This window comes from Podarcis cretensis, assembly GCF_951804945.1.
Source record: "Podarcis cretensis genome assembly, chromosome: 7".
Classification (NCBI taxonomy): Eukaryota; Metazoa; Chordata; class Lepidosauria; order Squamata; family Lacertidae; genus Podarcis; species Podarcis cretensis.
The window spans coordinates 6,727,316-6,971,108 of record NC_137176.1 but is presented as its reverse complement, the minus strand read 5'-3'; the positions used below and the strand labels follow the sequence as shown (position 1 = coordinate 6,971,108).

Sequence of the window (243,793 nt, the reverse complement as noted above, 5' to 3'; positions counted from 1 at the left end):
AAGGGACAAAGTACCGTATGTTTTGCTCTATAGGACGCACCAGACGATAAGACGCACCTAGTTTGGGGGGGAAGAAACAAGGGGGGGGAATTATGAATCCCAGAAGCCAGAACAGCAAGAGGGATCTGGCTTCTGGGATAGCCTCTTGCTGTTCTGGCTTCTGGGATAGCCACTGAAGACTCTCCCGGGTAGCGAGATCAAGGCTCCCCCTGGCCGGAAGAGGCTGCGTGCGGGTAAGCTGCCCTCTGTACCTTCCCCCATCTCCCGCAAGAACCGTGTGCTTTTTAAGGGGAGTGCGGTTCTTGGGGGCTTTTCTGGGAGGTGGGGGAAGAGACAGAGTCGCACGCTCTGTCCCTTCCCCCCACTTCCCACAAGAGCCGCGCGAAGCCTCCGCAGGGCAGCAGGGAGCCTTCGTCCTGCTGCCCTACAGAGGCTTCAGAGGGGCTATCCAAAAGCCAGAATAGCTAGAGCTGGTCTAGCTTTGCGCAAAGCCTCCGTAGGGCATGGGGAGCCTTCATTCCCGTGTCCTGCGGAGGCTTCTGGGACAGCCCGTGAAGCCTCTGGAGGGCAGTGGGATAAAGGCACCCCGCTGCTCTCCAGGCTGTCCCAGAAGCCAGAACAGCAAGATGGAGCACTGCGCAGGGCTCCCTCTCCCTGTTCCAGCTTAGCCGCGCAGCCTGCATTCGCTCCATAAGACGCACACACATTTTCCCTTTTGTGTAAGGAGGGAAAAAGTGCGTCTTATAGAGTGAAAAATACGGAAATTGGACGAAGAGGCGTTATAACAGCCGATTCTGTGTTGGCTGCACGCTTTATCTTGTTTTGCTCTCTCCACCTCCATTGTGTACACTAATTTCAGGAAAGGCGCTACCATGTGGAGTGCTTCAGCTCAGTCCTGCAGAGCAGTGGTGTTGCTTGGGTTCCCATCTTCACATGCGCTCCCATTTACATGTGCGCCAAAACTGGCGCTGAAAGGGGGCGGGGTGGAATGGGGCAGCGGCAGAATGGGGGAACCCCAGTGTAAGTGGCTCTCACTGTGGTAGAAAGAACGTGTTTGGTCAAGGGAGCTGTGGACTCAAAAGAGTTGAAAACCACTGCCGTAGGGTATATAGTGGTACCTCAGGTTACATACGCTTCAGGTTACATATGCTTCAGGTTACAGACTCCGCTAACCCAGAAATAGTGCTTCAGGTTAAGAACTTTGCTTCAGGATGAGAACAGAAATTGTGCTCCGGCGGCGTAGCAGCAGCAGGAGGCCCCACTAGCTAAAGTGGTCTTCAGGTTAAGAACAGTTTCAGGTTAAGAACAGACCTCCGGAACGAATTAAGTACTTAACCTGAGGTACCGCTGTATTCTGGACTGCACACACAGCTGACGTTCAGCACAAAGCAGTCCTGTTGGGCTCTAATGCTAAGTCAAACTATGAACACGCTCCATGTTTTCATGTGTGCTGTGCGCTGCCAGAGAATATTAGGAAAGCTGCCATTACTAATCTTCTTAAAAATTTAATACCTCTACTCAAGCTAGGCGCAGAATCCCGTTTTTAATTGCGATCAACCAGCTGTTTGGGAGAAGCCCACAAACAGGGCATGACAGTAGCACCTGTAACTTGTTTGTGCTGCAGCAACTAGGACAATAAGGTGCCTTTAAGAAGACGGAGTCCCAGCCTTCCTGGAACACAGGTGGGAAACAGAAGGGTTCCCTGCTTCTGGAAGAGACTCCAGTATTCAGAATGTGGCCGCAGCCTGCCTTTGGAATGGTGTTTGACTGTCCCTTGCAAGCAACAGCGACACGTGATGTCCTCTCCCAGATGTTGCAAGGTGTTCACATAGAGACAAACTGCCGTGATTGTGTAGGCAGGCTGCTTATAGCCACATGTAACTTCATCAAATGCTTCCCAGGCAATGGATGGGGTTTCACGATGAATCTATGAGATTACCCAAGCCATGTTTGTCTTAATAGCATTTCACACAATTTTCAAGGCCATTTTGATGGTGGCAATCAACCCATCGATCAGGCATGATTCCAAAACTACCGGGTTCCTCCTCATGGCCCACAGTTTTTCCTGCAGCAGGAATTATTGCAGTTTTTATAACATAGTCAAAGAGTGTGTTTATTGATGGGTTCTTGCACAGTTTACTTTTATTCTTTAAAAAGTTTACTTTTATTCTTTAAAAAAACAACAACACTAAAGCAATTTCTGGTCAATAGTGTCTTTTCTCTTTCTTTATTTCTTTTGCTTCTCCCTACATTAAACAAGTGCATAGTTTAGGAAAGTGTTAAGGCATTTCATATGGTGAAAAACATGTCCTGGATTTTGGTTTGGTCAAACGGATGTGCCTTCCTTGGCAACGTCTTCATTTTCTCCCTGAAGCAGAATGAAAAGTAAGTTATTGCACTTTGTGTTCTAAACAGTTTTCAAGAAGCAGCTTGTCAGAACAGAAAACAAATTAAAGAAACCTTGTAAATTAAGATTACAGATGTGAGGAATTCAAATGCGGTTTATACTGGGGTCTTACAGAGACAAAATTAATGTAGGAATTTCGGGGTTTCTGAATTGTACAATCCCCCCTCCTCTTGCATAATACATCATGCGCTTATCTGCATGCTCTGATCTTACTACGTTGTACAAATTGTATCTCATGTTGCAGAAAGCAATGGGGGGGGCAGGTGCTGGGCCACAGTCAACTGAAGCCCTATAGCCCTATATTTTTAACCATGTTTAGTGCTGCCCTCCAAGTTCTTCAGTACCAAAAATTGTTTCTTGCTCCAATAGGAGAGAATGCCAGGTTAACGTGGGCAGATGAGTCAAGGAAAGAGGAGGAATTCAAGTACCGTTTCCTTAAGCTGTTCCTGCAGTTTTACCACTGTGTCTTTTTCCTTGGCCAGCTGCTCTTGGGTGACTTGCAAAAGCTCTTTTAGTTTGGTAGCTGCACATCCCAAGTCCTTTGTTAACTTCTTCTCCTTCTCTAGTGTTTCCTTTAGTTGGCAAAACAAACAAACAAACAAACAAACAATTATTCTCAGGGCAACGAATGTGTGGTGCAGTGGTACCTCGGGTTACATACACTTCAGGTTACAAACTCCGCTAACCCAGAAATAGTACCCCGGGTTAAGAACTTTGCTTCAGGATGAGAACAGAAATCGTGCTCTGGCGGCGCGGCAGCAGCAGGAGGCCCCATTAGCTAAAGTGGTGCTTCAGGTTAGGAACAGTTTCAGGTTAAGAACGGACCTCCGGAACAAATTAAGTACTTAACCCGAGGTACCACTGTATTTCCAAGAAGGTGGAATTCAGTGTTGAGTTCCCACATCTCTGCCTTGTTCCTCCCTCTGCCTAAAGCAACACAATGGTAGAAGCCTTACCTGGAGCCGCAAAACATCTTCCTTGGAAGCCTCGTTTCCACCAAGTTTTAGCTTCTCCAGTTCAGCCTGCAAGCTGCACACCAAGTCCTGAGCCTTGAATTTCAAAAAAGTTGAAGTTTAAATCAGCTGCACTATTGAAGAGCCGAAATAACAAACACTTTAATAAAAAAAGAGACTTATCAAGCTGGAAACTACTCAGAACAGGCATTGGAAGGCTGATCATAAACACATAAAACTTCATCTAGAATATTTTTATTACAATAACGATGCTAATAAAAATGTCAAATCTGGTGCGTTACGCACTGAAAGTGTCAGGCCCGTTTAAAGATCAAGTATTGAAACCATTGTCCAAAACCACATACAGATCTAAACTTCTAATACTAAACTGAAAACCACCTTGGGGGGGGGGGGGAGCACACAAAACAAAGCCACTCCAGTATGGTACAAGCAGTAATTGCTGGGTATTGATTAGATCCCATCCAAATAGCTGTGCTGATTTGGAAGCAGGGAATATTAATGAAAAGTACATTGGGACAAGGACCTCTTTGTTATATAACGGAAATATAGTTTTTCAAGTATGGGGCACAATATCTCATAATTGTGTTACTTATCTATTAGCTCCCCTCCTGCTACTGATTGTCCCCTAAATCGCACAGCCGCAGTGTGTGTGTTAGAAACACACCAGAGAAAGCTCTTGGTGCAGACAAAGTGAGGAGAGGTTTCTGGCCTAATCCTGGCTGGTAAGAGAAGGGATAACTCTTCCTCTCAGTAATCTCAAGAAGAAATTGGGAGACTCAATGCCAGAAATGAAAGGGGGAAAAATCAAGAGACACTGCTGCATGCTATGCATAAAGCATAATGTGTGGTTTGGCCCAAAATGTCTACGTGAAGAGTTTGAGAATAAATTCACTTACTAGTTTCCTGTGGACAGGGTTGATTTTATTTTTTGTATGGAACCCAAACCGACTTGGCTGAGGCTTGTGTTTCTTTATAGGACTGTCAACACACACCAGTGAAAACAAACTTGCTATTGTTAACACAATAACTTGTGGCAGTTGCAAGACCTCCAAATTAAGAGCCCCCAATCCTGGCATCAGTGGCGAAGTGACTTCAAATATTGTTATGTAGTCTTGAGGTTTACCATTGGCCTATAAGTTTTACTATCTTACTGACAACAACGAGGAAACTCTGTCATGATGTAATCATTTACCTGAGCCAGCTCCTGGGCTTTTTTGAGTGCTTCTGTTTTTCTTGAGTCCAGCTGTTCTTGGGATTCAGATAACAGTTGTCTCAGCTAAAATACACAGAGACACAATTGCAGTACCTTAGTACAGGCATAGGCAAACTCGGCCCTCCAGATGTTTTGAGACTACAATTCCCATCATCCCTGACCACTGGTCCTGTTAGCTAGGGATGATGGGAGTTGTAGTTCCAAAACATCTGGAGGGCCAAGTTTGCCTATGCCTGCCTTAGTATATAAACAGAGTTTATTTGAAGATGAAGAGCCATAACCTTCTGTGACCATATAACTAAGGATGGGGTCGCTGCTTGTCTGTGTTCTTTCAGTGCTCATGGTTTTGACCATGCAGGTTCAGTTTGTGCTGAACCTTAAGTCTGTTTTGTATTGATGTAAACCTCTAGAATGTATTTTGTATAGCTAACTATTTAGCTCTATCCCCAGTATATCTTATCTTATAGATATGGCTAGTGGCTAATGCAAATAAAGTTTTTATCTGCTTAGTCGGGCTCAGCACAGAGCAAGTGTCTCAACAGTGAACTCTGCTCTGCCACTGAGCTGAAAAATGCAGAAAATGTTGAGCTGCAGCTCAGAAATGTGACTGATGTTGACTCTAATGCAAATCACCTGCCCTCAGTTATGTTGCAGAAATATGGCAAGGCATAGAGCTCGACTCTTTTCTATGTTTAGTATTAATATACCGTATTTTTCGCTCTATAACACGCACCTGACCATAACACGCACATCGTTTTTAGAGGATGAAAACAAGGGAAAAAACATTCTGAATGAAACAGTGGATGTATCATTTTTGTGCTTCATGCTGTGGCCACAGACATGTGATCTGATGGTGAATTTGGGGTGACCCAATGCAAAAATCCTGAGAATCCCTGTGGATCCATGCTTTGTAACCACGTTTTTGCACCATTGCAGCCCCAGGCAACAGTGGGTGCGTGATTTTTGGGGGGCAGGCTGTAGCCATGGACATGCTATGTGATCTGATGGTGAATTTGGGCTGACCGAATGCAAAGATCCTGAGGATCCATGTAGATCCATGCTTTTTAACCACGTTTTTGCACCATTGCAGCCCCAGGCAACAGTGGGTGCGTGATTTTGGGGGGGCAGGCTATAGCCATGGACATGCTATGTGATCTGATGGTGAATTTGGGCTGACCCAATGCAAAGATCCTGAGGATCCATGTGGATCCATGCTTTTTAACCACATTTTAAGTGGGGAGGGAAGGAAAAACACAGAACGGACAAGGAGCACGAGAGGGGTGTGCAGAGAAGCAGCTGGCTAAGAATGCAGGAGAGGGGTATAACGGGAGGGAGGAAAGGAAGGCAAAAGTTTTCCCTCACCTACCCACCCAAGCCAGCCAGCTCCCTCTCTCTCTCTCTCTCTCTCTCTCCCTCCCTCCCTCCCTCCCTTCTACATGTTTTCAGCAGCACGGAGCACAAAGACAACACTCTGCTTTCCCCTCTGCTTGCCTGGAGGGGAGGGGCTTTCCCTGCTCTTTGTTCCGTTTGAGCAAACATAGCAAGGAAACAGAGGTGGGTGGGCAGTAAGACCCTGAGGCAGAATGCAGGAAAGCAGCTGCTTCCTCTTTTCAGGTTTCCCTTCTAGGAGACGCGCAATTTGATTTTTGCCTGATTTTTTTTGCCTCCCCTCGCGCCATTTTGGCTCCAGGGACCACACATTTGCTCAATAACACGCACAGACATTTCCCCTTCCTTTTTAGGAGAAAAAATCTGCGTGTTATAGAAGGAAAAATACGGTAATACTTAGGCTTTTAAAAAACAAAAACGTATCAGTGGTTAACCGAAGCAGGAGCTCAATACAGGAGGCAGTCTGATGCAAACAAAGCTCAGTTGCATAAAATTCCATGCCTAAATCCATTTACAACAGATTTCTCCTCCATCCAGTGTGATACAGTGGTGCCTCGCAAGACGAAATTAATCCATTCCGTGAGGCTCTTCGTATAGCGGTTTTTTCGTCTTGCAAAGCAAGCCCATTGACAGCTTAGCGGATTAGCGCTATTAGCGGTTTAGCAGCTTTTAGCGATCAGCTGTTAAGCGGCTTATCAGCGGATCAGCTGATAAGCGGCTTAGCGGCTTAGGAAAAGGGGGGGGGACTTCCGGGTTAGCGCCAACATCTAATGGCGGATTCCCTCCGATCTCCGGAGGGAATCGGCTCAGTAGGGATCGGGTTCTGCTGCGACGGCGACGCGGGGACCCTAAAAAACCACAGGTGCGGATGCCTGTGGACGTGGTGACTCGGCGGGCACCATTAGCGCCCCCCGACCCGCAAAGTAGCCTTTTTAAAGGCTGCGGAACGGAGGCGGGGAGCGGCGCGGTGCTGAGAGTCCTCTGCTTCCCCTGCTGAGCGAAGCCGCATGCCATGGATGGAGAGCGCTGACTTTTTCCTTCAATATTCGGACTAAAAGCAACAACCCGTGAGTAATATGGAAATTGGACTTAAAAGGGAAATTCTTTCTTAAAATTCGGCACGATCGGGGGAAGTGTAAAAAGGAAGTCCGCCCCCCCCCCGGCCTTGTAGATAATCTAAAGCAAGGACCAGCCAACTAAAGTTGAGAGAAAAAGTTTGCCTCTTTGGAAGAAAAATTACTATCTTCGCGATTGGACAGTATATTTGATTTTGCTGGAGGATAAGAATTGGTTTAAATTAAAGTGCAACTCCCCGGGACCTGGGTGTGATCTGTGAAAGAGCCTGCTGGAAAGATACAGACTTTGACAGCTGTCAAACTAGCTGTCAAAGTTGGGAAATAAAAGGAAACGTTGCTTTTGGTGATTCTGCTGGCTAGATTTTCTCAGATTTGGATTTAATTGTCGGAAGCAAAGGAAAATAAGTTACATTTTGGTCTATTGGATTGGAATTTTAAAGATACTAAGTAAACAGAATCCCCCCTAGAGGGGAGTTTTGGAATACTGCAAGAAATGGCTGTAAGTGGAAAAATACTTGCTGAGCTGAACAGGACTTTTTATCTCCTGGGAAAGTTCCAGGAGCAGAGCAACATCTTAACAACAAGGGCAACAGCACTGAATGATACACTAAACAATCTTGTGGGAATAGGAAGAGACTTGACACAAGTTTTCGTCTCTGAACCAATAGCCCTTGAAGTTGAAATAGAAACTGCTGCAGCTGGGGAAACGAAGTTTGAAAAATCCCAAGAGACATATGAGGACTTGCTGGAAATTAAAGACGAAGCCACAATGTTGCAGAAGACAAAGCTGGACCAGAGGCCTGGTAGCATAAATTTGATTGAGATGGAAACTGGAGCTTTTGGGACATATAGATTTAAAAGATTTAAGAAACAAAATTTGAGCTCCATTTTTGAATATAGAGACCTGCTGGGAAGAAATATGGACATTATTGGGACAGAGCTTCTCCGAGAGTTGGTGTTGGAAACAAAGGACTGTCAAAAAGGCCGGCAGAGAGAAACTGAGAGAGGTTTAAAAGCCTCAGGTGTTTGGGATCCAGGCTGAGAAATGGACGCATTTATGGACACTGGTTTTGGGATCAAAACCGGGAAAGGGAGGGTGGGAATTGAAAATCCGAAGGGTGATAAATCTGTTTAGATCTTGTTTATATGTTTATTTCTTTATTTATAACTTTTAGGGAATGCGGAAAAATCGTGGAAGGGAAATTTGGGCCGACTTTAGGAAAAAGGTTTAAGATTAAGTTAAAATTGGGGTTTTTTTTAAATTTAAATAGATATAAGGTTTTTAAAAATAAATTGAGGAATGAAAGAAAGAAGAAAAGGAAAATAATAGCATGACATAACAAATTGTTAAGTTTAGGTTGAGAAATAAGATAAGAACTTGTTGAGTGGATAGTAATGAAATTATAATACAGAAGGGGGAGGTGTGAGGAGGTCGAGGAAACAAGGTTTAAGAGAAAAAAAGGATTGAAATTATACGTGTATTTTGTCTGTTTGTGCTTGTGTATTTTTGTGTTTTAATGGAAACTTCAATAAATATCATTTAAAAAAAAAAGGAAAAGGGGGGGGAGGGGAAAAACCCTGCAGGAACTCGCAAGACATTTTCGTCTTGCGAAGCAAGCCCATAGGGAAATTCGTTTTGCGAAGCGCCTCCAAAACGGAAAACCCTTTCGTCTAGCGGGCTTTCCGTCTTGCGAGGCGTTCGTCTTGTGGGGCACCACTGTACTTTATGGTATCCATCAGGGTTAAACTTAATGGTTTATTTCTTTTAAACAACAACAATTTTTAATTAACTATTTTCATGTGTTTCTGAGGATTTCCTGACAGCAGAAGGTGCTTTCTATTTGAGCAGCTAGTTCTGCACACTGTGCTTCAAACCCTCCCTCCTCCTTGTTCTTGGTTTTCCCAGAACAGACAACCTAAGAATCTTATTATTATTATTATTATTATTATTATTATTATTAATACCCCGCCCTCCCCTGCCAGGGCCGGGCTCAGGGCGGCTAACAAGCAATAATAAAAATAAGTTGAATGAATACAACTTAAAAACAAAATTAAAATACAACATTAAAATACTGAAACATTAAAATATTAAAATGCAGCCTCATCGCAGGAGGAGAAAGGAAAAAAGAAAGAGGGGGAGGGAATCAAATTGACTCCAAGCCAAAGGCCAGGTGGAACAACTCTGTCTTACAGGCCCTGCGGAAAGAAATCAGATCCTGTAGGGCCCTGGTCTCATGAGGCAGAGCGTTCCACCAGGCCGGGGCCAGTGTTGAAAAGGCCCTGGCTCTGGTTGAAGCCAATCTAACTTCCTTAGGGCTGGGACCACTAGGGTATTGCTATTTATGGACCTTAAGGTCCTCCGTGGGGCATACCGGGAGAGGCGGTCCCGTAGGTACGAGGGTCCTAGGCGTGAAGGGCTTTAAAGGTCAAAAGCAGCACCTTAAATCTGACCCTGTACTCCACCGGGAGCCAGTGCAGCTGGAAAAGCACTGGGTGAATATGCTCCCATGGCAGAGACCCCGTGAGGAGCCTCGCTGCAGCATTCTGCACCTGCTGGAGATTCTGGGACAGCTTCAAGGGCAGCCCCGCGTAGAGCGAATTACAGTAGTCAAGCCTGGAGGTGACTGTCGCATGGATCACTGTGGCCAGGTCGGGGCAGGAAAGGTAAGGGACCAATAAGAGCCTGCATCATGTTCTCACAGTGGCCAAAACCTGTGGGAAACCAGAGAGCAGGATCCAAGCAACAGAACCCTCTTGTGGTTTCCAGCAACTGTTATTTGGAACTGTAGAGGCAGAGCACAGCCACCGTAGCCCAGTAGCCTTCAATACCCTTATGCCCATCAATTTGTCCAATTCTATTTTAAAGCCATTGGGGTTGGTGGCCAACACTGCTTAGTGTGGGACCAAGTTCCATAGTTTAACTGCGTGAAGAAGCACTTTTTTTATCTGTCATGACTCTCCCAACATTCAGCTTCAGTGGAAATTCAAGTGTTATGAAAGAGGACAAACACAACTTTTTGTGTTCATATTTGAGATCTATAACTTGACTTCTCTTTTTTTAAAATTTTTTTATTTATATCCCGCCCTCCCCAGCCAAAGCTGGGCTCAGGGCGGCTAACAACAATAAAATAATACAACATTTCATTATAAAATTAATTCAAATCAAATTGATGGCAACCATTGGGCTAGAGTTCTGTGAAGATTGCCGAGGGAGGGAGTCAGGCTGTGCCTTGGCCAAAGGCCTGGTGGAACAGCTCTGTCTTGCAGGCCCTGCGGAAAGATGTCAAGTCCCGCAGGGCCCTAGTCTCTTGTGACAGAGCGTTCCACCAGATCGGAGCCACAGCCGAAAAAGCCCTGGCTCTAGTTGAGGCCAGCCTAACCTCCCTGTGGCCTGGGACCTCCAAGATGTTTTTGTTTGAAGACCGTAAGTTCCTCTGTGGGACATACCAGGAGAGGCGGTCCCGTAGGTACAAGGGTCCTGGGCTGTGAAGGGCTTTAAAGGTTAAAACCAGCACCTTAAACCTGATCCTGTACTCCACCAGGAGCCAGTGCAGCTGGTATAGAACCGGGTAAATGTGATCTCGCAGCAAGGACCCCATAAGGAGTCTCGCCGCGGCATTCTGCACCCGCTGGAGTTTCTGGGTCAGTCTCAAGGGCAGCCACACGTAGAGTGAGTTACAATAATCCAGTCTGGAGGTGACCGTCGTGTGGATCACAGTGGCTAGATCAGGGCTAGAGAGGTAAGGAGCCAACTGCTTAGCTTGGTGGAGGTGAAAAAATGCCGCCTTTGTTATAGCTGCAATCTGCGCCTCCACGGAAAGGGAGGTGTCGAAGATTACACCCAAACTCTTTACGGACGGTGCTGGCACTAATTGCGCCCCCGCAAGAGATGGGAGTTGCCCCCCCAATCCCATATCGTCCTGTCCCAGCCAAAGGACCTCTGTCTTCGAAGGATTTAACTTCAACCGGCTCCCACATAACCATCCAGCCACAGCTTCCAAACATCTGGTCAGTGTTTCTGGGGCCGAGTCAGGATGGCCATCCATCAACAGATAGAGTTGGGTGTCATCAACATATTGATGGCAGCGCAGCCCAAAACTCCGGACAAGCTGGGCGAGGGGGCGCATAACGATGTTGAAAAGCATCAGGGAGAGTATCGCACCCTGAGGCACTCCACACACCAAGGAGTGGCGCGATGACAATTCCCCCCCAGGCGCCACCCTCTGTCCCCGACCAGAGAGAAACGAGCACAGCCATTGAAGGACTGTGCCCTGGATCCCCACATCGGCGTGGGGATTTCATTTTTAAGCCACCCATGCAACTTAAAATCAAAGTAAATGTTAATAAAGGTTCTATTCACCCAGTGGGACTGCATTCAAAGAAGTGTTTTAACAATCAGGGGTCTAGATTATTAAATGGCAAGTCCCTTTTACTATTTTCCCCCCACACTGAACCTGTGAACACTTTCTGCTGAATCACAGAATAGTCCTCTGTAACTCAAAAGAATGTGTATTCCTTTACCAGTCATGGTAATGCGTATTCCTTACCCAGTACGTTTCCGAGCACAATTCAAAGTGTTGGTGCTGACCTTTAAAGCCCTAAACGGCCTCGGTCCAGTATACCTGAAGGAGCGTCTCCTCCCCCATTGTTCTGCCCAGACGCTGAGGTCCAGCGCCGAGGGCCTTCTGACGGTTCCCTCATTGCGAGAAGCAAAGCTACAGGGAACCAGGCAGAGGGCCTTCTCGGTAGTGGCGCCCGCCCTGTGGAACGCCCTCCCACGAGATGTCAAAGCGATAAACAACTACCTCACATTCAGAAGACATCTTAAGGCAGCCCTGTTCAGGGAAGTTTTTAATGTGTGATATTTTATTGTATTTTTGGTTTCCATGGAAGCCGCCCAGAGTGGCTGGGGAGGCCCAGCCAGATGGGCGGGGTATAAATAATAAATTATTATTATTATTATTATTATTATTATTATTATTATTATTATTACCATGAGCTTGAAAAGCTCCATCTACTTTTCTTCGCGGACACCACATGATTATTTCCTTAACCTTTTCTGCCACCAATTCTCCAAATCAGGATCAGTACACTTTCCCTAAGAACTCAAATGTCTCACAAACACTCACATGCTCAACTTCTTTCATGTAATTCTGACGTTCGGAGTTTGCTGTTGCCAAGTGATTTTCCAGCTGTGCTTCCAAAAGAGAGGTGTATTCTTTCAGCTGTTTAAAAAGTGGGGGGGCAGGGAGAACAACAGGAAGCTGTTAAGCTCACATTTCCCCCTTATACCAGAAAATTTGCATTGGAATCATATTTATACATTATCCTGGACACCACAAGAAATCCTCCCTTCTCTTAAGGAAAGGGTCTTGGGATTACACATCCCAGTCTGTAACCTTCCAGGAAAGGGGCTCCTGGCGCTTTCAGATTAATAATTCTATTGCAAACGCAGAAAGATCTACCAAAGCGTTAATAAGATTCTTTTATGGGAAAGGGGGCCAATACTCCCAGGTTTTTGCTGCCAAAATACTATCACAATTGTTATATGAATCCCAGATCTGCAGCTTTAAAGACCTTACTCTCTTAGAGGCATTCCAAACTAAGTTTTTCGCTGCCTGCTGGGGATCCCCTCTTGCGTATCCAACATAGCGGTCCGGTTGGAGGTTGGGCAAATTCCTATCAGTACTTGGATATGGATATTGAAGATCCATTATTGGCTAAAGCTTATTTTCTTCCCTGTTGGGCTGGCACCTTTAACCTTATTAGATACCTACCAATCCAGATGGAAAGCTACACTGCTGGAAAAGATTAAAGGCTTGGGGATCCCACAGCAGACTTTGATAGCGACAGGCTTCGAGAAAGCTAGGACTACAATCTGCCAGCGTATCCGGGACGTAGAATTACAATGCCACATGAGCGAAATGATCAAACATCCAGCAATAAGGGACTATGGAAGAGGTTTCTCTCCAGCTAACTATCTGTCAGGTCTTCAGGTACGCAAATACAGACGGTCTTTTACCCTCGCCAGATTTAACGTTCTTCCTTCTGCCTTACTTCAGGGCAGATTTGAGGGTAAACCATACACAGTACGGGTCTGTCCTTGTGGTTCGTTGGAAGTTGAAACTGTCTCACATGTACTATTACGTTGTCGTCTTTACGAGGATATACGTTTGACTTTATTACACCTGTTTTGCAAAAGTCCAGGAAAGATTCGGAATACCATAGTTTAAAACTACTGTTAGAGGACAAGAATCCCAAGACTACATTAAATGTAGCTAAATTCTGTGCGTCTGCAATCAATCGCAGGAAGCAAGTGGTATCCCATAATGTTCAAACCCCTAAATGTTAATTACAGGGGGCACGCGAACAATTAATTTTAATTTTTGTATTTAGAGCCCTGTTATATTCATATTGTCACTAGTATTTCTGATATTTTTTATGATCTGTGTTATTGTGTGTGTTGATGCTGGTCTGTGACCGTATTAATAAATTCAATTCAATTCACATCCCAGTCATGTTTTGGGCTTGCTCTGCGTTAGCCAAGTTCATGTCCCACAGTCTAAAGGAAAGTGGTAAAATGCCCCATTTTCAAATTTTTCATATTCTTTCCTTCTGGAGTCTTGGAATGCTTCCATACCTTGTCTGTATTCTGAAGTTCCATCTTTAACTTCTCCACATCATCTTCAAGAGATTTCATTTGGTCCTGGGACTAAATGAAGCATTTCCCACACCCAAGGGACCAGAAATTAGAGCATTAGTGTATAGCATTTACCGTTGATATTTTCACTTGACAGATATCTTGGCACAAATATGCCATCTAGAGTTCTGCTTACATGCCTTGGGCTCAAGGAAAACAAGGCAAAACACCTAAGGGCTATCGGCTGAAAGTGAAGTTGCAGGTAGAGAATTTCCAGCTGTGTATTATCATCATCATCATCATCATCATCATCATCATCATCATCAATTAATTAAATTATATACAGTCCTTCACCCATAGATCTCAGGCGGTTCTTCCTTAACACATAACTGAAAAAGCTACATACGTTCACCTCCGTTATCTAAACCGCCTGAGGGGAAGTGCCTAATTTTTGGACATAGAATAATATCGTTGGCAGAGGGGTAAACCAATGAGATATTTCACCATCTCCTCTGTGCTGCACAGTGGAAAGTGTTGGTTGACCTGATCAAACACCTTCCTTGCACAGTGAAGTGCTCATACTGGTCACAAGGAGAAAGTGGTTTCGGTAACAACTCTAAAGCATGCACGCGAATACACACACTCTCCTTCGGCAAGTACCTTCTCAAGTGCTTCTTCAGATGCAATCAGCTTCGCTTTCCACACCTGCTCCTCCTCCTCCACGCTCTTCTGCAAGTCTTTAAGCATCCTTTCCTAGTTTTGAGAAACAAAGCATTAAAACACAACTGAGAATAGAAAGGACTTTACATTTGAAGTTCATTCTCCTCATTAGATGAGTTGGTACTCTTGCCACTAGCTCTGCAAATCTTGAGCAAGAGACTGCTCAGTTCCAGAACTTGGAAAAACTAACAACTTAAGAACTGTTAAACATAGAATAATTAACCACATCCGTTGTTCCGAGAAAACTCTCCCTGAACTTCTTTCTTCCCAGTTGTTTCTGCTGTTTTCAGAGTCATAGTCTGGGAAAGGCTCCCGGGGCTGGAGGGTGGGGCAAGACAGGTGGAAAAGCCATTGCCTGCAGAAAGTCGCTCTCCCCTCAGTTCTTCCTCTGGAGCTGAACAGGTCCCTTATAGAGTAGAATGTCCAAAAGTGGCATCTATCCAAGTGTTAAGTTGTGGGTGAACATATCAGACGACACAGCTATTCTTCATACAGCTCTTGTTTATTCACAAGCCAGAACAGAACTGAACTGAAGGGTTCAGCCAGCCTGCTTATATAGAGCTCCACTACAACGCAACAGTAACCATTTTCTGTAACTAGCCAATCACTGAACGTCACTTTCGATCCCTTATTTGCATATGTGGACCTGAACTATCTACAGTATCCTCCTGCTGGCCCAGGGTGAGAACTTCAGTACATAACACCCAGGACAAGCAAAGCACTGAAACAATGGCCCTTATAGGAAAACAACTTTTCTGAGCAGTACCCAGTCAACTGAACTCAATGTAATATGTCTATCTGGTATAAAAAAATTCACTTACTGTCTCTGCAAGAATGGTCCTATACTGATCACATTCTGCTTGCAGGGCACTCATTGCCTCATTTGCTTCTCTTAACGGAAGTGTCATCTCCTAAAAACACATTTCGGAGACAAGCTTTTAGAGGAAACTGCACTGAGTAGATTCAATACCTGAGTTGAAAGCAGCCAAAAAGTCCATCAACCCCCAACCCTAAAAATGCCACAAAATTCAGTATGCCAAAATCAGAGTGGGTATGATATACTACACAAATGCATTTATATAATAATTTCAGAGAATATACAAGTAAATACCGAAAGGCAAAACTACTTGCTAGAGTTGGCCAATGTGGCAGCTAACTCATCCCATCCATGCAAGGATTTCCCCTTCTGCAATGGGACCTTCCTCCCCTTTAATCTGCCTGTACATGCTGCAAATCTCCTCAAATCTGCTCCATAGGGTTGAGGGAAACCCGCAGAACCAACTGGGTGTGTGTGTGTGCATGTGGGCAGTGTTAAGTTGTGGGCAAACATAGCAGACGACACAGCAATTTCTCCAGAGCAGCTCTTTATTTGTACGCTGGCAGAACTGAACAGCAAACAGCTCAGCCGGCCTGCTTTTATAGGCAGCCGGCTGTCAACATTGTAGCAACAACAACCCAGGGTTTCCCGCCTAAAATAACTGATGTGGACCTGAGTGAAAACTATCTACAGTATCCCCCTGCTGGCCCAGGGTGAGAACTTCAGTACATAACAGGCAGGACAGAGGGGAATGTTGTACAAAGAGAAATCCATGTGCTGAAAAAATGTTCACTTAGAGCGATACTGGCTACAACTCATCGTGATCGCTGGTGGTCTTCTCCAGCTTGAGGGAAGGTGAGAAACCCTCCCACACCCAGGACTCAAAATCCTCTCCTGGTGCCATTTTAAATCGGCTTCACCCACTTTACATCTGGGGAAAATAAAATGTAGATTTAGATGCTGTTTGTTTTCTCCTCTAGACTGTGATTTAGGATTTGCCATCCTCTTTTAAGCAAAATAGGGACGCAGGTGGCGCTGTGGGTTAAACCACAGAGCCTAGGGCTTGCCAATCAGAAGGTCGGCGGTTCGAATCTCCGTGACGGGGTGAGCTCCCGTTTGTTTGGTCCCTGCTCCTGCCAACCTAGCAGTTCGAAAGCACGTCAAAGTGCAAGTAGATAAATAGGTACAGCTCTGGCGGCAAGGTAAATGGCGTTTCCGTGCATGGCTCTGGTTTGCCAGAAGTGGCTTAGTCGTGCTGGCCACATGACCTGGAAGCTGTACGCCAGCTCCCTCGGCCAGTAAAGCAAGATAAGCGCTGCAACCCCAGAGTCGGCCACGACTGGTCTAATGGTCAGGGGTCCCTTTACCTTTAAGCAAAATATGTGCCCATGCAACACATTTTGCTTACTTAGACCTGTTACTTAAAGGAGATTCAAGGCTTTCAAACTGTTGTGTGTACACTGGGGTGGGGGGGGGAGTAGCATATGGGAGGACCAAGCTTCCAGGGCTTTGGAAGATATTTTGACTAAGAGCTGCAGGAGGGGTGAGCCCAAATATTTTATTTAACATTGGGCTAAAGATATTGGTCATAATATACAATTAGAAGATTGGGAAAAATTATGGAGAGAGGGAATAAATTTTACTGCCTGCAGTGCTTTAAAGGAAAATATAATGAAAATGATGTACAGATGGTATATAACAGCAGTGAAATTAGCTAAAATGTATGAAACAAATAATAAATGTTGGAAATGTAAGGAAAAAGAAGGTACTTTTTACCATATGTGGTGGGAATGTAAGAAAGTGAAGGACTTCTGGGAAATGATTTATAATAAGATTTTTAAAATGTTGAAATATACATTTGTAAAAAACCCCAGAAGCCCTTTTACTTGGTATTGTACGTATATTCATAAGTGTGATAAAAATTGTTTTTATATGCGACAACTACAGCAAGGATGCTGTTAGCCTAACGATGAAAGCAGGAAGAATTACCAACAAAAGAAGAGTGGCAGATGAAATTGATGGATTATGCTGAGTTGGTGAAATTAACTGGGAAAATTCGGAACCAGCAAGACCAGACTTTCCTGAAGGACTGGAAGAAATTCATGATATATTTGAAAGACAATTGTAATCAATTGACATCGCTTGTAGGGTTACAATAAGTTTTGTAAGGAGAACTATATGAATGATTGCATAAGAGGACTAAGAAGGAGTTTATTTAGGATTTGGATTTTATAGCAATAATTATAATACTAAAATGCAAAATTAGAAAGGACGTTAGAAAACCATCAGTTGAGGTTGATGGAAGTCCTAGGCTGTGATAGCCAAGGGTTTGTTATGCTGTTTAAAATGGGATGTTATGTTTGGAAAACGTGTAAAAACCAATAAAAATTATATATATAAACAAATGTTTTATTTAACACCAAGTTTTTAGCCTTCCTCAAACATGGGTATCTGTCACTAGACAAATGACCAAACTACACAATATGTTACAATGTGTGTGATCGTATCCAATGTGTCTGGTTTGTGTGATTTTCTGTTTGTTTGTGAAAGACCGTTCGACCTCCAAAACGTTCGAAAATCGAATTGCGGCTTCTGATTGGCTGCAGGAAGGTCCTGTAGCCAATCAGAAGCTGTGGAAGCCCCGTCGGACGTTCCGTTTCCAAAAGAACGTTTGCAAACCAGAACAATCACTTCCGGGTTTGCGGCGTCCAGGAGCCAAAATGTCTGAGTTCCAGGGTGTTCAGGATCCAAGGTATGATTGTAGTAGCCACAGACAGGCCCAGTTGGGGTTCATGGGTTTACTACCATTCTCTCCCTCTGCACGGCATTCCCAATAAAAATTGCCTCCCTTCCATAGGAGGGACGTTGCTATTGCTGCCCGTTCAGCTGCTATTCAACAAAGAAAACCTCCGCCACTATTGTGTGGCTCAATGCCAAGTTCTCCAAATGAGGCCTTTTTAGTATTGTCCACCCACGATATTTGTTACTGTGTTGTATAACACTTTTCATGTGAGGGTATTTGCAGATTATACCTACAGGTTCTGTTCTTGCATCCTGCAACTGAAGCGTTTCCAAAGCCTTTTCTTTAAACTGTTGCAACCATTCACCATACGCCTGAGAAGGAAACAAATAATAATAATAATAATAATAATAATAATAATAATAATAATAATAATTTATTACTTATACCCCACCCATCTGGCAGGGCCTCCCCAGCCACTCTAGGCTTATGAAGTGCATAAACATTGCCAAGTATTATATTCCTTTCCAGCTCATACTTTCAACATTCTGTCCATTTTTAAGAGTTTGTACGTGTCTAAATTACTCTGTCTCAATTTCTTCTTCCTTACCTTCTCTTAATCTCCCCTTATGGATCCCTTTTTACGTTGTCTGCTGCCTTCAAACACTCCTTCTCCCCTCAACCAGCTTAAGACTTTAACATCCCAGTCCAATACAAACCAGTTACCCAACAGCCGAAAGCACAGAAACCATCTGTCCTGGGTTTGGGATACCATTTTTTAATTTATTTATTTACACCATTTATAAAACCCTTAATATTTAAAAAAAAAATCTCTAATGTACAGTGATTCCTCACCAATTTCTTGCAGGGAATGATTTTAACCAACAAAACTTTCCTTTCAGGAACACATTTGCTAATGAGACTTAAAGGAGCTTCGCAGAAAGGGCTTCCCACTGGACTTGGGTCCTTAGCATAAACTGTGTTGCTAGTATAAAGGTAAAGGACCCCTGACCATTAGGTCCAGTCGTGGCCGACTCTGGGGTTGCAGCGCTCATCTCGCTTTATTGGCTGAGGGAGCCGGCGTACAGCTTCCAGGTCATGTGGCCAGCATGACTAAGCCGCTTCTGGCAAACCAGAGCAGCACATGGAAACACCATTTACCTTCCCGCCAGAGCGGTACCTATTTATCTACTTGCACTTTGATGTGCTTTCGAACTGCTAGGTTGGCAGGAGCAGGGACCAAGCAATGGGAGCTCACCCCATCGCGGGGATTCGAACCGCTGACCTTCTGATCGGCAAGTCCTAGGCTCTGTGGTTTAACCCACAGTGCCACCCGCGTCCCGTGTTGCTAGTATAGCTTGCATTAAATGATGTGCCAGTACGACTCCATTTGCTCACAGCCATTAGGTAGCTCACTGTCTTAATTTTGCTTTCCTATGTAAATGATGCCCCTTCATGGATCACTGCCTTGTCGTGGTGAAGGGGCTTGAATAACTCAGAGAAGCTATGAGCTATGCCGTGCAGGGCCACCCAAGACAGACAGGTCATAGCTGAGAGTTTAGACTAAATGCGATCCACCTGGAGAAGGAACTGGCAAACCACTCCAGTATTTTGCCAAGAAAACTCTATGGACATAAAAAAAGAAAAGCTTTGAGAAGAAAGTGAGTTTCCAAGGCATGCTCTGGTTCATGGGGTCACGGAGAGTCGAACACAACTAAGATGACTAAACAACAACAAATTAAGTGATGAAACTGTCCATTGAACCATGGCGCCCCTGGAATGGCAGCAACTCTTCAAGCCCCACTGCCAGAGGCATTTGTTACTGGAAGTACAGAGGACTGCACCCAGAAACATGTGTGCACAGAATTATTTTGCTGTGCATCTTTCCCTTTATTTATTTTTTTTAATGTTATTTCCATTTGAAACTGCCTGAATCACCATGCATTTTAGGTCTGGAGCGCATTAAGCAACAATTGCTGCTTACCTGCTGATCACCTAACTGGATCTTTGGGAAGAGGGACAAGAGAACCTTCATCGTTTGTCCCTGAATTATTCCAAGCTGTTGCTCCAATGCTTCCTGGAAGAACAATGAAGGACTTTCAAAAACTGAAAACGACCTTACACCTTTCTCTTGATTAACAGGAATCTTAAGACATCTTTGAGTATCTCTTGAGCTGAGGTGTGTCAGTCTAAGAGCCTGTCTGTTAAAGATATAAGTTTAATATGTATAAAATGTAATATTTATATGCATTGAAGTCTGAAACAACTTAGGTAAAAGTTTGCATTTGCAAAGTTGGGAAGTCTGCACTAGGCAAGATGTTTCACTCTGGCAAATGCGGCAGAAAAGGTTAAGAGTTTTCTGTTTCAGTCTTTGGGTTAAATGATGACTCATTCCAGAACCTCAAGCTGCAGATCTCTCAAAGCAGGAAGGTAAAACCTGAGAAGCTCAGCTTCTTTGTCAGCAATGGAGCCAGCAGTTTATTAAACAGTATTAAGGACTAAAAAGGGACGCAGGTGGCGCTGTGGGTTAAAGCCTCAGCGCCTAGGGCTTGCCGATCGAAAGGTCGGCGGTTCGAATCCCTGCAGCGGGGTGCGCTCCCGCTGCTCGGTCCCAGCGCCTGCCAACCTAGCAGTTCGAAAGCACCTCCGGGTGCAAGTAGATAAATAGGGACCGCTTACCAGCGGGAAGGTAAACGGCGTTTCCGTGTGCGGCTCTGGCTCGCCAGAGCAGCAATGTCACGCTGGCCACGTGACCCGGAAGTGTCTCCGGACAGCGCTGGCCCCTGGCCTCTTAAGTGAGATGGGCGCACAACCCCAGAGTCTGTCAAGACTGGCCCGTACGGGCAGGGGTACCTTTACCTTTACCTTTAAGGACTAAAAAGAAGACAGGACCACATTGCTAACTTGTTAAACAGCAATGTGTTCCTTTGTATTTTTGTAATATTTCTTTGTAACTATTTTAAGACTGTTTTCAGTAAAGCTTTGAAACTCATTCTTGTGATGGAGAGTAAATTCTTTTCTACTCTACAGGGATCAGGGATTCCGTTGCAGCAATTCTAACACTGCCCACAGTCAAACAACCTTAAATGTAGACCTAAAGAGTGAATGTGGCAGGCATGTATGCCAAACAGGTTCATTCTCCAGGGAGACAGGACTGACTGAACATCTCTGTTGAATGCCCACTCTGTTGCCAGAGAGCATAGGCTTGCCTCCAATTTGTCCCCACATTCCAAGTTTTGTTTCTCCATATTCTTTCTTAAGTCAACAAAAAATAACAGGCTACCCAAGACATATGTGTTTGTAGGACCAGTGGCCACCATCTTCTGATATGAAAAAGGGGCCACTGAGGGATTACTTATGCCCTTGGGTTACCCAGCTACTCCTAAAGCAGAAGAATGCAGACCCTCAGCCACCTCAAGATGGTTGGTCTGAAAACCACCTTGCTTTAGGGATGATTTTAATGTTTAATGCTGTATTGTGTTTTTAATGTTTGGTTGGAAGCTGCCCAGAGTGGCTGGGGAAACCCAGCCAGATGGGCGGGATAAAAGTAATAAATTGTTGTTGTTGTTTTTGTTATTTTCTTGTCTAGCCTGGAAGGGCATTAAGAGCAACACACATGTTTTGTCTAGTTAGAAAAAGAGAGTTATTCATATATCCAGGTTGTGCTCTTTTCTTTCCTGTCTAGGAACCAATTTTGAATAGTAGGTGGGGATATTTTCCTGTGCCCCATGGGGTCCATGAAGGCCTTCTTTAGCAGCCCCAGTCAGAAGTCAGAGAGTGAGTTTGATTTTTTTTATGTCTCTAGCTCTTCCAGGGGAAAAAAGCTATGAAGCAAAATGCGTAGGTACCCTTTAAGAGGCTTCATGTTGCTCTGCACTGCGGTTCTTCCACTTCAATTGGTTGGGTAGCCAACTTTTCCCCTCCTCTGGGGGATAGATAAGGGGCAAGGATGGGTTCCAGCTCATCTCTTGCCTTCCCACTTTTTCCAGCACCAGAAACAGGGGTGTGGAGAGTGGTGAGGCTCCCATACAACACATATAGACCAGGGGTCAGCAACCTTTTTCAGCCATGGGCCGGTCCAACGTCCCGCAGACCATGTGGTGGGCTAGACTATATTTGGGGGGGGGGGGAATGAACGAATTCCTATGCCCCACAAATAACCCAGAGATGCATTTAAAATAAAAGGACACATTCTACTCATGTAAAAACATGCTGATTCCCGGACCGTCCATGGGCCAGATTTAGAAGGCGATTGGGCCTTAGGTTGCCTGCCCCTGGATATAGACAGATACTCTTATTTGGAAGTAAGAAATAGGTCTTTACTTCTGCAACCGTATTCAAGTACAAGCTGGAAAGCAGACCTGGTGCTCAGGAGTCACAATACAGGAGTTCTGGAGCAGCATAAGGGGTTTAGAACTGGGCAGAAGCAGTGAAGATGTCCCAACAAGTTTCCCCAACCCTCTTTTAAAGACGAGGTGGGTTACGCTCACAAGACTTGTGGTAATGTCAAGATTGAAAATGTGTGCTCCTCGAAGACTGGGGAGTCTGCTTCCATTCACAAACGGGTGTCCAGTTTTAGGGGGCAAGACTGCACCCTCCTGTTTGGGCTCTTGTTCAGTTGTGGTCATCTGCTCAAATTCCACCACTGGCTGATCAAAGCCTTCCCTAGTCTTTAATGAGGCGTTTCACTGGAAAGGCTTAGGGCAGAGCCAGCAACCCTGGGCCCTTTTCCAAAGAACAGACATAAAAGGTGGGAAGGGGAGACCTCCCCTCCTCCAACTCAGGTTCCCACTCTTTTCCTGGTTCCCTCTTCTTCCTCCTCCTGCACCAGAGCCTGCCAAACCTAGTCCAATTCTGGTGAAGCTGTGTGGCTCATATATAATGATGTCACTGTATGGTACAAAATACTGCAGAGTTTACAGCAAGGGTCCCCAAACTAAGGCCCGCGGGCCAGATAAGGCCTGCAGGACTTGTTTATCCAGCCGGCGGCAACCCCCGCCGCCTGCTCTTACCGGCATTGCGCAGCTGCCCACTTCTAGGTCAAAGGCGCACCAGAAATAGCTTGTGCGCGTGTGCAAGCGTTATTTCCGGTGCACATCCGGGTCGGAGGAGACTCGTGCACATGCGCACAAGCTATTTCCGGTGCTCCTCCGACCCGGAAGTGCGCCGGAAATAGCGTGTGCGCACGCATATGGGAATGCGCTCCCCCGCCCTCCAGCCCACCACACGATCGGCACTGGAGACACCAGCCCAAGGCGTGGTAAGTTTGCTGACCCTCGGTTTACAGGAAAGCTAACCTTTGCCTTAGTTGAAGACAGCAGCTTTTCTTCACATGCCTTTTCCACAGAAGCCAGGGCTTCCATGGCTTCTAAATTCTTCTCTTGCAGCTCCTGTTGGAAACAAATACCAAAAACTAACCATTTATTTGTAGGAAGGCTGCCACAAAACTTCATGGACAGCAATTCAACCATCCCCATTAGGAAACTCAAGTTCGTTTTCAAAACTGCCGAAATCTTTAATGTGATTTATGTTGCTGCAACTTAAATCAAATACAGTCATACCTCGGGTTACAGCCGCTTCAGGTTGCAGGTTGCAGTTTTTTTCAGGTTACGGACCGCCGAAACCTGGAAGTACTGGAACGGGTTACTTCCGGGTTTCAGCAGTCGGGCATGCACAGAAGCGCTGAATCGCAACCCGCGCATGTGCAGAGGATTGCGAATGTCCATCCCGCATGGATCACGTTCGCAACCCGAGCATCCACTGTATCTCTTTCTCTTGAGAATTACTTTTCTTCTTTATTGTTTTTTTACATATATTCTCCTTTACTTGCTTATCTCCCAAATGGTTTCTTCTGTGTTACTTTATTTTTAAGCTGTTGCCTTGTTAAAATATTCTAACTATAAATTTATGCCAGTTCCATATTTGTGCCTGCAGATGCATGGAAAAATACATCTGCACACAGACGGACAGAAAGACAGACACCCATCCACACCCCTGCCTCTAGCTCCTTGTCAATCCATTTCATGTATTTGATACAGTTGATTCTTTAAAAAAAAACATACCAACATACACCAATTGGAACCCTGCAGTGCCTTTCAGGTTAAGTGTATTCTTTCAATTTCCTATCTCATACTTGCTTTGAAGGCTAAGATACCTTCACTAGGCTCCCTTCTTAATTCTTTCTAATTATTTCCTGGCTTTCGTTATATAAGCAATCTTCATAGATACAAATCTGCAGGTGCCCAAAATGGAGGACAGCTCTCATAAAACCAGCCCAAAGTCCTCGTTACGTTAGGGAAATAATACAGTCGGCTTAACTCACCTTGTTTTTTATTTTCAGCTGGTCAACTGTATTTTTCAGTTCAGCAACTTCATTCTCTAATGTGGTGACCTGTGTGGATATGCCTTGGAATCTAAAGCAGAAAAAAATTTTACAAATTAATTATCTGTAATATTCCACAGTATACAGTTTTACACACGCACACTTATTTATTATTTTGAAGATACAGTGGTACCTCCAGTTGCGAACGGGATCCGTTCCGGAGGTTCAGCTGAATCCCGAGGAATTCGCAACCAGAGGACCGCTCAAAATGACGTCACGTGCATGCTCGGAAGTGGCGAATAGTGACCCACGCACTATTGCATTCACTTCAGGATGCGAACGGGGCTCTGGAACGGTTCCTGTTCGCATCCTGAGGTACCACTGCACCAATAATTTAGGGACTTTCACCACTAAAACTAAGCCAAGTTTTACTGCCTGGGCAACTTTTTTCTGGGTGCTTGTATGGAAAAGCCCATGAACCATTGAAGAAATTGCAAGAAAACAATTTTTTAACTTGCCAGATAAGTGGTCTTTTCCTATGCTGGGGAAAGAGCGAAGTTTTGGAACTCACAAGGACATATTTTGAAGGACCAACAGCCTATATTTCCATGCGTTACTTTGCTGCATATTTTGTGATTTTAAATCTCTGCTGGGGTTCTCTCATCAAAGAGTACACGCCCCAATCCTGGATCTTGGCATCCAGGGAATTCTCCTTTTTATACCGATATTTTTCCCTTGAACTAACACTGCTGTCAAGCCAGGCATCCCACACATCCCATTTTTGCATCTGATTTTTCATACCTAAATGTAACATTCAGCTCTCATCTCCGTTCTTCATCCTGTCAAGTACATTTCTAATCCTGTTTCTGTCTAAGGTATTATCTCCTCCTCCTAGATTGGTGTCATCTGCAAATCTGATGAGCATTCCCTTCATGCAATTTTGTGTGTGTGTGTGTGTGTGTGTGTGTTTTAAGATGTTGAGCAACACTGCACTCAGGACAGATCACTGCAGCACTCTACTTATCATGCCTGTGCAGGTTGATGAGGAGACATTAATTAGCATTATTTGGATATAGTACACTAACCAGTTAGAAATCCACCCAGAATTAACATCACTTCTTAGCCCACATTTTCCCAGCCTGTCAACAAGAACATTGTGAGTGTTATATACTGAAGTTCTCACCCTGGGCCAGCAGGGGGATACTGTAGATAGTTATGCAAATAAGGGATCGAAAGTGACGTTCAGTGATTGGATAGTTTTAGAAAATTGTTACAGTTATGTTGTACTGGAGCTCTATATAAGCAGGCTGGCTGAACCCTTCAGTTCAGTTCTGTTCTGGCCTGTGAATAAACAAGAGCTGTTTGAAGAATCACTGTGTCGTCTGATACGTTCACTCACAACCTAACAGTGAGGGACCTTGTTGAAATCCTTGCTGAAATAAAGATATATTACAGGGACAGAATCCTCCTTATCTGCCGCACTAGTAGCTCTATAAACAGTGCTTTTTTTCTGGGGGGGCGCAGGGGTACGCATACCCCTAAACATTTTGTGAATCTAAGTTTGGCCTCATTGAGGGGCACTATTTCAATATGAGTAGGAAAATGAGAATACCCCTAAACATTTTTTTTTAGAAAAAAAGCACTGTCTATAAATAAGAGATATAATAGTCTTGCATGCTATTTTTAATCACAGTGTTCTCTTCTAAAAGCTCACAGACCAACTATTTAATGATCAGTGTCAAAAACACAGTATTCCCCAGCCTTACCTTAACTGCACTTGGCTGGCTTCTGTTTGGTTTGCTTCCTGAATATACAGGGGGAGAAGGAAATGAAATTACATTACTGTCTTCAAAGCAGTCCTTGTATCTAGAAACATAGGAAGCGGCATGGTAAGTAATAATGCCATGCTGCTTTAGTAGTGTGCCATAAAGAGAGGGGACCCCAGAAAAAGAAGCAAAGTTATCGGAAGCAGAAGCTAGCAGGGAAGGACATTGCAAGACTCTGACCTGAACATCTTTGTTTTTCTCCACTTCTCTCATTTGTCCTGCCTCTAGGAGGGCTTCGGCCGATTGAATCCTCTCTGCAAGCTCTGCATTCTTGGAAGTGGCTTCTGACAACTTCATCTGTAAACTGTTTAGTTCTTCTGCCTTTGTCTTCACCATCATTTCAGAGTGCAGCAGTTTAGACTGAAGTTCTGTTAAAGGTGGATAAAACGCTGGTGGTCATAAACATGCAATATAAGCTGCACCCATCATTCCTCTTGCTTACATCACAGGGATGCATTTTTTGGAGTCAATCTACCCAGGCCGTCCTCCTCAGGGCCCAAGCACAGATCAGAACACAGATGTGTGAATTAAGCAATGGGTCCTTGGCTTATGAGGTAGTCCCAGGGCAGCCACTGCTCAGAGCAGCTAATATACTTGTAAACTGCTTAGAAGGCATCTTGGTATATAAGCACTATATAAGCTAACAAACTTATATAGTTTATTATATAAATAATAAACCACAGAGCCTAGGGCTTGCTGATCAGAAGGACGGCAGTTCAAATCCCTGTGACGGGGTGAGCTCCCGTTGCTCGGTCCCTGCTCCTGCCTAGCTAGCAGTTCGAAAGCACGTCAAAGTGCAAGTAGATAAATAGGTACCACTCCGGTGGGAAGGTAAACGGTGTTTCTGTGCACTGCTCTGGTTCGCCAGAAGCGGCTTAGTCATGCTGGCCACATGACCCGGAAAAACTGTCTGCAGACAAATGTCGGCTCCCTCAGCCAGTAAAGTGAAGATGAGGGCCGCAACTCCAGAGTCATCCAGGACTGGACTTAACAGTCAGGGGTCCCTTTAACTTTACCTTTAAGTTAATAAATAATGGGAACACAGTAAAACAAAAACCCCAAAACCCTCCTTGAATGTGTCATAAAATGCAGTCACTCTTGGGAAATTGTACAAAGAAACAGATGGCTGCCCCCATGAATTTATGGAGATAGCCTCCCTGCACCCTGTTCCAACATCGCTAGTGGTCTGAAAAGGACATTGAATGGGACATGATTACTGCCCTCCATGTATTCCACCAAACTGGATGTGCAGATTATTTATTTACTTACTGTGTGGAGGAGGTATTAGCTGCTTTGAGCAGCTGTAAGATGTTACAGAAAGAGGCAGCCTTGGGACAACCACGTAAAGGGTGTATAATAAGTGTGTGAGAGAGACAGAGTAAAAAGCTTGACAGATTTCTTAGAAGATTCCCCTTAAAAATTCCACCCACGAACGGGACAAGAGAGAAACCAGCATGGGATAGAACTAGGTTGATCCAGACATCTTATTACACCATACAAAAATCATTAACAGTTTGGAACAGCTTTTCTGAAATGCAGTAACAGTGTGCTGCACATCCAGCTCGGTGGAATAAATAAAAGATAAAAATAAGCCCTGCTCGTATAAACAGCACTGGGAATAAAGGCGGGTGCAATTTCAGTATTCCATATACATTCTTGGCTTTGCCTCTGGAAGTCCCAAGTCCAGGCATCCCCAAACTCAGCCCTTAGATGTTTTGGGACTACAACTCCCATCATCCCTAGCTAAGAGGACCAGTGGTCAGGGATGATGGGAATGATGGGAACCAGGCAGAGGGCCTTCTCGGTAGTGGCGCCTGCCCTGTGGAACACCCTCCCAGCAGATGTCAAGGCAATAAACAACTATTTTACTGTTAAAAGACAACTGTTTAGGGAAGTTTTTAATGCCTGATGCTGTATTGTTTTTAATATTCAGTTGGAAGCCGCCCAGAGTGGCTGCGGAAACCCAGCCAGATGGGCGGGGTATAAATAATAAATTGTTATTGTTATTGTTGTTGTTGTTATTAAGGGTGCCTTAATATTCTTTCAGAATTTGGGCCAAATTAGATGAGATGGTGGCACCGGCAGCCACATTTATTTAACTGTGACCAAACATTAGAAGAAGCCTGCTGGATGACAGCCAAGGCCAATCTAATAATTATCCTTTTCTTCAGTGGCTAACTAGATGCCTATAGGAAGCCCATAAGCACAACAGCATCCCTCTCAGCTGATGATCAGAGGGTTACTGCCTCTGACACCAGAAGTGGTATACAGCCATCAAGACTAGTAGTCCTTGATATCCTCATCCTCCATGAATAATCCCCTTTTAAAGCTGTCCAGGTTTGAGGGGGGGGCATCATTGTGCTGTGTTGATGCAAATTCCACAGTTTTAACTATGTGCTGTGTGACGAAGTCATTTCTTTTTTTCTTCCCCTGAATCTCCCACTATTCAGCCTCATTTGGTGGTCCCAGGTGTTATGAGAGAAAGAGAGAGAACTGTTCTCGATCCACTCTCTCTAATAATATTATACGCAGGTATCATGTCTCTCTTGGTGCTGGAGGAGACTCTGGAGTGTCCCATGGACTGCAAGAAGATCAAACCTCTCCATTCTTAAGGAGATCAGCCCTGAGTGCTCACTGGAAGGACAGATCCTGAAGCTGAGGCTCCAATACTTTGGCCACCTCATGAGAAGAGAAGACTCCGTGGAAAAGACCCTGATGTTGGGGAAGATGGAGGGCACAAGGAGAAGGGGACGACAATGGACGAGATGGTTGGACAGTGTTCTCGAAGCTACCAGCATGAGTTTGACCAAACTGCGGGAGGCAGTGGAAGACAGGAGTGCCTGGTGTGCTCTGGTCCATGGTGTCACGAAGAGTCGGACACGACTAAACAACAACAACAACAATCATGTCTCTCCCTTATGTGACTTTTCTTTTTCAAAACTGAAAAGCTCCCAACCTTTACTTACTGGGGAGTTGTTTCAGTCCCTGGATCATTTTGGTTCCCCTTTTCTGAACCATGTCCAGGCATCTCATCTTCTTTTCGAGGTGCAGATACTGGTGGATTGCAACTCCCATCACCCCCGGGCAGAGCGGCCAAGAATCAGGGAGGAGGAGAGTCGCAACCCAACAACATCTGGAGGGCCACAGGTTACCCACCTACCTGTAGGTGTTCAACATGATGGAGGAAAAGTTGTTGCTGTTCTTTGTAAGAACTGTATAGCATAAATGTCACAAAGCCAAGGAACATTCCTTAGCACCAACATCTGGAATCTGCTTGCCAGATAGAGCTGGAGCCACCAGAGGATGGTGCCAACCTGTTTTTGTCCCAATTCAAGCTAGAAGTCAACTGAAATGGATGTTAAAAATCAGGATTACGTATCAGAGCCTGGAACTGGGCAACCACCATTCACAGAAGCACCATGACCCCAAACAAATTTACTATAGTGGATGCTTGGGTTGCGAACATGATCCATGCTGGAGGCACGTCCGCAACCCGCAGCGTCCGCAACCCACAGCGCCGCGTCTGCACACGCACGGGTTGTGATTCTGCACATGCGCGAGCGTCGAAACCCAGAAGTAACCCATTCCGGTATTTCCGGGTTTTGGCATGTCTTTATCCCCAAAACCCGCAACCTGAAGCGTTTGAAACCCGAGGTATGACTGTACTAGCTAATAGTTGGGGGGTCATTATAGTGGGGGGGACGACTTATTTTAGAGGGGTGTGTGCCAGACGGAGGATTTTGTGACATCCTCTCTACAATGCGATCTCACCAGCAAGACTGGACTGCTGCTCTTTTGCCTTTCCCAGCTCTTTCTGCAAGCTCTGATAGCTGGCTTGGGATTTGCAGAGTTCTTCGCCCATCTCTTCCAAACTTTTCTGCAGTGGTGCCTCCTTTTCTTTTTGGGATATCTGCATGAAGGAGGCGGGATAAAAATTAAGACGGGAGACAAAAGCAGGCTTATAAGCACAGGGTGACTTTTTGAAAGTGAAATATACTCAGAGTCGCAAAGTGATTTCATGCTCTTTATTCAGCTCATAGTGGTGAGGAGGAATGAATGAAAGTCCCCTCAAAGTATCTGCTTTATATACATTAATTACACAATGGGCTGCACATGGGCTGCTAATTCTGGAATTCTACTGTAAGCCAATCAGGTTGTGGATTCACTTATATCTGGAGCATGATTGGGTGGTTCCTGCCAACCAATCATACTGCTGCATTGTTCTAGGACCAATCAGACTGCTGCATTCTGAATCCTATTGTTCTAGGACCAATCAGACTGCTGCAATTTGGATCCTACTGTTCTAGGACCAATCAGACTGCTGCAGTTTGGATCCTATTCAACTCAGTACATAACAGAAAGCCACGTGGCTTCTAGCATGTCGTACCAGGGCACTGTGCCTATGATGTGCAGTGAGGCAGTTGCCTCAGGGCAGTAGGCTCTGGATGGCTGGGAGAAGCAGCCGATCCAGCCTCCGTGGAGTACCCTCCTGACTGCCTCCTACAGCTGTTGGCTGCCTCCTCATCCACTGCACAATCAAAGCCCACCACCCACTGCCAGAGGAGGAGGCAAGGGTGTTTTCCGTTTTGCCTTCGGTGGCAAAACATCCTGGGATGGCCCTGATTATTGCCATGACAATTCCTCTCCTGTACTTCCCAAAGCATGCATACAGATCAAGATGAGCAGGTGACAGCAAAGGTTGCCAAGTTTTTAGCTGGGGCAATTAGAATAACATCCACTGTTTGACTATTGATTCAAAACCCCTAAAATGTATTTTATATAATTGACTTTTTATTTCTATGCTTTGTATATCGTATTGCCGTCTTATTGCTATGGCCGATGGATGATGCAAATAAAGATTCATTCATTCAAGCATGCATACGGTCATGAAGACAGCTTCACAGATGACTCCATGGATATCACTGCTATTCAGGAACTTTGTCACACATGAAACACACATATTTATTTGTCAAAAGTACCAGAAAGCAACAATTGCTGCAGTTTCCAGTGCAGATACATTCAGGAAAGCAGGTACAGTATAAATAAATGAATTTGTGTCCAATGTGGTTTCCTTAGAGTTGTTCATGAGCTTATTCCATTTTATCACCCTGAGACATGGAGGGGTGGGGTTGTTGTAATGGCAGAACAGTGAACAGCAGTTCCCCCAGTCTACACATCCCCCCGGTCTACTTGTCTCCAAAGCCCATCGTGCTTTCAGTTTGTTGCCCACTGGCCATAAGAGCTGACACAAAGTATGATAAATTCTGGGATTAGAGGGATATGACAGTCTGCTTATCCCCCAATGTGCCACGCTTCCAGAACCCTAAACAGATCTGCTGAAAAAAGCAATGGATTTCCTGAATGGGAAGGTACCTTAGATCAGGCATAGGCAAACTCTGGCCCTCCAGATGTTTGGGACTACAATTCCCATCATCCCTAGCTAACATGACCAGTGGTCAGGGATGATGGGAACTGTAGTCCCAAACATCTGGAGGGCCAGAGTTTACCTATGCCTGCTTTAGATGCTGTGCCAAAAGGGCCAGATCTTATGAGACACTTTATAATGGCCCCAGATGCATCTGAATTAGATAAAAGACAGTTTCATATCAGTCTTAAGATGAATATGCAGTATTATGTATAAATGGAAAACTATTTCCTACAGAATGTAATTCCTATGCATTTTGTGATTTTTCTGTTGTGAAGCACCTTGAGATCTACGGATGAAGGATGGTATACTAACTAACCAACCAACCAACCAACCAACCAACCAACCCACTCACTCACTAACTCACTCATTCTTTCATTCCTCCAATGTGGGGAAAAGGCTTTGTCTATGAAACAGACCATTTGAACCCAAATGATTATCTGTTGAATAACACATTTTCCTTAATTACAGACTGTGCATTGGTCAAACAGCTGCATATGACAGGTCCATACAACATCAGGGTGAATAGATGAATAATAGCACTGCAACCATGTGAATTGAATGGTAACATACACGGCAGGGGGCAGGGGCCACCCTATTGATTTCCTGCCCCATGGATATCTGAAGGGCCTTTACATTGGGACACAAATCTGCCATGACTAGGAACAGAACCCAAATCTTTCAACTTCTAGCAATCTTTTCACCGTAAGCACAGAATTATTGGTACCTGTCTGTTACTGACCTGCAGCTGACGGATTTGCTCTTCAGAGGCAGCAACCTTCGTCTCCAAGGCCTTTTTCTGTTCTTCCACCTGCTGTAATGTGCCCAACTTTTCAGTCAACTCTTTGCCTAGTCTGCTACACTCCTGACGCAGTTTGGCCAGTTCAGCATTTTGTCTGAATTGCAAAAGTTGAAACAGTAAGGTGTGAATCAAGCTTGCTTCAAAACAATTCCGATTTTAAAGAACGGTAAAATCTGCCCATATGCAACATTTGAAAAATGGAAATGTATCAGCATCTTGTTTCCTCACCACCCATATTTTCCTAGCAATATAGGCCACTTTTTTCTTGCCACCAGCATATATAAAGGACAGGAACATGAAATAATGGAAATGGTTACGGGCAAATGTTCCACCTAAATTGTTATCTGCTGATTTGAAGGAGAAATATTATAATATTCTTTGAGAATGATACTCTACATAAGTTAAATTTAATACTGTATACAGATTAGGGCATGATAACTGTTGGAGAGGCAGTTATTTAAAACATATTTTATGCATAGTTGAAAGGAATGCCCTCAAATGCAATTCTGGAATTCAATATCTATGGTTATTTGGGATATGCTATATACCTTTCATGCCCAAGATTGTTATATTTGGTTATTTTAAAACAGTCATCTTAAAAAATGATCCAGAGGTGCCAACTAAATTGATCGCTGCTGTAAAATCAGTGATAGCAAGAGGCTGGAAATAGAGAACAACCCCTACCTTTTTGGAGTGGGTTGGGGAAAAAATTGTCTATCATGACAATGATCAACTGTTCTGGATGTTGCCTACTAAGTGAATATTCTCAGAACAGAATTCACACAATAAAGAAATTATTCAGTGTTAGCACCTACCGTATTTTTCGCCCTATAGGGCGCACCGGCCCATAGGGCGCACCTAGTTTTTTTTTTTTTTGGGGGGGGGGGATAAAGAAAAAAAATTATTTCCCCCCCCCCCCAGGTGCGGGGCTGGAGCCCCAGCCCCCAGAACAGGCTGCTATCCACAAGTCTAGGGAGCCCGGCGGGATCTCCCGCGGGCTCCCCAGGCTTGCGGATAGCTTCCTGAAGCCTGGAGAGCGAGAGGGGTCGGTGCGCACTGACCCCTCTTGCTCTCCAGGCTTCAGCGAAAGCCTGCATTCGCCCCATAGGATGCACACACATTTCCCCTTCATTTTTGGAGGGGGAAAAGTGCGTCCTACAGGGCGAAAAATACGGTAACTAACTCAAATACTTCACACTGAAGCCACACCTATTGTCTGCACAGCCCACTGCTATGAAATTCTTTCCTCTTACATTTTCACATTAACTAAAATGCTGTTCATCTTACTTGCTTTCGGTTTGGCTTGTGGCCTGGTTTAAAGCGTCTCTGAGAATGGAATTTTCTTGCTGCAAGCGAGCAAGTTGGGTGTTAGGGCCGTTCTCCAATTGTTCTTGTAGAGTTCGAATCTGGAAATCAATGAAGAAGAACATCAGAACAGCTCCCTGCTATCATTCACATCTAGATGCAGCAGCTCAGGGTTCAGCATGGAAAGCATACAGCTTGGCCAAGAAGATTCTAGGCCTCTCTTTTGACTCTACACTGTTTTTTCTCTTTTGTTTTTTAACTGAGAGTCAACCGGCATGTCAACCACTATGTAGACTAGAACCCCAGCTCATGGGTCAGATGTCTTCACAGCCTAATGCAGCCCTCTGAGTCCCTTCCCAGCCAGCAGGGAGCAGCTGAGAAGGAAAAGGGCTTTGGTGCTACTCCAAGTGTGCAATTGTCGCTCCTTCCTCTGTCACACAAAGGGAACATGTCTCCACAGAGTAGCATACTTGGTTTCTGTTGCAAATACATGCAATTTTTATATGCCATTGCATTCTGAAGCGTGAGGCTTTGAATAGCTCTAAGGCAGGGTTTAGGAATGCGGGTGGCACTGTGGGTTAAACCACAGAGCCTAGGACTTGCCGATCAGAAGGTCGGCGTTTCGAATCCCCGTGATGGGGTGAGCTCCCGTTGCTCGGTCCCTGCTCCTGCCAACCTAGCAATTCAAAAACACGTCAAAGTGCAAGTAGATAAATAGGTACCACTCCGGTGGGAAGGTAAACGGCGTTTCCGTGCGCTGCTCTAGTTCGCCAGAAGTGGCTTAGTCATGCTGGCCACATGACCCGGAAGCTGTATGCCGGCTCCCTCGGCCAATAAAGAGAGATGAGCGCCACAACCCCAGAATCGTTCGCAACTGGACCTAAACAGTTTGGGGTCCCTTTACCTTTACCTTTAAGGCAGGATTTGCAATTCTGATGGGTACTGATTATTTGCAATCCTCTGATAGCATTACAGAGTTCTTTTCACCCTTTGAACTATCGGAATAGATTAAAGGAGAGGTTTTTAAACCAATTTTGTTTTTAAAAGTCTATGGAGAAACCGGAAGGTGAAACTTTTAAGAATTAACTATATGCCTCAGTTTCCATGGGAAACAGCTTTTGGGTGGGGATTTTGTGGGTGTGCTTTGTCCCTGCCGAATCGCGGAATGCAATCACAGACAGTTTTCCACCATGTAATGCAGCCTTCCCATCTGAAAAGCTTCCCTACCCTTGGTGTAGACTGAATATATTTGAGCTAAAAAGAAAGGGGCCAAATCTAGTGTATGAGAAAGTAGCTATGAATGCTTCGTCACACAGCCAGTTGTTTATTTGTGCTTTGGATGAAGAAGATCCAAACAGGACAAAGCTCTAATATTGCTCTTCACATTCTTCCACTAGAAAAAGAATTCCAAAGGAACATTATTACATGTGTTGGATAATATTAAGTCACTTATCCCACCTTTCCTTGCAACTGTTGGGTCTCAGTCTCACGATCCTGGTAACTGGCCTGCATCCGGGCTTGTAGAGCAGTCATCTCCTGCTCACGTGTCTGCAGTTGCTCCTTCAACTTATTCTCAACACTTAAGGCTTTTGCCTTCTCAGCTGTGAGTTCCTTCAAGAGAAGACATTTATAATGAGGTCTGCATAAAATGCGGAGTCAAGGTCTTGAACATACAGCATAGGACAAACTCAAGACAGTGCTGATTCTTGGGATTACTCAGTACTACAGTAGGCCTCAGTTTAACCAAAGCACAGATTTAAACCTGCATTAATAACCCATTTGCTTTTGGATGCCAGCAGCGTGCCATTCTGAATTATGCTCCCATGATTTCCTAGGATATGACACACAAACTATACAAACTCACACATCATAGTCACTGTTTCTTTATGACAGGTGGGCGCAGCAGTGGCCATGTGGTGGCAGCGCCAACCCTTCCAGCTGCCTAGAGCCTCTGCTGTGAGACCACCACCTCATGTGCCCTGCAGTGAGAGATGGGGTTTGTAGAAGAGACCCAAGGGTCGGACAGAGCCATCTCAGGTCCCCGGCCTGAGATTCTCCACCCCTCGTAGCAGAGAACACAGCTCACACCATGAACTTTAAGTGGGTTCATTTGTAATTCACAGCAAACAGTGAAGCGCCACAATGATAAATAAATAAATGATTGAGAGCAAAATGAGAGAATGTTCCCATTGCCAGCAGGTGCCGTAAGCAGGAATGAAAATATGAATCACACTCTAGACACAGATAAGGAGCTTGTATCCGGACAACGGGGCCCAAAATGTAGGTTCTGAATATTTGAAGTGCCACTTCTGAAGCCAGTGTAAGAACCTACCTTGGAGAGTTCTCTCAGTTTAGCTTTTGCGACAGTTACATTTTCTTGTTCCGTTGCAAGTTGCTTCTCTCTGTCCTCTAGCTGTCGTTTCAGAACAGCAACAGGGTCACCTTTCTGAGTTGCCTGCAACAAGAATCAATTCAGCGCTAGATTAAGTGCTTCAGAACTACCACAGTACAGTGGTGCCTCGCAAGACGAAATTAATTCGTTCCGCGAGTCTCTTCGTCTTGCGGTTTTTTCGTCTTGCGAAGCACAGCTATTAGCGGCTTAGCAGATCAGCGCTATTAGCGGCTTAGCGGCTATTAACGGCTTAGAAAAAGGGGAGGGAAAGGGAAAAAACTCGCAAGAACCACAAGACGTTTTCGTCTTGTGAAGCAAGCCCATAGGGAAATTCGTCTTGCGAAGCACCTCAAAAACGGAAAACTCTTTCGTCTAGCGAGTTTTTCGTCTTGCGAGGCATTCGTCTTGCGGGGCACCACAGTATTCTCTTGTATGTCAGCCAGCTATCAGACCAAAAAGTGAGTGCTTGGTATCATAATGGCAATCAGTGGAAGGACAGAATGTTATCCAAATTTTCTTTTCCTTGTTATTCATCAGAAAAAGTGGATGCGTAGAAAATCCATGCTCTCTCTCTCCCTCCATTTTGCTTGATCAAGGCAAGCCCATGCTCCAGCCAACTCCTCAATCCACAAAACCAGAAGAGATTCTGTCTGGCAGAAAGATGGAGAGATCCAGCGGCAATTTCCACCAGCGATAATCATCCTTTCCTGCGCCCTAGGAGCAACTACCATCTTCCCAACTCCTGGCAAGTTTCAAACTAGTTACATGACCTGTGCTCTGATTGGCTAAAAAATGCCAACTATCACTGAGTCCGACGTGGGTGGGAGAGGCAATAAAAATGGGCATCCCCACCAGGGTCCATCTCCCTCACCTTCCATTCCAGGTGCCTGCACCACCCATCATAAAACTCTGCACATGAGGAGACCGCAAGCCTCTTTGTAACCAGGTCAGGGAAAGGTAGATCTCAGCTAAAAAGCTCTCTTTATTTTCAATAGCCTGCTTTTGCTCTTTTCTCCTCTTCTTTTCTTTTGTATTCTTCATAAAACTTCGTATAATTTGGCTGTTGAGCTCTGAAATGAGTTTATGTCAAACTCTAGGATTCTGTCTAGATGCTACTGAGGTTAAAAAGCAAGCTTCACTGGACCCCATGGTGCAGAAAGCAGTCAGACGCTTGCTCTGTCATCCCTCGTGAACTGAGGGGGATCTTAGCAGAGAAAAGCAACTTTCTTGAACCCCAGGAAAGATCAAGGAAACCGAATACTATCCTGGGGTCCAAGTTTTTAGTACTTCCATGAGCGCCCCAGAATCTCCTCCTCTCTACACTCTGCAACACTCAATAAGTGTTGACAGATGGTGGTCACAGTGATTACTGAATAGTTCTAAGATGTGACTGGCCTACTTGCAAGGTTGTTGTGGAAGGAAGGTTATTAAGCAGGCTCTCCTAGCCTCCTGCTTCCATTACAGTCAACATTTCACATTTGTTAGCAAACCCAACCCTTCATTAACCTACCAGAGATCTTTGCCTCAAGCTCTAATTTTTTTAAATCATAGAACAAGTTGCAAAATATCTAAATATGGAAATTTCACAATCTATAACTGCTTTTAAAAAAAAACATCCCTCTAAGTAACATATAATTTATATTATGCAACTTTAATTTTATTTGGGGCTGATGAACCATAAGATATATATATTTGGGTGGTTTCATGAACCAGAGATCCACTGGTTTATAAAATAAACTGAACCAAGTCAGAGGCTCTGAGTTACCGTACATCCCCCTTGATATGAGCCTACTGTCATGGCCATTTCAATGGGGAAGGACACCCTAATTGAGACCTGCTGCTTTCTCAGCTGTAGAAGAAATAACCAAATGGTCTGGCTCTTCCGTAGTCTGCGGAGTAGAGTCAATGTCCTCAAGATGAACGTAAGAAAATAAGAGCATAAGAGCAGCCTTTGATGATCAAGAGATGTCCATACCATCAGCCATGGGTGCTGAGCCCCTCCTGCTTTCTCAGTCAAGATTTCAATCAGTTGCTGGGCCTCGCCTTCCCCAAAAGCCATGCTGCTAATTATGGAACATAAGGTCTTATAGGGAACGTAAAGCATATTTTCAGCATCTGTGGAACCTAAAAACAGAAGTGTGAGGAGAGAAGTAAGCTGGGAATTAAAAAAAAAAACTATCAACAACAGCAACAACAAAAATGACAGTCTACCCAAAAAATGAGGGACGCGGGTGGCGCTGTGGGTTAAACCACAGAGTCTAGGGCTTACCGATAGGAAGGTCGGCAGTTTGAATCCCCGCGACGGGGTGAGCTCCTGTTGCTCGGTCCCTGCTCCTGCCAACCTAGCAGTTCGAAAGCACATCAAAGTGCAAGTAGATAAATAGGTACCGCTCCGGCGGGAAGGCAAACGGCGTTTCCGTGCGCTGCTCTGGTTCGCCAGAAGCGGCTTAGTCATGCTGGCCACATGACGCGGAAGCTGTACGCCGGCTCCCTCGGCCAATAAAGTGAGATGAGCTCCGCAACCCCAGAGTCGACCACGACTGGACCTAATGGTCAGGGGTCCCTTTACCTTTACCCCCAAAATGTGAGAAATTTACCACTACTTTTTTCTGCTTACAGTTACATTTCCCCAGCCTTGCAACAAGTCTACTCGCTGAAGTTACAAACCCAGTAAAAATGTAATAAGCTGACTATCACACAGGCATCGTGTGGTTTGGAAGAAAATGAAAAACCTTTTGTAACTGCTGGTCTCCTGCCAAAAGTAACCATGCCTTTCAATGGATCAATACAGAAATGAGACAACCCATTTCGTAAGGGGGGGGCAGAGGAAATGTCCTGGCCAAACATATGAAGTCTATGAAGGAGCGGACAGAAAAATCCATAAAAAATACTACCACCACCCCATTTTTCATTTTTTTCCAATATAAGTTGGGGGGGGGGTATTAAAGGCGAAGTCGTATGAAATATTTTCTTTTCTTGAGTAAGTGAAAAGCTTTTCAAAGCAACTTTTACTCCCTCAAAGTGTGTAGTACCAATATTTTTGTGTAAGATAAACTAGCACATTACAGGATGATTTCTGGGTATGCAACACTCAGAGCTCAGATACATTTTTCTACCTTGAGGGTGCTGCCTTCTTCACGAGAAAAGTATACAGGGCCTTCACCTTTCTTGCGAATTTTGTTCTGCTGCAATAATTAGCTGCCTTCAATTATGGAATTTATTTTCCTTGGAGATAATCACCATTTATTATTTTATACCAAGCACTATTCTGGCCATCAAAAGACTTAACAAAGATAAAGTGTGAGCATCTGGAAACTATGAAAAGTGGCTTTGGGTGGCCAGGAAAAGTAGGGAGAAGGAAAGATAAGAGTTTAATTGCCTCGGATTTTGTGAGTAGCTTACCCACCTTAAACCTTTGGGAATGGGAGAGATATTAATTAATTTAATATACATATATACGGTAAGTACACATGTGTGATTTACAGCAATTGACTTACTTGATTCCTTTTTCTTTGGGGCAATGGATTTCTTGTTGGAAGCGCCGTCGTGCCTCTGTTCCTCTCTGTTTCTAAGTTCTTGGGGTTTTTTGACACTCATGGAATTAGTTAAGGGAGCATTCTGTTGAGCCGCAGCTAGTGGAGCAGCAGCTACTGACACTTCCTTGGAAACCACGTCAGAAACCAGATCTTTCGAAGCAGTTATTGGTGGAGAAGACGCTGCCAGGCTGGGAACCGACTCTACCTTCCCCACTTTCTTCTCCTTCTTCTTCTTGTCTTTGGGAGAGAGGGTTGGCTTTTCCTCAGGAGCTGGAAGAGACACAACGGGTGCCTCAAAGACTGGTTCAGGGCTTCCATCAGAAGTGTCCAGACCTGCGTCTGGCTCCAGCACCCCATTGGGTTTCTCCTCCTTTTTCTTTGCCCTTCCTTTTTTCTCAGCAGGCTTCTCTTTCTTCTTCTTCTCCACCTTGTGGTGGCTGGCTTTCTCTAGCTCCTTGCGCTGCTTTGCCAAAGCTTCTTCGAAAGACGTCTCCTTCATGGAAAAGGTGGACACCAGGAATATCCCAACTGCTGAGACCAGCATGAATCCTCCAAAGACCATGACGCCCAGGGTCTGAGGGTCATAAAAATCCATTCTTGCTCTGTAGTCTTAACCTGCAAAACAAAGTCAGAAAGTTAATGCTGAGCTAGAAGGATGTTTGCAGATGCCTGTTTACATAGCAGAATGGCCAGCTTGCACAGCTGACCTAGAAGCATTCTCAGAAGCGACCTAGGCAGAGTGTACTCAGAGTAGAATTCTACTCAAGACTAGCTTGTGGCGTTCCTTGGAAGTCAAACAGAATCCGTACCTTGGAAGTCAAACAGAATCCGTTCCGAAAGTCTGTTCGACTTCCAAAACATTTGGAAATCAAAGCAGGGCTTCTGATTGGCTGCAGGAAGCTTCCGTAGCCAATCGGAAGCCATGGAAGCCCCATCGGACGTTTGGCTTCCAAAAATAGTTCGCAAACTGGAACTATTCAGGAGCCAGAATGTTCAAGAACTAAGCTGTTCGAAAACCAAGGTATAACTGTACAACTAGAAGTTTTGAACAACGGCAACAAGGTGCTCCTACTAAGAGAATAATTAGAATTAAACCAGCAATCACATTCGATAAATGCCGAATTACATGATCTGGACAGGATTGTGTTCCCTCTGAAGGTGCAGGTACAAAGTATAGGGCTGCTTATAGATTCCATTTTGTTACTGGAGACCCGGGTGGCTTTGGTCGTTAGGAGCGTTTTTAAATCAGTTTCAGCTGATAGAACAGCGCTGGCCATTACTGGACCAGGATAGCTTGACCAAAATAGTTCAGGCATGGCTGAAATGCTTTCAACGTGGGAGCTTCCCTTGTGCTTTGTCTGGAAAACAGTGCAGAGCAACTGGTGGCAGGAGCGGGACACATATCGGGCAACAGTTATGGCATGGATCAAATTTTGCAGAAGCCCAGGGAAGATAAATAGCTTCTCCAGCAGGGGTTAAAGGAACTCTCTCGTTCTCTGGAATTTAAATAAACATTCAGCAAGAGTCATTTCATTAACAACACAATATGGAAGTTAGTTTGTCCCTGAAGAGGCCAAGGAAGCATTTAACAGTTTTAATAGAAGTATAGTAGAATCTGAAAGTTAGGAGGGACCCCTGGGGTCATCTAGTCCAACCCCCTGCCATGCAGGAATCCCAGCTAAAGCATTCCTGACAGATGGTCACCCAACTTCTGCTTAAAAACATCCAAGGAAGAAGAGTCCACTGCCTCCAAAGGGAGTCATTTCCACAAACAGGATGCTGTGCAACCCCACGAGGGTAGCAACCAGCAACACTGCAACATCCACACTGAAACAGCCACTGCCCTGCAAAAGTGGAGAGGGCGGGGAGGCAGTTGGTTTCAGCCAAAGGCTTGCAACAGAGCAAGCAAGCAGAGAGTCCAGCCCAGTCGGTGGAGAGGTGACAGCGAAGAGCAGGAGGGGAGCGGCTACAAAAAAATCTGCAGCCGTGGCGTCGAGGCCGCTGCCCTCTGACCGAGGGACACGAGCCAGCAAGGCGTGCGCAAAACTGCGCGGCACCAACCGTGGGTCACAAGAGGAGCTTTGGTGAAGTAGAGGAGCCTGCTGCAGGACTGCAGGGGAGACGCAGCGTGGGTTTCCTTCCCCAAAGACGCAGTTATCCCCGACGACCAAGCGGGCGGCGATCTCCCTCCTGCTGCGCTGCGGAGGAGAAGCGCCCGAGCCCTCGAAGTTGGGGCTGAAGGGGCGATCACCGGTCCGGGACTCTCCGGCCGGCTGCGGCAGCTCGGGCGGTGGAAGGCCCGGCTGGGAGCCCCCCGACGGCTGCGGAGAGGGCAGCAGCGGGAGGAGCCCGCAGGACTCGGCGCCAGGCTCCTCCTCCCCGCCGGAGAGCAAGACACGTCGCCACTCGGGCCCGTCGGGGGGGTCCAGGGTCCGGCCGCCGGGCCGAGGGCGAAAGAGAGCCCCGCGCACGTCGGGGCGGCCCTCGCAGCCGAGTCCGGAGGGACTCGGTTGCAGCGAGGACGCCGCTTCGCCCCGCTCCTTCCTTCCAGCCTCCTGCTCGACGCCCCGCTCGGGCGCTCCAGCCGGCAGCCTTCCCCTTCTTCTCCCTCTCGGGGCCGTCGGGGGACGCATCCCCGCGGCCGCGGAGCCGCCCGCCCCGCGAGGTCTCCCGTTCTTGCGCGGCATCCCTGGAGGGGCCGAGCGGGGCTCCTGCTCGCAGCCGTCCGACGGGCGCCCGAGACGGCTGCTGTCGCTCGCGGACGGAGCGCGCTCCCGGCTCGCCGCGCTCACCTCGCTCCGCTGCTGGCTCTCCCGCGCTCCCTCCTGCCGCGGGCGCGCTGAAGTCGTGGCACTTTCCTCCGAGAACCTCCCCAGCGCGGCCGCCGCGAGGATCCCCGCCCCGTCGCCGGCGCCGAAGGAGGTTCCCGGGCTGCGGTTGGTGTCCGGCCCGCCAGTCAAAGGCGCTCCGGCCCAGTGGGGAGACCCGCGGCTCGGAAGTCCGCCCGAGGGGAGGGCAGCCCAGCCCAGCCCAGCCCAGCGCGAAGGAGGCGGCTGCCCGGGACGGAGAAGGAAAGGGGCGGCACGGACCCGGGCCGATCGCCGCCTCCACCGACCTCCGAAGGGGTCTGAGCCAGGCAGGCAGCCGAGGGAGCCGGCCGCCCCGACGCTCTCGTCTCCCGGTGCCGAGAAGCCGGCTCCCACGGTGGTCTTCACGGACCCCTTGGTCCCAGCACGCGTGTTGCTCTTGCGCGTTCACACAGCGAGCCACGTTTCCCCAGTTGCACGTGGGGATTGAAAACAGACTTGCGGGGGGAGGCAAAGGCTTTCGATTGTTCTCAGGATTCTTTAGTGCGCGGTGGGGGGAAACGCCCAGGGACCCCAACATTTGTGGTTGTTGTTGTTTAGTCGTGTCCGCCTCTTCTTGACCCCCTGGACCAGAGCACGCCAGGCACTCCTGTCATAGCTGTCAACGTGTCCCCCTTTTTAAAGGGAAATTCCCTTATTCCGAATAGGATTCCTCGCAAGAAAAGGGAAAAGTTGACAGCTATGACTCCCGTCTTCCACTGCCTCCCGCAGTTTGGTCAAACTCATGCTGGTAGCTTGGAGAGCACTGTCCAGACATCTCGTCCTCTGCGTCCCCTTCTCCTTGTGCCCTCCATCTTTCCCAATATCAGGGTCTTTTCCAGGGAGTCTTCTCTTCTCCTGAGGTGGCCAAAGTATTGGAGCCTCAGCTTCAGGATCTGTCCTTCCAGTGAGCACTCAGGGCTGATTTCCTTCAGAATGGAGAGGTTTGATCTTCTTGCAGTCCATGGGACTCTCAAGAGTCTCCTCCAGCACCATAATTCAAAAGCATCCATTCTTCAGCGATCAGCCTTCTTCATGGTCCAGCTCTCACTTCTATACATCACTACTGGGAAAACCATAATTTAAACTATATGGACCTTTGTCGGCAAGGGGCCCCCAACATATTGGTACCTAATGCCTAAGTTGAGTAGGCCAGCAAACCCTCCCACCCCCAGCACCTTAGTAGATCGATAAACCTGCCCTGAGGCTGGAAAAAGCTTCCCAGGAGGTAGAAGCCTTTCAGGTCTAGTTGTGGCGCTGTGACAGGAAGCTAATGGGTAGCCAGTGCAATGGGGCCAAGGTTGGCACGATAGACTCAAATACCCCAGCCAGAACCTGGCTGCTACAGTCTACACCTGGGTTTCCCAAACTTGGGTCTCCAGCAGTTTTCGGACTTAAGCTCCCATCATCCCTAGGTAGCAGGACCAGTGGTCGGGGATGATGGGAATTGTAGTCCCCCAATAGCTGGAGTCCCAAGTTTGGGAAACCCTGGCACCTCCGCAGTTTCAGAACCATCTTCAAAGGCAGCAATCTAACCAAGAGGCTACCAGAGCATAGTCAACAGAAGTTAGGCTGTCCCTGATCAGATGGGGCACAGTTGGGCCACCAGCTGGAGAGGATGGATCCCCCGCTACTGAGGCTATCTGAGCCTCAAGCAACACCAGTGGATCCAGAAGGATCCTCACGCTATGCACCTGCTACTTCAGAGGGAGTGCAGCCGTGACAGTTGTTGTGCGGATTGAGCTTCAGTTCATTGGCACTCATCTGAATCCATGCATGGGGCCATTCCTCTTGCAGAAGCAAAGGAGGAAGGAACTTTTCAGTGTTTTGTGGTTTAATGTAAGTTTAATGTTCATGGTTTGTTAAACTTTTAAATATATAAACATAAAAGTTCATTTGTAAATGAATTCTCTTAAAAGGGGGAATTCCTAACTTCTCCCTGCTAATTTTACACAGAAAGGTGAAACTTATTCATACCAGTTGGTGCTGAGAAGGGAGGGGGAGAAAGTCAATTCAATTCACATTTAAACTTAACAAATTTGCATTCTCTGAAATAACAGCTAAACCAAAACATAGCCATCCTTCAAATTTTGCACTTCTCCAAATTATGTGATGCATTTCTCCAGTCAAGTAATGTGTATAGAAATGTTGGAATAAAGTATGCTTTTATTTGTGAAAACATACCAAAATGCATAGTATTAGGGAAACTGCCTGAAAAAAATGTGTATATTAGCCAAAACTGCATGCAGCATTCCTTTTTAAAGTCTCCAAAAACTACTACTGTGCTCCATGTTTGTGGCTCCTTTGCTGTGTTCTTGCATCTCTTGGGGGGAATGTCCCATTTTTAAGCATGTTTAGTGAGTTTTAGATTTGTTAACCATTGTAATTTTTTTAAAAAATAAAAAGTTGTATATAAATGATTTAAAATAAAGTCCCAGCTGGATAGATAAATGCTTCATTGGTTTAATAACATCATGACTGCAAGAAATCATTGGTTTCAGGTCCGTGAGGGGGAAGAGGTTGTTGTTTTGAAGTGTGTGTGTGTGTGTGTGTGTGTGTGTGTGTGTGTGTGTGTGTTTGGGGCGTGGAGGATCCCTGTGATTCTACAGGAATGTGAGACACCACTCCAAGAGGCAGAGGGCACAGCGCTCAGCCTGGTAGCTGCTGGCTCCATAGGATAACTTCAGCCACTTTTGAAATGTAGCACATTCCTTCTTCAAGAGGAGAAACTGGCCCAGGAGGATATATGCCTGGAAGGAAAATCAGGAAGCAGAATTAGGATTTTCCGCCAGTAGCAAGAAAAGCAGGCCTGAAATGAATGTTGAAATAAACAGAGGGGGAAATGTGGCAAATCTGAATTTTGTCATTTGGAATTTGAGATTGAAATTTGAGCCCAAACATTCAATTTTCAACACTTGGGTTTTTTTGTTGAACCCACCCCCCTTCTGACGGGGGTGGGTGGGGTCAGTTTATTACCCATTCAGCTTTTCGGAATGGTTAGCTGAATAATGAAATCATTACAAAGTTTAACGATGGGCTTCCTAGTATGTTCAGTTCAGCCAAATGTGGATGAAACATTTGTCAGATATTCAATATCAGCACCCACAGTGGATAATTTTGAGGGAAATGTAAGGGCCAAACTACGGTAGTTTTAGCCTGAAAGCTAGACTGGGTTCACAGAGGAGGCAGTGCACGATTGCACTTTAAACACTGTCATCAAACTGAGAGCCAAGTCCAGTTCAGATGTTCTGAACGGGGCTTAAGTAAACACGCAAGGAAGAGAGACAGAGGAACTAGCACTGTCCTCGATCCTCATCGCCCTCCATGGGTTCAAAGGTGGCTGTGTGTAGCGGGAAAGCTCCTGTACTCACAGAGGCCACTGGGCATTTTGAAATCCTGGAAAACCAGGGCTTCAAAACATGGAAACCTCTACTGGAGTCCTTTCCCTTGGAGACAATCACCCTGGAACATGCAGAAGGTGACTGGGATGAGAGACAGGGCTAGCACACTTGTGCATACTCTGTCTTCCTGTGTGCTTCCCTAAGCCCCGTTTGGAACACCTGAGCTCCAGCTGTTTTTGGCATCTGGCAACTGGGGAGATCAACGCCGCCATGCTCCATGGATGCAGAAAACCTGGGATCTCTTAACTGCTTGGCCAGAGGTTACAAATATAAAGTTTTCCATCTGGCAAGGAAGTCAAGTTGGCAATGTATGGAAAGTGGCCCTGCAGTTCCATCTCCCATCTTGTGTGACCACTGGCAAGACATAAGACACAAGACTCCCTGCCTTTCAGACTCTATCTGTCATAATGTCCGCTTTGAAACTGGTCAGGAATGATCTAGCACTGGGGGCAAGGCAGGGCTTCAACAGAGGTCTTTTGGGGCAACATTTCATTGGATTGTGGATAATGTGTCTGCACAACAGAAGTCCTTAACAAAAGTCCTAATAGTCACAACCAGAATGGAACGGGGTAGAAGATAGAAGGACACCACCTCATTATAATCCATCTGTGAAAGATTTGTTTTTGAAGTGTGTTCAATTAGCAAAAATGGACACATTGACAGACCTGGTCTATAAAAGCAATGGTATCTTGTATAATACAAAATTTGCATAATGGTGGTCAGGCTTTGTGAACAATTGCAACACAAATGTCAGAAATAGCAGGTTTCAAAGACATTTCTTTATGTGAATATGATTTAGGTAAATCATGAATTACGTGGGTTAATAAATAAAAAGTGCTGTGGGGCATAAAGCATTAAAACAATTACCTTGTCAAAGCCCTTTGCCGCTAGTTTTGCTCCAAGCTCCTCATTTATGCCATCAACTACTATAATAGGTTTGTCACCCATAGGCTCAGATACAAAGTCCTGGAATTTCCTGCTTCTGATAGCCATTATCTAGAACAGTAGTACAAGAGGAGGAGGCAAGACAGAGGAGTTATAATAGAATATAAATGAAAATCGCCGAAGAATTGATGCTTTTGAATTATGGTGCTGGAGGAGACTCTTGAGAGTCCCATGGACTGCAAGAAGATCAAACCTCTCCATTCTGAAGGAAATCAGCCCTGAGTGCTCACTGGAAGGACAGATTGTGAAGCTGAGGCTCCAGTACTTTGGCCACCTCATGAGAAGAGAAGACTCCCTGGAGAAAACCCTGATGTTGGGAAAGATGGAGGGCACAAGGAGAAGGGGGCGACAGAGGATGAGATGGTTGGATAGTGTTTTCGAGGTTACCAGCATGAGTCTGACCAAGCTGCGGGGGGCAGTGGAGGACAGGAGTGCCTGGCGTTCTCTGGTCCATGGGGTCACGAAGAGTCGGACACGACTAAACGACTAAACAACAAACAATAAATGAAAATATAAAGAATAAGGATCCCCAGAAGTATTGAGTATACCTGCCCAGGGGTGGATATCTGCTGGGGAAACCTCCTTAGACTTCCACCACCAAGTGATAGACATGGGGAGTGGACCTTGTCCATAGCAGTGTCTCAGCACTGGAATTCCTTCTCCCTTGAGAAGGACGCAATTCCTCTGCATTGATGGTATTCCAATGCCTTTTTAAACCATGGCTACTGACAAAGGTATTGTTTTGTGGGGGGACACGCCACAAATAGATTCCATTAAGCATCACCCCAAGTGTGGGTGGGAAATGGATTTAAACTGAAAGTGCTCATATGTGAATAAAAGTGCACATGGAAAAATTGAATCTGTACAACGCACACGTGCCTTAATAAGCTTGGTGCCTACCAGGGTTGATAAAAAAAAATATTTCTTTTAGAAAAATAAAAAAAAATCAATTAAAAAAATTAAATTGCATTTTTTAAAACAAAATGCTTTTGGAGGAAAAATCTTTCTAAAGATAGTTTTCTATTTAAGTTACATTATAGTCCAAAGGCAATTCATCAGGAAATAAGGATTTGTTTTTAATTATGTAGCATGAGGCTTTATATGCAATGTTTAATTTTTTTGGTAAATTAATTCCATTAATCCGTTCACAATGTCATGTGCTTCCAGAGGTTTCTGTAAGATTATTTGGGACAGTTCTTCTAACGAGAAGATATTATCACAGATGCTTGTTTTTGCAGTTCTCAAAAGTGTGAGTTTGTGTCTGCAGAGATAAATGCCTTTTCTTCACAGGAAAAATATTATAAAATAAACATACAGAGTTGAGGGAAAAACTTTAATCCCATTGTTCCTTTGCAAATTTATATACACAGAATCAACCGCTTACCTCATAAATGCTAAATTCCAAGAGGTTCAGTTAATAGATTGTTTGGAGTGGAATAGATCTGCACAAGTAAAAGGTAAAGGTCCATTAGGTCCAGTCGTGGCTGACCCTGGGGTTGCGGTGCTCATCTCGCTTTATTGGCCAAGGGAGCAGGCGTACAGCTTCCGGGTGATGTGGTTAGCATGACTAAGCCACTTCTGGCAAACCAGAGCAGCGCACGGAAACGCCGTTTACCTTCCCGCCGGAGCGGTACCTATTTATCTACTTGCACTTTGACGTGCTTTTTAACTGCTAGGTTGGCAGGAGCTGGGACCAAGCAACGGGAGCTCACCCCGTCGCGGGGATTCAAACCTCCAACCTTCTGATCGGCAAGTCCTAGGCTCTGTGGTTTAACCCACAGTGCCACCTGCGTCCCTATCTGCACAAGTAGCTAAGTGAAAAGCAGTAAAAATGAAAGTGCAACCTTGTGAGCAGAATACTCCACGGGTCTTGGGATCTTTGTAGAATAATTATGCAAGTCAGTTCCATGTCTGTGCAACTCAGACTTGAGGCAAGTGCGGAAGGCGCTTCAGGGCTGGCAACCTTTTCCCAATTCCACTGGGTTCCAACAACTGCATTAACACTTACCTGTACAGAATAGGCACCTGAATGTAGAAGCAAATCCAAAGGGGTGGAAATAGTAACTGGGATCTGTAAGTCCTTGGCGAGACTTTGAAGTGCTTGCCAGTCAACTAATAACAGTTCACTGGTTCCAGGCCCTTCTCCCCAGGGCTTGCCTGACATTATTTTTTGGACAAAGTCTCTACCTCGAACTTTAGTCCTGCAGCAGGAATCTCTGAAGTTCTTTGCTCTAGTCCTTGGTCCCCCTTTTCCAGCTTTCTACCAGCCTGTTTCTACTCGGCCTGCTCTTTCTCCAAGCCCGTTCCAGCCTAGGCCTAAAAAATGTATCTCTCCTCCCCCCTCCCCTCTAGAAAAAGTACAGCAGGAAAGTTGTCCAAATATAAACAGTTAATTTATTAAACCTTGCAATAACTTCATAATTATCCCTCTATGCATTTCTAACAGCATAACCAAATCAGTGATTTTTGATATAACTGTAAAAACTACTCTGAATTTTTAAAATTCCAAATATGAAACCTTATACCAGCAAAAATGAGTCTTTCTGTAAAATAATGATTTACTGTAAAACAAGCCTTACTGACCACTGATTTAAATCGCTTTGATTTACATCAAATCCACCCAGGCTTAGTGTAGCTGTGACTGGGGAGCAACATGTCAACTCAAACACAAAAAGATAGCAGCAATGGCGAGAGTTCAGTATCTTTGGAACTTGGATCTTATTGCATACCAAAAAAAATTGTGATTTATTTTCCTGAGGGGACAGGGTGAGACTGAGGAATAATGCAGGATTTCAGCATGTGGATGCCAGGTGTATGCTACTTTACTGTATGCTTGTGAAACATGGACCACTTATAAACACCATCTCTAACTCCTCGATGGATTCCATCAACGGTGTCTCCGAAGTATTTGGGAAAACAGGTGAATTGATGCCAGTGTACTGGAAAAAGCAAAGATCACCAGTGTTGAAGCAATGATTCTTACATCAATTTTGTTGGACTGGTCATGTTCGGATGCCTGGTTATCATCTTCCAAAGCAGCTACTCTATTCCCAACTTTACAATGGAAAGCGAAATACAAAAGAGGTTTAAAGAGTCTATCAAGGCAAATCTTAAAAAATGTAGTATAAAGGTAAATGTAAAGGTACCCCTGCCCGTACGGGCCAGTCTTGACAGACTCTAGGGTTGTGCGCTCATCTCACTCTATAGGCCGGGAGCCAGCGCTGTCCGCAGACACTTCCGGGTCACGTGGCCAGCGTGACAAGCTGCATCTGGCGAGCCAGCGCAGCACACGGAACGCCGTTTACCTTCCCGCTGGTAAGTGGTCCCTATTTATCTACTTGCTCCCGGGGGTGCTTTCATACTGCTAGGTTGGCAGGCACTGGGAACGAACGACGGGAGCGCACCCCGCCACGGGGATTTGAACCGCCGACCATACGATCGACAAGTCCTAGGCGCTGAGGTTTTACCCACAGCGCCACCCACGTCCCTATTAAAAATGTAGTATAAACACTGACAATTGGGAAACAGTGGCCTGTGAGAGCTCCAATTGGAGAAGAGCCAATTCAGAATGAAATTCAGGATAAAAGGGAGAAACGTGCTAAGAGGGAGACACGCTTGGCAAACCTACACTGTGATCAACTCCCGCCCGGAAACCAATGTCCCCACTGTGGAAGGATGTGTGGATCCAGAACTGGCCTCCACAGTCACTTACAAACTCACCGTTAAAACTGTGTTCATGGAAGACAATCTTACTTGGCTACGAGGGATTGCCAAAGAAGAAGTATCCCTAGATGGACAGCCAGGATGCCCATTAAGAAACAGGAGAGTAGACCAGAGAGGTGGGATGCAAGTTTCTCAGAGGCCACGCCTTTCCAGGCTTCACCACCATTCAGGCACCAGCTCAGCCAGAAATAGTATGCCTGATCTGATTCGTCATAAATTTTTCTAGATGCAGTATTTACTTGTGTGCACACGCATATTCCCACACCCCTCATGACGCTTGCCAAGTTCCTGCCTGTGTGAGCACTGGACTGTATTTGTATTTATGGAGACAAGAGTGTTTACTCTGGTGCAACCGAATGCCCATTTCCCAACAACCAGAGTTGTTATGGAGGAGATGGAGAGATGTCTGCTAAGGTGGACCATAGAGCCCTATGCACAATACCAAATTTTGTACCAGCTAACCCTAATTCAGGAATATTTTTCTCTGCCATTTCCCCCTTCGCAGCCTCCCAACTCCCCCCCTTTTTTTTTTAGGTTTTGTGTTTCCATACAAAGGCTACAACTTCTGGTGCACTTGACAGCAAGCATATTGTACTTGGTAAGGCTTACATATGAGTAGACATACACATGATCAGGAAGCATGCTCATTATGTCACCTATAAGGTGTGTTTGTATATTTGTGTAAGTGGGTGTCTTATATATTTTACACTGTATCCCCAACAGTCACTTGAGGCTATTATCTATAGTGTACTATTATATTTGTGCTAAATTCTGCACCTGGTGTGTGTATATAAAGATCTCATTTTCATGCTCACAACAAGCCCTTCATTGTAGCTAACTGAGAGGAGGGGAAGAGAGAGACTGCCTCACGATGACATATGACTTCTTGTAAAATGTGTAAGATTTTACATTTATGTTATGATTTGTAGTCTTTTGTCCTAATCTTTTTAGATCTTTCACTGACAATTGACAAAAGGGTTCCTTGTGTTGTGCAATTGTGCCGTCACCACTACTGCTAGTTTGGATTGCAATGTCACAAGCAAGTACATGTTGTAAACAATAGTTCCTTGCATTCCTGGGAGGGAAAGGGAGAAATGGGATGCACCCAGTGTTGTCCAACATCTTTAATAAACATCTTGCACGAAGGACTAGATGGGATGCTCATCAGATTTGAAGGTGGCATCAAATTGGGATGGGTACCTCAGAAGATAGAATGGAGATTTGAGATGACCTTAGCAGATTGGAAAACTGGGCCAAAAGAAAGAAAATCAGTTTCAATAGGGGCAGATGTAGACAGGAATAACTAGCAGAACAAATCTAAGATATGGGACACCTAGCTAGACAGCAGTATATATGAAAAGGATCTAGGGGTCTTATTGGACCACAAGCTTAACATGAGACAACAGTGTAATGCAGTAGCAAAAAAAGGTATTGCAATTCTAGGCTGCATTAATAGAAGTCTAGTATCCAGATTGCTGGTGGCAAGAAAAAATAGGTGTGAAATGACAATTCCTGAATGCCAAGATCCAAGTTCCCTTTGGAGCAAGTTCTCTTTGGTGAGAGAACCCCAAGAGAGACTTAAAATATGCAGCAAAGCATGGAAATGTAAGCAGTTTGATGTCTAACGTATGCCCTTCTAAGTTCCTTCCCCTAGCATAGAAAAATACCACACATTTGGTAAGTTAAAAATGGTTTACTTACAAACTCACCAAAGGTCAGGTTCATGTGAGAGCCAGAGGCTCTTGGGATTCCAGTCTATCCCAGCTGTACCTGGAGATTCCAAGGACTGAATCTGGGGGGTTTGCTATGCAAAGCATGTGTTCTACACTGAGCCACAGTCCTTTCTCTGATTTGAAACCAGGTGTCATACTCTACTCGCTATGCTCTAGAGACAGTCAAGACACTCCACAGTAAGTTTTTGCTCACCTGCTTCTTTGGGTTATGTTAACTTGGTAGGCGCTGAAGTTGACCATCTCTGTAGTTCATGCAGCCCTGTTCACAAATGGATGGAAATGTGTGATTAGGTATGTAGCAGTAGCCATGGTGCTTGTATCTAGGTGCTGATGAACAGACAATGGTGTCTGGCCAGGAGATAGGATGCCTCAGATCTTAACTTCCCCATCTTTCGGGGGAGGGCATTACATTTTATTTACATTACAGAAAAATACAAAAACACACCCATTAAGTTATCATATAGAGACGTGAGTTATCATATAGAGAAATGATGAAAATGATTGAGTTTATTGTTCCAAAATAATACAAACAGCAACCATTTACAGGGGGGGGGGGGGAAATCTGCTCCAATGGAGTTTGATTAAATATCAGACATTGGCCCCAGAAACAGACTTTCATTTAGTGCAGATGACAGGTAACTGGTATAATATCACCAGGAGGGTAGACTCAACTCAATGGCTTCAATTTACATGAAAGGAGATTTCCAACTAAACATCAGGAAAAACTTTCTGACATTAAGAGCTGTTCAACATTAGAACAGGGAAGTTGTGTACTCCCCTGGTGACATACCAATGTAGTTTCCAAGCCATCAATTAATTCATTTTGCTGCTGTTGTGGAGTAAGGCTTCTTGTGATTAGGAAGTATCCTGGCAAACCTATGAATTACTATGACTTTATTGAACAGTAATCATTCGGGTGGCGCCGTGGGTTAAACCACAGAACCTAGAACTTGCCGATCAGAAGGTCAGCGGTTTGAATCACCGCGACGGGGTGAGCTCCCGTTGCTCAGTCCCTGCTCCTGCCAACCTAGCAGTTCGAAAGCACGTCAAAGTGCAAGTAGAGGTACCGCTCCGGCGGGAAGGTAAACGGCATTTCTGTGCGCTGCTCTGGTTCGCCAGAAGCAGCTTAGTCATGCTGGCCACATGACCCAGAAGCTGTACACTGGTTCCCTCAGCCAATAAAGCGAGATGAGCGCCGCAACCCCAGAGTCGGCCATGACTGGACCTAATGGTCAGGGGTCCCCTTTACCTAATCATTGTTTCAATTTATTATTGTGATTTCAATGTTTGTTTGTTTTTTAATGTTATTGTGGTTATTGTGAGCCACCTTTGTTGTTGGAAAAGTGGAATACAATTATTAAATCAAATCAAATAAACTCATATTTTTCTGTTGCAATACTAAGTCGGTTCAGCCAGTGGAACGAGGGTTAGACTGCACATTTCAATATGAAAAATAGCCGTGGAACATAGATGCCTATTACTGTTGCAAGAGCAAAGAAGACTCCACATCAATTAAATGCTACATAAATCAAGAGTAGGCATTTATTTTGTATTCAAGAGTACATACACAGTGAATCAAAAAATATTGCAGTAGAGGTTTATGAAATTTAATGTTAATGCATTTCCTTATAAAACTGCAAAGCATTAGCTGTAGTCATTTGCACATGGAAATAGAGATGTTTGGGTTATGGTATATATGCAACAGGCACCATGACAGATTGTAATTTCAAATCTTTCGCTGCACAAACTCATTTCCAGTGCTAAGGCATTTTTCCAGAAACCAGTTTCTTCCACAATAGTAATTTACCAGTTATCAAACTCATACACATATTGTTTGCTTACCCTGAGGTTTAACACGTCAGTGGAAATTCAAGCAAATCTATATGTAATAGAATTTTTTTTTATCATTGAGATCAATGCATTAGTGTCAGCTTGGTTAAGTTTTTAGCCAGAAAAAGGTGGTATAGAGAAACCAAGCTAGAAACAGAGTCCCATGCGGCCGTTTGAGTGCAATTTCCAAGTGCCTTCCTCATTCCACCCCCCACAGGTAAGTTGCCTTCAGTTCTTCTTTAACACTTCAATGCAGCTTTGTATGAGAGAAACATTATTCTGGAAGGCAAAAGAAGTAGCCCGTTAGGTGGAGGAGACAGGGAGCCATCAAACCTAACCACAGAATAAGATCATCCAATGTATTTTCAAATAGTCTCGTTCAATGTGCTTTTCTTGTTATCTGAAATACTGAAGTCAGTTTGGTAGTTTACATACATAAACTCAACACTGTAGTCCTATGCAGATGCAGATACTATAACTGCCAGGTGAACTAAAGTATATCTGAAGGAGCGTCTCCACCCCCATCGTTCTACCCAAAGACTGAGGGCCTTCTGGCGGTTCCCTCACTGCAAGAAGCCAAGTTACAGGGAACCAGGCAGAAGGCCTTCTCAGTAGTGGCACCCGCCCTGTGGAACGCCCTCCCACCAGATGTCAAAGAGAACAACAACTACCAAACCTTTAGAAGACATCTGAAGGCAGCCCTGTTTAGGGAAGCTTTTAATGTTTGATGTATTACTGTATTTTAATACTTGGTTAGAAGCCGCCCAGACTGGCTGGGGAAGCCCAGCCAGATGGGCGGGGTATAAATAATAAATTATTATTATTATTATTATTATTATTATTATTATTATTATTATTAAGGTGGGTTAAATTCACTTTGGTGCAAAACTTTGAATGATTTCTAGTTCATCCTCACATTCAATACCTCCCCCTGCCAAACTCTTAGCTGTTACTTAAAAAAAAAAAAAACTACTGAGCATCAGTAAAGAAAGTTAGGAAACAAAATGTTGAGGTAACATGGTATGACTTTATTAGCCAGATAGAGATGCTGCTGTGGCTAATGTCTTAGTCACTGTTTCTAAACAATCAGATGGAGGGGTTTTCTTTATCTTCCCTGCTGAAGCTGTTTGCTCTCTTCCAACAGGAGCAACTTGCAACAAGTAATACAGAGACAGGGACAAAGTGAATGATGCCTTATGCCTTTAACAGCTGTGTGGCTGAAACATATTAAACAGGGCAAGTCTTTTCTGGTATGGGAAACCAATTGGGGGGAAAGCTTAGAATCATAGAGTTGGAAGAGACCACAAGGGCCATCGAGTCCAACCCTCTACCAAGCAGGAAACAATAAATAAATAAATAAATAAATAAGCGAAAGCAAAAAGTAAGGAGGACGCAAGAACGCCTCCTTCTCTCTTCCTCTCGCTCCCTCCCCTCCCACCTGTTGGTATGCTGTTTGTCAGACAACTTATTGTTTGTGATCTCTGTTTCACTGTCGGACCTTATACTTCATCACAGCGGCTTATAAGATCTGAATGCTGATTTTTCTTTTGCAGAGGATGAACTTTTTATGGACTAAAGGTTCATTTGGATAAACTGGAACTAGTTCCTGTATGGACAGGATGAACCAGAACTAGATTCTTTTAAAAATGAACTTTCCAAGCACTGATAGATCATGAGTGAGCATACTAAGCTTTCTTTGCCACTGTGTGGAGGTGTATGGTCGGACACTGGGATTCTCCTGTATGAGGTCTCAAAATTGCATGGGAAGCCTTGAGTATAGAAGGCTCCTTTCTTCAGACCTTCACCTTCCTGAGTTTTGACATGAAAGAGCTTCATGCACTTGTGTGGAGGTTTTAAAATTAAGTAGATGCATGAAGTAGGTCTTCTGTATAAGAATAAGAGCAAAACATCCCTCCCCCTGGATATGGCTACACAGTGTGAATTCTCAACCTTTTGGGCACCTTGCTCTTAATTATATGCTCCAGTAGTCCCTCCTCCTAAACAAACCATGCCATTTCATAGCTGACTCTTATTCATATAAAAGACTCTATGAGAATGTCGTTAAAGGTCAGAGTACTCAATTCAGACATATACAAGTCTTCCCTGCACCCAGAGAAAAGCAGTGGCACAGTAGTTCTTTGAAACAAATTTAAACAAGTTTTCTGTCCATATTTGAAAAGTTTTACCATGCCAAAAAAAGACTTCAGGGCTTATTTAGTGATATTGAAAGTTTTGGTTGATAGCATAAAACACACTAATCTAAATCAAACTACTTAATTAGCAATCCCCCTCCCCCACCTGAACAGTCTTCATATTGCAAAAGGCTTGTTTGCTAGCCCTCAAAGGACAAATACGCTGAACTGCCCCCAAATGCATACTGTGGAGTATTTTCTACAGTTAAGGCAGCCTCCAACCAGTGTCTTACTTTAGAACACCTACCTTTGCATGCTTGATCTCAAGCTCAGACATTTCAATTAGATTTTTACGAAATGCTGCTATTCGCTTCTGTTTGAAGTTGATCAGTTCTGCCATTGGGAGAACAGAGACGTTAAATCACTTGGAGATGGACTCGGGGGGGGGGGGGGTCTTATCGTCTTAAATAATTTTAAACCACTGCAATATTTTTGTATAATCTGAAAATTATTCTAATGGAGTGGGAGAGAATTGTTTTCAGTTTCATTATTAGGCACAAATGGGGGGGGGGTGGACACACCAACAAGCGTCTACCCTATGCATTACAGATGGGCTGGGTAGGAGAAGAGTGCTGCCACTGCAGAAGAACACCTCCACGCCAGAACCTAACACACATGGACTTCCATTAGTGTAAGAATTCATTTGGGTAGGGTTAATGCTCCAATAGCTGAAGCCACTGTCATTTTAATTGAGTTAAATGACAAACAAATGAACAAATCATTAGCATAAAGATGTTGAGTACTTGCCAACAGGAATGAGTAACTTTTACAGGCAGCAAAATGTTTTATGTCCTTTGAGAAACTTGGTAACTGAATTAACCCATTTTGTCAAACTATAAATAAGTGCCAAACAATGCTGATATATATCTATTCCAAATAATACCCAGTTTTTCTGAAAGATTTCCATAGCACTATGGAAAGGGAAATGCAGGCAGCGACCGATGAATGTGTGTGCCTGAAAGATGCATGATCGTGGACGTATCCATGGTGCCAAACCTGGAAGTGACCTGAAAATGTCATTTAACATGTTGCTAAAAGGGCGTAATGGGGGCAGGGCGGGCTCATATGTGTTCCTCCAATGCATGCGGGGGCCATGAAAGGAACCCCCGTGCAAAATGGTTGTAGACTGAATCAAAAGTCTGGGATGAAGTTAATTAATACTTGTCCCAAACTCTTAGTGTTAGCCTTAGTAATAAATTTAGAAGGATTTTGTAGAGGTAAAGAAAGGGGAAATAGCAATCAAACCAATCAACAAAATTCATCCATAAAAATAGCTCAATGCTGGCAGAGCATGTACATGTGGAATATACTGGGGGAAGCAGGTGGGGTTTTATTTTCAATTCTTGCTCAGTAGGGCAAACCTTTAGAGACCCAAAGAACAGACATTATTATAGTCACCTTTATGTGTTATTCGAATCAAAAACAATACTAAAGCATAATGTAAAACTCTAGTGGCATTTAAGGATGTCTTAACAAAGTTCTGATTTTTCCCATGGCAGCTGGTTTGTTTTTTTTCCTCTTTTTTGGGTGGGGGGAATATCAAGTGTCATTTTGCTTTAAAAAAAAACTCAAACAAACTCATTTTTTTGCTTTGCAAAACATAAGTCTGCCCATTGGGTAATCCAGTACTCTTGGTCAGTGTTCAAATTACAAGGAAAGTGGTAGGGAGGCCATTAAAGAATTCATAAGCTTCCTGCCTCCTCACCTTTTAGACAAATCATGCCCTTGTAATGCTTGACACAGTTACTGAAGGGACCAGACTCCATTTGCCATCCCCACGATTCAGATGCTGCTTGTGGAACTTGATGCAGAAAAATGAGATCCCACCCATCACTTCAGAGCAATTTCAATGTTTATCCCTATGCTGATTGCTAGGGAATAAAGTCATGAACACCCTAGACTGCATATCACAAGCAGACGTTACATCTTTCTACAAGGCAAGTAAACTCTAGACTGAAAAACTCTGGAAGCACATCTCAGGCACATCCACTGCAAAGCTTTGCCTTAATGTGGTGTCCTGAAGTGGTTTTACCTTGTTTTGCAGATTCAGAAAGTTTCTCAAATCTTTGACAGCATTCTTGCTGATGTGCTTCTGCCAACTGGACATCTTTGCTTTTCAACCTAGCTTTATCCAAAGCTTTATTTGAATTTTCATATTCCACGAGGGCCCGTGTACGTCTGTACAAGAGGTCCTGAATAGGTTGAGTGAAAGAAAAAACAGTTCTTGATCAGAGAATTTAACTCAAAGCTATACCCCATGTTATACAGATATGCAGCCTGATCTATATCTCAAGAAGCACCCCAAAATGAACAAAGAGCTTTTGAAGAAGTTTAAGATAAACCTTATTACAGTGGTACCTTGGTACTTGAACGGCTTGGCTCCCAAACACTGCAAACCTGGAAGTGAGTGTTCCAGTTTGCAAACATTTTTTGGAAGCCGAACGTCTGACACGGCTTCTGATTGAGTACAGGAAGCTCCTGCAGCCAATCAGAAGCCGCGCCTTGCTTTTCAAACCGTTTCGGGAGTCATTTCAGGAGTCGTAGCCAAGCAGAGATATGAAGCTTATCTCCTTAGCACAAGCCTGCCAATCTAGGTCCGTGGTACCCTCCAAATGATGCTGGACTCCCATCTCCCATCAGTCCAAGCAAGCAGGGCCAAGGTTCAGGGATGCTGGAAGCAATAAGTTGGCCTTGAGCACTGCAACCTCCTGATTTTTTCATGATTAGTGATATAGTTGAATCAGAAAGGGCTGCAAGTTTCTCATCAGAAGCAGATGAATAAGGTCGTGAACTCCAGGTGTGGCAATTGGTCTAAGGAGTAGCCAAAGAAGTTCTGAACCTCAATGACAAAAAAATGTACCCAATCAACAATGAACATAGTCTCCCCATTATCTTGGTACCATTTCAACCTTCAGATTGCGATCATGTGGAGCATGTTAATGCATTGTTATCAAAACTGTGGTACAAAGTTCAGCCAAATTGTTCTCATAGTGTAAGTACTGGAGAAAACGTTCAGAGAGGACTCACTTTTGCTGCTTCTATATTGAGCATATAGTATCTTAGTAATTCTGATAGTTTCAAATCTTCATCAGAAGAAACACGATTCTCTACTTTCTATGGAGAAGGAAACATAATTACTGTATAGACAAATAATTTAAAATTTAGTGCATATTGGCTGTAGCATCTTTAAGAAAAAAAAGTTAAATTCTGCAGAATAAATAGTTCCATTTCACTTTGGCCTTGGCCTGTTTAAGAATGGAAACAACCTTGGCAGCCCCGATGAATGACCCACACAAGGACACAGGAGTGTGACTTGAGGATATGATTCTAGACCAGCTTCCTCAGCCTCAGCCCTCTAGATGTTTTGAGACTATAATTCCCATCATCCCTGACCACTGGTCCTGCTAGCTAGGGATCATGGGAGTTGTAGGCCAAAAAAACATCTGGAGGGCCGAGGTTGAGGAAGCCTATTCTAGACAGTAATGCTGGGGAACTTCTATTTTACACTTTGGTCATTTGCTTATAGGGTGCCTCAAAGTTCAACCTTGCTGAGATTCTGCATCAGTGCCTGGGGCCTCCATGGAATGCCTGTAGGCTAACAAATGAAGCTTAATCGAGGAAAAGCTATGGTGCTCTGCGTCAGCAGGCAGGCAGGCATACTGAACTTTATGGCACTGTAGCTGCTAAACCATATCACACCACACACCACATATTTCCCCAATAATCCAACAAATCAACAAAGTTATCCAGAACAGAGCATGCAGAAACACAAGATGGTGTGCACATCAGTAAGGTTCAGTTCAATAGAACTGCTGCTCTAGAAGCAGGGGTTCAAGCTGTGTGGCACTAAACACAGGTTATTATTTTGGAATACCCTTGGACCCAACTCTGACAAATTATGTTCAGGTGACAGCTGCAGTGGGCATTCCTTTGCCCAGCACAAGCTGGTACACCAACTACAGATCTGGCAATGAAAACACATGTATTAGTTATACCTTGTCTGGACTACTCTTACTGGATGCACTCTAAGTGGGGCTTCCTTTGAAAAGGTGTCTGGAAACTCAGTTTGGTCCAGAGTGCAATAATCTTTAACATCCATTATGGGGAGGAATTGAACGTTGCACTTTTTTTCCAATGGTTCTGTCAGCGTAAGCACTTCAGCTTGCTGATAGAACATTCTTCCCTTTCCTCCCACCAGGCACTGTTCTGGGGGTTCCCCAGACCCCAACACACACACACCCCAAGTCAGTTTGCTGTGCTGGTACCTGCTAAAGCACCTTCTTAGTTGAACTGGCCTGTGGTTTTTAGGCTAATGATACTAAAGGTACTGTTTTCTGCACTAAGATCATGGTCAGATGCCCTCTTGTATGTCCCAAATGACCAGCGCAGTCCGTCAGGCTGTGTCTAAGGAGATTTTCTCAGAGGAAGTCCCTCCTGATCAAGTGAATGCTGACCCCTCCCTTACAATTGTTTGTCAGATGGCAAATACCTTCCATTTTAGAAAGACATCTGATCGATATGGTTTTATACTGATGACATGTGCCAATTGTAGTTTTTTGTTTTGTCTTCTGCTGCTTTTTCTGTAGATTACATTTTTATCTTACTGCTTTATGCTACTTACGTTTTACAATACAGTCTTAAATGTTTTGATTGCTTTTAAGAGGGATGTTACTGTCTTGGATTAATTTTTTGGGGAAAGGTGGGATATAAATATTTTAAATAAAAAATAAAATAAAATAAAAGTTACCCGGAGTTTCTCAAAGAGCTCAGAAATTTTCACCAAGTACCTGGGGAGGAATAGGGTGAGAAGAGAATGTTAACTGTATCTCCCAAACCCTGAACTCACACCAATAGCTTTATATTAGCAGCAAACCTCCTGCACTGGGGCAAGGAGTTGGGCCACATCAGCTATGGCTGCCAAGTTAGTGGTTAAATTCATAGGTGCAGTGACCTGGCTCCACGCCTCCTCTGCCAAACTATTTGGCTTCTGTGCTAACTGTAGAGGAAAGTCTTTCCTCCACAACCAGGATAGAAACCTCCAAGTTGGATCACCTCCACCAGTCTACCTGGAAGAAAGCAATATTTTTAGTCTGTGTTTCCATGCTGGCTGGGAAGGAGAGTGCTCCCCACTTTTCTATGGCCAGCAGTGTGACACAGGCTACTAGCCCCTTAGCAGGCATGTAAAAGAAATGGCACTGCAAGTAACTTTTGTGGGCTTATTTATATAAGCCTAGATTCTGATTCTATCTGCCTGAACAGATTGGCCTGTTCCGTAAGACTCCAGTTATGACGACACAGAAGAACACAGGGCAAGGAAGGAGGTACTAACAGTAGAGGTATGAAGCCGTACAAAAAACAAGATATGCAGACATCCCTGACCAACAGAAGCTACCACACCACATTAACTGGATAATCTGGTGAATGTATTCATGCTATTGCATCCTGCTAGGCAGTAATGAAATTTTAGCAGAGTCTTCCAGAGGGAACTCAATTTTCATCACTATAAACAAGTCCAACAGAGAGGAGTCAGGAATTATGCTTGAGGAAGATAATATAGTACTAGAAGACAACTTAGATTAGAGGTTGCCAACATGGAGCCCACAGGCATCAGTGTGCCCCCCAAAAAGCCTCAAAAGTGCACAATGCATGAGGGACTATTTGGTCTTCATACTCAGTCCCTATTAGCACTGGTTTCCCCTCTCCTACAATGAACACTTTCCCCAAAACATGTCCACTTTTCATTGGATGCCAGGACTGGACACCCACCTTCACTTCTGTTCTGAACAGAGGGAAAATGTGGGGGTGCCTGATGTAGTGCCTCCCCCTAATTGATTGGAGTGGGGCAAGGCTGTGCCATTCTGTAGTCCTGCCTCTTGTTCTGCTCTTAGCTAAGGCAGCCATTTTGGTTTAGGCAACAACCCCCACTGCAGCCATTTTGTGACTGGAGCCCACAGCACTCTCTCAAAATTCCAGATGTGCCCACTGGCCCAAAAAGGAGACCCCATAGAAAAAGAAAGAGGGCTGGTGTTGTTCTGGTGTAACTAGAAACATACATGGATCTGGAATAGAATGTTCAGCAATTGTACATTTGCAAAATTTTAAACCTGTGTTTCAGAACACTTGTATCAGAAGGTGACAGCACACTCAAGTGAATAGCACTGTACTGGCAGCAGGTGGCGCTGTGGTCTAAACCACTGAGCCTCTTGGGTTTGCTGATCAGAAGGTTGGCTGTTCGAATACCCATGATGGGGTGAGCTCCCATTGCTCTGTCCCAGCACCTGCAAACCTAGCAGTTCAAAAGTATACCAGTGCAACTAGATACGAGGTACCACTGTGGTGGAAAGGTAAATGGTACTTCTGTGCTCTCTGGCACTTGTCATGATGTCCCATTGCACCAGAAGCAGTTTAGTCATGCTGGCCACATGACCCGGAAAGCTGTCTGTGGACAAACGCCGGCTCCCTCGGCCTGAAAAGTGAGATGAGCGCTGTGCCCCATAGTCACCTTTGACTGGACTTAATCGTCCAGGGGTCCTTTACATTTACCTTTTACTGGCAGCAAAAAATACCATAAGGGGTTGCATTCAAAGTAGTGCTAATAATAATAATAATAATTATAATAATAATAAATAAGCCGGGCTCAGAGCGGCAAACAACAATAAAAGTAAAACAGCATTCTAAAATCAAGTCATTTTAAAATCAATTCAAAATCAAATTAATGGCAACCATTGAGCTAGAGTTCTGTCAGACTGTGCCTTGGCCAAAGGCCTGTGGAACAGCTCGGTCTTGCAGGCCCTGCGGAAAGATGTCAAATCCCTAGTCTCTTGTGACAGAGCGTTTCACCAGATCGGGGCCACAGCCAAAAAAGCCCTGGCTCTGGTTGAGGCCTGCCACACCTCCAAGATGTGTTTGAAGACTGTAAGGTCCTCTGTGGGACATACCAGGAGAGGTGGTCCCATAGGTACGAGGGTCCTAAGGAAATTGTTCCATCAGTACAGGCATTTCTGCTTGCCCAATGGAATGTTCTCTCCTCTCCTCGCTCTGTGTGCTGTTCTGGGGGCTCTCAAGACCTTCCAGAGCAGATCATGGTGTGGGTGGGAAGGAGAAGCAAGGGCAGTCCTCTTACCCTAGTGGGAATCATTACACTGGTTTCTGCTAGGGCAACAATTTAGTTGAATACAGCCCAATGAGTCCACAGGAGTCAACTGCTGTTACACGAGAGGGTAAGAACAGCAGAATACAGGGAGCAGAAGCAGCTAGCTGCCAGTTGAGAAATCAATAGTATTAAGACACAAAAAAAGAACAGAGAAATTTACAGACACTAGGTGATATCAACATTCATCATGCTCAGAGAAAACCCACTGAAATCAATAGGTCTATGCTGAATATGACATGGGACAGTATCCAACCAAACAGTTCTGCTAGTGTAAGGATTCTTAGTTGTGCAATGGAAATTCTTCACCCTCTCCTCACCCTGCACGCCCTGTAAATCTGCTCCAGAGAGGGGAGGGAACCCCTGCAATAGATTCAAAGGTCAAGCTGGAAAAGGGGTGGCAGCACAGGGAGAAGTGGGGATGGTTCTATTGAACAGCTGAAAGTTCTTGTCCTAGTGAAACAGTACAGTTGGATAACTCCCTAAGCTGGGTATCACCTACTAGCAAAAAAGAATCAATAGGAAAGAAATGCAGAAAGTGAAAATCCAAGGCAGAAAAATAAAAGGAAATAGCATGAAAACTAATCAGATTTAAAGAAGGCACCAAAAGTTAATACTCTGAATTCTAATTTCCCTTTAATATTGTTTTCAGGTTTGGCTTAATTATACAGGAGGTCTCAACTGTGTCACCCCTAACATGTCCTGCTGCCATTTAAATAAAATAAAAAAGTTATCAGGATAGCAGATGATGAATCTGACACGTTACATTTACTTTGAACCTTTGTGGCCTTTGTCACTGTGACAAAATAATAATAATAATAATAATAATAATAATAATAATAATAATACCACCCTTATTGTCAATGTACAACCTGTGTACAATGGAAGTTTGAGAATCTTTGCCAGAGCTATTTTTGAAGAGGAATGGAATGGACTTACTTTTTAATGGTAGTTGGTTCTTCTACAGCCAGACTATTTAAGCAAGCCGAAGTATGAATATAGTCATCTGCAACATCTATTGAGAAAGAACACAAAACACTTTCAGTCTTGTCTCTGAACTGAGCAGTATTTAGAAAATACTCTTAAAGTGTCTCTATAGGTGAAAAAGTTACTTTTATGAGCTCTTGTCATCTTATCTGCCTTTGCACATGCATCCTTGATTCTGTTGTAGTAGTTTATAAGAAATGTCTTCTCTTGTCCAAAGAAATCATCTACTTCCTGGAAAGAGATTTTCAGATGATTAAGGTAGTGTTTTGACCAAGAAAACGCAAAAATTAGGCTTGAGTTACTTTCACATTAACCCTCTTTAGTAGGAACGCAATACGAGCTTGGCTTTTGAAATCATTTACAAAATATTTAGCTACTTTAAGCCTTCCCTGAAACAAGTGAACATCATGTGAAGGTCTGTGTACGTGTGCAGGATTACGACAGCCCCAACCCCCTTTTACCTGAAAGTTACTTAAATCTTTTCAAACTAATCAGCCTTAAAAAAAGAAAAACACTTTAAAAGTCCTGCTCTGATAGGTTCACTGCACAAGCAATCTCCATTCCCTCAGTTCTGTTCCCTACCCCATAGAAAAATCCTGATAAGTTAGTTTTACTTTACAATGGAAAGGAAAGTGCTGGCACTTTGCTCTCATCCAGCAGGACTGTTGTTATGTCTATACCTCCAAAAATAGGGCGGAGGAGTGCTCACAGTAGTACTGAATTAATGGTGTCCTGGAGCCCCCGATTTGCCCCCCCTCTAACCCACTCCATTGCTAAAGAATGAGCCTACGTGTTTGTTCTTAGCAACGCAATTTGCACAGTTTCATGCCAGAAAGTTTTGAAGTGATTTACAATAAAACAGTTAACATACAAAAAAGGAGTTAAAACAATTGCATATATAAAAAGATTTTTAAAAAATAAATATAAAAGCAGTTCAAAACAACAACAGCATGTATATGAAATCAATTAAAATCCAAGAGAGCAACTGGAATAAAGGTTTTTAAATGCCAGTAATACAGTATACGTAAGCAGGCATACAGATTTATGGAAAATAACGCAAGAGATAATCTAGCTTTAAGAACTCTTACTTTAACCCCAGAGAACAGAACTTCGTCAGCGCTCTTCACCACAATTTTGAAGAAGCCACCAAACATTTCTTTTGTGTTTTTCCTCCGAACACTTAGCTAAGAGAGATATGGAAAGAGACACATTAGGCAGTGATAAACTATCCTATTCATTATGCTGGAATTCAAACCTATGATCTTGGTGCTATTGGCACCATACCCTAACCCATGCATTTCCAGTATTCTACCCACAGAGCCCACTTTAGAGTGGTAGCTATTAATGAGGTCTACGTGTGACAAATTGGCACTACAGGAACAGAGCCAGTTACAAAATTGTGGCTGGTGGAGTTTGGCATATTCAATCAGCAACTACAGACATAATTTTATTATTTCTAATCCCGTTTCAAAAATTGCTGAATTCTTTGCCACAGCACTTTACTTGTGGCAAGGAGTTCCATAGTTCAGCGGTCCTCAAGTTAAAAAGGTGTTATTTATGGAAGCAATGTGAAGTTGTATATAGCTTAAATGCAGTCTTGCCTTCCTTTGACAGGATTTTTTGGGGCTTGATTCTTTCAGTGGTTCTTGTAATTGTCTGGATTGTTTTAAATGGAAGAATTTTGATTTTATATTTTTTATTCATTATGAATTTTGATGTTTTAATTTAATGATCTGTAAATCATCCTGGGATATTTTTGATGAAGGCTGGTTAAGAAATAATGTAAATAAATGAAAAGCAGATGTGCCTTACATCCTGATCATACTCAAGGAAGACATGAAAGTTGTGATCTTGGCTGAGAAGAGGGTGGGCAGAAATTCGCTGAAGGAAGACTTCATGTGACGATACGGTTTTCTTGAAGACTGCAAGGTACTCCCTGGAAGAAAAAAAATATTGGAATGGAAAAAAATGTGCCCCACATTGTGCACACTTCGGCCTAAGGTGCACCTGCCTGTGGGGCTGTGCATACAAGCATTGCAGGTATCTTCTTGCATAGAATCGAGGAGCTGGAAGGCACCCAAAGCGTCATCTGCCCCTCAGGAATCACAGCCAATTGCAGTCAAACCTTGGAAGTCAAACAGAATCTGTTCCGGAAGTCCATTCGACTTCCAAAATGTTCGGAAACCAAAGCCAATTGGAAGCGGCGGATGTTCAGCTTCCAAAAATAGTTCGCAAACCAGTCACTTCCGGGTTTGCAGCGTTCGGGAGCCAAAAGGTTTGAGAACTAAGCTGTTCAAAAACCAAGGTATGACTGTAATTGCTTTCAATGATGAATGCCATAACTTATTTACATTTTAGATGACAGATTAGATGCCACTCTCCACCCAACAGTACAATCAGTGGCTGCGATGACCATATACCTCGAATTATGTGTACGGGTCCCGATCTGACAGTAAGAACCACACACACAGCCAAAGACTGGAATTACAGACCATCCCCAGAAACAGGACTTTGGGCACCTCCTTCACAGCAAACTCATCTCTCTTGCTGAACTTGGATGACTTCCATCACATACAATTCTTGTCAGAGCTTTTTTTTTTTTCTAAAAAAATGTTTAGGGGTACTCTCATTTTCCTACTCATATTGAGATACTGCCCCTCAATGAGGCCAAACTTAGATTCACAAAATGTTTAGGGTACCCCTGCATCCCCCTGGAAAAAAAGCACTGGTTCTTGTATCCAGATATGAACTTTAGCTTCTTCACATACACCCCATCTTGATATTTTAAATCAGTATTCAACCTCTCAGACTTAAGACCTACCCTTTAATCCCACTAAAGAAAATACTGCAAGGCTTTCTGTCATGACAGGCTGATAGATCGACTGTGACACTAAGCTGGTAAAGGTGCTACAAGCCACCATACATATCTGTCTCCAATGACAATGCTGGATCAAAGAGTCTACAAACCAGATCATTTAAGGCAGGGATGGGGGAACTGTAGCCCTCCATTGCTGACTCCAATTCCTAATTTGATCCAGTCAGAATAGTCTGTCAAGATCTGGACAGCCACAGGCTCCCTATCTCTTCTTTTTCGTGTGTACGTGTTAACTCCTTCCAGAACAGACTGATTACCAGCTAGTTGGACAGATGACATTCACACTAACAGCAACTCTGCCGTCAAACTGGATCCCAAGTTGATTTCCAGGCCTAATCCAAAGCACAGGTTCTTAACTTTAAAACCCTCAACAACTTGGTTCTAGTAATCTCTGAGAATGTGCAAATTCTCCCAGCACTTGCGATCTTCTGAGGAGACCCTATTTTGAAACATGTCTTATGGGAAGCCTAGGTTACCCTCAAACAGGAGAGGAGCCTTCTTCGTAGCAGCTCTGATGCTCTGGAATAGTCTACCAAGACAGGTCTATTCTCTTTTTGGAGAATGGTGAATTCGCCTACCCCAACCTTTCACAAACACTGGATGACAGACTGCTAGCATGTATTGTAACTTTATTGAAATGTTTAATTACATTATAAGTTTTCTTAAGCTTGTAAATGACAATTTGTCTAAATAGTGGTGTATAAACAGATTTAAATAACATGAGCTTTTAACTAGGACTGGGGAAACTGGCTTCAAATCCCTATTGGCTCTTGGACGTTCACTGGGTGACCTTGAGCCTGTCACTACCTCAGAGCCAAACCTGAACATAAGGTTTTCTGAGAGGATAAAATCATAGAATTGTAGAGTTGGAAGAGACCCTAAGGATCATCCAGTCCACCCCCTGCAATCCAAGAATATGCAGCTGTCCCATAAGGGGATCAAACGTGCAACCTTGACATTATCAGCACCATGCTCTAACTAACTGAGTTATCCAGGGCCATATAGAATAAAGGGGGGATATGAATGCAACAAACTAAACTAAACTAAAACCATGCAGAGGAGTGGGAAGACAATGCAAATTCAGAAAACTTACTAGGCTGTTTTAACATGTAGAGTCTTGATAGTTCAGAAGCCTTCTTTACACTCGTATAGATTTGTCAGCAAGCAAACATTTACATGGGATATAGAGGGTCTTTTTGTTAAGTATGATCACACTCACGCTTCCAGCTCTTGCTTCATTTTGGCAAATTCCTCTTTTGTCATAGACATTTCTCCTTCCCCAAGCTTATGCATCTTCTCTCTGGGGCCATCAAAGTCAGGCTTTGCAGGTGCTGGAGGAATCTTAGACAAAAAGATTATCTGTTGTTAGGAACCTCCTTGTCCAAAAAGAGAACTTCAGTAATTTCTACTGTCTAGCAATTTCTACAAGAACACTGCAAGTCAAACATCTAATTTTTATGGAAATACCTTCCAGCTGAGGTCAGAAAAGCCACCTCTCTGTTGAGCTTCCAGTGCTTTCTAAAGACTTTTTTATTCATTTTTAATAGAATTAATATAATAATAGCTTTTAGTCATTTTTAGTTTCATTGTATTGTGTCTCCTACTGTAATTAAGTAGTATATAATTTGTTAAAGTAAATAATAAATAAATAACTTAGGTACAGTATAGTATAACAATATTTTGCTATAGAACAGCAGTGTAAATGCTGAAAAGATGTGAAATGAACTAAAATATGACCAATGTATTCAAAGTGTTCTAAGGGCAAATCTGTAGCTACAGATCTGGTGGGACGGAGATTGAGGATAGAGAGTGGTGGAGACATAGCACATTGCAAGTAAATGCAAAACTGCATCTCAAAAAAGTAGTATTGTATGTCTAATTTAAATAAAATGATGAAATTTGAAGTGTGTGAAGTCCTGACAATAATCTCATTGCCTTTGTATGAACCCCTCGCACAAAAGATAGGAGCATTTGTTGAGGGGTGTCTAATGCTCGGAGCTGAAACTTTGAGAACAGCACTCTAGCACACACAAGCATACACACACTCTTGCTGCTAAACATATATGTCATTTCTCAACTACTTCAGTCTTCAATAAAACCAACAAGCTAAAAAAAATCCAAACCAACAATAGTACAACTAAATTTATTTTAAAAACTGGAGAAAACTCAGAAAACCACACAATTAAAAGATTAGCAAAATAAAGCAGAATTTAACTGCACTTCAGCAAGATCCACATCTCTGGCTCTTCTCAGATCTCCTTTTGGAGGGAATTTCAGAAAAGAATCCACCAATGAAGTATCACTACTTCATTAAATTATCATCTTGCTGCCCTCAGTAAGGTTTCATTATTTGATAAACTCAAAATTAGTTACTGTAAAGAGTTGAAATGTGGTTACTTAATAGTGCAACCTACCCATGTCTACTCAGAAGTAAGTCTCACTGAACCTAATGGGGTTTAATCCCAGGTTAAGTGGGTACAGAACTGCAGCATAACTGAAATACCCATAGCAACCCCACTCATGCATTGAAATGAGTTTCAAGGCTACAGATATATATCAATATACACTGGAGATTAAGAATCAGTACTATGAAATTCTAAAACAAAAAATCAGAAACCACAGAATTACTTGTTTGCAATTTCATTGTTTAGCAAAGATGTCTGTATTTTAAATCAGATTTTGTAAGTACTTACAATTAGTCCTGCATACTCTTCTGTCTCAATAAATGTGTCATGCAGCCACTCAAAATCTTCATGCTGTCTTGTAACTGAGAATTCTGTGCTCTGAAAAACTGGCAGTGTAGTCTGAAAGCAGAAATCAGTTACTCCTTTGGACCTCATTAATACAAAAAATAAAAATAGTAAGTAGTGTAGGCTTTTGAGACTGTTAAGCTGGAACATGGGGGGGAAGACTTCCGGTTTGTAGGATCTACTTTTTTTTAAAACTAGAACCCTGAGAGTCACCAACTGGAGCCGGGTGTAAAGAAACACGTGTAAAATTAAAGTATTCTGAGACAAGAGATGAGGAATTTGTTCTGAATGCCAGAAATGGAATTTAGCCCTTCTACACAAAACTCCACTATTAGCTTTCCTCACTTGCTGTTGCAACCATATCCTATATTCAGATCTATGCAGGCAGCACAACTGCCATCAAAAGCTGTTTAGAAGTCAAGATACAAACAAACAGAAAAAGTCTGAACTGATTTTAAATTTAAAGACTAAGTCCCAAATCTTGCCCCCCTTACTGAAATCAAATCTGAATTACTACATGTTATTAAAAGCAGTAATATAATGTGTTAATATGGGGACGCAGGTGGCGCTGTGGGTTAAAGCCTCAGCGCCTAGGGCTTGCCGATCGAAAGGTCGGCGGTTCGAATCCCTGCGGCGGGGTGCGCTCCCGCTGCTCGGTCCCAGCGCCTGCCAACCTAGCAGTTCGAAAGCACCTCCGGGTGCAAGTAGATAAATAGGGACCGCTTACCAGCGGGAAGGTAAACGGCATTTCCGTGTGCGGCTCTGGCTCGCCAGAGCAGCGATGTCACGCTGGCCACGTGACCCGGAAGTGTCTCCAGACAGCGCTGGCCCCTGGCCTCTTAAGTGAGATGGGCGCACAACCCCAGAGTCTGTCAAGACTGGCCCGTACGGGCAGGGGTACCTTTACCTTTACCTTAATGTGTTAATATAAAGTGAGATTAAACAAATGAACCAAAAACCAGTTTCTTAAATTTCTTAACCCCAAACCAGTATCTTAAAATGACCCATGAGCAACATCATCCCTGAAATATTGCTTTTGTAAAATTTAAACAAAATCTCAGCTTATTTTGGCCATGGTTCATTTTGAATTTTATATAAATGGATATATATATATATATATATATATATATATATTGGTTTAAAACATGATATATGGCTTTTCAGGTGGTTTTCAATACACTGCTCAATCTTGATTAATACAAGAGGTATTTACGGTAGATGTATATGGAAGCAAGTGAAAAAATAAAATATCTTAATAAAAAGTACAGTGGACCCTCTGGATACGGATTTAATTCATTCCGCGGGTCCGTACGCACCCTGAAAAAATCTGTATCCAGAGGTGCCGCTTCTGCACACATGCACAGTGCAATAGAGCACTTCTGTGCATGCGGAAGCAGCGAAACCCGGAAAAATACTTCCGGGTGTGCCGTTTTGGCAACCCGAAGATTACATATCCAGAGAGGTACGTAACCCAAGGGTCCAGTGTAGAGGGAAGATTTCCGAAGAGATAATTCTGGAGAAACAGAGCACATCATCTTTTAAAAATTGGCATTAAAATGCTTTCATTTCAATTTACATGAGGTAAGGCTATTTTCCAAGCCATGTTCACTAATCTGTAACTTTGTAGAAGTTACCTCGGTCACTAAACATGGCAAAGTTGTAGCTTTGTCCCAACTTTAATTATCCTTCTTCCCTGCCATCTTACCTTAGTATGGACTGTGAATTTCACTTTGTCTTTTTCACTGAGAGCATCAGGGATATCAATCTGCAGTGAAGGGTCAATATTTAGATCCACAGACACAGACCTCATCTGAAATGAAAGCAGAAGGAATTTAGAGGGCTGGAGATCTCAGCAATTGTTTCCTACACCAGCTCCATACCCGTTAAACCTCAGCTAGGAGGATGGGATAGGAATAGCAATTCTTTGGAAGCAACCTTCGGGTCACCTATTTACTGTGGTACTGCTGCTGAGGAGTCCTTACCAGAGTTCAATCTCAATTTGTAGCCATTAGCAGTAACAATACATGAAAAATATATGAGAGGATTATTATAGCATCAATTGAACAAAAACAGGTCTTGGGGGTGGGGGAGATAAAACTACTTTTTTTTTTCTTACCTTAGGAGCAGCAAGGCATTTAGGTAGTTTAGATTTATACTGCAATATATAACTGGCGGACAGTTAATTTGAATTTTATTTCAAAATTTATTTCAAAAGAAGGGCTAAAATTAATTTCAACATCGTTTATCAAAACTGCTTGCCCCCGTGTATGATGACCTCCTCCCACACCACTCTTAGTGCATTAAGATCTTCAACTGAGGTCTCTCTCTGAGTTCCACTATACAGTGGTGCCCCACAAGACGAATGCCTCGCAAGACGGAAAACTCGCTAGACGAAAGAGTTTTCTGTTTTGGAGGTGCTTCGCAAAACGAATTTCCCTATGGGCTTGCTTCGCAAGACGAAAATGTCTTGCGAGTTCCTGCAGGTTTTTTTCCCCTCCCCCCCCTTTTTCTAAGCCGCTAAGCCGCTTATCCGCTAAGCCGCTAAAAGCCACTAATAGCGCTAATCCGCTAAGCCGTCAATGGGCTTGCTTCGCAAGACGAAAAAACCGCTAGACGAAGAGAATCGCGGAACGGATTCTTTTCGTCTTGCGAGGCACCACTATATATATATATATATATATATATATATATATATATATATATGGAAATCAGAGCCATAAGTAGGGCTGTGTGATGTATCAATACATTGTCTGAAACCGGTCTGAAGATCAGATCGCGGTAATAGTTTCAAAAATTTTGAGCTTGCAAGCGTGAAGATCTGTTGCTGGGAAGGACCACAGAGAGTGATTTAAGTTGTGGTGGCCTTGGCAGAGGAAACCCAAGATGCTCCTCTGCCTGCCTGCTCCTTCCCTCCCTCCACAGCCCAGCTGCCCCTCCTTATTTCAGACACTGTAATGTACTGGTGTACTGTACTGCGATGGTTAACTAGTGATATATCACTAGTTCTTGGTATCTGAAGAAGTGTGCATGCACACGAAAGTTCATACCAATAACAAACTTAGTTGGTCTCTAAAGTGGTACCGGAAGGAATTTTTTAATAGTGATACATCACAATGTGAAAAAATCAGATGTCGTCTATCTAGGAGCAAGGAACTGAAAGCTGAGCTGTGTGGAAACGAAACAGCGGAGCAAAGGCAGAGAGGGGCTGAGGGAGAAGTTAGGGTAGGCAGGCTGAAAAATGAGTTGCTACAGCCTTTGGAATGCTGGGTAGAATGGTGGGAATGGCCAGACCACAGAAGGACAGTTTGCTTTGGTCTTCAGTTGCTACCTGCAAAGTTAGCTGTTTATCCCGCTCCTCACTCCCAAGTGAGAAGCAATCCATTTAAGCATGTGAAAGAGTTTTGTTTACTTATGCCAAGAGTACCACAAGGGAGTCTCTTCAGCACATCAAAAGGCACAGTGCTACTTTTCCTAGAAAAAGAGGTGCCAAAACTCACCATTAACACCTCACTCTTCTCTTAGAATGGCAATGGCACCCACCTGAGAGGTGCTGAAACTGAGTTTCGGTGAGTTCAAGCTGAGAAAAAGCCCTGAAAAGGCTTCAGGGGAGCAGCGATGAAAGGGAATGCCAACAGCTCAATAGCTGGTGACAGCTTTTCAGCTGTTTTAGTCAGTCAGGAACACTACCCTTCCGCTCCTGTAGTGGTGATTTCTATCTCCTGTGGTGGCAGGATATCTATCTCCACTTGGTCACAAGGGGGCGCTCCTTAGTTCCAAAAGGCGACTGGCTCCCTGTTAGTTTCAAATGCTGATGCAGTATGCACATAAAAGTGCATAAAAGTACCGCCTGTCTATATGTATGCATGTCTGTGGCCCGTGTGTACAAAAAGTGTGCACAAGTATGGTCATGTCCACATCGTCACATTTGCTGCTGCTATGTGCCTCTACGAGCTTGGACCAACAGGGAGCATGGCAAAAAATTCTTAGTCATGTCTGCACTAGACTTCTCAGTATTGCAGCAGGTCTAGGGTAAAGAAAAGCCTGCCTGCTGCCATTCAGAAACAGACAAATTGCTAATTAATTAATATTTTGCATCCCTTTCCCCCTCCAAGTTCATCTGACTTTACAGCCTGGTATGTTGCCAAGTGTGAGGAACAGACCTATGAAGCTTGGTGCTCAACAGGCTCAAACGGACAGAGTGTTCAACCAATTTGGTTCCCCTTCCTTATTAATGTAGCAGGTGGTCCTATTAGCCTCCCTCTGAACTCAAAACACATTTTGGGGGAAGCTGTTACATCATCTCAATCTTCTACCATTTCCTCTTCCACCCTACCCATTATTTAATTTTCTTCTATTGCCTTTTGGAGTGTTTAACTGGCTAGATTTTCTTTTTGTTTTGTGTTATATTCTTGCTTGTTTGATGTACTACATTGTTCCATGCTCTGAAACTCTAAGAAAAAAATAGACCCTAACTTCTGTCACCTAGCTGGATCAGGGCTTCCTGCACTTCTGAAGTTACATGTATATACAGGCAACCCCCATTTTCTGTGGGGGTTACGTTCTGGGTCATCACACGTGTCAGTGGAGTGCGCATAAGTCCACCCTGCCCACTTCCGAGTCCAAAAACAACTCCAGCATTTACGGTCACACACTCAAAACAAGAGTTGCCCGTAGACTGTGTGCTATGTCAGCACATTCAATTGCCAAAAGGTTTATACAGCTATTCTGAAGTTACTTATCTTAACTGCCCAGGCACATTCTGTTGTCAAAACAATATATATTGCAGAGTACATGGGGGGGGGGGATACTGGACAAAAGAAACAGCTTCCGCTCAGATAACACTCTATTCCAGAATAAGCAACAGATTATGCATGAAGTTCATAGTGCAATTTAGGATCACTTCACATTACGTGCAGATTGGTTTCCAGCATGTCCACTTGTGGTACGCAACGCTACTCCTACTCAGAGTTGATCTTGCCTGCAGGCTAATGATTAATGATCCCAGGCAAACAGGATAGGAAAGCTGCAGCCCTCCAGTGCTGTTGGAATCATAGTTCCATTAGCCTCAGCCAACACACTCAGCTGGCAGCAGTCAGAAACTATTATGGGAGTTGCAGTGCAGTCCAACACCATCTGGAGAACCACAATACGTATTGTAAGGCTTTATTAAGCATTATTCTATTAAAAATATAAAAATGTGGGTCACAAATTGAGGGTGACTTGATGTTAAGATGAAGGCATATTAAAAATGTGGGCACAGCATAATCTTAGCATTCAACAGCTTTGAGTGGGGGTTTGTGTTTGTGTTTTTTTTATCAATCAATGGTATATACGTTCTACAAAATAAATTTTAGGCTGCAATTCTATGCACACTTTCCTAAGAATAAGCATTACTGAAAACAGTGGAAGTTGCTTCCAAGTAAAGTTGCAGAGAATTGCACAAGAAGTCCCACTGATCTAGGGCTAAACTGAACATGATGGTAATAGTTCTTTGCATTTAAGCATAACAAATTTTAAAAGTAAACTGACTGGAGATGGGCTGCAGTTCACTGGCATTGTTTATTCCCCTCCTTTTTCTCTGACATGACTCAATCTGACTTACAGATAAAAACAAGAACCTCGAAAAACAAAGAAAAAATCACTGAAAAACTACTGATAGAATTAAAACTATATACAGATATAAAATATATTAAAGTCATACCAATAATTACAACAGTCAGTTCCCCAAAGCCTGCTGTAACAGAAAAGTATTCACCTGCTGGTGGAAGGAAAGAAGGATGGAGCTGATCTAGATGCCCTAGGGAGGGAGCCCCAAAGTTTGGGAGCAGCCACTGAGAACATCCCCAGCCAGCCTGCCTGAGAGGGTGGAAGGACAGAGAGAAGGGCCTCCCCCAAATATCTCCAAACCTGGGCAGGTATGTATGAGGGAATACGGTCTTCCAGATCATAACCAGCACTTTCAGTTGTGCCCGGAAACAGACTGGCAGCCAGTTGGGAGCTTTTTCTAGCAAGTCGTCTGCTCCCATATAACAATCTGGCTGCAGCTCTTTGAGGCAGCTGGAGTCCCTGAGCACTTTTCAAGCGCAGCCCCACACAGAGAGGACATCACTAGGGCAGCGTGTCACTGTAGCCAAACCGGACACCTCCAGCAACAGGCGCCCATCTCCTTTGCATACATGAAGTTCAGTCCTTAGGGTCTCCCGGTGGGGCTTGGAGGGAACCTCCGCCAAATAATAATAATAATAATAATAATACAGTCATACCTCGGGTTGAAGTAACTTCGTGATGAATATTTTCGTGTTGTGCTCTGCGGCAACCCAGAAGTAATGGAGTGTGTTACTTCCGGGTTTCGCCGCTTGCGAAGACGCTCAAAATGATGTCACGCGCATGCGAGGAAGCAGCAAAACGCAACCCACGCATGCACAGACACACAGTCGTGTCTTACGTTTACTTCAGGGTGCAAACGGGGCTCCGGAACGGTTCCCGTTCGTTTCCAGAGGTACCACTGTAATTTATTATTTATAGCCCGCCTATCTGGCTGAGTTTCCCCAGCCACTCTGGGCAGCTCCCAATCAAATATTAAAAACACAATACAGCATTAAACATTAAAAAAACTTCCCTCAACAGGGCTGCCTTCAGATGTCTTCTAAAAGTCTGGTAGTTGTTTTTCTCTTTGACATCTGGTGGGAGGATGTTCCACAGGGCAGGTGCCACTACGGAGAAGGCCCTCTGCCTGGTTCCCTGTAACCTCACTGCTCGCAATGAGTGAACCGCAAGAAGGCCCTCGACGCAGTGGCGTAGCGTGGGTTGTCAGCACCCGGGGCAAGGCAAGTAATTTGCGCCCCCTAACCCGTGGGTTTGCGCCCCCTAACCCGTGGGTTTGCGCCCCCTAACCCGTGGGTTTGCGCCCCCTAACCCGTGGATTTGCGCCCCCTAACCCTAACCCCCAGATGTTGCGCCCGGTGCGCCCGGGCCCCCCCTGCACCCCCCGCGCTACGCCACTGCCTCGGCGCTGGATCTCAGTGTCCGGGGTTGAATCCCTCGGCCAGCCCCTGCCAGCAATACTGAGCTAGCAGACCAGAGGCCTGGCATGGTGGAAGAAGGCAGCTTCCTACGAGCGCGTCGCCCCGTGTCTGGACTGCAGCCTGACCCACCTCCGACCCTCCGGCGCTGGAGGCACAGCCTGAGAAGCGCCTCGCGGTGGGGCAGCTCCACCCTTGAGGCAGAGGCCCCGCAGCCCTCGCTTCGACTTCGGAGCGGCCGAGTCGCGCCGGGAGAAAAGGAGCCTGACGGGGGAAAGACGAAGCAGAGCAGTGGCGTAGCGTGGGGGGTGCAGGGGGGGGCCGGCCGCACCGGGTGCAACATCTGGGGGTTAGGGTTAGGGGGCTCAAATCCACGGGTTAGGGGGCGCAAATCCACGGGTTAGGGGGCTCAAATCCACGGGTTAGGGGGCTCAAATCCACGGGTTAGGGGGCTCAAATCCACGGGTTAGGGGGCTCAAATCCACGGGCTAGGGGGCTCAAATCCACGGGTTAGGGGGCGCAAATCCACGGGTTAGGGGGCTCAAATCCACGGGTTAGGGGGCTCAAATCCACGGGTTAGGGGGCTCAAATCCACGGGTTAGGGGGCTCAAATCCACGGGTTAGGGGGCTCAAATCCACGAGTTAGGGGGCTCAAATCCACGAGTTAGGGGGCTCAAATCCACGGGTTAGGGGGCGCAAATCCACGGGTTAGGGGGCTCAAATCCACGGGTTAGGGGGCTCAAATCCACGGGTTAGGGGGCGCAAATTACTTGCCTTGCCCCGGGTGCTGACAACCCACGCTACGCCACTGAAGCAGACACCGCCTGAGGGAGCCGGACGACGCGCAGGAAGCGGGCCGGCCGCGTCCACACGTGCAGACAGGCGCAAGTAAGCGGCCCCCTCCCCTCCCAGGAAGCGACGCCCGTCCACAAGCGAAGCGGAACCGACTCGCTCCCTGGAGCCGTCAGCCCGGACTCCGGAGGCCTTTTCCTGCTCCGCGCCTTGGTCTCCGAGGGGGGGGGGTGGGGGGGTTCAGTTGGGTAAAAGTCGCGCGCATTCCCTCCCCTCCCCCTCAAAATATGAGAGAGCAGCGCTTCTCTGAGGGGAAAAGAGGCAGAGCGGGGGGAGGGGGAGGGGACGGCGGGAAGCGCTTCTTCTCGGGCGGGGCTGTGGAGAGGCTTCCTTGTCCCCCCCCCGGCACCGCGCGAGGCTCACCTTCTCCCGGCTCCCCTTCGCCTCCTCCTCCTCCCGCGGCAGCTGCTCCTTCGCGGCCACAGACATGACAGCGCCTCGCCCCCCGGAGGCTCTTACTGCGCAGCCGCGGAGGCGCGCGCCGCCTTTTCTGCCGCTCGGGAGGCGGCGGCCCCGCCCCCGCGCTCGCCCTAGAGATAAGAAAAGGTTAGACCGAGCCCCGTTTGCAGCTGCCCGTGCATCTTCTCCTCCCTAAGCCGCCTTGAGTCCCGTGTCCGGGGATGGGGAGGAAAGGTGGGCCCGCCCAGGAGGAGAGGTGGGGGTTAGGGCGACAGGACCCACGGGGCAGCTTGGACAACACCAAACACAGCCGAGACCTCTATAGCCCAAGGGCTGCATTAACCCTTGATTAACTTCACACTGGGCCCCTCACCTCCTGGCAAATAGAAGGGGAAGAAATGGAGGCAGTGAGAGATTTTACTTTCTTGGGCTCCATGATCACTGCAGATGGTGACAGCAGTCACGAAATTAAAAGATGCCTGCTCCTTGGGAGAAAGGCGATGGCAAACCTAGACAGCATCTTAAAAAGCTGAGACATCACCTTGCCAACAAAGGTCCGTATAGTTAAAGCCATGGTTTTCCCAGTAGTGATGTATGGAAGTGAGAGCTGGACCATAAAGAAGGCTGATCGCCAAAGAATTGATGCTTTTGAATTATGGTGCTGGAGGAGACTCTTGAGAGTCCCATGGACTGCAAGAAGATCAAACGTATCCATTCTGAAGGAAATCAGCCCTGAGTGCTCACTGGAAGGACAGATCCTGAAGCTGAGGCTCCAATACTTTGGCCACCTCATGAGAAGAGAAGACTCCCTGGAAAAGACCCTGATGTTGGGAAAGATGGAGGGCACAAGGAGAAGGGGACGACAGAGGACAAGATGGTGGGACAGTGTTCTCGAAGCTACCAGCATGAGTTTGACCAAACTGCGGGAGGCAGTGGAAGACAGGAGTGCCTGGCATGCTCTGGTCCATGGGGTCACGAAGAGACGGACACAACTAAACGACTAAAGGTAAAGGTACCCCTGCCCGTACGGGCCAGTCTTGACAGACTCTGGGGTTGTGCGCCCATCTCACTCAAGAGGCCAGGGGCCAGCGCTGTCCGGAGACACTTCCGGGTCACGTGGCCAGCGTGACATCGCTGCTCTGGCCAGAGCCAGAGCCGCACACGGAAACGCCGTTTACCTTCCCGCTGGTAAGCGGTCCCTATTTATCTACTTGCACCCGGAGGTGCTTTCGAACTGCTAGGTTGGCAGGCGCTGGGACCGAGCAGCGGGAGCGCACCCCGCCGCAGGGATTCGAACCGCCGACCTTTCGATCGGCAAGCCCTAGGTGCTGAGGCTTTAACCCACAGCGCCACCTGCGTCCCTAAACAACAACAATACGACTAAACAACAACAATAACAACTAAACAACAACAATAACAATAAACAATAAACGACTAAACAACAACAATAACAAACCTCGCAGGAGTCACCTGGCAGCGGTGGGTGTGGCCTCCAAATTAGCCCAGCCGGGGCAGACTCCCTGCAGGTGAGCGGCGGGCGGGGGATGAGCTCTGATTCTCAGGTGACTGACCTGACGGCTTGCGGAGGGGGGCACTTTGCATCTCCCAGGGGAAGCCGGCGTGGGGAGGGCCACCCGCATCATGCAACGGCTACGTGGGGGGACATTGGAAGAGCTGTCCGGGCATGCCGGTGGAGAGGCCGTTTGGGGGCGCTTTGCCGAGGGCCCCCTAAAACCTGGAGCCCTGTCTCTTTGTGGTCAAAGATAAGAGGCTTGGGCGGATCCCTCCCGGCATAGCAAGGGCTCCCAAGACAGAAAGCTTTTACTAAATCGCACTATGCAAAATGGCATGAAGCACACAAATAAAAAAATGCACGCGGAGTAAGGACAAGAACTGTGCTTTGCTTCTGGATTCCTCCCGTCGGGTGGGTGGGGAGAGGGAAGGGGAAGTGTATTGAAACCCGGAATATTGATCTGAATGGATAATATTCAGTGTTGGAGTTAAAAGTTGTCAATGAACTAGTGGGATCATGTGATGTAATTACTGTACTCCTCCCCCCCATAATGCATATCTCTCTCTCTCTCTCTCTCTCTCTCTCTAAACAGTGAGGCTTTTTGCTGGGTGTGTGTGGCGGGGTGCATTTTACGGTTCAAAAAGATTTTTGGTTATGTTTCCTTTTACGGCTTTGGTTTCTTGGGGAAAGGGGTTTAAGAATGTGCTGAGCGTTTTGACGGTGCTTTTATTTTTTTAAGAAACTATTTTCCCCATGGGGAGATGAAATAAATGGCACTTTACATTAAGAAAAAAAAAAAGAAACCCGGAATATCCTTCCGCGCGTAGCATTCACCGTGTTCTATCTCTCGCCTTCTCTTCTCCTTTGCCTCCTGCCGCTCTTCGCTTCCGGCGGACAAGGCGGGCGGAAGTGACGTCGTGAGGCGAGCGGGTGAAGGAGGCCGTCGGGATGTTTGTCTGAGGCCGGCGTCGCTCCCGCGGGACGTGGAGGTCGAGCCGGGTGACTCCCGCCTCTTGTTCAGGTGGCTCTTAAGGAGTTGTCTTTCGCTCCAGCCGCTTAGACGCATCTTCTTCCCTCAGCCGCTTCCCATTCCAACTGTTCTTCAGGGCTCCGGCTTTATTCAGCTGCGAAAGCGACCGTGGTGACTACAACTCCCATCATCCCTTGCTAGCAGGACTCATGGTCAGGGATGATGGGACTTGTAGTCCGAAAACAGCTGGAGACCCAGGTTTGGGGGGAAACGGATTATCTCAGATACTAATTGCACTTCCTTCTGAGCAATTAGCCTCAGAGCGAATTGTCAATGCAGCTAAGAATACATGGTAGTAGTTGGAGAGCCCAATACATTTTAGGATTAAATTGTACCCCTCTTGCTGGTAAAATGCAATTATTTATTGAATATGTCATACTTTGCTGCACTTCACTGTTACCTCAAAATCTGCTATCTGAAGCATATTTGATGTATCACCCTGACAGTAGTAGTGGCAGACCAGCTGACAGCACACAGCAAATAACCAAAGCTTTTTATATTTAATAGGAAAATTATGGGAAAGTAGAAGCATTTCTCAATGAAACATCTTCTGGAGTCAGCCTTCTGTAAATACTGTCTTGCAGTATGATGTCATTTCTCTGCATTAACAGAAAATGTTGGAGAATCCCAATGTTGTTGAGAGGAATGTTGAACCAGGAAGGATTCAGGTTTAGATCACTTGCTGCTTCGTGCTCTCTCTATGGGAAGAAGAAAACAACCATCCGGTATGAAAACATTGACCAAGAAAAATACAGAGATTTGATCAACTACCTCACATCCTACAAAGACAGTTCTCAAAGACCTGAATTGGTATTTGAAGAAGATAACATGCTAAATGGACCAGAAAGGAAATATAAGAACTCAGACCAGGAGGATGAACCAAAAGTGTGTAGGAACTGGAGCCCTCTAATGAATCCCAATAAGAGCTCTTTGCCTCAAGAAACTGTTCCGGGACCGCCCTTGCAAATCAGTTTGCAAAGGAAAAACTTGGCTAGTGTGACAGCTGTTCTACAACAGACCATGCCTGTGGAGCAAGCTTTTTATCTGGAGAAGTGGAAACAGCGGATGATTCTAGAACTTGGGATAGAGGGTTTTGCCGAATACACTAAAAGTAAGCAATGACTAAATGCATTGAATATATATATATGAACATCCTAAGGTGGGTTGATTGAAATCACCAAGAAAAAAAGGGGCGGATTAATCAATGATTCCATGTTCTGAGTTTAGTAAGAATCAGCAATGTAATTTAGTAAAAATCACCACTGCCTTTCTCCTACCCCTCTGCTGCTGGAGGCCTTGGCTGCTTTTACTAATGCACACATCAGTAAGTTTAATCTGTCAGTCAAATCAGTGTCAGAAATGGAACCTCATTTTGCTCAACACCCACTCTGTATTTTCTTTCTGTGCTTTGCTGTCAAATCTGTGAGCTCTTCCTACCAGGATAAATGCAGTTGTTTCAAGACAGCACTTCACACACATCCCTTTCCCTCCCCTTTTCCAACTGTGCAAGCCCATCTGTTTGAACCCCCATCCTAACAGCATAAATATAACACACCCAGAAGGGTTTCTGTTGTTGCAAGAACTTTACATTAAGGTCACATAGGGCAGGTGCAGCTTAAAAACCTTTTCAGCCGCAGATACTGCATCAGATACAAGCTAAACAAGGGATGAAATTTAAGGGTCACAGCATGCTCACAAATTTGGTTCATTCACCATCTAAAATCAGTCAAGCATGCAGCTGTCGCAAAGTGATTGTTCAAAGAAGTTTGCAGCTCCAGCTTAAGCTGCAGCTGTGACTCAGCTTAAGTGGAGTGGAGTTCAGTAGCAAAAGGAGTCCAGTTACTAGGCAGAGTTTCCAGCAATGTCAGCTTCAGGAAAAGCACCAGTGAGAGGAGCTGGGAACTGAGAGTGGTGTTATTTTCAAGCCACCCTTGTCTAGCACCTTTGTTGTTTGACAAGTGATTTGGGTGGGGTGACACAGCAGACTACAGGTGCCTGTTTTCACTTGTAACGCTAAGTCATAGCTAATGTTAGTAAGCCAGCAACAAACCATGGCTTATTTTCATGAACAAACCATCGTTAGCAAACCCTAGTTAAGGGACATAATGTGCAATCCAGGTAAAAGGCACCCATTATAGACTTTATTAGTTTTCAGCAGCTGACTGGCTCAGTAGAAATTGGTGCATGTTGGAACCATTATTGGTGAAGCCACATCAAACTGGACCCTTAACATCAAAAAATGGCCAAAGTCATACTAGAGTCGCATTTTGGACCACCATCTTGATTAAAAATGGTGGCTGGTGATCAACTTTGATGAAAACTGCTGTGACCACTTTGGGAACCCTTGTGCAGAGTTTGGCAATGATATCCTGAGAGCTGTCTGAACACACAGAGAACCAATGCTAAGGGAGTAGAAGGGACTTTTCTTCAGGAGTCTACTGTGAATCAGGTCATTCTTGGCACTAGAATGCTTAGTTGCTTAAGCTGTTTACAAATTATTGAGGGTCAGGTGCCTTGGGTCTTGGGTTATGAAGCATTTTCCCGACGAGTCCTAATTTAATAAGATGTTAAGTGAGAGTCCTTGAATGTGCATTACAGCATATACTGCCCTTCTCTTGACACCCCAAGTTGTCTTCCCCCATTTTTGTTTTTATTACTTTCATACTCTGTATAGTGGACAAATTCTCAAGCCATCAAAACATATAGTAGATGAATATGAACATGCTACTGTTCAGTCACAGCAGTTCATACATTGATCTGCAAGTCATCAAGTTCCGATAAATCAGCTTATGAAATAATATATATGTTCAATATATGTGTGAAATGGTCTGCAGCATTAACCTTGCAAAGCCAAAATTTGAATAATTACTCGGTATAATTATTTTTTCTTGTTTTGCAGATATCTTTCAACAAGGTAAATTATTCCATGCAGCCATGGAAACTTTACTTTTAGCTGAAGAAATCTCTGTGGAGCAGGAAGAAGACACCAATGTATCTGGCTACATAAGAAGTGTGCAGCATGTGCTGCAACATGTTACTGGAGTGAGAGTCCTTGAAAGTGCAGTACAGCATGAGACCCTTCATTACCAAGGCCTAGTGGATTGTGTGGCAGAATATCGGTGAGTGGCTAACTTTGCATAATACTGTACGTGAACGCTCCAAACAATGTTAAATGCTTTAAAGTAATTTTGACTTAGGCATATACTTTGCTTTCCCATTGAAACCAATGGGACAAAAGTGTCTAACTTCAGGTGCCTTGTGCCCTAAATGTTTAAAACTATCTAGATTTATACCTGCCCTATGCTGCAAACTGAGACACAGGAGACCGTATCCCATTCATCCTCTCCCAAACTCTGGGAGTTGAGTCAAGAGTGAAGCCAAGGTAGCTTGCCCAAAGTGACTCAATTAGGTCATCCTTTTCCCTAATAATAAATTGGGTGGCTTTGTACATACTAGACCAGCAAAACAGGCCACTCAGAGAAAAAGTGTAGGGAGATTCTGCATAGTTATTGCCACCTAGCTTTTGTACCACCTTTGCATATATTTATTTCATGCTTTAAATGGTTTGTGCTTTTTTAAAAAGGTATAATAGCCAAGTACAGTGGTACTTATAGTTACGAACTTAATTCATTCTGGAGGTCCGTTCTTAACCTGAAACTGTTCTTAACTAGAGGCGTGCTTCCCTAATGGGGCCTCTTGCTGCCACTGCGCTGCTGGCACACGATTTCCGTTCTCATCCTGGGGCAAAGTTCTCAACGAGGTAACTCTTCCAGGTTAGTGGAGTTTGTAACCTGAAGTGTTCGTAACCTGAGGCGTTTGTAACTCAAGGTACCACTGTACCTTGATTTTACATTTTTAAATTTTACTGCTGTAAAGCTACCTACTATTTGCTGCCATGGCAGCAAAGCTGCAGTACAAGCACCTTTTTTAAAAAAAAATTATTAAAACGCACACATAACAAATACATTAAATCTGATTTCAGATTGTGTACAAGCACTCTTCAGGGGTACTTTGTCCACAATTCTTCACTCTTGAAGGACCCTACATTCCTTAGTGCCTTCATCAGATGAAGTGACTATCAGGAGAGAGACTCCAGAGAGCTTTGGCACATCTAAATTGCCACCTCTGTTGAAGTAACAAAACAGGAGGAGAAGGAGCTGCCTCTGCCTCAGGTAGCTGAGTGGCTTCCACAAGCTCTGCAGCCTGACAGCAGCACAAGTCTCCACTCTTCACCTGGGCCCTGGGATGGGCTCTCTTATGTTGTGCTGATTTTAGAAGCACTTGTGTCAGCAATGAGAAACTTCGCTGATGAATTTATACAACCGGAAGCAGCCTCATCTCACTGGGAGCTGGAGAAGAGGGGTTGTCCAACAGGGAGCCTCTTTCTCAGTGTGGTGTTGGGCAAGCCCTCACCCCCCTCCCTCAGCGAGGAGGGTCTGCAAAAAGCACAAGCATTTTGGCTGGCTGATTCATAACTATGTTTTCTTTTTACGCTTGGGCACACAGTGGGAAATTATGTGCAATTGAATGGAAGACATCAGGGAAAGCGAAACCATTTCTTCGGAATACGTTTGACAATCCACTCCAGGTTGCAGCATACATAGGAGCCATTAACCACGATGCCAATTACAACTTTCAGGTCAGTAAACTGGGCAGCTGCTGAGTAGCGTGACAATTCAAATAAGTTTTTGCACTTGCTGCCTCTTTTATTTCCACATGCTCATTCTGGAGCTGAATCTGTTTTATCCTATGACATTCCAGAAAAATAAGGACAGCGAAGGGTGGGGCAGGGAAAAAGGTGTTGTTCCTATACCTTGGGTGAGCTGGGGCAAAGTAGTTTGTTTGCTTAGTTTCTGTAAGGGCATGGGGTAAGAGAGGCCTCTTCCTGCCCTCCTCCAGAAGGAAACCAGGTAAGTTGCCTGAGTAAGGACTGAGCTAGTGGAAAAAGCTTCCTCCACCCACAGAGACCTGTACCACTCACTTGCCCAAGCCACACTGTAGTGTTAGCTCTATGTGCATGTCTAGCAAATTCATTCTGTAGAAAGAGTCGAAGACTAAGTCTAGAACAAAAAAAGTCATTTTGCTGAGCATTTCGCTTGCATAACCTCTCCTGAACTTGCTTTGTTCCTCAGGTTGACTGTGGCCTCCTTGTGGTCGCCTACAAAGATGGTTCTCCTGCACATGCACATTACATAGACTCTGAGCTATGCTGTCAGTACTGGAACAAGTGGCTACTTCGCCTGGAAGAATATAAAGAGAAAGACTTTGGAATTGTGTGACCCTTTTTAAATGTAAGCCCCTTTAAGGCAGATTTGCCTTTTTTACTTTGAAGCAAATGGAGGAACTAAATGCTACCAGGAAAACATAGTGGGTGGTATTAAGCTAAGAATTGCTCATTCTGGCAACTGTGGTTGCATACAGAATTTCCCTTCTGGTTAATTCTGCCTAGCTGAGGTACAATGGACTGCCTGGACCTCTCATGCAGGGAGCACAGCTGTGCCTTCTCCCTCTGACCAGTCAATGTCATTCCACCCTCAATCCCCTAGGGGGTTCCCTTGGGGGTTCCCCAGCTGGCGCCTCCCACCACTCTTTTGCATCCATGACAGGTGATTAACAACTCCCATCATGGCGAAGAGATCTTATGCTGGGTTTACTGTAAAAGAAAAGGGAGGGTGGAATTATTATTGACACGAAAACCAGTCGTCCCTGGGGTCAGGACTGCTCCTGCTGTAGAGGGATTCCACTGTAATTTCCATTGCGTGAAAAGTTTATAATGTGAATCATATTCCAAGCAGCAGATTAAATTTGAAATTGCACAAACGCGGACTGCCTTGCTCCAAACTGTTGAGGTGCTATTTTGAGGTCACCTGACTACAAACAATATATTCTAGGAAGACATTGCCTGAATGAAAAATGGTTTGCATAGATGGATTACATTGTGTTCCCAGGACATAGCTCTGATTCAATAGCTAATTAATTGTTGTTGTTGTTGTTATTATTATTATTATTATTATTATTATTATTATTATTATTATTATTTTATTATTATCATCATCATTATTATTATTATTTATTCATTATTATTTATACCCCACCCATCTGGCTGGGTTTCCCCATCCACTCTGGGCGGCTTCCAACAGAACACTAAAATACAATAACCTATTAAACATTAAAAGCTTCCCTAAACAGGGCTGCCTTCAGATGTCTTCTAAAAGTTTGGTAGTTATTTTTCTCTTTGACATCTGGTGGGAGGGCATTCCACAGGGCGGGTGCCACTACCGAGAAGGCCCTCTGCCTGGTTCCCTGTAACTTGGCTTCTTGTAGTGAGGGAACCGCCAGAAGGCCCTCGGTGCTGGACCTCAGTGTCTGGGCAGAACGATAGAGGTGGAGACACTCCTTCAGGTATACTGGACCGAGGCCGTTTAGGGCTTTAAAGGTCAGCACCAACACTTTGAATTGTGCTCGGAAACGTACTGGGAGCCAGTGTAGGTCTTTCAAGACCAGTGTTATATGGTTATATAGCTGTGTGGAAATCCACACTTAAATCTATTGCTAATTTGGGTTCCATTCCAAAGCTAGCCAAGAGCCATCTGAGGATACAGTTGAGGTCCTGCCCTACCAGCAGAGAGGGAAGTCTGATGCAGGGAGGGGACTTACGCCACCCCATCCCACCCCAGTAAGCCTGCGGAAAGCTCCACAGCCATGGATGCCCTGCTGGTGTGGGAGCTGGGCATTGGATGTACACCTCCATGACTGAGGATCCACAGGCACCTAAGCCCTTTTGTTCCCCGACATGCCCCCAGAAGCACCTCTCTGACACCAGCCCTTGAGCTAGCATAGCTCAGTTCTCTTCCCACTAAGCTCAATGGGAGCTGGGTGGACACCACAGAGGGTGCGCCACCACAAGCTTGGACACAAAACATGCTTTCAAATAGAGTCATAAATAACTTTATTGGAATATTTCATAGCAGACTTTGGTTTTTTGGGGGGAGGGGGAATACAAATGATGGTTAGTGTGTTATTGACAAAAATATTTTATTTGAATTCTAGGCCAGTTACCTGTATTCAAATTAAATACAGTTATTTTGGTCAAATACGTTATAGCCGTAGGTAACTGTTTCTTTATCAAAGGATGTCTGTACAAAGATGTCTGTACAAAGGCTGAGAGAGAACAAAGCACAATTCAGATTGTGCTATGTATTGTACTGTGTTCGCCCCATACTGGGGAGATTTTATTCACGTTCAGAAATTAAGTACCTAGACAGTTTGATCAGACCAGGTTGAGTGCCGTCTTCCTTTTGAATTCAGTTCTGGTCAGGGTCGCCATGTCTCCTAGAGTTCAGAGAATAGGGAGCTAAAGGATGGCGCTTTGCAGCTCAGTAGGTAAATCCTGCAAGGTTACGAGCAAAGTTTAGTGACATCAGATGTAGGCTGAAGGCAGCACCTGACAGGTCTAGGGAAGAATCTGATATAATGCGCCTGTGTGTACTAACAGTGAGAATAGTTGAAAACTCTTAAGCCAAACAGACGCTAGCTTGCCTGCCCAAGATATTTCAGTCTTCCCTTCCTCTAGAGATTTCAACAGGGCCACTAAAACCCTGAAACGTTTTGTCAGACCATGACACTTGGCAACCTGACTTCAGACAATTGTAAACTTCCAACTCATTTGGCCACTACAATGCGGTGCAGTATTACTGTTGCTCCCCAGTCTCTTCTGGGCTCATCTCCATTGGAGAGATCGGTTTGTTTTGCAAAACAGCTGCAAGTTTTTTGGATGTTTTCTTCAGAAGAGCACTTCCAGGATGAACATTACTGATGTGCATGTACAAGTCCTCTTGGGTTGGGCCTGTGTAGCCACAATCTTCACAGACATACAGTTTATCTCTTCGTTGTTTGTAAGCATATTGTTGCTGCACTCCATGGATCTTTTTAAGGTGAGATTCCAGGGAACAGCGCTGGGTAAAGGCTTTGTTGCAGATCTCGCATTTGTATGGGCGGATTCCTGAAATGTAATTTTTAGGAACTTTAAGGAGCATTCTAAAAATAATCTCCAACATTTAACTCCACTGCATACATTACAGATTTGATCACTGCAAACTGTAGCTGATGATGTTTCTCATTGCTATGTGTATGTTGTAATTCTTTGGGGGAAAGGGCTGAATGTGGTACAGGCCACAAAATTAATATTTCTGCAGAACTCAGAAATTTGCTTCTGTCCTTTATAGCTGAAAATATATGTTTGAAAATACTTATAAGAGAGAAACTGGGTAATATTTATAATAATTGCACCAGGCTTCATTGTCTTGCATAGCTTCTTTTCCCTCACCAAAGCTGTCAAAACTAGAGGGGAAATCTATAAATTAGTTTAAAAATGCATGATTAATTAAATAAAATTGGGGAAAAATATGAACGTTTGAAAAAAAAGTGTGCTGGAGCTCAAGATTAACAGTGCAGTATGTGCAATAGCTGAACGCTGCCTTTTAATTTGAAACGAACACGAAACAGAGAACACACACAACAGTGTTAGTATTTGCTACTCTTTTTCAGAGGAATACAGTAGGCTTGCAACTTACGCTAGGGTTACGTTCTGGGGGATTGTGTGTAAAGCCAAAATCGTGTATAATCAGAATGACCCTGGTGGAACCACCCCTGCTTCCCTGAAGGCAGCAGGCCTTTCTCTCCACCTTGCTTACTGGGCTCTGGAGGCTCTTAGAACTCATGTTAAACCTTCCCAGAATCCAGAAGAGCTTTTTAGCACTCTGCCTTGCGTGTGTCTAATTGGTGCGTTTTCAGCCACCTGGCCACCAGGCACATAAAGCTGTGGTGGCACAGCTTAAACGTGTGCAAGCTGCAAGTTGCTTGTTAGCAACCTTAGAGGAGGAGGGGTGGGGAAAGAGGTTATGGCCAGTGATAGCAGTGGGGTAAAATCACTAGAGAAGGGTGCAGAGCAGGGCCAGCAAGAGCACGTGGCCTGGGCAGATTTCCACAGTTGGACACTGAGGTCTTGGGGTCCACACTTGTGCCCTGGCCCTGAAGTCCCCCACTCCTTTTGAACCAGAAGCTACTTGGTGTGTTCATATGCAAAAAGCAAATGGGCTTACAGTGGTGCCCCGCAAGACGAATGCCTCGCAAGACGAAAAACTCGCTAGACGAAAGGGTTTTTCGAGGTGCTTCGCAAGACGAATTTCCCTATGGGCTTGCGTCGCAAGACGAAAACGTCTTGCGGATTTGCTTCCTTTTTCGTAAAACCGTTAATACCCGGGCAATCCGCGCTCCGCAAGACGAAAAAATCGCAAGACGAAGCGACTCGCGGAACGAATTAATTTCGTCTTGCGAGGCACCACTGTATCTGTTTTATCATTGAGATTTCTAAGCTGCTCTGGGAGTTTTTCTTTCCCCCCTGAAGAGTAGAAGAAAAATCCTTTAAATCAATACACAAACAGTCAATAGAGCAAACTTTCCTTGCGAAGGAATGGAAAGTGCACCTCATTTCTTACCTGTATGTGTCCTTACGTGTCTTTTCAGATCAAAAGTATCATTGAATCCTTTCCCACAGAAGGTGCACAAGTGCCTCTTCACTTGACTGTGACACTTGGTGTGGCGGTTCAGCATGCGCTGCAGGCGAAATCCTTTGCCGCATAGCTCACAGTTGTACAACAAGGCCTCTCCACAAGTGCCAGTCGTGAACTAAGAGAGGAAAATAAAACAGGATCTTAAGAGTCACAGATCTTACCTAGCCTGAACTAAAGTATGTCCTGGAGCAAGCCTGCAGAACTTTAGGTCTGCCAATCTGCAACTGACAAACTGTGCCTGCCCGTTGCCTTATTTCCTTGGGATAATGACATATAGATATTTAAAAATATAAAATTTAAACATAATTTCTTATCAGACAACTTTTGTGATCCCCTTCTGCTCCTCTACTGGAATGTTAACTCACATGATTTCTTATTTCTCACAAGTTTAGTGTGGATGATAACATGGAGGTAGGGATATGGAAGGGACGCAGGTGGCGCTGTGGGTTAAAGCCTCAGCGCCTAGGGCTTGCCGATCGAAAGGTCGGCGGTTCGAATCCATGCGGCGGGGTGCGCTCCCGCTGCTCGGTCCCAGCGCCTGCCAACCTAGCAGTTCAAAAGCACCTCCGGGTGCAAGTAGATAAATAGGGACCGCTTACCGGCGGGAAGGTAAACGGCGTTTCCGTGTGCGGCTCTGGCTCGCCAGAGCAGCGATGTCACGCTGGCCACGTGACCCGGAAGTGTCTCCGGACAGCGCTGGCCCCTGGCCTTTTAAGTGAGATGGGCGCACAACCCCAGAGTCTGTCAAGACTGGCCCGTACGGGCAGGGGTACCTTTACCTTTACCTTTAGGGATATGGAGGCAAGATCCTTACTGCCAGGGGCATGAAAAAGCAGTATCCCAGTACTACTCCCTGGACCCAGTACTACTCCCTGGGTGGAGACGCTTCTTCAGGTATACTGGGCCAAGGCAGTTTAGGGCTTTAAAGGTCAGCACCAACACTTTGAATTGTGCTTGGAAAAGTATAGTGGTACCTCAGGTTAAGAAATTCATTCTGGAGGTCTGTTCTTAACCTGAAACTGTTCTTAACCTGAAGCACCACTTTAGCTAATGGGGCCTCCTGCTGCCACTGCGCCACCACTGCACGATTTCTGTTCTCATCCTGAAGCAAAGTTCTTAACCCGAGGTAATATTTCTGGGTTAGCAGAGTCTGTAACCTGAAGCATATGTAACCTGAAGTGTATGTAACCCGAGGTACCACTGTACTGGGAGCCAATGTAGGTCTTTCAAGACTGGTGTTATGTGGTCTCGGCGGCCGCTCCCAGTCACCAGTCTAGCTGCCGCATTCTGGATTAGTTGTAGTTTCCGAGTCACCTTCAAAGGTAGCCCCACGTAGAGTGCATTGCAGTAGTCCAAGCGGGAGATAACCAGAGCATGCACCACTCTGGCGAGACAGTCCGCAGGCAGATAGGGTCTCAGCCTGAGTACAAGATGGAGCTGGTATACAGCTGCCCTGGACACAGAGTTGACCTGTGCCTCCATGGACAGCTGTGAGTCCAAAATGACTCCCAGGCTGCGCACCTGGTCCTTTAGGGGCACAGTTACCCCATTCAGGACCAGGGAGTCCTCCACACCAGCCCACCTCCTGTCCCCTGACCACCTGTGACCTTCATTCACAATGACAGTCTGTACCTTGATTTTGGATCTGACTGTGGGTCGGTTCACTGCTGAGTCCAGAAGTGCCTCCTCTGGTGTGGATTCAGGAGCCGAGGTGTTGGCAGCCTCTGTGTCCCTGCTGCTGCTGCTGCTGCTGCTGCTGCTACTGCTGCTGCTCTCTAAGCTGCAGCTGTCTTCACTGCGATAGTTGAGAAGGGCATGCTTCACCTCTCCTGGAGATTGAGCACACGGTTAAATGACAGAAACAGGGAGCATTCATATGCATAATGATTTTTGCATCATACTCCTGGAATTACTCACTTATTTGATAGGGCCTGATCTGTTTCACAGACTTGGGATACAGAACAATCAGCTAATCATTATGCATCACACCTGACTTTAAAAAGCCAGTTTCAGTCTGTGTGTTAAGATTCCAAGAGTTTGAAGCAGGAACTACTGTCCTCCTCCAGACATTGTTTTCCCACACCAGCCTCATCCTCTGATATCTGCATAACACAGTTGTCTGCAAAATACCTCCTACACCTGAGCAGCTTGTCTGGGCTCCTTTATTTAAAAACACCGCCAGGAGACTGGATAACAACACTATAAGGTTGTCATAAGCTTCTGTAGAATCATATGGAATCAGGTTACAAAAAAGGAGATTCCGACTACATCAAGAAGAACTTTCTGAGGGCAAGAGCTGTTCAACAGTGGAATGGTCTCCCTTGGGAGGTGGTGGGCTCTCCTTCCTTGGATGTTTTTAAGCAGAGGTTGGATGGCCATCTTTCGGGGATGCTTTAGCTGAAATCCCTGCATTCCAAAGGGTTGGACTAGAGTCCCGTCTAACTCTACAATTCTATGATTTCCCCTGTCTCTCTCCTGACAAAGGTCATCACCAGGGCCGTCTTACCCATAGGCGCTAGGGGTGCGGGACACCCAGGCAGCAGACTCTCAGGGGTGCCAGGCCGAGAGTCCAGGGCCCGAAAGTTGAGTCCGGGGAAGAGCCTGCCCATCGCTCAGAGCGCCACAGTGGGCTCTTCTGCTGCGGGCAGCTCTGCGCCCTGAGTTCGGGGTGACTGAGCCAGTGAGACGCTGAGGCAGCCAGCTGGTTCTACCCTTCTGCGTGCCTGGGACTGGGCAACTGGGGGGGCGCGCCAGGCGGATCTTTGCACCCCAGCGCCGCATATGCTACCCTATCATGCTACCCGCATATGATACCCTATCATATAGGGTGACCAACACAGTTTCTGTGCCAAAACCAGGCCTCAACCCCGACTGAAATGGGTATTGAAAATCAGTTTCCTCCAAGAGTGCCTGGATCTGGTCTGCAACCACCCAATTAATAACCTTGCCCAAGAATGGGAGAATAGCAGTTGTAGTTCCTTATATGTTCTGAGTCCAGTGAGGGTTTCTTAAGGAGTGGCTTTACCACTGCTTCCTTCAAACAGGCAGAGACCAACCCCGTGTCGTAGGGAGGCATTGCTCACCTCCCTGGCCTTGGAAGAGAAGAGTAAAGACCCGTGATGCAAAGGTTGTGATGTGAGCACAGTTCAAGCAGACTTTGCCCATTTTTGCTCATGCTGCCAATAATATCAAAGAGGCCTATGCAGTTGTTCCATGTGTGATGATCACCCCCAGCTCTGGTACTGAAATCTCTCAGCAGGAATAGGTGTTTGGAGGCTGGAACTTTCCTGATAGCCTGGTCTACTTTCTCCTAGAACTGGTCCTTGGTCTGTATGCCAATGCACACAGTGGCAGCATAGATGCTCAAGATGTTGACCAACCCAGAGGAGGTTGAGAGACGGAGGGAAAGCAAGTGTTCTGATCCCTCGTTGGGTGGTTCTGTCACAAACAGAAGGGAGTCCCTCACTGTGAGGCTTATGTGGTTCTTCCAGATGCCCTCCTTGGCAGAAAAACGTGTCCTTCTTCTCTCGGAGGCTGCCATTGGAAGCGAGTCTGGTCTCCTGCAAAACGCTGACGTTGAATGTTTTCGGCTCATGGTCAAGGATGGCTGTCTTCCATGAGTCACCAACCTGCAGCAGGTCACTGGATAAGCCAGGACGCATGGTCCTGATGTTCCAGCTTACTAAGTGCAGGAGGGTTTGTTTATTTTATTTGTTGCCTGATGCTGTGGTTCAGTCCACTTGCCGGGTGATACTTTGGGTTCCAAACATTCACTGAAGAAGGTGGACAGTGCCAGATTGGCACTTTATTGACTGAGGGCTGCCTGGCCTCAGGTGAGCAGTAGCTGACCAGTTCGATGCAATTATATTTCCCACCAATGAAGGCAACCCAAAGATCTTGTACCTTACACCAGTCAGGTTGAGCTTATATCTTATAACTGCCTCCCATGTTGTTTGTGCTGCATTCGCAACACTAAAGTGACCTCTCCAGGGCGCAAACCTGGGCAATATATGTGGAGCTCCTGGGCTGCCCAGATGACAAGCCCTCACTGATGTGGTCCAAAGGAAAGCAAAACATTTGGCACCAGCTTGGCTGCAGGAGTTGCCAGAAGGAGACATATAAGGCGCTATCCAACTGCCTTAGGGACTCCACTGCAGATTTGTGTAGGGTTTACTCCTTGGCCTTCTTTCAAAGATGTCCTGCAAGGCAGTGGATACTAATTATTCCTCAGAACTTACTCTGAAGCCTTTCTCATGAATGAGTATAGCCACAAGGCAGTAAGGGTTTAAGATCAGTTTTCTTTCTCTTTGGTGGGCTACCTTCCTAGGTTAATGAGCCCCATCTGCCCCTCATTTCCCCAACAGCAAGTGCAGAAACCTCCTTCTTGACTGATGTCAAATGTGGATGGTCCTTACCCAAGAGATGTTGTTTGCAGATGATGCAGCCTTGACAGCACATTCAGAGGAAGATCTACCATTTTGCCCCAAGCTTGCAGGGCATTCAGTCGGCCTTAGTGTCAGCCTGATGAAACATCATGCGTCAGGATGTCACCAGCACTAAACACATTCTCCACACACTTGAGGCGGTAGATGATTTTGTCTACCTGGTTTCCATCATAACCAGAAACCTCTCCATTGATGCTAAGCTGGACAAGCGTACTGGCAAGGCAGTTAAGGGTATGGGAGAATGGGAAGCTAATGTCCAACGCCAAGATGAAAGTCTCCCAGGCATGTGTGTTGAGCAGGCTGCTTTATGGAAGTGAATTAAGGGTAACTAACGCAGGTGGCGCTGTGGGTTAAAGCCTCAGCGCCTAGGACTTGCCGATCGAAAGGTCGGCGGTTCGAATCCCTGCGGCGGGGTGCGCTCCCGCTGCTCGGTCCCAGCGCCTGCCAACCTAGCAGTTCGAAAGCACCTCCGGGTGCAAGTAGATAAATAGGGACCGCTTACCAGCGGGAAGGTAAACGGCGTTTCCGTGTGCGGCTCTGGCTCGCCAGAGCAGCGATGTCACGCTGGCCACGTGACCCGGAAGTGTCTCCGGACAGCGCTGGCCCTCGGCCTCTTAAGTGAGATGGGCGCACAACCCCAGAGTCTGTCAAGACTGGCCCGTACGGGCAGGGGTACCTTTACCTTTACCTTTTTAACAACCGTCAGAAGTGACACTTCAACGCCTTCCACATGCACTGTTTTGGGAAGATTCTGGGCATGGCAGGGCAGTTTCAAACGAAGATGTGCTCTTTCAAGACTACATTCCTAGCATGTTTGCACTTCTGTCTCAGTGATGGCTTGGTCAAGAACATAGAGTGGAAGATGGCAGGATCCCCAAGCTTGTGCTGGTTTAAGGCACCAGACCCATTGGCAAGGCAGGCAACATCAACTCCACCATGTGGGAATCCCTTGCAGGCAATCACAGTGCCTTCAGACAGGCAGGCCTGTATCCCCAGCAGTGACCACAGGTAGAATGACCATTAAGAGCAGAGGTGCTGGGTTGCTCCCAAGATCAGTGCGCACTGTGTACATGTGAATCATGCACATGACACAGGCGGCTGAGTGTTCAGCCACTGGACCTGCATCGCTCAACGTGCACAGGGATGCCTGAAGACTGAGGAGCCCCAATCTCCTTAAAACAAATATTGAGGGGGCCGAGGAGCCTTTGGCCCCCTAGAGCTGGTAGACGTGGCTAGGAAGAGAAACACCCTAGTGCACCCGTAGCAGCGCATGCCTTCATGCTTGTAAGTGAAATGGAGAATTCTCCTAATCTACAGTTAATGGCAATGCTCTGGAATGGGGGTGGGGTAACTTGAGATGAAAGTTACTGAAAGTGAAATAGTGATCTTCCGAATGAGGGCTGATTAACTCGGGGCCATTCACTTTCCTCTTCTCGTGATCCCCACCGGGCAGCCCGACATGGGGCCAGGAGCTCCCCGGGGGCGGCGCGGCAAACAAAGGCGCTCCCTCCCGAGGCCTGTTTGATCTCAGGGCGGGTCCCGGGGCCGCCCGGCGCCTCGCCCGCCGCAACCGGGAGCGCTCGGCCCGCCGCCGAGCGCAAAGGTCACCGCGCTCCGCCTCGAGCGCCCCCCGCCGCCCGCTCCGGACGTCGTCGGGACACGTGTTTCGTTTGCCCTTTCGGGGAAGGCAGCCCTCGAGTCGCGCGCGCGAGACCAGCCGCCCTCCCGCGTGGCTCTTCTCCGCGGCTCTTGTTCAAAGCTCAGCGAGGGCCGCTCGGTCTCTCTCTGGTCGTGTGAAAGCGTGACCCGCGGCCCCTTCCCGGCCGAGAGCCGCCGCCGAAGCCCCGCCCCTGACCTCAGGACCCCCGAGACCGCAGCAATCCGCCCAAAGGGCGGCTCAAAGCGGGAGCCGAACAATGTTTGCTCGGAGTGAGTTCACTTCTGAGTATACACGGTTCGGATGGGGCTGCAATCCGATTCGCGTTAACTTGGCCAGAAGGAAGCCTCGTGGAAATCGGCGGCGGGGCAGCATTTATGAGCAGCCCTGCGGAGACTGGCTGCCACGGGACTCCCGTCCCGCCTGCTCCGAAGCGTGTCTACTCGGAAGTAACTCCTATTGACTTCGGCACGGCTCGCTCCCGGGGAAAGGAGGTTGGGGGCTGCAGCCGAAAACGTTATAACTTCTCCTGCGGAAACCGATTTCAGATCCGCCAGGGCTTAGCCGCAGAAACTTTTCAGTGCCGGACTCGGCGCTAACGTCTACGAAGTGATAGCAAAGGTGCATCGAAGCATACGCAGAGTTCTCTCCTCTGCCCGTTGCTTGGGTCCCCTGCGGCCAGGATTCAGAGCCGGTCTCAATCCGGCTTCCAAGCTGTTTGGGGCAACTGCTGCCTCCTGGAGAAGAGCCTAACCGGTTTGGGGGGAGCGGCGGGAGGAGCCCAGCTGAGGCCGAGGTGCGGTGGGGGGGGGGGCGGCCAGGTGTGCTGCTTCCTCCGCCTTACCTGGGACATAAGTGTCGGCCCTCTCTTCGTCGGGCAGCTCGTCCCAGCTGCGACTGGCCGGCAGCGGGTTCCTCCTCTTCACCAGAAATACTCTGGGCATGATGAGATCCGCGATTTCACCTTTCCTCCTGGCCGTTCCGTTTTCTGGGAACTCCGCCCTTCCCTGGGGTTCCAGGTGAGGCGCGCTGGCAAGGGGTCGCGGCTTCTGCTGGCTCCCCCCGGCCCGATCCCCCTCCTCAAGGAGAGCAAGAGACCCCACGCCGGAGCCGGAGGTGCCCCCCTTCACCCCCACCCCCTTTCCAAAGGTGTATCTGAGCGAAGGCACCACCAGGAAACTTGGAGGGAGCATGCGTGCTGCAAACATAACGGTGTCAACAAGCTTCTCTACCTGTCCGACCGGTTGGAGCAGCTGCTTTGTTCCAGCCCTTCCTTAGGCATGAATGTTTGCAAAGAATGTAACGTCTGAAAATGAGGAGGGGGGATTCCTAGGACCGTAGACTTCCCTCCCCAGGTCATTTCTGTCACCAGCAAGAGCAAGCACCCCTTTTCCTGACAGCAGCGGAGACCACCCCCCCCCCACCAACCCAGATGGAGCCTTGGGGTTGCATGCTTGTGTCTCCAAGGTCCTGGAAGCCGATTTGGGCGCTGAGCTGCTCTCCCCTTGGGGCTCTAAATGTGTATCTGGTTGCCATGTACAAACACACCAGCTAATTTCATATTAATATAATGAATGCTTCTGTGGGACATGCAAGAATTTCCCTCTAGCTAGGTTTTGTGTGTGTGTGGACACGCAGTGCCTCCATGGGAAGTAACTACAAGCTGACATTCAAAGCCAAGCAGCTCCAGGCACTTATATTAAGTTATTTTTTTTGCTGTCTGCTTTGCATGCAGTCATCTTGAGAGGCCTCTCTCTCCTCTGAGTTTGGTGATGAAGATGCCTCCAAGGTAGGGCAAGGGTGCTTCTCCAGCATGTAAGCGTGAGAATGTCTAGATGAAACACGAGAGCCTACGTTTTAATGTGTATTAAAAAATAATAATGGATGGAGCTGCCTGCTATGTACATCAAGGACTCTGCTGTGTGTTTTATGTAGAGCTCCAAAGCAAATACTGTAGAGTATAGGCCGCTTCTCACTAGAACCAAAAGAAGGAAAAATGACCCCTGGTTAATAAGGCAACAACATAAGATAAATAAATCAAGGGTAAGAAACTTAAATGAACTTTATATCTATATACACAAAATCTAATGGCTGTGATGCCCATAAATAAATAAAAAATACATAAAAAGAGTTGAATCTTATTATTAAAAAAGGCACAGAAAGGCAATAAAACAAAAATCCAAAAAAGTGAGTACCAAATATCTAAAACCTATAATACAATAACTGGGATGTATAGATCCATAAACAAAAGATGAATATAAGACGTGTGCCAATCACTGAACAAAGTGGCAGGTACTCTATATCCCTTTTCACCAGAAGTCCCACCTTTTTATAGGAAAGGATATGAATTCAATATTAAATCATATGCTGTGTATATATTCTTTCCTGTGCATCTGGTTCTTCCAAGGTTGCTGCTTCTAAGTCCCCACAATGTACAGGCTCATGTTTAAAATGCCCCCGTGCCTTTAGTGACTTCCATGCCCCCAGGGGTGTCCTGCCCCTCATTCAATGACCAATACAGCATGGGATCAGACCCCGTTGGGGTGCTGAGGGGCCCATCTTGATCTCATGGCCACGATGGGCCTTCCCTCACCTACCATCCCTAGGTGACTGACCCCTGGCCAACAGGAAAACATTTCAAAGCTCTGTTGTCCTGAGGTCTACATTTTTCTTTGTATTTTGTAGGAGACACATGGGATGATGTTATACCCATGTCACAGTTAAGAACCCAAAATGTGAAATATTATTCTAGACTTGCCTTGTCCTTAATCCTAAACACACCTGCTCTTATTTCCAGCTGTGGCATTCAGACAGTTTTACTGACAAAGCCCTGTTCGTCCAAGGTTTGTGTTTAGAGTCTTCTGGTGGAGTTGGAAGGCAGCAAGAACAAAATTTGATTTATTTGTCTTTCTTTTAAATATATATTTTTTACTGTACAACATCATGCACAAATGAAATAACACACCCCACTCTCGTCTAGAAGCTGAAGTTTAGTCAATACAACAGAAATACAACCTAAACAGCATAATTACGGTAAGTTCCTACCCCATACAACTATCTATATAGGGGGTAATATAAAGTTTATGCTAACTGAAAAGCCTCAGCAATTGGAGAATCGACTAAGGCAACACTCTCAAGGCCTCATCAGAGTCTGTATTTACAGCAGCATCAAGATCAGCATGAAGGCGAGCCCTTCTGTCCTCAAAATGTCTAGCAATCTTGTCACAGCAGGTCTTTGACAGTTCTAGCACCCCATCAATCAGGCAGCTTTGCTGTTCAGTCAGCTGCACTCTGCCACTTCTACGCTAGCCAGCTTGACATTGCCTGCCCTGCTTCAATCCACATTAATTCTGAGGAAAACTAAGGAGCACAATGAGTGGCGCAGTGTCCAAGTCGATGCTCCCAAGAGATTGAGTCAATAGCCCTCCTTATCTCCCTGGTCCACAGTGAGGTAAGGAGCTCAACGGGATTGCTGACATTGGAAAATCCCCATCAGATTCCATAAGTCGTCCAGTTGGGGCGACCCAGGATGTTTTGGCACTGGAGGCAAAACAGAATATTCTCAGGGCTCTGAGCTAAGGAGAGGCAAAATTAAGAAGATCCATACTTGAGAAGATCCATTTTGGGGCACTGAATTTTGACCTCACACAGGGCACCATAATAATAATAATAATAATAATAATAATAATAATAATAGAAATAATAATAATAAATTTTATTTATACCCCGCCTTCCCAGTTAAAAAACCGGGCTCAGGGTGGCTAACAACAAAATTAAAACACTTAATTGTAAAAGCAACATAAAATACAGTATAAAAACATGAATAACAATAAAATTCATAAAAAGGGAGGGGGAGGGAAGAGAAGGGAAATAAAAGATCAGGCTGAATTCAAATTAAAGGCCAGGTGGAATAGCTCTGTTTTACAGGCCCAACAGAAGGAGGTTAAATCCTGAAGTGCCCTAGTCTCATGGGACAGAGCATTCCACCAGGTTGGAGCCATCACGGAAAAGGCCCTGGCCCTGGTGGAGGATAGTCTGACTTCCTTAGGGCCCGGGACCTCTAAACTATGGTTATTCATGGACCTTAAGGTCCTCTGCGGAGCATACCGGGAGAGGTGGTCCTGTAAATACGAGGGCCCTAAGCCACATTACAAAAGATTATCCAAGTCCACCCCTGCCTTCTCCTCTACTGTGCACCTGCTGCCACCCACCCACTGCTGTGCCCCCACCTAGCAGCTGGCACACAGCAGGTAGCAGCAGGTGGGTGCATGGTGGCAGGTGTCCATATTGCAGAGGAAGAGGCAGTAGCAGCCCACAAGTGTCTGCAGTCCCTCCCAGTTGTCCGGAGGCTGCTGCCCTGTGGTCCCTGTCTCCCCTCGCCTCATGATTGGGCCAGCCCTACATCCAACATCATGCCTGAGAGATGCCTTCTTAAGCTCCATCAGGGAGGCTGCTCAGTGTGGACAATACACCAATAGCACCTCCAATCTGCCCCATGGACCTAATGAGATGTCTTTTAGACCACAGTGCACTGGTGGCTGCTACCCCCTGGACCAGTTGGGGTGACCAGTGGCCAGGGAGGAATCATAGAATTGTAGAGATGGAACAGGGACCAACGGGTCATCTGGTCCAACCCCCTGCAATGCAGGTTTTTTTTGCCCAACGGGGGGCTCGAACCCACAACCCTGAGATGAAGAATCTCATGGAGAGCTCAGGTGGTAGAGCATGAGACTCTTAATCTCAGGGCTGTGGGTTCAAATCCCACATTGGGCAAAAGCTTCCTGCATTGCAGGGGGTTAGAATAGATTACCTTTGTGGTCCCCTCCATATATGATTCTATGCTTGACTGAGCTACCCCAGAAGTTACTTGTAAGGTAAAGGTAAAGGTACCCCTGCCCGTACGGGCCAGTCTTGACAGACTCTGGGGTTGTGCGCCCATCTCACTTAAGAGGCCAGGGGCCAGCGCTGTCCGGAGACACTTCCGGGTCACGTGGCCAGCGTGACATCGCTGCTCTGGCGAGCCAGAGCCGCACACGGAAACGCCGTTTACCTTCCTGCTGGTAAGCGGTCCCTATTTATGTACTTGCACCCAGAGGTGCTTTCGAACTGCTAGGTTGGCAGGCGCTGGGACCGAGCAGTGGGAGCGCACCCCGCCGCAGGGATTCGAACCGCCGACCTTTTGATCGGCAAGCCCTAGGCGCTGAGGCTTTAACCCACAGCGCCACCTGCGTCCCTTGAAGTTACTTGTAGGGAAGGCCAATAAAGTCACATGGATAGGGCCAAGTTGTTTTGTTTCCCTCCCCCCTCATCCTCCTCGCTTGCAAAGGTGTGGACACAAAAGCATTGCAGTTGTATAAAGTACATAGTACCTAACTAAAAGGAAAAGCGCCTGACCTTGGTTTAGAAGGGGTCCCTGATTCCCTGCTGTCAAAATTTCTAATGTGAGTAACTGTCACTATAGCCATGCATTACTCTGAAAGAAGCCTCATTAAATGCCATAGGGATTACTCCCAGTTAGGACTGGAGCCTGAATTGGGTAGTTTTAAAGGTGCCACAAAGAACTTCAATAGACCTTACAACTCCCAGGAAGTAGGGTTCGGAATGCAGTTTATCCTGTAACTCTAAACCCATTTACTTGAGAGTAATCCTTTCCCTATTGACTTCAACGGACTTTACCTCTGAATAGAATCACGGTTAGGATTAAGCAGTTAGTTGTCAAATGCTCTTCTACCGCTGGTGACCTGTTTTAAAGGGAATCCTACAGGCTGACAAAGCTTCTGTTATGTAGGGCTGAAACTGGATTAACCGTCCAATTCCTAGCGCAAAGCACAATTCCTAACAGGGGGGAGGTTTAATCCACTTGGAGACACTCACGTGAAGGTTGTGCTTGTGTTTATTAAGGCTGCAGTAATAACAGCTGCTGCCCCCATGGGCTGGAGTGGGTTTATCCCGCAGTTAAGTGCATAGGCCTACACATATCTACTCAGAAGTAAGCTTACTCCATGATAAGTCTGTAGGCTGCTTGAAGCCTAACTTACGGTAGTTTTTTTAAACAGTACTCTGGACTTATTTTAAATAATAAAATGAATGCCACTCCTCCCTTCTTCAGCTAGCGCCCCCCACATCACAATGCAAGCTTCTCCAGTCTCCAGAATTAAGGTAACTATTGCTTTCTGTTGCCCCCCCCCCTCCAGGAATAAGATAAAGAAAAATACCCATCCCCTCTCAGCCAGATCCCTTTGCCATAACAAAACTCTCACAAGGGAACCAACACTCCCTGCATTTCCTAAGAAATGGCTGGCTCCTGAAGCATTGCAGTTCATGGATTTAAAAGGGACTGGTGACCTTTTTCTTCCAAATCATAAGGAGGTACTTCGGATGGCAGCTTCACCGTTTCCTTCATTTGTTGCAGAGATTTTATTTTCCATATTAAAAGGACCATGAGCGCAGCCAGGATTTTTGTTTGGGGGGTGCAGGCCTTTTGTCGTGGGGGAGAACCTCCGTTTGCTATGTATTTTTATTTATTGTTATTGATGGGGGGTAGCTGCCCCTTCCTGTACCCATTTGGCACTACGCCCACGTTTTTGCACCTACACAGAGACACCACTCCCCGGAGGAAAAAGGAAAACTGTCCCCCTTTTTCTCCTTCTCTCTCTTTCTTCTTCTTGCTACCTTCTGTGGGTGGTAGAAGCACTGGATGTCACCTTCTGTTTATTCTGTTTCCCTATTTTGGGTACCTGTTTTGGTTTGTTTTTTGCTGAGATTAGTCTTCTATATATTACTGAATTATGAAAAACGTCCATCAAAATCGAACTGTGTTTCTCCCTCCGACCACCCCAGGGGAGTTCAAGCCTCGTGGCTGCAGCAAAAAAAAACCCGGGATTCTGAACCCGAACCAAAACTGTCATAAGACACGCGCTGCGCGCTCTTTGCCCCTCTCGCGGCCAGCTCCGAATGGAACCGGAAATCACGGCGGTCAGGAGGAGCGTCCAGAGCCTTTGCCTCTTTGAGCCGCGGCCGAAAGAGCGCTCGGAAGGCGCCGAGCCGCTGGGCATGCGCAGGAGGCCGCGCATGCGCCTTGGGGTCCCAGCGGGCGCTGAGGGGAAGGCCGAGTCCGCCGGGCATGTCGACGGTGTCCAAGGCGGTGCTGGCGGCCTCCGTCGCGGTCTCGGCCGCCGTCGTCGCGGGCGTCCACCTCCAGCAGAGCCGCGTCAGGGAGGTAGGCCTCTTCCTTCCCCCCCTCTTTTTTTTTTTAATACATATTTATTAAAGTTTTTTGAATACAACTGCATAAATAATAAACAACATTACATATATCATAACATAATTTCATCACTTCTTTGGACTCCCTTACAAAAAATTTTTCCAAGCAAATTACCCACTTATTTACAATCTTATCTCCGCTCATTTAAATAAAATCTAACAGTTCTCCAAAAAATTTATATTTTCCTTAATCTCACTTATCGTCAAGTTCAAATCTAATTCAGTGGTAGGCCATTATTTATGATCTAGCATCCTTCTTAACATTCAACCAAATTACAATATTTTTGTAAATAAATCTTGAATTTCTTCCAGTCTTCTTCAACCCTCTCTTCTCCCAGGTCTCGAATTCTACCAGTCATCTCGGCCAGTTGCATATAGTCCATCAGCTGCATCTGCCACTCTTCCAGTGTGGGTAATTCTTGAGTTTTCCAGCTCTTAGCGATGAGTATCCTTGCTGCCGTCTTCCTTCCCCCCCCCCCTCTTGCAGGCGGGAGCCTCTGGGGAGGGGCGGATTCGGCGCCAGAAAGAGCCCTTGACTTTCCGGGGCTGCGTTATTATTATTAGGGCCAATGCATGTGACCCTTTTGCCGAGTAGGGACTGAACGGTGCGCGTGTAAACCAACGGGCAAGATGGCTGTGGGAGGGGCACCGGCAGCGGACACGCCCCCTCCCCCCCCAAAAATGGAGATTGGTTCAGTGCTTTTCACCCCCTAAAAAATAGGTTTAGGGGAACTCTCATTTTGACTCAAGAAAAACACCATTGTATGTATGTTTCCGTGTGCGGCTCTGGCTCTGGCTCTGGCCAGAGCAGCTTCGTCACGCTGGCCACGTGACCTGGAAGTGTCTCCGGACAGCGCTGGCCCCTGGCCTCTTAAGTGAGATGGGCGCACAACCCCAGAGTCTGTCAAGACTGGCCCGTACGGGCAGGGGTACCTTTACCTTTATGTACCCAGAACAAACTTAAAGGTAAAGGTAAAGGTACCCCTGCCCGTACGGGCCAGTCTTGACAGACTCTGGGGTTGTGCGCCCATCTCGCTAAGAGGCCAGGGGCCAGCGCTGTCCGGAGACACTTCCGGGTCACGTGGCCAGCGTGACATCGCTGCTCTGGCCAGAGTCAGAGCCAGAGCCGCACACGGAAACGCCGTTTACCTTCCCGCTGGTAAGCGGTCCCTATTTATCTACTTGCACCCGGAGGTGCTTTCGAACTGCTAGGTTGGCAGGCGCTGGGACCGAGCAGCGGGAGCGCACCCCGCCGCAGGGATTCGAACCGCCGACCTTTAGATTGGCAAGCCCTAGGCGCTGAGGCTTTAACCCACAGCGCCACCTGCGTCCCATAGAACAAACTTAGTTGGTCTCTAAGGTGCTACTGGACAATTTTTTAATTTATTTCGACTGCATCAGGCCAACATGGCTACCTGAAGAAGTGTGCATGCACACGAAAGCTCATACCAAGAACTAACTTAGTTGGTCTTTAAGGTGCTACTGGAAGGATTTTTTAAATTTTGTTTTGACTATGGCTACCTACCTGAATCCAGAATACAACTGTGTGTTCTTCCTAGGAGACTGTGGCTTCGAAAGGGTACACAGCCATTCCCCATTAATATTCAGTTGAGACTGACCTTTCCAAAGTAATATTCTCCACATTTGCTAGTTAAAGAGGTTTTGATTTATGAAAATCAGACCACTTTAGTAGATCCAGTGTGGCTCTGAATAGGGTGCTTAATTCAGGCAGGAAGATGGACCACTAAAGTCTGACAGCAGAAAAGGCAGGCCTTTCTGTAGCACAAATGTACAGTGGTGCCCTGCAAGACGAACGCCTCGCAAGACGGAAAACCCGCTAGACGAAAGGGTTTTCCGTTTTGGAGGCGCTTCGCAAAACGAATTTCCCTATGGGCTTGCTTCGCAAGACGAAAATGTCCTGCGAGTTCCTGCGGGTTTTTTCCCCTTCCCCCCCTTTTTCTAAGCCGCTAAGCCGCTTATCTGCTTATCCGCTAAGCCGCTAAAAGCCGCTAAGCTGCTAATAGCGCTAATCCGCTAAGCCTCAAATGGGCTTGCTTCGCAAGACGAAAAATCCGCTAGAAGAAGAGAATCGCGGAACGGATTCTTTTCGTCTTGCGAGGCACCACTGTATAGTTCAAATCGGGGGAAATAAATACAGTAAATGGACAAAAGTACAAAGAACATGCATCATTACCTCATACAGTGGTACCTCGGGTTACATACGCTTCAGGTTACAGACTCTGCTAACCCAGAAATAGTACCTTGGGTTAAGAACTTTGCTTCAGGATGAGAACAGAAATTGGGCTCCAGCGGTGCGGCAGCAGCAGGAGGCCCCATTAGCTAAAGTGGTCTTCAGGTTAAGAACAGTTTCAGGTTAAGAACAGAGCTCCGGAATGAATTAAGTACTTAACTTGAGGTACCACTGTATTACACAGCTGACAGCTCACAGTAATTTTTCCTACTCATATTGAAATGCTGCCCCCCAATGAGGCCAAAAGTTCCATCTGTAAAACACCAGACACCCACATTCTACACTGCTTCACACATTAAACGCTCGTTTCCGTCTGAGGCTCAGGAAATGAGGCCGCCGTTGGGGGTAGCAACAGATTCACAGCCCTAGAGAAGAAACTAAACTTTTAATTTTTTTAGTTTCTTCTTCCTCTAGATTGACAAAATGTCTAGGGGTATGCTTACCCCTGCGTCTCCCCAGAAAAAAGCACTGCATGGGTTCAGTATATACACGCACATCACAACGAACCCAGAAGGGACCCCGAAATGTTGTAAAGATGTCACTGGAAAATCTCTCAAAGGATGGAACAGGGTATCTGCGGTCTTTTCCAGTAAGTTTTCAGTCCTACACAATTTCACCAATGTGTGTGGTGCCTCGGAAACCATGCTGTTTTCCCTAGAAAAAGAGGTGCCAGAACTCACCATGAACACCTTTCTCCTCTTAGCATGGCAGTGGCACCCACTTGACAAAAAGCCCTGCTCCAAACGTAACCCCAAGTAGTCATGAGAATATTCCCTGGATTTCTGTCCAAAAGCCTGGAGGGGTAGAAGTAGGAAATTCTCCTATATAGCCAGATGTTTTTTACACACGCACACATGCACTTGCTATGAAGCTGTTTAATACGTTTCTTTTCAAAAAAGGTGTATAGGAGCTAGAGAGAAAAGGAAGCAAAAATGAACAGAGGTATTTGACACTTTGCATAGAGGAGAAATTGCATCTGCTGTTGCTGCCCTTTTCCCCAATTCAACCATTCCTTCTTCCATGTTATCTTTGCACTTTGTAACATAAATTTTCCCCAGCATTTTATGCCCCAGTGTTTCATATAGCCACAGAAGGCCTCTGATTATTGGTTTGTGATATAGCGATCTTCAGGGAATGACCCTTTATGATTTGCAGATGGCTTAGTCCTGTATTGGAATGAGGATGTATACTTCCTACAGTTAGCAAAACCTTTGCAACAGTATGATTGCTTTGTAAGAGTCACAGTTGGCCTTAATTTCCTATAGCAGTACCTTTACCTTTGAAGGTGACTCGGAAACTACAACTAATCCAGAATGCGGCAGCTAGACTGATGACTGGGGGCGGCCGCCGAGACCATATAACACCGGTCTTGAAAGACCTACATTGGCTCCCAGTACGTTTCCGAGCACAATTCAAAGTGTTGGTGCTGACCTTTAAAGCCCTAAACAGCATCGGTCCAGTATGCCTGAAGGAGCGTCTCCACCCCCATCGTTCTGCCCGGACGCTGAGGTCCAGCACCGAGGGCCTTCTGGTGGTTCCCTCACTGCAATAAGCAAAGCTACAGGGAACCAGGCAGAGGGCCTTCTCAGTAGTGGCGCCCGCCCTGTGGAACGCCCTTCCAGCAGATGTCAGAGCGATAAACAACTACCTGACATTCAGAAGACATCTGAAGGCAGCCCTGTTTAGGGAAACTTTTAATGTTTAACAGACTATTGTATTTTAATATTTTGTTGGAAGCCGCCCAGAGTGGCTGGGGAATAAATAAATTATTATTATTATTATTATTATTATTATTATTATTTACACTTTCTCAAGTTTTTGAACAGTAGATTATTAAGAGATATATACCATAATACGATGAGATTTCTCTTTCAGAGGCTACGTGAAGGAGTGTTGAGAGACTTTGAGAGGCAGCATCGTAAGCAAGAAAATCTTCGCCTTTTGGAGCAACAGATTGCCTTGACTGAGCAACTTGAAATGGAAAGAAGCAAAATGCTCATGGGAAAAGAATCCTCACAGTAAGGGCCAGGAAGAGTTGGGATCTCCCTTTTCATTTCAGTTGTTTAAATGTCTTCGTATTTGTTGGAACAGTCTTTGTTTTGCTGGGCTTCTTGCATAATAAAAGTGACTGTCAATTCACAATGGATACTAATGTGTACATGAGTGAGATGATGAGCCGTCATGATGATGAAGCCACAAGGACATCGCCTTCAGAAGGGCTGGAAGAAGGAGAAGTGGAAGGAGAAACTCTTCTCATAGTAGAGTCTGAAGATCAGGCATCTGTGGATTTGAGTCATGATCAGAGTGGAGACTCTATAAATAGTGATGAAGGGGACACATCCTGGACAGAAGAGATGTCTTATTACTGTGAAAGATGTCAGAAATGGATACCAGCAAGTAAGGCTTCCTAATTATTGATTATTTAAAATAAAAATGTGTCCTTTGTTTTGCCCTTCTGACCTCAAGGCCTTGGTCAGGAAGACCTACAAGATTGTGACCCTTGTTGAGCTGGGCCTTCAGGAAGCAGATCAGACGAAAGCCAGTTGAAAGCACATCCTTCCCAAGGCATAAACATAGCAAAAGGGGATTCCTTTTTCCACATGACTTGAAGTCCACAATCATGAGTGAGTGACATACCTCAGAAGCTTCCTGGGCCTCCTGCTTGCTGGTAAATCAGCTATGCCCCTTTCAGAAGAAAGAATGGGTGGATGTCCCATTCCCCTTTTTAAAACATGGGGAGGATTTCCCAAAGAACCCCATTGAAAGGAAGGCAGAGATCATGCTGTGCAGGACCCACAAGCTCTCAGCCTTAGCCATCAGAGCCTCTATGGCAGCTTCCTTCATGGCGAGTGTATGCCTCCTCTAAGCTCAGCCCCTTCTGCTGGATGTTGCCCATAGCACCACCCATCAGCACTAGGGACTATGAAAAGAAGTTAAAGCCTGTGTCTACACAGAGATGTAATTGCATATGCTCTTCAGTTTTCAGCCCTAGCAGAGTCCACTGGCATGTGGACTTCAAGGCCAAGGCTAGCCTCTCCAGTGATCCCTTTAGAAGGGGCTAGACTAGCCTCTTGGGGAATGGCTGGCTGGTGTTCGCAAGAACTACATAAAAGCTATAGATAAGAATTTTTTTCTGTTTGAGGGGGGGAAATTGCATGCACAATTCTTAAGATTTCAAAAGGAATTGCACTTATGATACATATATATGTGATACAGTCATACCTCTGGTTGCAAACGTGATCCGTGCTGGAGGCACGTTCACAGCCCGCAGCATTCGCAGCCTGAAGCACCGCATCTGCGCACGCATGTAACGTGATTCTGCACATGTGCGTGATGTCATTTTGTGCTTCTGCGCATGCGCAGGGGTGAAACCCAGAAGTAACCCGTTCCGGTACTTCTGGGTTTGGCGCAGTCCGCAACCCGAAAACGCATAACTCGCAGCGTTCGTAACCTGAGGTATGACTGTATCTCCAAAATAGAGACAAATGTGCCCACCAATTGATGTTACATGGATTTCTGTAAGCAGTGATTAACAAAGCAAAACTCAGAGTGGATGAATGCTGTTGGGATGAACCCCATTTGTGCTATTTTGGACCTTGCTCGTAATGTGTTTGTGTGTAGGCCCCATTTGTTGGGAAAGAAGGCCTAAGGTTTTGTTTGTTTGTTTACAGATCAGGTGAGAGAACAGATCACCTATCTCAAAGGTGATAATTTTTTCAGATTTACTTGCTCTGATTGCTCAGAAGATGGGAAGGAACAGTTTGAACGGCTGAGGCTAACTTGGCAGCAGGTAAGCAACAAGCAGACCCTTAGTAATTGCACCCAAACTGGATTTCACATTTCTGTGTATTACAATATGGTGCAAGGGGGAGGGGTTGTTAACAAGCTTCTAAGTGTGAATCTAAGGTTTTATATTTGCTTACCCTTAAAGGTACATGACTATTTTGGAGTCTAAAAAACTCATTGCAAAAAGCCAGATTAATTTTTTTTTAAATTTGAGAGTTCTTTATTTGTTATGTAAACACAGAAAGGAAATTATCTTTTGGCCATGGATTGTTAAAATAATTGTTCCAAATTTAATCAGCTGTGCTGCCTTTTTGGCATTGCAGTACACAACTGAGAAACATGGACTGTGCTCATAGAGTAGCCTTGACCCTCCAAAAAATCAGGAAGTTAGCAAGGTAGATAATACAACTTGTGCTGGTCCAACATCTTTAGTACTCTGGTGGATAGACAGGGAACCACATTGACAGTAATGTGTGAAACTCAATGTGTTATATGTGCAGAGGGCCTTCTTGGTAGTGGCACCCTCCCTGTGGAATGCCCTCCCTTCAGGTGCCAAGTAGATAAATAATTACACAACTTTTAGAGAACATCTGAAGGCAGCCCTGTATTGGGAGATTTTAACACTTGGTGATTTATGTTTTCAGATATGTTGTAAGCTGCCCAGAATGGCTGGGGTAGTAATAATAATAATTATAACAACAACAACAACAACAACAACTATATCTTATGACTAGCCAAGGAATGATTCACAGCTCTGTAAATTGTTTCGCGTATAGGAGGCCTGGTTTCCTAGCTGTGTCAACATAGTAAGATTTTATCTGGTGCTGAAGCTGGTACACTTTACAGTCACCATGTTGGCTACTGGGAAGCAATATTTTTAACAATAGACGTACTGTAACAGACATTACTTCCTCTACAGTCACCCCTAAGTTACATTTCCAAGGCTGCTTTGATTTCTACATGTGAATCAATTTGCAAATGTTTGAAACAACCTTAAGCCATGTACTGGGGTACCCTTATCAATAACCTAGATATTATGTATACCGTGATATCACTTTAAGTAAGAGATAACATTTAGCAATAGCACCAGACTCACCCCAGTGTTCAATGCAACACCACAAATACAGTGTGCTGAGGGTACACCCGCATAAGCGATATTGACGGAGAAATGCCTTTTTGATACTGCTGTACCTCACCACACACAAATCTCAACCCCCACAAACAAGTATATATATATGTTTCAACAATTTGAGTGCACTTACTTTTGTAGTCTAAACCACTGAGCCTAGGGCTTGCTGATCGGAAGCTCGGCGGTTCGAATCCCCGTGACGGAGTGAGCTCCCGTTTCTTGGTCCCAGCTCCTGCCAACCTAGCAGTTGGAAAGCACATCAAAGTGCAAGTAGATAAAGAGGTACCACTCCAGCGGGAAGGTAAACGGCATTTCCATGCGCTTCTCTGGTTTCGCCAGAAGCGGCTTAGTCATGCTGGCCACATGACCCGGAAAAACTGTGGACAAACAGCTCCCGTGGCCAGTAAAGTGAGATGAGCGCTGCACCCCAGAGTCATTTGCGACTGGACTTAACTGTCAGGGGTCCTTTCCCCCTTTTTTTTTTACTAAAAGCATAGTAGATGTACATAGAAGAGTACATTCTAAACATCTTTGCATTCGGAAGCTTAAATTCCATTAAATAGAACATGCACACGCATACAACAATTCTTTCAACAGAATGACATACAGAGAAGGAAGCATAGATAGTTCAGTATTGCACATGTGTGGGGAGAGAGCATGTATGGAGAAACTCCAGGAAACTAGTTCAAGTCCAACAGTGCCTCTGTAAGGGGAAGAAGCCTTTTTCTTGGGCTCCCTGCTCCTATTCCAGTACTCTTCAAACTAGACAGTGGCCTGAAGACTACTTATGCTACTCTTGGGCGATGTCTTCAGTTAAATTAGATCTTAATAATAATAATAATTTTTTTTATATATACCCCGCCCTCCCCAGCCAAGGCCGGGCTCAGAGCGGCTTACAAGAAATAATAAAAACCAGATGAATGATTACAACTTAAAAACAAAAATAAAATACAACATTAAAATAATGGAACATTAAAATGTAGCCTCATCGCAGGAGGAGAAGGAAAAGAAAAAAGAAAGAGAGGGAGGCAGGGAATCAAATTGGCTCCAAGTCAAAGGCCAGGCGGAACAACTCTGTCTTACAGGCCCTGCGGAAAGATCAGATCCTGCAGTGCCCTGGTCTCATGAGGCAGAGCGTTCCACCAGGCCGGAGCCAGAGTTGAAAAGGCCCTGGCTCTGGTTGAAGCCAATCCAACTTCCTTAGGGCCTGGGACCACTAGGGTGTTGTTATTTATGGACCTTGAGGCTCTCCGTGGGGCATATCAGGAGAGGCGGTCCCGTAGGTACGAGGGTCCTAGGCCGTGAAGGGCTTTAAAGGTCAAAAGCAGCACCTTAAATCTGACCCTGTACTCCACTGTGGGAGATACTTTGCAGTTTGGCCAGACTGTTCCAGTGCCAAGGGACAAGTTGCCTTCACTCCTTGCTGACAGATGACATACCATAACGAAATAGAGAAAGTTCCATTTACATAGTGGCTTACTTGGACAAATTACATGTAGTCAGTTGACTGGCATGCTAATCCCATTCCCTAAATTGCCTCCTGAAGATACCTGAAGTAAATTACAAGTAGGACTACTACCCCACAATATAGAAGAAAAACTATTAACTATGTTTTATTTGTGAATATTGGAGTCAAGGGAATGGTGTTGGCTAATCTAATCAGTTATAAAATTTCAAAATTCCTTTAATAAATAAATTTCTCAGTTATCCTTCTCCAAGCTGCAAATTGCCTAACAAGGTTTATGCTCCAATTCCTCCTTAAAACATACTGCTTGGTTAAATAGGTGTTTTAACCAAGTCTGTTATCAATTTAACTACATTGCAAGAGTGTATATTTAAGTTTCATTTATTTGTTACTTTGTTCCAAAAATATTCTCATCTAAATAAAGCAAGGCCTTAAATTGCATTAACATAGCAACATTGCAAAAGTTCTTTAATGCATCATTGTTTTTTTATTCATCATGATATAACTTTTTCTGCTACTTCCAATTCAAAAGGAAATGCAATTTGAGTTTTTGCCGATTAGTACTGCATTTTTCGCTCTATAAGACGCACCAGACCACAAGATGCACCTAGTTTTTGGAGGAGGAAAACAAGAAAAAAAATTCTGAATCTCAGAAGCCAGAACAGCAAGAGGGATCGCTGCGCAGTGAAAGCAGCAATCCCTCTTGCTGTTCTGGCTTCTGGGATAGCTGCGCAGCCTGCATTCGCTCCATAAGACGCACACACATTTCCCCTTACTTTTTAGGAGGGAAAAAATGAGTCTTATAGAGCAAAAAATACAGTAATTGCTGTAGTGAGTACTTGCAGAGAGATATTTAAAAATATAAATACTATCAAATGGTACAATTTTTTTAAAAGCTGAGATTTTCCCTTATTAGGGTATCTTCAAGTATGCCCATTGTAACAAATCTTCCTTAAACTCTTCCATGAGTTCCCATAGTAGTTAGGACTATAGTAGTATCAGATATCTAAGTATTTAATTAGAAAGTCCCTCCATGGAATCAGATACTGTACCCTGTTGTTTTTCCCCTTGTAGTTCTATCCAAGTTGAAGCCCATCCATTCAGGCCTCGTGAAAATCAGTTTGTATCTGGAGATTGCATTGAATTCTGTAAAACAAATTTAGGTGTTTCCCAGATGACATACCACATACCAGTTAGTTTTAAATTGCTCTTGTCTGATCTTAGCTCCTTGTATTTCCATTTGTATTTTTATTGTCCCAGCTAGGGTAATAAAGGACACATTTGTCGTGTTCCTCTTTAAGGATAAACATATCTGAACATTCTTTAACTGAAATAGATGCATTTAGGATAATCTTAATCCAGGCAGATTAATTCCTCCCCCCAAACCCTATATTGTCTAAGAGTTGGTTATTTTATATAACCTGTTAGGAGAAGAGAATCATTTTATTCCCCCCACCAAAAATCTTTCTTACCTATTGTAAATGAGAGGTTCCTATTTGTGTTTCAGGTTGTTATGCTGGCAATGTACAATCTATCCCTGGAAGGAACTGGCCGCCAAGGCTACTTCAGGTGGAAGGAAGACATTTGTTCTTTCATTGAAAAACACTGGAATTTTCTACTAGGAAACCGGTAATGCCATTATGTTGTCTTGAAACTGAAGAACAAAACGTCGACATATAGTTAAAATGTCGGAAAACATTTTTTCCTCCTAGTTGAGAGTAAAAGAGAGAAGGTATCCATAGTGGGTGAAGGTATAGTTCTGCATAGTATGACTTTCCCTGTCTTGTCTCCCTCCAGTTGGTTTCTGCAAGCAGCGAAGGCCAAAATATACGGCCATTTTATTTCAAAGTTTATTCTGGTCTTTCAAAATAGTACAAGATTGCACCATGTTGAGAGTGTAGTTTGTCCTAAGATTTTGAGAATCCAGAATAAAATTTGAAATAATGCGTATACATTTCAGCTATAGTTGATGGCAGAAATTGATTCCTGCTACTGTGCTCATCCCATTAATTTCACTTAAGATCTGAAGAGGAACTAGCAATCTGCTGCCAATGTAGTAAACAGAGCTCTCTTTCATTTTTCTCTTTCTTTGATTTAGGAAGAAGACTTCTACTTGGTGGAGCACTGTTGCTGGTTGTCTTTCTGTGGGGAGTCCTTTATATTTCCGTTCAGGAGCTCAAGAGTTTGGAGAACCAGGATGGTGGAAACTTGTCCACAATAGGCCCCCTACAATGAAGCCGGAAGGAGAGAAGCTTTCGGCATCTGCCCTAAAAACAAAAGGTAATATTTTGTAAACTGCATATCATTTGCACATTTAAGGATGCAGTAGTCTTAAAACTGGTGGTTTTGGCAGGGTGGGGGTACGTGAGGAGAGAGAGTGGGTTTGCACTCTTCTGTACTATTGACATTATGGATTTCAATCAAAATAAAACCCCAAAAAAATCAAATGCAGACATTTGTGAAGGGTACGCCATCATGCAGACATCCTCAGTTTTTAAAGACCCATGAACTTTCTGCAAAGGGTAGGTATTGTATAGGTATCTTGCCCCTTGTACATCCCATTATATGTTTCTTGGTTACTGCTTCTACTTCTCAGCCACTCTTGTTTTCATTCCCTAGCCACTCCCAAGCTCACCTCTCTATTCAGCCTCTCTATTCACCAGTTTCTTCCCCAGCTTCTTCTACCGCTTTGCAGTTCTCCTTTTCACTACTTCTTGCCTCTCTTCTTCCTCTTAAAAATTTGGTGGAAAACATTCAATGTATGTGACAAAAATATATTGCATTCCCACATTCTGTTATATGCCATCTGGAATTAAAGAATGTTAGCACCTGCTTGTGATGTTTTCCTGTATCAGGAAAGGTGTATTTTTATTGTCTTTAAAAAGTTGTTTATGTTGGATACCTTCTGTAGAAATTGATGCTGCCTTTGTTTTGGAGTAATAATAATAATTTAAACCCGCCCATCTGGCTGGGTTTCCCCAGCCACTCTGGGTGGCTTCCAGCAAAATATTTAAATTACAATCATTTATCAAATATTAAAAGCTTCCCTAAAGTTCTAAAATTGGTGTTCTCTCTGCATGTCGGAACAAACCCACTACTTGTTCTCTGGCAGGTTCAAAACCATCATTAGACCCTATCATTACAGTGGAGGGACTTAGAAAGAGAGTGAGCCGCAATCCAGTAGAATCTGCCATGGAGCTGAAGGAGAAGAGATCTCGCACTCAGGAAGCCAAGGACATCAGGAGAGCTCAGAAGGAGGCAGCTGCCTTCCTGGACAGAAGCACATCCTCCACACCAGTCAAATTCATCAGTCGAAGCCGGCGTCCTGACATTATACTGGAGAAGGGGGAAGTGGTTGACTTTTCTTCCCTGAGCTCCTCTGATCGAACTCCTTTGACAAGCCCATCTCCATCTCCTTCTCCAGATTTCTCTGCTCCCGGAACACCAGCTTCTCACTCCGCTACACCGAGCCTGCTCTCAGAAGCAGACCTTATTCCAGATATAATGCCACCCCAGGCCCTGTTTCATGGTAAAAGCTACTTTAACATTTCCTTGTCTATTAACCTCTATTGGATCTCATTTCCACAACCATTTCTTGACCATAGTTCTATTGTTGGCGGTATTTGACATCTACCAGGGACTGTGATACTTATTCTCAATAATTATATTCACTAACGTACCAAGGAAAATGTTTTGTAATGTGAAAAATATTCAAGCACTTATCAGTAATATTATTCCTTGCCTAGTGTTAATTCATATAGCAAATTGTGTACCCAACCAGTGCTTCTGACAATCACATATATGTCATCTGTGTTGCTAGATACTTGCTGGAATGTTAACTTTCTCTGATGTACTCTTCTGGAAGCATATACATGGACAAAAAAGAAGAAAATGCTGCAAGTGCTATTTCCTTAATACTACGTGTACGTGGTCTTGTATAAAGGGCATTATTATAGTACTTTTATGCGAAAAAATTAAATTAACTTATTTTCTCAACTGTACCAAAACAAACAAAATTAGCAATAACACTAGAACATAGAAAAATGCCTTTTTTTGTTTTGGTTGACCTTCTAGGTTGCTAGTTCTGGAGATTCCACCCTCTCCCCCTCCCTGTTAAAACAGTTGTGTTTTAACTTTCCTAATGCTTTATTATTGCTTATTAAAATTTACGTTGCCTTTCCTTCAAACAGCTAATTTCAGGAGAGCTGAAAATAATGCTGAAAATATTTCACATCTGACAACCAATGCGCCCCTTGGGTTTCAGATACTACATGGGTAGACAAGTCTAAAAAGCCCGGGACGCAAATTTTCACAATCCTCTAGCGCAGCCTTTCTCAACCTGTGGGTCCCCAGATGTTGAACGACAACTCCCATCACCCCTAGCTAGCAAGGCCAGAGCTCAGGGATGATGGGAGTTGTCGTCCAACAACATCTGGGGACCCACAGGTTGAGAACCGCTGCTCTAGTCTAGCGCAGTGATGGCCAAACTTTGCCCTCCAGCTGTTTTGGGACTACAATTCCCATCATCCCTGACCACTGGTCCTGTTAGCTAGGGATCATGGGAGTTGTAGTCCCAAAACAGCTGGAGGGCCAAGTTTGGCCATCACTGCTCTAGCGGCTATGGTGGCTCATTTACCAGAAGCGCTGTATTTAGCATTAATTCTGGGAGTGTATACTTGATTTTGACCAAACCAAGCCTCCTCATATATATTTTGCTGTAATGGAACCTCATAGTAAGTCTAATAGGGATGTGGGTGTTGCTGTGGTCTAAACCACTGAGCCTCTTGGGCTTGCCGATTGGAAGGTCGACGGTTCGAATCCCCACAACAGAGTGAGCTCCCGTTGTTCTGTTCCAGCTCCTGCCAACCTAGCAGTTCAAAAGCACGCCAGTGCAAGTAGATAAAGAGGTACCACTGTGGCGGGAAGATAAACAGTGTTTCCATGCACTCTGGCACTCCTCATGGTGTCCCATTGCACCAGAAGCAGTTTAGTCCTGCTGGCCACATTACCCGGAAAGCTGTCTGTGGACAAACACCGGCTTCCTCAGCCTGAAAGTGAGATGAGCGCCACAACCCCATAGTTGCCTTTGAGTGGACTTAACTGTCCAGTGGTCTTTTATCTTTACCTTTTAGTAAGTCTAGGATTTCATTCTGACCAACTTGCCACAGTCTTTATAAACATCCATTGAGTTATTGTTCCTGGCTATTCTATCAGTATACTTTTAGATACATTTGTGCTACAGAAAGGCCTGCCTTTTCTGCTGTCAGACTTTAGTGGTCCATCTTCCTGCCTGAATTAAGCACCCTATTCAGAGCCACACTGGATCTACTAAAGTGACCTGATTTTCATAAATCAAAACCTCTTTAACTAGCAAATGTGGAGAATATTACTTTGGAAAGGTCAGTCTCAACTGAATATTAATGGGGAATGGCTGTGTACCCTTTCAAAGCCACAGTCTCCTAGGAAGAACACACAGTTGTATTCTGGATTCAGGTAGGTAGCCATGTTGGCCTGATGCAGTTGAAATAAATTAAAAAATTGTCCAGTAGCACCTTAGAGACCAACTAAGTTTGTTCTGGGTATAAGCTTTCGTGTGCATGCACACTTCTTCAGATAAGTTGTATTCGTTACACTGTCACAAAGTTTATGGACTATATTGTTTTGTTTATAGATGATGAAGAGATGGAGGGTGATGGTGTTATAGATCCGGGAAGAGAGTATATCCCACCCCCGAGTGGTGCAGTGGGAATGATCCGAAAGAAGGTGAAGACACCAGAGCAGATTAAGCAAGAGATGGAGAGCGAGGAAGAAAAAGAGAGACTTGAACGTGACACTGAAAACTCTGATCATACTCGCACATCCCTTCAGGACCAGGGGCGAGACAAAAGGAGGATGCAGTTGGAACATAAGAACGCTAAGTTCGGCATGCCCAAGTATGCACCTGTTAGCATCTATGAAGAAAAGCTTCTCTTGAGGAACTTGGAGAGCTGCCCAAATGCTGCAGCCATGACCCCCGAAGCTCAGAGACTGCGGCGCAAGTTGATAATTCGGCAGGCCAAGCGCGAGAGAGGCCTGCCCCTCTTTGACTTGGACAGTATTGTGAATGCAGCCCTTCTCCTGGTTGATCGGATTTATGGACCCAAGGAAGGAATTGCTCCCTGTCCCCCAGCAAATTACGCAATGTACAGAACTACCAGCCAGGATTTCAGAATCTTGGATCGATACCAGGTTAATGTTTCCAATTCAACTGTGTTTTCGATAGCTCCCATACTCTGGATGGGGATAGTGGGCAAAGGGAACACAACCTGTTAGTCCATATACCACATGTCTAGACACCCTTTCTTAGGTCATTATCTGTGAATCACTGCCCATGATAACATCCATTGTGAAATTTCTCTTAATGGAATGGGGCAATGTATTCCTTGGCACTGGCTGCTCAATCCCTTCTTTCCAGAGAGTGAGCAAGTGCTTTGCTGTTTTTATGGAAGTTATATGTGGCAATTTTCATTTACTTTATATCCCATTTCTTTGAGGCATACTTAGGTGATGCTTTTATGCCCAGAAGGACCAAGGAAGTGTTTTCAAGGGCAACAAAACAGCCTGCCACCACAAAGCCTAGTAGGGCAGGGCAGTATCTGGCTCTCATCATTGTGATATACCAGCAGTTAAATTCCGCAATATGCTGATATACCACAGTGTCTGGTATATCGCCCAGCCCAAGCCGCCATACCGCTCCAGCTTGTGTGAGCCAGAGGGGCATCGGGACTTCCCTGATTAGCTGGAGGATGGGAAGCCTGCTGCTCAGCTGTGCAAGCCCTCATACCTCTCTGGCTCAGGTGAGATGGAGGGATGGGGTGGGGGCCTTTCTCAAAGGTGCAGACAGGCAGGTAAGCAGAGCTTGAGAAGGTGTTCACCTGCACCTTGCCTGCACCTTTGCCATCTGTACACAATTTGAGCTGGCAAAATGTATTGCCAGCTCAGAATGTCTGAAGCTGGTATTTCAATCTGAAGGCTTCTTGGTTTCAGACAACGTACCAATATATCACCCAGTTCTAAAGCCTAGATATGTGTTTATTCTTCTTCTTCAGCTTTAAAGGACCTTAGGAATTCTATAAATCCATAAAGCTCTAAGGAGCCCTCTAGTGAGGGATCTGTAGTTACACTCTTGACTCAATGGAGATCACCCAGAAACATCTCAGCTTGTTTCTCTGCTGCTGTAGACATCTGGAGCATTCTGGGACTCCTCGGTTCAATAGCTAACATTGTCCAAATCCTGGGAATGACATTTTATCTGTATATGCTTGGGTGTTAATGTACGCACTCATTTAAAATTTACTGCTACAGAAGTTAATGGTTAACTGGAAACCAAGTTATGTTTTTATTGAGCATATTATGGGTGGAATTCAACATTGTGCTAGCAAAGGTTCCACCTGCGCAAGCATTTCAGCTTGCCACAAAAATATCCCACCTCTCCTCCCCCTGCATGTTTCACTGATGGTTCTGCTGATCTCCCTAGAGCCAATTTCAAGGGGGTAGGGAGAAGAGGTAGGGAAAGCCCTGCTGCACAAGCCGAAGTCCTTGCTCAGAGATTCTGCTTATGGGCTTGTAAAGTGAATCCCTCCCTGTGCCCTGAAACTGGGTGAGGGAGGTTTCTTCCACTGAAAGAAGAGGAGTCACAAAGTCATTTGCATAGCTCTGCCCTCGAAGCAAGGGGGGGGGGGAAGCAAACAACTCCTGGGTAACCTCCATCCATTAAAGAGATTACAGTGTCACAGTAACTTCATTTTTATAAGACCAATAAACTAATGCTGTTTGAATTCCTAAGAGGGACTAGGTAATCTCAGCATCTTGCAGATAGGGTAACTTAGGTTGTGTTCAATGTGTAGTGCAAAAATTTCTCTTTGCACAATGGAACATTCTTCCCTTCTCCCTCTTGTGTGACCCCTAAACCTGTTCTGGGTTCCCCACCCCGCTGGTACACATTTGGGGATGGCATGTGGGGAGGAAAGGGAGGGAATCCCATTGTGCTAGTGGAGCTTTCTAGCTGAATACAGTGGTACCTCTGGTTGTGAACGGGATCCGTTCCGGAGGCCCGTCCGCAACATGAAAAGAGCGCAACCCGCAGTGGTGCCTCTGTACACACACAGGTTGTGATTCGCTGCTTCTGCGCAAGCACGTAATGCCATTTTGCATATCTGTGCATGCGCGAGCGGTGAAACCCGGAAGTAGCCCTTTCCGGTACTTCCGGGTCACCGCAGGATGTAACCTGAAAGAACATAACATGAAGTGGACATAACATGAGCTATGACTGTACTGTCCGTTCTCCTTTTTCAAAACTGGACTTGACAGTAGTAACAGCCTGATGGTTGATGCAAATTACCATTTATAAAACAGCCAGTGGTGCACTGTAAACTTGCAATCTGCATTTTTTTACCAAGTTGCAAGGATCAGTTGCAGATGTTATTTGTATTCTATCAGCGATAGCTCTCTTGTTTATGTTCATTCTAGGCTGATTTCCTTGTTTTTTGGCTTTGCTTTACAGACTAAGCTGTCTGCTGTGAAGGGGTTTCGACAAATGCCAACAAAATTTCTGTGCCGACTTGTAGGCTCAGAAGATGCTTTGACTGACCACAGCATTATCAGTCCCTACACTTCCCGTGTTTTGAAACCCTACATCAGGTACAGATCACAGAGCTGTTTTCACTTATGAGCAGATGGCTCTTTCTCCTTATCCCCTACAGATTTGTTCGCTTTCTGGTCAACTGTTGAACACTCAGCTCTTAGGGCCATGACTTTAGGCTGAAATATATGTTTTTAAAGTTTGTAAAGACAGTCTGTTAAGTCTGCTCTGTTAAGTAGATCACTGTTATCCCCATTTTACAGATGGAGAACTGAAATTGGCAGAGGTGATTTTGCCACCAACTAAGTCCATAGTCATGGGAAGATGTATGGGTTCTCAGTGTAGGTGGCCTTGCAGGGCAGATACTCAACTGCCCCCTTTGTGTTTTATACCAAAAGCATGGAAACATGAAGTATTACTTGCTCATCTTTCCTCTTTTTGGTGGTATTTCATAAGATGCAAAACTCTCATGCTAGGATTGTTTTTCTCTGCAGCCCAGAGTCTATTCTTCCTGTGAGTATGCTAGAGTTGGGATAGAAACAAATACATTTATCAAATGTACAGGAGCACAGCATGCACAACTTCAGAAATTTTGTCTAGGTAGTAGAATACTCTCCACAAATAGGAAGGTTTAATAATAAAATAAAAGGCAATTTACAGCTTAATGAATTAATATGGAGCACCTTAAGGACTGAACAGATAGCAAAATATTTTCATCAATGGGGTCCCTGAATTGCTGTGAAATAGATGATATGGTTACCTTTTTGGTAGTTTGGTGGATGGATATGGTCCTAGATTGAAATATTTAGTGCATGGAAGCAAAGGGAAGGTGCCCTCTCCAAATCCAGACAGGTTTTCCAGCATGGTATCATAATAAGACTTGAGGGGCATCTGGAGAATGCTGCACCCTTGAACTTAAACATGGCTGTTCTCCAACTTGTGACTGGCTTTGACAACTAGACCCCAGCAACAACAAACCTCTCCTGTTCTCTGTGCACCATACCTGTGTCTTAATTTCAGGCCCGACTGAGTCTGACTGCTGTTATACTCTGAAAATGACAAATATTGCTGTTGTGTCCCCTGCAGGCGTGATTATGAAACCAAGCCTCCAAAACTAAGGTTGCTGAATGAGATTCGTGCCCATTCGCACAAGAATGATCCCAGCTGGACTGCTGAGCCAGAGGCACCCATTGATTACTGCTATGTGCGCCCTAATCACATCCCCACTATTAACTCAATGTGCCATGAGTTCTTTTGGCCAGGTAGGATTTACTAGGTGGTCAAGGGAAATAATGGGCTGACTACTCATTACATTCTGGTAGATGTACTACAGCTCTAATGCTGCCCTGCTTCTCTTTTCCCTTCCCTAAGAGAATTTCAGCTCCTCCCCCACAAAGTATACATTAGTTTTGAATCCTGAGAAGGATGGGTGGGAGAGTTGGAAAAGAAAGGTAGTGGGTAGTAAAAAGCTATGAAGCTGCTTTTTTTGAAAAGGAAATGAAAAGAAAGTGTTTTGGGATGTTGATTAATGAATTTGTGCCTAATGTGTACTTAGCCTCATACCATCATTTATCTGTGTTGATGGGCTGGGCAAAAATACTTTTATTCGCACAGAATTTTGGCCCTTAATTTGGAGGCTACTTAGGTATGTTTGTGACGTCTTTTTAGTGGTGGGTTGAGTTGGCTATATATATTTTGACTGAACATTGTGGGTTCTTATTTTATAATTGTTCTTATACTTAGTTTAAATGTTTGTTTTTGCACTGTATGCTGCCTACAGTCACTCTTGTGGAATAAAAAGAAATGTAATAGTAATATTAAAAAGAAATATTAAAAAGAAATGTAATAGTAATATTAATAAAAAGCCTGTGTGCATATATCAATGCATTTCTATTGGCTGAAGTGACCTGTTCCTAATAGAACAAGCACCTATTTTTCTGATTGGTTCCCAATGGAATTTCTTTTTTTTTAAATAATATTTATTAAAAATTTTCCAGAATAAAAAGGAAAGATAGCAAGAAAGAAAGAAAAAACAAATATGATTTACACTTGGTTTCAGTGGCATCTTTCCCGGACTTCCCCCCCCCTCCCCCTCTTGTATTCCATTTCCCTTAAATTGATTCCACAGATTCTTACCCCAAATTTTAAAACCTTATTTGTAATTTTAAATAACCCATTTATTCCAAATTAATTTATCTTATTTATCTTAATGAACCATTTCTCCTTATATTTTATATAATTCCCTAAGATCAACCCCATTTCCCTTCCACGAATTCCCCTATTTTCAAACAACAAACATGAAAAAAGTAAAGAAAGAAATAATATATAATTTTACAGCCTTTGGATTCCAAATCTCCCCCCCCCCCATTCCCCGGTTCCAATCCCCAAAGTTCATCCATTGTCTACTGCCAGCCTGGTGTATCCACGTCTATATCTCAACTCCACTTTGCCGTCTTTTGATAGCTTTTAATTTCAGAAAGTCCAATCTCGAAAAAACTCTCAGAAAAAGTCATTGTTCTTCCATCCAGACCTCTATGTTTAAGAGTCTAACTTAAATTCTATTTCTTGGTCCTTTTAAAGTCTGGATGTTCCAAATACTCCGGCTTCAAATTTGGTCCAGCTCTTATTCCTCAGGTTGCTTTTTCCTGTTCTGCTGCAGAAACCTTCTAATTCAGAAACTTCTTGTTCTCCACAGAGGCTTTTGTTATTCAGGAACATAACTTGCGTCAAGTCCCTTCCTTTCTTCAACAGATAAATCCATTGTCTCCTTTAGTATAGAAACCTCTGTAGACAAAATAATGCTTCGTTTTTGCAGCTTTCCCAAGAGATAACAGATCCTGCTCAAATTCATAGTATTTTTCCACTTGCTGCTACTGTTGCAATGTCCCAGCCTCCCTCTAGGGGGAATATGGTAACTTAATTTCTTTCAAAATCAGACCCAAAAGTCAAATAACTTGTTGCCTTTATTTCCAATAATTTATGTCCAAATTGTAACAAATCTAACCAGCAAAGCCATCGTAACAAAGTTCTCTTTTATTTTCCTGCTTTGACAGCTACTTTGACAGCTGTCAAAGTTTCTGTGTCTCTTCACCAGTCTCTCATAGCGGATCGTTCCCGGTTCCCGGGGGGGTTGCATTTTAGTTCCCACAAATCAGTCTTCTCCTCCAGCACAATTATTGTAATTTCCCTTCGTGAAGTTAAAATTTTTTTTCAGGTAAACAAGTTCATCTCTCGATCTTAGTTGTCAAATCCTTGCGCTGAGCCATCTACAACAGGGGGGGGGGGCGGACTTCCTTTTTGCACTCCCCCCGCTCGCTCCAAATTCAAAGATCAAATTTCCCTTTTAAGTACAATCAATTTACTCACGGGTTGTTCCTTTTAGTCCAAATCCGAAATTTTCAAAGAAGAAGTCGTTGCTCTCCGCCGAATGGCATGCGGCTTCGCTGGGCAGGGGAAGCATTGGACTCACAGCACCACACCCCCCCGTCACCCGCTCCGCAGCCTTTAAAAAGGCTCCTTCGCGGGTCTGGGGGGCGCAAACGGTGCCCGCCGAGTCACCAAGTCCATGGGCATCTCCGCCCATGGTTTTTGAGGGTCCCCGCGTCGCCGGCACGGCAGGACCCGACCCCTACCCAGCCGACTCCAGAGCTCGGAGGGAGTCCGCCATTCGGCGATGGCGCCGACCCGGAAGCCCCCCCCCCCCCGATGGAATTTCATAACCTTATAAAACCGTTTTTAATTCTCTCTCATGACTGAATAAATGTAGCTTTTGAAAGTATATGTGGAAAAGTTGAATAACCTGCAGACATTTACTGTGATCTTGGGGTGTAATCCTGCACACACTTACTTCTGGTCAAAGACCCATTGAATTCAGTTGGACATACCTCCAAGTAAGCATGCATTTAGGATTGAACTACTGGGTCATTTTATTCACATACCGTATTTTTCGCTCTTTAACACGCACCTGACCATAACACGCACATCGTTTTTAGAGGAGGAAAACAAGGGGAAAAACACTCTGAATGAAACAGTGGATGTATCATTTTTGTGCTTCATGCTGTGGCCACAGACATGTGATCTGATGGTGAATTTGGGGTGACCCAATGCAAAAATCCTGAGAATCCCTGTGGATCCATGCTTTGTAACCACGTTTTTGCACCATTGCAGCCCCAGGCAACAGTGGGTGCGTGATTTTTGGGGGGCAGGCTGTAGCCATGGACATGTTATGTGATCTGATGGTGAATTTGGGCTGACCCAATGCAAAGATCCTGAGGATCCATGTGGATCCATGCTTTTTAACCACATTTTAAGTGGGGAGGGAAGGAAAAACACAGAAGGGACAAGGAGCACGAGAGGGGTGTGCAGAGAAGCAGCTGGCTAAGAATGCAGGAGAGGGGTATAACGGGAGGGAGGAAAGGAAGGCAAAAGTTTTCCCTCACCTACCCACCCAAGCCAGCCAGCTCTCTCTCTCTCTCTCTCTCTCTCTCTCTCTCTCTCTCCCTCCTGCATGTTTTCAGCAGCATGGAGACACTCTGCTTTCCCCTCTGCTTGCCTGGAGGGGAGGGGCTTTCCCTGCTCTTTGTTCCGTTTGAGCAAACACAGCAAGGAAACAGAGGTGGGTGGGCAGTAAGACCCTGAGGCAGAATGCAGGAAAGCAGCCGCTTCCTCTTTTCAGGTTTCCCTTCTAGGAGACGCGCGATTTGATTTTTGCCTGATTTTTTTTGCCTCCCCTCGCGCCATTTGGCTCCAGGGACCACACATTCGCTTAATAACACGCACAGACATTTCCCCTTCCTTTTTAGGAGAAAAAAATCTGCGTGTTATAGAAGGAAAAATACGGTAATTATAATAGCTAACAGTATATTATTCCTTTAACATGGAAATGTCCTTAACATTTCATTGTAGGATTATTTACTACCAGTCCCATAATTAGATTTTGAGTCCTTTAGGACTTTATGAACTAGTCTCCATGCTAATGTCAAATTATGAAAATAGGAGAGCTCCACATGAGCAAAGCTTTTTCTTTTTCTTTTTTTAAAAAGCCTTAAATAGATATTTTTTATAATGTTCCTTTTCCATCAACAATCTGTGATCATTTGTGGTGTGCTTTTCTCTCCCACAGGAATCGACCTCTCAGAATGCTTGCAATATCCAGACTTCAGTGTTGTTGTCCTTTACAAAAAGGTCATTGTTGCATTTGGTTTTATGGTGCCAGATGTTAAATACAATGAAGCGTACATCTCTTTTCTGTTTGTTCACCCTGAATGGAGAAGATCAGGAATTGCAACCTTTATGATCTATCATCTTATTCAGGTAGTTTTATGATTTATTATCTTGAAAAACATGATCTGTACCTTTTACTTTAAATACAAGTGCAAACAGGGCAGGTTTACTCAAGAAGATTTATATCCCTTTGATGACCTACTCGTCATTCAGTTGTCGCATCTATGTAGTGCAGATCAGTGGTGTAGCATTGCATGGGGGGCTGCAGGGGCAATTGCTCCTGGTGCAAAATTCTTACGGGTGCAGCCCATGTTATACCAATGGGCTGCAGTGGTCCCAAAGGAGCTGCAAAAGTAGGAGGGGGCTCCCTTCTCTAGCCTGGCTGGGTGGGCTGTGAGTGGGGAGTGGGTAGCCGGCCAGGCCTTTCTGTGCCAGGGCAGAACCCCCTTTCTCCCTGCCACGTTTGGTGGCACGGGTTCGTATCCTTAGCTTGCAGGTGTTGTGCACAACACGCTTCTTATGCCATGGCTGGTGCCGACAATGTGCATGCCGGGTCACTGCTGTGCTGGGTGGTCCCCTCGTCTCCCTTCTGCCCTGGGGCCACCGCAGAGCCCCCAGCCCAGCCCTTGTATGGGAGCAGGGAGCTGTAGGCACAGCAGGTGCCGTTGGAGTGCCTGGTGTGAACCAAGAGGCAACCATGCGAGCCTCAGCTGGCAGCATGCTGGCTCCTTGGCTGGACTGGTGGAGCTTTCTGTGGGTGTGCTACGAGCAGCTGGAGCAGGGTGAGCTGCGGTGCCAGAGGGGCTCCGGTTGTGAGGTTGGAGTCCACGTCCAGCACCTCCCAGGAGAGCTCAGGGGGGAGGACCCAGGATGTCGTGCTAGCCCCCTTCCCATGGTGATGCTGACATTCCTTTTGCACCTCGGCTCAGGCAACCCACGCTACGCCACTGGTGCAGATTCATTAAGGATGGGAGCACACCCTTGTAAAATTGTGGCTTGCATTTGGGATTCAGGTACAGATGCCTAGTCGGTCTAATAGCAGCACAACCCTAAATTCCCAAAGGCAGTTTTGGCCAGCATGCAGCAAACTATCTACTTTTTTATGTGTTGTCTTGAGTTCTGTAGCTTTCATATCCGGCCTGAATGACTTCACAAGCTCCTCATCACAAAACCTGTTAGTTCATTGACCAAATTTATTATCTGCTGGGGCTAATTGTTTTACCCTGTTTGCAAGTAATGAGATACTTCCACTTTCCACCACTCTTCCAGCTCTTCTTTCTGGTACCTTTATTAATTTATTCATTGAAACTAAGGCTATGTCAGTGCTGCTGTAACTTTGCATCTTCTGAAGGTTGCTACTTCTTGAAGTTTACCAGTTGTAAGTACTGAATGACTGAGGTCCTTATCAAGCAGAATTGAAGGACAGTCAATCTTGGAAGCTAGCAATTCTGAAAATTTTGTATCCTGAATTCATTTCCCCAAGAGAAACTGGTATTAGATGTAACCTGTGCTTTACTGTATCATCTGTTATCCATCTATGATGTATATTAATGCATGATACTTCTGTCTGCTTTTAGTATCTCTTCCACCTTGAAAGCTGTCTTGCTTTGACTGCACAGTGCTCCCATAATTAGTTATCTCCTCATTTCCTTCCTCACATGTAATACAACTCTTTTTTTCTTTTCACAGACTTGTATGGGTAAAGATGCAACCCTTCATGTATCTGCAAGTAATTCTGCAATGCTGCTGTACCAGAAGTTTGGATTTAAAACTGAGGAGTACATTTTAGATTTCTATGACAAATACTACCCTTTGGACAGCAAGGAATGCAAACATGCGTTCTTTCTGAGGTTGCGGCGATGATACTGCAAGGGAAATCTGGTCACTACAATAAAATACGGTTTAGCGCTTTTACTGAGGTGCTTTGTTGCCTTTATTGCTATTAAGTTATTTGTCTGTGGTCTTTACTGAGACTAGTATATATATATATTTACAACAATAGAGTCTGTTTGGCCAGGACAGAAAAACAGAAACTCCTTCCTTTTTCGGTAAGAATGGAATTCATTGTCCTGTTCTTCATGAATAACTCTTTTGACAAACCAGTTGATGATTCCCAACGAGTTCTCATACTGAATGAAGATACAAATGTTTAAACTATTCTTTGCAGAAAGCAATAAAATGTTTGATTCAATCTCTCTAGAGAGATTACAGAAAGCAATAAAATGTTTGATTCATTCTCTCTAGACATGACATTTATTAGGTGGAAAAATCTAACCCAGGCTTCCTCAACCTCGGCCCTCCAGATGTTTTTGGCCTACAACTCCCATGATCCCTAGCTAGCAGCACCAGTGGTCAGGGATGATGGGAATTGTACTCTCAAAACATCTGGAGGGCCAAGGTTGAGGAAGCCTGATCTAACCTGTCAAAAATCAGATTGGCTATATACATAATAAAAAGGCTGTGTGCAAATTCTTAGGGACTCACATAATGCCATGAAATTTATAGAATCCCTAATGTAGTTATTCAACACTAATAGTGTTATGAGGTGTGCAGTTAGCACATTTGGCCCTGTCACCCCTTTTGAGGATATTTTGGCAATCAGACCTGAAGGTGCTCTACACTTTAACACTCCAAGGGTTAACAAAGAGAACCAAGAGAAATCAAATGCAATTTTATTGTATCCAAAAGAGAATTAGCATACATGCTACAGATGCTAAATGTTGCAGGTATGCATCCAATTATTATATTGATATAGTCCATTATCAAGGATTTGTCTAGTACAGTGTTAATTCTCATCTGCATTTCCTCCTGGAAGTAAGTAGGTTAGGCCTGCCTTTTTTGGCCATTCACATCTGCAGTCATCCGTAAGCGTGATGACGTTCAGGTGAGCAAGGCATGCTGGCATTCAATATGTTCAAGGTGACCTCAGTCTGACGTCATGGTTAGTTGGTTTAATGCTACTTAGGGATTTTGTCTATCGTGCAGGTGTTTAATTAGAACTTTATTTTTCCAAAGGCAAGGCAAAATGACTTGCAACCACCTGCCCCCTGCACATTAATACATTAAAAGCAATCGGGGGGGGAGGGGGGGAATACATTAAAAGCATCCTGCCCGACTCTAAAAGGCCACAGATAGTTACACAAGACCAAAGGCCTGGTTATAGAGGAAAGGTTTTGCCTGGTGCCTAAATATATGCAATGAAGGAACCAGGTGAGTCTCCCTGGGGAGAGCATTCCACAAACGAAGCTACCATAGAAAAGGCCCATTCTAATGTTGCCACCCTCTGGACCTCTTGTGGAGGGGGCACGTAAGGAAGGGTTGCAGATGATGATCACAGGGTCCAGGTCGGTTCATATGGGGAGAGGCGGTCCTTGAGGTATTGCGGCCCTGAGCCATTAGGTGGACTCTGCCTGTGTTGTGGAAGTTTTGTCTAACATCCTCTTTCCTAGCTTTCTAGCAAACAACGAAACTATTTTGTCAATGCCACTCTTCAGTGCCAAATCACAGGCTGATAGCCCTCTGGAATTCTTCTTCTTAATGTCTGCATTACATCTGTGGAAAAAAAGACCTTTTATTAGTGATACCTCTACCCAATGCAACTGCCTCTCTCTGGCTGGCCGGAAGGAGGGCTTAGGTTGTAAAAAAACAGAAAAATAGAAACAAAAAAGAAAAAAGAAAAAAAAGAAAACACAACAAACCTTCCCATAACTTATCTTTCATTTGCTTGTTTCCTTGACCACCTCACACCTCCCTTTTTTGTATTCTAGTTCGGTTAGCTATTTCAACAAATCCTTTCCATCCTTCCCAATTTTTATCCTATAATTTATCTTAATATAATGTAACTTTACCTTTCCTCCTTTCATCCATTAACAGTCTATTTTTACTTAGTCCTTTATAATATTTCTGCTAAAGCCACATATCTGCCTCTGCCTCTTACCTAAGCAAGAGGAACTACTACCGTATGTGCAGGTGTAGAAGAAGAGTTTGGATTTGATATCCCACTTTATCACTACCCGAAGGAGTCTCAAAGCGGCTAACAATCTCCTTTCCCTTCCTCCCCCACAACAAACACTCTCTGAGGTGAGTGGGGCTGAGAGACTTCAGAGAAGTGTGACTGGCCCAAGCAGCTGCATGTGGAGGAGCGGGGAAGCGAACCCGGCTCACCAGATTACGAGTCCACTGCTCTTAACCACTACACCACACTGGCTCTTTAAAGGTGCACTTTAAGGCTGCTCTTGGCATAGTCTCTGGAACTTTTCCCTGCTCAGCTTCTCCTTGCAATGCAGGCAGATGGCACTGCTGGGATCCACTGCCAACTCAGGGGGGTCCCAGACTGCTGTGCCACCCAATCCCACTACTGCTACCATTGTCAGAGAAGATGTAAACCTGCAGCTGTAGCGCATCACAATAACCTGGCCTCAGTGTGGGTGGACTGTGGACAACCAGTTAAAATTTCTTTTATAATGATGCATCTGTTAGAAGTTACTAGAACTAACGTTGCAGGGGGAACTAACATTGCAGGGTCCCTTAATCCAATGCAGTGGCGTAGCGTGGGTTGTCAGCACCCGGGGCAAGGCAAGTAATTTGCGCCCCCTAACCCTGGATTTGTGCCCCCTAACCCTATCCCTAACCCTAACCCCCAGATGTTGCGCCTGGTGCGGCCGGCCCCCCCCTGCACCCCCCACGCTACGCCACTGATCCAATGATACTATGTCGACTCTCTACTTATCCTGAGAAGAAGTAGATGCTGGATGCACTCAGCACCCCCTTTTAAGCCAAGGTTTTTCCATACTTACCCTAGCAATGCATCCACGCATTCCCATCCTTCCAATCCAAGCAAGACTGCTTCATGTAGAGCTGTATTGTTAAGCCTGTGTAAAAGTAGAGCGAGGAAAGCGAACAAGGCGTAAGAAACTAGGCTGCCAACTGTAAGGTAAGAATAATGAGGCAGGCTTGCTTACAGCCATCACAAATCACAAGTACAGTGGTGCCTCGCAAGACGAAAAGAATCCGTTCCGCGAGTCTCTTCGTCTTGCGGTTTTTTCGTCTTGCGAAGCAAGCCCATTAGTGGCTTAGCGGATCAGCTGATAAGCGGCTTAGCGGATCAGCTGTTAAGCGGCTTAGCGGATCAGCTGTTAAGCGGCTTAGCGGCTTAGCGGATCAGCTGTTAAGCGGCTTAGCGGCTTAGCGGATCAGCTGAGAAGCGGCTTAGCGGCTTAGAAAAAGGGGGGGAAAGGGGGAAAAACCCGCAGGAACTCGCAAGACATTTTCGTCTCGCGAAGCAAGCCCATAGGAAATTCGTTTTGCAAAGCACCTCCAAAACGGAAAACCCTTTCGTCTAGCGGGTTTTCCGTCTTGCGAGGCATTCGTCTTGCGGGGCACCACTGTAGTAGTAAGAACCCACCTTTAAATCATAACATATAAAATGGGAACCTGCTTTTAATTTACTGTAGGCACTTGTTTTTATTTATTAGTTAAATTTGTATACCACACTTCATCTGAGTTCACAACATAATAAGAACGTATAAACAGACAAAATAAGAACAAAAACAAACCAATATGCAATATGACTGCATACCAGAGAAGTTCATTTCCCCCCTGGTCAGATGGCTTGGAACTGACATTTTGATTGTTCCGTGTCCCATCTGCAGCATTCAGTGTGATTGTGCAGCTTCCATACAAAATACACATTTCCATGTGAGATTAAATGTTTAAAAAGGGGTGGGGGAGGACAACTGTGCATTGGAAGAACAGCTGCATATTGGCATGGCATATTTCAAACAACCTGTTGGCTGCTTCAGGCAGCAGTGCAAGCCGTGTGAACTATATAGGCATGTAAAAAATGCCATTTACTGTAGATTTCCCTCTAGTATTCAGAGTTACTTCATCAAACCTTTATTAGGTATTACAAATATAAAAGGTAAAGGTACCCCTGCCCGTACGGGCCAGTCTTGACAGACTCTGGGGTTGTGCGCCCATCTCACTTAAGAGGCCAGGGGCCAGCGCTGTCCGGAGACACTTCCGGGTCACGTGGCCAGCGTGACATCGCTGCTCTGGCCAGAGCCAGAGCCAGAGCCGCACACGGAAACGCCGTTTACCTTCCCGCTGGTAAGCGGTCCCTATTTATCTACTTGCACCCGGAGGTGCTTTCGAACTGCTAGGTTGGCAGGCGCTGGGACCGAGCAGCGGGAGCGCACCCCGCCGCAGGGATTCGAACCGCCGACCTTTCGATATAGGCCATCATAAAAAATCCATATATAAAATTTTAAAATATATACAAATAAACAGCCATGTGAAAATATCATTGGAGTTTCTTCCTGCTAAAAAGTATTCAGAGTTCATTCTGTATGTTAACAGCTTCCATTTCCAAATAATCATAACCAATCAGACCAGTTAATCAGAATGCAGAAGGCTGACATACGGTCTTGACTGATGGTCCATGTTGGCACCTTTCTGCACGAGAATGGGAATAACTTCATGATGCCTGTTCAGCACAGCCAGCGTTAAAGCAGGTTGGTCCTTGCTGTTGGTGCAGTTGGGGTCAGCTCCCTGGAGTGTGTGGGAAAAGTAGAGAATCAAACATACCTTCCTTCCTTCCCTCTTTTAAGGTATAGTGGTACCTCGGGTTAAGTACTTAATTCGTTCCAGAGGTCCGTTCTTAACCTGAAACTGTTCTTAACCTGAAGCACCACTTTAGCTAATGGGGCCTCCTGCTGCCACCTCGCCATCGGAGCACGATTTCTGTTCTCATCCTGAAGCAAAGTTCTTAACCTGAAGCACTATTTCTGGGTTAGCAGAGTCTGTAACCTGAAGCGTCTGTAACCCGAGGTACCACTGTATTGCACATTACACATTGTTCAAATGGTATTTGAATTACAGGAAGATCTGGTTAATGTTAAGTAAAATTACAACTGTTAGAATATATATACTAGGGTTGCCATATTTTAAAAAGTGATTTTAAAATAGTTGAGCTTTTTTTTTTTTTTCTTCTTCTACGCTTCCAACAGGGATTTCCAGACATTTAAGCAATTTCTGCCCAGACACTGTTTTTGATGGCTGAATCCTGGCAATGTGGTTCACATATCCACACATGTTTACTAAACTGGAGGAAAAGAGGATTGTGCATAATAAGTGGTGGCTATAAAAGCAGGACATGCTGACGATTCACATGCAGGAAGCGGGGAGAGGAACAAGGCCTAGCTCACCACAGCTCTCATCCCACATCCCCTTTACCACATGCAAAAACTGTAACTTGTCTGAACTGTTTGACTAACATATGCCAGGGAAACTTGTACCTACAGAGGAAGAACTCTAAGTGGATCACCTATTCAAGCTTATACCTGTTAAGTGAGTAGCATAAAGAACTATGTATTATTATTACTATTAATTATTATTATTATCAACAATCTAGGTACCTTTATGGTATACATCTATTGGATAGTTTGATTTTCTTTTGGGGAAATATTATTAAAGAAAGGAAACAAATGTAGTTGAATGCTTCAGAATGCCGCACTACTGAAACTTGCCTCGTCAATCAGTTGTTCTACTACGAAAGGTCGCCCTTGGCCTTTTGGACCCACTTCCTTCAGCAACTGCCTAGATTCAGTCTAGAAAAATGCAGAAACAAAACAGCTAATATAGACTTATCTACAGGATGGAGGTGCCTGCCTATACCACCACCCTGGGCTACTGGCAGAAATGCTCTATTTCAAAGAATACCACACTGACCAAACAAAGGCTGAGTGCCTGTGAAAGCAACATGCCACGGATGGGTCGTGGGCATGGCTGGTGTCTGCCACACCCTAAGCTTCATCAGCTACTCCATCCCTGAGGGCACAAAGTCTCATCTTGTCAAAGGCCAATATAAGTAATTGTCCTCCCACAGAGATCAATGGAAAAAAAACTGCTCCCCACCTGCCAGACCGACCACTAAATAAGCGAGCTCAGGGTGTAGTCACAGCACACCCCGCATCAGTATATAAACCCTCTTCAAGGTGATCTCAACCCCAATCAGGTGACAGGGCATGCAGAATGGAGCTATACATTGATTGCTGGTGAACTCAGTTCTGAATAATAGACGTCAGGGTGGGTTTGGGTGCCAGAATTGTGACATAAGTCAACCACACAATCATCCCCTGGAACTCCTTTCAGTCAAGAGGAAAACGATGAGCTCACTGGAGCTTTGCTCCTAACAGAGAGGCGAGACATCCCACTGAAAATCACCATTTGCTACATATTGGAGAGCCATCAGCCCCAGTTTCAGAACAGATTTGTTTCGCTTTGGAAGGCAGCTTTCCCCAGAGCCATGGTGCCAAGAGTGTGCATATGACCTCGAGGGAAGCCCTGTTCAGAAGGAACATCTGCAGGCATGCAACAACTCTGAGGAAAAGGGCCAAGGCACATGGTACTCTTGCTCAGAGACTCCAGTGACCATACTTGACCTCTAAGTCAAGTATGCAGATTCCCGGGATTTGTATACAGTGGTACCTTGGGTTAAGTACTTAATTTGTTCTGGAGGTCTGTTCTTAACTTGAAACTGTTCTTAACCTGAAGCACCACTTTAGCTAACGGGGCCTGCTGCTGCTGCTGCACCACCAGAGCACAATTTCTGTTCTCATCCTGAAGCAAAGTTCTTAACCCGAGGTACTATTTTTGGGTTAGCGGAGTCTGTAACCTGAAGCGAATGTAATCTGAAGCGTATGTAACCCGAGGTACCACTGTAAACAGTTCCGTTTGCATGGACAAAAGTGAGATTGGAAATGAGTGCACGACAGGCCAGCTGATGACCCACTTTGTGACAGGATGGAAGCGTGACCCAATAGCTCTTGTCCAATATTTCCACCACCCACCCACTTTGGTGCCAAGGCCAGGAATATACTGCATGGCCTTAACCAGGCATTCACCTGCTGCTTGCTCTGCATGTTCTCCCTGTGGGATTGCTCTGGCTACCAAGACAAAAAAAGGAAATGCTTTGCTCAGAGCAGAAGTAGGAGGGAGGGAAAACGCAATAGAAGTAATAATATTTGCTGTGCTTTTCTCACCTGAAATAATACTTTCCAGAAAAGATTCATTTTTAAAACCAGCTTGGTATTAAAACTGCTTATGTTGCAGCATCCTTACAGAGGTGTTAACTGCCATGCTAAGAGCAGATACATACAGTGAGCTTGTCTTCTTTTTCTAGACATGTCTCTGTTTTCATCATCCTTTTGACTTTCCCGCTGGGGCTTGGCACTCTTTGACTCTCTTCTCGGGCTAAAATAGAGAAAGCTACAATGATATTCAAGTGATGTCCATAGTATAGCAAAATAACATAGGAGCCCCACATAACAGCAGCATGAGCTATTAACTAAAGTTTTTTATTTATTGCAATATTCTTAACAAATCCTGCAGTCTTCTCCCCCAAGAATATGTCCCGGTATTTCCACTGAGATGCCTGCTACGTTTTTCTTCTTTTTAAAGATGTATGGCTTTCTGACGTTGCTGCTGATCAAATTCTCTTTTTCAGGTCAGTGAATACCTGAAGCTCTTGATGGAAGCGCCTTTCCCCTCCACACCAAGAAACCTAGGCAAGAGGTGTGTGTGCCACCTCTTTTGGCTCTCAGTCTGTAGCTCCCAGCCTGAGATACAGCAGCAGGCTACATTTCCACTATAAAAGGGACCAGCATCTGAGATGGAACCAGCAAGCATCAGGTGAATTACAAGGCAAAGCCCCATGGTGTCATTGTGTTGAGCTGCTATAACTGATAGCCAAAGGCCTGGGAGAAGAGGAATGTTTTTGCCTGGCACTTAAAGATATGCAATGAAGGCATTGGGCCAGCCTCCCTTGTTCCATAAGCAGGGAGCCACTGAAAAAAATGCCCATTCTGCTGCCACACTTTTGACATGTCTTGAGACTCATCTGCTGTAACAACGGCGTCAAGATCCCGGTGGATGCAAGCGATTTTGTCCTCAAAATGCTTTGCAAACAAGTCACAGTGAGCTACCATTGGTTCCACCAGCTCCTTCGGGCCAGACTCACACTACCTGGAAAAGCTCTGTTGGAGAGCACAACAAGGATGCAATGGAGGCAGCCAAGTAAGCCACTTTTGCCGCCTTCTTTGCCACTAGGTAGACTCCAGGATGAGCCCTCACAAGTGTTTGATTGCATTCAACTGGAGTTTTTCTCCACTTGTGTTTGAGCTGTATCCCAGCGTCTTTCCTCACCCTGAGCTCTGGAGTATATCAGGAAGTCAAATCGGCTCCACAAAGCAGGAGAGGGCACTCAGAGGAGATTGTGTCAATGGCCATTTGGGTGCTCCAGAGGTTGGTGAGGGCTTCGGCAGGAGCGCCAGTCATATTAGCTGGAAAAGTCCCCAGAGCCATCTGGAAACCCATCTGAGAATGGACCATCCTCATAGATCCCTATATTGCAGAGTGGAAAGGTGTTGAAAGCAGTGAAGGGTCCTTGGGAATACCATGCACTTGGGATCTACTTTAAGGTTTAATTTTCAGATGTGTTAAGTGGTACATACTTTTCTGGGTACAAGTCACTGTTTGAAAATGTACAAAACAAGGATAGCATTCCTTTGAACCATATCACACCAGAATGCTCACCCAGACTGGCTTGACTTTCATATAATCCAGCTCTTCCTGCTTTGCTGGGGCTCAGTTCGTGATAGCCAAATGCCAGTGGTTTATTGGTCAAAATATCCTGGACAAAGATAAACAGTATATTAAATGACAACCTTTGCCATACCAACATAAGCTATAATTCAGCACAGTGGTTGTAAACTGTATTGCAAATTTTCTTGATGAGAAGATCTGTTATGGCAGTGAAGCTTCTCTCAAAGACGATCTGCATGCCACTGCTTATCCTTCCCTATGATGTGTAGCTACAGCAGGTGTTGGGAATAATCTTAGGTGCAATTTGCATGTTGCATAAAAATTTTAATAACAGTTTAAAGACAAACAATGGTTAATTAGAATGAGCATCATGCTGGTGCACCACGCTCAATGTTCTGCAACACTCCTCAACAGTCTTGGCTTGTTGAGTTATCCAACCTGGGCTCATGGTTTGTTTCCTTTGAACAAACCAAAAGTGGTAAGCAAGAGCAAATCTTGGTTACAACTCATGGTGTGTAAGGAAGAAAGCAGAATACAAGCCCAATCATGGCTATGAGGAAACAAACCATGAGCCTAGGTTTAGACTACATGACAAACCAGTCTCTGGTTTGTTTTATTCACAGAGCAGGGGCAAGGGAAGAATGAACAAACTTTTGAGGAGCATCCACAAGTACAACACCTGCTCATATTAATCTGTGTGGACTAATCCTTAATCAAACTCTCAATTCAAGCATGACAACAATCAATGTATGGGTTGTTACTAGAAGCTATAAAAATAAAAAGAACCCTTGGAAGTAGATAAAACAAGTTATATGAATAGCAGTAGAATCCCTAAGACCACAAAACAACAGTGATATAGATTAGATGTGTCTATTTTAAGTGAAAAAGACCAAGGAATAAAAAAGGACCAATGTCCAGATGGGATAAGTGGAAAATTCTTCCAGGAATTTAATGGATTAATGGCACTTAGATTGACAAAAAAAAATCAGTGAAGTAATAGTAATGCAGAGTGCCTAATGTTGGGGAAAGTGCATATAGTGATTATACAGTAATCTGGGAACAATCCTGAAAAGCACAAACCATTGCAGACCTATCCCACTCCTGGATACAGACTATGATTTTGGTGGATACACACACACACACACACACACACACACACACACACACACAAATGTTATTGATTTTCCAAAACTTATAGACAAACAAACATAAATCCTAACTGTAATTATTCCACTTTTATTAACATTGTTAGGTGACTTCCTCAAATCCCCCTGGCTGAGTTTCAATGTATGGTTTATCCTTGTGACAGTTTTCCAAAACAAATTTCTCATAAAATTTACTTAGTCAATTAAGATCTTTCTTTCTTTTCATTCTAACTTTAAACATATTATTCTATCACATCACATATTTAAATCCTAAGCCAATCTGGTATTTGCAAGTATTTCTATTTAAATTATCTTAATATATTTATCTAAATAGTCCGTTCCTCCTGATACTCCTCCTCCTTCTGGTCGCGGACTCTTCTTTGGTGGTGGCAATATAAGCAGGAAGGATAAAGTGCTATTTTGGAAGAATATATAAAGGAAGATCAGATGGGCAATATATTAGAAAGCATATTTGTTAGGAGAATCTGCTTACCCAGACTGTATTAAGAATGTGCCAAGAATGTTTGTGTAGGAAAAACTCAGCCTCAGATTAGATAGAAAGTAGACACTGATCCTCCAGAGTCAGTCATCTAGCTCTGATAATACAGGCATGCTTTTTCTCTGAGAATGTGACCTCATTTATGCACATGTGTAAAGCTAATGCAAGGGAATAAGCTTGTCTAATGTATAGTTACAAAAAAGGTGGGAGGATAGATAGATAAAAACCACCTCTGGAGGGTCACCCCTAATGTAAAATGCTCTAAGGCAGCTGCACCCCGATTCCCCAGTGTTGAAGACAGATTTCCCTAAAGGTAGATATTTGGAATACCACTGGTTTAAAAGAACTGCAATGAGCCTTGAATAGCCCAGTTGCGATTTACCAATGATTCTCATTATAGCACCTTCCCATCTTTATCAGCTTTGATTTCCACACTGACCTTATTTATAGCAAGTGCATAATTTATCTGGAGACTGACTTGATAGCTGTCCTTGTGGACTGTAGCAGAAATAAGCTATAGAAGGAAAAATGTGATTAAGGTTTTTTTTCTTCTTTTAAAAAGAAAAATAGCTATGATCCTTACACAAACACACACACGCGGACATATATTACTTTCAAAAAAGATTTTTCAAATCAGTGTACAATACAGCTAGGTTATATATAAAACCAGTTAAAATCTTAGTTGAAAAGAAAAGCAGAATAGCAGTAAGAAAAATAAATCAGCAGTACAAAGCATTTTGAGATGAGCCTTGACCAGTTGGCAAGAAGATACCAAGGAGGGGACCAAAACACCACCTGCAGAAAGTATTCCACAATGTCAGAGCTGTAATGGAAAAGGCTCTGCTTCTTGCAGAGGCTACTGTGGTCTCAACACAAGATGGAATCTGAAGGGCTCTACTTCTAGTTCTTTTTAACGTGGAGGTTCAAATGGCTGACAGGCAGGGAAGGAAAGGGTACTTCAAAGAACTTATCAGGACCTGGTCATTTTTGATTTGGAAGGTCAAAACCAGCACCTTGTATTGGGTGCAGAAACTGGCTGCCAAAAATAGGTGATATATGATGATGCTGACTCAAGCCCACCAAGAGGCAAGCAGGAACATTTGGCACCTGCCAAAGTTCCTGAACTATTTTAAAATACAGCTCCAAGTGGAATGCACTGCAGTAATATCCTCTGGTTAAACCAAGGTACAGTGGTGCCCCGCAAGACGAACGCCTCGCAAGACGGAAAACCCGCTAGACGAAAGGGTTTTCCGTTTTGGAGGCGCTTCACAAAACGAATTTCCCTATGGGCTTGCTTCGCAAGACGAAAATGTCTTGCGAGTTCCTGCGGGGTTTTTTCCCTTTTTTCCCCCTTTTCCTAAGCCGCTTATCAGCTGATCCGCTAAAAGCCGCTAAACCGCTAATAGCGCTAATCCGCTAAGCTGTCAATGGGCTTGCTTCGCAAGACGAAAAAACCGCTATACGAAGAGCCTCACGGAATGGATTAATTTCGTCTTGCGAGGCACCACTGTATCTAGGGTCTATCTTTCAGTAGCAGTGCAGTTGTTGAATCAGCCAAACCTAAAACCAAGGCACCCAGGAGCAACACCAGGCTCAGTAGTACGCTCTAATGGCAAACCCAACCCTCACAGGAGAATGCAGAGTGTGATCCCATCCAAAAGAGGCATGACCCCAGCCAAGTGGACCACTGAGACACCATTACCATCAACCCTTTTATCATTAACTCTTACAACTGGCTTGATTATTAACCTTCTCCATCTCAGTGTCTACCTGATCATTTTGATCAGGGAGATGACAGCATGCTCCCAATACTAACATACTCTTGGAGCCCAGTATTATCACCCACAATGATTCTGTGGATGAGTCTGCCTCTTTGGGGATTTCTAGCTTGCTGGACTCATTGCTCTCTTTGGCACACGGAGACACCACCCATGTCCTTCCCATGAAGTTGATACCCAGAGACAAAACTGTGCCCCACTGGTTCTTCCCATTCCATCAGGTTTCCACTATGTCCCATCTAGGCTTGGAGGCTTCTAGCATTAGTGTATAAACATTTGTAAACCGTCTCTCTCTTCAAGCATCTTTTGCACCTCCAGAGTTTGGCCTCTCTTCAGTCTGATAAAAAGAATACTACATAATGCAGACTGCTTGAGTCAGCAAGAGACTTAAAACTGGCCAGCTAATTTATAAAACTGAAGACTCATGGAATTTATAAATCTATGAAAAAGCAAAAGAAAATATTACCAGAGAAAAGGATATCCATCCTAACATTGACCTCCTCATTCTCACTGAGAAAGTGATATAAAACAAATCCAGACACTAACTTCTCTCACCAGTTGCATGGAAAAAAGGACTGTCTCCCTTCTTCTCAGCAAGCCTCTATTTTTTTTAAAAAAAGCCAAGAGTCATCTCACCTCTTGCCTTAAATCACTACCTTTATGCATCAGCATCACAGGAGAAAGATTAGAGCCATAAAAGGTCCCTTCTTTCTCTTACCTTCCCCATTTGAGGTTCTCCAATCAAAGTCCTGAACTCCAGATTGTTTTGTGTGTAGCTTCTGAGGTGTGCACAAACATGATCTAGTTGCTTCCTCCAGTAACCTGAATGAAGGAAAATAGACTGAACATATCACTGGTGTTACAGAGGAGCTCAAGAAAGAGGGACCTTCTACACTGGTGGCTCTTGCAGGTGATTTCTACAACATGTCATAAACACAACAGTGGTGGATCCATATTGGACCACCCACAAATCATTTCATTTTATTAGTTGTTCTGCGATGCTTCCCCAATGTTATTACACTATTGCTTGGGTGGGTGGGCAAAAAAAATGAGACAAAGAAACAACAATATTTCAGCAGGAAGGCATGCACTGATTGGAAATGAAGCCGTATGACTGCCCTGAAACTTTTGCAGGCACAAACAGTATTGAAAGTGGGACTGCATATAACGGCCCTGATGAGAGGGGAATCCTGTCTCCATTTTCCAGGAACTTATTGAGCCAGATCTCCCCTCTCTCCCTACTTCCCCTAAGCAGCCAGATTGAAAACCTTGTTATTTATTTTATGTTTAAACATTTATTTTCCCTTCATTAAAAATATTTTCTCCAAGGTGGGTAACAAATCACCTTTAAAAATAAATAAATTGTGAATCCCCCAGACGGTATGGTTAATTGGGCAGTATACGATAATTAAAATCCCCCAATCAAAATCAATCACATATCAAAAATACAGCAGAACATACCAGCATCAAAATCTAAGAACCTGCATAAAAAACTGAACCTACTACAAAAGGATAGCTGAAAGTTGCTGTAAGCACAATGACTCAAGTTCTTCATCTGCAAAGGAGTCTAGGAATAGGAGAAACCCAAGGGCTGTTTTATGAAGAATTCATTCTAAATAGCATCTTTTTACCTCTTCCAGGACTGATGGCTGTGAGCAGAGGTTTGTGATAATTTGTCTCATTCGATTTTTCCTTTTGAGAAAGGAGCTCACTTTCTTTCTTCTCTAGAAATTTGATGGATGGGTAGTACAAGCCAATGGTTTGAGTTCCTTGCTCTTTTTTCTCTAGTAAATTAGGTATTGATGGTGGCAATGAAATGACTGATTGCTGCCTGGTCTGTAAGCTGTTGCTCTGTTAAAGATAGGTTGTATTATAGGTAAAAAGGCTGACACAGCTTATCAGATACACACATAAAATCCCACCAATATATTTTCCCTAAATGAATTAAAATGTTTTCTGAAGGAACTCTGACATTCTCTATCTGATCCAGTGGTCTGAACATACATTTACACTCATCATTTGGAGTGTTAAAATGCAGGAGTGCCTCCTGCAGATACTGTCTCATCAGTATTGTAGTCTAAATAGATGTGCATCATAAATGGCTTATATTTGTTCACTGTTATTTATTTTAGTTATAGGCTATAACAAAGTGCAATATACTGGCTTATTTTAAAGTAGACTCATTTTCATTTTCAGCCTAAGGCACACAGAAAATTCCTCTTCAGTCTTTATTACATGCTGGTCCCACTATCGGAACACTCATTCTCTGAAAATTTACGTTACCTGAATCCAAAAAAGAATATCCAAACCTTGCTATACAAGTGGCTGATTCAGATATCTGAACAGCCAGAGTTTGCCCACTTTCTTACTTATTTGGATTTTGCTGGTCAACAGCAGCCATTTCAGGCAGAAAGCCCCACTGAACCCAGTAGAACTTAGATGTGTATAGGATTGTGCAATTTTGTCTGCATGACTTCCCTTGAGCGACTGATAATAATAATAATAATAATAATAATAATAATAATAATAATAATAATTTATTATTTATATCCCGCCCATCTGGCTGGGCCTTCCCAGCCACTCTGGGCGGCTTCCATAAAAACCAAAAATACAGTAAATACAATGCAATACAATACAATAAGGGATACAATGCACTAGAAAGTGATTTGTAGGCAACCAAATGAAATGCAGTTCTGTGTACTAGCAGTCTTATTTATGCAGCAGACCTGGTTTTGATACTAAGGCTTTCATTTTATTATGCAAATTATACAGCAAGTAATCTGTAAAATATTGAACGACATCTCACTTGAACCAGAGGACTGAGAAACTTGTCAAGTGGTCCTGGGCCTCTCAGATTGCTTGTGTGTGATTATTTTGTGCGGAAATTTCCTTACCATTTGCGCTTCTGGAAATTGGATCCCACAGACCACACACTGCGTAATGCAAATTGGATTTCCTGCTCCGCACACACAGTAGACTACTTTGCCCTTTGGATTACAGAACAAGCACATTTCAGTAAATGTAAGTGTCAAGCAATGTAGGAATATATCAGGTATTATGTTCTCACTGCTACAGCAGGAAACCCCCCCCCCCAAAGAAACTGTTTCTATACAGAAATCTTTTATTTTTACATCCACTCTGAGCTACCTTTTGGCGGATGCTGCCTTGTTCTTGCAGCCGTGGAGTCATCAGAGCTTCACATACGATACATGTTGGTGAGTTCCTGGGCACCACAGTCTGGCATTTGTTGCACAATTCCATCTGTAGGAAAATAACAGACACATTTGTACCCATCTTCTTGCCAAACCAGGACAATAATCCTCAAAGCTTGAAAGGTGAGGACTGTCAAAATCCGTGGAATGAATCGCAGGTTAAAAGTAAAAAAAGAAATTTCACATGCATAGCAACAGGACGAAAAAGGCAACAGCAGCCAACCATACTCAAGACTTTACTGTTTCAGCATGTCCATGAAAATACTAGGAAATTAATTCCTGGTGGAGTAGTGACAATGGAGGCAAGAACTGACACTGGTGGCAATGGAAACACTGGAGACCTGGTTGGGGCAAATCTGTGTGTCCACTAAGAAAAAGTCGAGATCTGCAAATCCTTTCTAACATTACTTCTTTATACAAGCTAGTGCAAACACTTAACATGCATTTGACCCAACTAGCCACTTTCATTACCTGAGAACGAGGCATCCATGTGGCAGAATTAGACTTTTCTCCATCATTTGAGGTATTCAAGTAATTTTTCAACAGATGTGTTCCAATGATTTGTGAGGGCACAAATGATTTTTCTTTTGACAAGCCTAAAATTATGCACACATTTCATTTTATTACTTTTCAATATCACACTTCAAAAGAATGTTAACCTTGACTAACTGTGAAACGCATCTAAAGCATGTTCTGGAATGAAATAAATTAGAAAAGAGTTAAATCAATGACAAATTCACATATACCAAAATACATACATGGAAATAATAACATATAGATGCTGCCCCGTAGTTTAGACTATTGTTGTTTTAATCCCTATTTATATTATTATCTTGATAGTCTGTTCAATGGTTCAAAATTTGTACTAGGCATATAATAAAGAACTGGTCCACAGGTGTTATTCCATATGGACCACGTTTGCATGCAATACAAAACGCAGAGGAGGCGGATGTATGCTTTGCATAAGTATGCTAATCAGTTGTATATATGGTAAACTGGTAGCCTAAAGCTTACTGACAATTGGAGTGATAAAGTTGCACAAAGTCAAATTTACAGCACTGCCAGTTTCACTGGTCATTTTGATACAAAATTAAAGTGGCAATATCCAAGGGAGTAACTTTGAGTACAGAAAAGAATGGGTTCAGGAAGTTATCCATAAAGCTCATGTGCTGCCAGTTCAAATTCTTTGAACCAGTGACCTTTTTGGAGTTCTCTCAATTTTGGGTTTAACATACAGTACCTTGTAATTCCATGGGACGCAGGTGGCGCTGTGGGTTAAAGCCTCAGCGCCTAGGGCTTGCCGATCGAAAGGTCGGCGGTTCGAATCCCTGCGGCGGGGTGCGCTCTCGCTGCTCGGTCCCAGCGCCTGCCAACCTAGCAGTTCGAAAGCACCTCCGGGTGCAAGTAGATAAATAGGGACCGCTTACCGGCGGGAAGGTAAACGGCGTTTCCGTGTGCGGCTCTGGCTCGCCAGAGCAGCGATGTCATGCTGGCCACGTGACCCGGAAGTGTCTCCGGACAGCGCTGGCCCCTGGCCTCTTAAGTGAGATGGGCGCACAACCCCAGAGTCTGTCAAGACTGGCCCGTACCGGCAGGGGTACCTTTACCTTTACCTTACCTTGTAATTCCAGTGCTACATCATGCAAATGGAACTTGCTTTCAGCACTTGCTTCTTTCTTTGTTTGTTTCAAATGAGACAATTCATCTTCCATCTCCTAAGAACAAAGATTCTGATTTATAATCATATATACATATTTTGGTTTGTTGCACATGCTCTAGGACTCTTATCAGCATGCCTTTGGAATAGGCCTTGTGGTAGGGATGAAGGAGGGAATTATGAATGGGGCAAGGCAGCAAGTGACAAGTTATGTCTGCATCTGTGGACACCCTACACATTGTTGGCCTCTACTGCTATCTAGAAACAACATAATCCCTGCATCTGTTGGCATAAATTGCTACAACATCTCATGTATGAAATGTTCCACTTAATCTTTGCATTATCTAGGTACACTCTACAATCCAGAGACATTTCAGGATTCCATCCATTTTTTATTTCAGAGTCATAATTTGATTAGGGATGGAGATAAACCAGAGGCCAATACAAATGTATAGTTTACATTCAGCATGCCAGAATATTTCTTTTTTTCTTTTCTTTTCCCTTTGGAGCCTTTCATCCAGAAATTCTCTTTGGAGTCTTGTTTCCCCTTTTCTCTATGCATCTCCTGCCCTCTGCTGTTCCTGAAGCATATGAGCTCTTGGCTGATTATCTGCCTTGGCTCCTTGCCCACTTCTCTGGTGTCCCAAAAGGGGCAATAATTCTCTCTCTTCTTATATCTCCTATTTATTTTTCTAAGTCTTACTACAAACCCTTTCTCCCCCTTTCCACCTCATCTTCAACCATTAGTTGATCCCTCCACTGCAGGGGGCTGGACTACATGATCCTTGGGGTCCCTTCCATCTCTACAATTCTATGATACCCATGGCCATATGAGCCCGTTGGTGCTGACAATACTAAGCTAAATGAACCAATGATTCTTGTTTAATGTAAGGCAGCTTTCTATATTCCTTTGTAGGGAGACACGGGTGGCACTGTGGACTAAACCACTGAGGCTCCTGGGTTTGCCAATTGGAAGGTCAATGGTTTGAATCACTGCAACAAGGTGAGCTCCCGTTTTTCTGTCCCAACTTCTGCAAACCTAACAGTTTGAAAGCACACCAGTAAAAGTAGATAAATAGGTACCGCTGTGGCGGGAAGGTAAATGGCGTTTCCGTGTGCTCTGGTACTCTTCAGAAAGCTGTCTGTGGACAACGCTGGCTCCCTCGGCCTGAAGCAAGATGAGCGCCACACCCCAGTCACTTTTGATTGAAATTAACCCTCCAGGGGTCCTTCACCTTTTACCTATCTTCCTTTGTACGTTATAACAGGCTTGCACAACTTGTGACCCCTCCAATATGAATAGAGACCAGCAGGTATGCATGAATAGGGGTTGGGGGTGGAGGGAATAACTTCTGCAGATGGTCAATATCTCTCCCCTTTTCGTGACACCCCAGGCAGACAGGAAGAACATGGATTATTATGCCACTGTTGTTCCCTAAGTTGCAGCAGGAATGGAAGAAGCCTTATTTGACCATGAACTTGCTCCATGAGGGTTCTGATGACTCACTTGAATAGATGCTTCACCTGCACAATCCTGAGCTACTTTGAGTTAGATCTAACTAACCCAGCGCACTAGCGGAAGCCAGTGAAAGAACTCCTGCTGGTACAATGGGGCTTTCTCTCTCTCTTCTCCCACAAATCCACTCGGGGGGGGGGGGTCAGGAGAACCCCCAGAACAGCACTTGAGAGAAGGAGAGGGGAGGCTGTTCCATTTGGCAAACAAAAATGGTCATGCTGATGGAACAACTGTGTTAGTGTGACATTGAATTCTACTTTTTGTTTCCAGTACCTTAATGTTTTCTGAAACACTCCTCATGGATCTCTCCAGCAACAAGAAGGGGAGTTTTTTAAAAAATAATATTCTGCAAGACCTTCATATTTAACAGCATTAATGATTCATAACACTTTTCAGCAGATTTAACATTTTTATAACTTGCCTGACTGATGAGATCTTCCAGGAAATTCTCATTCTCATCTTCATCAGGTACATGTACGTTGGGAGTTACATATTCTACTATAAATACTTTTGTTACAACGGTACTCTCTCTGCCGTCTCTGTAAGTTAAGAATCAAGAAACTCTAGACCAGGCCTGCATAATTTGTGTCTCATATAAGGGATTTTCTTCTTTTTGCTGCCTCTGGTAAATGTATAAGAATTTGGCTTTGCGGGTCTCATGTTGTCTGCGTTCCAACACAGTAGGAAAATAATAGGTAAATAAGGATTAAATGTGTTTCAACTTTATTACTTAATTAAAAAAAAATTATATCTTGCCTTTAAGTCCTCAAAGAAACTCCTCAATGCAGCTAACAATAATCAAAGTTAAACTAAACCAAAACCAATCCATAAAATAAACAATAACACAAAATAACATCCAACGTAACAGAAACAACAGTAGAAACATGGAGATATACATTCTCGCATTGATGGAGGTTGGACTAGACCAGGCATCCCCAACCTTTGGCCCGCCAGATGTTTTGGACTACAATTCCCATCATCCCTGACCACTGGGCCTGTTATCTAGGGATCATGGGAGTTGTAGGCCAAAACATCTGGAGGGCCACAGGTTGGGGATGCCTTGACTAGACGATTATCAGGGTCCCTTCCAGCTGTACAATTCTACAGTTCTGTGATTCTATGCTTCAATCTCATGAAACTTTACCTCTTTTGATCTCTATCATGGTCCTAACAGAAATCTATTTGCTGAAGCTGCTCTTTGCATTTGGCACGGTCACAAAGCCTCTGTATAATTCCACCTTGTGGATGGCACCCTCAAGTGCAACTCATGACCCCAACCTTTCACTAGTAATTTAGTCTCTTATTCTGGAGATGGGGAAACTTACAGACTTTCTCCAGTCACTATGGGGAGGAAGAGCCAGCCCAACCTCTCCTGGTTCCCTGTATGCCCAAATCTTGGGCGTGTATTGCTGGCGCAACCTCATGGGAGATAAACATTAGAGTGACCTACAGTGACCAGTAAACCTTCAGCATCACAGTGTTGGACTAGGTCTGGGGAGACTTTGGGCCAGTCACTATCGCTCAGACTAACCACAGGGCTGTTGTGAGGATAAAATAGAAGGCAGGAGAACCAGCTAATGGAGTGGAGACCTGGAACAGCATGAGGCAGGAAAGCTTCAGACATTTGTGCTTGGGGAAATAATTCCTTTGTCTGGATAGGGAAGAGGTGTGAGTTGGAGGAATCTTGTCTTGGGCTCTTCTTAACCAAAGAGAAAACACTATTGTATATCAGGGAGGAGTGATACCTGGTATTTGCCTATCCAGACTTCAAGGAAGGGAGTCTTTGGGCCACAAAATTTCTAAAAGGGCAGGCAGTGTTACAGTGTCAGAGAAGAACTGCCTTAAAATGTACATACCAGCTTTTGAGAGGGGATTTGTGTTGAGACAGTGGAAAAGAAAAGTTAAACTTCCTTTACCCCTAGACTGCTCAGGCTTTCCCCTGGTTGCTATTTACATTTTAAAAAGTGTATACTTCAGTGGTGTTAATGCAATTATAGTCATATCTAGTTTAGCTTTAGATGATAACACAGAGTAGTATTTCATCTATATTTGTTATATATCAAAGATGATACCCAAAAAAATTGCCCATCAACACACACACACAGCAAAATCTGCCTTTGTTTAAAAGCTGGATTACATAGTGATAACACTTACTTTGTAACTGCCAGTGCCTTAATTGTTATTTTCCCATCTGGTAATGTGATTGGTCCATTATACTTAAAAGTATTATGATCTCTGTAATTAAGTTTCCTAAAGAGCTGTGGTTTACTTCCATCAATAGTATAATATATGGTGACATCAGGGGTATCTGAAAGATGAAAAAAGGATGTTATCCTTCTTCCCTCAAACAATAATTTCTATATGAAAATATTCCTTAAAAAAACCCCACAAATTTAAATCACAAGAATAGACTTCTTCCGAGCAGATGTCTATCTCCCCCTTAAAGACATACATAAAAATGCACACGGTATTCAGCTGCAATCTATACAGTATTTGTACAGCCTGGAAGCAAGCTTTCCCAAAGATTAGTAACAGTATTTATTGAGAGAAGTGAATAATTTTGGGGATGGTGAGTTCCTTTCTTTTTTTGAAGTACTATGTTATAAACGCTTTTCCCATTTGTGGTGTGTCCCCCCCCCCATTCCTTTATGTCCTTGCTAATAGTATGTAATAGCAAAGAAGAAGAATTTAATAATTTATCATTTCTACCCTGCCAATCTGGCTGGGTTTCCTCAGCCGCTCTGGGTGGCCTTCAACAGAACATTAAAAACAGAATAAAACTTCAAACATTAAAAACTTGCCCAAACAGGGCTGCCTTCAGATGTCTTCTAAAAATCGGATAGTTGTTTATTTCCTTGACATCTGATGGGAGGGTGTTCCACAGAGTGGGCGCCACTACCGAGAAGGCCCTCTGCCTGGTTCCCTGAAACCTCACTTCTCGCAGTGAGGGAACTGCCAGAAGGCCCTCAGTGCTGGACCTCAGTGTCCGGGCTGAACGATGGGGGTGGAGACGCTTCTTCAGGTATACTGGGCTGAGGCTGTTTAGGGCTTTAAAGGTCAGCACCAACGCTTTGAATTGTGCTCAGAAATGCACTGGGAGCCAATGTAGGTCTTTCACGACTGGTGTTATATGGTATCAGCAGCCACTCCCTGTCACCAGTCTAGCTGCCACATTCTGGATTAGCTGCAGTTTCTGGGTCACCTTCAAAGGTAGTCCCACATAGAGCGTGTCGCAGTAGTCCAAGCGGGAGATAACCAGAGCATGCACCACTCTGGTGAGACAGTTTGCGGGCAGATAGGGTATCAACCTGCGTACCAGATGGAGCTGGTAAACAGCTGCCCTAGACACAGAATTGACCTGCACCTCTATGGACAGCTGTGAGTCCAAAATGACTCCCAGGCTGCGCACCTGCTCCTTCAGGGGCACAGTTACCCCATTCAGGACCAGGGAGTCCCCCACATCCACTTGCCCCCTGTCTCCCCAAAACAGTACCTTTAACCACTGTATTTATGCTGTCCCAGATAAATGCCTGTAGTGGGTTGGACAAGAGCCAACAGATGTGATTCTTACCTTTGTACATCAGGCTACATTCATTTATTCATTCATACTCCTATGCACACCTCTCTCCATCCAGGACAAACAAGAGGCATTATCACAGTTCAAAAACATGCAACCCTCTTGCCCACAAGGGTTTGGGGCAGAGCTGGAATGAAGTGTGATCTAGGGAGAAGCGTGGCATTGGTAGCACCCTAAGGTCCATTTAGAGTGGCCTGGAGGGCTGTGTTTCATCTCTGGGTCTGAGTTTCCCTACCTCTGTTTTAAAGTGTCTTCCTTTTTACAAGATGAAATCACTTATGAAGTGAAATGGAAAGACCAGCAGTATGTGTGTTGCCCATATAAAATGAAACATATAGCATGCATTCTGAGCTGCTGCAAATACCTGATTTGATCTCTATAAGTGTATTTGTATCTATTTCATGTTTAGCTTTGCCTGGTGTTGAGAATCGTAGTGGTATAATTTGAGGCACTAAGATGGATCCAGCAGTCATTTTTCCCCTCAAGGTCTATTGGAACAAAGCAAAATATTATTATTTTGAACACAACAATGTAGTAAGTAATACATATGTACATCCACTCCAAGACTGAGGCTGCGATCCTATTCATACTTACCCGACAGTAAGCCCACTCTAGCCAGTGGGATTTACAGTAATTCTAAATAGAAATGGTTATGATCTCAATTGTGCATGCTATGAATTGCAGGATTGCTGTAAACTTCTCCTCTTGGGATCCTTTAAAGGCTGTTTGCATGCCAGTATCTTCCAGGGAACAAGGGACGCAGGTGGCGCTGTGGGTTAAAGCCTCAGCGCCTAGGGCTTGCCGATCGAAAGGTCGGCGGTTCGAATCCCTGCGGCGGGGTGCGCTCCCGCTGCTCGGTCCCAGCGCCTGCCAACCTAGCAGTTCGAAAGCACCTCCGGGTGCAAGTAGATAAATAGGGACCGCTTACCAGCGGGAAGGTAAACGGCGTTTCCGTGTGCGGCTCTGGCTCGCCAGAGCAGCGATGTCACGCTGGCCACGTGACCCGGAAGTGTCTCCGGACAGCGCTGGCCCCTGGCCTCTTAAGTGAGATGGGCGCACAACCCCAGAGTCTGTCAAGACTGGCCCGTACGGGCAGGGGTACCTTTACCTTTATCTTCCAGGGAAGCTCAGTGGCACTGTCTGAGGCGCACTTGCTGAGTCAATGATATAGGTCATCTGGATCTAGGCTCTGCAACAGGTGCTAGGAACCTTTTGGCCCTCCAGATGCTAATGAACTACAATTCCCATCACCCCCAGCAAGCATGCTCAATGGCCAGGGTTGATGGGAGTTGTAGTTCAGTAACATCTGGAGGGTCATAGGTTCTCCACACCTGTTCTAGGAATCCCTCATTTGGCCCCCTTTAGTTTCAGTCCTCAAAAATATCGCTGGAACCATTTTATGCTGTCTGAGCCTCAGAATTTGATCGTGATTATCCTGTTTCAGTAAAAAAAAACCCACAAACCAATTTCATCATTATTTTGTTATGTTCTGAGTGGCTTCCCTGTAGGAAACTGGGGGATATACAACCAAGCATCACCCTTCGTCCTGTATCTATTCCGGTCCTCGTCACCGGGGAGAACCACCCGGTGCAACGGAAGAGCCCCGGAGCCACCGCCCTTCCCCCCCCCGGCGAACGAGGCAGCCCCAGCCGCCCCTCAGGCGACACTCACCGGCGGCCTCGCTCCGGGCCCAAGGCTCGTCCGTCGCCACGGCAACCGCAGCCTCAATTTCCCGCTAGCCCCGCCTTCCCGACGGGCGCCTTCTGTTTACGTCACCGACCCCGTCGCCACGGCAACCGCAGCCACTCTTTCACGCCTGCCCCGACGGGCGCCTTCTGTTTACGTCACCGCCCCCCCCCTCCCCCGCCGCGACTCCCCTGGTCTCGCTTTGCGACGGAGGCTTCCGCCATGGCGGAAGCGAAGGCTCCGGAGCCGCTGGAGATAGAGAGCAGGTAAAAGGCGAGCCCGAGTCAAAACCGTGGCCTGCACCCAGGGGACCCGGGTGCCGCAGGGCTCTGTCCTCATCCACGTCTTCGCAAGCGACGTGGAGGAAGGGATGGAGGGGAGGCTCATCCAGTCTGCTGGGTTGGAAGTGGGGAAGGGGAGCAAACAGCGCAGGGGACACGATTCCCTGAAAGGGATGAAGGCGCAAAGGAGGGACAAAGGTTAAGCTCCTTCCCTCAGGCAGCAAGAACCAGCTGCACAGGTATAGGTAGGGAGGGGGACACTTGGCTTACGAGCACTAGTACAGTGGTGGTACCTCGGGTTACATACGCTTCAGGTTACATACGCTTCAAGTGACAGACTCCGCTAACCCAGAAAGAGTACCTCAGGTTAAGAACTTTGCTTCAGGGTGAGAACAGAAATCGTGCTCCGGCAGCGTGGCAGCAGCAGGAGGCCCCATTAGCTAAAGTGGTACCTCAGGTTAAGAACAGTTTCAGGTTAAGAACCGACCTCCGGAATGAATTAAGTTCTTAACCCGAGGTACCACTGTACATGTGAAAGGGACCGAGGGGGGTCTTGGTGGACCACAAACTGAGCAGGAGTTTGCAGGGTGATGCGGCAGCAAAAAGAAGAGCTGATGATATCCTAGGCTGCATCCACAGAAATATACAGTCATACCTCATGTTACGTTTGCTTCATGTTACATTCTTTCAGGTTGCGTCCCACGGCAACCCAGAAGTACCAGAAAGGGTTACTTCCAGGTTTCGCCGCTCGCGCATGCGCAGTAGCACTAAATCACCCTTCACGCATGCGCACAAGTGCCAAATCGCACCTGCGCAGATACGGCGCTTCAGGTTGCGGGCTTTTCATGTTGCAAACGGGCCTCCAGAAAGGATCCCATTCGCAACCAGAGGTACAACTGTAGTGTCCACATCAAGGGAAGTTATAGTGCCACTCTATCCTGCCTTGGTTAGACCACACTTGGGAGTCCAGTGTCCAATTCTAGGCACCTCTGTTTAAGAAGTGTGTTGACAAGCTGGAACGTGGGCAGAGGAGGGCAACCAAGATAATCAAGGGTCTGGAGAGCAAGCCTTAGGAGGAAAGGTTGAAGGAGCAGGGTATGTTTAGCCTGGAAAAGAGGAGATATGATAGCCACCTACAAATATCTAAATGGCATTGATGGACATTGGGAACGCAACCGGGAAAGGGGGGAGGGAAATTTGGAATCCAAAGGGTGTTAAATTATATTTTATTCTTTTTTTAATTTTTTTATCTTAATCTGTATTTTATATTAAAGAGGGGAACTCGTGGAAGGGATCAGGTCGATTTTAGGGGATGGGAAAATATTTTTTAAATTGGGTTAATGATAATAATTTTAAAATTTGGGGTAAGAATTTGCTGAATCTATTTGAAAGAATTGGAATATAAGAGGGGGTGGGGAGGGGGAAGCCCTGGAAAGATGATATTGAAAATAAGGCCTTAAATTTGGATGCTTTTCTTTTTTTGTTATATTTGAAAATCTTTAATAAATATTATTAAAAAAAACAACAACAAATATCTAAATGGCCATCTCATGGAAGACAGAGCGAACTTCTTTTCTCCTGCTCTGGAGGGTAGGAGTTGAACCAATGGCTTCAGGTTACAAGAAAGGAGAGTCCAACTAAACATCAGGAAGAACTTTCTGACAGTAAGAGCAGTCTGACAGTGGAAAGGTCTCCCTCGAGAGGTGGTGGACTCTCCTTGCTTGTAGGTTTTTAAGCAGAGGTTGGATGATATATAGTTGAGATTCCTGCATTGCAGTGGGTTGAACTTGATGACTCCTAGGGTCCCTTCCAGCTCTCTGATTCTATGAGGAGTCTCTGGAGATACATCTCCCCAGGCACATTTTAGCACCATCCAGTATCAGCATATATAACTGGGAGATTTAGGCCACAGATAATAAATTAAGGCACAGTAGTAGACAACTACTGGGAAGCAGGTGGCGCTGTGGGTTAAAGCCTCAGCGCCTAGGACTTGCCGATCGAAAGGTCGGTGGTTCGAATCCCTGCGGCGGGGTGCGCTCCCGCTGCTCGGTCCCAGCGCCTGCCAACCTAGCAGTTCGAAAGCACCTCCGGGTGCAAGTAGATAAATAGGGACCGCTTACCAGCGGGAAGGTAAACGGCGTTTCCGTGTGCGGCTCTGGCTCTGGCCAGAGCAGCGATGTCACGCTGGCCACGTGACCCGGAAGTGTCTCCGGACAGCACTGGCCCCTGGCCTCTTAAATGAGATGGGCGCACAACCCCAGAGTCTGTCAAGACTGGCCCGTACGGGCAGGGGTACCTTTACCTTTACCTAGTAGACAACATCTCACATTGTCAGATGGCAGATGATGTCCTTTCCAATACCCCTCCTGTCTCTTCCTCAGGGGAAACCGAAACAAACCAGACTTTTCTACCATGGTCTCACACCAGGTGAGAGTCACTGTGCCTGACCTACAATGCCATATCCTGACAAACAGTGCAGGACTACCCTACCCCTGTAGCAACCCAAAACAGTCATCCCCACTGCCCACAACAGAGCTTGTTCTCATAGCAAGGCAAGCTCTGGACCACACCCACACTCCAGCCTTATTCAGTCAACCAGTAGTCAAATAGCATCCCACACTGCAGTCACCACTCTTACCTGCAGGCAGATATCTCACTGGACAAACAGAATAATGCAGGCAAAAACCATACAGTCTTTCTGGGTAGGAGAATATACCAGGCTGCTACCAATCCAGCCTCCTCTCCTAGTCTTTTGTCAGTCGGTCCTTAAGGGGCAGTGTGGCAGACACTCTTCTTGTAGCAAGGCAGGCTGTGGACCAGGCCATAGTCACTCAGCCAGCAATTTGACTTGGTTTGATTCTCCAGGGAGCTTTTAGCTTTTTACTCCCTGGTGTAGAGTAAATGGCTTGTGTGTTCTTGATTATTTTTCTTATTGTTATAGGTGTTTGTTTTTACATCTTTTTTCTGCTGCTGTTTTCTCAGTGATAGTTCTTTTTTTATTGCAATTTATATTTTTCTTATTAGTTATTTGGGACTTAAGAAAAGATTAGATATAGAGGCTTTATGTTATGTTAGTTGTGGATTTGTTCCATAATTAGTGGTACTTTAATTGCTATTTCTACTTTTGCCAGGATCATTGAGCTGTGCCATCAGTTTCCCCAAGGTATCACAGACCAGGTGATTCAGAATGACATGCCTCACATGGAGGCTCAGCAACGGGCAGTGGCCATCAACAGGCTGCTCTCAATGGTAAGACCTTCCCTTGTTCTGTTGTTGCTTGTCTCAAAGGACAAGAGAGTGCACCTAGTTCTTTGACAGCATTTAAACTGGATTATATATCGGGATAATGCACGTTAAGCGGTTAACGTGCGTAACAACCAGCTATTCTGCATATTCATGAAAACTCATGGAGAATGTGCACATAATCTGCTCATCATGAAGAATTGCGTGTAAGGGGAGAAGCATGCTTCTGGGAGACTTTACTTACTTATTAGAGAATGTGCATATTGCTCAGAGAATGTATAGAATGCAGCCAGGATATGGACCTTATTCAAAGCCTATTGGAGAATGTTTGTATCTTGGCTACATTCTCTGGGCAATATGTGTAACGTGCTGCTTTAATTTTTGCTACTGCTGGCAAAAACACCACCAAATTTGAGTTCTGCCCACTGAGCCCTCTGCATGTGAAGCCGGGGCCTCTGGTGGCAAACAGGCCCTTGATCATATCCCAACCCTGTCTAGCAAGCAACATCACAGATTTAAGCCTTCTCTTGAAGGCCACTAATCTAGCTCATCTCCTAATCTTCATCCATTTGTCTAGCTTTGCTGCTTAGAACCATTTCACATACTTGTACAGTGGTACCTCGGGTTACAGACGCTTCAGGTTACAGACTCCACTAACTCAGAAATAGTACCTCGGGTTAAGAACTTTGCCTCAGGATGAGAACAGAAATCGTGCTCCGGTGGCACGGCAGCAGCGGGAGGCCCCCATTAGCTAAAGTGGTGCTTCAGGTTAAGAACAGTTTCAGGTTAAGAACGGACCTCCAGAATGAATTAAGTTCTTAGCCCGAGGTACCACTGTATTGTACAACAGCAAATCAAGGTTTACTATAGAACTTATGCTCAACAGAGAACTGCAGCCAAATTTCCCTGACAATTATATCTGTGTCCATAAACTTGTGCCATGCATATCTATAAACATGTTCACACATTACAATTTGTAGAGTATGCTTAAAAATGTAGTCCATTTAGGTGTCCTTCAGAGTTACAAAAATGAAATGTATAACGTCTAAGGTGAAAATATTTTTTCCCTATCCATTAAGAAGGAATATTAATTATATAAGGGAATTGGTTGTTTAATCGTTTAGTCGTGTCCGACTCTTCGTGACCCCATGGACCAGAGCACGCCAGGCACTTCTGTCTTCCACTGTACAGTGGTGCCTCGCAAGACAAAATTAATCCGTTCCGCGAGTCTCTTCGTCTTGCGGTTTTTTCGTCTTGTGAAGCACGGCTATTAGCGGCTTAGCGGCTATTAACGGCTTAGCGGCTATTAACGGCTTAGCGGCTATTAACGGCTTAGCGGCTTTAAGAAAAAGGAAACAAACTCGTAAGAACTCGCAAGACGTTTCGTCTTGCGAAGCAAGCCCATTGGGAAATTTGTCTTGCGGAACGACTCAAAAAACGGAAAACTCTTTCGTCTTGCGCGTTTTTCGTCTTGCGAGGCATTCGTCTTGCGAGGTACCACTGTATAAGGGAATATGCAGTATTAAATTAATACAGTCTAAGTTTAGTACTGAGTGTCTTTCATATTGCATCCTAATGTCAAATCATTATTTTAGAAATCTGTCAAAATATTACAATAATGTGTATTCTCTTAGGGGCAGCTGGATCTGTTGAGGAGCAGCACTGGCCTCCTCTACAGGATCAAGGAATCTCAGAATGCTGGGTAAGCTGTGCCCTCAAAGCATCAACACTTTTTCTGCTTCTGTCACTGAGAAATTGATGGACATAATTGTAATTACCATGATACTGTAGCTTGGAAAATCACCTTAGGTGAAGGAACATTTCTAAATAACCAGTAGAAAACTCTCTCATCTGTGGTCAAATTCTAGCGTTTTTTTGACATCTCAAAATATGTATAGTATTTATTTATTTCATAAAATGTATATCCCTCTTGATTGTCTTGGGGAGGGGAAACCTCAAAGTTGTTTAGTATTTAATTTCACATCGATCAAATCCACTGAGGTTTTCAAAAACCAAACACTATTAACTTCTTATTTTGTCTTTCTGCAGTAAAATGAAAGGATCTGACAATCAGGAGAAGCTGGTGTATCAGATTATAGAGGATGCAGGAAACAAAGGTAATGTGCTTGTCTGTCGCTTTGTGTTTTCCACTTAATGGTCTTCTTCACTGTAGCCTTTTAATTCCTGAATGCAGTGGAGTTAGAAAGGTTTTATTTTACTTGGAGAAATGGCATTCAATACAGGAAAAGGGTGTGGGGATAGTATTATGAGAACCTGGATACATGTAGTATGTAAAAATGTGATTCATGCTCAAGATGAATTAATTTACCTTTTTTTAAACAACCAAAACAGGTATTTGGAGCAGGGATATTAGATATAAAAGCAATCTGCCGTTAACTGAGATCAACAAGATCCTGAAGAACTTGGAAAGCAAGAAACTCATTAAAGCTGTGAAGTCTGTAGCGGTGAGTAGCTCATAATTTTGAACTAGCTAAACAGTCTGTACTGCCTGACCATTGTGTGGGAGTAAAGCATTTCTATTGTGTAACAGAAGAAATAGCTCTTAAGAGTCGTCGTCTAATTGTGGTTTCACCTGTTAAATCATGGGAAGGCAAACTAAGGCCCAGGGGCCGGATCTGGCCCAATCGCCTTCTCAATCCGGCCTGTGGCTGGTACGGGAATCAGCATGTTTTTACATGAGCAGAATGTGTCCTTTTATTCAAAATGCATCTCTGGGTTATTTGTGGGGCATAGGAATTCGTTCATTCCCCCCCCCCTTCAAAATATAGTCTGGTCCCCCACAAGGTCTGAGGGACAGTGGACCGGCCCCCTGCTGAAAAAGTTTGCTGACCCCTGAGTTAGACGGTGGAAATAATGGGTTTGTCTCTAATGAGCGCCCTTGACTGGGAGCTGCAGCCATTCCTGGTTCCTGGAGGTGGTGGCCATGGTTGGGTGGCCATCTGTCAGAGATGCTTTAGTTGAGATTCCTGCATTTGCAGGGGGTTGGACTAGATGACCCCTGGAGGTCCCTTCCAAATCTAAAAGTTCTGTGATACTGTGCAACAGTATCTGGTTGGCCCCTGTGAGAACAGGATGAGGGCCTAGATGGGCCACTACTGGTCTGATCCAGCAGGCTGTTCTTATGCTCTTAAAGAAATGAGCAGTGCTGCTGCTGCTCAAACCTCTGCCACGGACACTGCCGGAGCCACCCATAGCCCCACACCATGGTCATGCCTGTGTCTCATGAGACTCAGGAATCGAGAAGATACCGACTTTAAAAAAGAATGGGGAAAATTTATAATTTACTTAGGAGACCATTGTAAACAAATAGAAACATTAGCTGGACTGTAAAAATAACTTGTAAAGAAACGAAAAATATGGATAATTTAGAGAAAGGAAAACTTTAGAAGTGAAAATTTAGAAATGAAAATTTAGAGAAGATAGTGATATGGGGAAACCCAGCCAAATGGGCGGGCTATAAATAATAAAATTGTTGTTGTTGTTGTTGTTGTTGTTATGTCATACCTTGGGTTCCAGATGTTTAGGGTTGCGCACCGCGCCGAACCCAAAAGTACCGGAACGGGTTTCTTCTGGGTTTCGGCACATGCGCAGAAGCGTCCACTGTACAGTATGTAGTTTTAGAAAAAATATTTTAAGGACCCATGCAGGGGATGGGGTGAGGTCGCGAGATTCAGAGAAACTCGTATATGTACCGGTATATGGTAAAAGTTTTTTTTCTTCATTACAGTGGCGCCTTGCAAGACGAAAACATCCGTTCCGCGATTCTCTTCGTCTAGCGGTTTTTTCTTCTTGCGAAGCAAGCCCATTGACGGCTTAGCGGATTAGCGCTATTAGCGGCTTAGCGGCTTTTAGCGGCTTTTAGCGGCTTATCAGCTTAGCGGATCAGCTGATAAGCGGCTTAGCAGCTTAGAAAAAGGGGGGGAAAGGGGGGGAAAGTCGGAAAAACTCGCAAGACATTTCGTCTTGCGAAGCAAGCCCATAGGGAAATTCGTTTTGCGAAGCACCTCCAAAACGGAAAACCCTTTCCTCTAGTGGGTTTTCCATCTTGCGAGGCGTTCGTCTTGCGGGGCACCACTGTATTTTGAATTTGTTTTTGTAAAAGCCAATGAAAAATATTTAAAAAAACAAAAACAAAACGAGCACACACAATGTAGGGCAGGTGGAGGTGAATATACAATTGTGCTTAAGGAATTCACTTTGGCAGAGTCAGAGAGATGCATGCACAAAACTGCTTGTGGCATTTTCCAGAATACACAAGTTTTCATAGAATTGTAGAGTTGGAAAGGACCCTGAACCCCTTGCAATGGAGGAACATGCATCTGTCCCGGACAGGGATTGAACTTTCAACACTGGCATTCTCAGTAACATGCTGTAACCAACTCAGCAATCCAGGCTTAATTTTCTCTCTTAATGAAAGAGAACATGTGAACAAAACCTGTACCATTAATTCCCTAGGCTTCCAAGAAGAAAGTGTATATGTTATACAACCTTCAACCAGATCGCTCTGTGACAGGAGGAGCTTGGTATAGCGACCAAGACTTTGAATCTGAATTTGTAGAGGTGCTTAACCAACAGTGTTTTAAGTTCTTACAGACCAAGGTGAGTGAACTATCTGTGTTCTTTGTGCCACGTCAGACGGCAATCCCAATAATGTGCCAAAGAGATCTTTGCTTTGCAGTTTTCACTGATAGCATATCTCGGCTGGCCAACAGGAAGGAGCAGCTGCTAAGGAACAGTCTGCAGGAATAAACTCATAAAGTCCTTTAACTGTCTCCAGTTTTCCTTATTCCTAAAAAGGCAATCCCAAATACTGTAGAAGAAATATATTGTTATATTATTTGTCACCAATGTTGGTCGCATTTTTGGGAGTGCTGTTGGTGATGAGCCCTGATATTGTTAGTTTGAAGGGTTCCATCACACTCCAGTGTTACCCAGATACAGAATATAGGATGGGGCTCTGCAAATATCTCAGACACTAAATGCCTTCCATATGGTTGCAAGGAACAAAGTAAACTCAGTGATTTTTTAAAAAAAACCTGGCGGTTTAAGGGTGTCTCATGTTGGTTCAAGCACCACAAAGCTGGCTGGTTTTAGTTAATTAATTTAGTTACATTTGTTTTGAATTTTACTTATTTTTATTATATGTGTATAATTATTTTATGTATATTTGTTTTTTAAATATTTTTGTGGTTTGTGTGTGTTTTTCTACATTTTTGTTATGTACAGTGGTACCTTGGGTTAAGAACTTAATTCGTTCCAGAGGTCCGTTCTTAACCTGAAACGGTTCTTAACCTGAAGCGTGTTTTTGCTAATGGGGCCTCCTGCTGCTGCTGCGCTGCTGGCGTGCAATTTCCATTCTTATCCTGGGGCAAAGTTCTTAACCTGGAGCAACCACTTCCTGGTTAGTGGAGTTTGTAACCCAAAGTGTCTGTAACCTGAGGTACCAGTGTACAGTGCTTAGAGACCTCTTTGATTAAACTGCATGTAAATCTTCCTAAATTAATAGAGTAATAAACCTAAAACAATGCTTTAACATGCATGCCCCACAATCGGCAATGATGCCGATTTGTGATGCAAGATGTGCTTCCTAACACATTCCATCCACCCGCAGGTTCCCTTGGCCTTTCAGGCCCAGATGCAGCGGGGAGGGTGGCTACTGCCCTCCAGATTGCCTGCTCGCTTTCTCTCCTTCTGAAGGGAATGCAGCTAGCTCCGTAGTCAAACCACTATGCTACACTTCCCCTCCACTGGGGACAGGAGCACTGTGGTGCTAACAGTGCAGTGTTGGCAGGCAATGTTGCCTAGTGGTTTGACTGTTGGACTGGCTAAAGACATGCCATATCGTTCACAGGGATGCATTGCTATATTTCCCACATAATTAACCTCACTGCATCCCAGAATGTGAGATTAAATACTGGAAGAGGATCACCCCTATGTGAGTCAGCCTTTTGGGGAAGGAGGTCCAGAACCTGTGAGGCATGTGCTTTACCGCATGTGCTTTGCCACTGAGCCCCATGTGCTTTTCTGGGAGCCACGTCCAATACAGTGGTGCCCCGCAAGATGAATGCCTCGCAAGACGAAAAACCCGCTAGACGAAAGGGTTTTCCGTTTTTCGAGGCGCTTCGCAAGACAAATTTCCCTATGGGCTTGCTTCGCAAGACGAAAACATTTTGCGAGTCTTGCGAGTTTTTTCCCTTCCCCCCCCTTTTCTAAGCCGCTAAGCCGCTAATAGCCGCTTAACCGCTAAGCCGCTAATAGCGCTAATCCGCTAATCGGGATGCTTCGCAAGACGAAAAAACCACTAGACGAAGAGACTCGCGGAATGGATTATTTCGTCTTGCGAGGCACCACTGTAATCTCTCTAAAATTATGTTAAACTAGGAATGTATCCTCCTTTACTGATGCAGACTGGCTCTGCCACACTGTGCTTCTCTCTGTATTTTGTAGGCCGAAGCAGCTCGAGAAAGCAAGCAGAACCCCATGATCCAGAGAAACAGCTCGTTTGCATCCTCTCACGAGGTGTGGAAATACATCAGCGAGTTAGGTGTCAGTAAGGTGAAGCAATCGTTCTGTTTCTTTTCTTGCATTTTCTGCACAATGATCAATACTGCATTGTTGTTGTTGTTCAGTCGTTTAGTTGTGTCCGACTCTTCGTGACCCCCTGGACCAGAGAACGCCAGGCACTCCTGTCTTCTACTGCCTCCCACAGTTTGGTCAGACTGCATTGTAGCTATGGATAATTGGATTTTTTTTTTTTAGCTTCAACTCAACTTCAGCTACATATTTCACTGATGATCCTATATTTTAGAAATATCCTCCCCAGGGAAATACTTACTTCTTTGTTGGTGTATAGGAGAGCATTAAAAGCTTTTTCTTGTTATTACAGTCTGCATTTGCGTAATCTTACTTTATCGGGTTTTCATTCCCCCCCCCTAAAAATTTCATCTCCTATGGTTATTTACTAAAGTTTTTAAAAATAATGCTCAATTTTTTTTAAAAAAAAGAACAAATATTCGGGCATGGGCTTGGAAAGTGATAAAATAAACCTTATGGCTTCACAGTGGGGGGAGCTATGGGAACTTTCTTTTTACTGCTTGTTTTTCTTTGTCTGTGAAATCAGAGTACTGCAGGTAAAGGCATTCAGCTGATTGTTGGCGCTGGCCTTGCAAGTACTGCCATGATCCCTGTGTCTCCACTCCCAGTGGGCTGATCAGTGAGCCCCACTTTTGAAAGGAATAATCAGGAGCTTTCATTGCTCCTGTGGAACTGCATCCTTACCTGCTCCACACCTGATGTCACATATAATGTCAGGTGTAGGGCAGGTGGCCATGGCTTGGTAAAAAGGGCCTTGCAGGTCAAATGGAGACCTGTGCTGGTCCTAATTAGGCCTGTGGGTGGTCTAGGTCCAGCAGAAAGTGCTGCTGTTGCACTACCAGATCCTCATTCCCTCTTCGGCTCCCAAGAAGATGTAGTTAAGCGGTATATAAATTGTTTTTAACAATAATAGATGAGGTAATTTTCCATGCTGCCTTAAGTGCCTGCTTGATAAGCCTTTGATTTTCTTACAGTTATTTCCTAGCACCTCTAATTTCTGCGGCATTAATTTCAATTTTTGTGCAGTGTTAGTCGCAGTCTAGAAGTAATAATAATAATAATAATAACAACAATAATAATAATTGTTTTTATTTATACCCCGCCTCCCCCGGCCAGGGCCGGGCTCAGGGCGGCTAACACCAATACAGTGGTGCCTCGCAAGACGAAATTAATTCGTTCTGCGAGTTTTTTCGTCTTGCGATTTTTTTCATCTTGCGAAGCACGGATTTTGGAAAAGCTTCAAAAATCACCAAAATCTTCAAAAACCTCAAAAAAGGCTACCACACCGCGTGCTATGAGTTGCTCCTTGAAGTCAAGTCACAACTGCACCCCCTGAATGCACGGTTTTAAGAAAAAGGAAACAAACTTGCAAGACGTTTTCATCTTGCGAAGCAAGCCCATAGGGAAATCCGTCTTGCGAAGCAACTCAAAAAACGAAAAACTCTTTCGTCTTGTGAGTTTTTTGTCTTACGAGGCATTCGTCCTGCGAGGTACCACTGTACAAATTACAATAAAACGTAATAGAAAAAAAAAGTTAATTAATTAAAATACGGCTTGAAATAAAGCTTAAAATATCGATAATTAAGATATCGATACATATCTTCGTTTGAAAAAGCTTCTTCTGTTGTTTCATTTTTACAAATCTTTTTTTTAAGGTGGAATTGTCAATGGAAGATATTGAAACCATTCTCAACACATTAATCTATGATGGAAAGGTAGAAATGACCATTGTTGCTGCAAAAGAGGCAGCAGCCGGCAGTGTGGACGGGCACATGAAACTGTACAGAGCCGTCAACCCCATCATCCAGCCTACAGGCTTAGTTCGGACGCCTTGTGGACTCTGTCCGGTGAGTTACGTCTCAGGAATAACATGAAGATATTTAGCTAATCTGACATATTTAAGCTTATTTCTCATTTAGACAGCCATTCAGGCAGGACTGCAGAGAACATGCATAACAAATCCTATAAGCTGTAAAATGTTTAAGCGGGAATAGAACAGGCCAGTGACCCATGTAGTCCAGCATTTGGTTCTCACAGTGGCCAACCAGAGGCCTGTGGGGAAATTGCAAGCAGGGTGTGAGCACAAGCACAACCCTCTCCTCTTGTGACTTCCAGCATTTGCTCTTGTGTTATTAGCTTTTATTTTGATATACAGTGGTACCCTGCAAGATGAATGCCTCGCAAGACGGAAAACCCGCTAGACGAAAGGGTTTTCCGTTTTGGAGGTGCTTCGCAAAACGAATTTCCCTATGGGCTTGCTTCGCAAGACAAAAATGTCTTGCGAGTTCCTGCGGGTTTCCCCCCCCCCCTTTTTCTAAGCCGCTTATCTGCTTATCCGATAAGCCGCTAAAAGCCGCTAATAGCGCTAAGCCGCTAAGCCGTCAATGGGCTTGCTTCGCAAGACGAAAAAACCGCTAGACGAAGAGACTCGCGGAACGGATTAATTTCGTCTTGCGAGGCACCACTGTAACTATTTGGGGGTGGGGGAACCAACAACAGCTGTGTTTACAAAAAAACAAAAACAAAACCAGAAACGTCGTAAGGGTAAAAGGGTAAAGGACCCCTGGATGGTTAAGTCCAGTCATAGGCGACTATGGGGTTGTGGCGCTCATCTCGCTTTCTGGGTCATGTGACCAACAGGACTAAACCGCTTCTGGCGCAACGGGACACTGTGACGAACGCCAGAGCGCACAGAAACGGCGTTTACCTTCCCGCCACAGTGGTACCTTATTAAATCCATATGATCCCCCCCCCCATGCCCCAAGGATATGATTGAGAAACTAACATGCAGTCCTTGGGGCTGAATGCACATATAACTGTATGCACATATAACTGAATTGATCTAGCAAATGGCATAAACTATGTATGTTTAATTTTCTTCCTAGGTTTTTGATGACTGCCATGAAGGTGGTGAGATATCTCCATCAAATTGTATTTATATGGTAGAGTGGTTAGAATTTTAGCAGTAAGTGGAGAGAGCTTATTGCAACCTAGGTTGATCAACCGTCTAATTATGGACACTGCTTTTCTTGAAGAAGAATGCAAAAAATCCTTGACAGTGTCTTTGCTGAGGCAAAGACTCTGATCTCTCTTCGGGCACTGACTGGACACATGGAAAGAAAGGGGCCAAGACTCCGAAATTGCTTCCTGTATAAACTGTATGCAGGCACAGAGTTCTGCATATTTTTTAGAGATGCAAGTTATATTTTGACCTTTTGGGAGATTTGTTGATACCTGTGCTAAATAAAATAAATAATTTAAATTGCCATTGAGTCCCACAGTGTGCCTTTTGGATCATAATGTGGTAGAGAGCAGCTGAACAAGAAGCAGCCCTGTTCTGTGGTACTGGGTGGGCACAGTCCACCCAAATGTTCTCTTGTTGAGGCCTTATCCATGTAACTGGGAGGTGCATAGGAACACAAGCGGGCTGAAGCGGAGATATTCTTGTAAGTTCTACACCTTTTCTTCTGGCAAATCTTTTCCAGGTGCTTGTCTTAAATTGTAAAATCCAATCCAGCGAAAACAGTGGATTGTAAGTTGAGTGTGAGTGATCTCCAAGTGGATTCTACTGGTTGGAAGGCAGGAAATTAGATCAACAATTTTCTTTGCTTGTAGCTTCTCTCTGTTGACGGACTTTGAGCTTCATTTCCTGTCCTGCTTGGAGCATTGCCCACTTCTCTGTGTTATGTTCTCTTACTTTTAGCTCTGCTGCTGCCTTTTCCTCCCCAACCCCCCACCCCCGGCTTCAGCAAGGAAAATGAAGGTCTCTTTGCCTTCCCAGCACATTCATGTGGTTATAAACTTGCACACACCCTCCAAAGGCCTGGCCAAATTACTGTCAAGTATTCCAACTTTAGTGTACAGGATGTTTCATAACTTGTTTTGCCTTGGGGTATTTATATGATCAACTTACATTTTTATATCAGTTTACAGCCATGAGTTCTTCCTCAATATACTGGGTTTTGTAGTTTCCGGAGGGCAATACTCTGTTGATGATCCCTTGTCCTCTTTCTTCATATACAGAGAAATATTCATTTATTTCATGAAATTTATATCTAGATTGTAAAAACCTCAAAATGTTTTGCAAAGAGAAGAAAAAATCAGTAAAAACTTTTAAAACTATTTGAAACAATCAATAAAATGTTGTTTAAAAAAAGAGAAACATTGGAAAAGATAAACTGAGGACAAAACACACATCAACATTCTGCATATCTGGGTAGGCTTGTCAAAAAAAAAAAAAAAAGTACATTAGTACCTCAGTTTTCAAACGTAATCCGATCCGGTAGACCATTCGACTTCCGAAACGTTCGAAAACCGAAGCATGCATTTCTGGAAGAATTTACTTATGGAAAACTCAAAATGGAAGCTGGGTAGCATGTTTGACTTCCAAAAAGCATTCAAAAACCGAAGCAGTTACTTCCGGGTTCTCAGCATTCAAAAACCGAAACATTTGACTTTCAAGACGTTTGAGAATTGAGGTACCACTGTACAGTTAAGGTCATGTCAGTAGGCAGGGAATTCCAAACTGTAGGTGCTGCCACTTTAATACATTTTTTTACAAATGCGCTGTGGTCTAAACCACAGGGCCTAGGACTTGCCGATCAAAAGGTCGGCGGTTTGAATCCCCACGACGGGGTGATCTCCTGTTGCTCAGTCCCAGCTCCTGCCAACCTAGTAGTTCGAAAGCACGTCAAAGTGCAAGTAGATAAATAGGTACCGCTCCAGTCAGAAGCGGCTTAGTCATGCTGGCCACATGACCCGGAAAAACTGCGGACAAACGTTGGCTCCCTCAGCTAGTAAAGCGAGATAAGCGCCGCAACCCCAGAGTCGTTCGCGACTGTCAGGGGTCCTTTACTGTCAGAGGTCCTTTACCTTTACCTTTTTAAATAGGTTTTATGTGTGGCACCTGTAACAGTACAAGTTCTGCAGATCGAAGTGGCTGAGCTGGCACATGTGGGGGAACATAATCTGGTTTTTAAGGACTTTATATACTAATAGTAACACCTTAAACTTGACCTTTTGCCAAACTGGCAACCGGTGCAAATCTCGGAGCGCAGATACTATATGCTGACATTCCTGTCAGCAATTGTGCTGCAGCATTCTGCACCGACTGCAGCTTCCAGATCTAGCATGAGGGAAGCCCCACATAGAGTACGCTGCTATAATCCTGATCTATATTTTCCTCTAGGAGGCTTTGTTTGGTCAGAATCTGGTATATACTCCCAGAGCTAACACTAAATGCATCGCTTCTGGTAAATGAGCTGCTAGAAGGCCATGAAAATTTGTGTCCCGGGCTTTTTAGACTCGTCTACCCATCTGACCCATGGGACGCGGGTGGCGCTGTGGGTTAAACCACAGAGCCTAGGACTTGCCGATCAGAAGGTCGGCGGTTTGAATCCCTGTGATGGGGTAAGCTCCCGTTGCTCGGTCCCTGCTCCTGCCAACCTAGCAGTTCGAAAGAACGTCAAAGTGCAAGTAGATAAATAGGTAGCACTCCAGCGGGAAGGTAAATGCCGTTTCCATGTGCTGCTCTGGTTCACCAGAAGTGGCTTAGTCATGCTGGCCACATGACCCAGAAGCTGTACGTTGGCTCCCTCGGCCAGTAAAGCAAGATGAGCGCCACAACCCCTGAGTCGGCCACGACTGGACCTAATGGTCAGGGGTCCCTTTACCTTTACCCATCTGAAACCAAAGTGGCACATTGGGTTTCAGATGTGATTTCCCCCCGCCAGCTCTCCTACCCCACTGTAGGAGCTTTGGAGGGGATTGTGTATTTAAGTGGGAAGGTAAATGTGAGGGGTTACAGTTCTTGGATTCCCTGACAAAGCAATCCTGAGACAATATATCTAGGAACTTGTATCTTCAGATGTGCTAAATAAGCTTTTTTTGGTTTCCCCAACCCACCTCAAGAACCTTTTTGCTGGCAATCTTTTCAGCAAGATCTTCTTAACAGAGAGCCACAGTCAGCGATTTAACTTAGTGATGTTAGCGCTCCCTCTGCTGCACAATCTTTATTAAGAACTGGATTCTTTAATCCAAACAAAATAATACTTGGTGGATAATGTTAATATGGTAACTGTGTTTGCTTACATGATTCACAATGTCTCTCCCTTTTGTTGACATTCCCATAGGAACAGGCATATTTCCTTTTCTTGCTCCATATTTTCTCTGTAAAACGACAACGCAGTGTGATGGTCCTTTTTAAACAAATAACAAAAACGGGAAGTATGGACAACGCTGCTGCTTCCTCATGTGAAATGCCTTCTTTCCTCATCTCTTTCATAATCACGAACAGCTGTAGTTTCTCATATTGATGGACCTCGTGTCTTTGTAAAGGGTTTATATTTTGCAGTTTGCAACATCCGTTCTCAGTTTAAACAGTGTGGAGGAGGGTTAAGACATGATGGGACAGTCAGAGTGGTAGACAGTGTTCAAGAGAGAATAGGAGCAGGGGCAGCTGTAATCAGGGTACAATAAAATTTATTATTATGTTTTTATTGTAATTTTACTGGTGTTAGCCTCCCTGAGCCCAGCTCTAGCCAGGGAGGGTGGGGTATAAATAAAATGTATTATTATTATTGTTGTTATTGTTGTTGTTGTTATTATTATTATTATTATTATTACATACGGGGAGAGGAAGTAGGGTTATCCTTGCTGTCACATTTAGTAGGTGATAATAGTGATCTCCGTGCCACTAAACACTTCATCCTGTGGATTTTGGCAGGTCAGCCTACTGTTCACACTACACAAGAACACCTTGGGGAAGAGGGGGCAGATCCCTAGAATCTGATCCAAGCAGATCCATGTGTGTAGGCTCATCATCACCACGCCCTAGATTTGTGCATTACCTCTGCTCTGGGATGTAGGCGAGACCATTCCTGTTCCCAGCTTCCTTGCAAATCCCACCTAGAGCTGGCCATTGTGCAGCTGGTCTACCTCCCCTTTCCTGTAGGTGGAGTTTCCCTAGGAAATGGCCTTGGCAGGAAGCTGCAGGGCGAAGTCTGCATTTCTAGGGGGGCAGAATACACGCTTTCTGCTCTTTCCAAGCCCCCAGCTCGGGGGGGGGGGGGTTTGAGCGCTAGCAAGAGAAGCAGTTGTACAATCGCTGGCATTATCTGGAGAGTCTGATTATCCTGCAGCAGAAAGGTAGAAATGGATCTTGCCTCTAAGGAAGGCTTTGTGTTCTTTTGGAGTCTTTAGGATAGTCAACTTTCAGACCAACCCCACGTACAGAGGGGTTGAAATTTGCAATGCCACCATTCAGAAGAATGTCCTTGGCGTTATGTGTTCCGATATTGTGCTCTTTTTTTCTGCCGATGGATTGTCAGGAAGTTTCTACATTCACCATGCAGTATCGGATTCTGGAGGAAGCACAGCCTGGGACTGTTCTGGCAAGGCTGTCGGAAGAAATTGGCCGGACAGAGGGCAGTTGGGGAACCTTTCAGCTGCTTCAGTCTTCTGCGGTGTTTCCCATACAGATGGACTCTCGAGACGGTTTGCTGAGCACCACCGGGAGGCTAAACAGGGAGCAGCTCTGCCACCACAGAGACCCGTGTGTCCTCTCATTCAGCGTTCTAGCGGCCCAATACTTCACCCTGATCCATGTGGAGATCCATGTCTTGGACATCAATGACAATGGGCCTCGGTTTCCTCAAGATGCACTGGAACTAGAGATATCTGAAAGTGTATCCTTACAGACTCGAATCCCTTTGGGCCGAGCCCTGGACCCAGATGCTGGCTCTAATGCTTTCTGTTCCTACTTCTTGTCGCCCAGCGAGCACTTTGCCTTAGAGGTCACAGCCAGTTCTGATGGAACTCAGCAGGCAGAGCTGGTGGTCATTAAAGAAGTGGACCGGGAGCTCTACTCCTCGTTTGAGTTGGTCTTGACTGCAGTTGATCATGGAGTGCCCCCTAGATCTGGGACCACTGTTGTGACTGTGCATGTGCTGGACTCCAATGATAACAGCCCCACATTTGCCCAGGGTTCTGTGTCGGTGGAGATCAGGGAAGATGCTTTACCCGGGACTTTTCTGATCAACCTCACTGCCACTGATCCTGATCAAGGACCTAACGGAGAGATCGAATACTCCTTCAGCAAACATGTTTCTGAGGAGGTGCTAAGAACGTTTGCTGTGGAGCGTCACACTGGGAGTGTCCTTTTGCAGCAGTCACTGGATTATGAGAAGAACTCAGCCTATGAGTTGGAGCTGCAAGCCAGAGACCAGGGTGCCAACTCCATTCCAGCTCACTGCAAGCTCTTCATACGTGTTCTGGATGTCAATGACAATACGCCTGAGATCCAAGTCACCTGGGCAAAACAAGCAGCCGTATTATCAGAAGCTCAACCCCAGGGCAGCTTTGTTGCTCTAGTGACAGCATTTGACCCCGATTCAGGCCGTAATGGGCAGGTGGATTGTTACATCAGGCAAGGTGAAGAACACTTTGCTTTGAAAAAGTTCTCGCCTGGCAGCTACATGTTGCTAACAAATGCCCCCTTGGACAGGGAGAGCTGGACACAGCACCACCTGACCTTGCTGGTCCAGGACCGAGGGACCCCACTGCTGGCCATAACTAGACATTTCACTGTCCATGTCAGTGATGTCAACGACAACATGCCCTGCTTTGAAACAAACCATTATCATGTTTCCATTGCAGAGAACAGTGAGCCACCTTCCGTTTTAGTTATGGTCAGGGCCCAAGACGCAGACTCAGGCCTTAATGGGAAAGTTGTGTACAGAATCCCAGATCCACTAGTTCTAGAGTGGCTCACTATTGATGCCAGCACTGGGGAAATCAGGGCCCATGCGGCTTTTGATGCTGAGAAGATTACCAGCCTTGACTTCCTTGTAATAGCAGAAGATATGGGCCAGCCTCAGCTATCGGCCAACGTTTCCGTGACGGTCACTGTGCTTGATGTGAATGACAATTCCCCAGTGGTAATAAAGCCAGAGCTGGAAGGTGGCTGTGCAAGTGTCACTGCTCTTGTGGATCCTGACACTGGAATTGTGCTGGTGCCCAAGGAAGAAGGGAGCTCCGAACTAGCTGCCTCGGTTAATGCACCCCTTCTGCTCACTATACTGGCAACCGATGCAGACTCCGGTCTGAATGGGACATTGCTCTACAGCATCCTGAGTGGCAATGAAGCCGGCATCTGTGTCCTTGATCCCCAGTCTGGGCAGCTTTATCTGAATGGTAGCAATGCTAGCAGCCTTTTGGGCAGGGAATGGGACCTGGTGATATCTGTGAGTGACCGAGGCCCGGTGCCACTCTCCACCAGATTTCTGGTGAAGATCACATTCAAGAGGCATTGTGAGCGCATGCCTGATTCTTTCCCGGTGTCCCAGCCCCTCAGCCCCTCTGTGGTGACGGGAATCTGCCTTCTAGGGTTGCTTGCCATCTCTCTGGTAGGCTTGGGGTTGATTATGTCCCTGTGTAAAAGGGAGAAGCACGGCAGCATGGCATATAACTGTCGGGAAGCAGAGCAGGCTTACAGTCAACAGCAGCCAAAGAAACCCCCCAAACCCATCCGGAAAGCAGACATCCATGTCGTGCCTGTACTGCGGCAGGAGGATGCCCAGCAGCCTCCGGCTGAGATAGAGAATCCATCAGAAGCTGCCTGGCTTAAGGCCTTGGGGGTGCCATGCCACATGACCCCCACTCTGTACAGGACACTCAGGAACCAGAGAAATTCCAGCAGCCTTGCTGAGCAGGCTCCTTGCTATGCACAAAGGTTCAGAAGCCCCACCGCTCGGGATGTGCAGCCCACGGATAAAAAACTGCTCGACTCCATCTTCTGGCCTAAAGACCACTTGTCAGAAAAGGTGAAGGAAGGTCCAGAGGAGGCTCCTAGTCGCCAGCACATCTTGAGAAGCCTTGTGAGGCTTTCTCTGGCAGCTCTTGCTGAGCAAGGCCCCGGAGGACAACTAGCTATGGAATCTGCCCCCGTCCAGGTAAGAGACTTCAGGACGGGAATAGGGTGGGTTGTGGGAAAGGGGTAGGTACAAAAGAATAGGGATATATAGTAATCCATCTCTTGTGGGTGGTGATGCATAGTTGGCTATTGAAAGAAATATAAATTATGCTTCCTTTTCAGATTCAAGTAATTTTGTTTCCAAAGTAGGCAAAGCTCCAGATGCCAACAAACGGATAGGCTTACTGAGGGCAGCTGGTTTTCTTCTACTCTTTTTTGCCTAACCTTGTAAAACATCTATTAAATATGGCTGGTGGGGCAAGGAAAAAACAGGTCCTTCTGTTCTAGAAAGCCATGACAACTAGTCAGTAGGATCTTGGAGAATTGTATTTTTGCACCCGTTTCTGTGTTTTCTTTATCTGAGCAGTAAACACGTGTAACAGAAGTAGCAGGATTGATTTCTACCCCTTTTATTTCAGCATTGCTTACAGGGCAGTCCTGTGCAGGAAGTTTACTTGGAAGTTATGCCCCATGGTGTGTAACGGGGATTGCTCTGTATTATGTGTCTAGGATTTCAGCCTCAGATATGTTGCTCAGGTTTTACAAATCACTTTCCACAGAAGTCAGTCCAGGGGCAGCTTCTGTTTTGTAACTTCCTGTCACTTCACCTATAAACCTTTTAATTTGTGTAGTGACAAATCCCAGAGAGACAAGGGACGAAAAGAATTGGGAGCCCAGGCTTCGAAACACTTAGCTGTGGCACTGCATGGCTACATCTTTGAGCTGCCAGTGGGCAAGGGGTGAGATTTAGTTCCTCCACTGTTCTATTCAGGGTTGCTAGATTTATAAGCAATGCCAACCTATGTAGGCTTGCAACTAGAGTGTGCATTAGAAATTACTCAGAGGAAACTGTCCAACTTGGCAAGTTCAGAATCATTCAAACCACTGTAACGCTGCAGCGGTTGTCAGCTTTGCATGATGGGTGGTAGCTGCTGTGAGTAAACAGAAATGCAGATAGACACAAATGGCCTGTTTTCTTGCAGAGAGGGGAAGAGCACTAGACATTATAAATAGCCCAAGCGGAGCACAGGGGAGTGGGGATATCCTGTTAGGAAACAGCTCTGGTCAGGATTCTATGCGGATACCGGCTCTTCCTGTCTTTCAGCAAATCTCGCAGTTGTTGTCTCTACTGCGTCAGGGCCAAGTGCAGCCAAAGCCCAACCACAGAGGGAACAAGTACACTGCCAAGAATGCTTCTTGCAGGTGAGTTTTGTGCACCTTATATGCCCAGCCTTGTAAAGCAGCTTTTCTCCTTCACTGGAAATGACTCATGTCCTCTAGAAACTTGTCTCCCTATCACAGGTGTTAGGTTGGCCCACTGTTTAATAGGTCCTGTACCTTTAAAGATAAGGGACGTGGGTGGCGCTGTGGTCTAAACCACAGAGCCTAGGGCTTGCTGATCAGAAGGTCAGCGGTTCGAATCCCTGAGACGGGGCGAGCTCCCGTTGCTCGGTCCCAGCTCCTGCCCACCTAGCAGTTTGAAAGCACGTCAAGTGCAAGTAGATAAATAGGTACCGCTCTGGCAGGAAGGTAAATGGCATTTCTGTGGTTGCTCTGGTTCACCAGAAGCAGCTGTCATGCTGGCCACATGACCCGGAAGCTGTCTGCGGACAAATGCCAGCTCCCTCGGCCTATAGAGCGAGATGAGCGCGCAACCTGAGCCGTCCACAACTGGACCCAACGGTCGGGGTACCTTTACCTTTAAAGAACCAGGCACTTTTGCTGAGAGGAAGTCTTCAGTAGAGGTGTAGCCAGTTCCTACATTTTTTAAAAGAGTTGGCTGATAATGTGCTGAATGTATAAAGAACTGAATGTCTAACGCTTCTTTTATAACGAAGGTTGTATAAGGCATAGTACTGTGGTTTTGTTTATTAACAGTTAATGCAAGTTCTCTTATCCATTGCTGCTGTTGGGCATATCCCCTTAGGCTTCTCACTGTGGGATCTCTGCAAAGCGCAGGCTAAGCAGGACTATGGAAGGGGCAGTTTCTCCTGTGTTGGGTGAAGGCCCAATCACCTAAGATGCTTCTCCTTTTCCACAGGAACCCCAATTCAAATGTTGAGGATCTCATCACCAAGGAGGGCAGCGGCTGTGAACATCATGACTGGGAGCTGCTGGGAAAGGAGCTAGGGAACCTACTGGACTGCCCATCTGGTGAGATACCATCACTCGTGTCTCCTCCGTCTCAGTGGTGCAGTCTCTGAAGCTGTATCCTAGCTGATCTTATCCTTTCACGGGCCTATCAAGCAATGGCACACTAGGCATAGAAATGTTTCTGTCTCTAATCCCTGTTCCGTGATATGCTACCTATGCTACCCATATACTACCTAGGAAAAGACACAGGAAGAGTAGTGCATTGCTGGGATCCTCTTCCTAGTGATCAAGGTAGAATAACAGAATTATATAGAGTTGGGAGGGACCCCTGCGGGTCATCTAGCCCAACCCCCTACAATGCAGGAATCCCAACTAAAGTATCCAGGACAGATGGCCCTCCAACCTCCAAGGAAGGAGGTAGACAGGCTTATCTATTTATTCAAAATACTCCCTTTTTCTCCAAGCTCAAGGTAGCATACATGGTCCTCATCCTCTTCATTTAATCTCCACAACAAGCCTGTGAGGTAGGTTCAGCTGAGAGGCAGTGACTGGTTCAGGGTCACCCAGTGAGCTTCAGGGATTTGAACTCTGGTCTCCCAAGTCTCTGTCCATCGCTCTAACCCAGGCATAGGCAAACCCCAGCCCTCCAGATGTTTGGGACTACAATTCCCATCATCCCTAGCTAACAGGACCAGTGGTCAGGGATGATGGGAATTGTAGTCCCAAACATCAGGAGGGCCAGAGTTTGTCTATGCCTGCTCTAACCACTATACCACACTTGCTCTCTGCATAAAATCCTGAGTGCATAATTCATTCTGCTTCCGCTAAAAATGGAGAGGGCAGCAGTTAGGTCAACCGCTGATGAACAAGAAAAATCTTATTGTGGTGTCCCCTCGACCCACAAAGCATTGGAAACATTAAGGGGTAGAAATTTGCTTTTGATTTTAAAATGAGTAATGAAATTAACAGGATGCAGAGTTCTGAAATCAGTACAGTGGTGCCCCGCAAGACGAATGCCTCGCAAGACGGAAAACCGCTAGACGAAAGGGTTTTCCGTTTTGGAGGTGCTTCGCAAAACGAATTTCCTATGGGCTTGCTTCGCAAGACGAAAATGTCTTGCGAGTTCCTGCGGGTTTTTCCCCCTCCCCCCCCTTTTTCTAAGCCGCTTATCTGCTTATCCGCTAAAAGCCGCTAATAGCGCTAATCCGCTAATCCGTCAATGGGCTTGCTTCGCAAGACGAAAAAACCGCTAGACGAAGAGACTCGCGGAACGGATTAATTTTGTCTTGCGAGGCACCACTGTACTCACATGAAATTACACGACTCATGTAGCCCCGAGTCTATCCTTATCAATGAAGCCTAATTTATTCTTTCGCCCACCCTGCAGGGCTGGATCTTGATCAGCTGAACGTGGAAGACCCAGCATGGATGGCGAGGCTGTCCTTTCCCATCTCAACTGACTACAAGGACAATATTGTCTCACCGGGGGCTGAACCGTCTCCACTGAGCGAGGAAACCACAGGCAGAGATGAACCTCACACTTTTGCAACCTTTGGCAAAGCAGCTGGGCACAAGCCAAACTCAGAAGAGCCCAGGCTCTCCAGTACCTTCTTCTCGGAGATGAATACACTTTTTGAGAAGATCTTGGCTCAGAAAGTCAGTCCCCAGGTAGACTGATGATTGGGGCTCTTGAGCAACTCTCAGAATGTAGCGAGCCCCAAGATCTGACTAGAGATGCTGTGGGGGCTGAAACGGACAGTGCTTTGGGCAACAGAACTGGCAATTGCAGTAGCAAGGAGACCTTCACCTCTTCTGGAACAGCTACTAGCAGCCAGTCCTCTTTGTTCTTACCACATCCCTGCTGCAGGAAATCAGCATACCTCTATGGGACAATGAAAGGCAAACTGGGGCATAAGGCTCGCTGCCACCCCTCCCCACTATTTATTTTGAATTGAGTGGGAGCAGGAGCTAAGGTAAGGAAATGTGGCTTCTTGGTCAGGCACTGAGAGTCCAGCAGGTGCTGCTTACCTATTACCAAGCTTTTATACAACAATGAAATTTAGAAGCTGCTGCTTCAGTCCGTTATTTATTTATAATAAAAATAAAACTCTCAGGAACCAAATTCTGTTCTTTGAATTATTCAGTCTACCTCCCAAACTCCACTTCCTGTTTTTATTCTATTGCATTAAAATTTCCTTCCCATTAGAAAGAAGGTCCTTTCACTCCCTTAAGATTCTGAAACGTGGCTAAAAATCTCCTTTCCTTTCTGAAATGCAGAGGAGAACCAGCAGAATTCCTTGTGCAATTAACAAATTCAGTAAGCTCAAATCTTTTAGAGAAAGAAGACTAGGGCAGACTCCTTCCCCAATTTCTGTAAGACATTTCTGACTACAGTGTGAAATTGCCTGCCTGATTTTCAGAAACCATTTATGATTGTATCCCCTTTTTACATGGGATGTGCAAGTCCACATCTGCTTAACTTCAGCACCAAGTGCTTCAAGACTTGGCCCTCAAAACTGCAGTCTATAGGCTCCCCATGTTCATTTTGCGGATGCAACATTTGCTTCCATGGTGCAAGGGTCACTCAGCAGGAGCCCTGTATCCTGATTCCATTCACAGTCAGATGCTGCCTAGATGGATAGCCTCCACTGTATCATTCTTTATGCTGCGGGCAAACTGTCAAATAAGAAGTTATACATTTAGGAAGAGACGGAAACAGGTGCCGGCTATGCCCATGTGATTTGCCTCTTAAAAGGATCACTGTGGCAGCCAGTAACACAGCCACCATCTAAAGCAGAAAGTTTCTCATTAGCCATGTTATCCAACTGCTACTCCTGAAGACCACGCTAAGGACTCTAGCTTGAGGCTATCTGGGAAAGCTGTGGTAGGCATGCAGTTTGCAGAGTTATTTGCTGCATCTCTAAGGCTTCCTGTGCTCCAGGAGTGAAGCAGGCCAAAAGCTGGCTGCCCAAAGTGAGAAGCCGGCAGCTGATCCAGGAGCTGAAGACAAGGGCTGGATGAAGAGGTTTTTGCTGCCAGTGGTGTCTGGTCCCGGATCTGTGTAGCTAAGTGAGAGAGAATATCACATAATTATCACAATAGCAGTAGCCAACATTTCATTCATTCTCCAGTAAGCACCATTTCCACACCATTCTGCCCCCCCCCCCAACTCAGTACCTGCTATCTCCTCCTGTGCCATTACTTTGATTCTCTTCTGTGCAGCCTTGGAGCCGGCAGCTGTTGCTTCCTGGTAACGCTGTCTTGCTGTTGGTAAGTTCTGGGAGACTCCAGTGCCCTTTTCATAGCAAACACACAAATGAAAGCTGCTTGAGGAATCCTATATGCAAGTACATGTGTATAAAGAGCATTAATCATCCACTCCAATGCACCTGAAATACAGTATATTATTATTTTAGAACCATCCAATTCAAGGCAAAAGACCATGCTTAAGCTGTAAACACTGCCCTGGGCCTTTCCACATGCACTGCCTTTTAAAAAACTGCAAATTCTCCAAAGCCAGATCTATCACTATGCATAATTAAAAAGAAAAACCAGCTGCCAAGGCTTATGTTCACTTTAAAAATACCTAGATTGTGGCAGATACTGGGGCTGCCATTTGTTTTAGTGAACTGAATAATAGCTATCAAGGAACAAAGAAAGCCTAGCAAAAACAGAGGCATAGCAGCTCAAAGATCTTGTGTTTGTGGCCAGATGGAAAGCAAGAGTGGATAGTTGCACAGCCTGCAGTAAAATGCCTTGACTGAGCGAGGTGAGCACCTCTTCACCTAAGCATGCCAAACTGCTAAACTGTAAAGAGCAAAAGAAAGGGATTCTCATGTCACCCATGAGCAGCCTACTTCTACTTCTGAACAGTACGCCATAACTCTCCAAGCTGATGTTCACCTCTTTCAGCCCAGCAGCAGCGCCTTCGTCCAACAAACCCACAGCTTCCTGCACATTTTCCTTCTTGTCTGCTCTTGGGCAGTGGCGGAGGAGACACTGAGTGTAGCGGTGCTGGGCCATGGGGTGTCCCTGGCGAGCAGCCTGCTCGTAGTAGAAGACTGCCTAGAACAGAGAACAGGGACACTACTACACATCCTATAAACTGTGCTCCTGCCAGACAAGCAAGTGTTCCTCCCTGCTGGCTTCAGTCCCACACGATTGGCAAGGAAGTGGCCTGGCATGTTAGCCCCAACCCCACTGCAAGGAAGAACGACTACAAAGTGGAATACCTGCCTGGGGGAGGAGGGGGCAGCAGCTGGAGACTCCTTCGGACAGCCCTGACATCTTTCTCTCTCTTGCTGAATGTTTTAGCTCTCTTGAGTGAAAACATTGGCTCCTTACAGGGTAGCTTTTGACTAAGCTGCAGGCACAAGCTGAATAATGCAACTGGAGGCTCTTCTATAATGTGGACATTAAGTACCTCTACTGAGGTTCTCTTTGAGCATCGGCATAATGGAAGATTCTTCATAACTGAATAAATGAGTTTCTCTTGTACTGGAACACTTGGAAAAGGCGCAACTTGGAGGACCGATATTTCCTGCCTAGAGCCTGACCCCCCTTTGAGCAAGGACACAAAAACAAAGGAAGCTCAGGCAGCCTGGAGCAAGAGATGAACTGGGTCACTGCTGCAAATGGAGTGGCTGCCCCCTACCCCCACCTCCATCGTTATGGCAAATGCTCCACTCTAGCCTGCCGTTGCACATAAAGCTGTTTTGTTGCTAGTTTCTTATAACAATGAGTGTTACAGGGATAGCCATGCTCTCTTGGGATCAGCTGGGAAGACTATCTGGGAAAATCTGAGAAAGGGACACAGGAAGCTGCCTTATACTGAGACCATCCACCTGAGCATTCCCTACAATGACCGGAAGCTGCATTCAGGGGTTTCAGGCAGGGGACATTCCCAGCCCTACCTGAAGATGCTGGGGATTGACTCTGGGAACTTTCACATACAAATCCAGTGTGTGTGATGAACTGCAGCAAGTATCCCACTGCAGGTCTCTGGGTTAAAGCTTGTGACTCAGAAAGAGAAACAAATTATGTCTCCCAACACATAAAGTTGCCCCGCACTCTCCTTCCCTCCTGTGCACAGCAGCAACACACAGGCCAAGAAACAAATGGGAATAGACGACCTTGGCCACATTCTTCTTGGTGCCTCTTCCATGTTCGTAGCACAATCCCACATTAAACTGGGCTTTGCTGTGGTTCTGATCTGCAGCCAGCTTGAAGCAGGAAAAGGCCGTTTTCCACTGCTTGTCATGCATGTTCTCAAGCCCTGGGGAAATAATGTAAAAACAGTGGTCCAAATTCTAACCTGAGATGGTGATTGCACCTATTATCAAAGAGAGAATACCCTCAGGAGGACACTTATGCTTCAAACTATTCGCTAATTCAGAGGCTATCCTGCAGTGAAGATGAGGCAGGCAGTGGCAATTCAATATAAAATGTACTGATTCCAGTACCTCCTGTTAAGCACCTTCAAATTCATTTTCAGACAAGTTCCCACTGCACTACACTACATCCAGCAAGTCCTACTATCTCTGTTTTACAGCTAAAAACACACAGAGAACAGTACGTACTCAGGTACTTAAGGTGGCACGCAGCAAAAAATTGGACACAGTTACGCAGCAAGCAGCTGGTCATGTAACTTCTGCAAAGTCTAATCTTATTTCACTAGGCAGGACATGACAATAGTGAAACAGGATGCTGTTGCAAAAAAAAGCACTCTGGTGAAAAACATGTTCAAATGCACCACACTCTCACCTACTTACCTAGTCATCACGGGATGAATGCTTTTTCTTACTTAAATGGGAAATATTTCACATGTCATTTCATGTACCAAGGCACACATTGAAAGAAACTACCTTAAAACACAGCTCCTATGAAGTCACCAAAGTCACACCTTTGGTACATCTAGGTTCGGCATCTACTCTCAACAACAGTAGTTTTCATTGGGAGAAACCCCCCCAATGCCTTTTAACTTGAGACCCTTTGAAAACGTACGTTGCTGAGGAATGAACCTGAGACTTTCTAGATTCAACACATGCTCTCTATCATTGCCACAAACCATTGAGCCGTGATGGTGAACCTTTCTCCCAGGTCTTCCCTACCCCCCCCATGGCCACCCATCTGGCACTGCACACAAAAATGGCCATGAATGAATCCAAAGTGCACAAATTATTCCGCCCCCCCACGGACAGAGTGTGAAAAATTATTAATTGTTATTTCCACTCTTATAAATCAATTTCTCCCTCAAGATAGTGCAATTAATTCATTTCATCCAATTAATTCATTTCCCCCCTCAAGACAGTGCAAATCACATTATTAATTCTTCCATCTCCTCTTCCCCGCAACCCCTCCCCACGAAAGAAAAAACTCTATAAAGGTTTATAAATCATGGTTTTAATTAATTCATTCCCTCCCCAGCCCAGACCAGCATGTTAACTGTCTTTGTTATTATTTCAAGCTCCCACTGTATTTTAAGACTCATCAGAAGGATTTTTGAGTTTCTCCCTGCTGCTGTGATGCTCAGGGCTCATTCACACTTCTTTCTGTGCTGCACTTCCTAGACGAAGGTCTGTGCTTTAAAGTGCCAGGTCTGAGTACTCCCCCTCCCCCCAGTGCTTTTCCTGCGGAAACCTGCTCTTTTAACGCTGAAGCGGAACAAATGGCAATTCTGAGTTTTCTGCGGATTGCTGTTTGCTCTGATTCAGCGGTTAAGGGTGGGTTTTCATGGGGAAAGTACTGGAGCGGGGGGAGGTGTATACAAGATAACTGGCTTATACAAAGTTAGACTGGGTCATCCAAGAGAATGGAGCAAGCTAAGGTGATTTAACCAAAGACCAAGGAAAGGTTTAGCCATATAAAAAGGGGGGCAAAGAGGGAGTTTTTGCTGCATCCCAGAACAAACAGCTCTGCTCTCCCAGCAAATGTTACAAGATAAATCTATGCAGAATACTTAGGGGGCTGAGTAAACTGCATAAAACTGAAAGGAAAGGGACCTACAGAACGCTGTGCTAGATAAGTCCTTTATCTGGGCCTGAGTCATTGCCCTTTTTAACATAAGTGAGTGGCTTAAACCTCTAGTATCTCTGTCAGGTCTATGACATAGTTGAAGACAGAAGCCCCTGCCTGACGAAGACTGGATAAGTAACTCTATAAGCTGTTACCAAGGATGTTTGATGCCACGGAAATGCTGGCTTGAAACACCTGGTGCACTTGAGAAGCAGCTTCACCAACAGATGACTCCTCTTCCAGATTACCCTGCACAGGAGAGGCAAAAATGAAAACCGTGTATAGGTTGCCCATCTGTGGACAATCCTCTCTTTGCACTAGCTTTCACATTACAGGCATCTTCCCCACCTACATGCGTTTGAGAAAGGAGGTTTGGAAGAAATGATTGTGATGGAGTTTGGTGGATTTGGGGCAGAGTTTGGCTTTTTAGATGGTGTTCCCCATTATATGCAATTTCACATATAGGAAATCCGCATTTTGTGCGGGCGTTATGTTCCAAACCCGCACATTCCGCCCCTTCTGTGACATCTTTATGATGTTTTGGGGCTAGTTCCAGGTTCTGTACCAAAGAAATGCTCATACTGTGTGGCAATCCTACAGTCACCAGACATTTGGAGTGAGAATTAAAAGACTGTCCTTTCCTAATGGCTCTTAACCGAAGGATCACGAAAATAAGAGAGGAAGAAGTGGATGGTTTTCTGGAGCAACTGCGGGAATTTGCAAGTGGACAGATAAAAACTATTTCATTCTCCCACTTGTGTTGAACACAAAGTCTGATTTCCTACCACTGCTGAGAATATCGAGATTAATATAATGACAACCATATCCTCCAGCAGGAGACTGGACAGGTGGAGTCATTTCCTGAAGTGTAGACTTGTCACTGGGCTTTGGGAAACTGCTGGTCAGAATGTTGCCATAGCAGTGACCCCGCAGTTCAGGGGTGCGAACTGACAAATGTCACAAGTGGCTGTCCTGGCATTTTCACACTGCTTTTGACTGCAGACCTTGGTGACATGAAATATGCTAGCCTGGCTGTGAATTTGGTACTCTTTACAAATAAAATAATATCCCAACTCCATGTAAACAGGCCCCAGCTGAAAAGAGGGAACTCAAAACTCAACAGAAAGATAGTGTAAGAGATCAGTTCAAAATATCCAAAATTGCCATTATTCTTTCTTTCAACTGAAAATTTAGATACATTCAGATGTATCTCATGACATATGGCAGCACTTTTAATGGCTACATGCCAAAGCTCAAAATGATGCATTTTAAATCATATTCTCCATCTCTTCAGAACAGATTCCTTCTTTATCATGTTACATGTTTGTTGCACAATTATTGTTGAACAGAACTGTATTGCTTACACACATAAACTGTACTACTTTTCTAGAATGCATGCTAAATTTGCAGTAGTAGAAGAAAATGCTCTTGGAGTTTGCTTCAGTACTGAATTGTGGTGCTATTCACACATAATTGTGTGAGTTGCATGTCTCTGTGTTACTGACCTACATTGAAACAAATGTCCCTTTCTTGTAAGTCTTGATCAAACTAATTTTGCAACTGTGGTGTTTAGTCAAGATTCCCTGGAGGAATTTCCCTCAAAGATTCTTGGGAACTATAGTTCATTAAGGGTGCTGAGAGTTGCTAGGAGACTTCTATTCCCCTCACGGTGGTTCATCAATCAATCCCTCTTCCCAGGGGTGTCCTACCAATTCTTAAGTCACTGATATACTACGTCCACTGATTATACTATGTCTATGCCCTGGATCTACTAAGAGAAGACTTGGAACATGTCACAGAAATCAGGCGGGAGGGTGGTAGTGGGGGAGGGAAACCTCTTCCCAAGCCCTGGAAAACCACATTAGTGGGGAGATGGTCCAGGCCAGGGGTCTGCAACCCACGGCTCCGGAGCCGCATGTGGCTCTTTTACACCTTTGCCGCGGCTCCGGCGCGGATACTAGCGAGGGGAGGAGGCGCATTGTGCGCCCCGACACTCCCCACTGTGGCGGGCGCTGTACTGGCTGTGATGTCGCATGGGGGCGGTGCGTGTGTTAGTCACGCACCGTCCCGACGTCACCTTCCCACCCGCTGACAGATCACGGCTCCGGAGATATATTTGTTTTAAATGTTGCAATGGTTTTGCGGCTCCCAGGTTTTTTTTTCTTTGGAAACGGGTCCAAGTGGCTCTTTTTGTCTTAAAGGTTGCAGACCCCTGGTCCAGGCAGTTCCACCTTTAACGCTATTCCCTTCTCTTTCAGCCTGATAGCTGTGGCACTCATGACTTACTGGCACTCGAGACTTTACATGCAGCTATAGCAAAAGCAGCTCTGCTTGATCACAGGGTTCACTGAGTCCAGCCTCTCTCAATCTGGTACTAGTAATGAACATTTGGAGAATCTCTTATCATCAGATACAACATAGCCATTTGGGGTACATTTCACTTCCTGTCAGATGTTTAGAGGGCTTTTTAGGTGAAGTATACACAATGATTTTTTGCCTTCTGAACTCTTCAGTATATCCCTTATTTCTTGACATTAAAGTCAACACTTTAAAAGAAGATTTCAGAAAGTTCAGAAAGTTAGCACATGCTAATTTTACTGAAGCCAAGTAAGTGTTTTATTTTTTCAGTGAATCTATAGCAAATCTACGGTGTCAGCAATTTCAGTACTGGAATGATTTGGTGCCATCAGATGGCAGAAGAATATATTACAGGATACTCTTCATCTTGTCTCCTTTGGCAATCTTCACAGAACTCTAGCCCAATGGTTGCCATCAATTTGATTTGAATTAATTTTATAATGAAATGATTTTAGAATGTTGTATTATTTTATTGTTGTTAGCCACCCTAAGCCCGGTTTTGGCTGGGGAGGGCGGGATATAAATAAATAAATCATCATCATCATCATCATCAGGATTAAGAGGCAGGAAGGACTATTGCCAGAAAGCAAGATGGGTTAGTCCTTCCTTATGGAAAATTAAAAATGCTTTTGTATCAGAAGCTATAAAGCCTGGCTTGATAATAATACAAAAGATGTGAATGCAGCTCTCTGGCATGAAAAGTGTGCTTCCAGATTTGGATCCAGAAATTACCCACCCGTCCCTGGCCCCTGTGAGCACCGGTGGAGTGCAGGTGAGCGCTTGTCCCCATTCCACCCTGCCCTGCCCCCATTCCGCCCTTTTAGTGAATTGTTTAGAGACTTTTGGGGTCACTTCCAGGTTTGGCATCATTCGCATGTTCATGATTGTGCATCATTCAGACACGTGTGAATCAGTCATTGTCCGTATTTTCCCTTTGTATTGTATTTTGAGTGCAACATGTTGCAGGAAATAATGATAATAATAATAATAATAATAATAATAATAATAATAATAATAATAGTAGTAGTAGTAGTAATAATGACAACAACCTGAATTCAAGAGTACACAGCCACAGCAATGTGTGAGCTCTTGCCCCAGCCTTACTCTCTTTGCCTCTTTCATCAATCCAAACTTCTACAGTCATGATTAAAATGCATCTTGTATCTTTAAACATGATTTTAGTAAAACTGGAAATCCTAGTAAATATAGGCACGAGGCGGAAAATTCCCGAACTGTGTGTCTTAGGCCTGAACAACCTGGCAGACACAGCAAGGCTGTTGTTTAAAGTTAACTATCCAGTTCCATCCCCAATCTGGGTTGTGACACTATCATTTCCCCAAGTCTCTGTTTTTCAGCCCGCATCTACTGGATACCACTTAGCTGGGACACCACCACTCTCTGTTAGCTATTCTCCTTACCTGGACAAACCTACTTCCTGCTATTACCATATAGCTTCTTCTATCTGTACAGCCATGTGAGCTTTCCACCTTCTTATCAGATACCACTTGGTCTTCTCTGTCCTGCTTTTTTAAAGGCTTCTGTCTCTTTCACCTATCCTTCCCTTGGGTTCCTGTTTCTCATCACACTAACTCAAACTCGGCCCTCCAGATGTTTTTGGCCTACAACTCCCATGATCCCTAGCTAGCAGGACCAGTGGTCAGGGATGATGGGAACTGTAGTCTCAAAACATCTGGAGGGCTGAGTTGGAGGAAGCCTGCACTAACTACTCAGCTTCCTTCTGAGGCTCTGCTCCATTCTGAACCTCTCCTCACTGTTCCTGGGCAGCCTTCCGCAATGTGATGCCCTTCACAGGTTTTAGACTAAAACTTCCATAATCTTGGACCATGGGCCATGCTGGCTGGGGCTGATGGAGAGTGCCAGAATGGGGAAGGCATAGGAATTTAATCCCAGCCAGAATTGGTATTTTCTTCTTCTTTCACAGAAGCTGGAGAACATTCTGTTGCTAGCAGTTTTATCCCCTAAACAGTTGGAACATGCATATTTTGTGACATCAACCAACTGTTGTCAGATGAGTCAACCCAAAATCTTTAAACACTTTTTATGTCAATGTATACAGTTTGCATTAAGTGAGTTGTCTTGCTAGAACCTCAATGTTTGGCAGATTTCAAGAGACAACGTATACCTGCAAATTCTGGGTAACAGAAGGAAACATGGAGAATATCGCTTCAGTAAACAAACCAAGATTCTTCACCTGGGATAGTGCTAGTGAACATGGCCCAAGACTGTGGTGCCTTATAGCTCAATCTACGTAGGCATATCCATTTCTTACTCTCATTGTACAATCATGTCAAGGTAGGAGTTCCAAAGCAAACATTAAAATATGTGCCTTTGCTTCTACCCTGAATTTAGTTGGTCTCAAAGCTATCACGGATGTCCCTGATACCAAATGCACATGAAATCCACATGATACTAATACGGCAAGTGGTATCAAGGTTATGCAGAGTGTTCACGCTTTCGAAAAATTAAAGACCCTTCCCTAGCTCATTATCTCTTACTTTAGCAACTCTGAGCTAAATTCACGCTAAAAGCCAAGTCCCACAAAAAGAGAAAAGGCATTACCTGCAAGCGTAATAGGGACGAGTCTGGTTCAGAACTTGTGCTGGATAGGAAGAGGATGTCCCCTGCAAAAAAACCAAAAAAGGTAAGGCAGTGACAGTCTGGGCCTCAACACAGAGTTGCCTTCCCTGCCATACTCCTTGTTGCACAGATCTGGAAGTTGCAGCTTCTTTCCTACTCTTCTGTTAAATCAGCAATATTTTGTGATATGCCTTACAGCGGACAGCTCTCTTCTACGTCCCTTCAACTAAGTTTTACTCAGAGTAAACCCACTGAAATTAACAGGTTTCACTCAACCATATCCATGAATTTAAACGGGTCTATTCTGACTCAACAGTCACCCTGCTCATCTTTGAGAATTCAGTCAAATAAATAATTTGGCCAGAGCCGTTCTTTGCACAGCATGGGTAGCAACCTGTGGCACAGATCACGAAAGTGGAATAAGGACCAAGAATCTGCGACACATTTGGACAGAAGCAGGGGAACCCAATCAGGTACAGCACTATACCTAGGCCTATACTGCTGCCTGTCTCCACAAAAGCTCACCAGACTGGGATGAAACCTGTGGTTAATAAGGGGGTTCCTTATTAGCAGTTGTGCCTCCACATTAATGTGCCTCCACATTACCTTAGTGTAAGAACATGTGCTTTGCATATAGCAGTCCCAGGTTCAACCCCTGGATCTTAGAGGGCTGGGAATTGCTATTGCAGGAACCTTGGAAAACGTTGCCACCTGGAGAAGACAGTACAGGGCTAAATGGCTTGAATCAGTAAGGCAACTTCATAGAAACAAGACTTCTCTCACATTAGCCACAAGGCTATTGTACAGCTATACCCACTCTCTCTACTGGATTGTAGAGATTCTGTAATGACCCAAATGCCTGTTGATTACAAGAACCCCAAACATATTTTAACATTCCCATTCACCTATGGCCAGAAGGTAATTAATGTAAACAATTTTTCTTCTTAAATTGCAGCTATTTGAGTTACTAATAGTTTATTGATGACTATATTGCTCATCAATTTGTTTCAACAAGACTTTAAACAACTTCTTTTTAAGACATTTTTAAGTCCCACTTTCTCCTTTCATTAAAAGTATGAAAATAAGGGTGATATATTCATTCAAACCTGTCTTCTCCATTATTTAGCAAAGCAAATAAATCAAATGCTTTTGAAACACAAGGTGCTTGACTGGAAAGTTCCATAAAGCAGCTACTGATTAGAAAGCCCACAAGTGAATCTCCTGTTTAACCAGAGACATCTCAGGCAACCATGTCCCAAGCCAAATTCTCTCCAGGCTTCTGCCTCAGAACAGGCTGCTTGCACGACCTGCTGATTTGCCTGTCCTCATTTGCAGCTGGCCACTACCCCATGCATTCTGATGTGTCTTTGCATTCTAAAATCAAGATTTGTACCTGTTTCTGAAACATATTGATATTGTTTTGGCTGTGAAGTTTTGCTAGATGGATTCTTTGGTGCATAGCTGGAGTAGTCTCCCACGAAGTGTTCCTCTTTCTCACTGGAGCAAGCAGAAGGGGCTGTGGGAGGGACTGAAGGAGAGGAAACATATTAAAAGTACATAGGATGCTGTCTCAATCCCTATTTTACAAAGATAGATCTTCAAACATCTAGGAGTCTTTACAATTCTGATACAGTTTTACTGCTGGAGTTTCAAGTGCAGTACATATAGCTGAAGTGTGGGTGTGGGTGTGCGCACAGTGTATTCTTTCCAGCACATGATGCTCTAGACTCAGTTGTGCCATTCCCTAGCAAGCTTACCTGAATGTTGACCTTGGGGCAAAACAGCAAGATGACCCTCCAATTGGTAAAACCCAACATCTCCTCCACCTGGTTGCACAGAGCTCAGCCTTCGAACATGCTTCACCAACTCCACAGCAAGAACAGCCAATGCACTCTAACAAAGGAGAGCAAGGGTTAGGGACTATCAGAACAGCTTTGTTAAAGGCTATATACAACTGTTCCTATTATAAAGACACCCTGGCTTCTGCCCCTCCAAAGCGACCATTCTCTTCTACCATGCAATCATCCCAGGGCTACTTACCAGGGTGAAGGATGTGCAGTGATGCAAGAGGTTCCCACATCCACAACTTCTGTGCTGCTGGTGCCTACCATGCCGGCTTCAGAAAGAAGGACAAGAAAAGAAAACGGATATGGAAACCAGAAAATAAGCTTGCATTTAATTCAGCCTGCACCAAAGCTTTGGAGAAAAGGCTATGTGTGACCTACTCCACAATCTACACTCAGACACCACCTTTTCTTGCGGATGGGGTTACTTGCCACTCAGTTTTCATATTAATATTCATCTGTGTTTTTCCTGTATGTAAGCAGGGTTAGAAAAGTTAACTGAACAATTTTCTTTTCCCCCTATGAAATATTCACCCCAAACATATTTAGCTTAAATTTAGTGTTAGGTGGATGCAGAACTATAGCACTGGAATCTCTGGGCAAGTGTCCAAAGTATAGTGACCTTTGAGCCGAGGACATGGTTCATCTGTGAACTTGTGTAAGCCTGATGCTGGTTGTGTTCTGCCTCTCCAGCATGGATGTAATTCAAGCTGGAGCAAAATGGAGATTTCTAGAGGATGATGAAAAATCTTTTTAATTTTAGATTGCAATTCTGTACTCATGATCTGCTGGATATGGTAGAAACCCCTTTCTGCGCCCCCTGACATGGCAGTAGATGATGAGATACACTTTAAATAAATAATTTATTTTTAAAAACTCGGTAGAGAGAAAAACAAAACAAAAAAACTCCGCCCACCCCTACGCCTCAAGCCACCCTCATGATGCAGTAAAATTTGATGCAAACCAGCACCCAGTTACAACATACCACCAACAGCCTATGAACCTCACAGAGGGAGATAACTCAAATGCTGGAGCTATTACTCCAGCACACTAGGGTGTGCACACTTACAACACACAAGGGTGATGGTACGTAGGGAGAAAGGGCACTCTGCAGAAAGCAGCCTGTCAGTGCACAGAGCTAACACTCCTTTAACTAGAACCCAGACTTGTGCCTTGCCTTGGAACTCTAGACACAGATATTCAACAGCAACTCCCACTCCACCTCCACAACTGGAAGAAAGCACTCCACAGAGGTAAACAAAGAAAGGCAGCAACCATGCTACAAGGTATTGTTTCTGCGGCTGCCCACCTGTGTGCAGTTGCACATGCCCTGAACACCTGTGAATCGGAGTTGCCTATATATACACAAACACACAGAGGCATGCACTTGTGCGTGCACACACACCACTTACTTTTCAACACTGTGCTATATGTGAATACTGTGTCTTGGCCAAAATGTATTGCTTTAACACTCTGTGCTCTACCAACAGGTGGGAGCAGTGTCTCCCACAGACAGTAACCCCACACCTAGGACAGTATCCTGCAGGTGAGACAGGAAGGCATGGACTCAAGTGCAGGCCTGGAAAAACTGTCCCTGCATGTGCAATGTTCCACTTGAAACCCCAAAGGGATAAGGGGGAAGTTTCTCAGTTTAACTGAGAAATCCAAGAACAGTAATCCTTCACTTTGCATGCATTTGACTCATGCGATCTCAACAATACGCTGTTGAAGGCAGACTGGTTTAAACCACACAGGTGAAGTTCAAAGGAAGGCAGGTAGCTTAAAAGATCTCTCTGAACTGGGTCCACTCGGCACGCCAACTTTGGAATACTCTCACAAGATCTCATGGGACAATCTGACTTTTGAGGGGGATCTCATGCCAGCACACCAAGCAGTCCTTGCTCCCCAAGCAAGGCAGAGAGCTTAAAAGCTATTTTAGCAACCCAGTGTGAAAAAAGTTTTAAAGCTCTATACTTTGCTTGCTGAGCAAGGCCCACTCAGCGTGCCAGATCATGGGGCGGATCCAAGGGCTTGATGTAACCAGGGTTTTCTTTCAGCCGGAACTGACCAGAATTCAGTTCCGGCACCTCTCAGGTGGGCAGCACTGCCATTACAGGAGAACAAGGGAGGCATTAATGGTGAGTTCCAGCACCTCTTTTTCTAGAAAAATAGTACTGCATGAAACCCTTGGATCTGAGTCCCATGTAAGATGAGGGAATATTGTATTGCAGCTTATTTTATGGTTTACATCTATCATTTGGAGCATTATTAAAGTCTTGAAATCTAATTCCTCAGTCTTCTCTGTTTAATAACCTGTGACCATGTAATGAACTGCAGTGTTATTAAATCTGTATCAGTAATGGCTGTCCCAAGTGCCTCAGGGATTCAGGGAGGCAGTGGGACTTAGGCTATGCTTGGAGCATGGGGTGCTAATCTGAAAACATGCACCAGCGTCCACATCAAAGCAATATCCTAATAGGGTCAGATTCTAGGGCAAAACACTGACACAAACCACTTTCACAACTCATCACTTTAAAATATAAAATAAATGCACACCTAAAAATATAAAGCATTAATGGGGAGCTGCTTGAAAACAGATATATAATGCAGGTACACTCCTCAGAGCCAGGACTGGCCACAGCTCCTTGCTGAGTTTATGTGTAGAGGTAGCGATGGAAAAAGAACTGGAATGACATGATCAGCTCCTCTGGCTACAAAAGAATTGCGTGGTGACAGTGGGCACTGTTTTCCAAGGAAAGCTGGCAGGCATAGCTCTTTTTTATTTATTAAGTTTAAAAACTAATGTTCTGCATATACATTAACAGAAAAACAAACATGAGGCATAGGGCAATAACAATTGTTCATAATATTGCTATACTATTATATAAAGGATCAGTACAGTTAAGCTGACAACTAAGAAGTTGAGGGTCAAAGGATGATGTTTGCATTTCTTCCAGCCAAGGTGAGTATGGAGCAAGCTACTTGACCCAGAGGTCCGTAACTGCCGAAGGAACAGGTGGGTGTATTTGATGGGTTTTAACAAAGTCTAAAAATTCCCCACCAGACTGCCATGAAGGAGCCTGGTTCTACCTTTCCCTTTAGGAATCTGAAATGCCGTCTCGGCTTTTTTGAAATGTTTGACATCTTTTGTTCTTATATGTGATGGAAGCCACCTAGAGTGGCTGGGAAAACCCACCCAGATGGGCAGGGTATAAATAATAAAATTATGGTTATTAAATTATTATTATTTTCCTGAAGAGCAAAGTTCCAAATCTTATTCCACTAGTTTGTAATATTGAAATCAAAAGTGTCTTCCAGCACTGAGTTTTTGACAGTCTTGCTGCAAGAAATCAGGATGGTATGCAGTTCTTTGGATTGAATGTCCTCATTTATTCCTTCAAATATCCAGAGTAAAGCAAGATTTGGAGAAAACTGAATACGGTCTTTAATAAATTTTAAAATGTCTACTTATATCTCAAACCACATTTGTTGTTTTGGACATTTCCATCACACATGTGCCCCGCTGACCGTATTCTTTCCAGCACAAATGGTAGGACTCCGAAGAGATACTGGAAAAATTGACCAGTGTAAAATACCATCTATGAGCTATTTCTAATGCCTGTTCCCTTGTAAGAACAGTGTTAGATTTAAAGCCCCCCCCCCCATTCCTGACCAGGTAGCTTCATCTTTGGTTTCCCTCAGGTTCATCTCCCAATTAGATTTTAAACTTGTTTAAAATCTCATAATACAAATTCAGTAAGCTCTTAAACATTGCTACCACAAATACCTTTCCATTAGGAGAACAGATGAGTGGCATGAGAGTGGACTACAAGGTCTTGCAATAGATCTAAAAGTTGATAAACGTGAAGCCATCTTACAGGTAAGGTTCCTTAATGCCAAGGTTAATTGCATTCTTGAGATTGGGTATGAATTTTGGTACAAATATTTCAACAATAACCCTTTGGTTGTCAAATAATGTATTTTTAATAGAGAGGTCATTAGCTTTAGAATAGTACTTCATTGGCATTAGTGGTGAATATACGAACAGTATTTTTTCTGCCATTTTTTCCAAATGTCAATAGAGCATTGTGTGTATGTGTTTAATATTATTACAAAAGGCATGTGAAATTGGATTGAAAAAATTGAGGAAAAGGTACATTTCCTATTTGAGAGTTTCCTTATTGGACCCATGTCTTGTTGGGGCAGAATATCATCCTTGCAGGCACAATTCTCTGAGCTTAAAACTGATACAACACAACAAGGTGGAGGCTTGAAGTAAGAGAAAGAAGAGACTTGGCCCTCTTCCAAGGCACATTAGCTCCCCCAACCCACCCTTAACCAAACTATGCCCAAAATTCATCTTTGAAACACCTGTAATGTGGAGCTGGGCAGACCAGAAGTCATAAAAGCAGAGGCGACAAGAAGCTCAAAGCTTTATTTCCATAAGACTCCCAAAGATATTAAAATAACACAATCCTTGCCAAAGCTATATTGATAATCTATGTGTCTGCAGTGAGCAATATTTCCTGATCACTTTACAGTTGCCAACATTTGGCTACACTAAGGTGAAGGTAGCAAACGCTCTGTGAAAAGTCCTCCCTCTGAAATAGCTAAGGTTTCCCCGCTTCGCACCCCACAAAAAGAACCCCAGGGTGAATAAACTTTGCAGTTTCTAAAGCCCTCTATTTGTACAGTTTTGCAACCAAAGCCAATGAGCTCTGAAAAATGAGCACGAGCTTGAAAGTCTTGTTCCAGAGAAAAAATGGCTTTGATCATTACAATCACATGCTGAGAATATAAATTGCACATATTTCCCTTTAAGTACACTGGAAGTCTGCTTTAAAGAATGTAGCCTCAGGCAAACAAGAACTCTTCTTCTGGACAACTGCTTGAGCTGCCACCCATCATGAATATCGCAGGACAGAACTAATGCTGAAAAGAGCCCAGGTTAGGGCTGGGATGGAGAACCTGTTTTCAGCCTGAGAAATGAATTCTTTTTAAGGTAGCATTCTGGGGGGAAATGCCAGTGCAAAATTAGAGCAATGTTAACTTTAAGGTTGTACAGTAGACTTGTATTTACATACACTCAGACATCCCTCTCTATCCTCCATCCAAGAAGCATGATCAAAATCCAAGGACACATTTTAGCCAGGGGGTGGTGGTGTGGGGAGAGTCCCAAGGGCCAGAGCGAGCCTGTGACTTCCCATTTCTGCCTCATGGCCTGGTTTTGCCCAGATTCTGGGCTTGCTGTGAGGTGTCAGTTTAGGCTAGGGGTGAGAAACTTCTGTCCTGTGGGTCAATCTTGGTCAGCTAGGTCTCCTTCAACGAATGAACCAACGAACGAACGAACTAAATAAAATTATACATTTCTTATTATTATCCTCACTATAGCAAATCACAATTTTATGCCATCATGTCTAACCAATTTGTTTTTTATTAAGGCCACAGCTGTGATACCATTTAAAAAGAAAATTTGCAAAAATACAGTGGTACCTTGGTTTACAACCATAATCCGTTCTGGAGGTCTGTTTGTAAACCAAAACAGGTTTTAACTCAAGGAGCGCTTTCAACAATGGGACCTCCCAAAAAAATTTGTTCGTAATAAAAAAAAAAGGGTTGTAATCCAAAAGAAGATTGCGAACCGGGACATGCACTTCTGGGTTTGACGTGTTTGTAATCCAAAATGTATGCAAACCAAGACATATGCAAACAAAGATACCACAGTATGGATTTCCATCAATTCTTTTGCACTTAGAATTGTAACAATTGTTCTTACCAATCCAAATGTAGTCTAAAGTTATAAAGCACAAAATTCATGCCTTATATCTTGATTTTAGCCATGAATGGTTACTGTACAGTAATAAATTATTGCCAGTTATGTAGTCCAATTTTAAAGGTTTTCGTTTTAATATTGTTTTATATATATATATTGTTGGGGAAATAAACAAGAAACTTGTCGCTGTTCTTTATTTCTCCTTTTGTCCCACTGATATAGTACCTGACAATATAGGAAATTAAGGGACGCGGGTGGCGCTGTGGGTTAAACCACAGAGCCTAGGACTTGCCGATCCGAAGGTCGGCGGTTCGAATCCCCGCGACGGGGTGAGCTCCCGTTGCTCAGTCCCTGCTCCTGCCAACCTAGCAGTTCGAAAGCACGTCAAAGTGCAAGTAGATGAATAGGTACCGCTCCAGCGGGAAGGTAAACGGTGTTTCCGTGCGTTGCTCTGGTTTGCCCGAAGCGGCTTTGTCATGCTGGCCACATGACCCAGAAGCTGTACACCGGCTCCCTCGGCCAATAAAGCGAGATGAGCACCGCAACCCCAGAGTCAGTCACGACTGGACCTAATGGTCAGGGGTCCCTTTACCTTTACCTATATAGGAAATTGGTTCTCTTTCTGTCAGTGATTGTTTTAGATTCCCACAAGCGATCCAACCCAAAACATGTTTCAGATTGCAAGCAAGGATAAATCTCGTTATTTTTCTACTTTCACTGCCTTTTTAAAATCCACCCACACAGGAGCAAAGTGTGATTAAAAGGAAAGGACAGCACCTCACTTCTTTCCACACAGGCATGCCTGCTGTGTTTCTGATGCTGCTTTCTATCCAAATTCTCTGTGTAACAGCCAAAGGTTTATTAGCTGGTTCCCAAACTTTTTTGGAGCCCCTGTGGTTTGAATGGCCCGCTAAGAAAGACGATAACCCAATAAAATTCAAAAGAGCGACCAATTAATTGCGTGTTTAATTGAAATCCAATTGCAAGTTCTTCTCGTTGAATTAACGTAAGGGACGAAGCAACTGATCCAGCAACTTTTCAAGGCCTGGCGGGGTGTGTGTGTCGTTTACACCTGCGCAGGTAACCCAGGGAGGCTCACCTGGCGCCACCGTTTCCCTGGGCTGCCCTTCGCCCTTTTCTTCTTCCTGTCAGCCCTGCTTGAGGCTTTATTTTTTCTGCCTCTGCTTGCGGGCTGGATGAAGTGGCTCACAAGTCCCAATAAATCAGTGTTTCCCAACCTTGGGCCTCCAGCTGTTTTTGGACTACAACTCCCATCATCCTTAGCTAGCAAGACCAGTGGTCAGGGATGATGGGAATTGTAGTTCAAAAACAGCTGGAGGCCCAAGGTTGGGAAACACTGGAATAAATAACAGTAATAATGGCAATGACAGCCCGGCTGCAGGTGCGGCGGGGTCTCGGCGCCTCACCTGTCCTCGGTCGGCGAGGGGTCTCCGTCACAGGGCCGGGCCGGGCCTACAGGCCGGTGGCGGCAGAGGGCGACGGTGCCGCCTCCTCCTCCTCCTCCTCCTCCGGGGAGCCTCACTGCGCGCGGGAGAGAAAGAGACAGAGGTGAGGAGAGGGGCGAGAGGCCCCCGCCGCGCCCTCCCTCCGCCCCGAGACGGGACGCACCTCCCCGGCCGAGGCTCCACAGCAGCCGCCACAGCATCGTCCCGGCGACCATAGAGAGGGGCCTCGCCGTCCCCGACAGAGCGCCCGGCTTGCGTCAGGCTCGCGCCACCAGCGGCTGACTTCCGGGGGGGCTCCGTCGAGCTCCGGATGCCCCGCCCCTTCCTCCGAAGCGGGAGGGAGAAATAACGGAAGGATCCTGCGCGTGCGCCCTGGAGCCGAGCGCGCGGTTCGTTGCGTGCTCTCGACCAACGGTTTCAGGACGCGGATGCGCCTGCGCGCGACAAGGAGGCTTATCCTCGCGCTTTGCCATATTCCCCTCAAGTGAAAATCCGGACAGATATGTTGAGATTTTTTTTGGGGGGGGGAACAGCTCCCCCAACAAAACAAAACAAAAGTTTGGGGGGCCTTTTTGGATTTTTAAAGGGTTATTTTCGGGAAATAAGAAGCAAAGAAAATAACCTCCCTTGCCATATGTCCGGGTTTTACCGATTCCGCAAAAAGCGCCCCGTTTCCCTGCCCAGTTTGCAGACGTGACGGGGAAAACCCGGACGAATGGCAGCCGTAGTTTGGGGTGCGGCTGCTGCGCTTTGCTCCTTAAAGAGCCTGGACCAGGAGCTTTCTGGAAGAGAGAGATGCATTATTATGGTTATGTGGCTTATTGAATTTATATAGCACCACCCTTCACCCAAACTTGGCAGGGGGTGGTTTACAGGCAAGAAAGTAGGAAAAGGACAGAAAACAGAGAGGGGAAATGCATCTGTAAAGCCAGCTCTCGATCTTTTCTAAATAAATTGAATAAAACCGCTTAACCCACTGAAAGATATATTTGAAAAATGCATGTTAAGGGGAACAATGCCAATTGTTAAGTATGGTAGCTGCAGTAACAGGGTCATGTCCTCCATTGCGACATGTCCCCCTGCTGAGTGACTTGGCTGAGAATTTGGGAAGAGCAACTATTTGAGGATAGTTCAAAGAAAAGAGGTTGTTTACATGAATTGTGTCTTCTGAAAAATGAAAATTTCTTCATCTCGCCTGTAAGTCGGAGCTCTTCTTCTTTCCACAGTCTGCTTCTTTTGCTACCCCTTAAGATTTAGAAACATAGGGAATCAGGTCATGGTTAGATTTATTTTTGAAGATTGTCCTCAGGGCCATCTTAGATGCTTGCCTTCCCCCTTGTGGGCATCATCACAAGAAGAGCATCTCCCAATTTTGGCGGGTCCTTTGACAAGATGCCCTCCTCCGTGGGTTCAACTGCTTGCTGTACTCTCCAACAGAGGTTTCTGAAAGTAGGTTTAGTCGCCAGGTGCTCCAAATTCAGCACAGAGATAGAGAGTACAGTGGTGCCCCGCAAGACGAATGCCTCGCAAGACGAAAAACTCGCTAGACAAAAGAGTTTTCCGTTTTGGAGGTGCTTCGCAAGACGAATTTCCCTATGGGCTTGCTTCGCAAGACGAAACGTCTTGCGAGTTCTTGTGAGTTTTTTCCCTTCCCCCCCTTTTTTCTAAGCCGCTAATAGCCGCTAAACCGCTAATAGCGCTAAGCCGCTAATAGCCGTGCTTCGCAAGATGAAAAAACCGCAAGACGAAGAGACTCGCGGAACGGATTAATTTCGTCTGGCGAGGCACCACTGTATCAAGGAAGTCTCTAGAACCCATTTCCTGATTATTTTCCCTCTTCTTCCCTAGGTATCAAAGGCTGCATGGTCTGCTGGTCTCCTTCTGTCGCATGCCAAAGATCCATCCCCTGGTCTGTAAGGAGGAGGGGGTAGAAATATCGCCACATCAATGGGATGATGAAGTAAATGTAATTAAAAATGAGAAGGAGGAGTTAATGCAGATAAGAACCATATATGTACGACTGTACGACCAGGGAATGTACGCCACTGATGCCAATATGGATGGTGAGTGTTGATCTTTGTTCATGAGGAACAGGGAGGCCAGAGAGAATCTGGCTGTGGGGTGGGGTGGGGTGGGGGGCAGCTCCCTGATTCAAGAAGAGTTCAGGGATGGGATGATGACTGGGAAGAGCAACTATTTGAGCAACTATTTTCTTCAACAGAGGTTTCTGAAAGCAAGTTTAGCTGTTAGATAGAGAGTATCAAGGAAGTAACTAGAACCTATTTCCTGATTATTTCCCCTCTTTTTCCCTAGGTTTCAAAGGCTGCATGGGCTGCTGGTCTCCTTCTGTCGCATGCCAAAGATCCATCCCCTGGTCTGTAAGGAGGAGGAGGTAGAAATATCGCCACATCATTGGGATGATGAAGTAAATGTAATTAAAAATGAGAAGGAGTTAATGAAGATCAGAACCATATACGTATGCCTGTACAACCGGTGAATGAATGTGACTGATACCAATATGGATAGTGAGTGTTGATCTTTGTTCATGAGGAACAGGGAGGCCAGAGAGAATCTGCCTGCGGGGTGGGGTGGGGGGCAGTTCCCTGATTCAAGAAGAGTTCAGCGATGGAATGAGGAATGAGGAAGGAAGACAGGTAGGCTAATGTAAGCCACCTTGAGATTGTTGCAGAAAGATGGGTTATCAACATAATAATAAATGATAACGATTCTTAATATTTTCATTTATTATTATTTTGATAACCCATCTTTCTGGGTTTCTCGTCTTTTCTCTTCCAGGCAGCGACAGCAGTGAGGCCCGCAACTCCAATACAGCTCTCCTCCCACCAAGACCCAGTTCCCCCAGTTAGATATATACCATAGATTCTGGCGTATTAGGCGCCTGGGTGTATTAGACGACCCCCCAAATTGGCAGCTGCAATTTGGGGGTTCGTCTTATAAGCCCAGTTGCCTAATACGCTGGGCAGCTCTGCGCTGGGAGATGGCCGCCCAGCACGGAGTGGACCCCGCCGACCCTGCCTCTGCTTCTGAAGCAGCGCGGGGGGCGAGCTCCGCGCCGGGTGGCTTTCTCCCGGCGTGGAGCAGAGGCCACTGCAGCAGCAGCGGGGGGCAGATATCCAGCATATAAGGCGACCCCCGACTTTTTAACCTCTTTTTCGGGGTTAAAAAGTCGCCTTATAGGCCGGAATTTACAGTATTTAAAAAACACCCTGAGTCTCCAGTGTGGTCCCTTAGGTTACTTGTCCAATAATGGAAAGAAGAAGTCCCAGAATGGATAGCAAATCTTATGAAATATGCAGAAATGGCAAAACCCACTGCTTACAAACTGCTTGCAAAAGAATGGAAATATTTACAAATAAACTGTAAACAGATAAGAACATTGTAGTAACCTGCAGTTTTATAAGAGTATATTTAAAGTGGATGAATAAATGAGCAAATTAAGTTAATTTGGCTATGCAGGGAAAAAAATATAAAATATTAAGTGACAGAAAGAGGGGAACGGAAGTTGAATTTTGAAATGTTAAAATGATTGTAAAGTTATTGAAATGTATAAAACTGAAAATCATAATAAAAAAGTAATGTCCTCCTGGACATTTTTGTCCTACAGGAAAAAAGCCACAAGTGGGGTCCTGGGCCCATTGCTCTTCAATGGCTTTATAAATGACTCGAATGAAGGAGTTGATCATCAAATTTTCAGATGACACCAAACTGGGAGGGGTATCTATTGCTGCAGAAAATAGAATCAGAATTCAAAGTGACCCTAACAGATTGGAGAATTGAGCACAAGCTAACAAAATGAATTTCAATAGGGACAAATGTAAGGTTTTGCATTTAGGCAGGAAGAACCAGATTCACAAATATAGGATGGGAGACAGCTGGCTTACTAGCAGTAAAAGTGAAAAGGATCTAAGGGTCTTGGTGGACCACAAGCTTAACATGAGTCAATGGTGTGATGCAGCAGCAAAAAAAGCTAATGCTGTTCTAGGCTGCATCAACAGAAGTATAGTGTCCAGATAGTACCGTTCCAATTCTTTTGTGAATGAAATAAAATGGTTTCAACTAGTTTTTAATAGCCAATAATCAAGTGTAGAGCTTGGGGTACATCTAAACAAGGCTTAGATCAACTCCCCAGATGTTCAGTGTCCAGGGGTTCAATGCCTGGCACCCAGAAACTCATGAAACAGGGGAGTTCTGGCACCCACAAACTCATAACATTTCACTTCCTTGCAAGCTAAGGAAAGCTGTTTATTGGCAGAATGCACTGGGCAGAAACGGAAAGAAACGGGGATGAGGAGGTCTAAGGGTGAAGTCTCGCTCCTAGCAACAAGTCATAGGAAATATCTCCCATTTTGTAAACTACTTTGAAGGTGGTGGTTGCTTTATAATCCAGCGGTAGAGAAATTTTATGAAATTAATTGATTTGGGCTCCTACAAACCACTTGGAGGAAGGAATGGAGGGGGTGCTAATCAAATCTGCAGATGACACCAAACTGGGAGGGGTAGCTAATGCTGCAGAAGACAGAATTGGGCAGCAAGAACCAGATTCACAAATAGAAGATGGGGGACACCTGGCTTACTAGCAGTACACGTGAAAGGGATCTAGGGGTCTTGGTGGACCACAAGCTTAACATGAGTCCACAGTGTGATGCAACAGCAAAAAAAAAAGGGGGGGGAAGGCTAATGCTATTCTAGGCTGCATCAACAGAAGTCTAGTGTCCAGATCAAGGGAAGTAATAGTACCACTCTATTCTGCCTTGGTCAGACCACGCTTGGGAGTCCTGTGTCCACTTTTGGGCACCACAACATAAAAACGCTGTTGACAAGCTTAAACTTGTGCAGCTAAGGGCAACCAAGATGATCAAGGGTCTGGAGAGCAAGCCACATGAGGAACGGCTGGAGGAGCTGGGTATGTTTAGCCTTGGAAAAGAGGAGGCAGAGAGGAGATACAATAGCCACCATCAAGTATCTCAAGGGTTGTCACTTGTTTTCTCCTGCTCTGGAGGGTAGGACTAAAACCCATGGCTTCAAGTTACAAGAAAGGAGATTCCAACTAAACATCAGGAAGAACCTTCTGACATTAAGAGCTGCTTGACAGTGGAACGGTCCCCCTCTGTAGGTGGTGGACTCTCCTTCCTTGGAGGTTTTGAAGCAGAGGTTGGGTGACCATCTGTCAGGCATGCTTTAGCTGAGATTCCTGCATGGCAGCGGGTTGGACTAGATGACCCCTGGGACCCTGCCAACTCTACATTTCTATGATTCTATGCCATGAAGAATCCAGAATAGAACTATATGGATAGAAAAAGCTTAATTCTCAGTGACTGAGTTGCAAGGAGGTTTAGCCTCCACTCCAATGGTTTGTCTTAAGATTAAAGCCTTCTGGGAAATGATTTATAATGAAATTAAGAAGGTACTTAAATGTACTTTTCACAAGAAACCAGAGGCATTTCTCTTGGGCATGGTCGGCCAATTGGTGTCAAGGAAGGATAGGACTTTTTTTATGTACGCCACTACAGCAGCAAGGATCCTTCTAGCAAAGTACTGGAAGACACAAGAACTCCCCACACTGGAAGAATGGCAGACGAAAGTGATCGACTTTATGGGACTGGCAGAAATGACCGGCAGAATCCGCGACCAAGAGAAAGAGACAGTGGAGGAAGATTGGAAGAAGTTTAAAGTATATCTTAAGAACTGTTGTAAAATAGAGGAGTGATAAAATGTCAAGGGGAAGGAAGATGCAGAATTGCAGCTAAAACTGTTTGATGATTTAAGGTAAAATTGAGAATGACAATGAGCTTAAACTTAATTGGCAAAAAGGGTTGTTGAAAAACTCTAAAATAAGGATGCAAAAAGGGTGAGGTATGGGGAAGTCCGAGAAAGGAGGCTTATGAAAATGAGGTTAAGAAATGATATCTCTGTATGTGTTTGTATTTGTTGATGTTTGTGTGTTGTTGTTGTTTTGTGTTAAAAATTGGAAAATTAATAAAAATTATTATAAAAAAAAAAATGGTTTGTCTTAATGTATCTCTTTGCGTTCCCCTATTCAAGTGAACATTTACCATTCATGTTCTGCCTTTTGTCAGTATACAGGGATCTCCCTCACAGGAATCTAGAAGCAGGAACCACTCTTGCTACACAAATACACATACACACACCTAATGATGTGTGTTTTGCTAATAGATGGACAGACAGACAACAGGCAGCGGCAGCTTAGCTCCAAAGCCCGAAGACTTTATCTTCCGTGCAATGTTGGAGACCAAGAACCTGCTTTCATACCACTCTGTAACAGCAGGGTTTGATCTCCCCTAAATTGGTTATAGAGACATTGGATTAGCAATTTTGAGGTAGTAAGGATGGAAGATAAAACAAAGTGTGACAGGCTAAGCAGCCTCTGTCACTGGGATTGATCATAGAGCTAATATCCAGTGACAATAGTGCATAAATAACACAATAACCCAGCTTTGGATATTGGCACTATCACAGCCCTTTAACCTAGCAATAACTCATTGGGAAAGCGTAATCGTATCAGAGGCACTGCACAATGGCTCTTCTCCCACCTGCCACTTCTGTAAGGTGCTGAAGCCAGACCACTGGCAGGTGTAGAAGTAACTGCATTAGCTCCTTTGGGGAATTTTTTAAGAGGTTCCGGTGAGCTGAAAGTGCACTGCTTATCTGAAAGCACTGCACCAAGGAAAGCAAGCATGGGTTGTGAGCTCTCTCAGAGAGCGCATGTCAGAATATCTATGTCTCCTGTCAATTCTTGCCATTTCACAGTGGAAGCTCCTCTGTGGGGCACCTCCAGAGCCATAACCCAATCTTTCTCCTGTCACAGTCATTGATACATTTTTCACTGACTCAAAGGCTTCTTAAATGCTTTGCCCATCTCTGCTTAGCCAATCAAAAATAATCACTGCCAGCAGGTCCCACCCCTGTCTCCAGTATCTCCATCCCACAGGAGCAGCTTTGGTAGGGAGGTGGAGTCTTGCTCATTCCCCTCCCTTCTCTTCCTCTATAAGAAGCCAGAGAGAGAGATATAAACAAGCTAAGCTTTACAGTATAAGGAGGGTGCAGGAGGGCACTGTTAGCCATCCCTGTCAGACAATCCATACTAAGCTTATTTTACAAATTTTTGACCAGTGTCTGGTGACTTGTATATTTAAAAATATTTAGGGGAAAAACTGAATTTGACAATTTTGTGTAATTTAGATTGAGTTGCAGGAGGAAAGTTCAAGCACAGTGTTTCAGATTCTGAGTGATTGTCAGTCCAGGCACTCAATCACCCGAATGTTGTCTGACATCAAGGTCTCCAAGTCGGAGAAAACCAGAGTGATTTCATCTGCAAACTTACTAAGTGTGTGGGCCATGCCATTTATTTTAATACCTTTAATACGATAATTTGCCTAACACTGTTTTGATTGCTGAAATGAAAAGCTGGGGTAATAAAGGGCACCCCTGCTTTGTTCCTCTCTAGACCTGAAATCTGGTCAAATATTGGCCATTCTGACCACCTCCTTAAGGTACCATGAATCTAAGCTTCAGTGAATGTGTGTGACTGTTGGAGAAAGGGAGGGGTCAGTTCGTTCTGTTTTACAATAATGAAGCTGTGAACTTAATAGGCATTAATTGGCAGGGATTGTGAGGGAGAATCTGCTGGCTGGAAGCATATGGAAGCAGCAAACTGGAACTGGTGACTGACAGTTAGAACCTGTGGTGCTCTCATAATTCCAACAGCAGATCTGTGATGGATGTGTCGGCTTCCCACTGCTCTGCCTTTCAGGCAGATAGACCTGCATCACTTCTGTTACCAGCTGCACCCTGAAAGGGAGAAAGACAAAATAGAAGGAGAGGAATGGAAGAGGAGGAGCTATTCTCTAAACTACCATGCCTAATTTTTTCAAAATGTGTTAAATCTCTATGCCCTTGGTCCATATTATTAAAGTGTTCAACTGGTATCAATACAACCACCCGAAACTCATTTTTTTGCATTAGTTTTCCATGCATCTCTCAGTATGGGTTGTGTATTTATGTAGTAATCCTTCTTCGGTGCATCTGTGTTTATGTTCCTATCATTTTGATAGAAGTCTGGATATCTGTGGATCAGTGTCGGAGGGGAGATTCCTGGCAATAAACTACCTTTCCTATGATGCCAAACCTTCAGTGCAGTATTGATGGTATAGTGGATTTCTTTTATTTGCTATGTTTTCCTTTAAAGCCTTTTTATTAAAATGAATGCCACCTGTAGCTTCCTGTGCCAATAAAGTTTTCTTTCAACTTGTACCCATTGCTTTTTTCCTGTGTCATTCATGAGGGTAATTAGGTATCTAAACTGGGATGCTTTGTTATAAAGTAAAGGTTGTGGGATCCACATCCACCTTCTAAAGGGGATTTGTATCACATGGTTTTTGCTATTCTGGGTTTTGTGCTTTTGAGGGTGAAAAATTCTATTTGTGATGCCATCTCTAGAGATGATGGTATTTCCCAAGGTAGTGTATAGAATAAGTACATAAATGTATGTGAATCAAGGTAAGAGCATCATTTTTATGGTAGCTCTTCTACTGAAAAGTGAAAGATTCCAATAAGACAGTGTCTATCTCTGGCTTCATTTTGGACCACAATTGACCATAATTATGGCAAGATAGTTTATTTTTGAAGACCTGCACACTTAAATATCTAAATGAGGATACCACTAATGGTATTTGTAACATTTGTGCAAATTTAAGTTGTAATTTGGGTAGTATATTCACTTTTGGGCCCCAAACCCATGGAAAAGTTGCTGGATCTAATCTAGACTTTTATCTAATCTAAGATTTTGCCTACGTTCTTAAGTTTATACCTACACCCCACCCCCCCTTATCTGCATGTTCAGCTGTACCTCTGGCTAGAGCTTAGGTAAAGGTAAAGGTACCCCTGCCCGTACGGGCCAGTCTTGACAGACTCTAGGGTTGTGCGCTCATCTCACTCTAGAGGCCGGGAGCCAGCGCTGTCCGGAGACACTTCTGGGTCACGTGGCCAGCGTGACGAAGCTGCTCTGGCGAGCCAGCACCAGCGCAGCACACGGAAACGCCGTTTACCTGCCCGCTATAAAGCGGTACCTATTTATCTACTTGCACTTAGGGGTGCTTTTGAACTGCTAGGTGGGCAGGCGCTGGGACCAAACGACGGGAGCGCACCCCGCCGCGGGGATTCGAACCGCCGACCATACGATCGGCAAGTCCTAGGCACTGAGGTTTTACCCACAGAGCCACCCGCTAGAGCTTACAATGTGCATATCTCCATGCTGTTTGTGCAGTGTTCAGAATACTGATGCAGATCACAAAGAACTCCTCCACACATAGTCTCTGCTTAAAGGTTTGGCTAAATGTACAAAGATCTGGAAGAGGTCTACAGGTGTAATTCAGATTCATAATGCAAATAGGGCTCAAGTTTAGATTAAGAAGTATAGACAGGTCAAATGATATGCATGTAATACATGTGGATGTGAAGCAATTCCTGTATTTAAGGATATGTTATGATTGTGACAACTTTCGATTTTGCTGTACTTCCTTGGTTCTTATTCTGATATTCAAATAACATCTTCAAGGCAATGACTTTTAGGTCAAGGATCTATTAAGTACAATCACCATATGACTGGAGATTTCTTACATTTTCAGGTGTAGGGATGCAGATGGCGCTGTGGTCTAAACCACTGAGCCTCTTGGGCTTGCCGTCAGAAGGTTGGCGGTTCGAATCTGTGTGATGGGCTGAGCTCCCATTGCTCTGTCCCAGCTCCTGCCAACCTAGCAGTTTGAAAGCATACCAGTGCAAGTAGATAAATAGGTATTGCTCTGGCGGGAAGGTAAACAGCGCTTCCATGTGCTCTGGCTTCTGCCTGAAAAGTGAGATGAGTGCCACATCCCATAGTTGCCTTTGACTGGACTTAACCGTCCAGGGGTCCTTTACCTTTACTTTTACCTTTTACATTTTCAGGTAAGATATGACTGGACAAAGAAATTACATTTAAAAAGTGAGGTGGGGCAATGGGAGTGCGGTAAGTAAAATTCAAGCTTTTAAATCAGCTTAGAGTGCATTAATTGCTGCACTGTAAACCTTTTGAACAGTTTAAGACTAAGCTGATCTTCGGAGCAATTTAAGCAGTTTAAAATCCTCAAAGGACTTAACATTCTACCCAGGTTAACTAAACTCAAGTAGCTTAAAGCAGTAAAGTAAACAAGGTCTCTCATAAGTTTAATTCCCACAGGGTGTAAGAATCAGCGTGCTCCAAAGGAACAGTTCCATTTTGGTATTATTTTTTTTTGCAAAAATATTTGTGTCACATTATTGATGTGTAAACATTACTGCTGGTACTTGAAACTGAGTACAGTGGTACCTCGGGTTACATACGCTTCAGGTTACAGACGCTTCAGGTTACAGACTCCGCTAACCCAGAAATAGTACCTCAGGTTAAGAACTTTGCTTCAGGATGAGAACAGAAATCATGCTCCGGTGGCGCGGTGGCAGCGGGAGGCCCCATTACCTAAACTGGTGCTTCAGGTTAAGAACAGTTTCAGGTTAAGAATGGACCTCTGGAATGAATTAAGTACTTAACCCGAGGTACCACTGTACAGGCAGTGACCATTTTAGGCGCATCTCATATATGTGCGACCAGTCACGTGCACATCTCACTGAACCCGGAAGTGACCCAAAAACATCCCTAAAATGTTATGCCTGCAATGTGGAGCAGGGACAGCAAAGACCAGAAATGGGAAGAATTGGCCACATGTCAGAAGCGGGAGTCAGGTGAAGGTCAGCAGCGACAACAACAACAACAACAAAACTGGTGTCAGGGAAGTTAACTCTTTATTCAAATAAATCAAAACAGCACAGGCCTAGCGATTCCAGCTCTTCCCAGTAGGTCTTACCTGAATGAGACAGTTGTGAGGAATGAAGGTCCCTGATTCCCATAGCTGCCTAAGTCCAGGTTTTTTTCCGAAGTAGTCATAGACTGCACCTGTGCACAACCAACCTCTCCTCTGCCCTTTTAATTTCTCTCTGTGTTCTAGGAGACCAGGGGAGAAGGGAGCTGGTTCTGGTCTCCTCCAGCCTCCTCTTCAGCCTTTGAGTCTGGACTGCTCTCTGCTACAGCCTCTTCTTGCTCACTAAAACCTGTTGCCCCTTCAGCTTCCAAAACCACCTCCTCTTCCCAGTTTGCTACTCCTTCGCCCTCTGACCACTCATCGTGGATCTGCCCCCACTACTTTCTCCTGAGCGTTCCCCCTCCAGGAACTGATGTCGCCACAGCTGGTGGGCTGGGACTGAGCCCCACAGCCCTGGGCAGTGGCCAAAGCTACTCCCTCCTGCCCACAACTGTTTGGGAAAGGAGGCAGCCCCCAAGGAGGGTCATAGGAAGTGTGAGTGGTGGGTGGGTGTCTGCTCAAGGTGCAAGGCAGCGGCACGATGGGCCTTCCTTCCACCACCATCCCTGCAGAGGAGGCTTCACAAAGGAGCCTGGGTGCCTGTGTACACACGACCAACATAGAGACATGGAAATGGAAACAAGAAGAAATTCCGATGAAAGAAGAATGGCAGACGAAATTAATGGACTATGCAGAATTGGACAAAATGACAGGAAGGATTCGAAACTTGTGAGACCAGAGATTTACAGAAGATTGGAAGAAGCATATGAATTATTTGAAGAGTAAGCTGTAATCAACAAATTACGCTAGTAGGACTACAGGAAATTTTGTAAGGAGATATATACGAAGTGTTACAGAGTAGAAAAAGAGAGAGATATTGGTTATGAGTTTGAAATGTAATAGGGAAGATAAGAAATGCATACAGAGAGATTGGATTGGAAAATTTTCATACAGGATTGATGGAAGTCAAAAATTTGAATAAGATGTAAAAGTATGTTTAATTACTGTTGAAAATGATATGTTAAAAAAACCAGAGGATTGGACCCTTTCTGAGCTCGAAGCATGGGTACCCCCAACAAAAATTTAAAATTTGGCTAAATATTTGGAAATATTTGGAGTTTATTATGCAACGGTATAATTTGGAACTAATGTGATTTGATTGGTTGTTAATAAAAATTATTTTTTAAAAAAAGAAAAAGAAAATGATATGTTAAAAAAACTAATAAAATTAAAAGGTAAAGGTAAAGGTACCCCTGCCCGTACGGGCCAGTCTTGACAGACTCTGGGGTTGTGCGCCCATCTCACTTAAGAGGCCAGGGGCCAGCGCTGTCCGGAGACACTTCCGGGTCACGTGGCCAGCGTGACATCGCTGCTCTGGTGAGCCAGAGCCGCACACGGAAACGCCGTTTACCTTCCCGCTGGTAAGCGGTCCCTATTTATCTACTTGCACCCGGAGGTGCTTTCGAACTGCTAGGTTGGCAGGCACTGGGACCGAGCAGCGGGAGCGCACCCCGCCGCAGGGATTCGAACCGCCGACCTTTCGATCGGCAAGTCCTAGGCGCTGAGGCTTTAACCCACAGCGCCACCTGCGTCCCACAGCGCCACCTGCGTATATAATTTTATATATTATATATTATATATATAATATATAAAATTATATATATATAAAAAACATAGAGAAAAGGTCTCTCTCTCTCTCTCTCTCTCTCTCTCACACACACACACACACACACACACACACCAGTGGCGTCGCAATGGGGGGGTGGGGGCGGTGTGCCCTGGGTGCCATGTCTGGGGGGGTGACATGAAGGCACCCCACGGGGGCTCACAGCGGCGCGAGCAGCCATCGCACCGCCACAGCTGCATGTGGAGGATCCTCTGTTTGTGGCTGCCGCGGCAAACTACTATGTACAGCACACGTGTGACATCGCACACATGCACCGTAGGTAACGATGCTGCACATGCGCTGTACATAGCAGTTTGCCGCTGGCGCCGCTCCAGCGCTGTATAGACGGCGGTGGGATCCCTCCATCACCACCACAACCACAAATGGAGGATCCTCTGTTCACGGCTGGAGCTGTAAGCAGAGGATCCCAGCACAGTCCGTATGGTGCTGGAGAGCCGCCGCTGGCAAACCACTATGTACAGTGCATGTGCAGCGTTGCTATGCACGGCGCATGCGTTGCACGTGGCGATGCCGCACATGTGTCTCCCTGCCCCGGGTGTCACGACGCCTTCGTTCGCCCCTGACACACACACTGAGTCCATCAAACCAAAGGAGGCAAAAACTCACAACCTGTGTCCTGTAGTCATCACAAATTAATGCCAATGAAGCATTTTGCACTCAAAAGCGTGACTTGTCTGCAGAGCTGGATTCTCCTTTCGTCAGCACAAAAGGAGAGAGAGAGAAAAGAGGGATCCTTAGGAAAGGAACTGGAAATGGAACTGGCAGAAACATGGTGCCGTTATACAAATCCATGGTGTGATCACGTTTGGAAGACGCAGTGGCGTAGCGTGGGTTGTCAGCACCCGGGGCAAGGCAAGTAATTTGCGCCCCCTAACCCGTGGATTTGCGCCCCCTAACCCGTGGATTTGCCCTAACCCCAGATGTTGCGCCCGGTGCGGCTGGCCCCCCCACGCTACGTCACTGGGAAGACGGTGTGCAGTTGTAGTCACCTCAGCTCAAAAAAAATATTGTGGAGATGGGAACAGGTTCTGAAAAGGGCCACCAAAGTGATTGAGAGGATCGAGTAACTCCCCTGTGTAGTAAGGTTGCAGCATCTGGGGCTTAGGGGCTTAGGGAAGGGGTAAGTAAGAGGCAACATGTTGAGATTTGTGCATTGCAGGGGGGTTCGACTAGATGACCCTCAGGGTCCCTCCCAAGTCTATGATTCTATGTACAGATAGGTAGCCGTGTTGGTCTGCCATAGTCAAAACAAAATAAAAAAATTCCTTCCAGTAGCACCTTAAAGACCAACAGCTTAGTTGGTCTTTAAGGTGCTACTGGAAGGAATTTTTTTATTTTGTTTTGACTATGATGTGACGAAATCTGATAAGATCTTAATTTGCACTGGCTGGCTAATTACTTTATGGCCCCAATTAGCCCCAGCATAATGCGGTCCGGCACGCTTCCCAGCCAAGCTGCTCTCAGACCTTCTTCTTCTCCGGTTTCGCCTTGCAGAGTAAAAACACAGCGGATCAAAACCGTTGCAGTCTGCTTCAGATCCAAACACACCAAGCACTGTGTATGTCCAAATTCATCAGTTCTTTATTGCAGCAAATATTTACAGCTCAGCATTTCTCAGATTCTCCTGGACTGCTAGCATTCATGGCGTCCTTCTCTCTCAGAGACACAGAGAGAACAACAAGTAGAGCTCCTCCCTCCTTTCAAACGTCAGAATGGGAGGCACAACTCAGAACAAAATTAACCCAGTAAGTTCTGAACCCCAACACCCCCTCTTGTCGAGCATTCTGACAAGACCTGTGGATGTACCTTTGCAGACCTCTGTGAGATCAATCCCTTCCCCAATGCCTTGCGCCCTCTCCTGGCGTTCCTGTCAGGCATCTGTGGAACATCCTCACAACTCTCAGATTCGCACTGTGCGAAACTTACCCACACACCTGTGGCCTGATACCTTTCAGGTGGAATTCCCTTCGTTGTGCGACTGGACCGCCTGGGCACAAACTCAGGCACTTCCTCTGACTCACTGTGGTCAGCAGGTGTGTCCTCTGCATCCCGGGATTCCCCCTCTGACTTAACGCGTCTTCGAACCCTTGGAGTTACCCTCACAGGAGAACTAGGCTCACTCTTGGGCTCTCTTTTTACAACTTGTGGAGATGCCCCATCCTGCTCCTGACTTTGGTCAGTGAGCTGATCGTCATCAGCAGACTCAGCCCCTGGCTCTCCTTCCTCCTCATCAGAACCTTCCTGCTCTGAATCGGAAAGACATTCTGAAAGAATATCGCGTCTGGCAGGGGTCTTTGACTTTTCCTCCTGCTTACAGAACTCAGCGTGTTTACTGATCAGCAGCTTACTCTGATCACCTGACGGGTACGCAAACCTCCATGCACGAGCCGTTGGCTCATACCCACAGAAGATCATTTTCTGGAACTTGGGTTCATCTGGCCCTCGCAAAGCTTCAGGCACTGGCAGCAAGGCCGTTGATCCGAACTCACGGAGGAAGTGTACCTGCGGTTTCCTCCCGTGAAGCATGAAAAACGGTGTGTCTCCTACCACTGAATTGTAGGACCGATTCCAGGTGAAGCTCACATATTTAACTGCCTCCATCCAAAACTTTGGAGGTAACCCAGAATCTGACAGCATCACCTGTGCAGCCTTAACCAGAGCCTCACTTCTTAGCTCTGCCACCCCCCTCTGTTGAGGAGAAGTCACTGTGTGACTTATCCCTTTCATGTGAAAGAACTTCTGCAAAGCAGACCCAGTAAACTGTGAACCTCTGTCACTAGCAATTTCCCTGACTCTGGTGGAGAACCTTAGTTCCACCTCCTCAATCCAACGTCTAATCAGCTGTGCTGCATCTTCCTTGGATTTGAGACCATGTGTCCAGGTGTTCTGCGAAAAATCATCCTGCAGTGTCAGCAGAAACCTGGCCCCTCCCAAACTTGGTTCCTTCATGGGACCCAACAGATCTATGTGCACAAGATCAAAAGGTTTTGTGGTTACCCTCTCCACCCTGGGGTAACTGCACCCTCTTACCTTTGCCTGTCTGCAAGCCTGACAATCTAGGACTCTTGCACATTCCTCAATTCTACAGCCTTTGGAAACCTCAGGTAGCACCTGTAGTTCTTCAAGACAAGCATGAGCTGTCTTCTTATGCCACGCACAAGAACATGAAACATGAGTGGGAACTGTAGCACGCAGGGCTTGTGCTTTCTCAACCTTCCCCTCACCCTCCAGAGACGTTTTAAGAATGAAGAGATCATTCTGCCCCTTTGCAACTCTGACCAGTTGCTTCCCTCCTTTGGAGATTGTACAAACATCGTGTTCAAAGCAAACCTTAAACCCCTTTTTCAACAAATAAGGCACAGATAAAATACAGTGTTGCACTCCCGGCACAATGCAAACTTCCATCTGCTCCTGCAAAACAGAAAACAATACATTTGCAATGTTAGTCACATTTTTCTTTTCCCCACTTGCAAACTGAACAGTTTTCCCAGCCGGAATTGCCTTGCAATTCCACATCTCGACTGCAGGGGTCTCTTGAATCAGGTTGCAGTTAGCTGCTGAGTCGATTACAAAACGAAAAACAGTGTGTCTCTCAGAGCTGTCCTCAAACAACGCCATACTGGCAACAAACGTATCGCTGCCCCCTCTCTTTGGGCTTCTGCAGCAGTTCTGTCTGGTTGTCTTGGCAACCAACTCCCCCTTGCTCAGGACCTTGGCAGCTTCCGTAGAAGTAGCCTCCTCCGTTGCCTTGGAGACCGGCCCGGCCTCTGCGTTCCCACGCGACTCTTTAGGCCTTATCTTCACTTTGTCCAGGTGGCCGACCTTGAAACGTCTAGCTCGCCTCAGCCTTCCAGACTTTGGCTGACGACGACAATCCCCAGTGGAAAAATACTGCCCAGGGCTCCTTTCAGCTGGCCTGGCCCCCCTTCTTCCGGAAGAGCACTCTGTGCCAGCCCTGCCCTCGCTGAAACTGCATTTCACTTCAGCACTCACAGTGGAAAACTTTTGAAACTTGCCTTTGGAATTCTCAGCCCCCCCGACTTGCACCTCAGGGACTGGGGCTACAGCCATCTCCAGGCTCTCCATGACAGGGCCCTGGCCTCCTGCTGAAGTTTCACACAAACTTCTCAGCACCTCCCAGGCAGCCCTTGCTGACTTTACGCCCTCCAAACTGGGCAAAAGTGATGCATGTACGCATGCTTTTAGCATAGCAAGCTCTCTTTGCATTCTCTGCTGGCTATCTTCAGGCAACGCAGCCTCAAAGCCTGCAATGTCTGTCAGGGGAAGTGGCTCTTTCTGGCTTACATCCCAAAGCCCAGTAACCAGAAACCAACCCCTTACTCTTCTGGACCAGGTTGCCCAACTTCTTAAAGTGAGCTTTTCAAGCGGAACGTCCTCAAGGACCTGGCTGTCTGCCATTCTCTCCTCTTTCCCGGGGCCCCAGCTGTACTCACGTTTCACCAGTCAGCCCTCCGGCACCCGATTCCTCAGCTGCTTTCTCAGCTCTCTGCCTCTCAGCAACTCTTGCCTCTTGGCAGCAGGCAAAACACAGAACGCAGATCTCTGCTCCGCTTCAGTAGCGTCTTCCAGCTATTGCCAAGCTGACTTCAAACTTCAAAGCTCACCGGCAGACTCTCAGCAACAGTTTTATTAGCGGTAATTAGGTCCCCCATAACCTGTGACGAAATCTGATAAGATCTTAATTTGCACTGGCTGGCTAATTACTTTATGGCCCCAATTAGCCCCAGCATAATGCGGTCCGGCACGCTTCCCAGCCAAGCTGCTCTCAGACCTTCTTCTTCTCCGGTTTCGCCTTGCAGAGTAAAAACACAGCGGATCAAAACCGTTGCAGTCTGCTTCAGATCCAAACACACCAAGCACTGTGTATGTCCAAATTCATCAGTTCTTTATTGCAGCAAATATTTACAGCTCAGCATTTCTCAGATTCTCCTGGACTGCTAGCATTCATGGCGTCCTTCTCTCTCAGAGACACAGAGAGAACAACAAGTAGAGCTCCTCCCTCCTTTCAAACGTCAGAATGGGAGGCACAACTCAGAACAAAATTAACCCAGTAAGTTCTGAACCCCAACATATGATTCTATGGTTCTGCATAGCAGCAGCAGCAGCAGCCATACACCTCTCCTCTCATGTGTAGGAAAAACTAGAACAGTATCTAATAGGTGAGATACCTAATGATGCCACAAAGGGAAGGCCACACTCTTAATCATTGGCACCAGGTTATAAGAAGGTCAGCCAGATATATCTAAAATCAGGATTATAACAAGGAGATTATCCCACCTGAAGAAGTCTCTCTGAAGTTCAAAGAGCCAATCCTTCAAATATGTTAAACATCTCCCAAAGTAATTAACCAAAGCAACTCTGAGAAGGGAAAATCTTTGCATATTTAAGGTACTTTGGTGTGAACTTACCTGCCTGCTTGCTGGGAAATACTAGCCTTTTGTGGGGAAAAATCTGTATAAGCCCTCTCTCTGTTTCAGGCACTGTCACAAAGAAGTCCCACAACTGATGCATCACAGCCAAAAGACCAGTTTAGGCTCCCCACTGGCTCATGAGGGGCTAGTAAAAACAAACAAGCAAGGAGTAGCTGGAGAAACCTTTATGTTATGGATTTGTCTGATCAGCAAATGGCATGTTTGATATTTGTTTATTTTATTTTAGACGTTTCAGGTTTTCATTGCCTAGGCTTTCTGTGATTTAAATGAAAGACTTCCTCTTTGCAGATAGATGTTTTGGTTTTTATTGATCCCTGCTGGGGAGTTAGTAATTTTGCCTCGAAAAGCCAGTATGTGGACTACCCTGCACCATTTTTTGTGTGTGGGGTGCAGTGGTGCCAACTAGTGAGGGAGATTGTTGGCTGCCTTGAGTTAGACTCTGCCATTCATCCACCACCCCCTAAATCCACACCCCAGGAGCTCAAGGCCACCCCTTCCCCCGCCTTAGAAACAGTTTCTATCCAAATGTGATTTTGGTTTTAAACGCAGTGTAAGGTAGTCTTTATGTGGGTATATTGTATTCAATTATGGGGTATCAGAGTTTTTAGGGGCTGACCAGGCTGGGATAGCAGGCTTGTGGGTTTCTGAATGTCTGATGTAGATTTTTTCCATTTCGTTCTTCCGTATGGGACAATGACAATAAAGAGTATTGTATTGTATTGTATTGTATTGTATTGTATTGTATTGTATTGTATTGTATCGTATCGTATCGTATCGTATCGTATCGTATCGTATCGTATCGTATCGTTGTCAAATGTATGTTTGACCAAGAGACTGTGTGTGGCCTTGAGGTTTTAGGGCTGCAAGGAGACACTTGGAGCTGGGCTGCCCTGGTCGTATTCTGATACTTTAACCACTGTACTATGTTAAAGGTAAAGGGACCCATGACCATTAGGTCCAGTCGTGGCCGACTCTGGGGTTGCGGTGCTCATCTTGCTTTATTGGCCGAGGGAGCCAGTGTTCAGCTTCTGGGTTGTGTGGCCAGCATGACTAAGCCGCTTCTGGCGAACCAGAGCAGCGCACGGAAATGCTGTTTACCTTCCTGCCAGAGTGGTACCTATTTATCTACTTGCACTTTGATGTGCTTTCGAACTGCTAGGTTGGCAGGAGCAGGGACTGAGCTCACCCCATCGCGGGGATTCGAACCGCCGACCTTCTGATCAGCAAGTCCTAGGCTCTGTGGTTTATCCCACAGTGCCACCCACATCCCACCTTACTGTGTTATAAGAATTTTTAAGGTCTCAAATATAGAATAAATATTCATAAATGCACACATATCTAAATATATAAACCATGTATCTGAAATAGTACGGAGAGCAATCCTGAAGCTATTTTGACTCTCCCAATGACTTCAAGTATTCCTCTGCAGTAAGGGAGGCAAATTGGGAAAGCCTTCCCATTGCCTTTTTGCTTACAAATCCTGTCTTAAGGACGTGTTTGTGTATGAATAGGGTAAGCCTGTGACCAGGAACTAAAGTATTAACCATCACAAAAGAATGGCTAGGCTGCCCAGGTAATGCAGTCAGTGACCATTATCTGGTATCCTGGCAGACAGGATTTCTGCTGTAGACCACTTCCTGTGATGATTTTGGGGTGGTCTTTGGCTAAGGCAGTTGGGCAGTGTCAAAAGTCTTTAAAGGTTCCTGCACATTTTTGTTCAGGGTCTCTCCCTCCTTGGAAGGAAGGGCAAGCACTCTGTTGCAACAGAAAAATAAATATCTGCCTTGCTCTCCACTGGATCCTGCCTCCATCCATTCTTCTCCGACCAATCATGGTCTTCGGGGACTCAGAGTCCCATGGGGAGTTGGGCAGCAAAAGCCAAACCCCAGTTTTTACATCAACTATAAATGAGGGGATTCTGAAGTGGGGTGGGGGGAGGTTATACCCATAGCTGTCAACGTTTCCCTTTGTTAAAGGGAAATTCCCTTATTCCAAATAGGATTCCTCGCAAGAAAACTTGACAGTTATGGTTATACCTCACAAGCTCCCTAAATTTCCCACCACATCTTGGGGGAACATTGCTTTCAAAGCCTTTCGGATAGCAAATGCTTAAACGCCCAAGGACAAAGAAGGCTGCTTTATATTTGTGAATCCAGAAATATTTCCTCTTCTCTGCCTAATGTTTTGTGCTCTCACAGGTGCATCTCATCGTATGCATTGTCCCGGGTGCGTTGCCATGGCAACTCCTCTGCCAGGAACCCAGCTATTGCCATGTCACTCTAACGGAGCCTGCCTGAAGAGTCGATGATTGTCTATCACATTGTCAGTCAGTGGTTGATTGAAACTGGTGAGTTTACCTGTGTTTGTTGATGCTGTAAGTGAAATATGCTGCAACGGAGTTTATTTCCTTGGTTAACCCCCAGCGAAGTCAGAGAACTGTATAAACCAAACAGTAACTGTATAAACTGTATGATTGAACTGTATAAACCAAACAGCTCTGTTTTGTTTCATATGTACAATTTCTGTTTCCCCTTTCCAAATCCCACCCTGTGATAACTGCACTGGTAGCTTGCATATTTTTATATGCTTGTGTGACCCTCATTCCTTTCAGTGAAGCATGTGCAGGAGAACATCCAGAAGAATTTTGTTGCTATATTTCTACTCTGCCCCCCACGTCGTGTGGCAGGAACATTTTCTCTTCATTCCGCCCTTGACTGATGAGATATATTGTCGGAGGCGGCATTTCATATAACTAGAAGTATCACCTGGTCATAAGTAAGGAAGAAAGTAGCCTTTGTGATCACATATTTTCTGCATCATTGCGAGTGCCATGCGTGCACAGCATGGGGGTGCAGAAACGGTACTATCCCATCCAGGCTCATGCAGAGCTTGCCTGAGGCCCGGGAAGAAGTCTTGTTAGAACAAAGTTATAAACTCAAGCAAAAAAGCAGCCAGTCGCTGGCAGGACCCCTGGCCTGAGGTAACCCCCTCCCCCCGCACAGGCCTGACCCCATCCACAATTTTCTCCCCCATGACCCCTTTTCCCTCTCCAATTTCTTTTTCCCTCTACAATATTTAATTGTTAAGCTAGCATTTCACAAATATAAATCTCCCCTCAGGGTCTCTTGCTACTTCTTTATATTGGAAGGGAAGGGGGGGGGGTGCAGTGGCATAGCAAGGTCAGGTGGTACCCGGTGCAGAAAATTTCTTGTCACGTTGAAATTATTAAAAGAAGGAAAAATAAGATACTTACAGTTGCAAGTGTTATTTTCTGGTTTATTTACTTAACATTGTGAGCATAAGCACTTAAAACCTCTCACCTCCCCCCCCCCCGCAATGGGAATTTCTTATTTTCAAAATATATATTTTTGCCATTTTGTCACCCCCCTCAGTGATGACACCTGGGACGGTCCGCACCCACTGTGCCCCCCTTACTATGCTCTGGGGCGGGGTGCATAATACAATTGTCACTATCTTGGAGTTGGACAAGCCTGGGGCAGAAAAATGTTTCTCTTCATCGTTTAACACTTGCTTTTAACGAGATGCCTCTCTTGCAAGCAAGTAACATTGGGTTTATGTTGTTAAAGAAGTTTGGAAACCTTTTTCATTTAATGAGATCTCTCAGATATGACTCAAAGGTCCCCCACTCCCTGTTTTAAATGCCAATTCAACTCACAACCTTTTGGTGTGACAAAGAACTTTCGAACACAATACCCTTTTGATCCATTGTGTGCCCTCTTGCTAGAGATTCTCCAGAGGGAGGTTCCCGCAGTCTGTTCAGGCAAACATTTCGCAGGTGTCTGGCAGAACACTGGAGAAGGAAAAGGAGGGTGATGCTGTTAGCAGATGTTTCCCTGCTCTTGTAGCCTTTTGCCAGCTGCTGAAATTGTGACGTGTTCATAATGCCATAGCCATGCCAATTCAGGTGAATGTGGTCTAGCAACAGGGGCACTTCCAGTTTCTGTGGGAAACTTTGTTTTTGGTAGAATCACAAAAATCTGGATGTCCTGGAGTGGTGTTGAATGTAGTTTTTCTTTGCTGGAATATGTCCCTATTTTGTCTGTATCTTACGTACTTTGTCCTCCTGTTCTTCCAGTGACCAGGATTGCTCCATCTTAAATAAAGACATAAAGTGCCTGGTTCCTTTGTGTGTTGTGGCTGAATGGTTTATCCCCTCCGTGAACAATGAGGTGAAAAGGGAAGTCCCACCTGCATCAGAGATTGTCTCCTGCAGTTTCTCTGTAGCTGGTATCAAGGTTTTATCTCTGCATGGCATATCCCTTGCTCAAATCCTGGAGGAAAAGCACTTGTTTTTCATTTCAAGCCAGTTTCAGGGGGTGTTTTTTATTCAAGAGTTCTTCTTTTACCTGGTAATACTCAAGCTATATGACTATGTGCCATATGAGTTTCAGAGGTGAGTCTATATGTCAGACTCTGTGGTTTTTCCCAACATCCATAGTCTGGAAGGCTAGATGGAGGAAGCCCACCTAGAGAATTCTGGGACCCCCCAAACCAGTCCTTCTTCTAACACAGTCCCCCTGGTTCATACCTTTAGCTGGAGTTCCTTACTAGCCGTTATAACAGACTGGATCCTTTCATTGTGCCTCACACCCATGTTGAACGCCTTGCTGGCTGCGGCCTCAGCTTCTGTGATTTTCATGTGAATTGTGTCCCTGGGAATTTTAGGGCTCTAATCCACCCCTTTGTCAAGTCTTTTTGTTGCAGCCGCTTCTGTGGGAGCTGTTCCATAATCCCTTCAACTTTCTCAGTGTGGTTTGAGGCCATTTTGTTTTTATCTACTGGGGCCTTGATATTCTTGCGGAAAAGCTGGTCAAATGTGAGCTTGACAATTTAACCGTTAGGTGGATTTGTAGCTGGTTGACTGACTTAACCCAAAGAGTACTCATTAATGGTTCATCCTCATTTGATATGTTCTTTCTCTTAAATATGCACACATGCACACATAAGTGAGGGAACCAGACACCACAGTGCTTGAGGTGCACAAAGTAAGCTATATTATAGCAATATGAGTTTTCCTTCGGAGCATTTCCACGGTGTCACTCACCAGAGGCATAAAAGAGATTTATGACTCCACTGGCAACCAAGATATGGTTATAAACAAGTGAGGTAGTAAAAAAGATGGAGGCTAGAGAGATAATGGGATTAACGTCAAAAGCAAAGATGCCCAGGATGAAGGAGTGTTACCCAAGGACTCGAGGGACAGAAGTGGTATGGGAAGTTGAGGAGGGGAATTTTCAAGTGCCAGAAACTAAACAGAAACCTAGGAAGAACGACAGCCCTAACATCTGACATTCTTATTGCTGATGTGTGGGGTCTATTTAGCTGCACAGTACTGCAATCTCAGGAGTGCATAGGGTGTTAGGGGAGGGGTGGGACCCCTGGTGGGGGGCACGTTGTGCTCCTTCAGGCGTAGTTTGTCCACCTTGGGTCCCCACCCTGCACTCAGCTTTCACCTGTGGCTCCTAGAAGCTGTCAGCATGTGACAGCGGCCACAGCCCAGGAAACGACTCTGACTGGCAGCCTAAACTAGGTGAGGGGAGCCAATGGGTCTCAAACCCTCAGTGAGTTAGGGACTTCCCCTGCAGGTGAATCACAAAAAAAAAAAAAATGCAATCTGCAGAAAAAACTATTGATATTTGTTCCAATTCAGCAGTAAACATCGGGTTTTCCTGGAGAATGCGGTGGGATAAAAGACCCAAGACTAGAAATCACTAGACAAAGGGAAGTGCGGAGAGGGAAATCTTAAGGCAGCTGTGCATTGTGCAGTGGAAAGGTTCATAGAAGTGCAGTCCAAATCACTTTGCCCTTTCCTAGAAAGGAGCCTGGACGTAGCCAGGATTTATGTTCGTGGGAGGCAGGATCTATGGGGGGCAGAACTGATTTATCTGTGATGCGAGTGGTCAGTTAGTTAAGTATTTTTATTTATTTACTGGATTGGGGGAGAACAGCTGCCCCGCTGGCTACTCCTATGGAAAAGGGTGGGGGTTTGATTTACTCAGAGAGAACGGCACAGCCATGAGCTACCAGTGTACATTCACACTGCGCACATGGCTTTGTGTATCACCTTTCTAAACACCTAACATTAATACGTAGGTGCTCAGAGCATTGCCCCGTGAGATGACTGATTCCAGTAACCAACGCAGATAGTCAAGAAGGAGTTACATTTCAGCTGGCGCAGCAGGATCCTCACCCCATCCCCATTTTTGCTAGGTCATAAATCACAGTCTCTCCAGGCACATTTGTAGAACCTTCTCTATTGGTGGATATATGTATCTGTGTATTCCTTTTGACGTTTTTATTATTATGAGATAGTTGCCCTGAAGGGGGATGAATAATGAAGGTGCTGCTTTTGTATATACAGAAATAAATATGGAACCCAACCGTGATTGTTCTAAGCTCATTCCCTCCGGCACAAACTGCCCCCTTCCTACAATAAGAAAGAACAGCAAAAGGAAATTTGCATCCAGGAATCAAATGGTTTAATTAGCAGGATGGTGCGATAGAGGTGTCACTCCTTTTTTTTTTTTTTAAATAATATTTATTACCTTTTCCAACAATTTAAACACTACAAAAATAAAAACCATACAATACAATACAATACAAAAAACAAAACAAAAAAACACTACATTACACTAACAAAACACTAACATTAAACTAACAAAACAAAACAAACACAATTTAAAACACATCAAATAATTTCAATATCTTATCTTTCATTCCCTTATTTCCGCGACCTCCTCACACCTCCCTTTTTGTATTCCACTTCTATTAATTTTTTCAGCAATTCCTTTCCATCTTCCTCTATTTTTAATCCTATAATTATCTTAACACATTCTAACCTTATTTTCCCTTTAATACTCAATTAATCTATTTATCCTTAATTCCTTATAACATTTCTACTAAAGCCATATAACTTCATTCCAACATTTTTCTAACATTCATTAATTTTACAGTATTTCCGTAAATAGTCTTTAAACTTTTTCCAGTCTTCTTCCACTGACTCTTCTCCCTGGTCTCAGATTCTGCCAGTCATTTCCGCCAATTCCATGTAGTCCATCAACTTCATCTGCCATTCTTCCCGGGTGGGTAAATCTTGTCTTCCAATATTTTGCGATGAGTATTCTTGCTGCTGATAGAGGTGTCACTCCTGGGCACAAATGAGATGAGGCTGAAAAATCTGCTTCCCCATTTGGCTCAGCAAGGTTCAGGTGGAGGTGATGTTTGCAGCAGCCCTTGACGGAGGCAGGGAACATTTGTGTGTATTGCCACACTCAAGGCTGGCCCATTCAAGAGGCAAGGTGAGGCCACTGTCTCGGGCAGCAGGATCCATGGGGCAGCAGATCTGGCATCCAGGGAACGCATTGCCCACTACTGCTGCCATGGAGGCTGGATCTGCCACCTCCTCGGCAGCCGCCCTCCGAAATGTCATCTCTACAGTGGCCTCTTAGCAAATAAGAGGTGATGCTGGTGGCCTCCCACTTTAGAGAGGAAATGATGACGGCTGCCCTCTGGGGTGTCCTGGGCTCTGCACCTGCCCCAGGGCGATTCAGAGTGGGCCCCTTCGCCCCATTTGATTCCCAGTTCAATTTCCTCCTTGTTCCTGATGTAGATCTTCACCCACCCCATCTTCCCTGGCTGGGTTTTCTTTTGGCCGTTTTGTGGTTTGCCTCAGGTGCTGAAATGTCTTGGGCTGGCCCTTCTCACACTTCATCAGCACTGCTGTGAGTGGGCCATTAAAGCAGTGGCACACTCTCGCCAGGTCCTCTCAGCATTGCCACACAGCACTCAGCCACCCTCTTCTGTATAGTATGTTTAGCTACTTGCCTGTTATGTACTGAGCTGAATCCTAGAACAATAGGATCCAGAATGCAGCAGTCTGATTGGTCCGCAGGAGCCACCCAATCAAACTCCAGGTGGAAGTGAATCAGTGACCTGATTGGCCAGCAGGAACAGCCAATCAGGCTTCTGGAGGAAGTGAATCTGCAACCCGATTGGCCTACAGGAGCAGCCCGGAATTAGCCAATCACATGGGGCCCATTGTGTAAATAATGTACAGTATAGACGTTTTGGGGAAAGATTCATTCATTGCTGTTGTTGTTGTTGTTTAGTCGTTTAGTCGTGTCCGACTCTTCGTGACCCCATGGACCAGAGAACGCCAGGCACTCCTGTCCTCCACTGCCCCCCGCAGCTTGGTCAGACTCATGCTGGTAACCTCGAAAACACTATCCAACCATCTCGTCCTCTGTCGCCCCCTTCTCCTTGTGCCCTCCATCTTTCCCAACATCAGGGTCTTCTCCAGGGAGTCTTCTCTTCTCATGAGGTGGCCAAATTACTGGAGCCTCAGCTTCACAATCTGTCCTTCCAGTGAGCACTTGGGGCTGATTTCCTTCAGAATGGAGAGGTTTGATCTTCTTGCAGTCCATGGGACTCTCAAGAGTCTCCTCCAGCACCATAATTCAAAAGCATCAATTCTTCGGCGATCAGCCTTCTTTATGGTCCAGCTCTCACTTCCATACATCACTACTGGGAAAACCATAGCTTTAACTATACGGACCTTTGTTGGCAAGGTGATGTCTCTACTTCTCAAGATGCTGTCTAGGCCTGTCATTGCCCTTCTCCCAAGAAGCAGGCGTCTTTTAATTTCGTGGCTGCTGTCACCATCTGCAGTGATCATGGAGCCCAAGAAAGTAAAATCTCTCACTGCCTCCATTTCTTCCCCTTCTATTTGCCAGGAGGTGATGGGACCAGTAGCCATGATCTTCGTTTTTTTGATGTTGAGCTTCAGACCATATTTTGCACTCTCCTCTTTCACCCTCAATAAAAGGTTCTTTAATTCCTCCTCACTTTCTGCCATCAAGGTTGTGTCATCTGCATATCTGAGGTTGTTGATATTTCTTCCGGCAATCTTAATTCCGGCTTGGGATTCATCCAGCCCAGCCTTTCGCATGATGAATTCTGCATATAAGTTAAATAAGCAGGGAGACAAAATGCAGCCTTGTCGTACTCCTTTCCCAATTTTGAACCAATCAGTTGTTCCATATCCAGTTCTAACTGTAGCTTCTTGTCCCGCATAGAGATTTCTCAGGAGACAGATGAGGTGATCAGGCACTCCCATTTCTTTAAGAACTTGCCATAGTTTGCCATGGTCGACACAGTCAAAGGCTTTTGCATAGTCAATGAAGCAGAAGTAAATGTCTTTCTGGAACTCTCTAGCTTTCTCCATAATCCAGCGCATGTTTGCAATTTGGTCTCTGGTTCCTCTGCCTCTTCTAAATCCAGCTTGCACTTCTGGGAGTTCTCGGTCCACATACTGCTTGAGCCTTCCTTGTAGAATTTTAAGCATAACCTTGCTAGCGTGAGAAATTAGTGCAATTGTGCGATAGTTGGAGCATTCTTTGGCACTGCCCTTCTTTGGGATTGGGATGTAGACTGATCTTCTCCAATCTTCTGGCCACTGCTGAGTTTTCCAAACTTGCTGGCATATTGAGTGTAGCACCTTAACAGCATCATCTTTACGAGCTAAATAAAGAGCATGAAATTCACACTCTACTCCAAGTATATTTCATTGCCCAAGGAGGCTGGGTAAAGATAATTTCAAAAATTGCTGTTCACACCAGTGAGCACCCAGAATCATCTTTAAGGTGATGGAGAATTCTAGAGACCTGACACTCAGGGCTGTGGGGTCTATGGAACAGGGTAAGGAACCCTAACTGGAGTCAACCTCCCTCACCCACTCAGAATTGTAGGACCTGGAGGCCGGGGGACTCAGGAGAGCCTCCCCCAATGTACCCCAACCCGGAGTTTCATGCTCTCTGAAACTCTTGGCAGTGCCCTTGCCAAGGTGTCCTGCAAATGAGTAGAGCTCTGCAAAAGTTTCCTGTTTGCTGCACATCTTGGTTTTGAAAGTTTTGATACAGTTAGGGCTCTAATTTACCCATTAATTCATGTCTTGAATCTCTATTTCAGAGATGTTGCCAGTGGGCATAAAATATGTAATATACTGACAGTGTTTGAAATAATGTTAATTATGTAATACTTCCTTTTCAGCTTGGAATGCCTAAGCATATTTTCACAATGATAGATGAAAAAGCAGATATTAGATTGCTCGGAGGCTTAGCAAGGGCCTCAAATCCAGCCAGAATAGCATCCTTATAGTTCCTCCTTGGCTTTCTGCCTAAAACCTAAAATAATAAGCAGATACAAAGCAGATTCAGCCATCAAATAGCGGTGAAGGAGGAAATCAAGGACATACGATTTTTCCTAGATTTTCCCCCAAACCATGTCCACCTGCCTCACCCTTGACATCATATATTGTGTCAGCAGGTAGGGCTAAAATGGGGTTTACAGGCATCTGTGATCAGCTGATCAGTAGTACCTGCAAAACACTTTGCAAGCCCTGACAACGGATTGTTGGAGCTTCAGAAGCTCTGTGGAAGCTGTTGGGATGTGTGCAAAGCTCCTTGAGCTGGTGTGATATTAGCAATAGCTAATTAAAGTGCTAAGAGCGAGAGATAAAGCTTGCTGAGTAGAAGCCCCAGCAATTAACGGATTGTCACTGCTTCTGCCTGCATGGCTTTATTTCAAACGCTGGCAGTGAAAACCTGACATCACTGTGACACCAAGTGATTGGCAGGTGATTAGCCCTTTCCTCCCCTTCAAACATGGCCTTTGGTGGGCAGGTAGATAAAGATCTGGTCCAGTCTAAGATCTAATAATAATATAATAATAATAATTTTTTATTTATACCCCGCCCATCTGGCTGAGTTTCCCCAGCCACTCTGTGCGGCTCCCAATCAAGTGTTAAAAACAGTACAGCGTTAAATATTAAAAACTTCCCTGAACAGGGCTGCCTTCAGATGTCTTTTAAAAATAGGATAGCTGCTAATTTCCTTCACATCTGAAGGGAAGGTGTTCCACAGGGTGGGCGCCACTACCGAGAAGGCCCTCTGTCTGGTTCCCTGTAACCTCACTTCTCGCAGCGAGGGAACCACCAGAAGGCCCTCAGTGCTGGACCTCAGTGTCCGGGCTGAACGGTAGGGGTGGAGACGCTCCTTCAGGTATACTGGACCAAGGCCATTTAGGGCTTTAAAGGTCAGCACCAACACTTTGAATTGTGCTCGTAAACGTACTGCGAGTCAATGCAGATCTCTCAGAACCGGTGTTAGATCTAAGATTAAATCAGTGTATACACAGGACGGGAACTTTTCAACAGCAGCATCTAGATTGTGGGGTCCCCTCAGAAAGTGTCCATGACTGCCTCCCTTCTTCTACTTTCAGCCATTCTTTCAGCTACTGGATCTTTTATAATGAGCACATTTATTCCTATTTCTGCTTGATTTCTTTCCATTTTTCTGGCTCCTTTTGATATTGTTGCTGCTTCATTTTCTTCTTTGTTTTTTCTTCTTGCTTGTTTTTAATTTTGCTAAAGTTTATTGTGCATTTTAAATTCCTTATGCGTCGCTTTGGAGGCCTTTGGCTGAAAAACATCGTAGAAAATAAATATCAGCATAACGTTGGATGCCAAATAATTTTCAAATGAGGGACAGAATACACCTGGGAATGCCGTTATGGGATGGTGTTCCCAGAGGCACTCCTGGGGGGAAATGCAGCTGCCCCATGGAACCATTTGCAAAGTGTTCTGCAGCCCAGCTGTTGAACAACATCTGGTGGGCCAAAAATCCCTCATCCCTGACATAAATGCACACACATTAAGGAATCATCACTGCACTGCTTTGCCATTTCACATGCTGGTGAGGTTAGTTTTGAATGGATGATAACAAGAGATTGTAAGAGTACTGTATTTTTCTTGAGGATGATTAACCAGGAAACAAATGTCGTGGGGTTTGGGGTTCGTTTGTTTTCTAACAACAATACAGCTCAAGGAGTTGCAAAGGAAAGGAATAGACCACACAGTGGATGTAAAGATGTCAGCAACGTGCAACTGGAAGTGGAGATAGGAATTAGGCAGTGATACTCAGTAATAGAGGTGTTGAAAGCCTGCCTCGCTTTTGATTTGTGAAATGCTGGAAAGTACCGTATTTTTTGCTCTATAAGACTCACTTTTTCCCTTCTAAAAAGGGGAAATGTGTGTGCGTCTTATGGAGCAAATTCAGCCTGTGCAGCTATCCCAGAAGCCAGAACAGCAAGAGGGATTGCTGCTTTCACTGCACAGCGATCCCTCTTCCTGTTCTGGCTTCTGAGATTCAGAATATTTTTTTTTCTTGTTTTCCTCCTCCAAAAACTAGGTGCATCTTGTGGTCTGGTGTGTCTTATAGAGCAAAAAATACGGTATGTTCATAGCCCATAATTCCACCTTTTGGGGGAAGTTTAGGTTTGGCTGGTGGGACACAGGTGGCGCTGTGGTGTAAACCACTGAGCCTTCGTCTTGCTGATCAAAAGGTCGGCAGTTCGAATCCGTGCAATGGGGTGAGCTCCCGTTGCTCAGTCCCTGCTCCTGCAACCTAGCAGTTCGAAAGCACTTCGAAGTGCAAGTAGATCAATAGGTACCGCTCTGGTGGGAAGGTAAACGGCGTTTCCGTGTGCTGCTCTGGTGTCGGTGTTCCATTGTGCCAGAAGCGGCTTAGTTATGCTGGCCACATGACCCGGAAAAACTGTCTGCGGAGCGGACAAACGCCAGCTCCGTCGGCCTGTAAAGCGAGATGAGCGCCGCAACCCCAGAGTTGTTCGCTACTGGAATTAACTGTCTGGGGTCCCTTTACCTAGGTTTGGCTGAACTGGGAGTGTACAATGCTCCCTGAGCTGCTGTGTTCTTAATGATGCCTAACTAAAGAGCTAAGAAAGTGATAATCCATGACAATAAGATAAAGTAAGAGTGGTTGGGATAAAATTGTGAGACAGAAGATGTGTCTGGGGAAGAACCCTGATGGTTCCAGGTTCCAGGTCGCACAGTTATCTCTTTCCACCTCAAGGGCAGGAAGAGAGGCTGCCTCACACAAGTAATTCAAAGCAAAACCAGACAGCGCCCTAGAGAGTATACACAAACAGCTTCTTGCTGTGACACATAGACCAAAGCTTATCTTAACAGCAAATGCCGAGTAAAGTGGCAGTGCTGGTAGCCATAGCAACCCTTCAACACACCTGGAAAGCTAGTGCCAGGAGCTGGCTTTCTGAATAGGCTGGCTGCTGAGCTCCCTTGCTGTTTTCTGAGTGCCAGGGAAAGACTTGCTCCTCACTCGTGGAGGCTCAGGAGTGAAGGGAGCACGTAAAATATTGTCGTGCCTTTGTCCAACAGACATTGTAATTGTAGTGCCTGCTAGGGATGAGCAAATCTGTCAATTTCAGTTTATCTCAGTTTCTCATTTTTCCAATCTTCAGTTCAGTTCTCCACATTTCCACATCAATTTGTGATTTTTTTCTAAAAGGTCCCCTGCATTTTAGCACAATGTTCTCCTACTACACACATTCTTAATGCAGTTTTGCCTAATATGCACATTTTGGCAGAGCAATTTCCCCTATGATAATGCATGTTTGTATGTATGTTATTTTCACCAATTCATGCATTTTGTGCGTACTTTACACTTGTATTTTTGAGATTTCTGAGATATGCACACCATGGGGAATACTGTACCTCTGCTCAGTGTTGGAGTTTTAGACTTAAGAATTTCCATAAAATCATAGAATTGCAGAGTTGGAAGGGACCCAGAGGGTCATCTAGTCCAACCCCCTGAAATGCAGGAATCTCAGCTAAAGCATCCCTGACAGATGGCCACGCAACCTCTGCTTAAAAAGGAAGGAGAGTCCACAACCTCCCAAGGGAGACCATTCCACTGTCTTAATATCTCTTAATGTCAGAAAGTTCTTCCTGATGTTTACTCATTTCTTGTAACTTGAAGCCATTGGTTCAAGTCCTACGCTCCAGATCAGAAGAAAACAAGATTGCTTTCCTTCCTTCATGTGACAGCCCTTTTGATATTTGAGGATGGCTCTCATATCACCTCTCAGTGTCCTCTTTTCCATGCTAAACATATTCGGCTCCTTCAACCATTCCTTATAAGGCTTAGTTTCCAGACCCTTGATCATCTTGGTTGCCTTCCTCAGCACACATTCCAGCTTGCAACATCCTCCTTAAATTGTGGTGCCCAGAATTGGACACAGTACAGTGGTACCTACGCTTCAGGTTACATATGCTTCAGGTTACAAACTCCGCTAACCCAGAAATATTACCTCGGGTTAAGAACTTTGCTTCAGGATGAGAACAGAAATCGTGCTCCGGTAGCACAGCGGCAGCAGGAGGCCCCATTAGCTAAAGTGGTGCTTCAGGTTAAGAACAGTTTCAGGTTAAGAACGGACCTCCGGAATGAATTAAGTACTTAACCCGAGGTACCACTGTATTCCAAGTGTGGTCTGACTAACGCAGAATAGAGTAGTACTATTATTGCCCTTGATCTGGACACTAGACTTCTGTTGATGCAGCCTAGAATAGCGTTATCGTTTTTTGCTGCTGCATCACAGTGTTGACTCGTGTTAAGCTTGTGGTCCACCAAGACCCCTAGATCCCTTTCACATGTACTGCTAGTAAGCCAGATGTCCCCCATCTTCTATTTGTGCACCTGGCTCTTCCTGCCTAAGGGGAGAACCTTACATTTGTCCCCATTGAAAGTCATTTTCTAAGTTTTGGCCCAGCCTGCGTTTGCCCTCATTCTCACCCCTGAAGTAACAACCACAAAGGGAAACCCCCTGCCCACCCACCAGGCTGAAAACAGCTTGCCTTTGTGGCTGTGGCTGTCTGGCAGTCAGCCAATCTTCCTGAGCCCCTGCATAGAAAAATATCCCTATTTGTCTATCAGTGGGGTTTAAGTTAGTCATGACTTATGTGCCACTGATTTCAATAGGTTTACTGTAAAGTCTGGATTCAACCCACAGAGATCATGCTATTATCTAACATCTCTATCTACACACCACACCGCAAAACAATTAAAAAACAATAAGGAAATGGGTAAAGGCAGGGAAACCTTGCTTGGAATGGATTGAAAATGCTCCAGGGGGCTGTAAGAGGTGACGTGCAAGAGTAATGGCTGGTGCATAAAAATGGAAAATAGGCTAGCAGAGGAACCTGCAAATGCTCTGTCTCCAGGGAGAAGGAATCCACACAGACGAAACAAACTTTTGTCTCCTTCTTTTGCAGGACTTCCACAAGCATCTTTCCTTGCCTTTGTAGTTGTAAGGGCTTATGAGGAAAGAAGACTTATAAGAAGATGGAACACTTCTTCCTAACATGTCTAACCTAGGTCTGTTAATTTCAGTGGGTCTACTACAAATAGGACTAGCATTGACTGCAACCCGGGGTGAAATGTGGAACCAACAGGGGTTTGGTGGCCCTCCGTAAGTCTTTTTCCTCCATGTGACCAACAGCCTGGCATTAACCCCTTTGAGCTTCCCCTTCCCAATCCCATTTCAGAATCCAATTCTCCCTTTGATTTCACAGTCCCACTTTGCACCCATTTCCACTAGCACACCCCCCCACACACTGCTCCTTTGGTCCTCCTTTTGTGCAACCCCCCTTGGCTCACAAACCACCCCTGGCAACTTCCGGCAACTTCTTCCTCCCCTACATTCAGGGAAGATGTCTCCTGTTTTGCCGCTTGAGGCTACCACTGCTTGCTTCCTGCTGCCGCTGCCCTGCTCCCCACCATCACTAAAGCCCCCCCCCCACTTACCTGTGTTGTGTGGCAGGGTCTGTGGAGCAGTGGCAATGGCTTTTGGTGAAATTTTGGCAAGATGTTGCTGGAAACTGATGCAGCTGCTGGTCCACTTCTTTTTTTTTATATAATAATATTTATTAAATTTTTGTATAACCAATAAAAAACATACATAATAACAAAATATTTTCCATTATCCACATTTCATTCTCAACTTTGGACTTCCTCACATCTCTTGTTCCTGCTTTCTAAACATAGATTTTACCAGCAAATTATTAACTTAATTTAATTCATATAATATAATTTTCCAATATTTAATGTCTCAAATTTTGGGATTTAACATACTCTTATTGAAGCTTAATCATAAAATATTACTTATCCAAAATTTATCTTTTCATCTACCAATTAAATTTAAATTTATATTCTTTATAACTAGTTTGTTGGAGCCGTGTTTTTGCTAATCTTACATCTTTCTTAACATTCATACAATTTACAATATTTTTGTAGATAGTCCTTAAATTTCTTCCAGTCCTCCTCCACCAGTTCTTCTCCCAGGTCTCGGATTCTGCCAGTCATCTCCGCCAGTTCCATATAGTCTATCAGTTGCATCTGCCATTCTTCCAGTGTGGGTAATTCTTGAGTTTTCCAGCTTTTAGCGATGAGTATCCTTGCTGCTGTTGTAGCGTACATAAAAAAGGTTTGATCCTTCTTTTGCACACTCTGACCAACAATGCCCAAGAGAAAGGCCTCTGGTTTCTTAAGGAAGGTATACTTAAATACCTTTTTCAGTTCATTATAAATCATTTCCCAGAAAACCTTCACTCTAGGGCAAGTCCACCAGAGGTGAAAGAATGTTCCTTCAGCTTCTTTACACTTCCAACATTTATTATCAGACACATGGTATATCTTTGCAAGCTTGACTGGGGTCATGTACCACCTGTATGTCATTTTCATAATATTTTCTTTCAAGGCATTACATGCCGTAAATCTCAAACCTGTGGTCCATAACTTTTCCCAGTCAGCAAACATGATGTTGTACCCTATGTCCTGTGCCCATTTTATCATGGCTGATTTGACCGTTTCATCTTGTGTATTCCATTTTAACAGCAAATTATACATTCTTGAAAGTATCTTAGAGCTGGGTTTATCAAAGTCTTGCAATCTGACAGTTCTAGTGTCTAGGCAGTCCGACTGACTGGGATTCTTGATCAATTTGTAAATCCAACAGTGGAGGTATCAGACAGTTCATAAATTAAAATAAAACTTTCAAAAGTTAAGTCCTGAAGTAGCTTAAGTAGATGTAAGAATTGATTGTCCTTTGACACCTCTTCAAAGGCTCCAAACGTCAAAGCCTTTGCTTTAGATCTTAAGCAGTGGCAAGAGACGGACTTCCTGGTTGCGTCTCTCGTTTTTAGCCAAATTAGCGAAAATTTTGGTCCCAAACCTTATCTTTTCTTGTCTTACTCACGAGTTGTTGGTTCCGAGCCGAATGATTCCAGGAAAAGAGGACAGCGCTCGCCGACAGCAGCTACGCGGCTTCACTCCGCAGAAAGAGCGATTGACTCACAGCACCGCACCCCCTTCTACGTTCCGGAGCCTCTTACGAGGTCCCTTCAACGTTTCGGGGAGTGCTCCTGGTGCCCGCCGAGTCCCATGGCCACAGGCTTTGCTGGCCCACTTCTTGCTGGTGGCAGGGTGCCCGCAGGGGTTCTGCCTCATGGTCTTCTGTTGCTCGAGGCAGTCGCCTTACCTTGCCTCATGAGTGGGCCGGCCCTGCCTGCGTTGCATTGCTGAGCATCCTTATCACCTTCTAAAAGGGGGTGAAGGTGGAAATGGGGTTGCAAAAAAGTAGGGGGTAGGAGGCATGGGAATGAGGTTGAAGATGAAAGCAGGGGCATGAGACGATCTGAAAAATGGGAGGGGTGGTAGTCCAGCTGGTGCCAATGGCCTGACCTTTGATGTCTCCAAGGCACTCGGATGCTGACAGATCTAATAATGTTAACAAAGAGGAAGAACTTATGGATGTGCCCACTGGACACATGGACACCACATGGCCTCAACCTGGCACCAGCATCGCTTTGCTTCAGGGCATGAAGCTTCCCTGAGCACCCCATTCTCAAAGCTTTGTAACTCCAACCTTTGGAAACAGCATCGTTTCATTTTCATCAGAGCAGCTGATGAAGGCAGAAGCCGAAACATTTTGCCACATAAATAAAAAATACTCTGTTTTGTTAATCACTGTAACATATATATTATTTAACTGATTAAATGACTCCTAAAAGGGATCCAAAGCAACCTTGCATGAAGTGCTTGTTTGATGCTTTTATAATTGTCTACATGCATTCATTAAGAAAAAATACTGTTATTGTTTGAAGTTTGAGAATTTTATGTTCTCTGCCTCTGTGCATGTTCTTTATCATGAACCCCAGACCTTGACTAAAGAATTTTGATAAGTAGAAGTCACATTGGCTCCAGGTGTGAGGGGCCCCTGAGCAAAGGGCCCTTTAGCTGTGTGAGTGGGCTCTGGTGGACTTACCAGTCTAGGGCAGCAGGAAGCAGCTCTCTAAGCAGGGGCAGACAATTGGATCTAGCTGCCATTTTAATTTCCCACAATTCTTCAGAGTGATGTTACATCAGGGAAATTAAAATCAGAGCTACACTTCATCGCACGGTGCTGCTTGAAAAGCCAGTGAAGGAATGGGTTTCCCAAACCCAAAACTGACTGTGCAGGCAGTTTGAAACTGCACCAAAATCCCTATTTTTCCTTAGCTAAAATCCATTAACTTGAGCTCTGAGTCAATGTATAAACAAAAACCCGGCTGTGCTCAAAGCTCTCTCCTTTATCAGTTTGTGACGGCAAGTATGGCCTTCCCTGTACCAGTAGAACAGAGAAGACACGTCTGTGCCTTATCTTACGTCCTGACCACAAAGACCACAGACCTGGTCTGGGAACAGCGCCAGAGTGCGTTCTTGGAGATGATGACCTCTTCCTCCAAGATAAGAGTAGGAAGAGGAAGATCCTTTTATGGTCAGAAGTATAGGAAGGAAGATCCTTTTATGGTTAAGAATACCAGAGCAGGAGCATATGTGATGTCAACCTGCGTACATAGGCTGACGTGGTTGGATTCCTAGGGAACGAGGGAGAGGGTGCCTGGAGGATATATATACTGCATGAAATTTCTTATTTCTTTGGACTTGCTGTGGACTCACCATGCAAGTGCCTTCTGCTATCCGGAGAGCAGAATAAACTCTTTCTTTGAACCAACCTTGGTGTCATTTGACTTCCTTCCTCCTGTCCCGGAGCAACGCAGACCCAATCGGTGAACTCCAATAAGGCTACACCAGGTCACAAAAAGCAGGGGTGGGGTTAAAGTGGGCATCCGTGGTAGGCTCTTCTGGGATGCTGCTGGTGTGGCAGCTGCTCGAGGATGTCAGGTGCCACTCTCTGCCCTGAGAATTGAGCTGAATGAATGTTTGGAACTCCTTTGTGACTCTGGAACTCATTTCTTTGCTAGTATCATATAAAAAACAAACCAACCAGGCCCTATTTGTTTCCATTTTTAATTTGAAACAACACGCACCCCTATGAACTAAACTTATGGCAAAATTCAACCACAGACCCTTTGAAATGCATTTTTATTTTCTGCTAAAATGGGACACCCCTGTAGTCCTCCGCCGTGTGGGATGTAATCTACCGGGAGCAGTCAAATACAACACCCACCCTGTGGAACGCCCTCCCACCAGATGTCAAAGAGAACAACAACTACCAGACTTTTAGAAGACATCTGAAGGCAGCCCTGTTTAGGGAAGCTTTTAATGTCTGATGTATTACAGTATTTTAATATTTTTTGGAAGCCGCCCAGAGTGGCTGAGGAAGCCCAGCCAGATGGGTGGGGTATAAATAATAAATTCTTCTTCTTCTTCTTCTTCTTCTTCTTCTTCTTCTTCTTCTTCTTCTTCTTCTTCTTCCTTGTTTTGCTAGAATGGACATGCAAGGGAAGAAGAAGAAGAAGAAGAAGAAGAAGAAGAAGAAGAAGAAGAAGAAGAAGAAGAAGAGTTTGGGCTTGATAATCCCATTTTATCACTACCCTTAAGGAGTCTCAAAGTGGCTAACAATCTCCTTTTCCTTCCTCCCCCACAACAAACACACTATGAGGCGAGTGAGGCTGAGAGACTTCAGAGAAGTGTGAGTGGCCCAAGGTCACCCAGCAGCTGCATGTGTAGGAGCTGGGAAGTGAACCCAGTTCACCAGATTGAGAGTCCACATGCAAGGGAATGTTTGGTCCAGCTAGCTGAAACTTTCTGTTCCTCCTGGCCTGGAACATCCTTCCCTTGCATGTGACTAGTGGGTGGGCGTGACCTTTCCAGACCTGGTAAAAGGCCAAGGCATGCTGCCACTTCCCCCCCTTTTCCATATTCTTCACTAGGTCAACCCACATATGGGGTAAACCTGTTTGTAACTTTAAGCCTTAAACCTGCCTTCAAGGGCACTGTGCTCTGCCTGATCGTGAGCAAACTTTCTTTTTACTGCTTATGACTAAGACTGTGGTGTCATTATTCTTTTAGGAAGGATTCAAGGGGTTTTACCAGGAAAATATTAGAACACATTTCAATCTGGACAAGCCAGATTGAATTACATATTGTCTTAAGAAACTCACACGAGTTTGCAACTAGTTTTCTGCTGTGTAAAGGGGAATGTAAACTCTGCTAAGTAAAGGAACTTGCCAGCACAAGTTAGGAAGGATATTAATAAACAATATACCCTCTCCTGCCTCCCTGAACATTCCCACAAAGGGTTATTGGCCCCAGTGTTGCATATTTTTGAGTATTTTTCAAGGATTGCAAAGGATTGAGATCCTATACTAAAGAGTATTTTTCAGAGTGTACTTGCTGGTAAGCACATGGTCTTTTGTTCCATTGTGTAGAGGGGATTAAGCAAACGCCCCCTTCCCTCAGAGTTCACAGTGCCCAAGGCAGTGAAGAGCTGTTTTTACTTTTGAGATTTTGATTTTGAAATTTTGGCAAAATTTTGGCAAAATTTTGATGTTTTTTCCAAATTTTTGAATTTTGAGATGACTAGTGTAGCTTTTAGGGACGCGGGTGGCGCTGTGGGTTAAACCACAGGGCCTAGGACTTGCCGATCAGAAGGTCGCGGTTCGAATCCCCGCGATGGGGTGAGCTCCCATTGCTCGGTCCCTGCTCCTGCCAACCTAGCAGTTTGAAAGCACGTCAAAGTGCAAGTAGATAAATAGGTACCGCTCTGGCGGGAAGGTAAACGGCGTTTCCGTGCGCTGCTCTGGTTCGCCAGAAGTGGCTTAGTCATGCTGGCCACATGACCTGGAAGCTATACGCTGGCTCCCTCGGCCAATAAAGCGAGATGAGCGCCACAACCCCAGAGTCGGTCACGATTGGACCTAATGGTCAGGGGGCCCTTTACCTTTACCTGTGTAGCTTTTGATAGAGATGCAGGGCGAGGAATGCCTATGTTGAATGAACACTATGGGCACTGAATTGGAGAAACCCACTATAAGCCTTTGTTGACTTTTATCAGTTTATTACCATGCCTTCCCAGAGAATCCTGGAAACAGGAATTTGGTGAGTGTTAAGGATTTTGTATTTGAGAACCGATGATACAGAAGTACAGTTCTTATAACGATACAGAATCGCACTTCCCAGGATTCCCATGGGGAGGAAATAACGATTAAAGTACTGTAAATCTGTAATACTGATACTACAGCATTAACAGAATTAAGTAGGAGACCTCTGCAGTATAACTGTGTTTAACCGATGCTCTCTCTTTTGAGTCTGTGATTACTTCCCAGTCCTTCACGGAACAGCATATGTTGAGTTTTAAGTATGTGACTTTAGAGGAGGTGATATAGCATTCAGGATTTAGGTATGTTGAACAGCGGCAAGCCAAGTAGAGGAAGCCCAGGAGTGCATGAATGTGCAATAAACAGCAGTGGCTGCAGTTCAGCCTCCTTGCTTCAGATGGATTTCTCTGTTGCATTTTAATTTGGCTGCACAGATTCCCCACTACAGTTTAATGAGCTAATTCACCAGCATATTAAACACTTCTGATCCCTGGTGTTTCCTTCTCTGCAGTTCCCAGTGGTTCCGCTACAAGAGCCGTGCTTGTTAATGTTGCCATTCTTCCAGTTTACACAGAAGCAATGCAAACATTTTTGTGCATGGGGTGGGGCGAGTACATTTCTCCCAGCCTATTGACAAAGCAGGATAGATATTAAATTCTATAATTCTTTTGCCCGCTTCTAAGCATCTTCGGCATTAATATTTGATGATGAAGGATGCTCATAATCAGACCCAGATTCCCCCGTGTCAAAATGCTTTATAGGATGCCTTTGGGACCTTAATTGTGAACTCAGCCCTTCAGAGTTTCCAACTCAAACCTAATAAACCCCTGCTATTCCGAAACAAACCCTCATATATCTCCATCCACAAGATTTGTGCTGGGATACCAGCAAAATATTATGGAAGGAAAGATGGGCTTAGAGAAGACAAGGCTGGGAACTAAGGCGGCATATTAGCAGGGTGCTCAGGAAGCTGGAAAGAGCTTTTTATGCTCCAGAGACTTTTGGGGAGCAGAGCTTCAATTAGCAAATTTGAAAAGCAGAGTTTCCTCCCCTCCTCATTTTTCTCAAACAGATTTTGCTACCATGGCAGGATACATACAGTTCCCTCCGGCCATCTTCCTATATGATGCCTGGATGTGAGGAAGGACACTACATCACTGTGGGGGTAAAAGGTAAAGGTAAAGGTACCCCTGCCCGTACGGGCCAGTCTTGACAGACTCTGGGGTTGTGCGCCCATCTCACTCAAGAGGCCAGGGGCCAGTGCTGTCCGGAGACACTTCCGGGTCACGTGGCCAGCGTGACATCGCTGCTCTGGCCAGAGCCAGAGCCAGAGCCGCACACGGAAACGCCGTTTACCTTCCCGCTGGTAAGCGGTCCCTATTTATCTACTTGCACCCGGAGGTGCTTTCGAACTGCTAGGTTGGCAGGCGCTGGGACCGAGCAGCGGGAGCGCACCCCGCCGCAGGGATTCGAACCGCCGACCTTTCGATCGGCAAGTCCTAGGCGCTGAGGCTTTAACCCACAGCGCCACCTGCGTCCCTAGGATGTGAGGAAGGACACTACATCACTGTGGGGGTAGGTGGCCCCAAAGAGTCATGAGAGTGCCACTGCTTTGCCACAGCTGCAAAAACCGTTTAACCAAATGTTAATTGCGTGTTCAGACCCAGAAACCTCCCCCTAAATAAATTCACACTTGATTCAAATTTTGGTTTGGTTTTTGGCAGAATTTAGGCCACAACTTTATTGATTGCAGAAAGTGAGTGCTTCATAGGCTCTGGTTTGATTAGCTCCCTGCCATGCAGGTAGTGCTGACCCAGGGTTCCAGCATAGGTCAGCCAAGGGTGAACACCAGCACAGGCAAAAAGCCGGGAACAGACTATGTCTGCCGCCCAGATGTCCCCCTGGACTCAGGCATGGGCACAACCCCCTCTCTAGGGTTGACCAAACCATTTCAGTCCCTGGATTCCTTTAACGAAATACCCTTCACATAGGGATGGCGAGACTGTTCTCCCATCCCTATCACCTGAACCAGAGCCTATCCACCACACGAGCACCTGCGCTCGCCGCCAACCACTCACACCTGTAACCAATCCCTTAACCCTGCTGACACGGAGGTCAGCCACAAATTCAAGCCTGTAAAGGGACGCATCACAGAAGGTAATGCCTGGGTGATGGATCACCGTCCTGCCCAAGGCCAGAACCTTCTTGGCCACTGCGCTCTGGATGCACCTCCTGGCCCTTTCGGTGGCAGCTACCTCATCACACGTGTTGCTGCAACAGCTACGACCAAAAAATTTTGAGTCCGGGAAGAGCTGCCATCAACTCTTCCAAGTCCTCCTGCATGCAGGTCCACAGGCTCAAGCCAGGAGCTTCCAGCAAATCGTTCTCGCCCAGCTGCACCACCATCGCCACAGGCGTGCCTTCCGCAGACACCTTCGCCCGCACCGTAGGGAGAAGCTCCTCCCAACGCATTCCTCGTCTGGATATCAAGCCATCTCTCAAAAGTGCTCTCCACTTTAAGGGAGCTGGCCTTGCCCTTCCCCGAAATAGCCTGCTTATCCTTGTCCCGGCATTCACTAGGGGGAAGGAGTTTGAAGATATCCACATAGCAAGATATCCGGGAGCGCCAGCACTCTGGAGCAACTGCTCCGTGGGTGAAGGCTCCTCTAGGGAACTGAATTAAACACCGCTGCACAAAGCAACCCAAATGCGATTGAACAGGCAGAGGAAAGCTCTGAACAGGAAGCACTACGGGGCAAAAGCCCTGAGGGCGAAAGCCCTTCTAAGGAAATGAATCAAAAGACCGCTGCACAAGGAAACCAAAGGTGATTAAATGGACAGCGGGAAGCTCCGCAAGCAGGAGCACTCAGGGGCCAAAGGAGGAAAGGGAAAGGAAGGGAAAGGAGCAAAAATTAACAAAGAAAATAAATTGGATTTGGGAAAGAAGGGAAAAGGAAAGATATCACCAGGACGATCCATCGAAGGTAAATCACCCTCTCTTGGCCGCACAGAGGACATGCTGTTGCTGTTCCGAATGCACACGCCAAAAGAGGAAGCTCTGGGTCACGTGCATATATAAAGGTCCCTCGATCCGTTTGGACTGCACCCCATTGGCCAGATTGAACCCAGCATCGAGGGACCTGTACCAATTGGGTGTTGTGGCTGACCAATCTTACCTACCCACAACACAGGGTTTCGGTTTCCAGGTCTCACCACAACACTTTAAGGGAGGACACGATATACCTCATTTTCCCAAAAGTCTTTAGGTTGAGATTCCAGTGCAAGGAATAAAGATGGAGCTGCAAAAAAGAAGAAGGCATGTTTTGATCTTCCCTAGAAATAGGGTTGTGATGGACTGGCTGTGGGGTTGGCATAGCCAGAGGAGAACAGGTTAGAGCAGGGTGGGGGGGAAATTAAAAGCTATTTTTGTGTCTCTGGTGTTTTGCCTGCCATGGATGTCTTCTTGGGCAACCAAGAGAGCATCATAATGTAAGCCACCTGTCTGAAGAGATAAAATTTTGTACTAAGATGCTGCTACAGCTGGTTCTTGAATGGCTGGTGAACAGGGGAAAGGAGTGCATTGACAGGCTCCCCATAAAAGTGAGCCAAGCACCCCAATTCCATATGCCTTCCCACTTAGTCCAGTATTACAGAGCTGATGAACTAGGAATGGAGAACTGGCCAGAATTTAGGCCCAGGAAAGGGCCAAAGGTGGAAGGCAGAGTCCAGGGTGGGTGTTGGAACAGAGGAAGCGTCAGGTCATTTCAGGGAAGAAGCCAGGCCAAAATGGTTGCTTAAAAGAAGAGCAGCTTTATTGTAAAAGAACAATCCAGAACAACATCATGACTTGCGGCTTCATCTGGACTCAGGGCCACCTACAGCTGCAATAACAGCATTAAGTCTACATCACAGAAAAGAATGCAATCAGCCTGGTTCAGCTGCCCTTTATTTCCACATCTTCCCAAGTGTAGTTTTGGTGCTAAAGAGAAGTGGCTGATGGCTCGGTGGGTGGAGCTTGGTGAGCTAGGGTGGCATCATGGATAGCTCTAGTCGGTTAGAACGCGGTGCTGATGTGCTGGGCCTGGGGGTAACTCGAGTAACGCGGTCAAGGTATGGTCCCAAATCCAAGGGTTGTGCAAGGAGTCAGTCCAACAGGGCCAAGGCAGGACACGAGGCAGGAAACCAGGCAAGGACAGGTACAGGATCACAGGCAGGTACTAGCAAACAGCAACATTGCTCCCGCAACCTGGGGCGGGGTCCAGCAGCCTTTTATCTCTGTCGGGGTAACGGCCGGTCCTGATCCCCTGGTGACTCACCTCCCTGTCTTGCCCGCGAGTACTTAGGTCTCTCCTTCTCTCAGACCTCAGTCTATGCAGCTTGGGAGATGTCGGTGGGTTACTAGACCCAGAGGCCGCCTCAGCCTCTCCTGACCCAACTGGTAGTGGAGCAGTTGTAAGTGATTGCCCAACTGGAGGCAACGAGGTCATCCCTCTGACTCGGCCCAGCTGGTGCTTGTTGCAGGGGAACCTGTGCAGACTGGGGCTCTTCAGAATCAGGCCCCAGACTAGGTTCAGATGCCGCCTGAGGCACAGGATCCGGTGCGGACTGAGACTCCTCTGGCTCCGAGTCTGAGCCGGAGTCCCAGGCCATCACAGCTGGTAACATAACACCAAAGTTGCAGGTTTGATTCCTGTATGGGACAGCTGCATATTCCTGCATTGCAGGGGATTGGTTTAGATGATCCTCAGGGTCCTTTCCAATTCAAAAAAATTCTATGATTCTATGACCTTAGAGATGCCTGATTGAGGGAGAAAATGGTATCAGATGAAACCACTGGCTGTTTCATCAAGGACACAGAGGTGCCCAGGCCACTTACACCTTTTGGGGCCCCTAGCCATAATAAAAATTAAAAACAATGGTCAACACATAAGAACAAAATAGGGTGCCCCCTTCCTTCCTTGCTTCAAACTCAGAGCAAGGAATAAAAGCAATCTGCATGGTAGCAAGTCTGAGAACCAACACAGATATTGAATGGGAGATGTGGAAACTCCTCAGTTTATCAGGTCCTGCTATTCTCCCACTCATTATGTGAAAATTATCAACTCGTTATGCAAATGCTCACCTAGCAAACAATTTCTTGGGAATGCATTGTGTTTGGTAAGTGAGACCTGTGTGTAATTAGGCTGCAATCCTAACCCCACTGAGGCTGCAGGGGCAAAACTAGGCATTATTTCACTGGGTCAAAGACCTGGTTTGGCTCCCAAATGCATTTGCGCACACGCACACACACACACACACAAACAGGCAGGGAGCATAAATGGTGCCCCTCTGGGGGCTTCACCCGGGGCAAAAATGCTGGCTACCCCCCCCCCCCATAACTATGGCTCTGCTTAGGGGGAGGAAGCCCCATTGAGTTCAATATAACTTACTGTACGTTCTGGCGTATAAGACGACTTTTTAACCCCGGAAACTCCTCTAAAAAGTCGGGGGTCGTCTTATACGCCGGGTATGGGTTTGCTGGGCAGTGGCAGTAGGCGGCGGGCTCCGCACCAGGAGGGAGCCGCCCAGCAAAGCTGGCTTAGCTGGGCAGCTTCCTCCCGGCGCGGAGCCCAGCGAAGTTGCCGCATATAAGAATGGGCGTATAAGTCAACACGCCAAATTGGCAGCTGCCAATTTGGGGGTCAACTTATATGCCCAGTTGCCTAATACGTCGGAATCTACGGTACTGCTGAGTAGACATAAGGGTTAGGACTGCACTGTAAACTGCTTTGCAAATGGCATTTTAAAACTATGGTTAGACTTTGTTGGCAGATTTCTCCATTTGAGGAAAGATTTTTGCATTAAATCAGGGGGAAAGCAAACTCTGTGTTTTGCCATAGTAAGTGTATAACATGTAGGTAGTTTTTGTAAAGCGTTTTATTTTTGGCTACTTTATCCTATGAATGGTGATACGGTATGCTGTGGCACATGCTCAGTAGGAAGCTGTGTTGCTTAGCAACAGCTTCAACTCCAGAACTGTTGCCTATGAGGGGTCTCTGGGAGGAGGGTGACAAGCCTCACCCCTGTTTCGTAGTGGTGTTAATAATGCCACAGTACAGTTTGATCCTATACAAACCAAAAGGGCTTTAAAATCTTTCTTTTTGCTGTCGTCATTTCCCTCAATTTTAAAAGAATGCAAAAGAAACACATAAGAAGAGAAAATGAACAGAGAACAACTTCGCAGAAGATAATTCCGAAAATACCTAAGATCAATGCACAATTAACCAAATGAACTTTTCATGATGGTAGTTCACCGCAACACATGCAGAGTGTCCATTAGCGTAGCCCAGTTTCTTGTTTTGTTTTTGTTAAGTATAATTGTTTAATTCCCACTGAAATTGAGAATGCCTGTGTGCATCACTGAAAGGGTTTAATTGGAAGATTCCATTGAAGCTAAAGAAAAGCTCTCTAAGCACATAGATGGGTTGATAATTAACTGTCACTGTCTCTGCTAGCTAACATGTGTTTAACTGTAGATCACATGAGAGGTATTGAATTGCAGATTGCCATCTTGGGGAGTTGGTCTTTGGTGGTCTTTTGTTCCCAGGCTCTGTGGGAGAAAGATGTGTGAATGACTCACTCCAGGAGCTCAACAGCCTTGGGGTTGGAATACAGACTAATGGAGCCTGTGTGTGAGAGAAAGCGATATTTGTCAGCTCTGATTATAAGTTATTTAATTTCTAAGAAGCTGACCTGTGCTGAACATGCACATGATCTTATGAAAATGTTTGGATGTACTGTTTTTTCTGTTTTGAAGAAAGTTCTGCAAGTAAAGCTTTGAATCAAACTTATGGGTCTGGACAATGTTTTATTCCAAAAGGAGACAGTTCTTATGCATCCAGTTGCTTCAAGCTGCACAATATTATTATCTGCAATAGGTAAAGGTAAAGGGACCCCTGACCATTAGGTCCAGTCGTGGCTGACTCGGGTTGCGGTGCTCATCTTGCTTTATTGGCCGAGGGAGCCGGTGTACAGCTTCTGGGTCATGTGGCCAGCATGACTAAGCCGCTTCTGGCGAACCAGAGCAGCGCACGGAAACGCCATTTCCTTCCCGCCGGAGTGGTACCTATTTATCTACTTGCACTTTGATGTGCTTTTGAACTGCTAGGTTGGCAGGAGCAGGTACCGAGCAATGGGAGCTCACCCCGTCATGGGGATTCGAACTGCCGACCTTGATCGGCAAGTCCTAGGCTCTGTGGTTTAACCCACAGTGCCACTCCAAACCCCCACCCCAGGTCTGTCCTATCAGCAATCTCATTTCCTCTGCCTGTGGAGAAGACTGTACATCTGCTATCTGATTCACTCCTCTTGTGTTGGCCACTGAGGGAGTCAGACATATTATCCTATCTATCATTCTGTGGGGATTGTATTGGTTGCCTGCAACATAGAATGGTCTTCTTCTTTGGTGATCACTTGTAGCCGAGTAAACACGGTTTTAACAATGAGTCTGTAAGTGACTGTGGAGCCCAATTCTGGATCCACACATCCTTCTGCAGTGGGGACGTTGGTTTCTGGGTGGGAGTTGATCACGGTGTGGATTTGCCAAATGTGCCTTCCTCTTAGCACCTTTCTCCCTTGCATCCTGAGTTTGAGTGTCTTCAAAGCCCACAACACCTTTGGTAAAGGCTGTTCTCCAGTTGGAGCGCTCGCAGGCCAGTGTTTCCCAATTGTTGGTGTTTATACTACATTTTTTTAAAATTTGCCATGAGACAGTCTTTAAACCTCTTTTATTGACCACCAGCATTACACTTTCCATTTTTAAGTTCGGAATGCTTCAGTTGTATGGACTCCTTGTGTCCGTTCCAGTGAATAGACAAAACTGGGACCTAGGTTCACCCCTCTGTCACAGACAGCCTTCTAGCTTCAAACTGGAACTAAGGGGCTGTAAAGTGGAGTCACTATGCTAGCTTCCTGGCAGGTGTGTTGCTGTTGTTCACTGGGACTGAAGGGGGCAAGGTGGCAGGGAAGTTTGTATGGTGCAAACGCACCAGCAGGTGTGACAATTGGCTCCACCAGTCCATTTGCACCATGCCAACCTCTCCTTTCTCTTGCCCCTCCATCTTCTGGTAAGCAGCAGAGACCCACATGCTGGGAAGCTGGTGTAGTGACCCCATCTCATGAGCTGCTTCTGAGCTAGAATACTATATATTGCTTAAATAATACATCTGTTAAGGGCAGAAACTGTGTTTTATTTTTTGCCTCCCCGTCCACCCATACTCCTTACTCCCAAGACTTCTTCTGCTCTTCCCTGAGAGTTGCAGCTTTTTTTTTTTTAAAGAGAGGCATGTACACCAGGCATGTACACATTCAGCTTATTATTCAGGTCCAAATTAGATCTGTTAAATCTTAAGCTCTGTGTCCACACCCTTCCACTCAAACTGAATATAAGAAGGAATCTAAAAAATTTGCAGAAGTGGATACACAGAATTACCTCCTGAGCTGATTAAGCCTACAGAATTGCAGGCAAATCTATGCAGGTGTTTCATGCAGGGAACCATTAACTTTTTTTCTTTCAAGAAAAGATATTTAACTTTTGTTGCTTAAGCACGTACAGTGCCCTGCCTAAATCAGTGAACAACTCCCCCCCCCCCATCTCTCTGCATAGTTATAACTCAGGCACATGTGTGCATTTAAACACATGCTTAGACCAGTGTTTTCAGCAAATGGCTGAGCTCTCGGTCCTTTCCTAGGCTTCATCTTTAGCTACCAGAGGCATTGACAGTGCAATGAGAAAATAGAAGTAACAGCTTTAACATCAGGATGATTGAGATTAAGGCTTTCTGTAGGACCAGGCTCAGAACACAGAACAGAGCAGTCCTGGCTGAATCAGAACAGGTGGGTTTCTTTTATTATTATTAATGAAACTTCCTGCAAATACTGTAGAGGATTAGCTCAGCAGAAAGAGAGCTGGTTTAGAATAGTTTCCCCTGTAATTAAGAGTTGCTCTTGCTTTTAACATGATGGAGCATTCAAAAATGGCATCTCCCACATGCAACTCAGCAACTGTAGGCAGAAAATTCTCGTGATAAATCACTAGCACAGGCCCGTTGGCATTCATGAGAGTTACAGAAACAGTATTTCAGTGGATAAATGGTTCTAGGGAACACACATGCATGGATTCCTGAGCTCTGGCAGGGTAAGGGCTTCAGAGGATCCAGCAGGCTGCTTTAGGTCCGAACTGTGACATGTTAAGAGGGGACGTGGGCGGCGCTGTGGGTTAAACCACACAGCCTAGGAATTGCTGATCAGAAGGTCAGCAGTT

At 45.0% G+C, this 243,793-nt stretch overlaps 11 protein-coding genes and 4 long non-coding RNA genes across 22 annotated transcripts in view; 9 read left to right on the top strand and 6 right to left on the bottom strand.

Moving 5' to 3' along the window:
- Positions 1 to 2,197: 2,197 nt before the first annotated feature.
- On the bottom strand, positions 2,198 to 42,496 carry RRBP1 (ribosome binding protein 1). Its single transcript, XM_079983498.1, has 22 exons — positions 42,377 to 42,496; positions 39,546 to 40,199; positions 38,024 to 38,172; positions 35,989 to 36,111; positions 35,115 to 35,267; positions 33,639 to 33,757; positions 32,292 to 32,445; positions 29,896 to 30,034; positions 26,305 to 26,492; positions 26,065 to 26,102; positions 24,299 to 24,389; positions 23,274 to 23,366; positions 19,961 to 20,053; positions 18,273 to 18,350; positions 15,241 to 15,330; positions 14,360 to 14,452; positions 13,700 to 13,771; positions 12,189 to 12,284; positions 4,574 to 4,657; positions 3,364 to 3,456; positions 2,836 to 2,979; positions 2,198 to 2,368 (listed from the first exon to the last, which is right to left on the bottom strand). Exons 2-22 carry the CDS (start codon positions 40,177 to 40,179, stop codon positions 2,327 to 2,329), a joined length of 2,766 nt encoding a protein of 921 aa, XP_079839624.1. The 5' UTR covers positions 40,180 to 40,199; positions 42,377 to 42,496; the 3' UTR covers positions 2,198 to 2,326.
- Positions 38,341 to 53,608, top strand: LOC307220089. The gene is made up of 2 exons (XR_013840705.1): positions 38,341 to 38,600; positions 53,469 to 53,608. It is a non-coding gene; the product is annotated as an uncharacterized lncRNA (long non-coding RNA).
- BANF2 (BANF family member 2) lies at positions 44,878 to 53,287 on the bottom strand. Its single transcript, XM_079983715.1, has 3 exons — positions 52,426 to 53,287; positions 46,699 to 46,827; positions 44,878 to 45,180 (listed from the first exon to the last, which is right to left on the bottom strand). Exons 2-3 carry the CDS (start codon positions 46,822 to 46,824, stop codon positions 45,034 to 45,036), a joined length of 273 nt encoding a protein of 90 aa, XP_079839841.1. The 5' UTR covers positions 46,825 to 46,827; positions 52,426 to 53,287; the 3' UTR covers positions 44,878 to 45,033.
- A 152-nt stretch (positions 53,609 to 53,760) lies between the features above and the next one.
- SNX5 (sorting nexin 5) lies at positions 53,761 to 78,387 on the bottom strand. The gene is made up of 13 exons (XM_079983620.1): positions 78,254 to 78,387; positions 71,722 to 71,826; positions 69,960 to 70,070; positions 68,486 to 68,607; positions 66,204 to 66,327; positions 65,480 to 65,575; positions 64,517 to 64,622; positions 64,344 to 64,419; positions 61,002 to 61,041; positions 59,282 to 59,368; positions 58,287 to 58,446; positions 56,502 to 56,587; positions 53,761 to 54,341 (listed from the first exon to the last, which is right to left on the bottom strand). The coding sequence occupies exons 1-13, from the start codon at positions 78,317 to 78,319 to the stop codon at positions 54,291 to 54,293; spliced, it is 1,230 nt and encodes a 409-aa protein (XP_079839746.1). The 5' UTR covers positions 78,320 to 78,387; the 3' UTR covers positions 53,761 to 54,290.
- A 2,314-nt stretch (positions 78,388 to 80,701) lies between these two features.
- On the top strand, positions 80,702 to 86,658 carry MGME1 (mitochondrial genome maintenance exonuclease 1). Its single transcript, XM_079983416.1, has 5 exons — positions 80,702 to 80,823; positions 81,340 to 81,943; positions 83,732 to 83,951; positions 85,339 to 85,471; positions 85,965 to 86,658. The coding sequence occupies exons 2-5, from the start codon at positions 81,418 to 81,420 to the stop codon at positions 86,109 to 86,111; spliced, it is 1,026 nt and encodes a 341-aa protein (XP_079839542.1). The 5' UTR covers positions 80,702 to 80,823; positions 81,340 to 81,417; the 3' UTR covers positions 86,112 to 86,658.
- Positions 86,659 to 87,764: 1,106 nt separating this feature from the next.
- On the bottom strand, positions 87,765 to 97,729 carry OVOL2 (ovo like zinc finger 2). Its single transcript, XM_079983634.1, has 4 exons — positions 97,351 to 97,729; positions 92,037 to 92,233; positions 90,330 to 90,519; positions 87,765 to 88,834 (listed from the first exon to the last, which is right to left on the bottom strand). The coding sequence occupies exons 1-4, from the start codon at positions 97,712 to 97,714 to the stop codon at positions 88,524 to 88,526; spliced, it is 1,062 nt and encodes a 353-aa protein (XP_079839760.1). The 5' UTR covers positions 97,715 to 97,729; the 3' UTR covers positions 87,765 to 88,523.
- A 5,835-nt stretch (positions 97,730 to 103,564) lies between these two features.
- On the top strand, positions 103,565 to 108,144 carry PET117 (PET117 cytochrome c oxidase chaperone). Its single transcript, XM_079983716.1, has 2 exons — positions 103,565 to 103,725; positions 107,896 to 108,144. Exons 1-2 carry the CDS (start codon positions 103,630 to 103,632, stop codon positions 108,040 to 108,042), a joined length of 243 nt encoding a protein of 80 aa, XP_079839842.1. The 5' UTR covers positions 103,565 to 103,629; the 3' UTR covers positions 108,043 to 108,144.
- A 17-nt stretch (positions 108,145 to 108,161) lies between these two features.
- On the top strand, positions 108,162 to 128,157 carry KAT14 (lysine acetyltransferase 14; the record flags this gene model as incomplete). Of its 2 annotated transcripts, XM_079983535.1 has the most annotated exons (10): positions 108,162 to 108,417; positions 109,692 to 109,810; positions 113,908 to 114,029; positions 114,499 to 114,680; positions 115,513 to 115,929; positions 118,072 to 118,628; positions 120,943 to 121,079; positions 122,107 to 122,282; positions 126,143 to 126,333; positions 127,933 to 128,157. In XM_079983535.1, 10 exons carry the CDS (start codon positions 108,162 to 108,164, stop codon positions 128,104 to 128,106), a joined length of 2,331 nt encoding a protein of 776 aa, XP_079839661.1. In that variant the 3' UTR covers positions 128,107 to 128,157. The 2 variants fall into 2 exon arrangements, with proteins under 2 accessions (XP_079839661.1, XP_079839662.1); XM_079983536.1 differs by lacking the exon at positions 115,513 to 115,929.
- Positions 122,290 to 122,899, top strand: LOC307220087. The gene is made up of 2 exons (XR_013840702.1): positions 122,290 to 122,808; positions 122,846 to 122,899. It is a non-coding gene; the product is annotated as an uncharacterized lncRNA (long non-coding RNA).
- A 742-nt stretch (positions 128,158 to 128,899) lies between the features above and the next one.
- Positions 128,900 to 151,991, bottom strand: DZANK1 (double zinc ribbon and ankyrin repeat domains 1). 5 transcript variants are annotated; one of them, XM_079983588.1, is made up of 17 exons: positions 151,901 to 151,991; positions 150,594 to 150,717; positions 148,807 to 148,960; positions 147,074 to 147,191; positions 145,098 to 145,194; positions 143,951 to 144,075; positions 143,415 to 143,528; positions 143,162 to 143,254; positions 141,899 to 142,118; positions 140,986 to 141,089; positions 138,929 to 139,003; positions 136,837 to 136,933; positions 135,401 to 135,495; positions 133,766 to 133,850; positions 132,665 to 132,788; positions 131,040 to 131,114; positions 128,900 to 129,795 (listed from the first exon to the last, which is right to left on the bottom strand). In XM_079983588.1, exons 2-17 carry the CDS (start codon positions 150,700 to 150,702, stop codon positions 129,639 to 129,641), a joined length of 1,842 nt encoding a protein of 613 aa, XP_079839714.1. In that variant the 5' UTR covers positions 150,703 to 150,717; positions 151,901 to 151,991; the 3' UTR covers positions 128,900 to 129,638. The 5 variants fall into 5 exon arrangements, with proteins under 5 accessions (XP_079839714.1, XP_079839715.1, XP_079839716.1 ...); XM_079983589.1 differs by lacking the exon at positions 151,901 to 151,991 and adding an exon at positions 151,768 to 151,894; XM_079983590.1 differs by lacking the exon at positions 151,901 to 151,991 and adding an exon at positions 151,758 to 151,875.
- A 67-nt stretch (positions 151,992 to 152,058) lies between these two features.
- On the top strand, positions 152,059 to 165,322 carry POLR3F (RNA polymerase III subunit F). 3 transcript variants are annotated; one of them, XM_079983656.1, is made up of 9 exons: positions 152,059 to 152,181; positions 155,328 to 155,445; positions 157,074 to 157,141; positions 157,489 to 157,556; positions 157,792 to 157,904; positions 159,916 to 160,059; positions 161,908 to 162,015; positions 163,710 to 163,901; positions 164,940 to 165,322. In XM_079983656.1, exons 1-9 carry the CDS (start codon positions 152,138 to 152,140, stop codon positions 165,015 to 165,017), a joined length of 933 nt encoding a protein of 310 aa, XP_079839782.1. In that variant the 5' UTR covers positions 152,059 to 152,137; the 3' UTR covers positions 165,018 to 165,322. The 3 variants fall into 3 exon arrangements, with proteins under 3 accessions (XP_079839782.1, XP_079839781.1, XP_079839780.1); XM_079983655.1 differs by lacking the exon at positions 152,059 to 152,181 and adding an exon at positions 154,600 to 154,623 and having other exon boundaries at positions 161,908 to 161,979; XM_079983654.1 differs by lacking the exon at positions 152,059 to 152,181 and adding an exon at positions 154,602 to 154,623.
- Positions 165,323 to 168,864: 3,542 nt separating this feature from the next.
- Positions 168,865 to 176,240, top strand: PCDH12 (protocadherin 12). Its single transcript, XM_079983490.1, has 4 exons — positions 168,865 to 172,004; positions 173,130 to 173,227; positions 174,066 to 174,178; positions 175,506 to 176,240. Exons 1-4 carry the CDS (start codon positions 169,305 to 169,307, stop codon positions 175,793 to 175,795), a joined length of 3,201 nt encoding a protein of 1,066 aa, XP_079839616.1. The 5' UTR covers positions 168,865 to 169,304; the 3' UTR covers positions 175,796 to 176,240.
- DELE1 (DAP3 binding cell death enhancer 1) lies at positions 176,189 to 195,481 on the bottom strand. Its single transcript, XM_079983615.1, has 11 exons — positions 195,335 to 195,481; positions 195,133 to 195,247; positions 188,129 to 188,204; positions 187,846 to 187,981; positions 187,482 to 187,616; positions 186,071 to 186,132; positions 181,288 to 181,381; positions 179,251 to 179,393; positions 178,022 to 178,183; positions 177,296 to 177,413; positions 176,189 to 177,183 (listed from the first exon to the last, which is right to left on the bottom strand). The coding sequence occupies exons 1-11, from the start codon at positions 195,384 to 195,386 to the stop codon at positions 176,936 to 176,938; spliced, it is 1,341 nt and encodes a 446-aa protein (XP_079839741.1). The 5' UTR covers positions 195,387 to 195,481; the 3' UTR covers positions 176,189 to 176,935.
- A 1,075-nt stretch (positions 195,482 to 196,556) lies between these two features.
- Positions 196,557 to 197,228, top strand: LOC307220093. The gene is made up of 2 exons (XR_013840709.1): positions 196,557 to 196,674; positions 196,972 to 197,228. It is a non-coding gene; the product is annotated as an uncharacterized lncRNA (long non-coding RNA).
- A 17,785-nt stretch (positions 197,229 to 215,013) lies between these two features.
- The window catches only part of LOC307220068, a 49,168-nt gene continuing 20,388 nt past the window's right edge, over positions 215,014 to 243,793 (top strand). Inside the window, exon 1 of the long non-coding RNA XR_013840681.1 lies at positions 215,014 to 215,565. This is a non-coding gene — a long non-coding RNA (uncharacterized lncRNA). The remainder of the gene's footprint in view (positions 215,566 to 243,793) is intronic.

What these genes read in the sequence shown, in the direction of transcription:
- MGME1 (XM_079983416.1), top strand. Translation starts at nt 81,418, where the DNA reads ATGATGTCATTTCTCTGCATTAACAGAAAATGTTGGAGAATCCCAATG. An exon ending in TTTTGCCGAATACACTAAAA is followed by an intron (nt 81,944 to 83,731) that starts GTAAGCAATGAC and finishes CTTGTTTTGCAG; the next exon opens with ATATCTTTCAACAAGGTAAA. An exon ending in ATGCCAATTACAACTTTCAG is followed by an intron (nt 85,472 to 85,964) that starts GTCAGTAAACTG and finishes TTTGTTCCTCAG; the next exon opens with GTTGACTGTGGCCTCCTTGT.
- POLR3F (XM_079983656.1), top strand. Translation starts at nt 152,138, where the DNA reads ATGGCGGAAGCGAAGGCTCCGGAGCCGCTGGAGATAGAGAGCAG. An exon ending in CCGCTGGAGATAGAGAGCAG is followed by an intron (nt 152,182 to 155,327) that starts GTAAAAGGCGAG and finishes TACTTTTGCCAG; the next exon opens with GATCATTGAGCTGTGCCATC. An exon ending in AAGCTGTGAAGTCTGTAGCG is followed by an intron (nt 157,905 to 159,915) that starts GTGAGTAGCTCA and finishes TTAATTCCCTAG; the next exon opens with GCTTCCAAGAAGAAAGTGTA.
- OVOL2 (XM_079983634.1), bottom strand. Translation starts at nt 97,714, where the DNA reads ATGTTTGCAGCACGCATGCTCCCTCCAAGTTTCCTGGTGGTGCCTTCG. An exon ending in GGCCGACACTTATGTCCCAG is followed by an intron (nt 92,234 to 97,350) that starts GTAAGGCGGAGG and finishes CTCAATCTCCAG; the next exon opens with GAGAGGTGAAGCATGCCCTT. An exon ending in ACACGTAAGGACACATACAG is followed by an intron (nt 88,835 to 90,329) that starts GTAAGAAATGAG and finishes ATTACATTTCAG; the next exon opens with GAATCCGCCCATACAAATGC.
- PET117 (XM_079983716.1), top strand. Translation starts at nt 103,630, where the DNA reads ATGTCGACGGTGTCCAAGGCGGTGCTGGCGGCCTCCGTCGCGGTCTCG. An exon ending in AGCAGAGCCGCGTCAGGGAG is followed by an intron (nt 103,726 to 107,895) that starts GTAGGCCTCTTC and finishes TTTCTCTTTCAG; the next exon opens with AGGCTACGTGAAGGAGTGTT.
- RRBP1 (XM_079983498.1), bottom strand. Translation starts at nt 40,179, where the DNA reads ATGGATTTTTATGACCCTCAGACCCTGGGCGTCATGGTCTTTGGAGGA. An exon ending in CCCAACAGTTGCAAGGAAAG is followed by an intron (nt 33,758 to 35,114) that starts GTGGGATAAGTG and finishes ATTGATTTCCAG; the next exon opens with ATTCGAACTCTACAAGAACA. An exon ending in AGGAACAGCTTAAGGAAACG is followed by an intron (nt 2,369 to 2,835) that starts GTACTTGAATTC and finishes ATTCTGCTTCAG; the next exon opens with GGAGAAAATGAAGACGTTGC.
- SNX5 (XM_079983620.1), bottom strand. Translation starts at nt 78,319, where the DNA reads ATGTCTGTGGCCGCGAAGGAGCAGCTGCCGCGGGAGGAGGAGGAGGCG. An exon ending in CGAAGGGGAGCCGGGAGAAG is followed by an intron (nt 71,827 to 78,253) that starts GTGAGCCTCGCG and finishes CTTTCATTTCAG; the next exon opens with ATGAGGTCTGTGTCTGTGGA. An exon ending in ATGAAGCAAGAGCTGGAAGC is followed by an intron (nt 66,328 to 68,485) that starts GTGAGTGTGATC and finishes TTTTTCTTCCAG; the next exon opens with GGAGTACCTTGCAGTCTTCA.
- PCDH12 (XM_079983490.1), top strand. Translation starts at nt 169,305, where the DNA reads ATGCCACCATTCAGAAGAATGTCCTTGGCGTTATGTGTTCCGATATTG. An exon ending in GCCAAGAATGCTTCTTGCAG is followed by an intron (nt 173,228 to 174,065) that starts GTGAGTTTTGTG and finishes CCTTTTCCACAG; the next exon opens with GAACCCCAATTCAAATGTTG. An exon ending in CCTACTGGACTGCCCATCTG is followed by an intron (nt 174,179 to 175,505) that starts GTGAGATACCAT and finishes CCCACCCTGCAG; the next exon opens with GGCTGGATCTTGATCAGCTG.
- DELE1 (XM_079983615.1), bottom strand. Translation starts at nt 195,386, where the DNA reads ATGGTCGCCGGGACGATGCTGTGGCGGCTGCTGTGGAGCCTCGGCCGG. An exon ending in GTGGAGCCTCGGCCGGGGAG is followed by an intron (nt 195,248 to 195,334) that starts GTGCGTCCCGTC and finishes TCCCGCGCGCAG; the next exon opens with TGAGGCTCCCCGGAGGAGGA. An exon ending in CGTCCCTATTACGCTTGCAG is followed by an intron (nt 181,382 to 186,070) that starts GTAATGCCTTTT and finishes TCTCCTGTGCAG; the next exon opens with GGTAATCTGGAAGAGGAGTC.
- DZANK1 (XM_079983588.1), bottom strand. Translation starts at nt 150,702, where the DNA reads ATGACTGCTGGATCCATCTTAGTGCCTCAAATTATACCACTACGATTC. An exon ending in ACTTATAGAGATCAAATCAG is followed by an intron (nt 148,961 to 150,593) that starts GTATTTGCAGCA and finishes TTCATCTTTCAG; the next exon opens with ATACCCCTGATGTCACCATA. An exon ending in AAGGCACTGGCAGTTACAAA is followed by an intron (nt 147,192 to 148,806) that starts GTAAGTGTTATC and finishes CTTAACTTACAG; the next exon opens with AGACGGCAGAGAGAGTACCG.
- BANF2 (XM_079983715.1), bottom strand. Translation starts at nt 46,824, where the DNA reads ATGGCTATCAGAAGCAGGAAATTCCAGGACTTTGTATCTGAGCCTATG. An exon ending in CGGCAAAGGGCTTTGACAAG is followed by an intron (nt 45,181 to 46,698) that starts GTAATTGTTTTA and finishes TTTTCCTTCCAG; the next exon opens with GCATATATCCTCCTGGGCCA.